The sequence below is a fragment of the Delphinus delphis genome, chromosome 6, assembly GCF_949987515.2.
Source record: "Delphinus delphis chromosome 6, mDelDel1.2, whole genome shotgun sequence".
Lineage (NCBI taxonomy): Eukaryota > Metazoa > Chordata > Mammalia > Artiodactyla > Delphinidae > Delphinus > Delphinus delphis.
In genome coordinates, this window is record NC_082688.1 from 112,744,955 (window position 1) to 112,960,013 (window position 215,059).

Genomic DNA, 215,059 nt, shown 5'->3' on the forward strand with positions numbered 1-215,059 from the left:
TATATCCACTAGTTTGTTGTATTTTTTAGATTCCACATATAAGTGATATCATGCAGTATTTGTCTTTGTCTGACTTATTTCACTTAGCATAATGCTCTCCAAGTCCATCCATGTTGCTGCAGATGGCATTATTTCATTCTTTTTATGGCTGAGTAATATTCCATTATATATATATTCCTATATATATTGTAATATATAATATTAGATTAATATTCCATTATATACAATGTATAATATATGTTATAATATATTAGATTAATATTCCATTTTATATATATATATATACACATATATATATCACATCCTCTTTATCCATTCATCTGTCAGTGGACACTTAGGTTGCCTCCATGTCTTGGCTATTGTAAATAGTGCTGCAGTGAACATTGGGGTGCATGAACCTTTTCTAATTAGGGTTTTCATTTTTACCATTTTTTTTGGATAAATACCCAGGCATGGAATTGCTGGGTCATATGGTAGTTCTATTTTTAGTGTTTTGAGAAACCTCCATACTGTTTGCCACAGCGGCTGCACCATTTTACATTCCCACCAACAGTGTAGGAGGGTTGGAGGAGGAATTAGTTTTGAAGGTAGCTCATCATCAGACACACGTATGTATACGTATGTGCAAGCACGGTACCAGAGCTTACCAAAAAGCACTCTGGACTGGGAACTGAAAAGTCTGATTTGTGTCAGAACGTCATCACTACGAGCAATAACTTCTTGACACCTCATTATTTCCTGTCTGCAACATGGGGATGATTATATCTGTCTTCACCGCTTCAGAGGGTTGCTGAGAAGATAAATGAGATAGCGTTTAGGGAAGCACTTTGAAGTCTTGGTTGGACAAGAACTGTATAAATCCAAGCTACCATTATCATGTCAGGGTGTGTTTATTTTTCATGTATCTGCTCAAAGTCACAGGGGCCATGAATATATCATGTGTACATTCTTTCCTTCAGGTTCAGTTCCCAGAAATGATCAGGTGAACATGTTTTTCTTTCCCCAACTCTCCCTTCGGCTGTAGTATTCTCTCGACAGTATTCTGCAGTTATTAGTGTTGTTGAAAACTTTTTAAAGACCCTGGGAAGAAAGAATTTGGCCCAGTATAACTTTTCCCAGGTAATTCTTGGCTGATAGAGATAATGATGATATCTTCCTTTAAAAGAGATGTACAGGTTACAAAGAACAAGTGCACTGTCTCATAGAATCCTCAACAACAGTCTAAGAAAGGTATGATTTTTTTTCACCATTTGACAGAGGAAAGATGACTCAAGAAGTTCAAGTAATTTGCCTAAAACTTCACTGTACAGTTGGAGTAATTAAAGCTAATCAAAGAGCTGCATTCTAAAAAATAGAGTGAATGAGCAGCGGGGATGTTGAAAGAACTGAGCCATGTCCCAGGTGACATTCGTCAGAGCTTCTCCCATCCTGGAACCCTGGATGCAGTCTCCAGGTCTTTGATAATGGGTGCGCGACTAGGCTTTTTCTGGTCTGGAGTTTCAAAAGCTGGACCATTCCACCCAGGACCTTGTGTACTCTTCTCTACATACAAACAAGCAACCAAAATAAGACCAAAATAAAGTAAAATTGTCCCTTGGTCTCCAGAGTCATTACCTGGTTAACTGTCAGCTTTCCCTTGGAGGACACAAAGAACATTCAGGTTTGCTTGAGGTGACCTGTGAAAGAGGTCCTTGGGATGGTGGGGAGAAAACTGGACTTGGAATCCAGACATGAGGCTGAGTCTTGGTCCAATGTGGCTTACTGTGATGAGTGAACCTATTTGAGTTTTGGTTTTAATAAGTGTAAATGGCATAGAATAATGGTTATCTGTTTAATGTTTATCTGTTTACTGACCGTGACCTTCCAATCAGCCTCCCCTTCAGGCGTGCAGTTGCAGGTGCAGAAGTTTATGGGCTAAGCAGTCACTTTCAGAGTGACTTGTTGGTGGATTACTGGATTAAAAATGCTCTATTCTGATCATTTCTTCCTTTGTCTTTCTCAACTCAAATGCATGTGTATTTGCTCACTGCTTTTTTTAATCAATGTTTTTAAATTGGAGTATAGTTGATTTACAACGTGGTGTTAATTCTCCTGTACAGTAAAGTGATTCAGTTATACATATATATTCTTTTTTCATATTCCTTTCCATTCTGGTTTATCACAGGATATTGAATATAGTTCTCTGTGCTATACAGTAGGACCTTGTTGTTTATCCATTCTCTCTATATGTATTTGCTCACTTCTAATGGAGGGGAAGTGGGCTATCCTTTCTGGTACTCATACAGTAGGGCTGTGCACATAGTCATCCATTAGCACAAAGCTAAAGAGGGAAGATGGACAGAGTTGCAGTGGGGACTAGATGACCCCATCTCCAGCGTTGAGCAGGTGACTGCACACAGTGAGGGAGAGATAGCTGTAGTGTCACAGCGGGTCCTTACTCAGGTGATTCTCCTTTGTCTGCACTGGTTTCGCTGTGGCCCTGGCTGGAGACTAGACGCTCATCAACTCCCTTCAAATGGTCAGGCTGGTTAGAGGTCGGCCATTGGTTTCTCGAAAAGGCGTATCTGTCACCCTTTCTCCTTATTTTCTGCACACCTTTGAGGAGGGTATTTGGGAAAACTTTTTGTTATGTGGATGGCAAATGCAAATAAAATGACAATTTTTAGATCAATGACAAATTTTTAACTTGTTTTACCTCTAAACTGAGGCTGAGAAACAAACCCCCAAACCTGTGGACAACGTGTTTTTCCAAAGGACCTTTCGGTTTACAGGTGTGTGCCGGGCTTTACAGGTGTGTGCGGGGGCCCCCCAGAGGCCGCGGGGCTGGTTCGGGCCACACGGGCCCCGGGCCAGGCTGACCCCCGGGTCCCGGGCGGGTAGGACGGGCCTCTGGGCTGGGCGTCCCGTCGACCCCGCCTTCCGGGTCCTGGGCCGGGTCCCGAGGCTCGCGCCCGGGTCTGTGTCCGGGGTACCTGGTGGCACCCGCTCCTATGCGGGCAGCGCGTCCCCACTCGGCCGCGCTCCCAGCCTCGGCGGCGGCCTCTCAGGTCCCCTCCCCCGTGCCCCCGGGACCTACCCTGGACCCCGGCAGCGCCCGGGCGCGGGAGGCGGCCGGCCGGCCTCCCCAGCCCGTCCTCCTCCTGCTCAGTCTCTGCTCTCCGCCCTCCTCCTCCTCCCCTGCTCCTCCCCCTCCCCTCCCCTCCCCTCCTTTCCCCTCCCCCTCCTTTCCCCTCCCCTCCCCTCCCTCCTCGCCCCTCCCATCCCCTCCCTCCTTGCCCCTCCCTCCTCGCCCCTCCCCTCCTCCTCCCTCGGGCCCGGCAGGCGGCGGCGGGAGCGCGCAGGCAGCGAGCGGAGCTCGGTGCGGCCGCGGCGTCTGAGGCCGGTGAGCGGGAGAGCGCGGGGCGTGCGGACAAAGAGGGCGCCGCGCGGAGGTAGGACCTGCCCCCGGCCCCGAGTCCCCGGGCCCCCGCCCCCCGGGGCCGGGTTAGAGCGGAGCTGGGCGGCCCGGCCCGGCCCGGGTCACTGCGGCGGCGGCGCGCGCCCGGTCGCGCGGCGGGAGAACCTGGCGACGCTGGCTGCGGGCGGTCCTGAGCTCCCGAAACTTCCCGTGGGCGCGGGGCGGCGGCCAGGCGGCGGGGGGACCCACCCGGCCCTGCCGGCCCTGGCCCGGGGTCTAGGCGGACGGCCCCCTGCACCAGCCCCGGCGAGCGTCTACGCGGGCGGCTCCCGGCACCAGCCCCGGGGTGTCTGCGCGGGCGGCTCCCGGCACCAGCCCCGGCGTGTCTGCGCGGGCGGCCCCCGCCCCTGGCTGCGGGCGCGTCTACACCGACGGCCAGGCACCTGGACCGGCGTCCACGCGGGCCCGCAGTACCTGCGGCGAGCAGAGGGGCGGTCTGACCCCGCCCCGCCGTCAGGGGCAGCAGATCCTGCCGACCTCCACAACGCCACCCGGTTCCCCTGGACACGTCCGCACTGAACTGGGGGTAGGGGAGAGCGGTGCAGGCTCTGGTTTGAACGCTCTTTTCCTGAATGGCCCCATTTTCATATTAAGCCCTCGGTTCTCAGTCCAGCATTCCATTCTCAAATTCTTTGGGTGATAATTTTGCCAGATTTTCTGAATGGGATTAACACAGGCCGTTCAGAAATCGTTTCTGAGTTTGGCAACCGCTGCCCTGATGGGTGCTGTTGTATTTGAGCTGCTTTCAGGACCGTCTTTAGCGTGTTGTTTAGAATTGTGAACCTTCGTCTCGTTTTGGTTGGGCAGGATTAAACAGTTCTATTTTTAAGAGCAGCGAAGAAACATATGCATTTAATATTGGGACCATGTGCCACAGAAATCACATGAGGTGCGGTTTCTTAACCACCAGAGTGGCTTAAATACTGGGAACTTGGGATTGGAAAGGGATTTCAGGTGGAGGAAACGTTCCTTTGCCACTTTCACCTTCTCAGGTGAGTTGAGTTTACTAAGGCAGCAGATTTCACTTTGAGAGCCGAAGAAATTATGTTCTTATTACGTTTCATAAATCCTATTTATGGGAAGAGTCCTGAATAGTACTTGGTAGCTCTTTCTGCACGCTGAACTAGATACCTTTACGGACTCATTTTGAATTTCTTAGAAAGCCTATTTCAACGCTGGAGTTCAGGCCCCATGTTCCAGAGCAAGGCTACGCTCTTCAGAGGCAGTACTTTTGTGTGCTTTTTGGTTCCTGGCTCTCCTCTGCACCTTTCCCCCAGACGATCACACTTTTCTGTCTTTTCTTCCTCTGCCCCGGTGCCCCCAGAGCAGCGTCTGACATGGATGTTACATGAGCCACTCTCAGGGTCGCGTCGCGTGGAGCGTCTCCCTCGGTGAACTAGAGGAAGATGGATGAGTCGGCCCTTCTGGACCTTCTGGAGTGTCCCGTGTGTCTGGAGCGGCTCGACGTCTCTGCCAGGGTCCTGCCTTGTCAGCACACGTTCTGCAAACGGTGTCTGCTGGGCATCGTCGGTTCCCGCAACGAACTCAGATGCCCCGAGTGCCGGACTCTGGTTGGCGCGGGCGTGGAGCAGCTTCCAAGCAACATCCTGCTGGTCAGACTGCTGGATGGCATCAAGCAGAGGCCTTGGAAACCCGGCCCTGCGGGGGGCAGTGGCACCAACTGCACCAACGCCTCGAGGGCTCAGAGCAGCGCTGTGGCCAATTGTAGCTCGAAAGATCCACCTTGCCCCCAGGGTGGACAGCAGCCTCGGGCGCAAGCCTGGAGCCCCCCGGTGAGGGTGAGTAGCCTGAAGAGGCAGTGCGGTGGGTGACTGTGCTGATGGCCGGTGTGTGTTCTTTAGTCTTTGGATGTTTTCTAAATCAGCTCATGGCTAAAGGAGTCACGTTACTGGAACAGATAGGAGGAATGAGATTGGATATAAATAATTTTTCTTGTTTTTAAAATTCTCTCCCAGATGGTGGGCCTCTATTACGTTTTAAGATAAACCTTGGGAAACAGTAGCAATTATTCAATGAAATCTAAAATACAGAAGTTTTTTATGCCGAGTTTAAAATGGACATTTGGTGCGGTTTTACCTTTTCGATGGCGTTGGGAGAGCCACGAGTATGTATGTATGTGCGCGTGTATGTAGACATGTTATAAATATGTGTGTGGGTAGATCACAAGTAGGACATCGAGCTTTAATTTTTAAGTGGCTTGGAGCCATTCTGTTGGTTTTATGAATGCACAGCACAGAATTTTCTGGTTGGAGGAGTTCTTAACAAATCATGGCCACAGGTAGCAGAGTTTTGTTGCTGTAGCAACAAAACGTCATTGAGAGCCATGCTAAGACAGCAGAGGATGTAGCTTTATGTTGGGTTTTAGAGGGAGTGAAACGAAATGTTTCCATCAGAAAGATTTTTCTTGGGTTTTGGGTTTGGGCTGAAATAATTTGAAGTGAGGCTAAATATCTGGGCAGTTACCACGACTGAAATTTCTAGAAGGTAAGGTCTTTTGAAGAAATGTAAATTATGTTGCCGGTGACGGCACCCCGTGAAGGCATGCTTTTCTCATTTTTGTAAACCTGAAAAGTAGTTGTGGACATTCGATAATTAAAGCAGTTTCAATTTTGTCGGAAGAAACAATCTTGATAATTGGCCAAACTGAGAGAATCCATTTTTAAAGAACAGTTAATCTGGATGAGAATTCTTTTTTCAAATATTCGTTGTAAACACTCAAAACCGGCTTTTTTCATGTGAGGTAGGAATAACCCTTTGGGATGGCATTAACCAGTGTAAATTCACAGATGTGGCCCTCTGGGAGCTGTAGGGAATGACTACCTTCTAACCATTCTTTTCCTTTCTTCTCAAGTTTATCTTTTACAAATGATGTATTTATATCACTAGATGCAGAGTACGCAAAGTGTTTTAATTGCTGGAAAACAGTTTTATCCCCAGGCTCTCAGGTTTCTTTTGGGTCATATTTAATTTTTTTTTTTTTAAAGTTAGTGAGAACTTTGGGTTCTGGAGGTTTTCTTTGCTTATTTGAAGCCCCCTAGTTTTGAAATTGGTCTGCTTATTTACAGCGTTTTCTTAGATTGCCTTCTTTTAATGGAGTTTACACGACTAGTATCTGTGGCCTCATGAATATTTCAACCTCAGAACCATGGTTTCTGAGACACCCGACCTAGGTCTGCTTCGCTTAATTAGGGGGTAGATTTGCTTCCTTGGAGGGATTTTGTTTCCTTGTTAATTAGACTGGAGAGGCCCAGCTTCTGGCTGTGAATAAAAGTGTCTCAGTTGTTGACACGTTGCCTTACCTGTTGTGAGGAATGTGGTGAATGTTTGATTACTGATAAAAAGGAATTTAAGAAGAGGGCTCAAGCATTCAGCTCAGTGTCCTTTGGATTTTAAGTTTTCTTTCTGATGTGGAAACTGACGGTGTGATGTTGGAATGTTCATTTATTTGAACTGCTAATCTCCCAAGGTTGAGCTTCACATTTCTTAGGTACATTATTCTATGATTTTGATGATGTCAGTATTATTTTTCTGGCTGATATGATTTTCCTGATTTACTTTATGTTTCTTCTTTGGCATGAGAAAAATTACTTGCCAAGAAGCTCAGTTGAGCTTGAGCCTTAAAATTTGGATAAAGTAGTTGAGGCCAGTAAAAGCAGGAGATGATCATGTCTGTTACTTTGGGGGGGCGGGGGGCACAGAGAGTGGAGGACAAGACAATGAACAGACAAAATTATTCAGTAATGTGGGTTGATGCAGATGCTGTAATTCTTGTCAAAAGCACTTCTTTTCCCCCCAAGTCTAAAATAATTTCTCATTAGCAATTACTGGTACCTTCTACTTTGAAATATTCAAAACAACCAGGGCTACGCAAACAGCCCAAGGACCTGAAAGATATATACATTTAAGAAAACGCTCCTCTTAGTTTTTACTTTATTTTATTTTTAAAATTTATTTTATCGAAGTATGGTTGATTTACAATGTTGTGTTAGTTTCAGGTGTACAGCAAAGTGATTCAGTTATACATACATATATATATATATTTTATATATATATATATATACACACACACATGCTTTTTCAGATTCTTTTCGATTATGGTTTATCCCAGGATATTGAATTAGTTCCCTGTGCTCTACAGTAGGACCTCCTTGTTTATCCATTCTATATATAATAGTTTGCATCTGCGAATCCCAAACTAGAAAATGCTTCTTTTAAAAGTGAGACCCGTGGAGTTGTCAGCTAGCCCCTGAGGTGTCCCCTGGGTGAATGACATCATAAATCCTAGATCCTCAGCTGTTCTGACTCGACCCGGGGGTGTGAGAGCCTGTTCCCACGTGTGGTGGAAGCCACTGCTGATACCACGTAGGATGCTGTTTGGTTATTGGTTATGTTCTGCGTTCCATTAGATCGTGGCCATGTGGCTTCCTCATGCGTGTACCTCAGGGAGACTGGGTGTTATCAGCAGATACGAACATTTCCAACGTGTGACACACATCTTGTTCCCAGAATTTTAGTGTTTCCTGCCTCATAGGAAGGAAGAAATGGAAGAGTGTTGGGTCGGCGTCACCACTGGAAACCACCAGCTCTTTACGCCAAGTAAAGAATCCCTGCTGGTTTGGCGCCAAAGTGGACCAGTGGGACGAGGAGCAGGGAGCGGGTGGCTGCAGATACTTGCTTCCATGGGCTGAAAAATACCTGCAGAAGGTGGATTTTATATATATATAAGTATGTACAGAGTTCGATGTGGACATGTTTGATTAATCCCTATAGAATTGTGACCTAGTGGAATAAATTTCTGCTTTCTAGCTGTGGCTCCACTGGTTCCAGGTCTGATACCTGTGCGTGTATCTGTCTGTCTAGGTGCTGATACTTAATGATTTCACACTGCCGCTCCCTCAGAGCGAGCATATTCAGCAAACACTGATCACATGACCCCTGATTTACACTGACTTGCACTTGTATTCTTTCCTTTATCTAGCAAATATTTATCAAGCACTTACTAGGTACCAGGTACTGCCCTAGCTGCTGGATGGATAGTGCTGGGCAAACCAGACGCAGATTCTGCTTATGAACCTGTGTGTCTGGTGGGAGAGACACACCTGTAATAGCATGATAACAGTACAGGTAGGTCATTACAGGTGCTAAGTGTTAGGCTGGGAGCTGGGGAGATGATAGGCGAGGGCCTGGTTTAGTGCGTGTGTGTCTGTCTGTGTGTCTTCAAAAGCTTCTTCAGGCCGGGGCATCTGAACTGAGGTCTTAAGGGTGAAATGGTATTAATTAGTTGAGAGGGGTTGGCGGGGAAAGGGACAGAGTATTCCAGAGGTCCTGACCTACGGCCGGATGCGGCAGAGCTCCCAGGAAAAAACAAGGACAGTGAGTGAGAACAAAGCGAGGGAGGGGCTAGTGACCTAAGAGGAGGCCTCTGGTGCAGCGCTGGGCGGGGAGCCACCCAGGACCGCGTGGCCATACTGGTCAGTGCCCTGCCCTTGGGGCCGGAAGGAAGGGTCCTTGGGACCGAGATGGCCATCGGGCTCAGGACATGCCTGGAGCGTGCCTCAGAGGTCTGGGGGACGGGGAAAGAAGAGGGGCACAGGGGAGCTTTCCTCCCTGCTGCTTTCATTTCTCCATAGTGCCAGCGCCCTCTCTCCCTGCAGCTGACTGTTAGGGGCTGAAACGTGTCCCCCCAGGCTCATAGGTTGAAGTCCTGGCCCCCAGGTCTTTAGTGTGAGGCTGCGCTCAGGAGTGGCACCTTCGAAGAGGTGCTTAAGGTGAAGGCAGCTTACGCGGGTGCGTCCTAATCCACAGTCTGGCGTCCTCCTAAGAGGAGATCAGGACGCAGAGCCGGGTAGAGGGGACACGGCCAGCCCTCTGCACGCCGAGGAGAGAGGCCTCGGGGGTAGCCAGCCCCGTCGACATCTTGGTCTCAGGCGCGCAGCCTCCAGAATGATGAGATAAACGCCTGTTGTTCAGTCGGCCGGCCTGTGGAGCCCCAGTGCCGCCCGTGGATGGGCTCCTGCGGGTCAGCCCCGCGTGGCTTCGGTCCCCTTGGTCCCCTGCGCGCTGGCAGGGCTGGGCCTACAGGCCTGTGGGAGGGCGGGGTCAGGCCTCTGCGCCCTTGGATGCTGAGTCGCCTCGAGTGGACCTTCAGCCCCTGCCAGCCCCACTGGTGGAGCCTGGCCGGCTGGACTGGCGGGGTCCAGGAGCCGGAGGAGGGTGGGGAATGGGGGAGGGGGGAGGGGCTAACGCCGTGGGGCGGGGCCGCGGTCGACCGTGCGCGTTGGGGAGAGTGGGCGAGCACGCAAGAAACAGCAAGCAAGGCAGCAGGTGGGGAGGCCCCGAACTGTGCGGTGAGATACAGGATCGTGCCTGTAATGAGGGTCGTGGAGGAGGTGGGCGAGAGTGGGCAGGACCCGCTTCCCCTGGCCAGGGGGTGGCTCTCAGGGCACAGCGGGGACCATCCCTCCTGGACCCAGGAAGCAAGACTTCCAGGTAGTGGTTTGGACCGAGGGAGAGGTTTTGATGTTTCCCAGTGGCCGAGTCTAAATAGAAAAAGGTGTTTGTTTTTGCCAAACACTGTGTTGCAGACGTTCTTGACCTCTTCTTATTTATTCATCGTGTCATCCTTGACCCCTGCTCAGTCCTCCTGTCCACCTCAACCCTGGCCGCTCCCTTGTTCCTGAGTCAGGCCTGCATCGAGGCTCAGGGCTGGGATGGGCAGGGAGCCTGTGTACAACAGGAAAATGCTGAATGAGTTTTCTTTGTATCACATTTGTATCTTGTGACTGTTACCGTGTAAATCTCAGACAACCCTCCGCAGCTAAGGAGTATTGTTATTTAAAAAATGTTCAAAATGTAAATTGCAAAATGAGTTCCTAAAAACATTCTGGCTGTAAAAACGTTCGCCACTTTGGAAGTATAATGTGTGTCCTTCTGTGTCTCTTCTCATGTGTTTATATGTGTATGCATCTGGTTGTTTTGATTCCTGACATAAGTGGGATTCCGTACTCTGCATATCTGATGACTAGAATATATCTGGGAAATCTTGTCATGGCTCAGCACATCCACCTACCTCGTTAAAAAGAAAACACCTGTTTATTGAGGTATACTATACCTACGGAAGAGTGCACGAATTGTGAGTGTACAACTCACTGAATTATCATGCTCCATGCTTTTTAAATGAGTGTATACTGTTTTTCTCTCCATTAAAAAAATTAAAGGTAATATGTGCTCATAGTAAGAAATTTGTGGTAGAGAAGGATGTAAAGGGGAAAATCAAGGCTTCTAATCTGTCTGTCCCTAATCTCCAGAGGTGAGCACTGTGCAGAGGTTTTTTTGTGTGTTCCCCCCCCCCCCAGGAAAAAACTGAATAGAAATAGGATCGTGTTATACGTGCTATTCTGCAATTTGAGGTTTTCTCTGAAATGGCGTCTCTCTCAGAGCTTCCCGTCTGCTCTCGTTGCTGGTCAGGAAGGTATCCTCGTTTTATGGATGAGGGAAGGGTAGCTGGAAAGGCCTAGAAACTCGTGCAAGGCCCCCCGCTGTCAGGATGGAGCCGGCCACCACCCCAGGCCTGTCTGCTCCCTGCTTCGCCCCCTTAACCGTGTCCCCCTCGTCCTCGCGCTGCTGCGGCCCTGGAAGCTTTCCTCAGTGTAACTAGCGGGGCTAGTTACAGCCACCGTCCCTGGTGCCTGTTTTGTTCTGATAAAAAGGGGCAGGCGGCCCCCATGCCATGGAGGTAGGTGGGCCCAGCCCTTCCCCGGTGTGGCTGGCACACTGGGAGGTGTGGAGGTCCGGGTTGTGTTGGCCGCTGCTCGGCTGCTCTGGGCTCTGTTTCCCACCCCGCCCCACGCCACGTGGGCCTCTCACTGTTGTGGCCTCTCCCGTTGCGGAGCACAGGCTCCGGACGCGCAGGCTCAGCGGCCATGGCTCACGGGCCCAGCCGCTCCGCGGCATGTGGGATCATCCTGGACCGGGGCACGAACCCGTGTCCCCTGCATCGGCAGGCGGACTCTCAACCACTGTGCCACCAGGGAAGCCTTGGGCTCCGTTTCTTCACAGGAACGCAGAACTGGAGGGCCCGAGGCTCCACGCGGGGCCCGGGGCCAGGATTGCTGAGTTTGGTTCACCCGTGACTCTTAAGAACTTTGTGGTGCCTGGCCCATAGGACACACTCAGGAGAGGTTTGTTGAACGTGTATTAGTTTCCTGTGGTCGCTGTAACGAAGCGCCCCCGGCCGGTGGTTGAGAACAACAGAAGTTCTGGGGCCAGAGTCGGAAATCCAGGTGTCGGCAGAGCTGTGGCCTCCGCTGGCTTCTGGGGGCTCCCGGCACACCCCGCTGTCCTCGGCTTGTGGACGCACCCCTCCTGTCCCTGTCTCCTCTTCACAGGGCCTTCTGCCCGTGTGTCTGCGTCCCCATCTCCCCCCACAGCCGGGCGGGCGCGGGGTGCACGGTATTGGGGGTCCCGTGCGCCCCTGGTGGAGCCACTGCACGCCGCGCCCAGGATGGCGAGGACTCGGGTGCCACTCGGGCGTGGGTCAGGCGGGCTCTGCGCAGCAGCACAGCGTCCTGGGGTGCACACCTTGCCCTCGAAGCAGCCTTGCTGCTGAGGCACCCTCACTGTGGAACTCAGGCTTCATCCTCCCGAGCTTTTGTCATAAAGACTGCGTATATCTCCTCATTTTTTTCTAACCTTCGAGACTTCTGAGAGCAGTGATGCTAAAGAGAGAACCCGTGAGCTCCAAGCACCCTGTGCGCGGCCCCGCCATGCTTGCCCTTGGCCGAGCCTGTGCCCTGTCCGGAGGATGGAGTGCTGGCCTCTTGAAGACTGGCAGACATGGAGCTGCAGACACAGCTGCTTCAAGGACGGCCCGTGAGTGGGCTCCTCCTGGTAGAGGGGAAGGGGATGGAGGTGCCAGTCCATGTGGTTGGCGGTAGCAGTTAAGGAGTAGATGATTTGTCTTGTGGAACGTGGAAGAAGGTAGCAGTAAGCAGGCTGTGCAAGTGAATTACGTTGCAGTAAACATAGCGCAGAAAGGCAAGGCCTGCCAAGTTTGAACTTTCTTCTCTTAGCCTAAGGAAGTAAAAATTCCTCCAAGTATTTTTTGCAAGGACAGAAATCCTTTCGAAACACTCTGTGTTCACTGTTTATAATTCAGCAATGAATGAACAGGGGTGAATTTTCATTATTTTAAAATGTAGTGAGAACTGCCCAGGATGAAATGCGGGTTTGCTGTAGGGACTCCATCCCTGGGTGTAATTCATGTGAAGGACCCCCCTCCTTCCCCACAAATAATCCAGCAGCGACGGAGCAGAGCCTCAGTGTGGGTACCAGCAGCCCTGGCATCGGTGTAAGTTTCCTGGAAGGGTGTTTGGACACCAAGGATGAACATTAGATTTCTTACGAGGGGATTAAATTCCTGTAGAGCTAAGAAATCTTCTAACACTCTTCATTATATAACTGCTTGGTTTTTAAACATATATCTTTAAAGAACTTTTAAAAAGTTCTTTAACACGTTAAACACATGGATTAAACAATGTATGTAATAAATGAAACCTCAGAGCTTACATTTTTATTTGTCAGCTCATTTGAAGGGACATTTAGTTAGCGGACGTCTCAGTTTTTTTCTCCCATGGTTGAGTTTGTCTTTTAAACACACTCTTTGATATATTATTTCCGGCATTTCATGTTTTTAACCTTTTCTCCCCCGCAGCTGAGCACAATTGAAGTGCGTAAGTCTTTCAGGCTAAATACGTTACCACTTTTGGTCAGTCTAATTACTTTCATTCCGTATTACGTATTTCATAGTATGTAATACCATTAGCATTTTCATTTTTCTGTTTTCTACTTATTTTTATGACAAGTCCATAATATTAGAAGATACGGAAACCCCAAACTCTTGTCATACAAAGGTAGTGATTTTGTTGAAACCGAAGTGTTGGTTGAAGGTCGTCATTAGGTGACAGTGTGAAATATTTGCCCAAGAAAGCCCAGCTGTGGCACCAAAATCTCTGGTCTCGCTGAACGAGGTGCGAGAATGTAGGAAGTGTGACTTGAGGACCACTTGCGTGGTGGTGAAGCGATGGAGCCTTGGTGTTAGTCCTGGCCTGGTGACTTGCAGCCAATGATTTCTGTTCCATAGGCAGGCGTTTCCCCTTCTCTAAAACGAGGGATTTCTGTATCTGAGTTCCTGTGCGGCCCTGAAAATTCTGGCACGATCGCCCAAGCCAGGGCCAGCTCCGGCCGTGAGCTTTTAGGACGGACTGAGGCTGGTGTCTGGGTATCGTCTGGGTGCGGTGACCTGCGATGTGCCTCTGAGTCACCCCGGGACACCGGCATCTCCTCGGTGTCCCCTGGAGGCCCTGCCTGCCACAGGGACCTTCAGACGGACGGCCAGGCTTTCAGCAGGAAGGTGGGGGCAGCTAAGAGCCCGACTTGGGGCTGGTTTGCTCGCTGGGCCTCCTGGGCGGAACGACCTCCCCCTGTTCCGCCCGCAGTGTCATCCCGCTGCCTGAGGCCCCCTACAGCTGGGGACAGGGTGTCCCCATGTCCAGGGATGCTGCCCTTTCGAGGGGCCTGAGCCCATCTCACCGCCGTGCTGTCCCACTCTGACCGGCAGCTGGCGGGCGGCGTATTTTTGCTGAATGCGGGTGGGAAGCAGCTGAGCTTCTCTGGGGTCGCACAAGCCTGGGCAGAGGAGGGCGGTGACTGTGGACTGGGTCCTGCACACAGGGACACGTGGGGTGGGAGTGGGGAGGGATGCTGTTGATAGTTTGCAGAGTCCACGGGAGGCATCGGGGACCGTCTGGGGCAGCGGGGGCTTCATCCGGGGTGGGGAGATGTCCCAGAAAACGGAGGCTCCTTCGGACGGGTCAGGGGGGACTCGGGAGCTGAGTCTTCCTCTGAACGAGAGCTCCTTTCTGAGCGCTGGAGAGCAGACCATGGGGCAGAACAGGCAGGGGGTTTGGCACCAGGCCGACTCCCCTCTGCTCCTTGCTACCTGCGAGGCTCTGCACCTTCCTTAGCCCAACGTTATTCGTGGAGCCGTGAGGGTCCGCCCTGCAGTGCCTGGGCCCTGGGACGCTCAGATGCCAGTCCTCTTTCCAGAAGTGAGAGCTTGGAGTGCCCTCTGTCAGTTACGTGGTGCAGTCAACCTTGTGTGCACGTGCGCGTGTGCACGCGCGCGTGCATGCTGGTGGAGTCTGGTGATTTAATCAACCCACATTTGTAATGTGCACGTCATCAGGCATTTTGTTCTGTTTTAAACAGGCAGCTTAAACTTTAGGTGCACAAGCTGTTCGTGAGTTAGTGACTGCGAGTGATGCCAAATCTGGTTTCGTCCAGGTTCTGCCACTGGCTGGGTGTGACCCTGGGCCTGGGCTGTGAAAGGAGCTGGGGCCCTCATGTCTCTCCTCCTGCTTCTGTGGCCCCAGCGGCCGTGGAATTCCTTGTGTGCTGGCCAGCCGTGACTGTTTCCTCTCCCTCCCTCCCTATCTCTCTTTTTGATGATGTGGGGAAAATAATAGCTGAAATAATTTAAAATACTTATCTTTTGACTTTGTTCTTTGGCATGGTTTTGAAAAGTCTTAGATTCCTAAGACTTCTGTAAGAAAGACTAGGTGTGCTTTGTAGTTTGGTTCTAATTTTTAAAAACTGGTGTTAGGAAAGATTACAATGGCCTCACAAGGGTCCTTTTGGATGCTGGATGTAGAATGTGTGTTTTATTCCTTGTGGCCGATTTTTGTTTACCCCTCTCACCCTTGCCCTCCCCTCCTTCCAGAGCACCCCCGTGATGTTTTTAGATAGACACTCTGGTTAATCTGTCCATGTTTTGGTTCTTTTTATATCTCCTACCTAGAGCAGCTGATCACTTGTTTATGTGACTAGACCCATCTCTGGCTAAATAAGTACAGTTGTGTAGCTGGTAACTTTCTGATGAATTTTGAAAATGCAGCAACAGTGAAGAGCCTTGCAGTGCTTCCACTTTTAATAAGTCTGGATTTTTTTTTTTTAAATGGAGCTTCTATTTATAGTTAAAATATTCACTTCCTGCCTTTGTAGGGTAAGAAAGGACACTGAGTGAACATTTTATGAAGATGATCATGTACTGTATTTTAAAGTCTCTGGAGAAGGACATTTCAAACCTTGTTGACAACTTACTCCAGACGCACACTCTTCGTAGCCAGGAAGTTCTTTTTTCTTTTTTTTGTATCAAATACAAATCCCTGTCGTTGCAGTTTAATCCCATTCCTCTCGTCCCGTCCCTAATGGGAAAGAAGTGCTCCTAACCATCCCTTATCTGGCCTAAATACTGCACTTCCTTTACGTGTCCTCTTAGGACCTGTTTCCTAATGTTTTGATCGTTTTAGTCGCTCTTCTTTGGATGCCCGCCAGCTTCTGCTCGTGCTTGGGTTCCGGTCCAGAGGAGCCCTGAGCCTGGTCAAGAAGTTCTGGGTAGAATAGAGCCTCGCGCTGTGGAAGGACTATCACGTGACCCTCCTGAGTGCAGTGCTCCTTGTATATCTTTAAAAATAACTCACTGCGTTGCTGATTCATGCTTCGCCTGGACCCTCAGATTTTTTCTTCCTGAAAGTTCGGTTTTCTCCCATCTCTTATTTGAGCCCTTAGTTTTGAGTACCTTCCTAATTAAACCACCTCTTGTTTCTGTAATCCTCACGGTGGAGTCAGGAACCATCCATGGGAACTGAAACCTGTCCATCCCAAATGCTGTTTCTGTAATAGAGAATTATCATATGTGGACCCTTGATCTTAAACACATACTTAACTTGTTTATTCCATTTATTTGGAGGATTCTCTGCTCTCATTTGGTATTTGTTCTCTAACTCATGATTTTATTTTAGCTTTGTCTCCTGTACCAAGTTGTACGTTACTTGAGAGCGGGAATCTTGTGTCTTGTGTCTCTTTTCTGTCCTTTACGGTTGAAAACGTAGTGGGTGTTCATTTCAGGAACTACATCTTGATGGGCTTGACAGTTCAGATTCCAGGACCCCAGGTCCACTGGACCGACCCTTTTGTCTTCATAAGAGAAAGACCTCACCACACGTATCCCTCTGGTGCCCTGAATTGTGTTCATTCTCCATGATCTAAGACAGCTATGAGTGTTACCAGAGGTTGGGGAAACTTCACTGTCATCAGGTCCTCTGTGGAAGGTGGCCCTCGCAACGTTTGCGTCACCCCCACCATGGTGGTCTAGAAATAATGTTTCCTAGTTTTTTAGAAAGAATGTTCTGCTGAATTGAATCAAAAGTCTTATGAAAGTTAAAATATGTGATCTGTTATCTCTCACCCCCGACACATTGTCACTCTGACACAGAGGAAAAGGAAGTGGATCTAATAGGAATTAGCTAGCAATGATGGTGTTAATCTTCACCAAACACCTTCTTTATTTTTTTTTAAATTTTATTGAAGTATAGTTGATTTATAATGTGTTAATTTCTGCTGTACAGCAGAGTGATTTAGTTATACATATATACATTCTTTTTCATATTCTTTCCCATTATGGTTTATCACAGGATATTGGATATAGTTCCCTGTGCTCTACAGTGGGACTTTGTTGTTTATCCATCCTATATGTAATAGTTTGCATCTGCTAATCCCAAACTCCCAGTCCATCCCTCCCCCACCATCCCTCCCCCTTGGCAACCACAGGTCTGTACTCTATGTCTGTGAGTCTGTTTCTGTTTTGTAGATAAGTTCATTTGTGTCGTACTTTAGATGCCACGTTTAAGTGATATCATATGGTATTTGTCTTTTTCTGACTTTGGTTAGTATGATAATCTCTAGGTCCATCCATGTTGCTGCAAATGGCATTATTTCATTCTTTTTTATGGCTGAGTAATATTCCAGCCTATATATGGACCACATCTTCTTTATCCATTCATCTGTCAGTGGATACTTAGGTTGCTTTCATGTCTTGGCTGTTGTAAATAGTGCTGCTGTGAACATAGGGTACGTGTATCTTTTAGAATGATAGTTTTGTCTGGTTATATACCCAAGGGTGGGATTGCTGGGTCATATGGCAACTCTATTTTTAGTTTTTTGAGGAAACTCCATACTGTTCTCCATAGTAACTGCACCAACTTACATTCCCACCAACAGTGTAGGAGGGCTCCCTTTTCTCCACACCCTCTCCAGCATTTGTTATTTGTAGACATTTTGATGACGGTGATTCTGACTGGTGTGAGGTGATACCTCACTGTAGTTGTTTTTTTTTTTTTTTTTTTGCGGTACACGGGCCTCTCACTGCTGTGGCCTCTCCCGTGGCGGAGTACAGGCTCCGGACGTGCAGGCTCAGCGGCCATGGCTCACGGGCCCAGCCGCTCCGCGGTACGTGGGATCTTCCCAGACCGGGGCACGAACCCGTGTCCCCTGCATCGGCAGGCAGATTCCGAACCACTGTGCCACCAGGGAAGCCCCTCACTGTAGTTTTGATTTGCATTTCTCCAATAATTATCGATGTTGAGCATCTTTTCATGTGCCTTTTGGCCATCTGTACGTCTTCTTTGGAGAAATGTCTATTTAGGTCTTCTGCCCATTTTTCGATTGGATTCTTTGTTTTTTGTTATTGAATTGTATGGGCTGTTTGTATATTTTGGAAATTCAGCCCTTGTGGGTCGCATCATTTGTACATATTTTCTCCCAGTCCATAGAGTTGTCTTTTTCTTTTGCTTATGGTTTCCTTTGCTGTGCAACAGCTTATAAATTTGGTGAGGCCCCATTTGTTTATTTTTGCTTTTATTTCTGTTGCCTTTGGAGACTGACCTAGGAAAACGTTGGTATGATTTATGTCAGAGAATGTTTTGCCTTTGTTCTCTTCTAGGGGTTTCATGGTATCTTGTCTTCTGTTTAAATCTTTAAGCCATTTTGAGTTTATTTTTGCGCACGGTGTGAGGGAGTGTTCTAACTTCACTGAGTTACATGTGGCTGTCCAGCTTCCTAACAGCACATGCTGAAGTACCAAACACCTTCTGATTGCTCTGCTTGCAAGTCTGCTGTTGGAGTGAAAATGTTACCTGTAATCAAGGCCTCGGTTTTGGTGCAGGTGATGGAGATACCGAGTAATTCCTGTGGTCGGCACTCCTGCGGATGGCAGGAAGCACAGGTGACGATGTGGGTAGCAAGGAACGGCACCTCCACACCCTAAATCCCACGAGAGGCATCATGCACGGTCAAAATTAAATTAAAATTCCTGAAAATGAAGCAGAAAGGGGCAGTTAGAAGAATAAAGTAGCCCCAGGGGACACTTTCCAGTTCTCGAATCCTAAGCCGGCTCTGGTTCAGATACCTGCAAGGATGAGTCCCTGTGATTGTGCATGTGTCAGATATTTAACTACAATGCGTGGAAATACCTTGAGTTGCTATCACCTCTGTCAGGAGACTGAGCTGTGTGATACTCACAAATAAGTAGCACTACATCGACCCAGCATTTCATTATAGTTAAGAGAGTGGTCCCTCTGGAGGAGCAGCCAGCCCATCAGACAGGCTCGGTGACCTCAGAGATGCTTCGCACGGCAGATTCTGGGCGTGCTGTACGTGGAGAGTTTTCTGTCAGAGGAGCGTGATGCTGCATCCATGTTTATTATGCAAATTCGCATGTGTTGCTAGGTTTATTTAAGTTTCTTCTTTGTGAGCCTAGCTTTCTTTACTTCCTGGACTGAGAGGCAAGTTTATTTTTCACATTAACCTGATATGTAAATTTCTCACCCCTCTGCTGGTGGCTTTTTTCTCCTTCCAGTAGTGGCATCAGGTCCGGGTCTGGGCAGGGAGTCCTGGCATTAACAGCTGGCTGGTGTCTTATCTCTGTTTAGCTGCAGCCCTGCTGCGGTCCACCCATCCCTTCTGTAACTGGGGTGTGTTGGCCAGGGTGGGATCTGTTCAACATGCCTTACATATAAATGTTGGAGTTTCAGAAGGTATGGAAACAGGTTGTGTTTTGCTCGTTCTATACAGATTTTTTCCTCTGTTACTGGATTGAAAGGTCACAATTTCATGGAAGTTACCAGACACATTGGTAACTTAAACCAAAGAGTAGAATAGGTGAATTAAAGACAGATTGAGGCCAAGACTGATTTTCAGTTTGATACTTAGTATCAGTTTTTCTAGTCAATTGAGTGTTATCTGACAAGTATGCAGCATTCCCAGTTATTGGCAGCTATGTCCTGATAAGGCAATCTGCAAAGCTGGGAGAAGTTAGATCACAACTATCTATCAGTAACTTCAGGGCGAAAATAGTAGCAGTCGTAGTTCAACGGCAAAGTCAACTTTAAACGGTCTGATATCACTTTAAGAGCTGATCCTATGCAGTAATGTGCGTGGGATTCAAGAGAGTAAATTCTTGACTACCTGACCTTGGGGGAAAAATATGTAGCAAGATGTTTTGTGATCTTGAAAGAGTGAAGTAATACTTCAGCAACTTGGTGTTCTGTTGGCTGCATCTAGGCGAGCCATGACTGAGTGCGTTCTGTGCTCCAAGAACTTGTTTTGCATCGATATCCCTATCTGAAAAAGGGAGCAGCGATAACATTTCATACGCTGGAAAACTCAACATGCCCTAAAATGTGAAAATGCGGGCCTTCCTTTTATATACTAAGTACAACCTAAAACACCGGCTTAATTGCCTTCCTTCCACATTTCACGTGGACAGGAAGCCAGAGTCCTGACCCTGGAGACATACAGTGTGTCTGTTACAGTCTCTGACTGATAAATACACTTACCTGGCACAAACACATGATCAAAGGTGACCTGAACAATAATACATAGTTTTGATTAATGAATATGCTGGGCTTTCTTCTAAGGTTTGAACAAAGAATGATGTAACACACAGTTTTGTTAATAAAATAAACAGAGGTTAAAGACTGGAGCTGTTTCTAGTAGACTGTGCAGCCCTAAATCATTCAAGAGCAATGAAGCAGTTTTCTGGACAGATTGTGTTTCCTTATGAAGGAAGGAAGCCACCTTTGTTCTGAGTCCCTGGCGCATACCTTACAGGTGAGGTCACCCTGCGTACCTGATACCCCTTTCCTTTCAGGCACGCAGGGGAGCCGTGGGCCCTCCCCACGCCTTCCAGCTCTCACAGTCTACAGAGCAAGGCTTACGTGTACCTGTCCATGAAAGGCTTTTGAAGGACGAAAGCCAACCCCAGGGGCTATGTGAACCATGAATGGACAATAAAAGACAGTGTGCTTCTGTTTTTCAAATAGCCTGTTTAAGGACAAAAGAGCTATTCACTCCTACATGACTTTCACGTAGTTACAGTGAAGGAGGGGAGGATGGTCCTTGTGTTTTGTGCTTGATTTTGAGGCTGCTCCACTGAGACTGTTTGAAACAACAGTTGTCAGTTTTTCAGACGAATAAAGTCGCCGAGGCATGTGTGCTAATACGTCTCCACGTCTTGTTTCTTTAGCAAGAGGTGAATTGAAGAAGTGGGTCGCCACCCCCTGCGAGATCTGAGGGTGAAAGCGTTTAGAGCGTCAGATTAAGCTCTAACTGTTGAAATCGCCTCCTAACTCGCCCTCCTGCCCCGCCGGGTCCCCTGGGGTCCCTGGTGTTTCCGTCAGCGTGACGTGACGCCTGTTGTTCAGAACTGCAGGATGGTTACACGGAAGCCGCGTACCCGAGCCCCGTCCTTCCGGCCACGTTGTCTTTGCCGCTTACTTCGCTCCAGCCACGCAAGCTTGCTTTCTTGCCGTTTATTACATCACCAAGGCCTGGGGCCTTGTCACCTGCTCTTTGCCCTCCCTGGAGGGCAGGGCTGCCTTCACCTGCATCTCAGCCTGGCCCGCTCCCTTTCTGCAGTTTGCTGTCTTCCTCAGAAGGTCCTCTCTGACCGCCGTATCCCCCAAAGCCCCTTGGCCTCCTCCTGTCACTCTGCTGGCTTTGCCCTGCTTAATTTTTCTTTGTGGCACTTAGGTCCGTTTAAAATCATGGATTACTTACTTGTTTGTTCTTTCTCTTAAATAGACAGTAAGCTCCGTGAGGGCCAGGACTTTGATTCATTTTATTTCTGTCTGTATCCCCGGCAGCTAGAACGCTGCCTGGCGCATAATAGGCCCTCGGTAAAGAATCTGTTAAATTAAGAACTTGGCGAATGAGTTTTACTTGAAGTATGTTGGTCTCCACCACTCCGCAGACGTCATGCTGAAAAAATGTGGCAAATGGGAAAATGATCGTGAATCATTGAGATGTTTTAAGTTGGAACCGAGAACTTCTACAGATGAGTACATTAAAGTGTCATGTTTGCTTATTTGGCCGTTCATTTTGCATTGTTCTGTTTTATGAGGATAAATGTGGAACGGTTTAAAAAATAATCTTGCTGTGAGCCCTTTTGTTCAACCCAAGAGGTGAGCAACGTGATTTCAGACTAGAGCGGCGCCTCTGCTTTTAGCTTTTGGAAATGAACACGCGCCCTGTATCACTGACAGAGCGCTTCAGCACTCCTTCTGTTGACGCTCCCAGAATAATGAGAGCACAGAGAGGAACATGGTCTTTTTCATATATTTCTGCAAATCCTGGGCTTCACATACTCTTGCGAGGAGGAGTGACATTGTTTTCTGTACCTACAGCTGTTTAAGGAGTGGGTGGAAACACCTAGTCATCTCGGCTGTGTCGTGACTCCGGCATATATATCCCTCCTGTGATGCAGTGGGGATGCAAATTCGTTCTAAGATAGCCTGTACTTGCCTTTACAGGATACCCCAGCTGAACGGGGCGTTGGTGCCTGTCAGTTCCTGTCAGGAGCCCCTTTCCTGTTCAGAATCTGGTCGTGGCTGTGTTTGTTACACGCAGGACTCACCGGGGCATCCCCCGTGGTCCCTCGTGTGTCACCAGGGACCACACCAGACCCCACGTGCTTCCTCGGCTCGCCGCCCGGGAGGTCGCCGCCTGCTGGAAACCGATTTTTCCCGTCGCTGCCCAGGCGCTCCCAGCAGGGGAACAGGTCTTTGTACTTCTGACTCCCGGAGAATTCTTTGCTTTCCCACGTATTGGCGCACGGTCCGTCTCCACATAGATTTCAAGGATGTCCAGAAACGGTTCCAGGCGGTTCTCTAAGGTCACTGTGAGGCGGCAGCAGGTCACGCTGGGGGGACCGTTGGTGTCCCATCCAGGGGACCGCGGCCCCTGCTGGGTGTGTGGCTGGCTCTCTGTCCCGTTCCCGCTCCCGTGGTCAGCTGCAGGGTCTGCGGAACCCGCAGCAAGGGCGTGAGCCTCGTTGGCCTCAGATCCCGTGGGCAGAAGCCCCTCTGTAGTGACAGCCCGTGCTGTGCCCCGCGTGGATCGCCGTCCTTTGTCGGAGTGCGGCCGCCTCGGGAGCTTAGACTTCAGCGCAGATCAGGTGAGCTGTGACCGCTCCCACCTTCAGGCCTGCCATGCGGGGCTGGTCACTGGTGGTCACTGCGGCTGGCCGGGCGCACCTCCGGCATGGCTGTGGACGCTGCCCTCCGGCATCAGTCCCTTCACAGATGCTGATTTGGGAGGAACCCCCAGCTGGTCCCACCACCTCTCCTTCCCGCAGCCGTCAAGCTTGCTTTTTCTCTTTTCCATCTTGCGATCTCCAGCTCCAGTATCTCAGCCTTTGTCCTCAGTCATCACCTTTTCACAATTTTCCCAATCAGCCAGCCCATCGCACCCGACTCTGTTAAATGGCCCTTGGAGTCCTTTTTTTCTTTTTAGATTAAAAAAAATGTTTTGTACTATTTTTAAAGGTTACTTTCAATTTATAGTAATCACAGAGTATTGGCTCTATTCCCCATTTTGTACATACATCCTTGAGCCTGTCTTACACCCAGTAGTTTGTACCTCCCCTCCCCCTACATAGCCCTTCCCCACTCCCACTGGTAAACCGCTGGTTTGTCCTCTATGTCTGTGAGTCTGCTTCTTTTTTGTTATATTCACTACTTTGTTGTGTTTTCCTTAATGTCTTTTTTAAAGTGAACTACTTTTGACTGGGGGTAGAAAAATCTGTGGAGAATAAAGCACGTGGTAAGAGGCAGCTTTCCTGATACTTTAATTTTCCTGTGAAATGGAACTTTGTCTTATTTATTTATTTAATTTATTATGGCTGCGTTGGGTCTTCATTGCTGTGCGTGGGCTTTCTCTAGTTGCGGCGAGTGGGAGCTACTTTTCGTTGCAGTGTTTGGGCTTCTCATTGCAGTGGCTTCTCTTGTTGTGGAGCACAGGCTCTAGGCGTGCGGGCTGCAGTAGTTGTGGCACATGGGCTCAGTAGTTGTGGCGTGCAGGCTCTAGAGCACAGGCTCAGTAATTGTCGTGCATGGGCTTAGTTGCTCCATGGCATGTGGGATCTTCCCGGACCAGGACTCGAACCCTGGTCCCCTGCATTGGCAGGTGGACTCTTAACCACTGCGCCACCAGGGAGGTCCTAGAACTTTGTCTTCTTTCACCTTCCTTTCTAGGTGGAGAGCTATGAGATTATTCATGTTTTTCACCAGCAGTCTTGCAAGATGGTCATACTTCCCAGGGAATTATTTTATAATAGTGTTCAAAATTTGAATTGGCTTTTAGTTTCAGAGTAGAGTAATTGCTGGTTAAATGACTTGCATTAGTGGATCAGACCCAGTTAATGCACGTGTGTGCCTCTCTTAAAATAAAAGTTGAAAAATTGAATTTGTTCCTTGATAATTTGATCTGTAGGAAGTGGGGAACAAAGGATTCCAAACAGGGCTTTTAAAATCAGTTCTAATTAATTGCGTGTGCAGTTGCATCAGTGGAGATGGCGAGGCAATTAGTCTAATTATGTTTAAAATAACAGTTGCATGCCTCAACAGACGTCACACCCGCAGGCCTGCCTATCTTTTTCTACTTTCTCCTTTAGGCATGTGGTGGATTTTTTGGCCATTAAGCATGACCTCGTCAGAGTCTGTGGAGCAGAACAGAGTGACAGGCTGCAGAAGGGCAGGGTCACAGACCCCCCCCAGCTCCGCGATAACACCTGCCCAGCACACTTAGGTGGGAAGACTGAGCCGTGCTGGGGACCATTTTTGTTCTCAAGCTGCTACCGCCCCCCACCAACCAAATCTTATTTTTGGAAGGCTGAGCTCTCTCTGAAATATTTTTCTCATGCTCCAATTTGGAGTAAACTATAGCTGAGTCCTGTTCTGCACACAATGAAATGATTTGAGTTTCAGAGTAGAACTTGAATAAGTAGCACCTTGCCTGACAACCTACCCTTAGCATGAAAGAGAGCTGCAGGCCAGGGGGAGGGGCCAGGGGAGGGGCCACCTGGCTTGTGAAGTCCTCTAATACCCGCCAGGTCTTCAACTAGTGCAGCTACAACGGATGTGACACCCCCGACAAAACTGTTTTTCTTTTCCACATAAGCAGTTGGTGTTTGCGCAGGAGAATGAACCAGAGATGTTTTCCCTGCCTTTTCATTAAAAGCTATCAGGAGTGCTTTTCTCTTCCGTAGATTCAGTTTTATGGGAAGAAGTATCGAAGGTGGTCTTCTGTAAATCCTCCCCTATTGCCCTTCCTTTGGTTTCTGGTAGCTTTAAAAATGATTTGTAAATTACACGTTCGTTTTACAGGATATCCCGCCGTTCCTTACAAGACTACAGTCTTTATTACCGACCTGCCACAGCGATTTTGCTTTTCCTTTCAGCTGCATTTGCTGTATTTCTGACCGTGTTATTTGTTGCAGAAACTGGGGCTTGACTCTCATTGCTCCAGTTATGACTGGATTGTGCGGTTTTCTCCATGTAGGTTTCCTCCTGCAAGAATGGGATCTTGAGGGTAGATGGCTGATGGTGTTAGGCCAGTTGGACCTTTGTTCTCTGACTGTTTTTGCTAATCCTGGTGTAAGAAGACAAGCATACTTCCTCTGTGGCTGTCAGAATGCAGTGGATGTAGGTGAGCGATAGACAAATTTACATGGAGACATTAACACGGACATTTGACTATGTAGAGCATCGGGCAGTGAGCCTTGTGCGCGAGCATTAGGGCCTCTGTTCATGGTTCATCCCCAGACACAGGCCTTAACTCTGAGTGGATCCGTTCGGAGGTGACAGTTACATTCTCCTTCCTTCTTGGAGGTTACTCTGTCAGAGTGTTGTTGTTTGAGAAGTTTATTCTTCCTTTAATCTTTGAAACAAGACCACTCTTCTTAACATGGTAAGCATAAGCACATTCCTTTAAAATCTAGGCCAGTCTAGGAATTTGGTTTGTCGTAAAGCAAAAGATAAATGTGTTCTTTTAAACGGATGTTCGACGCCTAGTCACGCTGTCATTATGCTGGAGTATCTGCTCACAGAATACGGGTTGTTGACGGTAGCGTATTCACCTCTGTGTGTTGTGTCATCTCTGTATACGTGTATACACGTCTACGTAGTCATCTCTGTGTATCCCGCGTTTTGTATAACCTTTAATAAACACTGGGTAACTCACATTTTTGCTCTGTTATAATATCAGTACCTTTTTCATGCACAGCCTTATTTACTATCCTTTTTGTTTCCTATTAATAAACTGTTAAATGATAGTACAATTTAAAGACATTAAAGGAGTTAGCAGGTTATAAAAACGGAACGGAAAACCACGGGTTAAGTTTAGAAAAGCTTATCACTGGGGTTGCCATTGTGTCTTGGTCAAATATGTGCAACTCAAAAAAAATCATTATTTTGTCCTCTGTATTATTTTATTAGACAGCCTTCCCATATTCTGTCTTAAATATTGTCTTAAATATTCCCATATGCATTTTGGTGTTGTTTGTCTTTCCCCTTCAAGTCATTCTGGTTATAGTTAGATGAATTTAAATGATTAACTTGTGGTCTGAGAGAATTTAGATTGATTGACGTTCTGGCATTGGGAGTATAGTTGAATTCTTGAATTCACAAAAAAGAAGATGTATTGTGAAACTGCAGAATTGGGTAGAAAGAGATCGGCTGTGTAGTGGCTTTAAAAAAAAACTGGGAAGAGCTTTTACAAAAGCAGCAGGAAGTTCTTACTGAATCAGCACTAGGCCATTGTGTGGAGGGGTTTGCAGGTTTCTAATTAAGCCACTGAATACACAGTCCTCAATTCACATGGAAAACTTTGAAAATGGTGGTGTGGCTCCTGTCCAGTTTGTGTGTTTGTGTAGAGCAGCTGCATGTAATGACTTGATAGTGAAAATTCGAAGGAAAAAAAAAGGTAACATACGTGGAAACAGCAAGAAAATTTGAAATAGAGTGTCCTAAAACAAAATAGTAGGACAAGCACCCAAAAGTCACTCCGTGTAATTTCGAGATCAGACAAAGGGATGGCCAGAGCATGATGGGAGCGTGTAGAAGCCTGTTGCTAAATCACAGATGAGCAGGAGTGCGGTTCAGAACCTCCCTTACTACTCTGTTGCCCTGGAGACAGACTTCACATGTCAACTCCGGTAACGCCAGGGTAGCTCTCCTTGTCTGCAGTTATTTGAGTGAAAATCTGAATTTGTGATTTGAAAATAGGAGTTGACCGTATTCGGTGCAACAAATTACATTTGTGGCTGGGTGGAGATTTCCAGTAGGTTCTCAGTCATCTTGTGGAAAATAATGACATCTAGGATCAGAAATAAAATCTGATTCTAAAGAGTTCCAATAGGAAAAGCGTGGTACATGAAAGCAAGACTTCCTGAAAACCCAGGGCAGAGGCTGCCGAGGCTGATTTAAATGTCAGGCATCCTCTCACTTTGTAGCGGAATGAGGTAACTGGAGAATGGAGATAACAAAATTAATAGTCAGGGGAGTGCTGAAAATATTGTGTAAAGGTGAAAATGAGAGACTTAGCCTGGAACGATCAAGATCGCATGCAGATGTAATTTTAAATGATTCCTTGGTGAGCTTTCCTGCATTCCTCACTCTGTCTGCTGTGCCTTGCCTTCTGGTGGTGTGCTGTAGTTGCGGTGAAAATGACATTTCACAGATTTTCCTTGAAAAACACTCATCCAAGTGTTTAAGAAGTGTCAAATGAAAAAAAAAATCACGGAGTTGAAGCCTGGACAGACAGCTCTAATGGAAATGAATTGTCTTCCCTGCGGTGCTATTTTTCGAGACCACCTGCATCAGAAACACCAGCGTGCTTATTAAAAATGCAGATTCCTAGTCCCCCCTCCTCCCCCAAGACCCACTGGTTTCGGTTTCCTGGGGCCGGGCCTCGGGAATCTGTATTTTGAACAAGTTCTTGTGCTAATGGTTGAGGAAAACACTTCCAAGAGGTAAACGCAGATCTTAGCTATTAAGACACAGGGATTGAATATTTTCACATCTCTCTTAACTTTGGAAAATTTTGGAAGTGGTATTGCATCCTAAAAACATTGCTTGATAGAAATGATTATGCGGAGGCTAGAACTTGGGTCACTGCACGAGCGAGGTGTCTGTGTGGGGAGAAGAGTTTTCATAGAAAGCAGTTGTATGTTTGGGACTAAATCACAGATCAGATTAATGATCGAAATGGCTTCAGCAGAGTATTTCCCCTTCGGGGACAGTGGCAGAGTCACTTATCATTATAATTTTTACTCGTCTGTTTAAAAAAAAGTCTTCTAATTCAACTAGAAAAAATATATATAAATATATGTATACATACATATATATATATAATTTTTTTTTTTGGGTCACACTGCATGGCTTGTGGGATCTTAGTTCCCTGGCTAGGGATCAAACCTGTGCCCCTTGCAGTGGAAGTGCAAAGTCTTAACCACTAGACTGCCAGGGAAGTCCTTCAACTAGAAAAATATTTGATTAAGAATCACATCCCTTCCTGTCCCACCAAAGGAGCCTATTTATAATATTTGGGGCCTATAAGTATTATTGTTTATATGTAAAATTTTCAGATTTCATTGGAACTATTGAAGTGAAATGTCATCTTATATTTTTTTAAAACATTTTTTGATGCTACGCCTTGTGCTGTTTTAATTACCCGGTCGCGAGTTTAGGGAGCGGCCATAAGGGCAGAGGACCGGGTTGGCTCTGCAGGGCGCCGAGGGCCTGCGGAGGGAAGCTGGCCTCACGTCCCCGGTCCAGGTGCCCGAATGACACTCCAGTGGGGTCTCGGCCCCAGCTTTTAGAAGGGTAGCCATGTTCTCCTTTTGGTTTGGGTGCATTTCTGGAGCCGCTGATCTTGGATCCCACCCTGGGGCCTGCTGGCTTTCTCTGTGTCTGTGCGTGGAGCTCAGGTGCCCATGTGGGCGGCAGGCCTGCACCAAAGCACATCTCCTTGCTGAGGTGCGTTCGAACCCTTCCTCACCTCTGAGGCCCTTACTGCAGGGGATGGTAATCTAAAGCACAAACGGCACCCCTACAAGATAAGGCCAAACGATCCTACGTAGAAGTGGGGCTGAAGTTCGCTGCCTGTGCCGAAGGGCGTGTTTGTCGAAGCAAATCTGTTCAAGCCCCTTCTAGGTGTATCCAGCCTGCACTTCCTATATTAATTGGAAGGTTTAAACTTAGGTCCGTTTCACATAGACTTGAGCCGTTGGCATAGCTTTAAATTTTTTAGCCCCTAGTAAACATTTCGGAAGGGCTTCACTCCCTTCTGAGGCCTCCCTGCAGTGAGAAGGATGCTAGGGCAATGTTCAGTTAGGCCTGGACCATTTACCGAGCGAGCGCTGTGCGCAGGCAGCGTAGGCAGGAAAGGAATAACGCAGGTTGGCATCCCAAGTTGGAGACAGTTTCTGAAACCACTTCCTTAAATACTTGAGTGAAACTGAGTTCATTGTAAAGCATGTTGAGAAGTATTCATTGACTTTCAGAAAGTTGACCATCTTAAGATTCCGGGAGTAGGTGTCCCAGTGTCCACTTGGAGTGTCTGTGCTCTGTGATGCTGACTGTCAGACTTCTTTATTTTTATTTTTTTAAATTTTTATTGAAAAAAAATTTTTTTTTGATGTGGACCATTTTTAAAGTCTTTATTGAATTTGTTACAATATTGCTTCTGTTTTATGTTTTGGTTTTTTGGCTGCAAGGCGTGTGGGATCTTAGCTCCCTGACCAGGGATTGAACCCACACCCCCTGCATTGGAAGGCGAAGTCTTAACTACTGGACCACCAGGGAAGTCCCTTCGTTATTATTATTTTTTTAAATTATTTATTTATGGCTGTGTTGGGTCTTCATTTCTGTGCGAGGGCATTCTCTAGTGGTGGCAAGCGGGGGCCACTCTTCATCGCGGTACGCGGGCCTCTCACTGCTGCGGCCTCTCCCGTCGCGGAGCACAGGCTCCAGACGCGCAGGCTCAGCGGCCATGGCTCACGGGCCCAGTTGCTTTGCGACATGTGGGGTCTTCCCGGACTGGGGCTTGAACCCATGTCCCCTGCATTGGCAGGCTGACTCCCAACCACTGCGCCACCAGTGAAGCCCCCCTTCATTATTATTATTATTATTATTTTTTACGGTACACGGGCCTCTCACTGTTGTGGCCTCTCCTGTTGCAGAGCACAGGCTCCGGATGCACAGGCTCAGCGGCCATGGCTCACGGGCCCAGCCGCTCCGCGGCATGTGGGGTCTTCCCGGACTGGGGCACGAACCCGTGTCCCCTGCATCGGGAGGCGGACTCTCAACCACTGCGCCACCAGGGAAGCCCCCCCCTTCATTATTTTTAAAGAAAAGTTTTTCACTGATGGGTCTCGTGTTATATTATGATTTGCAGTTAATTAATTGCAGTTCTCCCGAGTATTTTAAAAGATTATACTTATTTCATTGAGGTAGAAATATTTGGTAACGAGGCAGACGTTGCTAACGCTGGAGCGGTTGAAAGTTTTAAACCTTAGACGACGCCGTTTCATTTCTTCGAGAAGCCTGTGAACAGCTGTTTGGTGCAAGTGCACGTTAGCCTGTTGCCTGGCTCCAGGGCTGCTCCTGGCACTTCTTTGTTTTGTGTTCTGAACAACGTGTGTGGCTCCGAGCTCACCCTGCTGACCTCCTGTTCGTTCCCCTACGCCCTGCCCCTTGGGCATCAGCTTCCGTCTGCACGTCGCTTGCACACCTGGCCTGCAGGATACCCCTCATGGTTGAACAGAGATGTGTGACCTCGACAGAAACATCCCTTTGTACAAAGCAGGTCGATTGGTTAACCTTCCTTATTGGTGGAGTCGTGGCCGAAAGAGCGACCCACCTATGGTTTGAAAAGGCAAAAATTCCACTTGAGGAGGGAAGTAGGTAGGCAAAAGATCATCAGAGCATTACTGAGGTGAGCCAGGTGTCTCTGGTATGGTCTTGTGTTTAGGAACTGGCCAAAGCCAGGCTTGGTCTGTAGATGTATGTGGTCAGAACAGACTTTTCGTTTTAATGGACTAACCACCAAAATTTAAAATTCTGGGTGTCCATGAAAATGTATTTTTTTCTGGAGAGAGGGCCCCTGAACTTCCCCCGGGCTGTCCCAGGGCTCCACCGCCAGACCGTGCACGGGTCTTGCTGTCCCCTGGGTAAGGCTGCGGGGTGCCCACCCTTTGCGGTCTCAGCACTGATTCCTCACAGGGCGAAGCCTGCATCTGACCTTTGTCCTCACTACCTTCTTCCTGTGGCCGGCCTCTCCCCTTGATTTGTCCAGCACCATCTGTAACTCGCCACCAGCGAGCTCCCCAGATTTCATGGCTCTGCCCGTGACTCAGCTGGTGGACCTCCCACCAGCCACATTCAGGGCCTTGTCATCCAGATCTGCACTTAAACAATGTGTGCGGGGGGGTGGGGAATACAGTGGGAGATTGGGCTGACATATACACACCACTGTGTATAAAATAGATAACTAATAAGGCCCTACTGTACGGCACAGGGGACTCTACTCAGTACTCTGCAATGGCCTATGTGGGAAAAGAATCTAAAAAAGGGCAGATACATGTATATGTGTAACTGGTTCACTTTGCTGTACACCTGAAACTAGCACAACATCGTAAATCAACTAGACTCCAAGAAAAGTTTTTAAAAAATATGTAAAGCTCCACATACACATTTTATCACACCAGTCCCCTGACTAGGTTAGTTTTCAGTAGCGTAAGATACTTTTCAGTATGTAAATGTGGTTCTTCTCTCTGTTTAAGAAAGTCTCCCTCTGTTTTCTTCACCGAAATTGTGTCTCGTAAAGCCTTCAGAACCTTGCGTTTGTAACAAGCTGGTGGTTGCTGTGGGCGACCTCCCGTGGGCATGGACAATGGTTCCCGCCCTTGAAAGCAGTTTTACTCTTCTCCCAGGTAAATAAAGAGCACCTGGTGAGAATGGCCTTTGGAAGATTATGCTCCTCGAAAGGATCGCTGATGGTAAGCGCGATCCTCTCCCTGCCTGTCACCTTTCCTGTGTGTCTAGGAACCTCCGCCGCTGGTTCCCCATCACGTCACTCCTCCTCTGTCTGCCGGTTCTGTCCCCGCCTCCTTGACCTCAGGAGACATTAATTACTGTGCGTGCCACACAGCCAGCTGGCACCACACTCCGGGCTCCTGTTGAATCTCTAGTTGGCCGGCGGACTGTCTGCTCACTGAGAAGGGGGTGTGTGTGTATTTCTGTTTGTTTCTATGCGTGTTATTGGCAGAGGGTGAGGCAGGAGCCACAGTCGGGCTGGTTAAATGCAGTCCTCTCTCTTCTGCTTTCTTTCTTTTTCCATCACTTTGTACCAGAGGACATCATGGGTGTTATTATTTAGTTTTTTTTCTTTTTTATTAGTTGTTTATTTATTTACTTTTTTAAAAAAATTGAAGTATAGTTGACGTACATTATGTAAGTTACAGGTAGGTGTACAATATAGTTATTCACAATTTTTAAAGGTCATACTCCACTTATAGTTTTAAAAATATTGATTATATTCCCCACGTTGTACAGTATATCCTTGTAGCTTTTTTTTTTTTTTTTTTTTTTTGCGGTACGCGGGCCTCTCACTGCTGTGGCCTCTCCCGTTGCGGAGCACAGGCTCCGGACACTCAGGCTCAGAGGCCATGGCTCACGGGCCCAGCCGCTCTGCGGCATGTGGGATCTTCCCGGACCGGGGCACGAACCCGTGTCCCCTGCATCGGCAGGCAGACTCTCAACCACTGCGCCACCAGGGAGGCCCCTTGTAGCTTATTTTACACATAATAGTTTGTACCTCTTAATCCCCTACTCCCGTACTGCCCCTCCCCATTCCCTCTCCCCAGTGGTAACCACTTGTTTGTTCTCAGTATCTCTGAGTCTGCTTCGTTTTGCTTTATTCACTAGTTGTATTTTTTAGATTCCACATGTAAGTGAAACCATACAGTATTTGTCTTTCTCTGTCTGACTTATTTCACTTAGCATAATGCCCTCCAGGCCCATCCATGTTGCTGCAAGTGGCATTATTTTTGCCTTTTTAATGGCTGAGTAATATTCCATTGTGTATATATGTACCACATCTTCTTTATCCATTCTTCTGTTGATAGACATTTAGGTTGCTTCCACATCTTGGCGTCTGTCGATAGTGCTGCTGTGAACATGGGCATGCATGTATCTTTTCTAATTAGTGTTTTCATTTTTTTCTGATCTATTCCCAGGAGTGGAATGCTGGGTTGTTTGGCAGTTCTATTTTTAGTGTTTTGAGAAAACTCTGTATGGTCAGTGAGTTACTTGTTAGCGTCTGAGTCTGTGTATTTATCGTTTCCTTCTTAGAATAGTCGGGAGCAGTACGTATATCTGTCCATCCCTTCCTTGTGGCGTGAAGCCCCTCGACCCTGGCGGCGAGGTGGCTGGCGTGCGGGAGGGGTTAGGGTGGACAGCGGGTGCCGACCGCACCGGGCAGGTTCCGGCTCTTCACGCGTGTGAGCCTGCGTGATTCTCACTGCAGCACCGGGGGGTGGTCGCTGTTACATCTCTGTTTCAGGGATAAGGAAGTAGACACGGAGAGTTGAGTGGCCAGGTAAGGGTCCCTCAGCTGATGAGGGCATGTGTCACTGAGGGCGGGTTAAGCTGTGGCTGGTGACAGACGGCCCTGCAGTCTGAGGGGCCCCCATGACCCACACTCGGTGCTCACTTGTGCCGTGTGCCCAGCGTGCGGTCCTCTGAGCCCCGGCACCATGGAGGCTCCGTCTCAGCTCTGCTTTCAGGAGGGGGCTGGCCGGCGGGCTCTGGCTTCCAAAGCGTCTCCCACCCGACCCCTGGAAGTGACACATTTCCCTCCTGCTCACATTCCGTTGTGCAGACCCTTGCTGGGCCCTGACGCAGTTTGAAGGAGGCGGGAGGTGCATCCTGCAGGGAGCAGCGGGGTCTGTTAGCAGCCTCGGGACGAGCCTGGTTGGGGACCCAGCCTCTGCCTCAGTGCAGTGGCCACAGCCGTGGGGAGTGCACGGCAGGTGGCCTAACGCGCGTGGTGTCCGCGGTGTTCTGTCGCTTACGGTGCAGAGGACGTGTCTTTGAAAGAGATTAAGTAAAATCCCCTTACAGTGTGCTCATTATCATATGTTTTGTAGTTATGAATATGGCATGCTTTTATATGAGAGGCGGAGGAGCAGGACAGGCAGGAGGGTGGATTCAGGACTGAAATGCCAGCTCTGTTGTGGATTTCCTGTGTGAGCTTGGGTGAGTTACTTAACCACTCTGTGCTTCGATTGCCTCCTGTTAAAATGGGAATAGCAGTAGCACCTGTCAAATAGAGTTACTGTATCATTTATAAGAGAGTGGGGGCTTCCCTGGTGGCGCAGTGGTTGAGAGTCTGCCTGCAGATGCAGGGGACAAGGGTTCGTGCCCCGGTCTGGGAAGATCCCACATACTGCGGAGCGGCTGGGCCCGTGAGCCATGGCCGCTGAGCCTGCGCGTCCGGAGCCTGTGCTCCACAACGGGAGAGGCCACGACGGTGAGAGGCCCGCGTACCGCAAAAAAAACAAAAAACAAAAAAAACAGAGTGGGTATTGCTATTAGAATAGCAGGTATGGAATTCCTAGTAAATATTGAGTCAATGGCAGCTACTACCTTTAACTGCGAATTTCGTCGTGCCGCAGAGTAAAGGACATCTCTAGAAACGTAACTCTAAGCAAAACAGACAGATGGCCAGGTTGGTCTGTCAGGGTATCGCTCTGTTGTCATGAAAGCCAGGTTGTCCTGATGCTTGGTGCCAACAGTGTTCATAAATTTCCATTTGTGTTCATCAAGAATCAGCGAAGTGTTGCTGCATCGTGTTTCCCACGGTAGGGTTACAGGTGGTATCCTATTTCAAGAATATCAACGTTAAAGAACTTGTTGATTTAGTTATTAAATACATTTATACCTAGCAAATCAGGGAATGAAAATGCAGATGTGTAAACCTAAGTGAGAAGTCTGGTGTGTAAGCTCTGGAGCCGAGGTCATCAGTGGAGTGGTCTCGACCCCCAGCAACGTCCGGCAGTGTCTGGACCTATGTTGACCTGGATGGGGGACGTGGGGCCGGCATCTAGTGGGTAGAGGCCAGAAATGCTGCTGAACATCCTACCATGCACAGGACAAGATCCCGCCCTAGATGATTATTCAGCCTAAAATGCCAGCCATGCCAAGGATGAGAAACCTGACCGAGAGGCAGAAGTCTGTTCACGTGGATGGCTTTCATACGAAGAGCCCTCGGGTCCGGTGGGATCCCGTGCAGTCAAGGCCATTGGAACCCCCTACTGGAGACAGTAGGAGTCCGTCTCCAGATGCGTTGGGTGCTCGTCCTAGCAAGGCTGGTCCGTGAGAAGTCTGCTGTCGGGAGTGCGCTGATTCATCCTCTGTGAAGGCAGTGATCAGGATGTCTCTGTTTAGATGCAGTACAGGCTCTCCACCCAAACCCACGCTCTCTGACTGCTGTGGCCCTGTACTGGGAGAGTTGTGTGTAGTTTGCGCCCTGTGAGAGCTCGAAGCTTGCACTGCTTGGCCTGGGATCGTTCTCGATCGGGGCTTCTCAACTGCGAACCGCTGGCATTTTGGGTCATTTTGGGTGGGTCTGTTCTGTGCATCGTAGGGTACTTACTTAGCAGCATCCCTGAAACCTCCCCACCAGATGCCAGCAGCAGCCCCCTCCCCAAACCCCTCCACCTCACCAGGAGGGACCTAAAACATTGGAAGCGCGCCCCGTGGAGGCCCAGTTCCGGAGTGCTTTGGGTGAGGACGCTGCTTTTCCAGGGGTGCTTAGGTGGACTAAGTGGACAGGTTTGGCAGAGTGAGGTAAGAACGGAAAAACAGCAGCAGCAGCAAGCAGGAGTCCTTTTCAGTTTGGGGGTCACTTAGGATCAGGGTGGCAGGCAAGGGATATCTCAGAGCACGGGATGGGTAAGCAGGTGGTACTTAACAGGGATGGAAGAGTTGAAGTCCTGTGTTAATTATTATTATTTTTTTTGCTGTACGCGGGCCTCTCACCGTTGTGGCCTCCCCCGTTGCGGAGCACAGGCTCCGGACGCGCAGGCTCAGTGGCCATGGCTTATGAGCCCAGCGGCTCCGCAGCACGTGGGATCCTCCCAGACCGGGGCACGAACCCACGTCCCCTGCATCGGCAGGCAGACTCCCAACCACTGCGCCACCAGGGAAGCCCCTGCATTAATTATTTGATGGGCCTGAATCTTATTGGAGGGTTTGAGCACATCACCGGAGAAGGGTAAAAATCTCTAGTAGCAGCCGGCTTTCAGGGCTCAAGCACGGTTCTCCCAGATTTACCACATCAGCTTCATTTGGTGCAGCTGGGATGTGTGTGCCCTGCTGTTTCAATCAGAAGGCATCTGATCCCAGGTCGGTTCATTTGCCCTGGTCACGCCAGGGACGAGATGTGACCAAAGGTGGCCTTTGATCTGACCTTCGAGGGGTGCAGAGGAGGGGCCGGTGGCAGGAGGAGACCTGGATTCAGGGCCGTCTCCGCCGTTGTTCCAGTGATTTTGTGTGACCTGGGGCGAGGCCGTGACCTAGCTGAGGCTCAGTGTCCCACGTTGAAGGGCGTGAGGATGCCCAGTAGGGCTACCGCTATGGGAGCCTGTGAAAACCATGATGCTCTATGACTTGGTCTGCCATTTTTCCTACTTCCTTTATTTTACTGTCCACGTTGCTACAGTGATCTTTTCCAAACGCGAACGTGAGCACTAAGGCCTCTGCTTGAATCTCTCAGGCCCTTTACTGGGTAGAGCACAGAGCCTCACCGTGTTGGCCCTGTCCACAGGCTGCAGGGTTGCCGTCCACTTACCTTCTCCCCTCGCTGGCCCTCACTCGTGCCCTCCCCAGCCGGCCAGCGCTTAGAACAGATGCTCAGCAGCCTCCCTCCCCTTGTCCACCCGACGAGCTCCCCGGCCTCGGGCCCCTCCCCCTAGCAGCGTAGCCAGGCCTGCCTTTTGGCCAATAGTCTGTCCTATGTTTCGGATATATTTCCATTCTAGAATTTTTTAAACTGTTGAAAAAATTTTTTTTCATTTTTTTCTCCTTCTATGCTAATAGGTTTTTAAAGACAGGACCTGATACTTATATATCTTTATATTTCTCGTGTCAAACAGTGCCCGACAGGTATTGGGTATTTGGTGAATATAGCTGAAGGAATCAGTAATTGAAGAGAGATGGTCCAGGCAGAAGTGGAAAAAGCCATCAGTTGTTCAGGACTCTGGTGGGAACAGAAGTGGGAGTCGGTGCTTATGGGTCATTGGAGGAGAAGTATCCTGTCACGGCTTTGGGGAAAAGCTCATCTTCACAATTTAGGATCTTGAGTGGGGGACAGATGTATTTTCCTTTGTGTTTGCGAGTAACAAACAAATTTGGGGCAACAAGCATGGTCAGCCAGAGTGTCGTGAAATCAGCAGTAATGTCATAACAGGACACGTTTGCTGAATGCCTGTGTGCTGGTGCTGTTCTCAGCATCTGCATCTTTTAACCCAGGGCCCTTGCCTCTCCCGTTTGTTGATGAAGAAACGTGGATGCCGGAAGGTGAGCAGCCCAGGGCACGCAGCTTGTGTGCAGAGCTGGGATCCTGCCCAGGCCACGACCTTGTGGTCTTTATGCTGTATCTTAGCATCTCTCAGAGCAGGTCGCTCATTGACCAAAGACAGTGTTTTTTAACCTGTTGAGCCTAGTGTATTGTTTCTACTTAATGACTATAAACTTAAAGAAGTAGAACTCATTTATGGAATTTTTTAAAAAGGGAGAGTCACTAATATTTGAACAGCTAATAGTTTAAGATTAAAGGTGAGATTTTTAGTTTAGATTGAAATATTTCTAGACTTTTATTGAAAAACGGTGAGAACCACTTAAAAGCAATTCCCCATCCCTTCAAAATTAACCTCAGCTTATTTGAATTGAATATTCTTTTCTTTTTTTTTTTCTGGTACGCGGGCCTCTCACTGTTGTGGCCTCTCCCGTTGCGGAGCACAGGCTCTGGACGCGCAGGCTTAGCGGCCATGGCTCACGGGCCCAGCCGCTCCGCGGCACGTGGGATCTTCCCGGACCGGGGCACGAACCCGTGTCTCCTGCATCGGCAGGCGGACTCTCAACCACTGTGCCACCAGGGAAGCCCGAATATTCTTTTTGACTAACTCCGTGGATGAAGAAGAAAACCTTTGGAATGCCTTCTACGAATCTGTTGCTTATATATAGTGGATGAAACATCCATGGCTGTATCTGAGGACCAGCATTTTGAGTAAGATACATTTTGACTATTTATAGACATGGTATGGTTTGTTTAGACAGGGATCATTTAAAGTCATTTTGAGTTAAACATTGTTTCTTTTAAATGACCCATGCATATAAATACCATTAGAGGCTACAGTACGTTTTCACAGTTGTGTTGTTTCAAGTAAATCCTTTTTTTTTTTTTATTTTAAACTTTTGGCTGTGTTGGGTCTTCATTGTTGTGTGCGGGCTTTCTCTAGTTGCGGTGAGTGGGGGCTACTCTTCGTTGCAGTTTGCGGGCTTCTCACTGCGGTGGCCTCTCATTGCAAGGCACGGGCTCTAGGCGTGCAGGCTTCAGTAGTTGTGATGCATGGGATTAGTTGCTCCGCGGCATGTGGGATCTTCCCGGACCAGGGCTCGAACACATGTCCCCTGCATTGGCAGGCGGATTCCTAACCACTGTGCCACCAGGGAAACCCTCAAGTAAATCTTAATCCTAGCTGCAATATGTCATTGATTGTACATTTGATATTTGCAAATAGATCCCATAAACTCTTGGGCTAAGCTGGGGCTGGTTTTGTTCCCACTTGTGATGAGGCTGCTCTGAGTGCTCAGTGAGTGATGCCCTGTGCAGATGTTCTCATTCCCCGGAGGTTCACAGGGGCGTTGGGAAAACTTTCTGAGAACAGTGAGGTTGAACACTTAGAGCTTTCAGTGCTTTGGGACTTGTAAATTTTAAACAGTTAACGTGCATTGGTGACCCTCTAAAAGAGGATAATGTATACATCCTTTCCCAAACACATGTGACCACAGAAGAGGTTTTTTTTTGTTTTTTGGGGGTTTTGTTGTTTTTTGAGATATACCAATTTATATTTCCAAGTGTTCCAAGGAACACAGTCAATTTGGGGAACAAAAAGGTCATGTATTTTAGAATAAATTATTATTAAAATTGCTCTTTAGAAGATTCAGAAACTGTTCCTCTGATCATTATTTAAAGAAAGTGGCCAGCAGAAGTATTTGAGAATTGAATTGAGTTTGACGAAAGTATTCTTAATTAAATTCACATATTTATTCTATGCAAGCCTCTTCACTTCATAAAAAAAAAAAGGAGAATTGTAAAGATGAGTCCATGTTCCCACAACTGAGGTTGGAATTAAAATGTCATGTTTTATTTTTATTGGAAAGCAGTGACAGTTGAGACAGAGTTCAGATATCTTTGGTTAACTGAATGGAGACCTTGAGAGTTTCTGGAAAAACTCACTCTTTTGAGACACAGTAAAATTAACTTAATAGGAGTGTAGCCATAGGTCAGGCTGACTGTAGCAGAATGAATTATACCTCCAGGAGCCTTTGGATCTCTTTTGGAATAAGCCCTTTGAAATGGGCTTATAGGAGGCATCAGACTCTCCAGGAACCTGAAACAGCTCTTTGGTGGGGCTTTGTCGCTTTTATTATTTTTTACTTAAAGGTAGTTTCTGGTTTGTACTCTAGGAGCCATCTGAAATTTCTTTCAAGAACAGATTTCTTTAAAAAAATAAAGCTTTAACACTACCAAGTTCTACAGATGTTTGTAGAATTATTCAGCAGAGTCGGTCAAGAACTCATAATTGGAGCAGGAACATCGTGGGGGGGGGAGTGTGTGTGTGTGTGGGGGGGGGCAATATGTCTGTGTGTCTCTATGAAAAAAATAAAATGGTATGTGTACTAGTAGATTATTACAAATTGTGGGGGGCCAGAGCGATGGCCCCCTTCCCCCTCAATCCTGGGACTGGGGAGCATGCTGTCACATGGCAAAGGGGAAGTAGGGCACAGATGGGATTAAGGTTGCTGCTCTGCTGACCTTGAGGTGAGGAGATGACCTGGGAGTGCCCAGATGGGTCCGGTGGGGTCCAAGGGCCTTTCAAAGGAGGAGAGAAGCAGAGAAGGGCAGAGTGATGCCGCGTGAGAAGGGCTCAGCTTCTGCTGCAACTTTGAGGTGGAGGAAAGACCCATAAACCAAGGAACATGGGTGACCTCCGTACGGGGGCACAAGCCAGAGGATGGTTCTTCCCTGGAGCCTTCAGAGAGGAGTGCAGTCCTGTCCACACTTGAGTTTAGCCCAGCAAGACCCAGTTTGGACTTCTGACCTCGGAACTGTTAAGACGATCAATTTGGATGGTTTTAACCCATGAAGTTTGTATTAATTTGTTACCGTAGCCCCAGGAAACTAATACGCATGCGAACTGTGATCTGTTTAGGTTGACTCCCTGTATTTGAAGATCACCTGGTTTTACAGCCAGTGTTTTCTGGTGCAGATTTTTTAGTTCTTACGGAAGATGTGCATTTAGAATATGTGTTCAGTGGTGATCTGCTTACTCCTCCTGGGAACACTTAAAAAGTGACGCAGTGTAACGACTTGTTGAAGAAAAGTAAGAATTGAAAATGTATCCTGTTATTTCCATAGGAAATAAAATCCTTGATAAAGTTCAGATCAGCTGCTTGGGATTCAGAGTCACTTCATGACTCCAGGATTTATAGAGTTCCCTTCATTCCCTCTTGTGAACTACCTTTTAAAAAGTTTTCCTTGTGAGTGGCCTGAATTGAAGCATTTGGGGATGTGGGAGATTCTGCTCCAGAATCCTGGATGCTATGTTTGCCTGCGGGAAATTCCATTGTAGCCCCCCTTGCCCTTTGACATTCCCCTGAAAGTGGCAGGGTTTATCTTGACGGCACTGCTCTGCTGCCTGGGCATCCGAGGTCTCTGCTCTGAAGGTGTTTCCACCGGCGGAGAGTAATTACCATCAGTGTGTGGTACAGCGAGATGAGTAGTGCAGAGATGCCGAGGGACCCCCAAGGACCCCAGCTACCCCCGGCAAATGTTGTTTCACAGTATAAAGTGCTCGTTCGGATTTTAAAAGAAACACTGTGTTGCTGTGCTCCGTTACAAGTCGTAAAGCATAAATTCCAACTTGACACACCTGTTAAGAAACCCACTTAACTTTTGTCCCCATTGGTGGTCTCCTTGAATCATTTTACTGTGTACCTAGCAGTGAAAGATGGAATATTTGGTGACAGATACATTTTATTCAAGAGGAACATTTTTAAATTATGTGAAATAGGGAATAGTTCTTTGCTTCTCATGTGCCATTTCACATCTATTTAGTGTTTAATACATTGAGTTTTTTGAAAATAGATTATTGATCGATGTTTTAGTCTAGTGAGTTTTTAACTTCCTATTCCTGTTAACATTTTGTAATTGGAATTAATGGAACTACCAATTCTTTTTTTATGTGTTTGTAAAACCAGTTTGGTGATTGAGGTGCGTACCACTTAGATTTAGAATTAAGGGTAACTAATGCTATTTTAACTCATTCAGTTTGTTACCCAGTCACAGTTATTATAAGGCTTTACCTTCATGACAGTTTCGGTGCACTGAATAAATATAGTTATGAAGATACACTTTCATTATCTGCAGTAGTTTCCTGTTAAATTGATGGTGTGTCATGGCCAAATATTTAGAAAGATTCTGACCTAAAGCTTTTTGTTGTTGCTTTGTGCTGTTTCCGTACCTCCCTTTGGGGAGGGAAGGATGGTTAAATGAAGCCAGCATGAGCTATGATTTATTATCTCATTAAGTACTTAATTCGTCTAGGTATTCTGTTCTCTCTTGCTTTTGCTTCTCACTGCTATGGAATGGGGGTGTTTTGGTGACCAGGAAAAACCTTGAGAGACACGACAACTATGGTGGAAAGCAGAATCCTTTTGATTTATGAATTTGAAGCTGAATTGTAATGTCAGGTGATCGTGAAAAACAAACCCAGTAGGAGTTTAACTTAATTTCAGAAACAAAATATACTCTTTTATGTTCAGCGTGTTCTGCCTTATCTGGAAGCTGCTTCTTCATTCACTTAACACAGGTATTTAACCACCCACCTCTTTCCTTTGCATTAAACGCACAAAACGAGACAAGCGTTGAGTCCCAGCCTGGCCTGTTCTGATGTCGTTACTGGGATAGTGGCCGTCAGGATGCTCTCTCCCCGCTTGGTGGTGACGTTCAGAGTACGCTGCTGGCTGTCTTCTTTGTCTCGTCCCTTAGATGCATCGCCCCGAGGGTCCGTCTCTCCTTAACACTGGGGTCTTCCCTCTAAGCTCCTCGAGTTCATTCTCACACGACCTCTCCCCCGCCCTGCCCCTCCCTCAAGCTACTCCCGCCCCTTACTCCCTTCCTTTGACAAGCGCTGCCCCTCACCGGCGTCCCCCTCCAGGTGTCCCTCACCTGCGTCCCCCTCCAGGCACACAGCTTGCTTCCTGAGGCTCCTCTGCCTCCTCCCGTGACAGCCTTCAAGCCCAGGTTTTCTCTGCCGACCCCCCCAGGTGGTGACATCAGTCTGTGGCTTCAGTGGGGGCCGCCTTGCTGATGGCCGAGCGGTGAGCCTCTCCTCTGCCTGGGCTCTGGGCCCACGTCCAGCTGACTCTCCTGCTGGGGAGGCGTCTGGCCAAGGTGCCCGAGGCTGAAGCTGGACGCGCTGCCCTTCTTCTCCTTCTCCGGGTCGGCTAGTTCGTGGCCTGTCACCCTGTGTCCCCGGGGGAGCCTCGGGCGGCGGGCATCACCCCACGGCCTGTCTAGGTGACATCTTGCCCCCAGCCCCCTGGGGCTGCTGCACCTGGGCTCCCTCTGCGGTCTGTCCTTGTCCCTGCGCGGCGCGCGCACTGTGCTGGGGTCTCTGCTGAGAGGGGGTGATCTACCCTGGCACCTGCGGAAGGCCACCACGTGGCCCAGGCCGGCCCCGAGGGACTCAGGGCTCCAGCCTCCTCTTTGATGTCCCCTCTTCAACGCTCTGCCCCGGGCAGTCTATGCTGGCCCTTTCTTCATGATCCCCCCCGCCCCTTGCTACTCTCCAGCACCCCTGCCATGCCCACCCTGTCCAGGCTGTCGTAACCCCCGATGACTGCAGTGTCCTGAACCCCGTCACCCCAGGCTGCTTTCTCCTCCCAGAGTCAGGTCCTCTAGCAGCAGACAGAGACGTCTTCTAAGATAAGCTTCTGGCCACAGCTCTAGAGGACAGACAGTGTGCTCTTTCCTCTGCTCCCAGCACTGCAGGCCTCTCGGTCATGCCCAGAACGAAATCGCACCGACTCTTCATGACGGCAGAGACACGTGGGATCTGGCCGTCGGTTCTCAGGGGCGGCTCTGCCCCTTCCTGTCCCTGCAGCGGTGTTTGGCACGAGGGTGGTTCTCTGATGGTTACAGGGATGGTCCTGTGGGCTTCCAATGCCTCAGGGCCCACGATGCTGAGCGGGACAGGACCACCCTCTCCTACCCCAGTGACAGCAGTGCCCTTGCTGGGAAAGCGCACCCCTCTGCTTGCCTTTGCTGTGGCTTCTGTCTCCCGTCCTTTCGCTTGTTCTTCCCCAGCCTCCCGGGTCCCCCGAGGCTCCTGCCGCCCTCCTGCTCCGGGCCTCTGCACGTGCTCTCCCATCCTTCCTTCCTCTGCCTGAGTCACTTCTTTCACTTGGTTCGGGTCTCTGCTCACGTGTCACCTCCTCCTTGGTCCTCTTGCAGAGTCCCCCTCAGCATCACTGCGCCTTTACTCTGCTTTGTCTTTCCTCTCGGTACCCCTCACGACCTGTCGTGAGCTTTTGTGTTTGCCCGCGGGTCTGTCTACCCATCTCCTGCCCTGGAGAACAAGCGTGTGAGCGCGGTGCCTGCCGGTCGAGTTCGTGGTGCACCCCGTCCCCCGCCAGAAGGCGCCGTGACCGCCTAGTGCCCGTGACCTGCACTGACGCGTCCTTTCCAGAGGGGCGCTGTGGGGCGGGCGTGGACGCGGCCGCTCTCGCTCCCTGCTGGCCGCACCTGTTCCGGCGCTCCGTCCGCACCTCCACTTCCCGCCGTCTTTCGGGGGCCCTTGCCGCTGTGCCGTGTCCGATCTGGCGGCTCCTGAGAGCGCTCCTGGGCCTTTATCTGCCTACCCCGTCCCCCGTCACTTGAGTAGGTGCCCTTCCGTGTCTTCCTGGAGGAGAGGCCCCCCCTGAGGTGTGGGCCGGGAAGTGTGCATATGGGGGGGACCCGGGCCACCCGCAGGGACTTAGGAGGCCACGTCGTGGGTGCCTCCCCCATGGGGGCTGCGGCTGCGCAGGCCGGCGGGCGCGTGGGGTACCCGGTAACCCACACGTGTCGGGCGCGCCGTCCACACCGCGTGCGTCCTGGGGCGCCGCCCACACCCACAGGGCCAGGGGTGCCGTCCACACCGCGTGCATCCGGGGGCGCCGCCCACACCCACAGGGCCAGGGGTGCCGTCCACACCGCGTGCATCCAGGGGCGCCGCCCACACCCACAGGACCAGGGGTGCCGTCCACACCGCGTGCATCCGGGGGCGCCGTCCCGCCCATTCGGGTTCTAGGTCAACCCGCGCAGAACTTGCTGTGCAGACCGCTTTCTCAGCAGAGGTTGTGAGTTAGGGGTATGGTGGGGAGCAGGACGGATCTCGGGGAATTAACCCGTAAAAGGTAAAGAGTCGCGAAGTAGAGAGTTGTTAAGTCCAGTTCTCTCTCACTTTTAGTTGTAAAATGCAGTTTAGAAGGTGAAAGATTAACAAGGGAAGCAGTAAATGGACCGAATTTTATCCTCAGATTACGATTCCACTTTTATTGAAGCAGACTTTGTTTTTATTTTGTTCCGGTATTTATCTAACGATGTTTTTAATTTGGATTTAAGCTCTATTATCTTAAATCCCCGTTAGGAAGGTGTCAAAATATACAGAACAACCAACGACTTATAATTTAAAAACAGGTAATAATCGTCGCCGATCTTACGTTGCAGAATGTTTTGCCTGGGAGGGAAACAAGTCAGCCTTAAACACCAAACAAATGGATCGGATATATGTTATCACACTTCATAACGTTACATGGAGGAGCTAGTGGCGTGTCCTTTGGGTGGAGGAAGGGAGGAAGGCTTACTTTTAGAAGGACGGATTGTGCAGTTTATTATATTGTGGTCTGATTATCCAGTAAGCACTGTGGTTAGGCTTTAGCTGAGCAATTTAGTATATGTGCTATACAAAGACTCAGGATCCTGCTAATAAAAAGCTATTGGAGTTGTGGAATGTAGATACTATGTGCATGATGAAACATAAAATTCATGGCAAATTTTAGGGAGGAAAAAATGAAGTGTTATGTCATCTTGGATTTAACAACTATGCTCTTTTTTTTTTTTTTTCTTTTTTTTTTGCGGTACACGGGCCTCTCACTGCTGTGGCCTCTCCCGTTGCGGAGCACAGGCTCCAGACGCGCAGGCTCAGCGGCCATGGCTCACGGGCCCAGCTGCTCCGCGGCATGTGGGATCTTCCCGGACTGGGGCATGAACCCATGTCCCCTGCATCGGCAGGCAGACTCTCAACCACTGCGCCACCAGGGGAGCCCAGCTATGCTCTTTTAAAAAATATTTATCTATTTATTCATTCTAGTTTCATTGAGATATAATGCACATAGAGCACTGTATAAGTTTAAGGGGTACAGCATAATGATTTGACTTACATACATTGTGAAATGATTATCACAGTAAGTTTAGTGAATGCACATCTCATATAGATTAAAAAAAATTTTTTTTGTCCCTTCTGTGAGAACTCTTAGGATTTACTTTCTTAACAACTTTCATATAGAACATACAGCAGTGTTGATTATATTAATCACGGGGTACATTACATCCCTAGTACTTCTTGTAACTGAAAGTTTATACCTTTTGACCACCTTCATCCAATTCCCCCCTCCCTCCACCTCCACCTCTGATAACAGCAAATCTGATCTCTTTTTCTGAGTTTGTTTACATGTTTTTGAAGTATAATTGACCCGTGACACTCTGTTAGTTCAAGGTATACAATATAGTAATTCAATATTTATGGGTATTTCAAAATGGTCACCATGCTCCAACAGCTACATTCTGTTATTATAAGACGTAATTGTAGATTGTGAGGTACATTACCAAGAGTATAGTCTTTTTAGGCTGAAATGAAATGCTGTTGTGGAGAAGGTTATAGCCTACTGCATGTATTGGGCCAAATCTTCTTTTCCAATGTCAACGTTTTCTAAATTTCCCCAGAACAGAGTTGGTAGTATAATGGATTATGGTAAAGCTTAAGTTATACATGATTTTTCTTTGATGGAGATCAAAACCAGCAATCTGGGCAGCTTTTGAGTTTTGTTTTTGAAGCCTTCAGGGGGCTTCCACCGAGTCTGCAGGGTAAGGACTCAGCTGGTTCACTCTTTATCACACTTTGTTGAAAAGACTGATTTTTTTTGTGGGTTTGGAGGCTTCTCAAAGTTCTGTTTATAAACATTGCCAGGAGCAGAGAGTTAGGAATCTTCCACTCGAAAGAAAAATGACAAAAGGAGTAAAATCATGTCTTGACTTGGTATGGTTTGGTGCCCCTTGTCTCATCCTGATGCCACTGCGGCCACTCCAGGTCCCCCGAGGCGTGGAATGGGTGTTGTCAGCAAGTTGGAAGCTGTGTAAAAGGCAGCGTATGTCTCTCATTTCTGACGAACCGCTCGGGGCCCTTTGGAATTACAGTTAAGTTGTGTGTAAACCATTTTGACACGTGACGTTCAAATTTAACTAAACTTTGAACTGAACCAGAATTGTCTGTCTGTTAAACTTCTGCCTTGAAGGCGCCTTTTACATGTGACTGACCTTCGACCTCATTCATTTTCACAATAATGAGCCTCTGCCGTGACTTCCTCGTGAAGCGTGTGGATGGTAGACTGTTTCTCCAGTTGCATTTTCACGGAAAGTCACGTTGCCTGTGTGCCACCCACCCCTACGTGATAGGGGGCTGATAGCGTGGTCAGGCGGGTGTGCATGATGGTGAGCTCGGAGCCGTGTGGTCCGCCATCTGGCTGCGGAGTCCAGTGTCGTGGAAGCGACTCGCCCTGCAGCTGGGTGCCCAGGTGGGCCAGACCTTGAATTGCTAAAATCTCCAAAGGCCAGACAGTGGCTGCTCTTGAAGCCGAGCAGGTGTCCCCCGTTCCTCCAGCCACCCCTGCCAAAACGTGCGTTCCAGAAGCACTAGAAAAAGGAAATTTATCTTGTGGAAGAGAGGATCACACAGAAGTTCATTGGGCCCATTCATGGCTGACCAAGGAAAGCTCGTATAAATGTTTACTCCCAGAACTTGTCAAGCGACATGTATTCAGAATGAAAAGTCTTCCTGTGAAGAGGCAGCCAGCTCTGGGCGTTCTTCTTCCCGTTACAAGGAGTTCATAGTAAAGACAGAAAATTGTGTCAATTTCAGTCTCATTATTAAAACAGTCAAAATCATGTGCAGTCTAGAACACAAGCTATTTCGTGGCTTAGGTTTCTCTAGTTGTAGACAGGCAGGGAGGCATACTGGCAGACGGACGGTTCACTCGGAGTTGAGGTAATTTTGGTATCTCTTTAATGCATTAATGAAAAGTTCCTCTTTTTCCTTTCCTCCCTTCTGCTTTTCCCCGAGTTTAGATTAGCACAAGCTGATTTGAATTGATTGCTCGGGTGTTTATTGTTTAAAAAAAAAAAACAAAACTATCCCAGTATCATTTTTGTCACTGAGACACAATTAAAATCTCGGAATAAAAAGCATGACATTTAGGTGAGCGGAATGCTTTTACACAGGGTGACAAGTAAATCATTGATTCTGGTGATTGCTGGCTCCAGGCTTGATAAGAGAAAATAGAGGAGCACGAACGAAGAAATATTCCCACCTTCAACGCTTATAAGCCCCTGGTTTCCGCAGCAGGAAATGCAGGGACCTGGCTCTGGGTCAGGGGGGCAGCTGGGTCCCGGGTCCCCCGCCCGCAGTGGCCACAGGGAGCAGAAGACAGTGGACACAGGGGAGGGAACGCAAGCTGCCCTTGCTCACATCCTTCCAGTACTTGGCGAGGGCTGTCCGGGGAGAATAGGTTCGTTTTTAGCAGGCAGTGTTGGGTAGCCTTGAGCTCAGGCAGTGGCTCCTCTGCTTGACATTGGTGAGAAAGAAGGTATCTTCATGGATGAATATTTGTCAGAGTGTTGTTTATGACGTCAGGTAACAGAACCCTTTTTCTTTCTGTAATTTTTATGAAGTCTTTCCTTAAACGCATCATGCGCTCCCTTCACTGGTTGGACAAAAACTGCACAGCGTGGAAGACCCTCCCCCGAGGGTTTGGGACCCCGCCCTGTGCTCACTGTGGCTCCAGGCCTCCACCCAGCTCGGACTCTGTCACCTCTTCCACGTTGTTATCCTTGCACCTGTCAGATACGCCTTCTAATCTTGTATGCGTTGAGAAATCAGGTAGCTGGGTTTACTGTGAGTTCTCTGCTGCGTAAGGAAGGTTATGAAGGAGTGTGGGTCTGTGGCTCTGTGGTGTGTGCTCTTTGGGTGGAGGAATCACGCTTCTGTGCTCAAGGCTGTGTGTTACAGGGTGGATCTGTCCAAAGTCTGATTTCTAAATGCTCTAAATTACTGTGTACTTTTTAAGGCACCTTGGAAGAACAGTTAACCCCTAATTAGCCTGAGCAAAATCTACTAGATTACCTTTACTTACATCTTTTATTCTTACATAATTCCTCCCATTAATAAATGTATGTATTTATTAGGCACTCTACTACCTACTTTGCATGCCTACAGACACATCCCAGTATTGGCTTCAGCCAGCTCTCATTAGGTAGTTAACGCTGCTCTAATTCCCTGATGAACAATAAGTGACCTGGGCTTTCTCTGCGTTTTGGTCGTGGGTGGTGGTGGTCCTTTCTGGTCCCTGCCTGTGTCAGAGTGGCTGCAGCCACATCCCCAGGCTCTCAGTCCCAGCTCCAGGGAAATGGTGAGGGGTTTCCAGGTCAGGCTGGTGAATTTCATGGGGGGGAGGGGCAAGTGTTTTATATAAATGTGTGTATGTATATTTATCATGTATACGTATATGTATGTATATGTATAAGTATGTATGTACACACACATTTGAAGTAAAGATGGCTGCATCAAACTTGATTCTGATGCAAATCCTGGCTACTGCGTATTCTCCATAGGGGTAAAGGCATTCATACTTGAATTAATTTCTTGTTGGAAGTTCAATCTGCAGATTATTCTTGCACTGCAGTGATTTGAGGGATTATAGGAATTTCCCAGGGTAATTGAAGAGACCTAGTATTTTTCTTTCTTTTTTTTTTTTTAAATTTATTTATTTATTGGCTACGTTGGGTCTTCATTGCTGTGCTCGGGCTTTTTCTAGTTGCGTCAAGCGGGGGCTACCCTTCGTTGCTGTGTGCGGGCTTCTCACTGCGGTGGCTTCTCTTGTTGTGGAGCACAGGCTCTAGGCTCATGGGTTGCGACACGCAGGCTCAGTAGTTGTGGCTCGCAGGCTCTAGAGTGCAGGCTCAGTAGCTGTGGTGCACGGGCTTAGTTGCTCTGCGGCATGTGGGATCTTCCCGGACCAGGGCTTGAACCCGTGTCCCCTGCATTGGCAGGCGGATTCTTAACCACTGCGTCGCCAGGGAAGTCCCAAGACCCAGTATTTTTGACCAATGATGATAGAAAGCATTCTTTTCCCTCAGTTTTGAAACATTTCTTTTTATTGCAATAAAATACATGTAACATAAAATTTACCATTTTAAGTGTAGAGTTCTCATGCATTAAGTCCATTCATGGTGTTGTGTATCCGTCTGCAGAACTCCTCTTCCCCACAAACAGTCACCCCCTGCTCCCCGCCCCCTGCCCCCCGCTACTAGGTCAGTGTTTTATTCCTCACTGTCAATCACATCCGGTCTTATCCAGCACAGCCCTGGTTAGTGCCCAACCAGATGCCCTCCAGGTCTGGGTTCGCTTTCTGTCTCTGGTGCTGCTTTCCTTCCAGCCTCCCCTGAGCTCTGACTAGTGTCTAGGCCCCTTCGCTGATGACTTCCTGACTCGGTCAGCCATCACCTACCCTGCTTCTGTCTTTCCGATTCACCGCCTGGTGACGGACACTCCTGATGGTGCTGCTTTGTCGGGTCATCTCTCTGTTGCCCAGCAGTTAGCGTTGGTGTTTGCCTCCAGCTTTGAGACTTCTCCCAGGCTGCTCTGTTCTTCCTACAGCTGCCTGTACTGGCCTTGGTCCTGACCTGCCTGCCCAGCTCATGGTGGGTGACCAAGGCCTCCCGACCATGTAAGAAATGACAGATTTAAAATTTGACCCTGGGAAGTCTACTGTTCAAGGCACTAAATGGCATATTACTGTGTCATAATATATAACATTGAAAAATGGTATACCAAATGTATTTCATTTACCAAAAATCTAAATAGCAGGAAAAGTACTGAAGACGATGAACTGCCTTTCTAAAAATAATTTTTGAGTTAGCAATTAATGGATAATATAAAAGCGCTGGAAGAATAATTCCCATTAAGAAATTTGACAAGGTGCTGAAGAAATCTGTACTAACCCAGGTTATGAAGATACTTTCCTATGTTGCTGTATTGCTGTTTATTGCTGTGTAACAAACGACCACTAAAGCTGATGTCTTAAAGCAAGAGTTTATCATTTCTCCTGGTTCTCGGGTTGGCTGGGCTCGGCTGGGTGGTTCTATACCCCGTGTGCTGTCTGTGGGCGTCACCCTGTAGGCTGCATTCAGCTGGGAGCCTGGCTGGGGCTGGGAAGTCCACGATGACCCCCCCCCCCCATCTGGCCCCTCTCCACATGGCCTCCCAATCTATTCCAGCTCCTTTACACTGTGACAGTACCCCAAGACAGTTTTTATTAACATTTTATTCTAAGATTTTAAAAACTTTATTCCAAAGTTGATTTAATTACTTTACTAGTAAGTCTTTTAAAGAAATAGTTAACTACACCCAAATAATTGTTTAATTGTTATATTTAGTTTACGTGTGTGTGTATCTAGTAGATGAGAGAAAAGAAATTTTGCTTGGAATAGCTAGGCAGTTATACTGTGTTGTACATGTAGATGTAATTTTCAAATGACTTGCCTTCAAGACATATTCTTCATATATTAGAGTATAACATGACTCTTTGATATGAAAACATGAGGAGAAAGCATTTCTTGATTCTGAACAGATATGATGGTCATTGCATAGATCTTATTTACACTCAACAACAACAAAATGAGTAAGGACAGTTATAGAAAAATTTATATGAAAAAATATAATATTTCAAAAATGAGAGAAAGCAGTTAAAAATAGCTGGATGTCTTTAATTCAGGAATTGTGGAGAGGAATGCTAAACTAACTTTTTAAATGCTTAAACCTCTTAATTTTAAACAGTATAATTTCCAATTTTCCTAAACCTTATACAGAATATGGATTTTTAAAGGATTCTTTAGTTATTTGCCTGGCTTAGAAATAAAGATTTAGACACATAGTTAGCCTACACTACATATACTACATTACTTGACTATTAGAAAACAAGTGATTATCCTGCATATTCAATCATAAATCTATGAATTTGGTGTTCCTGAGAGAAATAAAATGCAACTTCCATAACAAACAAAAATGATGTCACTGAATAGGCAGTCTGAATAGGGCTGTATCTATTAAAGAAATTTAATCAGTAATTAGTAACATTCCAAAACAGAAAGCAGCATGCTCAGATGGGTTGACTGGCGAATTCTACCAAATATTTAAGGAAGAAATATCAACTCCCCACAGTCTCTTTTTCTTTTTTTTAACACCTTTATTGGAGTATAATTGCTTGACAATGGTGTGTTAGTTTCTGCTTTATAACAGAGTGAAATCAGCTATACATATATGTATATCTGCATATCTCCTCCTTCTTGCGTCTGCCTCCCACCCTCCCTATCCCACCCCGCTAGGTGGTCACAAAGCACCGAGCTGATCTCTCCACAGTCTCTTTAAGAAGATAGAATATTTTCTAACTCATTCTACAAGGCCAGAACTACCCTAACATGCAAATCAGACAAAGACATTACAAGAAAAGAAAACTACAGACCAATATTTCTCATGAACATAGATGTAAAAACCTTCAACAGAATATCAATATTAGCATATTGAATCCAACAGTGTATAGGATGAATTATACACCACGATCAAGTGGGATTTATCCTGGGTATGCAAGTCTGGTTCAACATTCAAAAGTGAATTAATGTAATCTGTCACATCAACAAGCTAAAGAAAAGAAAAATGCCATGATTATCAGTATATGCAGCAAAAACATTTGACAACATTCAATACCCATTCATGATAAAAACTCTTATTAAACTAGGAATAGTGAGAAACGTCTTCAACTTGATAATTGTCTACAAAACCCCTACCGCTAACATCATACTTAATGGTGAGAAACTCAAATCTTTCCCACTAAGTTCAGGTACAAGGCAAGGATGTGCTCTCTCACCACTCCTTTTCAACATCATACTGGAAGTCCTTGCTAATGCAGTAAGACGAGAAAAGGAAATAAGAGGTATACAGATTGGGAAGGAAGAAATAAAACTGTCTTGGTTTGCAGATGCCATGATGGTTTATGTAGAAAATTCTAAAGAATTGGTGAAAAAACTCCTAGAACTAATAAGCAATTGTAGTAAGATTGCAAATACAAAATTAATTTACAGAAGTCAGTTGCTTTCCTACATGCTAGCAACCAAGAAGTGGAATTTTAAATTAAAAACACGATACTGTTTACATTATCACCTCCAAAAATGAAATATGTGTAAATCTAACAAAATATGTGCAAGATCCATTTGAAGAAAACTACAACACTCTGATGAAGGAAATCAAAGAAGAACTTAAATGGAGAGATAGTCCATGTTCATGGATAGGAAAACTCAATATTGCCAAGATATCAGGTCTTCCCACCTTGATCTCTAAATTTGATGCAGTCCCATTCACAATCCCACCAAGTTATTTTGTGGATATCAACAAACCGATTCCAAGGTATGCATGAAAGGCAAAAGCATCCAGAAGAGCCAACACAACGTAGAAGAACAAAAAGGTTGAAGGAATGATGCTACCTGACTTCAAGACTTAATATAAAGCTACAATAACCAAGTCAGGGTGGTATTCACAAAAGAACAGACAAATTGATCAATGGAACAGAATGGAAGGCTCAGAAATAGACCCACATAAATATAGTCAACTGCTCTGTGACATAGGAGCAAGGACAATACAATGGAGAAAAGATAGATAGTCTTTTTGACAAAAGGTGCTAGAATAACTGGACAACAGGCAGTGAAATGAACCTAGACACAGACCTCACACTGTTCATAAAAATTTACTAAAAATGGATCATAGACCTAAATATAAAATGTAAAATTATAAAACTCCTAGAAGATAACATAGGAGAAAATCTAGGTGACCTTGGATCTGATGATGAGTTTTTTAGGTACAAAACCAAAGGCATGACCCATGAAGGAAAAACTGATAAGCTGGACTTCACTAAAGTTTAAAATTTGTTCTGCAAAAGACACTATCCAGAGAGTAAGAAGAAAAACCACAGGCTGGGAGCTAATATTTGCAAAGACGTATCTGATAAAGGACTGTTATCCAAAATTTGCAAGAACTCTTAAAACTCAACAATAAGAAAGTAAACAGCAAGGGGTAAAGGGAGTTAAGTGTATAGTGACAGATGAAAACAACTTTTGGTGGCAAGCGTGCTATAGTGTACACAAAATTTGAAATATAATTTATGTGATACTTACATAATGTTTTAAACCAATGATACCTCAATAAAAAAAAAGAAAACCCTGTTAAAACTGGGCAAAAGACCTGAACAGACACCTCGTTAAAGAAGATACACAGATGGCAAATAAGCATATAAAAAATGCTCCACATCATATGTCAGCAGGGAAATGCAAATTAAGACAACGAGACACCACTACACACCTATTAGAATGGCCAGAATCTGGAACACTGACAACACCATCCATAACCTACTGAGGAAGTGGAGCAACAGGAACTCTCATTCAGTGCTGGGGGGATGCAGAATGGTGCTGCCATTGGAAGACACTTTGGCAGCTGCTTACAAAACTAAACATACTCTTAGCAGGCGGTCCAGCACTTGTGCTCCAGGTGAGTCAAAACGTATTTTCACACAGATGTGTATAGCAGCTTTATTTATAATTACCAAAACTTGGAAGGAACCTTCAGTAGGTGATTGGATAAATGGTGGTCCATCCAGACAGTGGAATATTATTCAGCACTAAAAAGAAATGAGCTATCAAGCTATAAAAAGACATGCAGGAACCTTAAAATTCGTATTACTAAGGGAAAGAAGCCAATCTGAAAAAGCTGCATATTGTATCATTCCAACCATATGACATTCTGGAAAAGGCAAAACTATGGCGACAGTAAAAAGATCAGTGGTTGCCAGGAGTTATGGGGGAGGGGGGAGGGAGTTATGGGGCAGTGAACCTATACTCTGCATGAGACTGTAACAGTGGGTGTCATCATACATTTGTCAGAACCCACAGGATGCTCAACAAGGCGGAACACTAACGCAGACTTTGGACTTCGGGTGACCTAGGTGTGTCACTGTAGGTTCGTTGATTGTAACAGGTGTACCCCTCTGGTCAGGGTTGTTGATAGTGGGCGCTGTGCGTGTGGGGGGCAGGGTTATATGGGAACTCTCATACTTCGGCTTAACTGTTTTGGGGGACCTAAAACTGCTCTAAAAGGCGAAGTCTATTTAAAAGGAAAAAAATAGAAGGAAATGATGGAAAAAAATAAAGATATCTGCGTAAATATTAAAAAGAGTACTGAACTTATTGTGTCATTCTGTTGTATCAGACTAGAAATTTTTCCTTTTTCTTCAGTAATGATTAAACATTTCAGAGGCTATTTTAGAAACGAGATAATGAAGGTATCACAGAAACATTTATTTCTCTGCAGTGCTATTCGCAAAAGGCTATGTCGTGGTATGAATGGTGGAAAGATTAATTAGCTACATTTGGGAAAAAGTATCTAAAACTGGATTTTTGCCACTTTTCTTGCATTTTCGGCATTAGGATGTAAAATGTAAGTTAATACCACTTTGAAAAGCCCCATCTGTGAGTGGAGTCAGAGGGGTAGCCATCCAGATGGTGGCTTTGGGTGGCGTCAGCACGATTTTGTGCCCGTTTCCTCAGCATCTGACAGATTCTCTGATATACATGGAAATAAAACTTCTGAACGCTTTTGTCTACCAACCACACAGATAGGTTTATACATTCGTTGTCTAGCCTATAACTGTCCATGGTGCTCTCTCTGTGCCTTTAGCTATGAAACATGCTGTGGACGCACACAAGGCCGACATTGAAATCGAGGTAACTTGCTAAGAAGGGTTTGACCTAGTTCCTCATCCGCCGCAGACCCGGCTGATGTGGTACCCAGCCTGTTCTGATTCTCCAGTGAATGATGGCAGCATGGCGACCTTGGACTTAGTTCCTTAGAGAATGGGTTGAAATACCAAACCTGCTCCATTATGGACAGTAGTAGAGACTTTTTTTAAGCAATGCATAGATTTTAATAATTTTTCTTTGAAAATTATTTTTAATTGAAATATAATTGCTGTACAATATTATATAAGTTACGGGTGTACAATATAGTGATTCACAGTTTTTAAAGGTTATACTCCATTTACAGTTATTGTAAAGTATTGGCTGTATTCCCCTTGTTGTACAGGATATCCTTGCAGCTTATTTTATACCTAATAGCTTGTATCTCATAATCCCCTACCCTTATTTTGCCCCTCCCCCCACTGGTAACCACTAGTTTGTTCTCTGTATCTGTGAGTCTGCTTCTTTTTTGTTATATTCACTGCTTGTAGTTTTTAGATTAGTGGAGACTTTTTATGGGGCTTAGGAATAAGGATGTAAGTGTTTTTCGTCTTTTGTTCTTATTTGCATTGTCTTGTGAAAATAATTCTGTTTTGATGAACATGGTGGTTTTTCTTTTTTTTTTCTTTGAGAGTGTAACATTGAAGCAGCATAAAAAATAAAATAATAATTATGCAAAGTTGTGCATGTTATTATGAAAAGAAATGTTTTTCATAAACTACTTAGGCAAATGCAGTTTTATTTCAATAGGCTTAAAAAGTTTTTTTAAACACCCTATTAGGCTTACATCTTTTTTGGAAATAATAAACTGAATTCTGCATAATGTTTCTTTATCATTTATAAAATTAGCATTGCTTCATTATTTGCCTCATATTATGCATAATCATAGGTTGAAAGGTATCTAGACAATGAGGGAAGCGGTCACACAAAACATTTTGCCTTAGTGTGAATTAGAAGGTGAAGCTTGCAGTTTTCAGATGCAAATGATCCTCTGTGGTAAGAAGATGGAAATAAGGTCGAAGGCAAACACAGGCGGAGGAGCAGGAAGGGGAAGAAGAGGGAGGCGAAGGGTAAAAAGGCAGAGAGGCCCCAGGGAAAGCCTGGAACCCTCCTGCCCGCCTGCCAGCCCGGTGTGTTACATACAATCTTATCTACCTTAGTGTCTCCATTTTGCAGGTAAGGACATTTGAGTACTTCACGTCACAGTGTTGAGTCAGGGTTTGAACACATCTGATTTCCTTTTTCTAGTAATCGTGGCTGACTCATCATGGGCCAAGCTTGATATTGAAACCACTACAATTACAGGCGCCACATGGTCCCTGTCCTCGCTCCGCTTGAATCCCAGTGGGGAGGGTGGACTAGTGACTGCACGGTGACCTGCAGGGCAATACGTGCTGTAGACAGGGGAGTGCGTGAGGGGGTTCAGGGTGGCAGCACCTCAAACAGACCTGGCATCAGGGAAGACTTCTTGGAGGAGGGGGCCTCTTTTTGAGAACCGAAGGACTAAGGCAAAGACAGCTCTCCACTTCGGAGTTCATTTTTATTTTGTTCGGTGTGGTTTTCGTCTTTCCCCATTTCTATTATCATTATTTTTTCCAACTCCTCCTTATTTTCCAGCCACAGAAACCAGAGTCTTGAGGAAGTTCTGATACCGTTATTCACGCCTAGGGGTTCGTGCACGGTGGGGCTCACAGCCTACGTCTGGGCTCTGTCCCTGCAGTTACATGTGACTCACAACTAATGTCCGGGGCCCTCTAGGAGCTGGCTCGCAGCTGCAGGCCCTACGTTTGACACTGATTCGAGTCTGACTGTCACCTCATTTTGTCCTTGGGTTGTCAGGACACAGCGGACTTGGTGTAGCTAAGGTGGCCGATTGTCATTTACTGGGTCTTCAGGTGTGTGTATTAAATAGGAATGAAACATAATTGTTTACTGAATCATTAGGAAGGAAACATTTGACTTGATAGCAACATTTCCCAAGTTTTGTTAAAACTCACATAAAATACATCATGTGTATGTTTTTTAGAAACCTTTGTGTCTGTCTTCCTAAAAAGAGGCATAGCTTTATGCTGTGCAGATTGCTTTTTCGTCCTTTTTTTCTCTGCCCAGTGATAACTGCTTCCTTGGTAGAGAGTTTCTTGAGGAATACAGTAAAAGTGGGCGGAGAGTGAGGCCCAGTGGACTCCATGGGCACAAAGGATGGATGGAATTCCGGGCCAAGCCAGGGTGGGTGGGAAGGCAAAGGTCATTTCAACTCTGGGCAGAAACTGCTAGTACTTGGGGTCAGACAGCGGGGCGTGGGTGAAGGAGGGTTAGTGAAGGAAGGTGGTTTCCTTTTAGGAGAAAAGCCCAAACTGGACGCCTTGAATTAGCACGTCTGAGCTCGGTCTGGGCATTTCTAGACCCGCTTCCTCTGCTGGAGAAGGTGCCACTTGCTCTGTGGTGCAGGAGGGCCCGGCTGGCAGGCCAGAGGTGCCACTCGGCTTGGTTTGGGCCCTGCCACGCCTGCCCGCTCCTCTCCGGTGCAGGGTCCCCCCCGTGGTGTGGCCACTAGGTCTGTGATCTGAGTCCAAGCCACACAGGCTGGGTGCTCCCGGGGATCCCTCTGGAGGGTGGCATGCGTGTCAGCAGCCCTCTGCTGCGCCTCCGTGGGTCCTGGCGGTAGAGGAGCAGTTAAAGAAGGGGGAGCTGTCTGAAGCGGCGTCCTCCACCAGGGTGGCTTGTGCAGGAGCTCCGATGACCTCGTGTGTGGACAGAGCCCCAGCTTCTCAGCCTCCCTGGGCGCATATTGGTCCAAGGCCAGAGGCGATCCTGAAAGGTTGGAGTGTATCGTGATGACTTGGCTTAAAATGTAGGAACCCTGGTGTAATACCCAGAAGCCAGCAGATGCCGTGTCTTTTTGGATTACTGCCCGTCCGCTTTGTCCCTGCCCTGTGTGTGTCTGCAGCTCGGTGTGTCTTGGGATGGGGGTTCGCAGTATGACCTGCCTTCACTGCGCAGGGCAATTGCTTGGCCCAGGTGTGTTTTGACTTCATTTTTTAAATTTGATTGAATCCTATGAGCAGTCTTTTTGGACATTAGACTCTAGGTCAGCGTTGCTCGGGCCTCGGGTGAGGACAGGTTGCGAAATTATTGCAAGCGGTCATGAATCCAGTGGACCTTCCAGCGTCCCTTGTGGCCAGAATCATGTGTGATGCAAAAGGGTATCATTTTCAGGTAACTGGAAGTGTGGTGTCACTTAACGTCAGTTAGTGTCTCCTAGGTTTGGTCATGTTTCCTCCACGTTCTCTTCAAGTGGGGTATTCAGGGCCCTCTGCAGATCCGCTGTTGCAAATGCCTGGAAGGACTGATTGATCTGAGAGAGTTCGGGCGCGGTGCCTCTCAGGCTGCTGCACTGGCTGCCTTCCAGGTCCTGTCACTATTTATTCCATTTAGAAACATGAATTAAAAATTTATTTATTGTTCTTGTGTTGGTGGTGAGGGCAAGACCCAGTTGTAAAAGGCCCCAAGTGGGCTGGAATTGCTTTTTCAGGGGCTTTTTCGCCAAAGCGGATTTGAGAACTCCTGTGACTGTGGTTTGCTTGTTTTCCCAAGTCGGGTGTGTGTGTGCATGTGTGTGTGTGTGTGTGTGTGTGTGTTTTGTTAAGAAATTCTTCACATATTCCTGGTGTTATCTTTCCTTTTCTTGAGTCAGAAAACTTTCGCTGAGTGTCAGTGTGGTGTGTTGGCAAATTTCAAGAAGGGGGAAGAGCGAAATTTATGAGTCCAGTTAGGGATGCCACCGGGCTCCTCCAAGGGTTCCTGGCTGTGTTACTAAGTGAAAAAATATGCTGGGAGATTTTTCTGACAGGTGAGTATTTGTCAACACTTTAATGAGGTCAGATGGTTTAACAACAACCCCAGAAGGACGTGCTCAGCGCCTCCGTGTGCCCCTCTGTGCAGGGCAGTACATTTGACAGGCCTGGAAATGGGCCTGCATTTTGGGGTGATTTGATCTTAGTTTTGCAAAATCAGAGTTATTAATATAAAAGAGATAGCGCATGGGGGAGTTAGCCATGCTTCTTACTGCCTTATCAGTGGGATCACAAAAATATAAATTAGTTTTTGTGATAGGACTCTGACAAGTCATTTCTTTTTCTCCAAGGTCATCCATGTGGTGTTAATTTTGACCTGATTCATAGGTCCTCTGATACCCTCCACACAGAGTGTGTGTAAAACAGCCGGACTTACTGGCATTCACTTGCAGCTCTTGCCAACAAAGAAATGCTGTGTACTAAATTTGAATCTGGTTTCAAAACAAATGTCAACATTCTCAAATGCAGGATTTACTGGAACGTAAATAGTGCATTTAATGAAGCAATTTCTCCCGACTCCCCCCTTATTCTGTCAGCATATCAGGTAACTGCACGAATTTCCATTTTAATATGTGATTCCCATCTCTCCTTCGTTCCCTGATTCCTGATTGGCGCAGAGAAAGGAAACCCAGCCCTGTTATAAAGGCTTTTCATTATCAAATCAACTTCTCAGTATTACAGATTACTTCGGATTTCAGAAATGAGATAAGCATGGAGCCCAGACTCTTCAAAGGGGGAGGTTGATATCTGACAGCTTGGCAAGATACAGTCTTTTTAAAAAAAAAAAAAATTTATTTATTTATTTGGCTGTGCCGGGTCTCGGTTGCAGCAGCATGTGGAATCTTAGTTCCCTGACCGGGGATCGAACCCGGGCCCCCTGCGTTGGGAGCACGGAGTCTTCCCCAGTGGACCGCCAGGGCGGGCCCCAGATGCAGTCTTATTTGGGTAAGTTAGGTGTGTGCTCAATGCCCATCTTCAAACTCGAATTGTTGTGAGCGTATGTGCAGTGCTAAACTTGGCTTCTTTGGGTACATTTTTAGGTGTGGATTTGTTGGAAGAAAGAGACAATGTTTTATGGTGAAAACTGGCTGGTTTGATTTTGAAGTTGTGAAGCTTCGACAGAGAATAGGGTGATTTAATGAGATGATGTGCTCGGAGTTTTGTTGAATTAGTGTGATTAAAGAAGATGCACAGCTCAAGATTAAAAGACGCTCCAGCACTCAAGACCTTTAGGAAGGCGAACGGGGAGCAGTGTTACAGTCTTTGGAAGCGAATTCCTTCTTGTCTCAAATTTGATGTGGGATTTATTTTGGCTTATTCAGCTCGCTCAACAGTCCCCCAGGACGTTTTACTTACCTTTGAGTTGCTGTTTCCTCGGGGGTTTAAATTAGGGAAAAGTCAGTCAGAATGAGGGAGAGAGAAGGGATTGGTATTTTTTGAATCCTTCTCTGTGCCACGATCATGCCAGGCACTTTCTTCATAGTAGCCTGTTGGGATAAAAACAGTTTTAATTCCTGTTTTGCAAAAAGTAAGTGCTCGAGGTCACACAGCCCTGTTTTGCACCAGGTCTGTGTTCTTTCTTCTGTCATGTGCTCGTAAGTGTGTGATTTCATAGCATCGCTGGTCCCTGCTTCCTCTTAGGGAGTTTGGAGGGCAAATCAGAAGAGCTATCTCTTGACTAGAATGAGAAGAAGAAGAAAGAGGATTATTCAGTCATTCATTCAACACGTATTTTTATATGCCAGATACCGTTCTAGGTGTATCCTCAACCAAACAGGCTTCCGTTCTTTTATATCATTTAGCTACGATTTACACATTTTTAGACCATAATTCTTATCTCTGGTGGAGGTTGTTAAACAACTAGAGAACAGCACTAGGATGTTTTTATTTTGAGGGAACTACAAACAGCAGAATGTTTTGAGTGTTGAGTTAATACCCTGTGTTGCACTTTCTGTGTCCAGTAACTGTGTTACTATGTGGTATTGGAAAGTATTCAACCACAGCATTCCTTCAGGTGTGTTCTGTGGGTATTTGGTCAAATACAAATAGTTTCTTTACTGCAGAACGTATCCGAGCCCTTAATACGCTCATGTGGATTGTCAGTCTCACGCAGTATTGCCAAGCTTATTTGACCATGAACCCTTTTTTTCTTTCTTTCTTTTTTTTTTTGCAGTACGCGAGCCTCTCACTGTTGTGGCCTCTCCCGTTGCGGAGCACAGGCTCCGGACGCACAGGCTCAGCGGCCATGGCTCACGGGCCCAGCCGCTCTGCGGCATGTGGGATCTTCCTGGACCGGGGCACGAACCCGTGTCCCCTGCATCGGCAGGCGGACTCCCAACCACTGCACCACCAGGGAAGCCCAACCCTTTTTTTCTAAGAGTTTCTAGCCCAAACAGTGTTCAGGAGAACTCACATTACTGTCTAGATACAGAATGCTATGTTTTCCTCCTGTAGTTTTTTTTTTTCCTTCCCTGCTCAGAAGGCACACAATTGTGTCTTTCAAAGTTCTTTTTATTGAAGACCACCTCAGTGTTTCTAATTTTTAAATTTTTCTTGGAGTGTAGTTGATTTACAATGTTGTGTTAGTTGCAGGTGTACAGCAAAGTGAATCAGTTATCCATATACATACATCCACTTGTTTAAAGATTCTTTTCCCATATAGGTCTTTACAGAGTATTTGAGTAGAGTTCCCTGTGCTGTACAGTAGGTCCTTGTTAGCTATCTGTTTTATATATACTGGTGCGTATATGTCAATCCCAGTCTCCCAGTTTATCCCTCCCCTCCCTTCCCCCAGGTAACCATAGGTTTGTTTTCTGTGTCTGTGACTCTGCATCTGTTTTGTAAATAAGTTCATTTTTATCACTTTTCTTTTGATTCCACATATAAGCAATATCATATGGTATTTGTCTTTCCCCCGCGTTTCTAATGGTAAATTTATTAAGCTTTACTTTAGGTGCACAGATTAAGTATCTGATGACAAATGTATCTAAGAAACGTAAACTGCTTCTCCACTTGTCATGAAGTTGCCTGGTAAAATTATGATGTTATTTCTTTAGAAATAGGCATTTCCACAGGCCTGGAATTAACTGATACTTTGGTTTCTAAAGGTAGATATTTACTTCCATTGTGTTTTCAGAGGTTCAGACAGTTGTCCCTGTGCCTCAAACCCAAATAATAATTATAAGCTGGCTGCAAGCTGAAGACTTTTGTTCAATTTAAATTCCCTTCCGAAAAGAACCACATCCCCTCCTTCAGAGGAGATGGTAAATTGAAATAGTCCTGTCCACCCTGGACTCCATTCTTGTCCACACAGAGGCTCACTGTTTCAGTTATAAACCTGTGCTCTATTTGCCTGGATGTGTGGACACAGGAGAAGATGGGGCCCAGAACCAAGGTTGATCTCATCCCAGGAGCCAGCCTCCTGCCGAAGAGGTGCACGTTAAACTGAAGAAGTTGGGGGGAAAACAGCCTTTGTTGTGGCCACAGCACACGCACGGCCCTCCCCCTTCCCGGCCCCTGGGCACTGGGTGGTGCAGACCAGGCACACAATGGATATCTCCTGAGTGACTGAACCCGTAGCTTCCTGTTTAATTCTGTATCTGGAGGTCAGAGATCACTGAAAGTTCCGGGGAGCTCAAGGTGGCCTCTGACTTAAGTGGACATGTGCCAGGCGCTGTGCTGTGTCTCATTTATATCATCTCATTTAATTCTCAGAGCAATCCGATGAGGTCCTTGGCCATTTTACAGATGGGTAAACGGAGGCTGGAGACCATTGGATGCTGTGCCCGAGGCCCGTGTCTCAGAGCCTGGGGAGCTCGGGTACAAATCCAGGAGCTGGCTTCTTCTGCTTACAACTTCACCAGGGTTCTGGGCTGCTGGGTTTCTTCTTGCTTCGATGGGGATGGTAGGTGGGGTTTCGGTGTTAAGACCTTCTCCCTAGAACTTTCAATAGTAACCCTCGTATTTACATTGGAAGGAGTAAAATCAACGTAGGATTTGACGGGGGTCGGGGGAGCGGGGGAGTCGGGGCTGCCGGAGGGACTCAGCTGTGTTTTCTCTGTGACGTCGCAGGAAGTTACCATGGCAACGATGATGGTGTTCTGAATGCAGAACTATAACCTCGAGCGGGAAATTAGCAATCTAAGGAGACAGAGGCTGAGGAAAAGCAAACAAATTCAGCAACATGAGGTCTAAATGGTTGCTGCTTTCAGCTTTCCTGAAACACCCGTGTGAAATGATTCTTTTCGCTCTCCCTGGTTTTGTTACTACTTTCAGAACTTGATGAAAGTAAAATAATTCCCATGTGTGCGTATGTGTTTTTAGTTTAGCAGATACTGGTGCTTTTTTTTTTTTTTGGATCCTTCCTGCCCAGCCCCCTCTAATCCCTTCTTGAAGATATGCCAGTGGAGATAAACTGTTTCCTGGAGTTATTTTTTTAATTTTTTAAAAATTAAATTAATTTTTTTATACAGCAGGTTCTTATTAGTCATCCATTTTATACACATCAGTGTATACATGTCAATCCCCATCTCCCAATTCATCCTGGGTTTTGCATCACCTAATTCCCTGTGGAGTAAGTTAGCGTGGGTATTTGTTAATTGCTAATGCTGATTCTGGCAATTGGAGGGAGGAGGTTCATTAAAGAAAACATTCGTTTCCCAGTAGAAACTTGAATTCCAAATTCCGATGTTCCTGTCGCTGTTCAGTAAATGTAATCCTTTCCAGAAAATGCTTCTTTCAGAAACATTGGTCATACGCCTTAAATCTTGTCATAGAAAAGTTTTTTGGATCGCTGGGAATTGGAGGTGGCGAGAGTTCACCGCCTACTTTGTGTGTGTTTGGAATCCTCGCGTGCTCTGTCTCTAACCGGCCCTGTGTCTGCCTGGCTGCAGGGCACCCTGGAGATGTTTGTTCTCTTCTGCTGCCCTTTCACTGGGACGGGAGCCTTACCGTGGTTCTGGCCCCTGAAGCTCTAGAAGCTTGTCAGCTGACTGACTTGCGTTCGTACCACAAATTCGTGTGGGATCAGAAGTATCTTTCTCCCTAGTCTGTTCTGGGATCTGAAGTGTTTTCGTAATCTCTGATTAGGAAGAGACTAGTGAGTAGAAGTGGAGCTTTCTTTTAAATAAAAGAGGATTTAAAATGACGAAAGAAAGAAGTACGTAGAGAGTTGAATTGGTCACAGGTGTAAGTGCCTGTTATCAGATGATGGTAACACATGATACCCAGGAGAGACCTTAAGGTGTATGTGTTATGAAACTTGCGTATATGATGAACCTCCTCTGTTGAATTGTCAGAGTGTGTGACCAGTACGAGTGAGAGGTGATGTGTGTTCTTTCACTGCCCCATTCCTCTACCAGGTTGTGTTTTTTATTCACTCGTCTTGTAAAAATAGAGTTGTATAAAATTTAGTACACAATTTGGTAAAGACCAAATTAGTACAAGTAGTTTCGAAGAAATGGAAATACACTAGTCATAATGTGTTTTTTTCACTCAATATTGTGTTTCTTATTCATCCATGTTGTTGTGAACTGCGGTTCATTCTCACTAATCTATAAATTTCCTTTCCAGTCTTTAGTTTTCACTTATGGGTTAGTTAGAAATGGTAAAAATTTTTTCCAAGTATAGGTATTTCAAATGTATCCATGTATTACTGACTTCTAACTTAATTGGTTTGTGATTAGGGGACATGGTCTGTATAATAACTAATCTTGAAATCAACTAATCTTGAGAGTTGTTCTGTGGCTTGGCACATACAAAGTTTTTGAAAACGTTTATGTGAAAATAATGTGTACTCTTATTATTGAGTGTACTACTTGTGTTTACTACATTGAACATGTCTTGGGATCTCCTACCCAATGATGGGTTTATTAGTTTCTCCTGTGTTTTTATTAAATTTTATATCTACATAATTGAGGCAACTTTAATAAATATACAATACATAGATTTGTTATACCTTCCAGTTAATTTTTTGCCATTATGTAGAGGCTCTCTTTTTTTATTGAAGTATGATTGACTTACAATATTACATTAGTTTCAGATGTACAACATAGTGATTCGTTATTTTTATACATTACAAAATGATCACCATGATAAGTCTAGTTACCATCTGTCACCACACAAAACTACGACAATATTATTGACTGTATTCCCCATGCTGTATATTACATCCCCATGACTTAACTTATTTTATAACTGAAAGTTTGTACCTCTTAATCTTACTCACCTGTTTCACTCATCCCCCGCCACTCATCCCATCTGGCAACCACCAGTTTGTTCTCCGTATCTATGAGTCTGTTTCTGTTTTGTATGTTTGTTCATTTTTGTTTTTTAGTTTCCACATGTAAGTGAAATCACACAGTATTTGTCCTTCTCTGTGTGACTTATTTCACTTAGTATAATGCCCTCCAAGTCCATCCATGTTGCTGCCTGTAGCAAAATTTAATTCTCTCTTATGGCTGAGTAGTATTTCATGTTATATTTATATACACATACATACGTATATGTATATCTCTCCACAACTTCTTTATCCATTCGTCTGTTGAAGGACACTTGGGTTGTTTCCATATCTTGGCTATTGTAAATAGTGCTGCTATGAACATTGGGGTACATGTATCTTTTCAAATTAATGTTTTTGTTTTTTTCACATCTGTGCCAGGAGTGAAATTGCTGGCTCATATAGTAGTTCTGTTTTGAATTTCTTGAGGAACCTCCATACTGTTCTCCACAGTGGCTGCACCAATTTACATCCCCACCAACAGTGCAGGAGGGTTCCCTTTTCTCCACACCCTCTCCAGCACTTGTGTTTTTGATGATAGCATTTTGACAGGTGTGATGTCTCAGTGTGGTTTTGATTTGCAGTTCCCTGACGATTAGTGATGTGGGGCATCTTTGCATGTGTCTGTTGGCTGTTTGTCTTTTCTCTGGGAAGATGTATATTCAGGGTCTCAGCCAATTTTTCAATTGGGTTGTTTGTTTTTGGATGTTGAGTTGTATGAGTTTTGTACATTCTGGATATTAACCCCTCATCAGGTATATCAGTTGCAAATATCTTCTCCTATTTAGTAGGCAGCCTTTTTTTTTCCTGTTCATGGTTTCCTTTGCTGTGCAAAAGCTTTTTAGGTTGATTTAGTCCCATTTGTTTATTTTTGCTTTTGTTTCCCTTGCCTGAGGAGACATATTCAAAAAAATATTGCTAAGACCAATGTCAGAGAGAATGCTGCCTATGTTTTCTTCTAGGAGTTTCATGGTTTCAGGTCTTACATTTAAGTCTTTCATCCATATTCAGTTTATTTTTGTGTTTGGTGTGAGAAAGTAGTTCAGACTGATTCTTTTGTGTGTAGTTGTCCAGTTTTTCCAACACCATTTATTAAAGAGGTTGTCTTTTCCCCATTGTATATTCTCGCCTACTTTGTCACAGATTAATTGACCATTTGTGTATGGATTTATTTCTGGGCTCTCTATTCTGTTCCATTGATCTATGTGTCTGTTTTTTGCCAGTACCATACTGTTTTGATTTCTGTACGTTTGTAGTATAATTTGAAATCAGGGAGTATGATACCTCCAGCTTTGTTCTTTTTCAAGATTGTTTTGGCTATTTGCAGTCTTTTGTGTTTCCATACAGGTATTAGAATTATTTGTTCTAGTTCTTTGCGAAATGCCATGGGTGTTTTGGTGGGGATGGCATTGAATCTGCAGAATGCATTGGGTAGTATGGACATTTTAACAATATTATTTCTTTCGATCCATGAACACAGTATATCGTTCCATCTGTTTGTGTCATCTTTGGTTCCTTTCAACAAAATCTTAAAGATTTCTGAGTACAAGTTTTTTTCTTTTTACCTCCTTGGTTAGATTTATTCCTAGGTATTTTATTCTTTTTGATGCAGTTGTAAATGGGATTGTTTTCTTAATTTCTCTCTGATAATTTGTTGTTAGTATATAGAAACAGCTGACTTCTGTATATTTATTTTGTGTCCTGCAACTTTACTGAACTCATTTATTCTAATAGTTTTTTTGGTGGCATCTTGAGGTCTTTATATAGTATCATGTCATCTAAAAAGTGACAGTTTTACTTCTTCCTTTTCAATTTGGATTCCTTTTATTTTTTAATTTTGTTTTAGTTTTTGTCTGATTGCTGTGGCTAGGACCTCCAATACTATGTTAAATAGAAGTGGTGAGAGTGGGGCATCCTTGTCTTGTTCCCCATCTTAGAGGAAATACTTCCAGCTTTTCACTATTGAGTATGATGTAAGCTGTGGGTTTGTCATATATGGCCTTTATTATGTTGAGGTATGTTCCCTCTACCCCCACTTTGTTGAGAGTTTTTGTCATAAATGGATGTTGAATTTTGTCAAATGCTTTTTCCACATGTATTTACATAATCATGCTTTTTATTCTTCAATTTGTTAATGTGGTATATCACCTTGATTGATTTGCCAGTACTGAACCAACCTTGCATCCCTGGGATAAATGACACTTAATTGTATGATCCTTTTAATGTTTTGTTGGATTCGGTTTGCTAGTAATTTTTTGAGGATTTTTGCATCTATATTCATCAGTGATATTGGCCTGTAATTTTCTTTTTTTGTGGGGACTTTGTCTGGATTTGTTATCATGGTGATGCTGGCCTTATGGAATGATTTCAGAAGTGTTCCTTCCTCTGCAATTTTTTGGAATAGTTTCAGAAGGATAGATGTTAACTCTTCCTTAAATGTTTGGTAGAATTCACCTGTGAAGCCATCTGCACTTTTGTTTGTTGGGAGTTTTGTTTGTTTGTTTTATTTTGTTTTTTATACTACTGATTTAGTTTCATTACTGGTGGTTTGTTCATCTTTTCTATTTCTTCCTGATTCTTTCTTGGGAGATTATATGTTTCTAGGAATTCATCCTTTTCTGTTACTCATTTTCTGGGGTGTATGATTGTTCTAATAGTCTTTTATGATACTCTGTATTTCTGTGGTATTAGTTGTAGCTCCTCCTTTTTCATTTCTGGTTTTATTGATCTGAGCCCTCTCTCTTTTTCTGATATACACTAAAGGTATATTATTTTTGTTTATCTTTTCAAAGAAGCAGCTCTTAGCTTCATCAGTCTTTCCTTTTTAAAACATCTCCATTTTACTTATTTCCACTCTGATCTTGATTATTTCTTTGCTTCCACTAACTTTGGTGGTTTATTGTTGTTGGTCTTCTTCTGATTCCTTTAGTTGTAAGGTTAGATTGTTTACTTGAGATATTTCTCGTTTCCTGAGTTGGCTTATGTCACTAAAAGGTTCCCTCTTAGAACTGTTTTCACTGCAACCCACAGAGTTTAGAACGTTGTGTTTCCAGGTTTTTGAAAATTTCCTCTTAGATTTCTTTGGTGACCAACTGGTTGTTTAGTAGGATGTTGTTTAGCCTCCAGGTGTTTGTGTTTTTTGCAGTTTTCTTCTTGCATTTGATTTCTAGTCTCATGGCATTTGTGGTGGGAAAAGATTCTTGATATGGTTTCAATTTCCTTAAATTTATTGAGGCTTGTATTGTGGCCCAGCATGTGATCTATCCTGGAGATTGTTCCATGTGCGCTTGAAAAGAATGTGCGTTCTTCTGCTTTTGGATGGAATGTTCTATATATATCCATTAAGCTGATCTGATGTAATATGTCATTTAAGGCCAGTCTTTCCTTACTGATTTTCTGTCTGGATGACCTATCCACTGATGGAAGTTGGGTGTTCAAATCCCCTACTATTGTTGTGATTCTGTCAGTTTCTCCCTTTATGTTTGTTAATATTTGATTTGTGTATTTAGGTGCTCCTATGTTGGGTGCATATATATATTTGTAATTGCTATATATTGTTGAATCGATCTCTTTATCATTATGTAATGTTCTTCTTTATCTTTTTACAGTCTTTGAGGGTTTTTTTGGCGGGGGTGTTTGGCCTCACCAAGTGGCATGTGGGATGGGATCTAAGTTCTCTGACCAGGATCAAACCTGTGCCCACTGCAGTGGAAGCGCAGAGTCTTAACCACTGGACCACCAGGGAAGTCCCTTTGCAGTCTTTGTTTTAAAGTCTATTTTGTCTGCTATAAGTAAGCTACCCCAGTTTTCTTTTTGTTTCCATTTGCATGGAATACCTTTTTCCATCCCCGGACTTTCAGTCTGTGTTTGTCTTCAGCTCTGAAGTGAGTCTCTTGTAGGCTGCATATATGCTGTGTCTTTTAATTGCAACATTTAGTCCATTTACATTTAAAATAATTATTGATAGGTATGTACTTATTGCAATTTCATTGATTCTTTTTTGGTGGTTCTTATAATTTTTTGTTCCTTTCTTATTTTGTTCTTTTCACTTATGATTTGCAGACAGTCATTAGTGTTATGTTTGGATTCCTTACTCTTTTTTCTACCTGTATCTATTATAGGTTTTTGGTTTGAGGTTACCATGAGATTCATATAAAACAACATATACATAAATTTAAGTTGATGATCTCTTATGTTTGAACACATTGTAACAGTACTGCATTTTACTTCCCCTACCCATGTTTTTGACATCACATTTTCCATCTTTTTGTTTTGTATATCCCTTAACTACTTATTGTGGATATAGATGATTTTACTGTTTTTGTCTTTAACCTTCCTACTAGCTTTATATTGGCTGAGCTACTACCTTTACTGTATGTTTGTCTTTACCAATAGATTTTTTTTCCCTATTGTAATTCTTTCCTACTTAGAGAAGTCATATTTGTAGTTCTTTTCTACTTAGAGAAGTCCCTTTAACATTTCTTGGAAAGCTGATTTAGTGGCACTGAACTCTTTTAGCTTTTGCTTGTCTGTAAAGCTCCTTCTCTCTCCTTCAAATCTGAATGATCGCCTTGCCAGATAGAACTGCAAACTTCTGGTCTGCAAAGTTTCTGCTGAAAAGTCAGCTGATGGTCTTATGGGAGTTTGCTTGTACGTAACTAGTTGCTTTTCACTTGTTGCTTTTAAGAGTCTGTGTCTAATTTTTGCAATTTTTATTATAGTATGTCTTGGTGTGGTCCTCTTTGGATTCATCTTGTTTGAGATTCTCTGTGCTTCTTGGACCTGGATGTCTCTTTCCTTTCCCAGGTTATGGAAGTTTTTAGCTATTATTTTTTCAAAAAAGTTCTCTGCCCTTTTCTGTCTGTCTTCTCTTTCTGGGACCACTATAATGCAGATGTTAGTATGAATGATGTTGTCCTAGAGGTCTCTTAAACTATCATTGTTTAAAGAAGATCTTTTTTCTTTTTTCTCTTCAGCTTGGGTGATTTCCACTACTCTTGTCTTACAGTTTGCTGATCTGTTCCTCTGTATCATCTAATCTACTGTTGATTCTTTCCAGTGTATTTTTTATTTCAGTTATTGTATTCTTCAGCTCTGTTTGGTTCTTATTTATATTTTTTAATTTTTTATTAAATTTCTCACTGTGTTCATCCATTCTCCTCTTGTGTTTGTTGAGCATTTTGTGATTATTACCTTGAACTCTTTATAAGGTAGATTTCTTCTCTTTGTTTAGTTGTTTTTCAAGGGTTTTGTCTTGTTCCTTCCTTTGGAAATACTCCTCTTTCTCCTCATTTTGCCTTTGTTTATTTCTGTGCGTTCAGTAGGTCAGTTACGTATCAGACTTGCTTTCTGGGAACATTTTTTTTTTCTTGAAGTGCCTCCTTTAGAAGCTCTAGTGGATGGAACTCTACTAGTCATAAATAATCTCACATTTTGTCTGTGTGACTGTGTCTTTTGTTTCTCTTATACTTTTAATTCTAGGTTTGAAGTGTGGGTTGACGGCTTTTTTTTTCTTTCTTTCTTTTTTTTTTTTTTTTTTTTTTTTTAGCACTTTAAAGATATTTCCAACTTTTGGTCTCCATTGTTTCTGTTTGGGTGGAAATTTGTTTTCAGCCTAATTGTTGTTATTCCTTTGTTATATGTTCTACCTTTTTTTCACTTTTAAATCTTATCTTGTGTTTGATGTTCTCCAATTTCATTATAATGTGTCTAGGCGTGATTTCTTTTTAATTATCCTGTTCTTTTATTTCAATGAAAAGAAATAAGGAATTTAAAAAGGAAAAAATATATCTTTGTGATGAGAACTCATAGGATTTACTCTCTTAACAACTTTCCTGTTTATCGTCTGACAGTGATGGCTATAGTCATCACGTTGTACATTAATCTCTAGCAGTTATTTATGTTATAACTGGAAGTTTTTACCTTTTGGTGACCTTCCTCAAATTGCAGTCTCCCCCCACCCCCAAGTCTCCACCTTTGGTAACCACATGTCAGATATCTTTTTCTAGGAGTTTGGTTTTTGTTTTTAATTCCACATATAAGTGAGACCGTGTAGTATTTGTCTTTGACTTATTTCACTTATATGAGCATAATGCCTTCAGGCTCCATCCATGTTGTAGCTTAGGGTAGGATTTCCTCATTTTTTTATGGCTGAATAATATTACTCTGTGTGCGTGTGTATGAGTTCTCATAACTTATTTATCTACACATCAATCAAGGAACTCTTAGGTTGTTTCCATGTCTTGGCTATTGTAAACCATGCTGAAATGAACCTTAGGGTTCAGCTGTCTTCTAGAGTTCAGGTTTTTGTTTCCTTTGGGTTTATGTCCAGAAGTGGAATTTCTGGATCATACGATAATTCTATATTTAATTTTTCGAGGATCCTCTATACTGTTTTCCATAGTGACTGCACCAGTTTACAATCCCACCAGTAGTGCATAAGGATTCCCTTTTCTCCAAGCCCTCACCAGCATTTAAAATGATGGCCATTTTAACAAGTTAGGTGATACCTCATTGTGGTTTTAATTTGCACTTCCCTAATTATTAGTGGCAGTGAGCATCTTTTCATGTAGCTATTGGCCTTTCATATATCTTCTTTGGAGAAATGTCTGTTTAGGTCCATTGCCCATTTTTAAATTGGGTTGTTTGTTTTTGGCTATTGTTTTATGTTTTCTTTATATATTCTAGATATTAACTCCATGTCAGATACATAGCTTGCAAGTATTTTCTTCCCATTCTATAGGTTGGTTTTTCACTGTGCTGATGGTTTCTTTTGCTGTGCAGCTTTTTAGTTTGCTATAGTTCCACGTGTTCATTTTTTATTTTGTTGCTTGTGCTTTAGGTGTTGTATCCAAAAAATCACCAAGACCCATGTCAAGGAGCTTATGAGTTTCATGGTGACAGTCTTACATTTTCATCTTTAATCTATTTTGAGTTAATTTTTGTGAGTGGTGTAAGATAATGAGTCCCGCTTCATTCTTTTATATGTGAATATCTAATTATCTTAGCACCATTTGTTGGAGAGATTGTCTTTTCTCTATTGAATGTTCTTGGCTCTTTTGTCAAATATCAGTTGACTGGGTACGATTAGGCTTATGTCTGGGCTCCTAATTCTGTTCCCTTGGTCTATTTCTCTCTTTTTATGCCAGTAGCATATTGTTTGATGACTAGCTTTATACTGTAACTTGAAATCGGGAAGTATGATGCCTCCTGGTTTGTTCTTCTTTCTCAGGGTTTCTTTGTCCTTGGGGTCTTTTGGGATTCCATATAAACTTTAGGAATTTTTTTCTACTTCTGTAAAAAATGGCATTGGAATCTTGATAGAGATTGCATTGAATCTATAAGTGGCTTTTGGTAGTATTGACATTTTAACAGTATTAATTCTTCCAATCCTACTTATTCTCTTTAATATTCATTTTTGCATACTCTATATTTATTTATAAAGATTTATACAAATTGGATGATCTAAAAAAGGTCAATTTAAAAATTTCTTTCCATAGGGAATGCATTATTTCTAATAACACAGATTTCTTTCCAAATATTGTACAAATCAGGTTGCATGTGTTGGTATGTGTGTGTGTGTGTGTGTGTGTGTGTGTGTGTGTGTATTACATTGAATATGATATTAAAAGTAGGGGCAAAACCAAATACATGTATTTGGGGACATGTACAAAGGTGTGTAATTTTAAATACACATTTATATTGACCAGCCCTGTGGAAAATTACAGCGTATAAAGAGTTAAGAACTTGGTGTTTTAATACTCTGCTATCTGTAGGCCTATATGCATTGCAGAAGGAGAACACTAATATTAATATAACTAAGGATGTTACATATGTATAAAAGTATTCATTTGCTGGTGGTCTAAAAATGAGGCCTTTCATTTGTGGTTTAAAGTGACGAAAACTACAGTGGCTTGACAGTCAATTTTTGATTATAGAAAGCAAATGAAAGCGGGGGACAGAGGACCTTGTTTTTAACCTTTCCATTAGGTAATTTAACTTTTTCTCCAGTTCAAAAATATTGCCAGAAAGAGTGGAAAATCTTGTCTGATGCAGTAGCTTTGGACAATTTGATTTTTCTAAACCACTATTATGGAACATTTTTATTTTTCCTTCAAAGGAGAACTTTCTCATTTTGAGGTGTCAGTTTCTATTTAGCAGTTCCAGCAGGCGAATCAGCTGTAGTTTTCTTACACAGCAAAGAAAACTGTTGTAACTTTTTATATTTTTCTCTTCCTCGGTGTCCTATAGTCAGGAGTTAACTTTTATTCATATTTTAAAAGGATATAATACTCTTCTAACCAAGAGGTGCTAGAAAAGTTTCATCATTTATTTGTGGAAAGAGTACCAAGTCTGTGATTTTAATATAAAATGTTAATAATTTCATTTATATTTAAAGGATTATTATGCCATTCCAAATTCAGTTTGTTTTATAAAACATAAATACAAGCACAGTTATTACGCAGTGGGCCTTCGTGTAATTAAAAGCAAAAGTTACAGAATTACAGATGATTTTTTCTTTTCCTTTTGTTGTTTTTCTTTTTTTGTTTTTTACTTTCTTGGTTCTGGAGACTAAAAGTCGCAGGTCAAGGTGTGGGCGGGGTTGGTTTCCTGAGAGCCGCTCTCCTTGGCTTGTGGGTGCCACCTTTCATGGCCTTCACGTGGTCTTCCCCTCTGTGTCTTCTTGTTTTTTTTGCGGTACGCGGGCCTCTCACTGCTGTGGCCTCTCCCATTGCGGAGCACAGGCTCCGGACGCGCAGGCTCAGCTGCCATGGCTCATGGACCCAGCCGCTCCGTGGCATGTGGGATCCTCCCGGACCGGGGCACGAACCCGCGTCCCCTGCATCGGCAGGCGGACTCCCAACCGCTGCGCCACGAGGGAAGCCCTCTGTGTCTTCTTTTACTTGACTTTTGTTTACTTTTGAGTGTTTCTTTTTCAGTACTTTTAGAATAAAATGGTGGAAACTATTTTAAGGACTTTAAATAGTTAATAATAACGTCTTGTTGAGTAAGACTAAAGTTGGATAAAACTACAGTTGAGAATAAATATCTTGTTAGATAGAACTAAAGCAATCGTAGGCAAATTCATGGGTGAATGTATGGGTTGGCTTTGAGGAGATATAGTAAAGGATCAGCTTGTTAAAATAAAACACAGGTCTAGGGCAGTGGGCTGGGTAAGTTGGGTTAACCCTCTTGCTAAGGAAGACTAGGAAAGCAAATTAAAATATAACTTGTTGTTGGAGCAGCAAGATGTCTTTCAGTAGGTGCATGGAGAAATAAACTCTGGTACTGCAGGTGTTAGAATATTGTTCCGTGCTGAAAAGGAACAGGCTCTCAAGCCATGAAAAGACAGAGAGGAATCTTAAATGCATATAGCTACATGAAAGAAGCCAATCTGAAAAAGCTACTTACTGTATGATTTCAAGTCTATGACGCTCTAGAAAAGGCAAAACTATGGAGAGAGTATAGAGATCAGTGTTTGTCAGGGGGTGAGGGTGGGGAAAGGATAGGTGGAGCACAGAGGATTTTTCAGGCAGTGAAAATAGTCTGTATGATAGTATGATGGTGGATACACGTCATCGTACGTTTATCCAGGCCCACAGAATATACAGCACCAAGACTGAACCTTAATGTAGACTGTGGACCTTGCATGATTATGACGTGTTCACCTAGATTCATCAGTTGTAACACGTATCACTCTGGTGCGGGACGTTGATCATGGGGAGGCTGTATACGTGTGTAGGGGTGGAGGGCATTTGGGAATTCTCTGTACCTTCCTCTCAATTTTGGTGTGAACCTAAAACTTCTCTTTTGAAAAATTGTCTTTAAATTAAAAAAGTATTCTACTTAGAGGCATTGGGGAGGTTATAAGATAGTGAAGAATTATGGGGCCAGGATCAGGGAGGATGGAGGCCCAGCTTCAAATGACCTCTTTCCCTGAAATGAGATGGAGGTGATTCCAGAGTACTAGTCCCATAGGTGTCCAGCAAAAACAAGCTTAAATCCCCTTTGGAAGAATATAATATTACCCTAACCCTCAAATTATTTCTACTAACAATTTGCCAAAAACAACATCTGACAATCAGAAATAAACACTGGATGAGGAAGGAAACATTAGCACAACACAGGAAAACAATAGCAGTGGAAAGATGCAGAGAAGCGTCACAAATTGGTGTCGTGAGAAACAGACTTCAAAATTATTACGTTCACTATTTTCGAGGAAAGAAAAGAATTCAGGGGAACTGGAAAGCATAAATAAGAACCAAATGAAAACTCCAGAACTGCAAATTACAATAACCCAAAGGACTCAGAGGTTAGTTTGTCTTTTTTTTTTTTTTTTTTGCGGTTCGCGGGCCTCTCACTGTGTGGCCTCTCCGTTGCGGAGCACAGGCTCCGGACGCGCAGGCTCAGCGGCCATGGCTCACGGGCCCAGCCGCTCCGCGGCACGTGGGATCTTCCCGGACCGGGGCATGAACCCGTGTCCCCTGCATCGGCAGACGGACTCTCAACCACTGCGCCATCAGGGAAGCCCCTAAGTAACATTTTTAAAAGCACCACAGAGCCATCGTGTTTAAGGATGCAGACTTAGGTAAGAGGCAGGATGGTGGATGCCTTTAGGAAAGAGGGGGGAGCTGGTTGTTACTAGGATCAGGGGGAGGCTTCCAGTCCTGACAGGGTCTGTCACTTGACCTGGTGGTGCTCTGTGAGTGTTTCCCTTTGTGGTAAATCTTTGAACTGCATCTCTTGTTTTGCACATGTTTCTGCGGATGATTTCTTTCACAACAAAACGGTTAAAATACACACTCAGTCATACTTGAATTATACAGAAAATATTTTAGATGGAGGACTGTCTTGATTTCATTTTCTCCGAGTGTGTCTGTCTTTCTTTTAATATTTTGGAGATTCTCTTGGGACAGGTTTTCAGGGGCTCTTGTGCTCGCTGCCAGGAGTCGGCCTGTCCCCTGGTCCCCTTTACAGCTCTGGCCTGAATATGAACAAAATGCACATCCCTTAGGTTGCCTTAGCACAGCAGATAAAGATTTTTAAAAAGAGGATTTTACCAAACATCCAGGGAGGAGAGGGCAGGAAAATAAAAAACCCAGTAACATCAAAGGAACATAAACCTGGAAAAGACTCTTTCATTCAGATTTCCAATCCTGCAGCAGCTGATTTATTCCCAAAGCTCGTGGGCTGTCCTCTTCCATCACCGAGCGGGTGTCTGTTAACTTCTAAACAGAGACCTTGTCCTCCGTCCAGTCCCCAGGCCCAGGAACCTTCTCTTCCGGTGACGGGCAGGCCGTGGGGAGACCTTTCCACCTCCCCGTGTGCACGGCAGGATGTGCTCGCTGACAGGGCCCACGCTGTAATGATCACTCAGCCACACCGCAGGCGCAGCACCCTTAGTAGCGGGGCAAAGTCTGTCTGTCCCAGAGGGAACAGTTCTGAATGACAGCTTTAACTTGCAGACTTAATATTTCTGTATACTGAAGCGGAACCTAGCAGCTCTGGAATAGCTTTCCTTATGTGAAAAGAAAAGATATTCCCGGGGGAGGAGTCCTCGTGTTTGGTCTGCTGGAGGCTGACACCGTGTTCCTGCTGAAACTTAAACCTGAATGCGGCTGGGGGAGCACAGCGGCAATCCGTAGCCTCGGGTGCTTTGCACGTTCGTCCTTGCTTCAGCCTAACAACATGAGCGAAGAAGCTCAGAGAGGTTGAGCGGTTTGTCTGAGAGCAAACAGCTAACTAAGCTTGGTGGAGGGGGTCCACGGCTCGTTCTTCCTCTACGCGCCCCACTTTCTCTGAAGGTAGAGGGAGATACTGGTTTTATTTTTAACCTGGGGTATTGTGCTGATGGCCCTTGAAACAGAAAATCTGTGACTCGAAAGGTCCGTAGAAGAGAGGCCGGTAGGGGAGCCGTAGTGTACATGCCGTGACCGAGTCCTCCCCCTGCCCGGATGCTGCCTTGTCTGGCTTTGCAGCCGGAGCTGTGATGGGCGGGGAGCTCATGCTGGATCCCTGGCTCTGCCCGCTTGGCCCCATGTGGGGACCAGCTCTGTAAAGGAGAGGCTTTCGTGGGACTGAATACCAGCAGAGTATCAGCACCGGGTGCTCCAGGCCGCGCTGCTCTACCATGTACCTGATTGCAGAGAGCCTCTCCTGAGTTGATTTAAGTGGTTTGTGGAGGGCGTTGCGTTCATTGTTGTGATCAGTGGTCACTTCATTCTGAGGGCCCTTGAGTGTTGCATCAGTGGAAACAGAACTGAGAAAAGCACAGAGTGCTTAGACGGTTGGCAGAGCTTCCACTTGAACCGATAAGAGTCTCTTCAGAATAACTCCTTAAGCCAAAGCTGTCTTTACGAGAATGAGGCAGTTTCAATGTCTTCCCAGAAGTTTTCATTTGTGTGTGTATGTATAATTTTTTTTCTTTTCTACAGTTTGTAATTTGTTGAAAATGTCAAGGTAGCTGCATAATTCCATTGAAAAAGTCAGTTACAAGTGATACATCAATAAAGTATTTCCCTACTGATGCAGCCACCAAAATATTGGAGGAGAAAATAGCGTGTGTTTCACACTCCTTGCTGAAAGATTGATGCACACACTAGTGTGTGTATGTGTCCATCCCAGTCTCCCAGTTTATTCCCAGCCCTCACCCCTGCCCGCTTCCCCCCATGGCAACCATAAGTTTGTTTTCTACATCTGTGACTCTGTTTTGTAAATAAGTTCATTTGTACCTTTTTTTTTAGATTCTACATATAAGTGATATCATATGATCTTTATCTTTTTCTGTCTGACCTGCTTGACTAAGCATGACCATCTCTAGGTCCATCCATGTTGTTGCAAATAGCATTATCTCATTCTTTTTTATGGCTGCGTAATATTCCATCATATGTATGTATCCCATCTTCTTTAGATGATTAGTTTTCAGTAAGATCTTGACTACTTTGTTATTACTGGATACAGTATATGAAATGTATTCTCATGAAAAAGGAAATAAGCTTAAACATATTGCTTGTCAACCAGAAGAGAGAGCGAAAGAGATTGTCATAAAGAAAATAAAACTGTGTGAAACAAGCTAATTTAAACTTTAACCAGAAACTAGAACAGTAGTTGCTAGTAGTTCTCATAGTTAAAGAAATACCGAAAAGAATCCTTTAATGTAAAAGAGAGACCTTGAGATTTTAAAGAGAATCTTAATTTACCCTGGAGTGGAGAGGGTGTATAAACCAGATGTAAAGAACAGATTATTTATTGATAGGAGAGCATATTTTAACAGTCAAGAAAATGTACCTGTGGAAATACTGTTTTTATTAGTAACATTGGTATTTTCCAAAGCATGTTTTGGAATATATAAAGATAAAGGGTTCCTTTTAAAATTGTAAGTGCAGTTTTCATTATTTCTTCAGCCTAAAGGAACAGGATACTTGATAATAGAATGAGAAAGAAAATAGAATATGATATACACAGTCATTTCATAGTCAGTCTTTGAGAAGAAATAAGTTCAGTGTTACAAAGAGAGATACCTCTTTATAAACTGCACAGATGCCTCGCAGTGAGTCGGGCATTCCCAGCGCTCTCTCTTAGGGTAAGCACTCGGGAAATAGGGCCATCAGGACCCGTGCTGGAAGGGGGAATCGTTGCTTTATTTGCACTAAGTTTTCTGTATAACCTCCAGATCCCGACATCTCTCAGCTCTGTGCTCTTTCCTTCCTAGTTACAGAAAACGGCTGGAGTCCCCATCCCATGGAGTTTGGGCAGCCCAGTATGTGACTCGTTTCTGAGGCTCTGGGGAGTAGGTGGGTGGAGGGCCCGTGTGGCCCTTCTCTGGCCTCTGTGGCCTTGGACCCCTGCTCCCGTTTGGCCCTGACTGTCTTGTCCCATCTCTGTCTCCCCAGCCGTGCCGGCGGCCCTCTCTCAGCCACACTGCCTCAAGCAGGGGAAAGCATCCCCTCTCCTTCCTTCCCAAAGTACCACTTGTCCCAGAGCTGTTGTGTAACAGACTCTGCTGAGGGCTCGGGGATACAGGAGGCTGAGTTGGAAGCCAGCTTAGAACAGACTCCTGGAACCTCGGGCTGGAGGCTGTGACCCTGGTGTTGGACTCATTCCCCCCCTGATCCCCACCTTGACCCGTCCTTCCCTAACTCTGGGCCTCGTCCTGCCCTCCCTACCCCAGTCCCCCACCCCACCCCCCGAGGTGAGCAGCGCCTGGCCTGCGTCCTCTGACCGCTATGTGGATGCCAGCTCTTTATTCATCCCTCTTGTTTCCTTTCCACACCAGCTTGGAGAATGGGGGTCAGCGGGTAGTAATCACCTTTCAGTTAATTTTCCTAGAAGAAATGATGCTCCCTGAGAGTCATAGTTCATTTCTGTGCCTCTAAAGAGGTCAGCTGAGACTATAACTCACTTTAAAATTTTTAGAATTCTTTCTCTCCAGCATATCTAGAATATTTCAACTGTTTGAGAATGTCCGGAGTCGAAAGGTTCCATTTCCTCCCGGCCCTATCTCTCCTGGGATTTGTTGCTCCCCAGCTGTGGGCTCCCACCTGGAGAGGCCGTGTCTTCTTTTTTTTTTTTTTTTTGTGGTACGCAGGCCTCTCACTGCTGCGGCCTCTCCTGTTGTGGAGCACAGGCTCAGCGGCCATGGCTCACAGGCCCAGCCGCTCCGCGGCATGTGGGATCTTCCCGGACCGGGGCACGAACCCGTGTGCCCTGTATCGGCAGGCGGACTCTCAACCACTGCGCCACCAGGGAAGCCCGAGGCCATGTCTTCTTCATTCATCATTTTATCTGCAGAGTTCAGCATAAGGCTGGGCACCCAGTGAACACTTGCGGGATGAGTGAGAAATATGAAAGTACAGTTTCTTTATATGTAGGAAAGGAAGTCTTGAAATTCCTACCCAGGCTTGTCCCTTTCAGTTGAAACATCATCGTAGGAAGCAGATAACACAAAATGCACTTAAAAAATGTTTGGAATAGGGAGGCTTTTATCTTGGTGGTCCTGCAACATTGCTGTTTAAAAACTAGGAGCCACCAAGATGTTGAGTCAGGAAGTAAAAGCCTTTACCTTGAAGATAATCCCTCGCGTGTGTGATCTTGTCCACCGCTGTGCGTTTTCTGCTGGTTTAGTTGGAGGAGGTGCTCTCCGAGCTGTAATTTAGTGCACACCCCGGGACACAGACCCTGTCTTGGCATATTCCCTGTGGAGCCAGCGTGCGAAAAATAGAATGGCCTCCCAGCCCGGGTGATCGGGAAGGTAGGGATCCTTTCTGGACCAGCCTCATCATCCAGAGATAGGCATCTCCTCCTCAGTGGCCCACAGGTCATGAGTGGTGGCTGTGGATTGATGGTGATGGTCGGGAACCTTCGCTCTCTTCAGGATGGCCTCATGGTGTTAAAGTTGAATGAATGGCTCAAAAGGAGAAGAAGAGCTCCCTTGTGTGAGGCCAGGGAGGTGAAGAAGTTGTGATGGGGGTGAAGCCCAGGTCTAACACCCACCACTCGCAGCCTGCGTGGGTTCCCCTACAGGCCTCACTGTCTGGTTTTCTAGAATCTTCCAGGTCAGACCTGTGTCGGTATGTGCACGTGTGAGGTGCCGATGGAGCTGGAAACACGTTAAAATCTAGGGTTGAATGCAGTGCGTTGCTGTGACGCGTCCAGCAGACAGTTGCTGGGAAGACGCAGGTGGCCTGCGGGAGAGCCCCTGCTCCAGCACGTGGGTCTGGGAGGCGGGCTGGGGGTGACGGTCCACCTGCTCGTGGGGCGCCCGGGTCTGGGGCCTCCGGGAGTGGCTTTCCGTGTGTCACCAAGGGCTGTGCTCGGGCTTTGGGCCCCTCACCCCACACCTCAGGTCTCAGATTTGGGCAGAAGGAGTGACAGGAGCTAATACTGCTTTCTGAATGAATTTTTTTTTTATTTGGACATGCTGAGAAGTATTTTAAGTGAATGAAAAAATCCACATATTTATTAATAACTTTCCTCAGTGCATTAACTTGCCTTGTCATTTCTTTCTTTCTTTCTTTATTTTTTAACATCTTTATTGGAGTATAATTGCTTTACAATGGTGTGTTAGTTTCTGCTTTATAACAAAGTGAATCAGTTATACATATACATACGTTCCCATATCTCCTCCCTCTTGCATCTCCCTCTCTCCCACCCTCCCTATCCCACCCCTCTAGGTGGTCACAAAGCACTGAGCTGATCTCCCCATGCTTTGCGGCTGCTTCCCACTAGCTATCTGTTTTACATTTGGTAGTGTGTATATGTCCATGCCACTCTCTCACTTCGTCCTAACTTACCCTTCCCCCCTCCCCATATCCTCAAGTCTGTTTCCAGTAGGTCTGTGTCTTTATTCCCGTCTTACCCCTAGGTTCTTCATGACATTCTTTTTCTTAGATTCCATATATATGTGTTAGCATATGGTATTTGTTTTTCTCTTTCGGACTTACTTCACTCTGTATGACAGATTCTAGGTCCATTCACCTCACTACAAATAACTCAATTTCGTTTCTTTTTATGGCTGAGTAATATTCCAATGTATATATGTGCCACATCTTCTTTATCCATTCATCCGATGGTGGACACGTAGGTTGCTTTCACGTCCTGGCTGTTGTACATAGAGCTGCAATGAACATTTTGGTACATGACTCTTTTTGAATTACGGTTTTCTCAGGGTATATGCCCAGTAGTGGGACTGCTGGGTCATATGGTAGTTCTATTTGTAGTTTTTTAAGGAACCTCCATACTGTTCTCCATAGTGGCTGTATCAATTCACATTCCCACCAGCAGTGCAAGAGGGTTCCCTTTTCTACACGACGTCTCCAGCATTTAATTTTTGTATATTTTTTGATGATGGCCATTCTGACTGGTGTGAGATGATATCTCATTGTAGTTTTGATTTGCATTTCCCTAATGATTAATGATGTTGAGCATCCTTTCATGTGTCTGTTGGCAATCTGTATATCTTCTTTGGAGAAATGTCTATTTAGGTCTTCTGCCCATTTTTGGATCGGGTTGTTAATACTGCTTTTAACAACAAACAACCCTTCCTGTGAGCCCTGCTAATGGAGAAAACCCGTCAGCTTGAGGTTTGTACACTCATAAATTGGTGATTTTACAGAAACGAAACATCCCTTTTCTACGTACCTCTTCTCTTGGCCAAGGCTTCCAACACACAGTCATGTCCTAACTCATTTGTTTCTTGTTGACGTCAAAAAAAACTTACCGCAGTTATTAGAAAGTCTCGAAAAACCCTGCTAAAAGTCACCTTTCTCCTTTCCTTTTATGGTAGAAAAAAGCAGTGCCTTGCCTACTGACCTGTGTCGCAGTGTGATGTCTTTAAGGAGGTGGACGGGCCATCAGAGGTCTGGATCACTGCCTCTTCTCCGTCCTTCTGAAGCAAGAAAGGAGTGGGGTTGTTAACGGGGACCCAAATCAGTCACTTGTGTTCAGGAGAAACCTTTCCCGTAAGTCCTTTGTAAGTCATATTAGACCAGGACTGCACCTAAAGATCCCAAATGAATCTGTAATAGAAACTAATAAAGTGTCTCCTATATTGCAAACTGTGGAGGTTGGTTTTTCTGTTATGTTAGTTTCCATTCTCTCAAAGTCTCCGTCATCGTATTTTTGAGGAATGTTGAACTTTAAGGTAATGTTAGGAAATTAAGAATACTTTGGAAGAGAGAATGTTTTGGCATTCTTAATTATCTGTGTGTTGAAACATGGTCATGCTACTTGGGTCCTCATGTCTAAGCACTTGCTCCAGAAGTGATTTTCTTGGTCAGCCTCTTTTGTAAATGATTGTGTTTTACCTGATTTGAACATGAAAATCAGGTGTATCTAACAAATCAGTTGTAATAACGTATTATCTTTCTTTTAATTGATAGAGCAATGCACAAGTAACTTTAAAATTATTAAATTGATTGTATTCAGTCAAGGATATGTAGTGTATATGGTTTCCTTTGCTGTGCAAAAGCTTTTAAGTTTAATTAGGTCCCGTTTGTGTACTTGCTTTTGTTTCCATTACTCTAGGAGGTGGATCCAAAACAATATTGCTTCAGTTTATGTCAGAGTGTTCTGCCTATGTTTTCCTCTAAGAGTTTTACAGTATTGGGTCTCACATTTAGGTCTGTAAGCCATTTTGAGTTTATTTTTGTATTTGATGTTAGAGATTGTTCTAATTTCATTCTTTTACATGTAGCTATCCAGTTTTCCCAGTGCCACTTATTGAAGAAATTGTCTTTTCTCCATTGTATATTCTTGCCTCCTTTGTCGTAGATTAATTGACCATAGGTTTGTGGGTTTATTTCTGGGCTTTCTATCCTGTTCCATTGATCTATGTGTCTGTTTTTGTGCCAGTACCATACTGTTTTGATTACTGTAGTTTTGTAGTATAGTCTGAAGTCAGGGAGTGTGATTCCTCCAGCTCCATTCTTCTTTCTCAAGATTGTGTTTGCTATTCGGGGTCTTCTGTGTTTCCATACAAATTTTAAAATTATTTGTTCTAGTTCTGTGAAGAATGCCATTGGTAATTTGATAGGGATTGCATTGAATCTGTAGATTGCCTTGGATAGTATGGTCATTTTAACAATATTGATTCTTCCAATTCAAGAACACAGTGTATCTTTCCATCTTTTTGTGTGATCTTCGGTTTTGTTCATCAGCAACTTATAGTTTTTGGAGTATGGGTCTTTTGCCTCTGCAGGAAACCGTAAACAAAATGAAAAGACAACCCGACGAATGGGTTGGAATGGGAGGAATATTTGCAAATGATACGACGAACAAGGGATTAATTTCCAAAATATACAAACATCTCATACAACTGAAAAACAAACAAACAACCCAATCAAAAATGGACAGAAGACCTAAATAGACACTTCTCTGAAGAAGACATATAGATGGCCAACAAGCACATGAAAAGGATGCTCAACATCACTAATTATTAGAGAAATGCAAATCAAAACTACAATGAGGTATCACCTCACACTGGTCAGAATGGTCATCAGTAAAAAGTCTTTAAATAACAAATGCTGGAGAGGGTGTGGGGAAAAAGGAACCCTCTTGCACTGTTGGTGGGAATGTCTGTTGGTACAGTCACTATGGAGAACAGTATGGAGGTTCCTTAAAAACTAAAAATAGAGTTACCATATGACCCAGCCATCCCACTCCTGTGCATATATCTGGAGAAAACCATAATTCGAAAAGATACACGCACCCCAGTGTTCATTGCAGCAGTATTTATAGTAGCTAGGACATGGAAGCAACCTAAATGTCCATCGACAGAGGAATGAATAAAGAAGCTGTGGTACATATATACCATGGAATATCACTCAGCCATAAAAAAGAATGAAATGCCATTTGCGGCAACATACATGGATCTAGAGGTTATCATACTAAGTGAAGTCAGACAGAGAAAGACAAATGTCATATGATATCACTTGTATGTGGAATCTAAAAGAAAATGATACAAATGAACTTATTTACAAAACAGAAATAGACTCACAGACATAAACAGACTTCTGGTTATCAAAGGAAAAGGGGGGGAGGGCTAAATTAGGATTTGGGGGTTAACATATACACACTTACTATACATAAAATAGGTAACCAACAAGGACCTACTGCATAGCACAGGGAACTATATTCAATATCTTGTAATAACCTATAATGGGAAAAGAACCTGAAAAAAGAATATATATAATGTGTATAACTGAATCACTTTGCTGTATACCTGAAACTAACACAACATTGCAAATCAACTATACTTCCAAAAAAAACTTTAAAAAGGATGTGTAGTGTAAATGTGGCAGATGTTTGGATTTTCTGGAATAGTCTCCATTTCAAATATTCTATTTCATTCTCCCACAGAAACTCCATTTATTCATTCAACAAAAATGGTTTGAATATTTGCATCATGCCAGGCACAGCTCTGGACTGGGGATACAGCGATAGATAAAACAAATATGGTCCCTCTCCTCCTTCTTTTAATAGGCGAGGCACAGTAGACAGCAAAAATAGGTATGTCACAGAGTATCGTAGGTGTATAGGTAGACATGCGGTGGAATGTGAGTACCGTAGAGAAAATTGAGGCCCAGTAAGAGGATTTGGAGAGTGGTGGGGGTGTAAATATCAGACCAATTTTGTGAGACCGTGGAGCTTAATTTTGAGTTTGAAAAACTTGGTCAGGAAGATGGCTGGAGAGCTGAATGGAGAGATGGCCTCAGTCAGGCCCCAAGGCCACTTGCAGGAAGGGCCGACCAGCTGGGTGACCTTGAGGTCCCCGGGGTCGTGGTCTCGTGCTGGTCTCCGTCCCCTCTTCTTCAGCACCACAGTCATAGAAGAATGGGAGTGGGTGGACCACAGCTGCAGAGTTTTGAAAGGACCGAGTGGGCAAGGGCGTGGGTGTAAGGGCGCACGGTTTCAGTAATGCAGGAAGGATGATGGTTCTGGAGCTGCTAAACAGACTGTGCCCTTTGTTATCAGGACTGCAGTGTGTGCTTGAAAGTGTGTTAACAGGGTAGATCTCATGTGAAGTTGTCCTACCACGATAAAATGAAATTAAGAACAAAAATTGGGGGAATTCCCTGGTGGTCCAGTGGTTAGGACTCGGTGCTTTAACTTCCAGGACTGGGGTTCGATCCCTGGTTGGGGAATTAAGATCCTGCAAGCTGTGCGGCACGGCCAAAAAAAATAAAATAAAATGAAAATCATCAACTTGAGATCTCTGTTTAAAAAAAGAATAAAAATTGAATGACATAAGTAGTTAAATTTACGAGAGTATGGTAGATAGTTGTCCACATGCTATAGATGGAAGAGAGCTGGGACGAGGACTCTTACACACTCAGACATCGTCAGGGTGCCTCAGATTTCACCATTAGTTTAACTTCTTTGGTACGTAAAAGATCTCATTAATCTTGATTAATGAGTTCTCTATTAAAAGGTTTGTCTAAAGGGAATGCTTGTGAAAAGAATTTTGGATGTGGGACACAGGTAGGGAGCAGGGAGAAGACGGTGTACCAGGCAAATCAGGGGGGAAAGAAAGAGGATGAATTTCCCAGAAAGGCCATTATTTTCATTGTGGCTCCCAGGATGGAGCCCGGGCCACAGCGCTGTTTCTGCCCTTGGCCTGGAGCAACTCAGGAGGGTCTGGCCCAGCCTGGAAGGCTCCACGTAGTAGGGGTTTGTGGCTGAATTGCAGCAGGGTAGGAAAGACACTGCACTTGTGTTTCTTCTGTGAAACAAGAGGCGTAGAAGAGGTGATCTCTGAACCCCCTCCCAGATAAGAGAGGTAGGGACCATGGTCCCAGACAGCTGTAAAGAAGCACCCCACGTCCCCGTAGGAGGACTGAGCCCTCCTTCACAGGGTGTGCTTTCCCTGAGCCCCTTGGGTGGGCTCCTTTCAGACTTGATTGACTTCACCCGGGAAAGAGCGCAGCTTCCTCTGTTTCCTGGAGTGAGCGTGTGATTAAGGACAGAGGCAGGGTTGTGGGCAGGTGAGACTCGAGCTGGTGAGGAGAATGCCCATGGGTGCCCGAGTCATTGGAAGATTTGTTTAAATTGTTTGTTTGTTGAGATTAGAGATTAAGAAATTGAGGAATAAAAGTGCCTGAAAGCATTGGGTTTCAGTTGTTTTGGGGGAGGGGGCAGTGGTTATGTTAAAAGTTACTGAGGGGAAGAGTCACGTGTCTGAGTTTGCTTCGAATGCGCACGAATCTGATGTAAATTAGTATTTTTCACGATCGCACAGTGTATTTGAGGTGCTTGTGCTGAATCTTATTCACTTGAGTAGGCAACAACCAAAGGCTGAACCAAGTAAATAAAAACAAAACGGGTCGGGGAGAGGCTGGGGGCTGCACCATGTGGGTCAAAAGAGCCCCAAGCCACCTGGCGCCCTCTGACTCTGCTTGGAGGCTCTGACCTGGGCAGTGGTTGGTAGCGTCCCCAGTTGTGCGGTGTGTGGAGCGCCCTGCATGGGTGCTGGCTGGTTGGGCGATGCCCACAGCTCAGCGGTGGAGGCTCAGTATTTACACGAGCGGGATTTGGGACTCGAGCCTTTGGAGGTCTGGTTGGCATGCTTTTCTCCTCCGCAGGTGTTCAGTTTGATTCTTTTCCTCCCCCTGCTTTATTCTTCGTGGACAACCCCGTCCCAGACCGAGCTGCATTGGGTTGGATGTTGAAAGGAAAGGACCACTTGTGGCCACCTGGGCGTTCTGCTCGGCCGGCCGTGCAGGGGCTGTGGCCAGGGGGTGTGCAGGCTGTCTCTGCGTGCCGGTGACGTGTCTCCTGGAGCCGCGCCGTCCTCTGAGACGCCGATTGCAGACTGGAGTCGAAGGGCTTTGCCTTCAAGAGGTGATCTGTAGTCACCACCAAGGCTTCTGATGTGACTCAGCGGGAGGAATATGTTTTAGGAAAAAATACAGAGTTCTGACAAGATGCTTTTTGGAAAGTCCAACCAGCTGTTTCAAGTAGAACACTGTAAAATCTATTCAGAGTAAATTGTATTTCACTTGGAAGCAAATGTAGTTCCAAGAATGAGCTCAAGTAAACAGGGAATGGCCTTGCCCAGCGTCTGTGCGGGGCTGTCTTTGGCCTGGGCCCCCTGCAGTCTGCTCTCCCGGCCCGAGCCGTGCAGTGCTGCCCCGTTATCCTCGTGGGACCCGAGCACAGACGGGAAGTTCCGCACAGACGGACGTGATGTAAGGCCGGGCCTGTCCCCTGTGGCCTTGGACCTCGGACTGGCCCGGGGATGCGAATGGTGGCTCTGGATTCGCGTGGTGAGTTAGTTTCCTAGGGCTCCTGTAACAAATCACCACAGACCTAGTGGCTTAAAGCAACACAGATGGATGCTCTTACAGTTTGGTAGGTCCGAGGCCCCGTGAGTCTCCCTGGGCCGACACTGCAGCGGCGGCAAGGCTGGGCGCTCTCCGGATGCTCCCAGAGAGTTTCCTGCCGCTTCCACTGTCTGGAGGCCACGTGGGCCTGGACCGGGACCCTCCTCCACCTTCCCAGCTCGCGACGGGGCAGCCTGTACATCGGCGTCCACAGCGTCAGGGCTCACCCTGAGCACGGCTGCCTCTGACTCCCATCGCAGCCGGGGTGCTTCTGATTCTAAGTACCCTGTGATTACATTCAGCCCGCTCAGTCCAGGATTAAGCACCCCGTCTGAAGGCTCTTAACTGCATCACACTTGCCAAGTGTCTTTGGCCCCATAAAATCACATCTTCTTGGGTTTTAGGGTCCTGGCTTTGGCACTGATCAGCTGCGTGATGTTGACATGAGCGTCACCTTTTTTGTCTTGACGTGCCAGAGATGGGCTAAATAATCTGGCAGGTTCCTTCCAGCCCCAGCACCCTGTGATTCTGTGTCTCAAAACAGGGGTCAGGCTCAGTGTCTCTAAAATTCGTTTAACTCTCAGGGACCCCGTCTGTGAGAACCAAGGTTTTAGCTTTCGCACCTTTACGTAGCCACTGAGTATCTGTCTGGATGTGTGTTCAGCCCATACGTACACACGGAATGCCTTCTATTCAGTCACGCAGCGAACTGTATCCGTGAACTATATGTTTAGGGTTTTTCCTCTGTCTTCCCACCCCTCACCTCCGTGGAAACCAGTCTCCATGTATGTAAGCAACTTGAAAATACAGAGTTATTTTAAAACATTTGAATATTTTTAAAATAGTAGATTACACAGTTAACACAGTTAAAATGTGCCTCATTATAAAATTGTTAGCATGTACAATAGCTTCTATTGGAGTAATCCTCTTAGTGATATGGACATATACAGTGGCTTATGAATGTTCTTTCATGTTTATTTCATAACCTTTCCTTGCATTTACAGATTTATTGTTCGTTAAGATCAGTGTGGAGATCTTTCAGTGCTTGATTTGATGACTCTGTTTCTGTTCTTGCAAATGCTGTCTTTTGTTTTGTTTATATCTCCTCATTTAATTAGAGGATGAAAAATGTCTCCTTGGTCGAAATAGGTGTTTATAAAGATCTGTAGCGTGCAGGCTGAGGAAATCTTTAATGAAAGATCTGTTTTCCAAAAGAATGTGAAATGGGAGGACAAAGAGGTGAGCAAATGCGCCTTATGGGAACACCTGCGTCCACCAGGTGGCTGGTGCAGGGTGACAGAGGACGGCTGACATCCCCTGTCTCACAATAACTAAACGAGAGACGCGCGCTGTACTTAGACGTGGCTTGTTGTCCTTTCCAGTGTACCTGGCTCACACCACTGTGAAGGGTTGGAAAAATGACCAGTGTTCTTTTTTGTGGGCTTGGAGTAGATGTTTGGATGGAAAAGGAGGCGTGTCTTGTTGAAGAATAGTGCTGCGAGGGGCCCAGAGCGCTTTCAGGGCGGGATGCTGACGAGCGGGCAGCCTCCACCTGAGCCCTCACCTGCGTCCTTGCTGCTGACCGGGAGCCGCTGCTGAGAATATCCTTCCTTCCACTCATTCCACGAATGAGTCGTCAGAAAGAAACCTGGATGGAGAATGCTGAGGTGTGCCCCAGAGCCCTGTACCCGCCCATCCTTTGGGGTGGCCAGCATCTGTATCGACGCTCTGAATGGAGGTGCTGAGTGCGTGATGGATCTGTTGCAACACACACTAGCAGGGAGGGCCAGCCAATACGCTACGACAGAAAGATTTTCACCGATGATCGATATGGGCCAAACCAAGCAACTGTTTTTACTAGAACGAACGTAAATTTGTGTATTTCATCGTTTAAAACCACTTGCACAGGTACAGGAAACTACAGAAGACCTGCCTGAACAGCAGACTGAATGAAAAAGACTCAAGGGCTTTGCTGTCAGCAAGTTCAAAATAAGCCACCAGTACCATGGAGATGCTAATCAGGACATTAGTCTGCATGAGTGCGATGCTGGTGACAACCGGGGAGGGACAGTCCTTCCACGACTGACTCAGCGATGGCACGGGGGACCTTGCTGGTTCTGTGTATCCTGGTTTAACGGGAATATTAGGAACATGATCTCTAACACACAAGAATGGTCTAGAAATCATGTTAGAAGGACTTAACTAGGGGAAAACAAGTAGAAAGGGGAGATGACAACAGGAGTAGTTGAGCACTGACAACGTGCGGTGCACACACTCACCCGCACAACAGCCAGCGAGGCAGGAATCACTACTACTCTCGCTGAATGGCTGCAGAAACCAAGGCCGCACCCTGGTGACTGGTGCGGTTCGACCTCAAAGCTCACGCTCACATCAGGACGGAGCTTTTAAAAACTCGACCATTTGATGCAACAGAGCAATATTATTCTTTTTTTTTTTTTTTTTTTTTGCGGTACGCGGGCCTCTCACTGTTGTGGCCTCTCCCGCTGCGGAGCACAGGCTCCGGACGCGCAGGCTCAGCGGCCATGGCTCACGGGCCCAGCCGCTCCGCGGCGTGTGGGATCTTCCCGGACCGGGGCACGAACCCGTGTCCCCTGCATCGGCAGGTGGACCCTCAACCACTGCGCCACCAGGGAAGCCCTAGACTTATTCTTTATAATAAGATATTCCTTATAGTTCCCAGGCCTAAAACTAGAACAACAAAGGGACATCACGATGGGCCAAGCTCACGGGAACTCCACCCTTGTGACCTCATCCAAACCTGTCACCTCCCAAAGGCCCCTCCTCCAGATGCCATCACACTGGGCATGAGGGCTTCAGCACATGAATTTTGAGGAGGATACAAGCGTTTTGTTCACAAAAGCCAGCGTGCACCAAGTGCCCACAGCTTGCCTGGTACGGACACAGGCCTGCCATCCTACCTCGAACAAGACAACGCGCTGTCTTTAGAGCTTACTAGCCGGTAGGTGACTAAGCAGTGCAGCTTGAGGCGTGATGAATGCGGGGCAGGTGGAAGGAGCCAGGGGAGATGGGGGCAGGAGGGCTACCCTGCAGTGCCCTGTGGGAGACCCAGATGGTCTGGGGTGGGCCGGGGGAAGATGCAGGCACTCAGGAGGCGGGGCAGAAGAGCCTGGGAGGTGTCAGGCCGGAGCCAGAGGGAGCTGGGGAGAGCCAGAGAGGTGAGCAGGGCCGGGCGTGGAAAGCGTCCTGGTGGGAAGGAGTTTGTATGTTGTTTTCAGCGGGAGGGAGGGAAACCTCGGGGAGGCCACCAGGCAGGACAGCCTGGGCCGCAGGCTCCAGGGGTTCGGGGGTGGCCGTTAGAGCGAGGGTCGTCTTGGCTCAGGCCGGTGGCCCTGGGAGCGGTGCCGAGCACACCGGCCTGGGATGGAGTCTGAGGGCAGAGCCCCAGGCTTGCTGATGAGTGGGCTGTCGGGGACAGGAGCAGAGGCATCGTGGTGAAGCATCTTTGGGCCCGAGCAGCTCAGGGAGCCCAGGCGGGAAACACTGGTGGGATCAGGTGTTGGAAGCAGGCGGAGAGCAAGGGGTCTCCCTGCAAACCTGGGCGCACCTGTTAGACACTCAGCAGGGAGACGGGAGAGGCGGGCGCCCAGGGAGAGGTTGTGGCTGAGGTCGCGTTGGGGAGACATCAGTGTATAAACCAGCAGGTCTTGGCCATCTACGTGAGAACCATTATGGAGCTTTAAAAGAACCGACACTTCGGACCCAGTCCTGGAGATTTTTATTAAATTGGTTTGGGATGGGACCTTAAGCAACTTTAAAAGAAGGAAAATAACTTTCTACTTGATCCTAATATACGGTCAAGGTTGGTTGGTTAACAGCAGATAATACGTGGTTTTAGAAGGCAACGGGTGAGATCACCTTGGGGTGAACTTAGAAAAGATTGGGCTCGGAGCAGCTGAGGAAGGAGAAGCAGCACAGAAGGCTGGGAAGGAGCCTGACCCGGATTCCCCCGCCCCGTGGGGAGCATCGTTCCTGGACCTGCAGCCCAGCACCGCCTGGGAGCTGCCAGCCCCACGCAGCCAGAGTGACAGCAGCGCTCGGTGACGGCCGAGCCAGGGGGGTGCTCGCTAACGTCTGCAAAGCACCAGGTTTTATTTATTGTGTTATCGGGTATGAGCCCGGGCCCCATTGCTCTGTCTCTGTGTCTGTCTTTCTCTCTCTGTATATATATGCGTGTATACACATACGCATACTCATATATGTGTATATATAAAGTGTACACAGCATATCAGTAACATTCCCACTTTGCCCCCTCGTCATTCAGGCTCTATGTCTCATAATAAATACAGACTTTTTAGTTTGCTGTCCTAAGTTCCTTGATGGGTATAAAAAAGGAGCACATGTATACCGTAAGTCCAATTGTTTAAGGAAAGAAAAGGACCTAAACTGTATCCGCAGCCCTGCTCCTTGCTTCTTTACAAGAACTTGAGTGCACTTATCAGTGTGATTTCACCCTGAGACCCAGGAGAGATTAAAATGAAGTGTGATGCGTGTCCTTGCAGTCAGATCAGTGATGATGGTGGGCTAGGACTGCTCTTACGTGTCCAGAAGGCTTTGTGAGAAAATAATGGCTTTATTTTAAACATAGAGAAATCTCGTCTCTCTGGTGAATCAAGTTTTTGTGACGGTGGTTCTAAGAATTCTTACTCTGTCAGCTTGCTAACCACCGCCCCCCCCCACCCCGACCCCGCTGTTTGAAAGTAGCTTGTCAGTGAGTAGATACCCGGTCGTCAGGAACACAGTTTGATTTCTTAAGTTCACACAAGAAGTAGGTATTTTTGAAGGTGACACGTCAGGTGACCGCCACGTATTTCACCGGTTCAGTAAACTAACCCTTTTTCATTTGAGGGAAGGTATGGATATTTAGGTTTTTATTTTCTCCAAAGCTGACATGTTTAACTCTGCTGCATCTCAGGGTCACCATCAACTAGACACATTCTCGGGGCGAAATCATGCTGATTAGCGCATCAAAGTTCTTGTAAAGAAGTGAGCGTGGTTGTGGACATAATTTAGGTCCCCTCCCCCTTCTTCTAAACTATTGGACTTACTGTATACATTTACTCCTTTCTTGTATTCGTAAAGGAACTTAGCCCAGCAAACCAACAAGTCTGTATTTGTCATGAGATAGAGCCTGAACGACAAGGGGGCAGAGTGGGGACGTTACTGATGCTCTGCTGATACTGCATTGAAGTATGAGAGTCGATTATTTATGCGACTGAATATCCTTACCAGTGAGGGGCGGGCCTGGGGCCGGCAGTGGGGGCGGCTGGGGGTATTTAGGGTTTACATAGCTTTTCTTCTTTTCATTTCCTTTTAAAGGCTACATGTGTTGGTGAAGAAAAATACAGGGGCACACTGCATTCCTTTTTCTTACGCCTTTTATTTTTTTATTCATGGTAGAAAATAGGCAACCACACAGAAGAGTCTAAAATAAAAAATACAAGTGTCTGTCCTTTCATAGCTAGTCCAGCTTCCAAGAGGTAGGTGCATACACTGTTTTCTCTTCTGTGGTGCTTTTTTTTTGGCGATGTGCGGGCCTCTCACCGTTGTGGCCTCTCCCGTTGCAGAGCACAGGCTCTGGATGCGCAGGCTCAGCGGCCATGGCTCACGGACCCAACCGCTCCGCGGCATGTGGGATCTTCCCGGACCGGGGCACGAACCCGTGTCCCCTGCGTCGGCAGGCGGACGCTCAACCACTGCGCCACCAGGGAAGCCCTTCTGTAGTGCTTTTGCTGGTTACCTTTACAACCTCAGATAATGTTTCCGTTTCTCGATTGCTTAGCCTTAGTATCAATTCCAGATACCCAGTGATAAAATTTAGATTTCTTCTTCCACCTCCCACCTCCTCTTCCAGAACTCCTGGTTTTTGTTCAGCATATGACTTCTTGTATTATCAGAGTTTATAACATTCCCTTCTGTAGCTATAATTAATTCTTCTTTGCTGTGTCTGGAGATGGATTACAAAACAACAGCATTTGCGGTATTGCGATTATATAACCATTCATCACGGCCGTGGGTCTGAATCCGTGAGGGAGGACACGTAACCTGTGTCAGGGGTCCTGCCCCACCGCGGTGGGATGGGTCCAGCTCCTGAGTCCGGTGGGTCCTCTTTACATTTGTTTTCCATCTTTGGTCCTACGGGGCTGTCACGTTTCTTGCATCCCATGTCATCTCTTAGGAGTCTTCTGTTGGACGGTGGATCCGAGGGGTCGGATGGGAGGTACCTCTTCCAGTAATTTTTTTTTTTTCATTTCAAATGCACAGGGCATAAACCTTCTGAGATTTTGTGTGTTCAAAGATGTCTCTGTTTTGTCCACACATACAAGTAACAGGTTAGCTCGCTGAGATTTTCTAAATCATGTTCCCTTAGAAGTTTAAAGGCATTGCTCTGCTGTCCTCTTTTATCCAGTACTGCTGCCAGGAAGTCAGACTTTAGTTCTGCCACGATAAACTCTTTTGCCCTGAGTCTTTTAGAATTTTTTCCGTATCTTTGAAGTCCTGAAGTGCTATAAGCTGTGTCTGAGTATGAATCTTTTTCTTTCTTTCTTTTTTTTTTTTTTTTTTTTTTGCGGTACACGGGCCTCTCACTGCTGTGGCCTCTCCGGTTGCGGAGCCCAGGCTCCGGATGCGCAGGCTCAGCGGCCATGGCTCACGGGCCCAGCCGCTCCGCGGCATGTGGGATCTTCCCGGACCGGGGCACGAACCCGTATCCCCTGCATCGGCAGGCAGACTCTCAACCACTGTGCCACCAGGGAAGCCCTGAGTATGAATCTTTGTTACCCTTACTAATCCTGCTCGGTACTTTGTGAAACTGTTGTAGCTGAGATCTTGGGTGTCTTCAGTGCATGAAAAAATTTTTTCCATTCCTGTATTTCTTTCCTGATGCTCCTTCCCCTTATTGCCTGTCTTCCTTCTTTGCGGATACGGGGCTTTGTAGAGCTCCCTTTCATCTCTCCTAGCCCCCCTCCCTTTGTCTGGGGACATAGCCTTGACTCCACAAGGAGGGCCATCATCTTGGCTGTTAGCCCTGCCGTATGCATTTTTCACTCCAGCCAGTGAAACTTTTCTGATATCACTTGCTTTCATTCTTCTCGAAGTTCCTAAAATTTTCTGGTATGCTAATGGATGTTCTCCCTCTTTTTTTAACACTGCTATAGTTTATTTAAAGAAAAACAGCTCTTAGTAAATTCAGTATGACCTTGGTGGGAGGCCAGTAAGGCAACTAAATGCATGTGTTTAGCCACCACTGCACACCACTGATTTACGACGTCTCTTCCTTGCCTGGATCAGGTAAATTAACCACGAGTACAAGCAGGCGCCCGTCTCGCTGCCCTGACCTTTTGTTTGGTTGGTACGTATCGGCAGATACCACCCAGGCTGTCCCACTAACTTCCACCGCAGAGTTCCTGGTTGTAGGACACCCGACGCACGCTGCCGCCTTGGACACAGTGTGCGGGGTGGCGGCAGGTGAGGGAACGTCCTCTTCTCTCTTAGGTTTGTGTGGCAGGTGGGAAGGGGTGCCTGGAGGAGGGAGGGACCTAGTCATTTCAGTAAATATGCTTACTGTGAATAGGGCCCAGTGCTGGACCCTGCAGGTGACTCAGGAAGGCATCAGAGACCATCCCTACCCTCAAGGCGTTTTCAGTCTCTGTACTGTTATCAGTTAAGATCTCAAATGCACATTTTAAAGGTGCAGTAAAGCCAATAGAGAACTATAGGGAAAACCCTGTGGGGTCTGGACGGAGAATATACATCTGTATTAAGGAATAAGGAAGAGGTTGGACAGTGTGGTATTTGAGTTGTGTGTTGCAAGGTGCATAGGCTTCTGACAAGTGGTCTGTGGAAGAGAGCTCCTTAGGTGGAGAGAATGTTGGAAAAAAGTCCCAGGGCTTGGGAAAGAGAGACCATATTAGGGGAACTAGAGGGTCTCTAGTTTGGTTAGAATACTGGATACTTGTTGAGAAGGAGGGTGAGGTATTTGAGATAATCGTTTGGGGTCTCAAGTGCCAAAGAGAGGGGTTTGAACTGAGTTTGCTAGAAAGGGAATTAGAAAAAGGCTGATCAGACAGGTAATCTGATAAAAGCTATTCTTTAAGACAATTAATCTGGTGGATCTCTGTAGGATGGAGTGAAATATAACGGGTTAATTTGGGGCAGCCGATGTGAAGGTGAGACCTGGCCCCGACCTCAAGGGGCTCGCGGCCTGGTGGACGTGAAAACCTGGTTGCTTTGCCCAAAGAAACATTTAGTTAAACAACTTTTGAAAGAGCATATAGATGTATAAAATAGATTGTGTGTGTGTGTGTGTGTATATATATATATATATATATATATATATATATACACACACACACTATATATATATATAGAAGTTAATCACTCTGCTATACAGTAAAAATCAACTATGCGTCAGTAAGATAAATTAGAAAAACATACAAATGTAGTATATTACATTAATAGATTTTTAACTATAATTAATCTGTCGCCATAGCCATCTCTAATGATCAATTTTCTCATCATCTTAAATTATCTATTTTTATGAACGCAGTTAGAATGATCTGTTATGTTTTTATGCCATATATATTAAATGCTTATTACAAGGAGTCTTGCTTAATTTTATATTCACTGCTAGATGTTTAATCATCTAGAAATATAAAAAATTATATATCTATTGATTAATGGTTCATTTCGGTTAAAAATACCTGTAATTCATATCCTACTGTTTAGTTATTCAGAAAAAGAAGAGTTAGATTTGGGCTTGTCAGGAGTGTCTTAGTTAGTAAATCTTTCCCCTTAGGTTTCTCTTATTTCTTATTTTTGGAGATCAATATACTTGAATTGGATTACTGGGGGGGTTTTTTTCTTCTTTTTTTGAGGGAGCGTCAGTAAAATTGCTTGTTTTGGATATTTCTTTTCCTCTTACATAGTCAGGTATTTGGAGAAAGTAGGGAATAAAGGCAGTTACTGTTTTTCAGTAACACTCATTTTACTCACAGAACATCCTCAAGTATTTTTCAAGCATCTTTTTACAACAGACTTAGTCAAAGGTGAAAGAGCTTAGCGGAAAGGGCTGTAAGGTTGTACTTTTAATGCTCTTTGAAAGCCAGAATCCCGAAGCGTATGCGCCTAGGTAGGGTCTGTGTGTTTGCTGTTTAAAGACCTTGACTGCACTCTCTGGGTTCGCAGGGTCAGCCCTCTGTCCTGATAATAGATGATTTCCTAGTGAGAGGGTGTCCGTGCTCTGTGATTACAGCCGTCTTTACGCTGCATCGGCCATCAGAGCGGTCCTTTGGAGAGCAGCGACGGAGACACGCAGGTTACGTGTTGCGGCCCACGGCCGAGCCGCCTCTGCTTTCCTGTGACCTGGACCCTGGGGCGTTGAGGCCCCTGCACTTGGGTCCTGCAGCTCCTTCACATTCCCAGATGTCTTCTTTCCACATGTGTCCTCGGTGTCACCCTCCTGCAGCTCATCTCCCTCCTCATCCCAGAGATTCCGCCCCTAAAAAACAAACAGAGACAGAAACTTCAGGAATAAAAGCAGCCTTTCGAATGACCTGGTGGCTCAGAAGTCATAGAGATCCTAAGTCATCATCTCTTCCGTTGCCTTTGGGCAGAACCCACCTCATGAGAAGGTCGGAGTTTTCAGAGTCTCCAGTGACAGAGGTGTCATAACCCATTGCAATATTTAACGGCCCTCGCTGTCAGGACACTCTTTCATCCCACTTAAATAATGCATGCATCTGTGTTAGCCTGTGTGTTTTCTTCAGTGAATACGGAGCTGACTTACTCTCCCTGCGTGAGACTTTTCCGTTGTATTGGAAGACCGACTGCCCCATGGATACATCTCAGCTTCTGCAGCTCGTCTGTCATAGTATTTTCAAATATTATGTATAGAGAATAGTTGAGGGACTTCCCTGGTGGCGCAGTGGTTAAGAATCCTCCTGCCAATGCAGGGGACACAGGTTCGATCCCTGGTCCGGGAAGATCCCACATGCCGCGTTGCAACTAAGCCCATGTGTCACAACTACTGAGCCTCTGCTCTAGAGCCCGTGAGCCACAACTGCTGAGCCCTGTTGTCACAACTACTGAGCCTGCGCTCTAGAGCCCGTGAGCCACTACTGAGCCCACGCACCTAGAGCCCGTGCTCCACAACAAGAGAAGCCGCCGTAATGAGAAGCCCGCGCACTGCAACGAAGAGTAGCCCCCGCTCGCCGCAACGAGAGAAAGCCCACGCACAGCAACGAAGACCCAACGCAGCCACAAATAAATGAATAAAATAAGTAAATTTATAGGAAAAAAAAAGAAGAATAGTTGAGATGTAGGCAAAATCATCTGTATCTGTCTCTCCCCACCGAGAACCCTGCAGTTGTGTGTTCCTTTTGTTTGTGGGATTCAGGCTGGATCCCTAGTTGATGGGTTCCTAGCCGTCTGGTGAGAGGCCCCCAGTGCTGGTGTGGGATCAGATGACAGTGGACACTTACTTCCGTGCCTTGGTGATGGGTTTCCTTCCCGCTGGGCCCCGATCTCCGTTTCTGAACCGGGTTTCTTGTTTTCCCAGTTGTTGCCATTCTCTTGATGGCCGGGGTGGCTTGTCACTCACTGTGACGCTAGTGTGGTTTTTCCTCCACGTGCGTACATCGCCACGTATCTGGCATGTGTGGTCATCTCTAAGGTCTTCCCTCAGTGCCGCCACTGGTTATTTTTTAAACATTTTAATATTGAGGTAAAATTTACATTATGTGAATTACAGTGTGGAAACCCTTAAGTGTGGAATTACTGAGTTGTAACACATGTCCACGCCTGGATAACCAGCATCCCTGTCAAGTTATATAGAATACATCTGTAATCTCAGGGATTTCCTCATGCCCTGTGAGGATTTATTTCCAGTACATGAGCTTTACCTGTTGTGGAAGTCATGTAGATGTAATTTGTATATGTTTATTCTGATACATGTTTATTCTGATTTCCCACGTGTACACATCAGTACGTTGTTCTTTATTTATCTACTTTAAATAGCTGAGGAGTCCAGTGCCCATCTCCTGCAGATGGACGTTTGGGTTTTCGGTTTGGGGTGTTGTGAATAGTTCCGCAGGGAGCATTTCTGTGTGGCTCTGTATGTGGACATGTCTTCATTTCTTGCATTAACACCCAGCACTGGAATCGTTGGGTTGTGAGTAGGTGCGTTTGTAACTTTATAAGAAGCGGTCGAGCAGTTTTCCGGAGTGGTTGTACCATTTTAGACTCAACCTGTGTGAGTTGTTCATTCTGTGATATTGACAGCATTTTCTGTTGTCAGTCTTTTTCATTTTAATCGCTCTGATGGGTGTGAAATACGATCTCCTTCTAGTTTTATTTTATATTTCCCGGATGACTAAGGATGTTGAGTGCCTGTCTACTTCCTTTTCGACGTGTCTGCTCAAATCTTTTGCCTGTTTTTCAATTGGGTTTGTTGGTTGTTGTTTATTTGCAGTTCTTTATATTTCCGAATTGAGGTCCTTTGTCATGTATATGTATTATAAATATTTCCCCCTATATGTAGCATGCATTTTTATTTTCTGAATTGTCTTTTTTGATGAACAGAATTTTTCGGTTTTGATGAAGTTCAATTTATAAAGTTTTATGGTTAGTTAAGATTTGTGGGGGGAGGTGAGGGAGGTCTGCCTCATCACTAAGGTAGCGTCCTGTGTGTTCTCCTAGAAAACTGATACAGTTTTAGATTTTACATTTGATTCTGGGATCCATCTCAAGTTATTTTTTGTATGTGATGTGAGGTAGGGGTCAAGATGCCTTTTTCCTCCACGGGCTGCTAAGTGTTCCAGATCCATTGTTGAAAAGACTTGCTTTTCCCCAGTTGAATTGCCTTGACACTTTTGTCTAATTGTCCATATATGCGTGGCTCTATTCCAGTGTTGTTTCAGTTCTGAAACTATGAACTGTCTTTCACATTTGATGTCATGTTTAAATTATGTGAGCATCTCTCTCCACTGCATCAATGAAAACATTGGACACAAACATCTAAACCAGGCAGCTGAACTAGAGGTCTCACCTGACCTTCCCGTTTAGTATGAAAACCTGCTCCTACCCCCGCCCTGCTATGTTTCTGGCTCTCCCTACCTCCCTGGGTTTCTGTGAGGGTTGGATGGGGGCTCTGCAGAGCCCATCATGCAGGACTGTTCTTCCCCATGACTCCAGTGGCAGGTGGGAGGTTCAGGCAGGGCTGGGGCACGGGCCTTGCCAGGAATCTAGCTGTCTTCCAAATAGATAGAAAGTTGACTTTTTACCGGGAAGTGTCCCTCATCCTGCCATGAATCCTCAAGATGGCAGCTCAAGTTACTGCAGCAAATTTTCCCAGTGAATTTTCCTGCTCTCTGCAAAATATTACCATAATTATTAAATGTGATGAAACAGAGAAACTGATATTCAGAGCAATGAGCGACATGAATTTCCTGCATTTTAGTTCAGTGACTGTATTCTCAAGAGCTCTCTGCCCTTGGAAACATCCATAAGATTTGTTTTCTTTAATGGTTTGTCTGCCAGTTGTACACTCCCGGTTTAAAGGCCACCCAAGAAAAAGAAGCTGTATATCAGCTGTGTGACTGTTTGCTTGTAACCACCAAAAGAGTCTGTAAGGAAGATACTTGTTTGCTGTGGTGTGCTGCAGACTTCGCTTCACATTTTTCAAATGCCAGCAATTCACTCAGTCCAAAGCCCTCAGCTGCCCTCTTCCAGGGCATATCGCGTTTTTAGCCATGTTTCTAGCACGCGCTGAAGTGGACACCAGTGAGCGGCAGCGGCTCACGCTTCTCCAGGTTCTCCTCGTGCACCTCGGTGTGCCAGGCTCCCCGGCAGCCCCAGGGGACGGGGAGTGACAAGCCTCCTTCCTCCTGCTGTTCCCCTGTATCTACCTCGCACTGTGCCCCAGAGGAGGTGCTAAGAACAGTCCGCAAGGGTGGGTGGGTAGCTGTCCCCAAGCAACACGACGCACGCGTGGAGGCGTGTGGTCCGTGTGTTCACAGCTGGTGAGCCCGACCCACTGTAGAATCGCCTTATTAAGCGGCTTTCCCTTTGGCTGTGGTTTTTCCCACTTTGCCGTCCACACTGCAGCACTCAGCCCGCTAGCGATGACGTTCATTTGTTCATGTATTCGTCCAGCAGGGATGTCATCGCAGGCACTGAGGCGGGTGCTCATGATGAGAGATGGCCATGCAGCTCAGGTGCACAGGTGTTGCGCTCTTGTGGGGACCAGGCTGTGAGCCGAGTGATGGGTGGATGTGAGAACCGTGTGCCCAGGCGCGGGATGAGCAGCCCCTTCTCCAGACGAGGGGCGGGGGGTGTCCTCCCCACGGAGGCCGCACCCGCTCTGGTCCTAAAGCAGGCGTGGCTTCTGCGTCTGGGAAACGGTCTGTCCTGTTGACCTGCACCCTGAACTTGGTCTTATTTACATCTGATTCCAAACAACAGAGGCATCCGTCCCAGACAGAAAACTGTAAGTGGGAGAAACCCGACCTCCTTGTCAACTAAGCACGTGTCCAGGGGCTGGGGGCCCTCCGGGTAGGAAGGTGGGGTTGAGGGGGGCTGCCCTGTGGCCTTCGGTGGAGGGCTGTCTCAGTCCGTTCGGGCCGCTCTCATAAAATACCACAGACCGGGCAGCTTGTAAACAACAGAAATGATTTCTCGCTGTTCCAGCGGCTGGGAAGTCCAGGATCAGGTGTCTGGTGGAGGCCCCCTCCTGGGTCCACAGCTGGTATCTCTCACTGTGTCCTCACAGGGCAAAAGGGATGAGGGATTTCTCTGGGCCTCTTTCATTAGGGCACTGATCCCACTCTCGAGGGCTCCACCCTCTTGACCTAAGCACCCACCTCTACACCATGACCTCTACACCATCGCCTCTACACCGTCACCTTTGGGGGGACGCAGACAGGCAGACAGTAGCCAGGAGGCGTGGCACGTTCGAGGCCGGAGGTGATGAAAGCAGACTGCTTCGCTTGCTGAGGGTGGAAAATATGACGTGAAAGCATCCAAAAGGAGGTCCGTGAAAGTCATGGTGTAGCATGTTAATCTGATTGAAGAGGGTAACCGGGATCATCTTCAGATTCCAGAGACACAGGCGGTGTGGCCAGGCCCACGCTTCCAGAACTGCTCCCGCTGCTGCTGTTGTGGCCCTTTGGTTCTCTTGTCCCCTCTCTAATTCTTAGGGTTTTAATTTTTATTTATTTATTCTTCATTTTTATTTTTTTTTGCAGTACACAGGCCTCTCACTGTTGTGGCCTCTCCCGTTGTGGAGCACAGGCTCCGGATGCGCAGGCTCAGTGGCCATGGCCCACGGGCCCAGCCGCTCCACAGCATGTGGGATCCTCCCAGACCAGGACACCAAGCCGTGTCCCCTGCATCGGCAGGCAGACTCTAAACCACTGCGCCACCAGGGAAGCCCTCTTAGGGTTTTTAATCCCCTAAATACAGGTCTTTCCCTTTGGCCTCCGTCTTCCCTATAGCACTGCCTATGACACTGTGCTCTGGACAGGGCTCTCCTGGACAAGTAGGAGAGGGGACGGGGGGGTGGGCCTGACTGCACCCCACACAGATGTATTTATTGATCCTCAGTATTATGATTCCTGGAGAAACAGTTAGCAGAGTCTCATATCAGTTCTTCTTAAGTTTGGAGAACTCTTCTCTTCACTTTCTCCCCGGATGTTTGAACATAATTACTTGACTCGAACTAACTTTGTTATGTCTCTACATTTAGTTAAGTACTGGTTAAGTCGCCAGTTATGTATCATCATTCGAGTCTGTAGCAGCGAGAGTGCAGTCCAGGGAAATTGGTGAGAAAGCTGCTGCTTCATCTCCTCTCTTTTTACCTTTAGTTTATTTTTCTTTTTCCGTCTCTCTCTCTCTCTCTCTCCCCGACCCTTCCCTACAACGTTAATGCCACTAAAACAAGGCTGGAAAGTGTCCCCAGCTGCTTGCTTGCTCAGGAGATGCTCTGGGAGGAGAGGAGTGTGGGAACGCGGGAGGGGTGTGAGGAAGAGGAAGGGGGAGGGTGGTAGGAGGAGGGGCGGCCGCGTGCCACAGAAGCAGGCAGGCTAGCCTGGGCAGCCCTGTTCCATGGTGGGTGGAGGGGCCAGGTCTGGGCAGAGGAGACGGTTGGAGGCAGGGAAGGGGACACTGGCCCAGCAGAATAAGGACAAACAAAGAATAAACGCGAGTGAAAAAAACATGGTTTTCTTCATTTCTGTCTATACGCAGTGGCTGTCCTCCAAGTGCTGGTAGATACGGTTGAAGTCAGTCTGATGAGAAAATGTTATGTGGCAAATGGAGGTGGAGGCTTAAGAAAGTGATCAGATCAAAATGCCCCGGCAGAGTGCTGTCCACATAGAAATATTAAAGGAAAGAGCAAGTAAAATGATGGGCTTTCGTGGGATTATCGCATTCACAGCCCCTTCTGCTGTTGCCTTGGAAAAATACCTCGTAATATGCATCTTGGATGTTTGTTATATTGAAGTGGAAACATTTCAAGTTCTGATCAAGTCGTATTTGAGTGGTAATCCAACCCAGAGATTCTGAGAACAGCACTTAAGACTTATTCACTATTAAAGAATCAGTATTTTAATGAAATGCTGTTATGTCCAGAGAGATACTTCACTTTGTGGGGGGTAGGGAAAAGCCAACATGTATTTTGTGTACAAGGAACATTTAAACAGTCTTTTCCTAAACCATTTTGCTACCTGTTACTCTGTGTGCAGTGCTTAGTGCTTCCTATCTGGTTATCTCTTTGGGCCTCAGTTCTTTCTGGAAAGTTTTTGAAAGTCAAGTTGCAACCAGCCAGAGTCTATGCCAATTGAAATACAGCTAAACTATTAAATTATACACATTTTATGGCTTTCCGGTGACAAGCATATCTTCTAGATGTTCTTTTTAGTAGGTCTTTGAATCTTTTTTTACTTAATGGAGCAGTAAGAAACGCATGAAGGAATTTGAATTTAGAGAGGCTGTCTTGCATGTGTATCTGGGCGCTGGCATTTAGCGTCTGTAAAATCAATTGGCAGTGAATGTTTTATTTACCTCTTAGGATCTCAGCTAGATCATCAAGCAGCGCTCTGCCAGAGATACTGGAATACAGTCGATGGTACGGAAACGGAGTGGAAAGCAGTGAAGCAGAAGTATTTGCGTGCCGGTCTCATGAGGACTTTAATGCCCTGTAAAATACCTGTGTATGTAATGGGGAAGCAAAAATTATTGGAAAAGTAGAAACGGGCGCACTGGCATAGTACTCTTTTGTACACGAGCGAAATAGTCACTGTTTACCGAAACGTTATCACACCTCAAATTGCCTAAACTGCCCAGATCTTTGCCGAGGCCTGAGTGGCAGCTGCAGGGCGAGGTTGGCCGCAGTGCCGGGCTCTCTGCAGCCTCTTGGCTTCTGAGCCTCCCTTTCATGTGTAGCCAAGTGAAACGTGAGCTCTGCAGATACTGCGGCCTTGGCCGGGCAGCAGCTTGGAAAGGCTGCCGAGGGCCAGGAGGCCAGGGGCCGGGCGAGGCCACGACTCCCAGGACTTTGCAGGGCAGTGACCGAGGGGCTCTGAGGTTCCAGGCACGTTTCCCTGCGAGCCCAGGCCTGGGCTCTCTCAGGCGGTGGTTTTGGCTTCATCCTTCAGACGCTGCGTGAGGAATATGCAGTCTTTATTGCTCTTCAGTCGCTTAACCGTTTCTCCTTCACCTTCCACAATCTGTGTGGCGATCAGTCTTTTAAAAGATCAGTGCACTTCACTGGATTTGAAATCAGGGTGGGGTTCGTTTTATTTCATACAGGAAGCCTTCTTTGGGGAAGTCTGACACAATTGGATTTTCAGCCTCTTGGAATTTAATTGGAAAAGCACAGCAGAGAAGGACAGGGCCGGGTGCCCGGGTGTCCGCTGGTGGGTTAGGTGGCCCTTGACCTTGGGATTGCTTCTCTGTGGCTCCCGGTCACTGGGAGAAACCGATTCACAAATCAGTGTGAGTTGGTGCGTTTCCGGTGGCAGTCAGGGATGTAACCGGGCTGACCGTAACGCACATCACTGTTGCCTGAAGTTTTATTCTTGCTGCTCGTGTGTTAAGAATGTTGGATGATTTTAGGAACACTTAGTAGAATTGCTTTGATGGGAATGTTAGTAAGTCCATCAGGCCGCCGGTGCGTGGAAATGATCTACGGAGAAATACATTCCTTCCCTCCCACACCAGCACATGAGAAAAGAGCCGTCCTGTGGGTCACTGGCGAGCTGACAGGTCTCCCCAGGGAGCAGTCCAAGCGGTCCTGAATGCCGGATCTGGGTCTCGGTGCTGCGTTTGGCTGGCCAAACAGAACTAATCGAGGTGGGGAGAAAACCGAGAGGACAGGCCCTAATGGTGCACAGAGCTCTCCGTCACCGAGCCAGTAATAGGATCTTCAGTTAATTCACACAGCCTTCCAGCTCCCTGCACTGGCCCTGCCAGGGTGAGATACAGCCTCGCACAGAACGCCACCCCCTACTAGACAGGGCGTGTCGGCGCGTCTGTAATTTCTTCTGTTCACCCAGAAGATGAAAACGAACGTGCGCTTCAGAAACGCCCCCCGTGAAGTCCCGACGCCTCCCTAGGAGGAGCAGGCTTTGGGTTGCTGCACAGTGAGTGTGCTCTGGAAATGCCAGTGCTGTGTGAATTCGTGCAAAAGGAGGCGTATACGGCTGCAGAGACGGACGTGTCTTCAGGTGCCCTGAGTCCCTGCTGACCCGCCCTTCCTGCTGGGCGGCGGCAGTGATGCGCGTCTGCCCACCGGCCGCTTGCAGTGGTTCACACGCTTTGCTTCTCTTGGTCCTCATGGCACCCTGAAGGTGAAATTAGGCCCGGAGAGGCTCACCTGCTCAGGATCACACAGCAGGTGAGCAGCTGGGCTGGGATCCCGGCCGCAGGGCTACCAGTCATGTCGCCAGGGCTGTGTTCCGAGCGCCAGTTCGCTCCTCCGGCCGTGTCGCTCAGAGCGCTGTGTACTGCTTGTTTATTTACTGTCATTTCCTCCAGTGTGTCTTAGGAAGTATTGTTGAACTGTGACTACCAGACTTCCAGAAACACACGGTAAAGTAGAGGACGTGGCGAGGCCCTTCTGTGAGAGGGGACGGGACCTACGACCCTTCCCTGAAGCCAGCACGGCAAGACTGCAACCCCGGTTCAAAGGACTGGGCGGGGCTTCCCTGGTGGCGCAGTGGTTGAGAGTCCGCCTGCCGACGCAGGGAACACGGGTTCGTGCCCCGGTCCGGGAAGATCCCACGTGCCGCGGAGCGGCTGGGCCCGTGAGCCGTGGCCGCTGAGCCTGCACGTCCGAAGCCTGTGCTCCGCAATGGGAGAGGCCACAACAGTGAGAGGCCCGCGTATCGCAAAAAAAAAAAAAAAAGCCAAAGCAAGGACCGGGCGGCATCAGCGTCCCGCAGGGGAAACCGAAGGGCGCATTGGAGTAGTCGATGGGGTTCGGTCAGGCCTGGGTGACGGGGGTCGTGTCGTTAGAAGCAGGGTCCGAAGGTCAGAGGGCCTTTGCAGGGTCCAAGGACTTCTGGAAGGCTGGGCTCCGGTGTCCTCCGGAGCAGCTCCTGTTAAGCAAACCCAGCAGGCCACGGGCGAGGCTGGCCAGGCCCCCCGCCCGCGGCAGTCGACAGCAGCAGCCGGCTCTTCCTCTGACGCCAAGCAAGAATACCTCACCAAGCAAAGCTGGGCCAGACGCTGAATCTCTGACTGGAAGCTAAACTAATTATGCAAAACTATGTTAGGAAGTTCTGTTGCCATCAGGGTTTGATCCACTTCTTTGGAGGGGGCGGGGGCAGGGAGAGACTTTAAAATAGCTTAAAAAAAAACTATCGCCATCCCCCTGCCTGCCCGCCCCCTGCCATTCTCTCCCCCCCACCCCCCCATCCCCCCCCCCCCCCCCCCCCCCCGGCCGGACTCGCCCTCCTGGCAGGGTTCTTCCCGCCTGGCGCTGCCTGAAGGACACAGCAGTTGAGACGCTCCAGCCTGTCACCTGGGGCCCCTGTAAGCTGCCTGCCCACCTGTGTGCACTCGCATGCCTGCTCCCTCCTGAGCATCGCGTTCTCCGTCAAGCCGGTCCCTCTGCCCCGCGTGCTCCTTGCCTTTGGGGGTGCTGCCCCCAGCGCCCCTGCGTTTCTCTTTCTTTCTTCTTTTCCGGCTTTCCTGCTGGCTCCTCTTGTCTCCTTGAAGATGTGGCTCGTGTGTCCCTTCCTCCAGGAAGTGTTTCAATTTCCCACCCGCTCCACCCCAAGACCTCTGCCCTCTGCTGCTGTCACAGCTCGGTCCCTGCGTCCCCGGGTCACTCAGTCCCTGCCCTCTGGCCTAACGACTTCTAGAGCCTTGTCCCTTAAGGGGAACGGCTGTGCCTGTCCCTCTTTCAGTCCTCAGCACTCGCACACCACCTGGGAAGAAGGGAAAGCTTGATAAATGTTTTCCGGATGATGAATAAATGAGTAAGTACGGAAAAAGCAGGAGCTCAGGAATCTCCTTCAGTGAATTACTTTGGCTGTTTGACGTGCCGTTTATCCTCTGAATCAGGGGTAGGCAGCCATGACCCGGAGAGGCCAGAAGTCGTCTTAAAGTGACACCTGATGCTCAGGAAGGGCACCTCCAGTGCCACCGGAGAGGGAGTATCGTATCCAGTCCATTTGGTGATTAGATTGCCTGGGGGCACACGCACGTGTTAAAGCCGTCACTTAAAACCATAATGCAGCGTGGTCACATCCAAAACCCCGTCTGTTAGCATCTCAGCCTGACGGTGCTCTCTAGGCAGGAAAGAGCAAAGGGGGAGTGGTCGTATGTAGGTTGTAAAGGCTATGTGTGCATGATCACGGGTTACGACCTCTGAGCGGCCGGCAGCGGTGCCTCACCTCCTCACGGCCGTTCCAGACCCCGGCACAGAGTTGGCCCCAGCTCATCCCTGAGTCCACGAAGGAGAAGGAGCTGCTGCCCACAGTGAATGCCGTGGGAAAAGTTTTCCCCAAAAGCCAAACTCTGATGCTTATCTGTCAAGCTTAAGAGCAGTTAGTAAATGAATGAATTGTTCTGAGTTTTTCCTCCCCTTCTTTTTTTTTTGGTGCTTATCATTTATCCTGCTGAGTAAAGTAGTTAATAGCGGAAATTAAGTTTTTTATGAGTTTTTGAGTTTTACGCCAGGAAGCCAGACACAGCAGCACTTCCATGTACTAAAAACCCCAAATAAGGCAAAAGCCTCACTAAATTAGCCTTAGGAACAGAATGCCAGCTCAGGGGCCGGGGACGGTCTCCTGTTTGTTTTGTTTGCTCTTGGTGACACGTACGTATACAGTTTTTGTTTTTTTTTTGCGGTACGCGGGCCTCTCACTGTTGTGGCCTCTCCCATTGCGGAGCACAGGCTCCGGACGCGCAGGCTCAGTGGCCACGGCTCACGGGCCCAGCTGCTCCGCGGCGCGTGGGATCCTCCCGGACCGGGGCACGAACCCGCGTCCCCTGCATCGGCAGGTGGACTCTCAACCACTGCGCCACCAGGGAAGCCCCGTATACAGCTTTTTAATGTGAGGTTTTCTTTGTAGGGCAAAGTGTGGAGTTGACCTTGACTTAACAACCATGATAATCCAGTTGGATTTTCAGACATGTGGGGACCGTCCTTTCATTAAAACTCTTCTCTTTCCTTTAGGGAATACCTCAGTTACCATGTGCCAAAGCATTATACAACTACGAAGGCAAAGAGCCCGGGGACCTTAAATTCAGCAAAGGTGACATCATCATTTTGCGGCGACAAGTGGATGAAAATTGGTACCACGGGGAGGTCAACGGGGTCCATGGCTTTTTCCCCACCAACTTCGTGCAGATCATCAAACCGTTACCTCAGCCCCCGCCTCAGTGCAAAGCACTTTATGACTTTGAAGTTAAAGACAAGGAAGCCGACAAAGATTGCCTTCCGTTCGCAAAGGTAAAGTGAGAACAGCATTGCCTTCTCTGTACCTGGCTGCATAGACTAGGGCTTCTGTTTCCTTGTGCAAAAACATATGATAGTTTCATGTGAACTATCTCACTGTGCTTCTAAAAATATCTGGAAGCAGGCTTCTCAGAGTCACAAAGACAGTAATTTTGTGCACAGACTGTTCTCTGTGAAAGATAATTTTGGTTGATGTGCTGTGTGGTATCATTTTCGTATTTAGGGCCTAAATGTAATTCTGAGCTACGTTTCGGGGTGTGTGTGCGCCATTCGGGGATTTTAATTCCCTGAATTATGGATAACAAAGTGAAACGTCATTACTTCCTTATTTTATATGAAAATTTCTTTGCTGCAAAGCACACAAGACTATATCTACTGAATTGATAAAATGCTTTGGGATTTTGAGCAGAATGTTGTGTTTTTTTGGTAAAGAAGAACAGTAGGGTGTACACTTAAATGGGTATTCGGTGTATTATCAGAGAAAAAGTGAAAAGAGCCTGAAAATTAATCTGGACCAGGGGTTCAGGGGGCCTGGGTGGGATTTGAGGTTGCAATTTGTGGGTCTAAACAAATTCAGCCCTCAGCCCCTCGGTGGAGGGGCTGGTAGTTTACAGCTGTCTGTTCTGATGGGGGATGCCAAGCTGACTGCTAATTACCGTTCAGTTCATCAGCTTCTTCCATTCACATCCTGAAGACACGTCATGGAACTTTTACTCATGCACTCTTACGACTTGAGTCCCATATTGAAAAGAAAATTAGGTGGCGAGCTTCCTGGGATGAGGTAGAGTAACGTTCATTGTTTCTTCAGGATGACGTTCTGACTGTGATCCGCAGAGTGGACGAAAACTGGGCTGAAGGCATGCTGGCAGACAAAATAGGAATATTTCCAATTTCGTATGTTGAGGTAAGTCCGTCTGTAGAAACGTCAGTTGTGTTCGTGTTCTGCTTAGCAAATCAGTCTTCAGTGTGCAATCTGAGTATTCAGAAATCCTCAGGATCACTTTTCAGTGTGTACCTGCATCGCATCGTTGTTGCACACCTTGAACTGATACAGTGTTACATGTCCATTATGTCTCAATAAAACTAGGGGGAAAAAAAGAAAGACGAAAACCTAATCGATTAATTTAAAAAAAAAGCCCTCATAGCACAAAGCCCCAGGAACGCACCTGTTCTAAATCCTGGGATGGAATTCCTCTACCCTGCCCTACAATTCCTGTGAAACGTTTGAACTCTGAACTTTGTCCCCTGCTAAGGGCATCGGTGTGTCTGTTGAGTGGGACCCTGGGCTGCCTGCCGGCCCCTGTGCTGTCTGCAGCCACTCTTTTCTGTCGGCAGCTGTGTGGTCAGAGGCTGGCGAAGGTCCCGACTAAGGTGAGAGATGCGTGTTTCTGTCTGTTGACGCGTTCTTCCACGTGCCCCACGTCTCAGAGCTGCGACAGTGATTTGCACGGTAGCCTCCAGAAAACGTTAAATAAGCAGTGAACCGCCTTCACCCCATCCCAGCAATAACTAGCCACGCTGCCCCCTTTAACCAGCTTTACTCGGAAAGGCATGGCCAACCCAATTCAGCGAAGTCTTCAGCGAAGGCTTTTTAGGAATATGTGTAAAGTAACATGTATTGTTTTAAAGAATAACACAAATTAAGAATGAACTAGGAAGTTACGTTCTGCCTTATTACATCATATATCATAAACTTTCTTTTTTTTTTTACATCTTTATTGGAGTATAATTGCTTTACAATGGTGTGTTAGTTTCTGCTGTATAACAAAGTGAATCAGTTATACCTATCATAAACTTTCATGTCCTTTAGTCATGAGACTTTCACTTCAAAAACACAATTTGAAGGGATTTTCAAAGAATGAAAGACCAGCCCAAACAACCGTACAAGGTTAGCTGAGGTCACAGAAGGCTTCTGGGAAGAAGCGATTTCTTAGTGATGTCTGTGTCCTGGGTAAATGTGCATGGAAAAGGTGCATTGTTATGGCAGAAAGGACACCCGAGCCGCACAACCAGCAGGTGCACAGGCCAGAAAGTAAGAGACAGCACAGATCGGGAAACTGAGAGTAATTCTCTTATTTAAGATATCAAAGCATGGATCTTAAGATGTAAAAAAAGAAAACCCACACCACTTGTGTTCCCGTCTTTTCATCTGAGGCATTTATTTTGGCGTGGTTCTGAGGACAAAAATGACAAATTGTGTCATCGTAGCCGTCGTTCAGTCTCCCCACAGACTGTGAGATGGCCAGCGTTTTCCTAGTAGAACTCCCCTGGACTACCGTGAATCTGTGGAAAGGTAATTCAGACCATGTAAAAGCCTTGAAGTTTATCCGTATCCTTCAGGTGTTCCTGTTTATTAAAATATTTTTTCCTCCTTTGAAAGTAAACAGTAGAAAAATAATTCTTAGCTCTCAGGTCATCCTTCCTGCACGTTATTTACATATTCTCACTGCGGTCACAAAAAGTTACACGCGTTCCCAAGCATCTGAATCGGTACAGTGAGGAGTGTGGGTACCGCAAGCTTAGTCGTGAGAGCCTGTCTTCGCTTGCTGGGTATTAGCAATACTACTTGCTAGCACTTGGCGTGTGAGGCGTGGAAGAGGATTGCTGTGCTTTTGTTACTGGGCAGGTGTAGAGTTGCGTGATAGGCATAACAGATCCACCCACGGCAAACCCAGAGTCACCGAGAGTCACCTGAGTCATGAGGATTATTTACTCTGACTTCGGTTGGAAAGATAAACTTCTGCCCAAGTGGAAAATACTTTCATTCTTCTGCCTCTTTTCTTTCACAAGAGTATTTTCCTCATTTGAACCACAGTTTTGCCAGTTGAGACGAGGTGAACGAATCATCTCTCCCGGGGAGACCGTGAGCTTCCCTTTGATGTAAGGCCATAGGATGGAAGTTTCTGGCACCTGGGGATTAGCATGGGGATTCAGCCTTTAGGGGAAGAAGGGGTGGCAGATTTCAGTAGCAACCTACCGAAATTCAGCCATTCATGTAAAGCGTAGACTGTCTTACAGGGCAGCCTCACATGGAGCGAAGCCAGCTAACCATGGGAATCAAAAACTGGGGCTTTTTCCTGAATAATGTCTTTCTCTTGCTCTGTAAACCCTTTTAGGGTCCAGACCATACCTCACTGTAAAAACAGACTGTGTTACAAAAATCCACTTGCAAGTTATTTTCTTATCCCTTGTAGATATACATTTAGGTTTCCACCAGTGTCAGGTGCTTTTGCTTTTTTTTTTTTTTTTTTTTGCGGTACGCGGGCCTCTCACTGCTGTGGCCGCTCCCATTGCGCAGCACAGGCTCCGGATGCGCAGGCCCAGCGGCCATGGCTCACGGGCCCAGCCGCTCCGCGGCACGTGGGATCCTCCCAGACCGGGGCACGAACCCGTGTCCCCTGCATCGTTAGGCAGACTCTCAACCACTGCGCCACCAGGGAAGCCCCGCTTTTGCTTTTTTCACGGTGCTGCTCCCCCAGACTGTTACCCCCCAAGGTGTGAGAAGGTTGTGTGTGATGGTGTGTCTCAGAGGGCCTGGCCCTGCTGTGTCCTGTGCACCATGGTTTGGAGCGCAGATCGGACCGTGACCCAGAGGACAGCAGTGGTCCTATAAGAGAATCTCAGCACCACGTCTTGTGAGGAAGTGAGTTCAGAACTGAGTCTGCAGAGTGGCATCTGGGCTTGTCACAGCGGAAGCTGGAACCCCGACTCCTGCTGGGTGGCTGGTTCGTGGAGATGCCCGTGGAACTTGCCTGGGGCAGAAACTCTGAGCAGGATGGGCTAGGGGGTGGGATGCAGGCCTGGAGCAGGACCTCTGGGGTCGAGTTGGGAGCTGAGTGTCAGTGGTGGCTGAGCAGAGAGCTGAGTCGGGGGACCCAGGGCATGAGAGGCAATGGTGGGGTGCTGTGCCCTTCCCATCCCTGCTCCCCACCTCCCTTCCGCCTTCCCCTCCAGCACCAGGACTGTGCACCGGGCTCCCCACCTGTATCACAGGAGGTGAGAAAACGGTGACCTGCCGACAAATGACCTCCGATTAAAGTACCAGATTCTGCAGAGTTTGAGCAGAGAAGGAGAGTCTGGCTGGGGGTGACTAGGGAGAGAACGGCCACGTGAATGTCCTTGAATTCTGCCCCTCGGGTCTCTGTAAAGGTGAGGGGTCTCCTGCCTTGATCACCATCATGCTCCCCTGGACACTCTCCCATCAGAGCCCCAAGGCTGTGGGTTCTGTTCTGTAGGGAAGGTAGATGTTTCTTGGGGAAACCCAGGGGCCTCTTGGAGACAGCGTGTCAGGATATGTGTAAAGGGGTGTATTTGTCGAGGAGTGAGTGCGCTTTTAAAAAGGAATCGGTAGCTTGCTCTTTGTTTTGTTCAGAAATATCGGGCTTCTCCAAAACCGAACGATTTTAACACCCTCATTAATTCAGAGCTGACTCATTCACATTTCCTGGTCATTTGGACAAAGATGATGTAATTCCTAGCAAGCCCAAAGTTTGAATGAAGTAAGTGCTGAATATGGCATTTTGGATGAATTTCAAACATTGTTGTGTATTGTAGGCTTATGAGCTATACATTTTTATTAAATGTGTCGTACAATATTTTGATTCTTAGTCATTCATATAAACTATCACCCAGTTTTTTCAACAAAAAAAATTGGTTAGCAACTCTGCTGCAGATAGAATGTGAAAGTGACCACTCCTCGTGTGCAGGTGGCGTGAGGTGGGTGTGGCCTGGTAGGCAGCTGTCTGGCTCTGTAGTTAACTGCCGGAAGGAAGGGCTGCATCCTCGGGTTAGATCGCTGCCCCGATGTCACCTCTGTGGGCACGCCTGCCCTCACCACCTCGTCTAAAGAGGTCCTTCCTCTTCCACCTGCTTTGCCTCACCCACCAGGTGCTGTGATCCTGGAAAACTTTGGGCTTGGAGCCCAGACGGCCTGGATTCCAGTCTTGGCTGGACCGGTGATTGTGGCGTGACTGGTCTCCTCATGTGTAAAATGGTAGAGCCCTCAGGGTGAGGTCGTCCAGCGGTGCTGTGCGCTGCCTGCAGCTAGTGAGAGGTGTGTAGGGGGGACTATGGCCGTCACCACCGCTGTCATCGTAATCACTCCACCGCATCTTGTCACCTGTAGTTGTCTCATCTGTGGATGCTACTGTCTCCCAGTGTCCGCCCTGCGTGGAACGTGAGCTCCCAGGGTCAGCATCTTGTCTGGTTCACCCGCTCTCCCGAGGTCCCCGCGTGTCACCTCCCCCTGGTTGACCCTCAGTAAACATGGGTTGAATGAGTGAGTGAGCAACCCAAGGACCTTTTGAGCCGACATCAGGAATGAACTGGTTTCAGAGGTGGCCAACTTGGACATTTTTCAGCCAGAACGCCCAGCATTCGCTACCCAGCCATGTATTTTCTCATCGGTTCATCTTGGTGATACATCCGGACCCCACCATCCTCAAAGCACAAGGTCTCTCCGGTGACTTTAGGGAGATTGTTTTCTAATGAAGCTGGGTGAATCTTTGGTTATGCCTAGTTTAGAATTTTCCAGACTAAAATATTTCCAGAAATTTCCAGACTCAAATAACGGTGGCCATACTCTGTGGATTAGATCCTGGAGCCTCTACAGATGATCTCCTCGATACGTGCTGACATGAATTTTCACCTGCTTGACACTATTCCTTTGGCTCACTTTGAGCAGACGTAGGGTGGCCTAATTGTTAAGGATACTCATTCTTTTAAAGTAACTTTATGGAGTTATCAGTGACATATAATAAACTGCACATATTTAAAGTGTAAAGAGGTTTGCTGTTTTCAACTTTCAGAATCAGACAAATCTTGGGAGATATTTCTGTGCCCAGGGAACAGAACGGTGTCATCAACTTTAACTGTGGAAAGTCACGTGTGTGCGTCTCCCGGAGCACCAGCGGCCTTCAGGGGGATGATAGCTTCCTTTTCTGTGGACATGGGGACTTGGGAGATGTCATCTGTGTTTCAGGGAATTACAGGTGCAGGTTTAGGTATCGGGTTTGAAGTTGTCAAGGTGCCCCTTGAAGGAGCTAAGAAGAGCCTTGTTCACTTTACTTCTTAGAGTCTTTGTGCTAGAACAGCGGTCCCTAACCTTTTCGGCACCAGGGACTGGTTTCGTGGAAGACAGGTTTTCCATGGACTGGCGGTGGGGTGGGAATTGTTTGGGGATGGTTCAAGCGTGTTACATTGATTGTGCACTTTATTTCTGTTATTATTACATTGTAATATATGAGGAAATAATTATGCAACTCACCATAATGAAGAATCATTGGGAGTCCTGAGCTTGTTTTCACTTGCCACTCACTGATAAGGTTGTGACCTGAGTCTGCAGTTGATTTATGACGGTCTCTGTGCCGTCGGACCTCTCTGCTAAGGATAATCTGTATTTGCAGCCGCTCCCCAGCGCTAGCATCACCGCCTCAGCTCCACCTCAGATCATCAGGCATTAGATTCTCATAAGGAGCGCGCAACCTACATCCCCCGCGTGCACGGTTCACAGTAGGGTTCGCGCTCCTGTGAGAATCTAGTGCCACCGCTGATCTGACAGGAGGCGGAGCTCAGGCGGTAACGGGAGCAATGGGGAGCGGCTGTAACTACAGATGGAGCTTCGCTTGCTGGCCCGCTGCTCACCTTCTGCTGTGCAGCCTGCTTCCTAACATTCAGCCAGTTGGGGCCCCCTGTTCTGGAGAGTAATGAGAACCGAGGATCAAAATCGTCATCTTTGATCTCTTCATCAGAGAGAGCTGATGGAACAATGTAAAAAGATATTCTGTCATTCGTATTTTGGGATGTATTCTTTTCCTTTTAAATGCAAAAGTGAAATGTTCAATTCACTGAAATCTTTTCTTTTTAAACGAGAAATGTAGGAAAATTGGGGGCCAGTTGGAAAGAGAATTATGATATTGCTTGGCTTCCAAATACCCCTTCAATTCTGAAGTGAAGTAATTTTTATAAAATACATTTAGAGACATTGTTGGCAAGTCAGGAAGGCAGTTGCTTGCCGCACTAACTTTCTCCCTCCATTTTTGAGGTAAATTAATTTCTATAAATGAAATCTAGAGCTGCTGTTGAGGAACTGGTGAGGGAGGTAAATTAATGTCTATAAATGAAATCGAGTTGCTGTTGAGGAACCGGTGACGGAGACTTACCCCGTGACCAGTGTAATACATTCGTTCACCTCCACGTCTACACCGGCCCTGCTTTGAATAGGGCTTTCAGCCCCATGGGCTCTGTCCTGCGCTGCGCTCGTATCCTCTGAGAGCTGTCAGCTTGGTGCAAGTAATAGTTGCATTTTGTTTTGCCACAATGACGGAAGGGGAGAGGATCTCTGGATTCCGAATTTCTCAGGGCAGAGGCAGGTCTCTGGACTCGAGGAAAAACCCCTGCTCGCTGCGGACAGCTCGAGGCAACCTGGCCAGACCCAATCGGAAAAGGAGCCCTGTAGATTAGGAAAGGATTTATTTAGGGCAGTTTGCACCCCATCTGTTCTGCAGCAGCCTCTTTACAATTTAAGAGTTTCCTTTTGTTTTCCATCAGGAACACACTCTGGGAGCTGAGATTCCAAAGATGGGTTAATGTTCATCGACTTCTTGCTTCACGAGCAGGCAGTTTCCAGCACTCTGGGTAGTTTCATAGAACATAAACCTGCAGGCGTCCCGTGGAGCCTGGAGCAGAGGCCAAGGGTAATGACTAGTTGGTGTCTAATGTCCGCAGCGCTTTCCCCTAGGAGTCCTCAAATTCTTTAGCCTGGCCGTATTCCCCTGGGCCCTCACTAAATTGGTCTGATGATTGTTCCTGGAAAATTCCGTACCTGGGAATTTTCCATACCTTTACAGCTCATCGGGAATGTTTCTTGGTCCACGTGTCTGTGGAAAGCTCACCCTTTCTTCAGGGTCCTGATGAAAACTATCATTTCTCATGAAGCCATTCTTCCCTGATCCTCCTTTGCAGAAACAAAACAGAGCAGCCCTGTCCTTGTGTCAAACTTCCGTCGTATGCAGCTTGTCCGTTCTTAAAGCCTGGCGCGTGCCAGGAGTGTAGTTACGTGTGTATAGGATTCAGTGTTTTCCTGGGAGCCACTTCGTAGATAAAAAAACATTTTTAATGATTTTATGTCTATGGTATAATCACATTCCAGAAGAGTTGGAAAGGAAAGAAAGAACCCTTAGGCCCATCACATATCATTTTGGTAAATATCCTTCCATTCTTTCTCCCTGTGCTTTATTTAATGAGACCACACATATGATTTTGCCTTTCTCTACACTATTATAGTGCTACTAACCATCAGTTTTTGTGACTGCATAATAAACGTTTTAGGAGCTAAACTGTAATTTAGTCAATTATTTTTCCATTTTTTAAACAAGTGTCTTGTTTAGGGACACCCAGCCAGTAATTGAGAGGTGAATTGTGGTCTTTCTCAGACAGCCTGTGTCTGCCCTAGACCCCTGCCCTGCAGTTGCCTCTGAGGATATGTGATGATGGCTGGTCTTCCTAAGGTTGGTACAGAATCACTGCTATTACCAAGCTTCACTTAAGAAGTGTTTAGTTCATTTTGATTTTTCATCAAGACTAGGGACAACTTGTCAGGTTTGAACACGCAGAAGGTTAATTTTCAGAAATGATGAACCATTCAACAATTTCAAAGAACTGAGGTTGCCTTTTTTAAGAAAAAAATCACACGTTCATTAAAACCACAATATTTTAAGGTCTTAAATTTTATTATTTGAAATTTTTATCACATTGCTTTATACACCCTAAATTCGGTAGTAACTAAGGTTTTTTAAAGAAGTGAAGTAGGGACTTCCCTGGTGGCGCAGTGGTTGAGAATCTGCCCGCCAATGTAGGGGACAGGGGTTCGATCCCTGGTCCGGGAAGATCCCACATGCCGTGGAGCAACTAAGCCCATGAGCCACAACTGCTGAGCCCGCGTGTCACAACTACTGAAGCCCGTGCGCCTAGAGCCCGTGCTCCACAACAGAGAGAAGTCACCGTAATGAGAAGCCCGCGCACCAGAATGAAGAGTAACCCCCGTTCGCTGCAACTAGAGAAAGCCCGCACACAGCAACGAAGACCCAATGCAGCCCCACCCCCCACCCCCAAAATAAAAGCAGTGAAGTAGGTGCCGTTTAATTAAGCGAGGGTTGTCTTGTGTCCTGGAAGAGACAGAATGAGTGTCCTGCATATTTGTGTGCATCTGTGGCACCTTGATGAAGCTCCTGGGAAGAAGCTTCCCTGTAGTGAAGTAGACGTGTTTCAGGAAGGGTGTCGGGAGGTGGTGTGGAGCAGCTGCCCTGGTGACAGTGGAGTGGCCTGTCCCCCGGGCCTTTCGGGTGTGTGAGCAGGCATCTCTGCAGGCGGGAAGGGGGAGGAAGGTCCCAAACCCCTGTGCGGGGTCGCCGCATGGCCTCTTCTGTGCCGACTCCTTCCTGGCGGTCTCTCTGTTTCCCACCCGCTGCCCCCAACACTTTGGGTTCCAGGGGAGGGGGGCGAAATATCGTTCACCGGTTTATTAACTGATTACGTATCAACGTGGGATTTCTGTCCGTGTGTCCTGTCACATCAACAAATGCTTGCTTAGAATTTAATGGCAGTTCCATATTCTTAACCTCCTGAGATGAATGTGTGTATACTTCTTCCTGCATCTACTCACGAGGTCCTTGAAGATGGAATGTGTTGTTGATCGTATCCTTTAGGTTACCAGACGTTTCTTGTTTACTGTGTGTGTTTGGTGAGAGAGAAACACACCCCAAACCTGGTGTCTTGTCAGATCCAGGAGCACAGGGCAGTGAGCTGGCCCAGGTTTTAAGTCATCCATTGGGCGCTCTCCTGGGTACCGCGATTGATCTGTCGCTGCCGACAGGTAATGGTGGGCCTGCCCTTCAGCCTTGACCTTCGGGGTCCAGCTCCCGCCGCCCTCCCTGCGTGGTCACTGTTGGCGTCTCTGTCGTCCTGGGGTCAGGGCTGCCCCTCCGCACCTGCTCCCCCAGACAGGGCTGCATCCGCGCACCTTTGCTGTTTCCATTTCCAGTGTTTGCTCGCCCAGGCTCCCCTTCCTGTTGGAGGAGCGTCAGCCTCTCGCCGTCTTCGGGCTGTACGCTGTCTGCACGCCCCTCAGTGACGGTGCCACTTCCCTCCTCCTCTCCTGCCAGAATCCCCAGGGTCACTGGCTGTCCCTGCGGTCATCGCCCTCCGGGCTGCCGGCCAGCTGCTGTCGTGCTTTACCCTCCCGCGATGGGGACCCCAGCCGTGATGCTTGCTGCTTCCTTTCCCTGCAAAAGCCCCCGGCCCCCGCCCCGCCCCCGCCCCCGGCCGGCCCCGCCCCCGGCCGGCCCCGCCCCGCTGGTCTCCTCCTAGCCGGCGGTCCTGGGCGCCGTCGCCCCCTCCTGGCCCTGCATGTTCTTCACGCTTCCTGCCCTGTCAGAGCCCGCGGCTGGCATGGCCTTTAGGACTTCCACGCTTGGCTTGCAGGGTGCTTTCGTTTTAATTCGTTGTTCAGATGGAAAATCAGGAGATTTTACATAGGCTTAAATGTCTAGCTTTCCTTTAAAAAAGAATCAGCTGACACTGGCAGCAGCTGCAGAGAGAGAGAGAGAGAGAGAGATGGGAAGAGACAGGGGGAGAGAGAGAGTGCGAAGGAGAGAGGGGGAGAGAGAGAGAGAGGGAGAGAGAGAGATGGGAAGAGAGGGGGAGAGAGAGCGAAAGAGAGAAGAGAGAGGGGGAGAGAGAGCGAAGGAGAGAGGAAGAGAGGGGGAGAGAGAGAGAGGGAGGGAGAGAGAGAGAGGGAGATGGGAAGAGAGAGGGAGGGAGAGAGAGGGAGAGAGAGCAGAGAGAGAGAGAGATGGGAAGAGGGGGGAGAGAGAAGAGAGAGATGGGAAGAGGGGGAGAGAGAAGAGAGAGAGAGATGGGAAGAGGGGGGAGAGAGAGAGCGAAGGAGAGAGGGAGAGAGAGAGGGAGGGAGAGAGAGCAGAGAGAGAGATGGGAAGAGGGGGAGAGAGAGAGCGAAAGAGAGAGAAGAGAGAGGGAGAGGGAGAGGGAGAGAGATGGGAAGAGGTGGAAGAGAGAGAGCGAAAGAGAGAGAGAGGGAGAGGGAGAGAGAGGGAGAGAGAGAGAGATGGGAAGAGAGGGGGAGAGGGAGAGAGAGAGAGAGAGGAGAGAGAGGGAGAGAGAGGAGAAGGGGGGGGGGAGAGGAGAGAGAGAGAGAGAGACCCTCCCTAGGTCGCTGAAGCTCCACCATTGCTGCCGGCGTCCCCTGACCTCTCCTGCCCCAGCTCTGCAGACACATGATGGCACAGCCCCCGATTACTGCTAGAAACCCAGGTGCCGCTTCCCTGGACCTCTTCTCTCCCGAGTCGAGGGGATGTTTCTCTCTCCCCACCCGGCATTGCGCCCCGCTTATAACAGTCGCTCAGAGAAAGTAGGGGTGAGGGAAGGTGTCCCCGAGCTTTAACTCCGGTCACCGTGGACCCAAGGTCTCGGCCTCTGCCTACTGTGAAGGGGGTCTTTCTGTTTGGTGTTGAGAAAAGGCATTTGTCCCTTGTATGGGCATAAGACTTTCTAGATCGCAAAGGGCAGCCTCATGTGACGTCTGAGAAACAGGAGACACGCACCCGCATCCCCCCAGGCGACGGGGCAAGTGAAGGGCAGGCTGGGCCTCGAGTGATGGTGAGAGTAAACCACATTCGTGTGGCGCATCGCAGGTGACAGGCCTGTCCCCAAGCCCCCTGGTGCACAGGACAGAGGTTCCCGTCCTGGTGTGTCAACCTGAAGCCAGGGCATTCGAATGGCCCCACTGTTCCTCAGCCGGCTAGGATGGGGGCCTGAGGCCGCCTGGGCCGTTCACCTCCAGGCTCGATGGTCCTTTCCTCAGCTCCCCTGAAGCAAACTTCTTTCAGGCTTTTGATGACGTGCTCCCTCCCTTCATCCCTTATATTTCATAGTCAGAAACCCGGAAAAGAACATGCTAACGTATTTATTTTCCAGTCACCGGGGCCACCGGAGGGGAAGGTAAGGGACTGGTCAGCGAAGCAGCTCCTCCGAGCGTGGGGCTGGCAGTGCCGTGTTCCTGGCCAGCCGTTCGGGCCCAGGACGCTGCAGAGACGCGGCATGGAGGCGCACGTCGGTGTCCTTCCCGTTCCGCACGTTCTTTGCGCTCGATGAACTCAGGAGACGGGCCCCACCCCACCCCACCCACCCGCGTGCCGTGAGCTTCTGATGCGCCTCCGGGGACACTCTCGCTGTGCCTTGTCCCAGCTGGGATGCAGGCGGGAGGCCAGTGCCCAGCGGATGGCAAAACTCATACCAAACAGAGGGCGTACCTGTCTCCGTAACTTTATACTGGTTACATGCCGAAGGGATGACATCTTCCGTATGTTCAGTAAGATACGTTATTAATTTTACCTGCTGCTTTTTATGTTTTAAAATGTGGCTACTGGAAAATTTCACATCACACTTGTGGCTCTCTTTCTACTTTGGTGGGACAGTGCTGGTCTTGAGGCAGTGCTCCCTTCCCTCAATGGTTCTGAGAGGCCAGCATGTCTTTATCCGTTCAGCACATCTCTACAGACGCCTAAATGGAGCTGCTACCTGGGGGAGGCTTCCGGATCCATTAAAGAGACTTCTGACTACGCCCTTCAGTCTCTCCGTTTATTCCTCTGCTGTGGGGAAGTCTCCTTTTATGAATGAAGACTAAGCTTGCTTTTGTATTTAGATCATCCCAAAACAAAAGGCTTGTTACCCAAATTGCAGGGACGGAAAAGCAAATTCCCCGTTGCCGTTGTGTAAAAACAGTTTGCAGAGGACTGTGACGTGAGGCAGACACTCATTTCTGCTTTGAAGGGGTAGTGGCATGAATTTCCACCCAGTAGCATCGTCCCTGGGGACTGGGCACTGGGCCTGGCAGTGCAGCAGAGGGTTCTCCCTTTGCCCCGGCTTGTGAAGGTGGCTTTTCAGAGCTGGCAGGAGGGGATGGGCGCCCTACAAGCTGCTGGGCCACCGGAAGAAAGAACGCACTGTCTCTGCTTCAGTCTTCACACATCCTCGTGGTTCAAAGACACGGACAAAGGGAGGAACCATAAATATACTAGGAGAAAAGTGATCTTATTTTTAAAAATGATTGTAGAAAAAAGATTTTTAAAGCATGATGTTAGCTTGAGATGCCATAATGGAAAAGGTGAATAAATTTGCCCATCCAAGAAAAATGTATATATGACAAACATATCAAGTTAAAAAACAAATTGGAACAATGTTTCTAACTTAATGGAGATACATACACATTCATATACATGCATGCATACATAGTATATTAAAGAGTGATTTTTGTACTTTGTAGAGAGCACTTATAAATCTATAAGAAAAATACAACTCAGTCGAAAAATGGATAAAGTGTGGGAATAAGGAAATCCTAGGAAAAGAAAAAAGACGCTTAATCTCATTAATAGAGAAATACAAATTAAAAGAAAATACAAATTGCCTCTTCAACTGATAGAGTTCTTTAAAAACGGTTGATAACACCTAGAGATTTTAAAAAATGATTGATAACGTGTAATACCGTAACTGATAGAGGTAATACTGCAACTGATAGAGATTTTTTTAAATGATTGAGAACACCTAATACTGTAACTGGTAGAGATTTTTTAAAATGGTAACACCTAACACTTAACAATGTGGGGAACAGGGGCGTTTTATTCGCCCTCAGAGATGATGAAAACGACACATTTTTGGAGTGCAATTAGGCACTATCCTTCCAAACATGCTTTAGGCTACACTTGGACCTGACAGCTTCCCTTTTGGGAGTCTGCCTTGCAGATATGGTTGTTCGGGCAGGGTGCACAAGAGGGGGATGCAGCGGGTACCACGCGACCAGCCTGCTCTGTTCGCAGGAAGGGCTTTTCATGAGATGCTGTGAGAGGAGAGAATGTATGTGCTGCTTGGCTGCATTTGTGTTAAAATTAATCAAGCAGGTGCTTAGTGAACAACATCTACATAGAAAGTACATGGAAGGGTATGTTCTAAACTGTCGAGTGTGAGGGAACTGGGAAACAGGTCGGCGGGGGAGACAGAGGCAGAACCTGGCTGAGGCCCGTCACTTTTTACTCACCGTAAATCTACACTATTTCCTGTTCAAAGTAATGATCATGTATTACTTTTGTAATATATATTTTAAAGTCTTTATTTGCCTTTTATTGAAAAACCATCATGTTGAGGAACAGACACCCTAGTGGGTTATGAATTAGAAAAGGTCCCTCTGCACAGACCTGCTATGTGTAGCCTCTGATGCTCAGAACCTAGAGGCCGATTCCTCTGCAAAGCTTTATATAAACAGTAACTATTCAACTTAGCTCTCATTAAATTTTTTTGCTCTCTTTTAGAAAAATTTAAGTACTGTATTTTATTTATTTATTTTTTTTTTTTTTTTGCGGTACGCGGGCCTCTCACTGCTGCGGCCTCTCCCGTTGTGGAGCACAGGCTCCGGACGCGCAGGCTCAGCGGCCATGGCTCACGGGCCCAGCCACTCCGCGGCATGTGGGATCTTCCTGGACCGGGGCTCGAACCCGCGTCCCCTGCATCAGCAGGCAGACTCTTAACCACTGCGCCACCAGGGAAGCCCTAAGTGCTGTATTTTAAAAAGACTGTATTCTCTTTAGCAAAGAGGCCAGCTGCACACAGAAAATATCTTGATGTTTCTTAAATTGCCTTGTTATGACTGCTGTTATTACTATTATTATGTCAGTATTTCCTTCCTCGTGTTTATTTATGCTTCCGAAAGTTCTCAAAGACTAATTCCTTCTAAATTTCAGGGTGTCCCAGAAAGGGACATTTACCATTTTAAGATCAGCAAATCCTGCGGCTCCCTGCTTTGTGCCCCAGCTGCTGAATTACCTGGTGTCCACCCTGAATCTTACCAGCTAGTTCTCACCCAGGGTTGGGAGGAAGGTGTTTTAGGGCACAGATTTGTTTTGTGGGTGGACAGTGAACTTAGGTGTTGTGGCTAGAGAAGGTCGTGGAAAGAAAGCCACACTGGAGCTCATACAGAGTTCCTCGAAATTCCGTGAAAAGCCGTCGGGTCCTTGCTTTCCCGTCGAGGTGAGCTCACCCTGGAAGGAGGCATGCCCAGACCCCTGAGCTCTGGCATCGCAGTCCTGCTCTTCCGTCTCACTGGGTGATGGGTTTGGGGTGAGGGCAATGAAGGGACTGTTCTGTCTGCTCCAATTTCAGACCCTCGTCCCCAGCCTGTGCAGGAACAAGGACCCTCGCCCCACACAGTCTGCCGCTCTGTCCCGAGGTCTGGGCCACTCCTGCCGTGAAAACAGCCATGGCCTTGCTTCCTGGGGCATATGATTCTCTCGGGACCAAGGCAGCATTGTGAACACGGGGTCTCCGGGCCAAATGCCGCCCCTTCCCAGCAGCCCACCCTTAGTCCCTAACACCCGCTGGAGTCATGATTCCCCTCCCCCTGCCCCTGGCACTCGGGCATCGCCCAGCATTCCTGGGGCGTTACTGCCTGCGGGTCTTGAAAGTTTTTACGTGGATAGAATCTCTGCGGTCTGAAGGAGGGGTAGGCTTGTGATAGAAAAGCTGTCAGGCCACGTGATGGCGGGTCCACAGGAACCCTCTGAGTCGGTTTTCACCTGGAAGCACTGGCTTCAGAGCTCAGTCACCAACTTCCTGAGCCGCCGGTGCCAGAGCAAGTTCACATCTTTCAGTATCGCGACAGGATTTCCATCCTTCTGGGAGGACGTCCTCGTCCACAGTTGGGGAGACACAGTTCTAAACCAGTTAGGTGCGAAAAGAGCATTTGATGAAAGAGGCATGTGCAAAGTGCTGGGATGGGAAAATCCCCACCATCCTTACTGTTTCCCCAGTTCTCTTCGAGGAGCTTATTGTTTTTCATCTTCATGGTTGTTAAGAGGTTAAACTGTGCCTGATGTTTCCTGTGACTGTACTGTCTGGGTAAGTACATGTGCGGCTGCTTGTCATGCAACCTTTCTAGAAATGTTGCATTTGACCTCAGGGAACAGAAACACCCTGTGTTCTTTCTTGCTGGCGTTCCCAACGCCGTGGGCAGCTTTTGACAAACCGTCGGGCCCCAACTTGACACTCAGACAACTTTTCAAACAGGCCAAGTTCACTTGGCAGCAGGACTTGGATTTCAGGTCTCAACGTGTTATGATTCAAAATTTAAGCTCAGGAAAATCGCGGGCACGTGATTTTCAAAAGTAAAAGTCATCAGGAGTTTCTGCCGACACTTCTGTGAGGGCCCGCACAGGACAGGGACGTAGGGGGCGGTAATTCCCGTGGAAGTGTGCCAGGTTCATGGTGGCGGTCCTGCCCGCAGTCACCGCCGGCAGCAGAGCCCAGCTGTTACCAAGCAGTAGAGGCTGCCCTGAGACCACACACCCTGCTCCCCGCTGTTCCCTGCATTTCCTCAGGGGCCGAAATAAATCTTCATTTGTTAACTGGCAACGTTTAACATTAGACATTCTGAAGATTCTTGGGGGAGAAAAATGTTCTTAGTCTTGCTGGTGTTGCATTGGAATTGTTTGTCCTCGGCTTAGCATCTCTCTGTGATGTACGTATCGAGAGAAAAGACATCTCACGTGGGAGGAAAGGTGTACTTGCACCCGCAAACTTTAAAGTGATGATGCTCAGCTTTAGATACAAGGGTGTCGAGAATCCCTGTCATCTGACCTTCTCGTGTCCTCTGCTGGTTTGCAGTTTAACTCGGCGGCCAAGCAGCTGATCGAGTGGGACCAGCCTCCCGCGGGGGGCGTTGGCGCTGCGGAGGGCGCCCCGGCCGCTGCCCCGAGCAGCGCGGCCCCCAGGCAGCCCGAAGCCAAGAAGAACACGAAGAAGCGGCACTCGTTCACCTCCCTGACCACGGCCGGCAGGGCGTCGCAGGCCACCCAGCAGCGCCACTCCGTGGAGATCAGCCCCCCGGTCCTCATCAGCTCCAGCAACCCCACGGCCGCCGCGCGCATCGGCGAGCTGGCCGGGCTCTCGTGCAGCGCCCCCTCCCAGGTACCTGCACTGCCCTGCCCCAGGGCCACCGTGGTGTCAGCCTTCGGGGGACAGCAGCTCTCCCAGGGCAAAGCCCTCTGCATTTGTGGGTGGAAATGGCGGGGCGGGGGGTGGGGGACAGCCTGGACATCCCCAGGTCGGCTCAGTTACCTCCAAAGGGCAGAGCGGCAATTACAAGATGACTCCAGTCACGCTGAGTGCTTTCCCCACCAGGTCCCCATTCAGCGGGACGGAGCCTTCTCGCCCCCTGAAACCTCATCTCCACCCAAACTGGAGGTGCCGTGGTCACAGTGTGGGGTGTGCAGCTGCCTGCGTCTGTGTCACTTACCGTGGTGTCTAGGCTTCCAGTCAGGGTTACAGGGAGAGGACGGGAAGAAACATTTAGTTTAAACTAGAAATTGGCCTAGCGTTTTTTTTTGTTTGTTTGTTTTTTTGCGGTACGCGGGCCTCTCACTGTTGTGGCCTCTTCCCTTGCGGAGCACAGGCTCTGGACGCGCAGGCTCAGCGGCCATGGCTCACGGGCCCAGCCGCTCCACGGCATGTGGGATCTTCCCAGACCGGGGCACGAAACCTGCGTCCCCTGCATCAGCAGGCGGACTCTCAACCACTGCGCCACCAGGGAAGCCCCCTATTTTTTTAACTCGTTAGTCCATCAAGACTTTGCATGGCCTTAAGACATAGCTACATGTTATTCTTGTGTTAATAAAAATACACACAATGATTGGGAATGTTGGTAATTCATCTGGCAAACAGGTCTCGAGTGCCTTCTTACAGATGCTCTGGGCGCCGTGCATGCACCGTGGACCCAGGATGGAGAAGACATAGGCTTCTGTGCGTCAGACCCTAGTTGTGGGCAGACTGAGCCCCGGGCCGGGGGGCCACCCAGGTCACAGGCAGCTACAGTTACCCAGGCAGAGAACAGCTGTGTCCTCTACCACCAGAGGCCAGAGAGCCGGGTCCTGAGCAGCCTGCCGCAGCGGGAGACACTGCTTTCAAGTCTTGTGTTTCATCTTAAAATTCATGCAGGTTTTATATACATTCCACTGTGCTTTGTAAAAACAAACATATACTACACAGGTTGACGCATGCCTGTTTTGGACCACGGGATAAAAATGTGCAGCGCAGCGTGTGGCCTTCCTTAGCAAGGTTAGCGCAATGCCACCTGACCCCGTCCTGCAGGTCCACACGATCTCGTAGTTTCTGAATGGGATGTGGCTCAGCAGCGTTTTTTTAGGTCGTGTGGCCATGGCACGTGACCCTGCAGGGGGAGTAGGACACCGGTACGCACACAGAGATACACACATGGACACACACACACATGGAAGAGGGCAGAGGGCTTTGTGTGTTCACTGCTGTTCCCAAGCGTCAGGCAGACAGTAAGCAACATAAACATGTGTTGAGTGAGTCAGTTGGACAGTGTATAGAGGAGAACCAGGAAGGGGTCAAGCCTGTGGAAATAGACCCGTTCCAGGTCTGAGCAAGGAGTACGAGGGGGCTGACCCCTGGAGGGGTCAAAGCTGCAGGTCCCTTTCTGAGGGAGGCTCTGACGGAGGGGCTGGTGACGAGGGCTCTTCTTCCCTATGGAAAATCGGGTCGCGGTACTGTTTTTCATTTCGTGACCTTAGCAGCATCCACAGTGATGTTTTCTTGAAATAAAAGGTGAGCCTCTGCTGGGACTCGGGGCGGCTCAGCAGGGCACAGATTTGGAGGTGTGGACAGCCGCCTGTGGCCGTGGAGAAGGTGGAGGGGAAGGCGGGTCACCCAGCGTCTGTCCAAGAGACCCCGGTGTCGGGCATGGCGCTGGGCATGGGCACGGGAGGGCGGGGCTGTTTGTGTCTTGGGTGCAGTAACTGGGGAAACGGGCTCTCCTCTCTGTTTCCATGAAGACGGCCTCCCCGTGTTCTAACAGGTTCTGTTCTCAGTGCTAACATGTTGCCTCAGGGAGAAGTTATTTCTAGAAGAGATGGGAGAGGTTTGCAGCGCTGCCTGGGTTCTCCAGCCTCGGCTACGGCACGCACGCCCGGCCCCAGGTCCTGGGCCCATCACCGGGCACTGTGGGCCACAGTGAAGCAGGACCAGCCCAGCCCAACCCAGGACGGACCTGCTGTAGACGTGACGGGCCCTAGGCTGGATGTGTCTCCTGCTTTGGGCCTCGTGTCCTTCTTGCTTTTGCTTCACACGGTTTGGTTGCTTTGATGAGAAAATCCAAAGCACGGGGCCTGCAGCAGTGAACGTTCATCCCCTCGCACCTGAACGAAAGCCACGTGGAGGGGGTCAGGCCACTGTGATGTCGCCTCCGGGTCAGCTCCCCTGTCCGGGCTCGTCCTCGTGTTTCCGGATGGCACTTAGAGATCGCACTGTCACATCGAGATCCTGCAGGACAGAAGGGAGCAGACAGCTTGCTTGTTATCGTATCGGTGACTCTGGCACCGTCAAATGCGTGAATTGGAAGGTGGTTTGTAGGCTGTGCTGTCAGGCAGGTCCCCAGCACAGGTGTGCACAGATGTCTGTGATGGGCGTCTGTGAAGCACGTGGTGTCACAAGCAGGTAGGCGTCTGTCTGCTCTTCCGGCCGCGCCCTCAATGTTTGTGCCCTCTGCTAGCTGCAGGAGTGATTCGTGATGTTCAGTGCTTTGTAGCATTTTTGTGTTGCCAGCAGCTTCAGGGGAAGCAAGAAGGTCCACCCACTCTTTCCTCTTTGCTTTCCCCGCTCTCCACGTAGCCCTTTCCCGGGGAGGAAGCCAAGCCAGTGTGCAGCCCCACGGGAAGGAGTGAGCACAGTGGAAAGCCAGGCTGCCCTCCCTGCTCAGGGCATTCGTTCTGGAGACCTGCCCCGCTCGGCCTGGTCACTCCTGCCGCTTGCTTCTGCCTTTAGTCATCCTTTGGTGACTCTGTCTCTTCCTTTACCTGCGTGGAACTGGGGCCTGCAGGGTCCTCCACGTCCAGGGCCGTGCGGGCAGAGACCCCAGGCGGCCTGTGGTCTACCCCACGCCCTCACAACGTGACTGTCCAAGTTCACGGGCTCGTTCGAGCTCATCACGCTGCCTCCCGGTCTGGGGCTCTTGGCGAGACGTCAGACACTAGTGAGGACTTCCTCCGCGGCTTGTAGGGTCAGGCCCTGGAAGCTGAGTTTTGGCAAGTTTTTCCCAGCCCGAAGGTTCCTAGGTAACAGCGTGCACTTTGAACGGAGCCTCATTTATCTTCGAAGAAAGACTCGTGTTTCCTGTGATGCCAACTTGCATCAGAGTACGTACTTGTCCTGAGAGTACGTACACAAACGGGTTTCTTGAATAGGATAGCTAGAGGCCGCTAGGTTTTATCCTAGGATGAAAAATCCATGTGCGTCTCATTAGAAATTGAATGGAAATAGACTTTGGTTCACAGGAGAGACCGAAACTGAGGTTTGGCGGGGAGCCTTTGTGGAGGTGCCCCTTGGCTCTGCCTAGGTTCAGTCAGTGTATGAGCTGCCAGGTACAGGTGTAGCTTTACAAGAATGTGGATTCCACGTAGCTCAGACTTGACCTGTGAAAATCAGCTGTGTGCTAGCATGCTGGTTTTCCTTGCCTGGGAGGAAATGAAAGTCCTTCAGGCCGTCTGGGAACTGATCTCTAAGCCTCTCTTTGTCTTGATAATCTTTTTCCTAATTATTGGGATTGGGGAAACTAGGTTTGGGGTTAAGTTTTTGTTACAAAAAGCCCAGCAATTTTGGTGGAACATTGTTTCCTGGGGAGACGAGGTAGCAGCCAGCCACATTCCTTTAATAGTGGAGGAAAGGCTTCCTGTTTGTGCAGGAACCCACGCCCGCGGTCTGTAGTCACACCCAGGGTGCAGCGGGAGCGAAACTGGTCAGGTAGCCGAACGCCTGCCATGAAATGACCTGAGTAACTAATCAGTTAATCTTGGGTAGTGTTATGGCTAACACACCCATTCTTTTTTTTTCTTTAAAGACATTTTTTTTTTGATGTGGACCTTCTTTTTTTTTGCCTTTATTGAATTTGTTACAATATTGCTTCTGCTTTTTATGTTTTTGGTTTCTTGGACCCGAGGCTCGTGAGATCCTAGCTCCCTGGCCAGGGACCGAACCTGCACCCCCTGCATTGGAAGGCAAAGTCTTCACCACTGGACCGCCGGGGAAGTCCCGATAAGACACCTTTGAAAACAGCTAGTTTGGCTTGACCCTGTTCCCTGAAAGGTTTTAGTTGCCTGTGATGGGCGGTCCGGGCAGCTGCATTTTAATGACGCATCCCCATGGAAGGGTACACGTCACAGGAAATGATCCTGAAGGTGGCACGATCCCTTAAGCGTGTCGTGTAGATTTCATGAGTTGGTGGGCTGGCGAGCATTCAGGACAACCCACCGGAACAGGATCCTTGGGCAGGTGTTAACGGGCTAGTTGCAGGCCAGGCAGGTCCCGGCAGCACTCACGTGAGGCAGCGGCTGTCGGGAAGGCCAGCAGCCGTGGATCCTGTATGTGAAACGTTGTCGTGACCAGTGTTCGTCAAGTGGCTCCCCGGCATCTAACACACATTAGGGCCTCTACGTTTGGGCTGGATAACCCGAAGGGGATTCTGCCTTCCCCCAGTGACGGGAGCTGTGCGCGTCTTGAATGTTGAGCTGTGACTCGGTGCCCGGGGCTTAGCTGGTCTCATCTGTTGTGCGTGCGTCCTCTTTTATTCACTCTTCTTTCTTTGGCAGGTCCACATAAGTACCACCGGGTTGATTGTGACCCCGCCCCCGAGCAGCCCAGTGACCACCGGCCCCTCGTGCACGGTCCCGCCAGAGGCCCCCTACCCGGCCGCCCTTTCGGTGAGTGTGCACCACCGCCTCCCGCCGGACCCCCGTGCCTGCCGCTTACCGGTGCGCAGCCCTGTGGGCTGGCTGCCGCCCTCCTGACACCACAGCTCACCATGATGCTTGGTGAGGGTGGGGTCTCCATCTCTCATCCTCTCTCTATTCATTTTAGCAAAAAATCACAAAGTCTCAGGCCGATAGCCAGCACTTTATTTTAATGGCAAGGGTCGGTGGCCTGAGGCTACAGGAAGAGCTCCGGGGAGAACTTTTAATTTTCATTAAAGGTCAGCCTGATTTTCTGAAGGCTTAACCTTTGCTTCTTTTGGGTTTCTAGACCAGGCGTATTTATCGAAGGACTGAGGGAGCTGGGATCCTAGAGGCCGTATGGTTTGCCTCGGGTCACGCGACGCACGGATTCCTGTCTCCGATTACAGTTCCCCTTTTGGGTTCCTGGTCTTTTGTTGGTCTGTGTGACTGGCCTCCCTGGAGGTTATCAGATGTATGATTCTCCAGAAAGCCCCACAGCCTGCAGACAGTCTGAACAAAACCGCTGAGTGCTTTCAGACAGCCTAACGGGGAAATTAACAGGAAGAGTGAGGGCAGTCGAGGGAAGCTGATACGAAGAAGAACTCTGTGGGGAGAAAACTGAAAAGGAAGAAACAAGAAATTCAACCTCGGGAAGCAGCGGCACAGTGGCTTAAATCCATGTTTCCTAAACCTGCAGGGGAACTGCTAGGAACCAGCCTCTCTCGTCCCGGCTGCTGCCTCGCTACACTTTCAGACTGTTTCTTCCAGTGCTGAGTTGAATGAGGATAGAAAAGGTCACTAAATCCTTCTCCCCAGTGGACCCCAGCCCTTAGCTTGCTTTACAGAATCTCTCCCAGTTGTGATGCTCTCAGAGGCAACAGTGTGGTCGGTGATGGGGGTCCAGCCCAGCCTCTCCTTTGTGATACGGCAGTGAGGTCACTCAGCCTCTCTGAGCCTCTGGCCCTCGCGTATAACGTGAGAGTCGTGTCTGCTTCGGGGAGGCGGCACTGCCTGGAACTCAGGGAGGTGACCGTGAGAGAGCATCCGCCTCTGCTGAGGGCCACCGCGGGTGCAGCGTGCTCGCTGGTATCCTCAGAGCCCCGGGGTCGGTCTGGCTCGTTGCTGGGGTTTTCTCCGCTGTCTGTACCGGGAACAGGGAGGCTTCTCCGCGCGGGTTTGTTTTCAGGCTGTGGACTTTGTATATGTTGCCAATTCTGTTTCTCTCTCCTCAGCTGCTCAGAGACAGATGTGCACCTCCCCTCACCCCCCAGCAAGGACCTCACTGCACGTTAGTCAGATTGTTGCCTCCATCTGGTCCCATCCTCCTCATTGACCTTTTGCCTCGTTTTCTTACGGTATATTTCTTTTGTCTTGATGCATTTTAGGAATAACTGAAAGCCGACTTTGAAATAAGGTGGGATGTATAGTACCTAGCTTGATGTAGACTTTGGAAAGCTTTTCATAGAGTTAAGCGTGTTCCTGAATTTAAATGGACGTTAATAAGTTCCAGTTAAAGTTTTTTGTTAATATTTCTGGAACAATGACAGCTTCCTTGATAGTACAGCTGTTTGGGGTGGGAGAAGTTGCATTGATTCCTGTAGGGAGAAGGTGAAAGTCAGGTAATTTTTATGAAAAGGTGGTTCCCCTGAGGTTCTCTTGGCCCTGGGTGTTTTGAGCAGAGCCGAGTTGCCCAATCTTCGTGCCCTCTCATCTCCAGAGAAGACCCTTTCCTCCCTTCCCTCCCTCCCTCCCTCCCTCCCTCCCTTTCTTCTCCTTCCCACCCCAGGGCATTCACAACCTGTTGGAATTTCCATCTCCAGATGACTACTTCACGTGGAAAAATTCTGATTTCATTTCTTAAGGGAAAAGAGACTGACTTTTCTATCTTAGAAAAATTAATTAGTGGAAAAGACGAAGCGCTGTCTGAGTTTCAGCCCTTGTGGGCCGACAATTTTACGATACAGTAAATTACCAGTTGATCTTAACTGGGCGCACTCTAGGGCATATAGATGCAACAGGTCACGAGAGAGCATGAACACACGAAAACTAATTTACATTCAGCCATTTTATCCCAGGATTATACAAGAGAGCCTGCATGTCCAGCAAGAGGACGGTTTATTAATGCTGCGTCTATGCCAATTCCATTTAATGGAAAACTAATTATAAGCAGATCTGTTGCCTGTCACCCCGGGAGATGTCTAGATCTCAGAGTCCCTGGTCGGCTGGCAGGAATGCTTTGGATTTACTATGTCAGGCTTAAGTGGAAAAATCTCGGTAACATGTACCCTCTGTGTCTTCCATCAACCTGGCAAGTATCCTGTTTAAAATGTGAAACCTTTCCCAAGACTTTGAGTGCGATCACAGCAAGCGTAGGCGGCATGGTGGGAAGGAAACCAGGCTTTTCCTGGTGTGCATTTTATTTTATTTATTTATTTATTTTTATTTTTTATTTTTTATTTTTTTTTGTGGTACGTGGGCCTCTCGCTGTTGTGGCCTCTCCCGTTGCGGAGCACAGGCTCCGGACGCGCAGGCTCAGCGGCCATGGCTCACGGGCCCAGCCGCTCCGCGGCATGTGGGATCTTCCCAGACCGGGGCACGAACCCGTGTCCCCTGCATCGGCAGGCGGACTCTCAACCACTGCGCCACCAGGGAAGCCCCCTATTTATTTATTTTAATTATTTATTTATTTGTGTTGGCTGCACCGGGTCTTAGTTGTGGCGTGCATGCAGGATCTAGTTCCCCGACTAGGTATCAAACCCGGGCCCCCTGCATCGGGAGCGTGGAGTCTTACCCACTGGACCACCAGGGAAGTCTGCCGGTGTGGATTTTGGTGATAAGCACCTCTGCTGGACTAGGACGTGAACATTATTTCCAGCACCTTTTTCATAAGTTGAGACTTTTTAATCTTTTATTCAGAGTGGGATTATGAGCATATTGTCCTGTACCTCTCACAAGTAACAGTTAAAATGTTAACTATCTAATAATAGAAGCAAAACTGGTATTACATCTATCGCATTCAGACATCAGACTGTTCATGGCACGGAGGGTTTTTTCCCAGCTAATCCTGTGAGGGGAGGTGGATGAAGAGCTTGCTCTCGTGTCCTGTGCACAGTGTGAACTTGTGAAACAAGTGATGGCTGATCCCTGACCCTCTGGACCAGCTGAGAGGTGTTTAGCTACAAGATGTCACAAGGTAGCCAGGTCAGAAAAGGCCAGATACAGTCCATGGCCATGTTGAAATCAGATTGCACCCAACAGTGTGTAACCATAACTAAAACAAGCGTGTGCATGTGTGTGTGTGCGTGTGTGTGTGTGTGTGTGTGCGTGCGCGCGCGTGTGTGCATATGTGTGTGTGAGTGTGTGTGTGTGTGTGTGTGTGTGTGTATACACTTAAAGAAACAAAATTAAATGATGTCATGTTCTCAGGATAGCCAAGACGTACTGAGTCCATTGTCGCCCGTGGTGGGAGGGTCTGGAGGGTCAGGGCAGGATTCTGGACGTAGGGACGGGACCGCCCAGCTTGGCAGCGTGAGAAGCAGAAGTTAAGCGTTTGGAATCGGCAGCAGTTCTGACGACCAGAAGGGGGACAGGATGTGGACAGAACCTCCACAGTCACCACAGAGAAGGACCCTGGCGTCGCAGGAACCAAGGCCCTTGATCCATATGAGACTGCCCTGAGGGCGGCAGGCGCACGGGATGCTTTCTCATTCGCGAAGCCCTCGCTGAGGGTCTGTTACCTCCCGTGGACAGAGCTGGGTGATGGGGACACGAGGACAGTGAGACGGTGTCTGACTCTAACAGCAGCCTCCATCCTGAGCCTCCAATGTGCCCGGGGCGCCGCCAGGGCCGCTTCCCTGACCTGCTGCTGCATTTCTGCAAAGTCAGTGAACGGTGTGGGTGTGTCTCCTCACATGTCAAAGGCAATTGGTGAGAGAAAGTCCATTCCCAGAGAGGTTTTTTTTAATCTACCAAATTCTTAATTACATCTCCCCTTCCGACATCATCTTCCAAGCATCTGTCTCTGGCATTTTTAAATATACTCTAATTTTTTTTCTTTTCTTCATAGCTGTGCCCACGAGTGACTGACTGAGTTCCTGGGAGTGTCCAGATGAGATGAAAAACTCACTTTTCCACCTTCTTAATCTTACTGAATTCTGACACCTGAGTGTTTCTTTTGAATCGCTGGTTATAAGTGCTTCCATTTTTCTGTTTCCTACTCATTGTAACACTCAGGTGTCTGCACGCGTGTGGCCGTGTGCAGGCGGTGATGCTGTGGGAGTTGGTGGCACTGCTGCCCCGAGAAGGGATGACCAGCCGCCCCTCCTGCTGTCCCCTGGGTGGCCAAGCACCTGCGTGAGTTCACGACACAGGAAGACCCTGGAGAGAGGTTGAAAGTGGGTTCATTGGAATTGGATGTTCAGGAAGAAAGGATGACGGGATTGGGGGATATTAAATGGTCTTTGCTCAGAGGATCAGAAATGCCCATAGTCTGTGCCACCGGCTACTTTTCTACCCTGGAGAAGAGGGAGGGGCACACGTGAGGGCAGACACACGTGAAGGACGGTCGGAAAGAACATGGACCTTTTACCGTCAGAACCCCAGGCTCCATCCAGGCAAAGCGCTTTCCTGGTCAGCGGCCTGCAGCCCTCGCCCAGGGTGAGGACCTCGTGGAGCTCGGCCCCCAGGCACCTCGGGGCTGGGTGTAGGGAGGGGAGAGAGGAGGGGGCCACAGTCTGGCCTTGAACTCTCTCCGTCCACTAGCAGATGTGGCCCGTCGGTGGCCTGGAACTGGTCACTCATACAGGACATTTCTTGGAGGGAGCCCGAGGGCGGCCCTCAAAGGCTGAGCCGGCGCTAGCTAGGATCTACGTTTCTGACCCCAAACCCTAGGCATCCTCCACGGTGTAAAGCTATCTCTTCCGAGAGATCGGGGACAGAACCTGGGCAGGGCAGACGTGACCATTTCCCACCACAGACCCTGCCCCCCGAGCCCTGGTTTTAAGCAAAGTATTATTCAGAGGCTGTCGTTCTGGCCTCAGACCATCGCCCCCTGGAGAGGGTAGGAGAGGGTCTGGATCTGCAGAAGCACAAGCAGAGGCCCGCTTCAGCAACAGCGTGGCCAACGTCTGGTCCCCTGCGTTGGACCCCGGAGGCCTGGCCCTGCTCCCCTGGCCCTCAGCTCCTCCCTGCGGCTCAGCACGGGCGCGCTTCCCAGCCCCGCTGCTTTAGATCAGTGTCTGGTGACGGCAGTGACAAGCGTGGTGTTGGCTTCTGAACGCTGTCGTGACCAGAGGTGTCCTGCGCTCCCAGCAGCCCGCAGGTGCCTTTGCTGCGGCAGGAGGGTGTGTCCTGGCCCCCGGCGCCCAGCCGTGCAGTGACGGGAGGACGCGGTCGCTCCCGCGCGTCCACGTCCCCAGATTCTCTCGGCGTGGGGTCTTCACCAAGCGGCCCATGGGACCTCCTGGCCGGCCCAGTCCTGGACACGCTGGGGCCCTGGCATCTGACCGGCCCCAGGGGGCAGCCACGCCGGGGAGCCTGAGTGTAATTGCTAGTCTTTCTGTGCGCTTATCCCCCCACGAACGCGCACACACATGCGCACATGTCTCCGAAGATACGCAGCCCAGCGATGGGGAGAAGTCTGCCCAGTTTGACCAGCACCACCCGTGAGAGAGCGAGCTGCGTTCTGCCGCAGCACCACCTTTGGGATCTTCGAGACCCTCCTCTCTCGTGCCAGGTCTCAGATGCCTCCTGACTCGCTCTTCGTAAAAGTCACCTACACCAGACATTCCCTTACTGCATTCTTTAACTCTAAGAGGTGATGTGTTCTTACATTCTGTCACCACCAGCGTGGCCTGTGTTTTTATCAGGTCCCTAGATTGTCTTTCCTTTTTTTATTTCGTCTCTTTCCGCATAGGGCCAGTTTAGTACAGCCTCTGTGTCACTGACGTGAAGATGCAGCAGACAGTTTTCCTCTCCTCCGTTTGTCAGTGGAATTCTACTCAGAGAGCCGAGTGGGCCCTTGGCTCTGCTCTGAGTGATTCCAGGGGTGGGTGGCCTGGGCTCCTTTTGTCCCCTGTGTCACCTGCCCCCCACGGCTCCACGGCTCTGAGGTGAGGCCTGGGGAGACTGGAGGAGCCAACTTGGGGGTGATTTCACGCCCTCCGGCTGCTGTTCTGTTCAGCGTCCTTGCCCAGGACCCGCCTGGGTCACGTGCGCTGAGTCTTCTACCAGGATTATCTCGATTTGTGTCCACTTTGTCTCTGAGACCAACAGCATGAGTGCTCAACCTTTCCTGGTTAAAGGTGGTAAAGGCTGCAGGCCCGTGTGTGCCTCCCCGGAGCTGCCCCCGAGGCGCAGGGCGGCCTGCTCTGTGAGTGTCGCCAGGACCCCACCCACCCTGGGACTGCAATGCGCCGTTTATCCTGCACTGGGTGTCCTGCCGCGGCTGCAGGGTGGAAAAAGCCTTCTCCGAGGTCGAAAAATTAAATATAATGTGTGAAATGGGTGCAGCATGTGTCTGGAAATTTGATATCCTTTTCTACTCAGTTGCTTTTGTTTCTGGAACTGTGTACATTAATAGGCAGATGGAGGACACGTTGATGAGATTAAATTTTTTTCCAAAAAAATAGAAACAAATTGCTGTTCCCTATGTTTAGAAACCGTGGGTTTTTCTTCTTTTAAGCTGATGTGGAGACGCCACGCACACCTCCCAAGGGGCAGCCTTCAGCCTCCTTATTTCTCCTTTGATTCGGTGTTTACGTGGAACGGTTCAAAGATTTGGGGAGGGCAGGCGAGGTAGGGGTTTGGGCAGGTCTTTGTGTGCCTGTTTTCCCAGGAGTTTCGGTACCCAGACCCTAAAGAATTATCCGGGGTGTATAGATCAGAAGGTAACAATTGCTCCATTGATTCTGAAAAGGCACGGAGTCCTGTAGGCAGAGCCCATAAAGGAACCAGCAGCTGCTCACGGTGTACTTGTTAAAGATTACCAGCCTCGATAGTCCTCAATTTCAAAAGCTGGCAGAGCTAAGAAGAGAATAAACAAAAGTAAAAGCAATGGCCCAGTGATTGTGGCTTGCTATTGTGTGTGGTTTTGGGAAACCAGGCATCAAAGGAGATTTTCTTTTGCGGGGACGGTTTGCCATACAGTGCAGCTAAATTGTTTTCCGTGGTGTTTTAAGTTTCGGGTTGCAGAAACAATCACAAATTAATCCCTAGCAAGCAGGGTGACATTATAGCCGCCCCCTTGAAAGGCATTTGGATCCTGGTCCTGGTTTGCAGCCATCAATCTTGAAATTACACGCAGTTGTGTCATTTTTTTCTTTCCCTTCTCCCAGGTGTGATGGCTTACCTGTTTGGGGAAGGGGTCGCTGTGGCTCTGAGATCTTAAAGGGTAACAAAGAGGACTCTTCTCCAAGGAGCCTTTTGCACAGGGCAGCTGCTTCTGCTCTGCGTGGATTCCACCGATGTCTTTTTTCATGGGTTTCTGATTCCTCTTCCCTCCTCTTTGCTGTGAAAGATGTGCATTAATCATTTGTTTCTTCTTTTTTGTCTCTCTCTCCAGACTATGAATCCTCCTCTCCCCCCGCCCCCGCTCCAGGAGGCCACCCCCATGGGCGCCGTTGCTGCTCCCGGGATGGGCTCCAGACCCGTGGCCGGACCCGCTGACCAGACCACACACTCACGGCCGCAGACGCGCCCCAGCGTGTAAGTGCAGCGTCCCTTCTGGCCACGGACGGAGCCCGAGCAGGGACGCGGGGAACGGCTTTCTGGGGGCCGCTGGTGCCAGGGTGGTGTCGTATGCTTGGTCGTGCGTGTCGTTCATTAGGAAACAGAAACTAAGTGGGTCTGAGGATGGGCCGCCGGGCAGCCGGCCTGCTGAGTGCGGGTCTTCCCGGCCTTCCTCTGCCGCTCCTGCCGGGGCTTTGTCCCCACCTTCATCCCCTGCGTAAGGATGCCCGGGAACAGGGAGGGGCTGGGCAGAGGCCAGACCTAGCAGAGCGAGCGCGTGAAAAGCTGCAGGTCCCCTACAGTGAAAAGTCTGGACATTATCCCGTCCAGGGGCTCCCCGTGGCCGAATGCAGCTCTCATTGGCGTCTTTTCCCCTATGTGGACTGACCCGGGAGACGCTCGGAGCCTGGTTCACGTGGCCCGCCGATCCGCGGGCTCCACGTGTTGGGGCACAGTCCCGCGCACGGAGGAGCTGTCGGGGGCTCTCTGCGATCTGCCCTCGCCTTGCCTTTGACTCTTGCAAATTCCATGTCTTCCCTGGCTGAGCGCACAGATGCGGGTGCGGCCGGCCTTCGGGTTCAGCCATGTGCCGAGCTTCCCCGCGGGGTTTCGGACCGTATGTTCCTGCCGGGGCTGCTTCCCAAGTCTGACCAGGGCCATCTGAAGGGCTCAGTTTTCCCCGTGGGCACCTGACGCCCCACAGCAGGCTTGCACCCTGGGAAGCTGCAGTAATTCCTTCGCACCCACGAGTACCGTTTGGAGGGATCATCGCCTTCACACCGGGAGGACCAGCTGTGCAGTTCTGAGTCAGGAGGCTTCTGTCTTTTCTATGTAGGTGGCAGTTCAGTGGACAGGGACCAAGGCTGCCCACAGCTTAAAGGATCGTATTTTCTGTTTACTTTTGTATGAAACATCCAAGGCTTTGTGCCAAAGAAGAGTTTGGAGCATCTTGTGGTCTGTCTGTTACTCAGCTGGAAATCAACTGTTTTTTCCTCTTCTAGGTATGTTGCCATTTATCCCTACACCCCCCGGAAAGAGGATGAGCTGGAGCTGAGGAAGGGGGAGATGTTTCTCGTGTTTGAGCGCTGCCAGGACGGCTGGTTCAAGGGCACGTCCATGCACACCAGCAAGATAGGGGTCTTCCCTGGCAATTATGTGGCCCCCGTCACAAGGTAGGGCTCTGAGTTCTAAACAGAGAAGCTTGGTCCTTTCCCATGGTTTTCAGCCTGTCCAGGATTCCTCCTCCCACTACAGTTGCTTGTTACACAGCCGGCATTTTAAAGATCCCTGTCTGTATTTGCCGAAATCCCTTCTGATTCTCCAAATTTTAGCTTACTCTTCACGTGGGTGTATGTGAAATTGTACGTTTCTACCAATAAACATACTGGGTTTTTAATTATTTGCTTTAAGTTACATGTGAGAAGACTCAGCGACACCATTTTCAATATTTTTCTGCCAGAAAATTAAAAAGGTAGCATTTAATATAAATAAAAGCGGTATTATTAATACTCCAGTGTCTACGTGATGCTTACGAGATGCGAGACACGCAGATTTCTAAACGCGTTACACGCGTTAACGCCACGTCCTTAAACAGATCCCTGATGATGTATGTGCTGTCGCGATCCCCACTCAGCCGTCGAGCCCATAGGGGTGGAGAGGTTAAGCAACTCGTCTGAGGTCACCTGGTGAAGAGGTGCTGAAAGCCAGCCAGCCATTCCAGTAGCTTGGCGGTCACCTCTGAATTCTCACAATTATTTTCTGTAACACAGAAACAGAATTCCTTCAATATGACATAGCTCCTTCACCCTTCTCAAATGAGGGCAGTTTGGCTCCCCAGGGGAATTTGGCAATGGCTGGACACATTTTTGATTGTCACGATGCGGAGTGGGAGCGCTACTGGTCTCCAGCGCACAGAGACCAGGGACGCACGGGCCACCTGCAGGGCACGGCACCGCCTGCGCAGAAAGGAGCTCTCTGGCCCCAAGTGTCACCAAGGTTGAGAAACCGTGTTTGAGGACAGTAGAAAGCAAGACCTTTAGGTGTATAGATGTATAGTCTTCACTTTATTTAAAGGTAGTCCCGTTTCTGGGCACTGAGGAAAGTGGCTCTGGAACGAATGCAGTGACCTATAACGGCATCATCATTGAGGAAGCCCCAGTTTTGGGCCACCTGGCTCTTCATAAATGGGCCAGCTTCACTGTGTTAAATCATTTCTCAAAGTCCCTGATTTTAAGTAAATAGTTGAATGAACTGACATGTTGTCAGCTGTTGGCCTTGATTCAGAGGCTGGCCAGCAGCCTAATCAGATGACAATCATTCTCTTTGCAGAAGGTGACAGCATGTTAGCTTTCATTTGACTTGCAGATTTTTCATCACTATAAACCTTCTCCTCAGTATATGTTAAAATCTACGCTCACATCCAGAAGATGGCAGCTAGGCCTTCCCTGGTGGGAAGAAAACAAACAAAAAGCCACAACAACTGAGGGAGAGAAACCAAAGCAACAACAAAAAATCAAGTTAGTGAAGGAAAACATTTTCATAAGATTCAAATACAAATTATCCAAAAGGCTCTGGAGAGATGCTTACTGACAGTAAATTCTCTGTTACTCCTCATGGTAAATAAGGAGGTTCAAGTTAATGAAGTATCCTGCTTGGTAGAAAGTTACTATAGAATTGTTATTTAAATGAATTTAGGATATTAAAAAAATACGTCACGTAAAGCTACAGTGAACCTAATTTAGTTAAATTCAACCAGTAAACATTTGTTGATAGCTGGCTGTACCCCTATAACGGTGCATGTATAAGAGGAATGGAAAAGAACCGTTGCACGTGGCCCTGCTTTCAGGGAACTTTTACTGAGTCAGGAGTATTTAATAAGGAATTTACTAAAAAAATAACCCATCGTGCTTTGTAATCAAGGGTCACAGAAGGAAGAAATCCACCTGAAACAGAGTAGAATCCCGAGGTCTTAGGCCTGAGCCTTCGGCCAGGCTGCTGGGAATGACAGGATTGAAAAATGAATGAGATTAAGGTAGTTCGAAGGAAGCCAGAGGGGACGTTGCAAAGTGTGTGCGCACACGCACGTGTACACGGGGCAGATAGGGAGGAGGGCAGGGCACGTGGATACAGCCGTGACAACATAGACCCTGTCGTCTAACAGAGCGACTTCTCCAGGGCCTGGAAGCTGGTGGGGATGTTTAGCTTCAGGTGGGAGCTGAGACCAGGAACTGTATGTCCTTGAGCAGAGTGACGTGTGATTTTCCCCGACGCAGTTTCCAGACCGTTCTCTGCCTCAGGGCCGTCGTTCTTTGAATCTGCTCTTCTTACCCTTGGGCAGATAGTTCCATTCACTTCCTAACATGTTCTGTTTGTAAGCTCTGCGTCGTTTTTCTGGTCGTTACTTGTTCTGTCTCCCGTCTTGCTGATGGACTGGGCTTCTGTCTCGGCAGGGCAGCGACCAGCGCCTCCCAGGGTAAAGTCCCCGTGTCGACCGCCGGCCAGACAAGTCGAGGTGGGGGACCGGCCAGCACTTCCCCTGCAGGAGCGCCTGCGCAGAAGCCCCCGGGGAACGGCATGGCCGGCGGTCCCGGGGTCCCCACCGCCGTGGTGTCAGCAGCTCACATCCAGACCAGTCCCCAGGCCAAGGTCCTGCTGCACATGTCTGGACAGATGACCGTCAACCAGGCGCGCAGCGCTGTGAGGACAGGTAGGGGGGCCGGGCCGGTGGCACCAGGAAGGGGGCCCCGAGCGACATCAGACCTTTTACAACAGATGCTGAGAAGGACAGACGGAACTTTAAAATCAATGAAGAGCGTTAGGAGACAGGCAGGCACAGTCTAGTCACAGCCACTCGACTCCGCCTGCATGGCTCGTGAATTCAAGCCTGATCTACAGGTGGAGAGTCTGAAGGAAATTAGGTGGACCCTAGCGATGTCCATAGTACTTGAAAATGTGACTTTTGTGCTCGAGATCAGGTGACCCCGACTCCCACTGCTGCAGCGGCGTGGCGCCCTGAGGATCGCCGTGCCGAGTGTCTGGTATGAGCTTCATCACAGCTCTGCTTCAGACCCAGCCGGACCTTCAATAGCTGTCTTCTTTCTACAGCACTGAAAACCTCCCAAGAGTCTTAGGTAACAGTGGTGGAGAGCACTGTTCAGTTCTGTCAGAATAACCAAAGGAAGGAAAATGGTTACTGAGAAAAGGGAGAACAGTGATAATAAAAACGCTCTGGGGCCAGCCTGACCTGACCCTGTAGGGGTGTCGCTGGGTCCCTGGGTGGAGTGGGCTCGCAGGCACTCGGCAGACGGGGGGCTGATCCCGGGATCTGGAAGGGTGGTGTCCGGGGGCCCCGCCAAGACCAAGTAAGCGCTCCTAAACCACCGTGGTTTCTTAACCATTGTGACAGGCGCGCTGGTCTGGCGCGGGGTCGGTGAGCGGCACGCAGCCAAGTCACACTCTGCTCTTCTCTCCCGTTCTCCAGTCTCGGCACACAGCCAGGAGCGCCCCACGGCGGCCGTGACGCCCATCCAGGTTCAGAGCGCCGCGGGGCTGCCCCATCACCCCCTGGCCTCGCCCCAGCCCCCCGGCCCGATGGGTCCCCCTGCCCACGTGGCTGCTGGCAGCCTGGGCCGGGTCGGCGCCCCGCTGGCCTGCGCTGCGGCCCCGCCGAGCCTCCCCGCCGCCTCCCTGGAGACTGAGCCTGGCGGTCGCCCAGTGACCGTGCTCCCCGGGCCGCCCACCTCTCCCGACAGCAGCTCAGCGGCCAAGCCAGACAAGGACAGCAAGGTGACCACCCCAAGGGCCTGCCAGGCGACCGGGGCCCGGCTCTCTGCAGTTAGACCCTGGTGTGGGGAGCTGGGGTCTGCGTCCGGGGGCTTCCACCCCACCCCCTCGCTGACCTGTTTAGTGAGCTTTGCTTCTGGTTAACAGTCCTGCAGAAATGCACTTAATATACTAAAGGCTAGAAACGGTTGATCAGAAGTGTTACTTGTGGCTTTATCGTTCCTACACTGTGTTTGATTATAATCTGTGTGGATAGGTTTTCTCTTGACTTGAAATACAGGGGGGAAATTATTTTCTAATTTGATAGACCTTTTTAAAACCTCTCCTTTGGGCCTGAATTTGAAAGGAGATATAAGTGGGAAGCTGTGTTTGAAAGACTAACTTCTGGTTGCGTTTGGAGACAAGGGAAATGCCTGGTGATTAAACGTGCACAGAAAGAGCAGAGTGACAGCAGATTCTGCGCAATTGTATTGTAATCACGACTTCCCCCCCCAGCGTTCGTGCCTTTTCCCCAGAGCTGGCCTGCAGCTCTAGGGTCATCACCAGCTTCCGTGGTCATGTATGTCGCTCTGTTTAAATGGTTAAGGAAGCCCGTAAGCAGGGGTTTGCAAGGAAATAAACTTTACAGGCTACTAAAAAGTTAATATTTAATTGTTGAGTTAACATGAGTGTTTTTGCAAAAGATTGGTATCTGTTCCTTGTTTATATATAATTAACTACGTTAAACTTGTACTCAAGCTGACATGGTCAACTTTGTCAGTATCTTCGGAAGAATTATTTTACAGTTTAGATCTGAAGGTTCCGGGACGGTGTGTCAGGGCCATTGTCACAGGGGAGGACAGACTCTTCAGCCGCAGGCCTCCCAGGGAAGCATTCACGGAATCTCTGCGGCTGAAGTACGCCTGTGCTAGACAGAATAATGGCTCCCCAAGGATGTCCATTTCCTGATCCCTGAAGTCTGAGAATACGTTTCCTTACATTGCAAAGGGGATCTTCTGGATGGGATTCAATTAAAGGTTGAAAGGTGTTTGAATTATCCGGATGGGCCCAGTATAATCACAAGGATCTTCATATAAGGGAGGGAAGAGGATCAGGGCCCGAGGAGATGTGGGGTCAGAACCAGGGAACAGAGTGACCTGAGGAGGGGACCGCAAGCCAGGAAATGCAAGCAGCTCCTGGAACCGGGCAGCAGTGAGGAAACGCTCTCCCCCGGTGCCTCCAGGAGGACCCAGCCCTGCTGACACCGGGTTTTTGCCGTGAAGTTTGGGGTGATTGGTTACAGCAGCAACTGATAAGGCCCTTACGTTTATCCTGCTGAGTCCCCATCCTTGACGAGTGGCCACTGGCCCCTGCTTGGACCCCTGTGGCCCCTGTGCCCTGGCTCCACAGTGTCCTTGCTGTCTTCAGGCACCTCCGACTCGGAGAAAGTCGCTTCAGCACACACCTGTCTTCTGTGACTTCAGACCCTCACTCCGTGTTTTGAGGGGCTATGTAGAAAATGATGATCTCAGTTCCTTGGTGGTCCAGTGGTTAGGATTCCACACTCTCAATGCCAAGGGCCTGTGTTCAATCTCTGGTCCGGGAACGAAGATCCCACAAGCTGTGCAGCAGGGAAAAAAAAAAAGAAAGAAAGAAAATTGACGGTCTCCTTTCTACATGACCCCGGGAGGTAGTTCAGGGTTATCTTCTTTTTTGAAAGGCTACGCTCTATGGTTTTTTTTTTTCCTATTCCTCATGTCACAGATTTCAGATGTCCCTTTCTAAGTCTGCCACCTCATTTAATGTTCCCAGCTCACTAAAGAGACTGTCCCAATCGCTCTAAACTCAGTGATCCCATGAGTCGCACGAGTGTCACGCTGCCCCCATCGCTCCATCCTGTTGCCCAGGACATCCAGGGGGAGCTTGACGGATGCCAGATGAGATCTGAGCGTCTCTCATTCCTCCATCCAGACTGTTCCCCGGCTGCCCCATCATCTCTGCTGTAACTGACTATAGCCAGCATCTCCTGGAAGAGACTCTTCCTCGGTCTCACTTCCTCTCCTAAGTCAGCCTTTCATCGAATACACTGTTCTAGGATTTTCCAGATGGTCTGCAAGGCGTGTTGCTGTGTTCTTTATGAAAATGAGGACTAGATGTGCCCTTCTTTGGCCTGTTGAGTTGACCCTGATCCCAGGTTCACCAGGATCTGTCAGATTTTTTTCTTTTTTTGCGGTACGCAGGCCTCTCACTGCCGTGGCCTCTCCCGCTGCGGAGCACAGGCTCCGGACGCGCAGGCTCAGCGGCCACGGCTCACGGGCCCAGCCGCTCCGCAGCATGTGGGATCCTCCCGGACCGGGGCACGAACCCGTGTCCCCTGCATCGGCAGGTGGACTCTCAACCACTGCGCCACCAGGGAAGCCCGATCTGTCAGATTATTGGTTGCATTTCCTCTGTCCGCTGGGGTGGGTTCAGCCTGTGGGGAGGAGTGGTTTGATCTCTAAATCCCAGTCTCCTCCCCCGTTTCCCTTCTGTCAAGGGGCTTTGTTCTTCCTTTCCCGTCGGAAGGTGGCCCTTCCCTTTCTTCCTGTGTCTGAGGACCTCCATCCACCCCAAACGGCGGCTCCGCGTCTCTCTCGTTCTTCCTTTCTCGAGCGTAACTTGAGGCAGCACTCCCTACACGCACACACTTTGTTTTTGGTCGTTAGCATTTTTGCCAGTGTAATTTAAGCTCATTCTGGTCTTCAGCGTCTTGAATTGCCACGGCCGTGATATGTTCTTCTTAGGGCCCTTCTCCCGATCCTTTTGTGGAGTCCTTCTGGCCGCTTCCTGGGGCATCACATCAGTGCCTTCAGGTGGCTCTGCATTTTCATCCGCTGAGGTAGTTCGCATTTGTGTCCTTAGAACCTCATTCTGGAAAGCCCTCCCACTGCTCTTGAAGCATCTTTCCTTTTGAGTTTCCGGTCGTGCATATATTCTCTGGGAACTTTTAAAACCAGTTCTTTTACACTTCGGAGTTCAAGCCTGACCACGGGCAGTCTGTCTCTTGGGCACGCACTTCGGAGTCCTCACCCGCTGGACATCCCTGCCCCTGGGCTCTGCCCTTCCCCCAGGTGATCAGAGTTAGACCCTACGTTGCAGTTAGCTCGGCTTCCTGTGAGATTAAATTATCGACAAGTCATGGACTTCCCTGGTGGTCCAGTGGTTAAGAATCCGCCTTCCAGTGCAGGCGATGTGGGTTCGATCCCTGGTCGGGCAACTAAGATCCCCCATGCCGCGGGCCAGCTAAGCCCAAGCGCCGCAACTACCGAGAGAGCCCGTGCTCCACGATGAAGAGCCCGCCCACCACAACAGAAGATCCCGAGTGCTGCAACTAAGACCCGACGCGGCCAAATACATAAATAAATAAATATGAAAAAAAAATTATCAGCAGGTCAAGGGAAAAGTGTATCCGAGATTCTAAGTGTGTCAGAGATTCTGGTTTTAGTTGGGACTTGCAGCCGCTATCTAGGTTTTTGACAATTCCCTCATTATTTCTGTCTTCTTGTCATTCTGTGATCGGCATTCCCCATATACATAAACTGTCCCCCAGGTGAGGGCCCAGCCATCGTGCCCTTCTCTCTGCACACGGGGGCCCTTTGGGGGGCTGCCAGGCTGCCCCACGTGGCGGGTCACTCCCACGTGTGCTCAGAGCTGTTCCTCTCGAACAGTATTTTGTCTGGAAGTCCTTGCTCACCCACTCTCAGAAACGTGTTTTTGCCCCGACGTGAAATCTCTAGCTAACGCTGTCGGTAACTGTGTTGTGTGGTTTGAGAAATAGGTATTGGAAGCTCTGTCATAGGTTTCCAAACATCATCTCAGTTTTTTCTTGTTTGAAACTCTGGGCGTTTCTACCACTGTTTTTCTTCTTTCTGTAAGACCTCTGATAGCTTTTACGGTTATCAGTTTAACCGCTTCTCTGGACATTTTTCTAACTTCATGCTCCATTTAAAGGCTTCATTATTTGATCAGCTCGTCTCCAGGCGAATGTATTTCTCAGTCCTTATGAGATACTCACGTATATACATTTTTTATTGTTTTCTAATTATAAACTCTTTTAACTTCTGCATATTTATTTAGAAGTTAGAGAAGATCCAGACATCTAAAACCTAAATGTGATCCAGGGTTTCAAAGAAAACCACTAATATGGTGGTGTATACATGCTTTTTTCCCCTAGATACCAAAATATAGCAAATATTATTTTGGTCTATTAAGCGTTCATCTAGAAATATAATCTTTTTCATTAGCACCAATTATGTAATCGGCTGTTCTTATAAACTCTGAGTTCTGTTGAAATATAACTGAGGCATTTAAAAAATGTAACAGTTTGATTTGAGCAAAAGTTTGTTCAAATCAGGCAGTGCCACAAGTGGGAGTGGTCGGGAGACACCAGCCAGGAGCTGAGGGCCAGGCTTTTATAGAGGAGATGCAGAAACAAAGCAGGGGAATTACGTGATTGGCTACAGGTTAAGTGTCACCTTATTTGGGGAGGGTTAGCCCTCTGTGACTGGTTGTCCTGGGTGTGGATTTGTCAACCCTGAGGCGTCTGCAGGCGTAGGCCTGGTTTGCTTAGAGCTTGTCTAATGGTCTCTGATTAAAGCCTGATGGTTTAATTAACTCAACTGTCCTGATCGCACAACAGGAGAAGAGAAGAATCCATCTCTGACGCCCTCCTCTTCGGCCCACCTCCCCAGTCCCTCAGGCGCTGGGAGCATCGTCCCCATATTGTCCTTTGTTCCCAAGCCCCCCAGCCGAGTGGTGCTGGGCCCCAGGCTCCTGGAACACCTTCCTGGAAGGTGGCTTTCCTACACGTCCACTTTAGTGCCCCAGATCCCTAACGACTGTCCCCTTCTTTGTCACTGTGCTGGCTGATGCTTGAGGACCCTTGCTGTTATTCTTGGGTTTCTTTTTTTTTTTTTTTTCCTTTTTTAAAATTTTTTGTTTTGCCCTCTGGATCTTAGTTCTCCGACCAAGGATCAAACCCACGGCCCCTGCATTGGAAGCGCAGAGTCTCAGCCACTGGCCCACCAGGGAAGGCCCATTCTTGGGTTTCTTGACTGGAGCATCCATCTGGGGTTTAAGTGCCCGTTTCCTTCTCTCCTGAACATTCATCCTGAAGTCCCTGCTCATGGCTTCCTTTGCCCCGCGATCTTCCTTCCTCCCAGCTCGTGTTTCGCTGTCAGAAATAAGGGAGTCTGTGGCTTGGCTGTTTCGTTGAAACAGTTTCATCTGAAACTGTTTCGTTGTCTTAAGGAGAAGAAGTTCCTGCCGAGCCGGGTGTGGAAGGTCCAGACCCGTCCGCAGAGCTCGGCCCCCTGGCCTCTGTGGCCTGCAGCCCTGGTGGACGGTCCCCAGAGCAGAGGTGCTTCCAGAGATGTGGCCACACTGAGCTCAGAGCAGAGGGTGGGCTCGGATGAAAGCCCACGTCACCCCTGACAGTGATGACCATTGATGAGCCTTAGGCGATGAGGACAGTACTGATTCCTGTTCCATCAGGTTGGTGTCAGGAACAAACATGGAGACTTGCGGACGCACTGAGCAAGGTTCTTGAGCCCATTGGTGTTTAACCACATCTGGAATCTCACGTGGCCTTTCCCTCTCTCCATGCACGATGCCTCTTGAGCCGCGCGTCCACTGGGGCCAGCACCCCGTCGTCCTCCCCCGGCCCTGCTGTGTTTCCTGTGAGCACCTGTGTGCCCGCAGGGCTGCGTCTCTGCCGGATGGTGTGAGCTTCTTGCTGCAGATTCACTGCTGTGATCCCAGAGCCCAGGGCACTGAGGCATCGTATTCGATGCTCAGTAAATACTCGCTTAAGAAACGAGTGATTATCATCAGACGATGGTGTGAATTAGGTGTCGGAGGTGGCTTTCCTGTGAACAGCACCTCTTATCGTTGGGAGCCTGACGATGTAGATTTTTGATACCAAAGGCCCAGAAGCCTCCCTCTTGCAACGTTCCCTGTGCATCTCAGGGCACAGCAGACCAGAGAAGAAGACAGGCTCGGGTGTGGGTAATGGTGGGTAGTTCAAGTGCGATTCATTTCTGCTTGGGAAGGAGCTCTGACGTGGCGTTTCCATAGTGTCCCCAGCCTCTGCTGTGTGACTAATACAGACTTACTGACTTTATGTTCAGACGTTATGTTTATATGTGAAACTCTTTCTGGCTATCTGGTGATGATTTCCTGACCCAAATAGCTTTTTGTTTTCATATGAGATGTGATTTTAAATGATGAAATCTTCTGAAGAGGAATTATGACAGCAAAAACATTATACATCTAGGAATAGTTTCTTGGAAAAACCCACAGGAGAAGAATTATTAAGATTTATGTTAAAAGATATGCCCTTTTCCGTGCATGCTAACATGACATTTTAAAAATTGCTTTGCTGAAGTGCATCTGTTATTAATTCATCGTAGTTTTCATTTCTGCTGTTGTGTTTTGAGAAACAAAGGCGCCCTTGATGATACATGTCTGAGTTTGCAAAATTCTCTCAAGGGGCTCAGTGTTCTGCTAACATGGAAACACTGGAATATGGTATTCACAGCCTGGCTACTGGACCCTCCATGCCAGTGCCCCATCCCTGCCCACATCCCCCCATCCCAATCCTCGCATCCCCACCCCCACCCCATCCCCAGCCCCAGCCCCACCCCACCCCATCCCCTCCCCCTCCCCCATCCCCTCCCCACCCCCACCCCATCCGCACCCCCCACCCCACCCCACCCCATCCCCTCCCCTCCCCCATCCCCTCCCCCATCCCCATCCCCTCCCCACCCCCACCCTATCCGCACCCCACCCCACCCCCATCCTCACCCCCACCTCCATCCCCTCCCCCTCCCCCATCCGCACCCCACCCCCACCCCATCCCCTCCCCTCCCCCATCCCCACCCCCATCCGCACCCCATCCCCCAGCCCATCCCCACATATCCCCTGGAAGTCACTGGAGCTGCACTTCATGTGTGTGACCCTTTAGAGGAACAGAGTCATCTTTCTCCTTAATCACTTTCGAGGCTGTTCCCCAAGAGGCATCCAGTTAACTGTTTTCCTGCCATGAGGACTGAGCTTTTAGGAAGAGTCTTTAGCCGTGGTTTCCTGAGATTGAGTTTATCACCGGACTGTGTTCTCAGTAGACCTGTGGGGCCCCGGGGCTCTCATGTGCCTCCTGATGTCCCAGCGGGAACCGCTGAGGACCTGCAAGGCTGGACGTTCTTCCCAGCTCACGTATCAGCCCCAAGACCCCAGGCTCCCTCAGAGGAGGGGCAGATGTGCCAGCAGGTGTGTACTTCCCCCTCACAGGCTGCCGTGTAGATGGAATCACCACTGCCCTGTGGAGTGCAGACTGTCCTCTCCTCCTTCCTCAGCCCTGGGTCCGGCCAGCTTGCTTCCCATCCCCCGTCCTCTGCCAGCTCATCTGTGTCCTGCTCTCGGCACTGGCGCCGTAGGACATGCAGGCTCGGGTACCTGGCCAAGGAATGTGGGACCGTTCACTGCAGTGCACACATGGCCCTACGGAAGGTGAAGGGGTGAAGCAGAAGCCAGAGAGGTGTGGCTGAGGCCCGGCCTGACTAAAGATGCAAGAGAACCTTCCTCAGGAGGGAGGGGAGGGTTGGGGGGCTGATGCGCCAGCTCTGCAGCCTGAGCCCCCGACAAACAGAAATGGTCCAGCACAGCCTGCCCCTCCCCCCTTCATTCCTGCCCCGGGAGTTACAGGTGCTGTGGGTAGCAATAGCTAAATGGGGCCTGGGGGTGCAGACCCCCGTGGGACACTTGTTCATCTGATACATGATTACTTTTGTTTCTTCCTCTTTCTGCCAGCCTGCCTCTAATGAAACTGTGTTATTATGCCTCCCCCTAAGGGACTTCTACTGAGTCTGAACTAACTCAGTGTTCAGGAAAAATTCCTCAGTGTTCTGTCTCATAATTCTGCTTCCCTGTTAGTGGACCTTAATAATCCCAGCTTGCCTGGAGAGTGTTCTAAAGAATCATTTCTCTGAAGTGTTTTCTAATTTTGTGGAGTTTGTTTTTGGCTTTTTGATCAAGGAAGTACTTGCGTAATAGAAATGGTTTGACTTCTGTTACTATTGGTTTGTTTAATTTCATCAAGCTGGTGACAAGTGAACACTTTGATCAAAACGTCACCCATCCCCTCCATGGACTTCCCTGGCGGCCCGGTGGTTAAGACTCCGCGCTTCCACTGCAGGGGGCGCGAGTTCGATCCCTAGTTGGGGAACTAAGATCCCGCGTGCCGCGCGGCACGGACAAAAAAAAAACAGACATCACCCCTATAAATGATAAGCGTCAGGTCTGTGGCTGTAGAAATGGGAACAGGTTTATGCTAATTCAGCACACAAGAATTAGAGCTAGGGTAGGCAGAATTTCAGGAAATTAAAGCCATAATCTGAAATTTCCATTTTGTCCCAAAGTGCTACTTTGCCTTCACCAAGCCTGAGAGGTGAATTGGTGGGATTTGGGTTTCACATCATTTTTCTCTGCTTGTCTTACCTCCTCCGTGGAGGATGCCGATGAGCAGTGGAATGTCCAGAACTAGGGAAAATGCCCAGGCAGGTGCGGGGGAGGCCAAGGGCAGGTGAACACACGCCCCCGGGATCCAGACCGAGAGTCCGCAGACACCCACAGGCGCCCCTCGAAAGCTCACATCAGAGCTTGAAACTGCAGCAACAGAACCATGTCTTCGACTCTCGTGCTTTTTTCTTTTTTCTAGAAAGAGAGAAAGGGGCTGTTGAAGCTGCTCTCCGGGGCCTCCACCAAGCGCAAGCCGCGTGGGTCGCCGCCGGCATCGCCCACCCTGGACGTCGAGCCGGGGGCTGAGCTGCTGCCCGGGGCCCCTGGCGCCCCCTGCGCCTGCCCCGGGCCCTGTGATGCCGACACCCCGGCCCCGGCCCCGGCCCCTGCCCCCGGCCCGCAGCGCCGGACCTGCTCCCTGGACTCGGCCCCGGTGGCCCCACCGCCGCGGCAGCCCTGCTCGTCCCTGGGCCCGGCGGCCGGTGACGCGAGGCCTGCGGTCTGTGAAAGGTGAGTCCATGGTCACGGCTGCCGGGGAGCTGGCAGGTCTGTGGCGTCCGAGGGGCCTCACGTCTCCTTCACTGGGTCCGTGCTGACGGCCAGCCTGGCCCCCCTGGGGTGACGGGCTCCCCCTCTGCCGTTCGCTCTGTGTTCTCGCCCCGCGGGGCTGTGACCCCCTTTCCGTCCGTGTCTCCAGCACTGTCCCCAACGGGGCTGTGGGTCACCGCCGCCCTGGTGCCGCTCCTTCTCGTTCCTCGTTCAGGGCCAGCCCTCCGCCCTCATTTCATGTTTGGCATTTTCATCAGAGGTTCACGTCACACCTGCTAGTTGTGAAGCACCTGGAGCATCTGCCCACTCACTTTGGGTGCTTCCTGAGCCAGAGGGCGGCCGAGTTCTCCCCGCCTGACCCCCTCCTGACCCGCTGAGTGGGTTCCAATACCCGCAGGACGACGAACCCCGTTCCGTGACTGTGGCCCTGAGTCACCGTAATTTACACACGGGAGCCACCCTTTCTGATTCCGCTGCTGGGGCTCTTAGGGGCGCATTAGGAGAGAAAATCGAGTAAATAAGACAAAAACCTACTAGGATCGTATGAATTAGAAACACGGCACAGTACACTAAAAATAGAGGACTGTTTTCCCATAATGCAGAAATATATAAATATGTGCTTTAAAGGTGCCGTCTGTCTCTGTAAGCTTTATTCCCTCTGTCCCTGCATCTCATAAATAAAGCAAATTTCTAGTTTGTGGAGGTGTTGCCTTTGGGGCAGCATTTTCTGTTACTCATTCAAAAACTACTAGAAAGTGTTATACTTTCAAATGACTTAAATTCACCTTAACTCTATTTCAGGTGAACAGTTGTACCCACCAAAATCTGAGGCTTTCATTCAGACAACTTGCGGGGGGGCACACTTTATTACTCAAAAATAACCTGGGAAAGAATTCGTCAAACAATCTACGCACCTTGAGTACAAGGTACACAATTTACTGTGTACTTTTACGGTGAAGTGAAATAACTTCATGTATTTCTGACCCTTATGAAACGAGTTATGAAATGAGACGTCACCCTAAAAAGTGTTTCTGTCCCGCCAATAAAATCGTTGTGTCTTTCCCCTCATCTGTTGGGCTCTCAGTAAAGCTTTGAAATCCTGCCCCAAATTCACGTCATCCTTTATTCCGAGAGTCTCGCTCTTCTCTGCGGTGTTTCTCTGCTTTCCAGGGATCGCACCTGTGTGCCAGTCCGGCAGCTTGCTTGCTTTCTTTCAGTCTCAGGCACTGATGTGCAGTTTCCCTCCGAGCCGTGAGCCTCTCCCCTCCCCTGTCATTTGTGGTGGCGGCGTGACTGTTCCAAGTGACACTTTTCTTCCCCGAGCACACGTTCCTTTCCAGATGCCACATGTGCCCAGCCTGTGAGCTTCTGCATCCCAGCTCCTTCCTCCTTGCTCACAGCAGGCTGCTGCTGTCCAGAGCATCTGCAAAGGAGGGGCCGCCGGTGCAGGCAGGTGACAGCGGTTCAGGGGCAGGCTGCCCCTCAGACGGGGAGCGGAGAGGATTTACTGGTGGGACGGAGGGGGCACGGTGTGCTGGAATCCTCTTCCGGGTGTTGTATAGCACCATTTCCCTCTTTACAAGTGGGAAAGTGCTCTTGGGAGAGAATGTCTGCCCCGCGTTTATATTTTTATAATCCATGTATTCACTGGAATATTGAATGTAATAGCCAGCCTGACCGACTTCTCCCAGCCCTTCTGCGTTCATACAGCGCGGCTGATGTTATGAATCTGACTTGGATTCTTAGCTCTGCCTGACTATAAAAACAACAGGAAAATGTGCGGAAACAAGCAGAAGAGGAAAATAGTCTATTATCCTGTTGTCCACTGGGAATGAAATTTTTTGGTTACTCAGAAGCTACCGAGGACATCATTTAGGGATTGCCTGTTTCAGTATTTCAGAACTTTCAACATCATAAAAAGTACTTCATGCTAAAAATGCAGGGAAGATTAACTATCACATTAGTCTAATTCAGGAGGCATTTCATGATCTCAGAGTCCTCGATTCACAATCTAAAACTCACGACTCCAGCCCCCACAAAGCGCAGAAGCCTGAGGTTCTTTTGGTAGAATTTTTCCTGGTAGAATTTCACTGAAATATTTGTCAGTGTCTAACATCGGTCCAGTATGAGATAGAATTCATCTACGGATGAGAATGAGAACAGGAATAAAATTTCCTCTCAAACCATGACCCTGCCCCATAAATCTCAAATGAAAGAATGGGACCAGGGTGCCCAGTGCTGTCAGGCGGAAGAAGCGTTCTCAGGAGAGAAAGACATAAGCATCTCACAATAAGGAAGGAGGAGCCTGGAGGTGTGTTGACAGATCTTGGTGTCAGCTGAGACTGTTCTCTGAGGAACAAAAGGATTCTTCAGTGTTTGTTGGAGAGACTGAAGAAAACAAGCAAGAAATGTTATATCCTGGAGGCAGAATAGAATCGATGACAGTGGAAATAATAGAACAGATGTTTTAGGCTCTCTTTTGGAGGGACTGGGAAAAATATAATTAGGAAATGGCAAAGAGAAAGCAGAAATAAAATATTTCAGAAGGGACGACAAATAAAAGAAAGGGCATGTGACAGTTTTTTTTCCTACTAAAAAGAAAAATTACAGATAAAGGGCTTAAGGAGACACAGCAGGTCATCTCTGTATATTTTTAAGTTTAGGAATTAAACTGATAAAACCACATACCTATAAGCCCATCTGCTGAATTGGCAAAGAACCTTTGATCTTTGATGAGGGATTTTGCTAGAATGGTTAGAAACATACAAATTGGGTAGAGAGAGATTTACAGAAAGGCAGTCGGGCTTAAACAGCATGATTAATTTGAGCCCGTGACAGTGAATCCACTGGGTGAAGCAATGGACATAATTCACTCGGACTTCAAGCAAACTACAAAGCGAGTGAGTTTGGTTTTGCCAGCGAAGTACTTAATTGGAGAGCAGTTTGCTGTCGCAACTGGCAGAAAGCAGTGAAGGACACCCCCAGGCCAGGGAGCTGGACAGGGTGCTTCCCAGAGTCACGGGGTGCAATTTGGGCTAAACCAGGAGAGGTTAGAAACAAAAATGCACCAACTACAGAGAACACGAGAGAGACCAGAAAAATTAAGGAAATAGAAAATTCGTGCTAATAAAAGACTGCAAGTGCTCATCTAGTCAGAAGCCAGATGCCTTAGCCCAGAGCGGGAGGACTGCCCTTGGGATGTCAGCGAAGCTTCTTGATACAGCAAGCGTCTTTTTCTCAAATTCCACCCTGGTCATTATCACCAAAAATTCATTTAGTGTCACACAGCCACCAAGAGGCCGAGGCCTATTCAGGGCCAGGTCTGTGAGCCACTCTGTACGTCCCGCAGTGACCTCAGGGCTCTGTCCAGAGGGGGCAGGAGATGCGTCCCAGCAGCCAAGCACTGTGCAGGTTTGGGTGGTTTTTCCTCTTTCTCGCTTTCCTTTCTTGCTTTCTCTCTCCCTTTCCCTTCCTCCGTTCCACCCTCCCTTCCTTCCTTCCTTCCTTTTCTTTCTTTCTTTGCTTTCTTTCATCTTTCCATTAAGTTTTAAATTCACTTATCTTAATTTTTAAATTGTGATCAAATACCATTTTTACCATTTTTTCCAAGTGTACAATTCAGTAGCATTAAGTACGTTCACATTGTTGTAGAACCATCACCACTGTCCATCATCCCATTCAGCACTAACTCCCCGTGCCCTCCTCTCTCGGCCCCTGACAGCCCCCATTCTACTTTCTGACTGCATGAGTTTGTTCTGCAAACCTCACAAGTGAAATCGTATATTTGTTCCTTTGCGTGCGGCTTATTTCACTTAGCATAATGTTTTTAAGATTCATCCACATTGTAACCTCTGAATGTCAGAATTTCATTCCTTTTTGAGGAGCTTTGTCCATTTAAAAAGTAGTTTTCCTATACGATCAGGACTTTTATTTTTGTCATTCGGCATGCTTATTAAGAATGACCATATGGGGCTTGCCTGGTGGCGCAGTGGTTGGGAGTCCGCCTGCCGATGCAGGGCACACGGGTTCGTGCCCCGGTCCGGGAAGATCCCACATGCCGCGGAGCGGCTGGGCCCGTGAGCCATGGCCGCTGAGCCTGCGCGCCCGGAGCCTGTGCTCCGCAACGGGAGAAGCCGCAACAATGAGAGGCCCGCGTACAGCAAAAAAAAAAAAAAAAAAAAAAAAAAAAAGAATGACCATGTGTATGTACTGTGTTCGGTGGTATGAGGTGTATACGGTGAGTTTACCATCACTTCGCCCCTGAAGCAGCTCATGTTTTGGCCGAATGCATGAGGCCGGGATGCCAGTGCGAAGTGCCGAGGCTTCTGGAATCTGGTCAGGTGTGAAGTTACCTGCAGCCGCGGGGCAGGTGGGAGCCAGGCTTTGAGAGGCCTGTCAGGCGTGGGCGGGCGCGGAGGTTGTCTGAGAGAGTCCCCAGGGGACCACATGAGCCAAGACATGGGGTGGGGAGAGAGGCCACGCCTGGGGGAGTGTCCCCGTGTGGAGGCGTGCTTGGCACATTTGTGGGGATAATAGTAGCTGTAGCTATAAAGAGAGACTGAGGCCGGTCACTGAGGGCTTCACACACCAGGCTGAGGAATAACCTAACTGAGAGGCGCTGGGAAGCCGAAAGGAGTTTTGAGCCAGAAATAGCTACAAATAGAGCTGGCAGTTAAAGTTAGTATTTTGCTTCTTTGCAAAATGGAATGGGGACAGGAGGAGATTGAGGTGGGAGGACAGGCAGGCTGTTTGGTCAGGTGGGAGGGGACGCAGCGGCGTGGCCGGAGTGCAGACTTGCAGGTGGACCCCAGGTCCCGCGGCGGCCACGGGAAAGAATTGTGGCCCCTGAGGCTCAGGGCTGCCCAGCGTCCCTGCTCAGATCCAGCCGAGCGTCATCCGGGGGCCCGACGGCTGTGCTGTCATCTGCCGGGGGTTGCTGAACGTCCACTTGGCAAAGCTCCTCCACACCTGAGACGGTGGCCGGCTGGGCCCATTGTTGGCCTTGAGCGGCTGCATTGGAAACCTGGTGCAGACACCCTCGAGGCACATCCAGCATCTGAGCAGAGTCTCCGCTGCACCGGCTGGTCTCCCTACACCCCGAGGTCGCAGTTCCCACTCATATCAGCCCTGGAGGCCCGTCCCTTAGCGGTGAAAATCCACTGCCCTGGGGGCTCGGCAGGAAGATTGTGGTCTTAGCCTAGCAGCGATTCTAGTTCAGGAAACGTTTGACAAAATTGGTTTAGTACCGTTTTTAAAATGCACATATTAGAACTATTCACTTTTTTCAAGAAATGTTTTTGTTCCATTTCACCTGTAAGGCAGCTGGCAGAGGACCGGTGGGGATACGTTTCATCAGAGAGCTACTGTGAATATGATTTGAGTCACTTGTACGCTTCTTTCCATAATTATAAAGTTTTGCTCAAATTTCAACTTGCCCCAAGTGGCAGCTTGGATTTTTTTTTAATTTTTTTAAATATTTATTTATTTGGCTGCATCGGGTCTTAGTTGCGGCACACGAGCTCTTCGTTGTGTTGTGCAGGCTCCTCTCTCGCTGTGGTGCGCGGGTTCCAGAGCTCCAGAGCACACAAGCTCAGTAGTTGTGGCGCGCGGGCTTAGTTGCTCCACGGCACGTGGGATCTTAGTTCCCCGACCAGGGATCGAACCCGCGTCCCCTGCCCTGGAAGGGCAGAGTCTTAACCACTGGGCCGCCAGGGAAGTCCCGGCGGCATGAGCTTTCACGTGGATCTTCAGCCTGTTGGCATCAGAGTTGAGAAGTCTTCTCATCTGGGTTCCTTCCTTCAGGTTAGTCCACAGTGGGAAGCTGTCAGAGAAGGGGTTCCAGAGCCCTAACTCTGCCGTTCTAAAGTTTGTCAGTGTGTTGTCTCAGTGAGTCGTTCCTGGGTAGAGGCGGCTGTCGGTCGCCTCCTTGCAGCGCCAGGCCCCCGCCCGCCCTAGCCGGAGCCCCACGATCGTGCTGCGGGCTGGCACTTGGGGTATCAGCTCTGTGACAGACACCATGCTGGGTGCGTCCCACCTGTGTTCTCCACACATCACCTGATGCCACCTGCTCTGGCCCCTGCGGCCCTAGTTCACAGATGAGAACCCCGAGGCCCAAGCGGAGATGGCCGCCCACGGTGAAGCTGCTCTGAGTGGCCCCAAAGGCTGCGTGGACCCCAGGCCCACTTCTCCCACGAGGCCAGGCCTCCCCCACCTCCTCCAAGCTTGACTGAAGCCTGTCGGTACTCACGTTGCAGTTTTCTGGACCTTTCTTGAGATAATCAGGCAGCCTCTGTGCCACGCTTCTGCTCCAGACCCTGGAGGATGGTTTGGCTCCCGAGCCCAGGGTTGCTGGGAAATGGTGTGGGTGGCCCCTGGGCCTTTGCAGAGATGCCTTTTTTTAATAGAGTCATAGCCTGGGGCTCTTCCTCAGGTCTTAACATGAGTGGATTCTGGGTTTTATGGAATGGAGGCTGGTGAAACTAGCAATCTTCCAAAAGGACCGGGCTCAGATGGCTTTCATGAGTTTAGGGCAGTTCTGTAGAATCGGTTCTGAGGACCAACTCTTCACCCATGACGTTCTCTACTTGCCGTTAAGAGTAATTCCTGTGAGGCTCTAAATTCATTTTCTGACGTTGAGACCCAAAGGAGAGTAGAAACCCAACCACTTTTGCAGCTGAAGACTGACTAATTAGCGTGAGACAGGGAGAGATGATTAGTTATCCTTTGCTGTATAACACATCACCCCCAAAACTCAGTGGCTTAGAATAACTGTAAATACGTATTATTTCATAGTGCTGTGGGTTGAGAATTTGGGGGTAGCTTACCTGGGTGATTCTGGCTTAGGCTGTGTGTTAGGATGAGTGTCCAGATGGCAGCCTGAGCTGCAGTTGTGTAAAGGTTTGACTGGGGCTGGAAGACCCCTTTCAAGGTGGTCCCGCTGGCTTATGGGAAGAGACGTCTGTTACCCGGCGTGTGGTCCTGTCCACAGGGTGATGAGTCAGCTGACAGTGTGGGACTGGTTTCCCGGGAGACAGCGGGGTGGGAGCCGCACGCCCGTTAGGACCTCACCTCAGGACCAGAGACTGTCATTTTCACAGGATTCTGTTGGTCACACAGGTGGGCGGAGACCACACAGACTGTGAAAAACAGCTCACCTCCCTCTGGCTTCCCTGGCTCTTAACCATAATTTTGCAGAAGGATACGAAGAAGCATGGAAGCAGGGGGTAGATGACCTTAAACCAGCAAGGCTTCTGGAATCTTTCTGTAATAACTACATATTTTTCCACTGATACCTGAGTTGAGAACCAGTGGAGAAACAGACACAGATGTCAGACCAACTGAGTTCTGAATGCCGGCCTCCTTGCTGGTGGTGGTGGATTGAACTGGTGGTCTCCGTCCTCCCCTCCCTGTGTGGACCTTGGGACAACCTGCCCCAGGGAGAATTGGGGTGTTTAGGGCAGGATTTCCTCAATCAGCCCCTGGTCAGTTGTAGACCATTATGCACATCCAAACATTGTTCATGCCAAGTCTCTACTCAACAGGGGACGGTGGCATTTTGAGTCATTTTACCAACATTATAGGCAGACTTGTGCTCCGTCCTGTTCTGTCAGCGTCTCAGGCGTGTGCACTGGCTTTGCTCAACTCTGAGCAGCTGTGACTAAGCCCACTCTGTCTCTCCCCCCACTCCTCCTTGCTTCCCCTCCCTCCTTCTCCTCTCTCTCCCCCATCTCTCTGTTTCTCCCCCATCTCCCCCCCATCTCTCTCTCTCTCTCCCCCCCATCTCCTCCCATCTCTCTCTCCCCCCCATCTCTCTTCCCCGCTCCATCTCTTTCTCCCTCACTCCCCCCCTCTCTTGCAGGCACCGGGTGGTGGTTTCCTACCCCCCGCAGAGTGAGGCAGAACTGGAACTCAAGGAGGGCGACATCGTGTTTGTGCACAGGAAGCGGGAGGACGGCTGGTTCAAGGGCACGCTGCAGCGGAACGGGAAGACGGGCCTTTTCCCCGGGAGCTTCGTGGAAAACATCTGAGGAGCCGCCGGGGGCTGGACCTGGCCTATCACGGCATCCGTCACAAGGCCCACAGGGCCCCGGGGCGGCAGGACCAGGGTGCGTGCTGTGTGCCTGGTCCTGTCCGATTCACTCCACAGAGGAACCTTTCCTAAAGAGATATCTAGCTGAGACAGACACCTGTTTACAAGGCTTAACTAATTTATTTGCTTTTTTAAACTTGAATTTTTCTTGTACTAGATAAATTCTTTGGATTATGATTTTAAGAAATTATTAATTTATGAAATGATAGCCAAGGAGAAGCTGGAGGATCCCCTGTCGGGAGCAAAAGCGTGTCCTTGACGCAGAGGCAGCCCCTGCCCCCCCGGGCTTCACCTCGGCTTCTTTGAGTCAGAGATGCCCGTTCTCGGGTTTGGTTGTCTCTTTGGGAAACCAGGACACGCAAGTGAGTCCGTGTCGCTGAGGGACCCCGGGGTAGCGAGGCAGGAGCCTCTCTCTCTGGTTGGGGTCGGGAATCACTCCAAGACCTGGTCCTCAGTTTAACTTTGAAGGTCTCTGATTCCCTAGAATAAGGAAGAATAAAGCACAGCCCTTGGACAGCATGTGTTCAGAAATAGATTTAGTTTCATAACGGAGCAGCTCAGCTCGGTGGCTGGAAGTTGAAGAACCGAGGTTGCCAGCTGTCTGAGGATGGCTCTGAATGTCATCGCGCTGTCACCCTGGGGACCTGCCTGTGCAGTAATGCAGGAGGGACCCTGCGAGGCGGCCCAGGCGTCCGTGTGGCGCTTCCCACACCCCCGTCTCCGAGGGTGGTGGACCCCCCGCACAGAGGCCACAGGTGATGCCCACGCGCCTGGGCTGGACTGGGCAGCCCCTCCTCTGCCCCAAACCAGGCCCTCTCCGGCTGTGACCCGGGCTCCCTGTCCCTCCAGGTGGCTGCAGGCGGGGCCTCAGGGCGGCGCCCCCCTTGCAGGGTGGTGGGTGCAGGTGGGCGGAGCCCGCATCCTGCAGCCCCGCCCTGACAGCCCACCTTCACCCTGTCGGGCCCCGCAGCCTGGGTCAGGGCCGCCCTCCAAACAGAACCAGGGAATTGGGCTTGGCGATGTCAGAGACCGTGGCCACAGTTTTCTCATGAAAAAGCAGACGCAAAACCCTTTTTCATTTTTTACTTTTAAGAATTGCAGCTGGGGAATCAAAACATGGCCTGCGCGTCTTCTCGCAGTAGCTAGCGGCTTTGTGATCTTAAAGAGATCCATTACGTGGTTGAAACGAAATCATTCCTAAATTAACCATTTGTTTTTATAAGACACTGTATATTATGTTCCTGTGTATTGAATTTTTTTAAAAAATACTTTACTGGGATATTCATGTAATATATAAAGTTTTGGTGAAATGAAATTTAGCTAGAAACAAAGCTGCCATCAGCTTTCATCTGTGTAAGTTGACACCAATGTGTCATAATATTCTTTATTTTGGGAAATTAGTGTATTTTATAAAAATTTTAAAAAGTAAGAAGACTACTACTCCAGGATAAGATCATTTTTTTACCTGTCTTTTCTCCATATTTTAAGCTATGTGATTGAAGTACCTCTGTTAATAGTTTCCTGGTATGAAATTGGTTAAAATTTCATCTGTTAATAGATCACTTAGATAATATAATGTATGGGTTTTCTGTTGGTTTTTTGGGCACTGTAGATGGAGATTTTGTAACAAGGGCTTGTTACACGGCGATTGAGGTAATGATAAAATTGCAATTTATTGTTCCTTTTCATGTTAATCATTTGAAGACTGGAGAAAAGGTTCAAGATTAAAATTTGATGTTCAGCCTTTATGCATCCATTGTGTCCATCCTTAAAGTTTTTCTTTTTTTGTTTTAAACATGGCATAGTTTCTACGGCATAAAAATTCTTTGCATGTTCCTCAGACAGATGGCATCTACAATAATCCACAGTTTACCTCTCCAGCCAACAAACCTTGTTTATTAAGGTTTCCCCAGAGAGTTTACAGTCTTAAAAGAGAGCGTGTGGAGTCTCAACCAGGGGCTGCACTGCTTTCCCCCTTCACGGTGGCTAAACCGTCCGGTGACTCTGGAAGTTTCTTCTTGGCCACAGAAGGGAGTACCAGACCTAAACCAGCCGTGCCGTAGCCTGCAGGTCTCGCAAGGCGTGGGCCCATCATCTTCACACTCGCTGTGATTTTAACCCCCACGGAAAGCCAGCAAGTCGTAAGTTTAAAAAGATTGCGTCTATCGGGTTAAAAAAGTATTTTCCTAATTTAACTTTCAGTTGCTATCAAATTGTCAGAATTAAGAATCAGGAATTGTAGGTTGTATGAGAGCTTTTGCCGGAAGCTACCTTTGTAACCACCTGGGCAAGTCGGTGACCATTTAGTTTCCCCCTGTGAAAAGCGCTATTTTAACACGTGCACTATTTTCACCTCTGCTTTCAGATGTTTCACTACACTCTCCTGGGGTGTATGCACGAGCCTTTGCTGTGTCTAATCAGATTTAGAAAGAACAAGTTAAGGTGGTGTTTCCAACTGCGGTACATGTAATTTTCTATTCCTAATGAGAACAGGACAGTGTTTTCCTGCCTCCAGAGAAGCTCAGGTGAACATTTCAATCCAGAGCTCCACACATTAGGATTCAAGTTTGGAAAGCGCTTTTAGTAGAGGTTAGACTAAGTTGTACAACTTGTTGTGTGTATCCATGTGAAATTTTTAAAAACTGTTTTGAACCAGTTAAGCTATGTTCTTAGCGAGGTAGCATCCTATTTGAATTGCTTTTTTCCAAGAAAAAGAATATGCCAACCAACCGCAGTGACAGAGGGGGTGTCACACAAGACTCGCCGTGTCCAGCTGAGCACAGGCTGGCCCTTCCCTGACTCCTGTGAACGCCCGGCTCTGTTCTTGGTGGTAAGTGATTCTCACCAGAGACCAGAAGGAACTGTTGGGGTGGCCTGTGTGAACTACAAATGCCTTAAAATACCCTCCCTCTTTTACAGAGAAATGTTTCTCTCATTTCTCTTGTCTTTCTGTTAATAACTTGTAATAACTTTCTGACTTGGCTATTTAAATTTCCATCCTAAACAGCACCTTAATCTCACTGAATGCAAATTCTTGTTGCTCTGCAGCCACCCAGACCCCAGGAACCTTGATGGAAAGACCTGCATGTGGCAGTGGTCTTCAAGTCACCATACTATGGTTACAGGTCAGACTACTTGAGTGATGTCCTTAAGTCTCCAGAGGTAGCAGAATGGTCAGTGAGCCAGCTGCCACTGCTATGGCCCACAACGTAGAGAGGAAATTCGGTTCCAGAAGGCTTTGACCTTGAGTTGAATCTTTCCGGGTATGAGACCTTTGTAAAAGTCCCAGAAGGAACCAGGAGAGACCTTCCTATATGTGACTCAAAAACCAGAAGCCGTAAAAAGGAAAACATGGATACCTTCAACTACAGAAAAAATACCTACGTGACAAAAGACCTTAATCAAAGTCAAAAGAAAATAATAGAAAAAATTTTTGTAACTCCTGTGACAGGCAAGGAGAATTTCCTTCATATATAAAGAGCTCCTGGGACTCAATAAGAGTAAGAATGAAAATCCAAAAGTAAAACTGACCAAGAATATGGGACAGAAACTGCCAGTGCCCTCCCAATACCCAGTGCCCTCTTCTCCCTTATTAACTGATTCCCGGGCAACGCCCTCAGTTAAAAAGCCCCATTTTCCAGTTTCCTTCAGACACAGCCACGTTACTGAGTTGTTGCTGAAACAGAAGCTAAATGTCAAAGGGGGCTTCTGTGAGGCTTCTTAAAAGGAAGGAGGCACACACCCTGTGGCCGTTTTCTTTTTCCTTCTTGTAGCCTGCAGTGTAGACAGTGTAGACACGTTAGCTGGTACTCCAGCAGCTATCTTGAGCCTAGGTGACCTTTAAGACCGAAGCCACATTTTAATATGATGGGGGGAAAGAAACGAGGAGCTTGAGACCCTGATAACCTTGCAGCCTTCATGCCGGCCTGAACTACTCGTCTCCAGACATGATCTGTGTGAGAATAAACCCCTTGACTGTAGTCTGCTCTCTCACCCACACCAACCTGATGCCAGTATTAACTGGCAGTTCCTCAAAAAAGAAATGCCAATATATTAAAAGGTGTTCTACCATATTTCTAATGTAGATGCACTTAATAACTGTGAAATATTTTTCACCTATAAAGTTGGAAACTTTAAAAAAAGTTAGAAAGGGAATCCGCCTTCCAATGCAGGGAACATGGGTTCGATTCCTGGTTGGGGAACTAAGATCCCACATGCTGCAGGGCAACTAAACCCGCACGCCTCAGTGAGAGAGCCCGCATGCCGCAAAGTACAGGGCCCACACACCCCGCAGCCTGTGCGCCACTAGAGAAGAGAAAACCTGCCCACCGCAACTAGAGAGAAGCCCACTCGCCGCAACGAAAGATCCCGTGTGCCACAACTAAGACCCAATGCAGCCAAAAAAAAGAAAATAAATAAAATAATAAATTTTAAAAATTAGAAATTAGGAGCACTTATTTTACTGATGAGAACGTGATTTGATAAAACATCTAGGGAGAGCATTCCAGAAAATATCAAAATTGCAAATGCATTCACCCATTCTAAGAATCTGTCTTCCAGAGGCACTTATTCATCAGGTGTAAAATGCCCGTACCTTATCCATTGCAGTGTTGTTTATCACAGCAAAATACCGGCAACAGCCTAAGTGTCCATCGGTGGGGCTCTGGTGACATCTGTGCAGCAGAAGCTACACAACCATGAAAAGCATCCCCGCTGGGAAGTCCATGACGTGCAGATTGGAGCCTCTCTGAGCTGCACAGGTAAAGGACGAAGATGAGGTAGAGTGTGCTGCCGCTTAGGGAGACGTCAGGACGGGGAAGGATGCACACAGCACGGCTTTTAGGTCGTGTTTGATGCAGTGTCTCTGGCAGGAGAGCAGGGAACTGCCGTGGTACTGTTCTCCACCGTTCAAGACGGGTCTGTGCCAGCTTCCTTCCTCTGTCTGAGTCTCCCCTCGGACAGACAGAGGACCTAAGGCCCCGACCTGTGGGGGTCACAGATTTGGAAGGGAGGAGCAGACATCCACAATGTTTTAGGGAGATGAGAGCTTGGAAATTAAGTGAGAGAGCAAGGGATACCCACTTTGGAGAGAAAGATCACTGCTGAGTTCAGGGGCAGGTGGAAAAATGACGTCGTTTAGGAAGAGAAGGGCCATCCCATGTTTCCACCACTGCTGAGTATTCAGAGCACATTGTCTTCAAGAACCCAGGGTAGGGGCTTCCCTGGTGGCGCAGTGGTTGAGAGTCCACCTGCCAATGCAGGGGACGCGGGTTCGTGCCCCGGTCCGGGAAGACCCCACATGCCGCGGAGCGGCTGGGCCCGTGATCCATGGCCGCTGGGCCTGCGCGTCCGGAGCCTGTGCTCCGCAACGGGAGAGGCCGCAGCAGTGAGAGGCCTGCGTACCGCAAAAAAAACACACACACACAAAAAAACCCCCAAGCCCTCAGGTAAGCAGGTAAGACGTAAAATTCATAGTGTCTTTGCTGGCCCTGTCCCTCCAGCTCGCTCTCTCTGCAGGTTCTGTAGTTCACCCTTCAGGGGCTTCCATCATCTCTGCAGGTGGAGTGTCTGAAAATCCCTCTTTGGAAGGAAATCAGTCTGCCACAACCAGTTGGCCTTGAATTCACAAGACTTAGCTGACGAAAGAGGCTAAAGGCGGCTGTACAGTTACCTGAATTGCTGGTAAATGTTTGAGATACGGAATATAGGTGAGCGTAGGGGAGAAATAAACGCATCAGTGGTTATTCTCTAGAGCAGCGCTGTCCATCAGAGCATCTGCTCTGGGAGTGATGGGATGTCTCATACCCGTGCTGTCCAGTACGGGGGCCACTCGCCACGTGTGGCTGCCGTGACCCAGGAACTGAATCTCTAATCTGAGTGCATTTTAATTAATTTAAGTTTAAACAGAAATAGTCACATGTAGCCAATAGCTACTGTAATAGTGTAGTTGAAGAGAATAAAAATCTGTTTTTAGATGATCACCCAAAAGACGGAGAAACGTGCTATACTGGGTCCAGCTTCTCATTCAGGGGCACCAGCCCATGATTTAAAGATAAATCATATTAGAAACCCTCTCAATGGAATTCCCTGGCAGTCCAGTGGTTAAGACTCCACGCTTCCAGTGCAGGGGGCGTGGGTTTGACAACACTTGGTCGGAGGACTAAGATCCCGCATGCCGTGCAGCACGGCCAAAAAATAAAAATAAAAAAAGGAAAGTAGAATTAGAAACCCGCCCAAGATATGTGAAGGCATCGTAACTTCAGCAGTAGAGATTACTTCTTTGCTCTTTAATAGTTTCTTCTTCCCTCGTCAGCGAAGAATTGGGCCAAGTGACGGATTCGAGTCGCGAAGAGAATTGGGGTTCCCTGAGGCCTTTGCTGTGTGGAGGGAACGCCGCTTCTCTGCAGGCAGAGGCCAGGCAGAGGCGAGTCTTCAGAGGTCAGCCCATGTCTTCCAAGTGCGTCTTGATGTGATGCTGAGTCCACGAGGGGCCAGCAGGATGGACACGTGGCTCCGTGGGCTGTCAAGGTGATGGTCAGGGGCTCTGCCTCCTGTGAGCCAATGAATGTTCTCAGCAGATTGGGGTCAGGGTTTATAGAGAGAAAACGCAGAATTCGAGCCCTGTAACTCACTGTGAAATGAACCCCGGGAGCAAGGCCGTGCTTCTCATCCCATTCCTGGCGAGCCCATTCCTTCTGCCAGTGAAAACTGAAAGCTTGATAGAATTACCTTCTCCCTTTTGTTAAGCACTCAAGGGCACTACAAGGCATAAAGCGAAACCGTCCTTTGGGGTTAAGCCAATTTCCTTATCAGTGATCAATCCCAGGAGCACGTTCCATAAAGCCCGTAAAGGCAGATGCAAAGCGAGGACGGAGGCCCGGCTGCCAGGTCCTTCTCCACACCTGTGAGCCCAGCGTCGTTTGTAAGCCACGCTTCTTCCCCTCCCTTGCACACGTGTAGCGAGCTTTCTGCTGGGACCTGATTCTGATGGAGAACCCTGGTTTGCGGGAGGGAGGGTCTGGGGGTCGGATCCTTCTGAGGTTTTACAAGATGCCAGGCAGCAGGACCACCAAGTCTGTGAGTCCTTTCTGTGCATCAGCGACCAGCTTTAACTGCTCCATTTCCATAAGCCCACCATGGCTGTTGAAACCCTCCATGTCCAGTAAATAAAGACAGACACAGAGAATAATTGAACAGACGCGGTGCTTAAAAGCACCTCCCCTATCATGTGGGCCCCATGGTGCTCGAGCAGTGGGGTCCGCACAGCACAGGCACCTGCGAGGCCGTGGAGTGAGGACAAGCCCTCCATCCTGTCCAGGAGGAGATGCCAGGAGGGTGAGGAGCTGCCACTCCCTTTCGTTCTGGCCACGTGGCGCTGGGGCTGTGTCCACATGTAACCTCGCTGCTGGTTCCTCTGGGGCAGCAACTGTGGGGTTGCTGTGATGTGGCGATGGTGGCAGAAATCAAAGCTGGGCTCGAGTTTCTACCCTCCAAGCTGAAATGATCCCGCCTGTGATCTATTTACCCACTGAGACAGATGTGCAGGACTGGCCTGTTATCACTTGGCCCCTGTAATCACCCCAGAGTGAGTGAAGCTTCCAAGAAGAGGGCGTCGCAAAGGAAACGCACCACACGAGCAGAGCTGTAATGATCTTGCCCAGTGGCTTAGGCGTGAGAGAACAGACACAAAACTTTAAAAATCAGAGTCTTAGCCTTTTTTTCTGAACTGTTCCTTATGCCAGAGAATGCATTTTTTCTTTCCTTAAAAAAAAAGATCCTATATACACTAATATGTATAAAATAGATAGCTAATAAGAACCTGCTGTATAAAAAATAAATAAAATAAAATTCAAAAACAAATCCTGTTTTGTATGATTTCTGTCCTATCGCCCTGTCTCTCTGTGTGTCTGCGTCTCTACCTGCCCTGCCCTTCCACTGCTCAGTGGGGTGTTGGGCTCATGGAGCTTGGTGTGTAGAACAATGTCCCATAAACCCATGTCCTCATATAGAAATGATCTACCAGCTGTCCTCTTTAAACTCCCATCTGAAGAGCCTTTGAGGCTTTTTGTTGTTCTTGTTTGATTGTTTTTACCTTTTCTGTCTTTTCAGTTTTAGTTGTATCAAGTCATTATCAGAGTACTGGGATATAATGAATTATTATTCATACAATAATGAAAAACAGCAGAGCTGAATCAGAATGGGGAAAAAGGCCTAAATGATTCCACTTAAATTCAGATTTTTTTTTTTTTTTTTTTTTTTTTGCGGTACGCGGGCCTCTCACTGCTGTGGCCTCTCCCGTTGTGGAGCACAGGCTCCGGACGCGCAGGCCCAGCGGCCATGGCTCACGGGCCCAGCCGCTCCGCGGCATGTGGGATCTTCCTGGACCGGGTCACCAACCCGTGTCCCCTGCATTGGCAGGCAGACTCTCAACCACTGCGCCACCAGGGAAGCCCCTAAATTCAGATTCTTAAGGGGCTGAAATACATTTTTTAGTTGCCTGAGATTAATACACATGTGCCCTACTGTTTCAAAATCAACTCCGTATTTGTTGAGTGGGTACTCACAAACCACCTGTGTTTAGCTACGACAACGATGGGTATTATGAAAGATACAGAAGAAATTGTTTTTTTATCCTGCAAAAGTTTGGGGATTGCTTACAAAAATGTACACAATAAAAAATGATAAAAGCAAAATAGATAAAATGTGGGATCATGGAAAACAAGTAGGATACCAGGAGGAGGGGATAATTGGGAGGAAGAGATATAAGACACTGTCCCTGCCCTCAAGGAGAGCACAGTCTGGATGGGGAGAAACATGCAAGCTGAAAATTCTAAGAAATATTAGAAGACAACGCATCACTCTAATAACTTTGTGGCAGAGATTACAAACCCGACATAAGCTTGGAGGAGACGAGGCGAGAAAGGCGGGAGTACGTTTTAGATAAAAAGGTGATGGGGCCTGAGCGATGAAGATGGAGAGATTTCCAATACGTTTCGGAGAAAGCACAGGATAGGCGGGCACACAGGAAGGACTGCAACACAAAGGCTCAGCGGCAGACACAAGGCAGCTCGTCCGTGGGGAGATGGAAACCCAGGGCTTGCACAGTACGTGCGTGCTTTGTAGTGAGCACAGGGCCAGATGCCTGCCTGCAAGGCAGGAAAGGCCGGCGGAAGGGTTCACCTGATGCTGCTGAAGGTTTCCCGATACAGAAGTGACGTGGGGGGAAGACCAGCCCGGCCGTTGTACGGGAGATCAGATGCGGAGCTGGGGGCCCGGGGGTCAGAGATGAGGAGATGGGAGCTTCCCGCTCTGCCCCCACTGCGCGGGGCAGAGGGGACAAAGAAGCTGGCAGAGACATTTAGAGAAAAGGGCCGGTAGGAATTGATGGCTGAAGAATAGAGGAGGTGGGACAAAAACAGCATCTAAGATGTGCGTCAGGGTGACCATGGCAACCGCGGAGCCTTTGAGAAGGATGCAGACGTCAGCCGGAAGTGTAGTTCCAGGTCAAGACGAGAAGTTCCATTTTGGAAACGGTGAGTTCAAAATGATGGCGGGACATTTAAATTTCTTCCTGAAAACATGACATTTAAGCTCAAGTGGGGCAACGGTGGGAAAACGACCAACCGGGTGCTTTGAACTCCTTCAAGGGCAATGGGTGTGTGAGGTGGACAAGCCAGGACCGACGGCTGCAGTTGGGAAAGGCTCACAGGACAGAGTTGTCGTCTGGTGACGGGGCGAGAAGAGGGTCCCGGACAGCAGCTTCCAGCAGGAGAGGCCAGCAGGACCCACCACGGCAGACGGAGGGGCCGAGGAAGGCGGCGTAGTTCCCGTCTCCTCTGCACGGAGCCCCTGGGGGGGGGGGGGCTCCATTTGACCTTAGCGAGTTCTGTTCACAGTGCTTTGGAACCAAACCAAGGAGTTCTTGGCAGCCATGCTGACCCTTTTCCCTCCTCTCTTAAAAAAAAATTTTTTTAAAGCTATTCCTCTTTGAGAAAAGAATGCAAAGGCCTTGTAGACCCAGTCAGAGCTGAAATAAAATCCCTGTGTCCTTGCTCTAATGTGACTGTGCGATGACGTGGAAATTCTGCCGGTAGATGATGGGGATTGACGTGTAGGAAAGATGTCTTTAAAATCACAAACATCTCAGTGAGCACAGCCCAATAGTTGATATACAAACATGAGAGTGTTTCCTTACATTGATTTTTCGTGTGCAAAGTAAGGCCAGATCCTTTATGAGACAGACACCCACCCCGCTGCCCACTGTGCTGTTCATATAACTGCGGGCGGAGAACCCGCAGCCCGGCTACAAGGAGAGATTTCGGCAGGTGCCACCGCATAACCTACAAGCATCACACTTGCTGTCTGGACCTGCATCCTTTCTGGGCCTTCCCCCTGACGCAATTTCTTCCCATCTCTCATCCTTTTCTCTGCTTCTTTCATTGCATCCCTCCACCCTCCCCGGGCACATGGCCACAGGGAGGGAAGAAACACATGTTGTTGATGATTCTGTTAACTCTGCTGGTGATTTCTCAAGATCGGAACACAGGGTGACTTGAAAATGTTTCCCATCTAACAGGACAGAGGGAGGAGAAGGACCCAGAATTGTCTGTGTTTCTTCCTCAAAGAAAGGAAACGTCCTGGGAGCCAGATGACCACGCAGATCCTCAGAGATGGCAAGTCCAGACCGCGGATTCCTGTGTCCCAACATGCAGAGATAGACCTGGGGGAGGTGTCACCTGATGTGGCTGAAGGTCGTCCTGGGCTGGTACAGACGCCCCCTGTCCTCTGTCCTGTGCTGACGAATCTCCCCCACAACCCAGGCATAGAAACAGAAGGGCAGTCAGAGATCACAGGTACCCGTCCCTGCAGTGCAGGCGGCGTGGAGGGGAGGCTGAGCAGGGCAGTCCCGCCCGCACCCAAGCCTCCAGGGGCTGGCTCTGCTCCTCTGCTGGTGGGCGAGGCCGGGATCTGAGCGGGAAGCTGCTGGTGGGACCCCCCGGAAGTGCTGCCCCTCGTGATCGTTCCTCAGGAGTACGAGCGGGTCTCCCGTTTCTTGCCCTGTTCTCTTGCTGTGTCGGACCCGTCTCCTCTGCACTGTTCGATCTGCTCATGTGCCTGCTGACTTTTTTTTAATTGGAGTCTAGTCGATTTACAATGCTGTGTTAGTTTCAGGTGTACAGCACAGTGAATCAGTTATACGTATACAGGTATCCACTCTTTTTTAGATTCTTTTCCCATATAGGTTATTACAGAGCGTTGAGTAGAGTTTCCTGTGCTCTACGGTAGGTCCTTGTTGGTTATCTATTTTATATGTAGTAGTGTGTGTATGTCAATCTGAAACTCCTAATTTGTCCCTCCCCCCTTCCCCTTTGGTAACCATCAAGTTGTTTTCTATGTGAGTCTGTTTCTGTTTTGTAAATAAGTTCATTTGTATCTTTTTTTTAAATTGCACGTATAAGTGATAGCATATATTTGTCTTTCTCTTTCTGACTTCACTTATATGATCATCTCTAGGTCCATCCATGTTGCTGCAGATGGCATTATTTTGTTCTTTTTTATGGCTGAGTAATATTCCATTGTACATATGTACCACATCTTCTTTATCTGTCATGTCATGTGTTGACAGACATTTAGGTTGCTTCCATGTCCTGGCTATTGTAAGTAGTGCTGCTGTGAACATTGGGGTGCATGTATCTTTTCAAATTATGGTTTTCTCAATCACGTACTTGCTGACTTTTGTCTGTGATTTTCCTTGTTCTTAAAGGTGGTAGAGGGTGCGGGGTGTCCTGTGTGTCTCTGATCACGGTAGTTAAGATGTGTTCTTTTAGAATGGGGTGGGATCCACCCCAAAGGTGGGATCTCACCTTTGGGAGAAGGGAAACATTTAGATTTATTGCAGTTTTTGTTTGGCATCTTAGCGACAAGGATGAGAGTAGGTGCAGGATTGTGGGAACCTAAGGCCGTACGTTTGGGGCTTAAAGACGTGGAGGAATCACAGGACCCCTTCAGGCCCAGCAGAGTGAGCGCTCCAGGGCCCCTCCCTGAGACCGGAACACGGGTGTCAGTCTTCCTGAGACGGGCCAGCCCCTTTCCCCGTACCTGACCGTGAACTTCTGGTAGCCTGGGTACAGACGTAGGTACCGACGGGCTGGGTCGTGGGTCACTAAGTGATCAGGGCAGAGAGGAGCTGGTGGCTGAACAGGGCCTGGTGGTGGCGAGTCGGGACCAGCGCCCAGAGCTGGGCTGGGGGAGGAGGCACTGGGTTTGGGCAGGGTCTCCTCCCGCAGCCTGACGGGTGTCAGAGCCCGTGCCATCTCCTCCCATCTCACTGGCCAGGGACCCTCCAGGTATCTCTATCTCAGTGAAGGGCACCCCCGCCAAACTGGCCCAGGGACTTGGAGCTGAGCCCCTTAATCCCTGCAGCTCCTGGGCACCGGGTGGGGTAGTGGTGGGCACGGCAGCTGAGGCCTGGGGCTGGGGGTCTTCTCAGCGGGGAGGGAGAGGGGTGGAATGCGTCTCTGAGTCTTGTGTCATCTGCCCCCATTGCTCCACTGGGCCAGAGCAGAGCCCTTTGTAGACGTTCCGGGAACAGTGACTCTCTAGGGCTGGCTTGGTCGGGAGGCCCTCATGCCCTCCCAGGCCCGAGCCCAGGGTGTTACAGCCCCAGGGGCTGGGGGCCAGGGGACAGAGCTCCCCTCTCCGTGACAAGACCGCGACCTCGCTGACAGGAAGCCCACTCCTGTTAAACCCTCAAAGCACAGGGCCTCGGGGGTTGGCCCCTTGCCTACAGACCATGTGGGTCTTCGACGCCCCTCAGCCTCCTGGCAGGGGTCCTCCTCCACTCTCCCCCACACCCCCATTTCTAGTGGTCTGAGTAGATCATTAACTGAATACTGGATATTTGGGCACAGATACGTTGAACTCAGTACTGTGCTTTTGAAGACTCAACGATTCTAACAGTTTGAAATAATCTTGCTTTTGTTGCCAGAGATACGTAAGCTGTATTAAGTGAGACTAAACGGTGACGTTTAAGAAGGTAAGTAAGGCCCCGAGATTATAAACTATTTTACGCGGCGGCTCCTGTGTGTTTCCGTGGTGGAATCTGAGTCGCCAGTGATGGGCGTGAAGCTTGCAGGGCAGCAGGTGTCTGGGGTGGGCTGCAGCCACTGGTCAGGATGCCCACCCACGCACAGGCTCCTCCAGGCACAAGGACGGCATGTGTAGGCTGCAGGGCACGGGGTTGGGGCTCAGACGTGGGACGCGCAGACAGACGGCTGCACGCTGCCTCATCCTCCAGGGATGTGCGGGGCTGTGAGGAAGCTGCCGTGGAAGCTGGGTGGGGGGTTGTTCACAGATCACAGAGAACGTGCAGCCCCTCAACCCCTGCGTGGCTTCTGTCTTCTCAAAGAAGAGTCCTCTGCAAACTAAAAAGTGCAGATCAAACAGCTGAGAGGATCGTATGAGAGCATGTTCCTAGCCAGGAAAAGGAAATCCCGGGATGCTGAAGAATCCACAGATGCAGTGGAGAAATCCTTGGGATAATCTCGGAGGAATCGTGAAAAATAACGGAGCCCCAGGAGATGGGGAGATGACAGTTGTAATTTTCAAAAAGAGAAAGAGTGCAGGTTCTGTGCAGTTCAGATCAGTGGGCTTGATGTTGACTCTGGGCCAGCATCTTGAAGAACGTCCGCGAAGATGGTTTCCAAGCTCTCGCAAAGGGCATCAGTGACTCTGAAGAGCCAGCCCAGGTCCCGAAAAACACATGGTGTCAGGCTGTTTTCACCTCCTTTTCCGACAGGACCATCCCACTGGCAAATGTGTAAGAGAGGTTGGTGATGACGGCCCACAGTCCAGGAAGGACTCACTCCAGGGCCATGAGGATGAGGGAAGAGGCAGGTCTCACTGGCTGCTTTTAGGTCAAAACAACAGAGACAGATTCTAGTTAGTTTAAGCAGAAAAGGGATTTTTTTCAAGGATATAGAGCCGCTTACCGACTCTCAGGAAGGGCTGGACAGCCGGGTTTGGACATCACACGTCAGAACTACATCCAGAAATCACGGGGCTGGTCCTGTGAGGACACAAGAGCTTGTCAACACCAGCCTGGGCATCACCTTTCCCACTGCCGACACCATGACCCTGGTGTCCCCAAGGGCATGAACCTGTCCCCACCCTCTCGAGCTCCTGGGTCAAAGTTCGGCACGATGCTTCCAACCGCTGGAGCCCGGATCCCATGGCTGTACCCGAGCTGCAAAGGATGCTGGGAAAGCCAGAGGCTGGCATTTTCTGCCTTTTTCATTCTGGGAGTTGGTCTTGGCTCCCGAAAGATTCATAAGGTGGGTAATTGCCCCACATAGAAAAGGGGCTCAGATGATGACGGCCATAAAGACTGGCTAATGTCCTGCTCCCAGAGGTTGAGGGAGAGGGTAATTGGGTAGGTTTATAAATGGTCGAAGGATCATAGGGTTGCTAATTAATCAATCCTTTTTAATCTAAAAGAAGGTTGTTATTGGCATACGGCAGGACTCTGCATTTTTGTGCTACACAAGTTTTTTTTTTTTTAATCGTGGCTTATTTTATCTGCAGGTGACACAGAACTAGAGTGGAAATGCTAATACATTCAAGGGAAAGATCAGAATCACAAAAGGTCTCTGAAAGTCTGAATGAACCAGCCCATAGGACAGGACAAAGTCTATCAGTAAGTAAATGGCGGGCTCTGTTTTCGGGTTTTCAAAACCCAACCGCTCAAATGCCTAGTCGCCGCTAAGAAACAAGCCATTGTTTAATGCGGTTGCCAGGAAAGCTCATTAAACTCTAGGCCGCGTGAATGGACCGCAGTGTTGAGAACAAAGCGGTCCGGCTCCGCACTGAGCGGCCACAGCTGAGCCCCGAGCCAAGCCCTGAGCACCACGGTCCGTGAGGGCCCGGCCAGTCGTAGATGCTCCCAGGGGCTCCGGGAAGGTGCGTGGACTCAGCGCCTGGACGGGAAGAGGGGCCTTGGAGGGAGGGATACGAGAGGGGTCACCAGTCACCCAAAGAGTGTGCCCATGGGAGAAGGGGAGATCTCGCCCACAGGGTGTCAGGGGCCGAAACTGAGGCCCAATCCAGCCAATTATAGGGCGTCCTCAGCAAAAGGAAGAAACCATTCTGTTGCAGGAAGGGGGACCCCTTCCAGGGCCCGAGAGTGGGCTCTTGTCTAACACTCGGATATGAACTGTCCGAGGAGACACACGTGCTGACAGAGCAAGAGACGTTATTGGGAAGGGGCGCCCGGGCAGAGAGCAGCAGGGTAAGGGAGCCCAGGAGGACTGCGCTCCACGTGGCTCTGTCTCGGGTTTTATGGTCATGGGGTTAGTTTCCGGGTTGTCTCTGGCCAATCAGCTTGCCTGGCTCATATTTGGTCCAACTCAGGGTCCTTCCTGGTGGCACACGCATCCCAGCCAAGATGGATTCCAGCAAGGAGGATTCTGGGAGGTTGGCAGGATATATTATGGGCTGGTGTCTCCTCCCTCCTTTTGGCCCGCCGGAATTCTTCCGGTAGGTGGTGGCTTGTTAGTTCCGCATTCCTTACCAGGACCTCCTGTTGAAAGAGAACTCACGCAAGCAGTTACTCCCGGGCCTGGCTGGGGCCGGAGGTTTCTGTCAGTGGTTCCCCAGCAGTTCCGCCTGAGCTAGAAGAGTCTGGGGCAGGGGTGGGGTGGGGCGTGTCACACGTACCTGTCACTGGAGGTGTTCAGATGAGAGGTCGTGGCCAGCAGTAGAGGCGCTGTTGAGGGGCCCGCAGCTAAGCTTAGACTAAGTGAACGTCCAACTTTTTTTAGCTTTAATATTTTTATGTAAACATTTTATTGAGATACAATTGGCATATAACACCACATTAGCGTCGGGTGTATAATGGTACGGTATACGTACATATTGTGGAATGATCGCCACATTGTCGAGGTAACATCCTTTCCCATACAGTTACAGAATCTTTTTCCTGTGACGAGAACCTTTAAGATCTACTCTCTCTGCAACGTTCAACTCTGCGGTACTGTATTGCTAACTATAGTCAGCATGCTGTACGCTACATCCCAGGGCTTAGTCATTTTATAACTGGAAGTTTATACCTTCCGACTCCACTGTTGGCAACCGTTATTTGTCTTTCTCTGACTCACTTCGCTGAGCATAATGCCCTCCAGGTCCATCCATGTTGCTGCACGTGGCAGGATCCCCTTCTTTCTCTTGACTGAGTAATATTCCATTGTGTGTATACACCACATCTTCCTTATCCATTTATTTATTGATGGACACTTAGGGAGCTCCCAAGTCTTGGCTCTTATAAATGGTGCTGCTATGAACCTAGGGGTGCATGTATCTTTTATCATTCGTGTTTTCATTTTTTTCGGACGAGTACCCAGGAGTGGAATTTCTGGGTCAGATGGTAGTTCTATTTGTCGTTTTTTAAGGAACCTCCATGCTGTTCTCCATAGTGGCTGTATCAGTTTACATTCCCACCAACAGTGCAGGAAGGTTCCCTTTTCTCCACACCCTCTCCAGCATTTGATATTTGTATTCTTTTTGGTGACGGCCATTCTGACAGGTGTGAGGTGATATCTCACCGTGGTTTAGATGTGTATTTCCCTGATGATTAGTGATGTGGGACATCTTTTCATGTGCCTGCTGGCCATCTGTATGTCTTCTTTGGAAAAATGTCTATTCAGGTCTTCTGCCCATGTTCTCACTGGATTGCTTGTTTTTTCTATTGAGTTGTATGAGCTCTTTTGGAGAGTTACCCCTTACCGGATATATGGTTTGCAAATATTTACTCTCATTCAGTAAATTTCCTTTTCATTTTGTTGATAGCTTCCTTCGCTGTGCAGAAGCTTTTCGTTTGAGGTAGTCCCACTTGCTTATTTTTGCTTAGAACTTTCCATTTTAAGATTCTGTTTTCTATGGAAATATCTGGCATTACGAAGGTAATATAAGTCGCTCTAATATATGCACGAGGATTTTAAGAGATTTGATTTAGTCTCTGCTGAATACTTGAGCTGCACCCAACTTACAGTGGAGATGGGAGATAGCCTCGTTTTACCTGCAGGGTTGGTAATGCTTTCATTTCAGTTCCGCATGAATCGTGACAGTCACGCCAGCCTGGAGCTGCGCGAGGGGAGGGGGGTGAGTGAAGAGAGTCCAAAGAAAGCAAACGAAGCCGTTCAGCTTCAGGGCACTTGGAGAAGCACAGTCCGGGCCTCTCACCCACATTCCAGGAGAGAAACAACGCAGGGGACGAACGAAGGGAATTGTGGTGCTCAAGTTGGTTGCTCCGGGTGGACGGGGAAGGGTCCCGAGGGGCCCTGAGCACAGTGGGTGCCACGTTGGGAGGACAGGGTAACTCGTGCTTACATGGTCATTCTCTGCCTCCAAGATAACAGCAGGTGAAAGGGGAGAGAAACAAAGAAAAAGCAGACCCCATGCTATTTACACAGTAAGTCCCCTACATATGAACGAGTTCCCTTCTGAGAGTGCATTCGTAAGTCCAATTTGTTCATAAGTCCAGCAAAGTTAGCCTAGGTACCCAACTAACACCATCGGGTATATAGTACTGTACTATCATAGGTTTCTAACACTTTCACACAAATAATACATAAAAAACAAAGAAACACAAAAAATAGAGAAACCCTTTTTAATCTTACAGTACAGTCCCTTGAAAAGTACAGTAGTCCAGTACAACAGCTGGCATCCAGGGGCTGGCATCCAGGGAACAGGCAAGAGGAGTTACTGACTGGAGGAGGGAGAGGAGGTTGGAGACGGTAGAGCTGCAGGATCGCCAGCAACAGGAGACGGAGGGCAAGCTGCAATGTCACTCACGCCTGACGCTGACGGCACAGGTTCTGGTTCCTTGCTGGAACCAGATGCATATGTGCATCTTTGAAAGTTCGCAACTTGTAAGTTCGTATGTAGGGGACTTACCGTATTACCTTAGATTAGGCCAGCGTGGTGGGAACTGTGATTATGAGGATGATAAGGCTAGTGGTACTCGTGGCCTGTGACCTGTATGAGAGACCACGTGTTCCTCTCCTGAATCCTTCCCCGAATTAGGGTCAGGAAGTGCCAAGGAACACTGACAGCAGCAGATTTCTGGAAATTCAGAGTATGTCTGGTCCAGGCCCTGCTAATCCCACCGCAAAGTGTAGGCGAATCCTCAGCACACGAGGCGGCCTTTGTGATTGGACTCTTTGGGGGACGTGGGGCAGGGATTTCCAACGTGTACAGTGGGTTTCAAATGTATGGTGACACCTCTGATGTGCAAAACGGGCCTTTATTCCTCTGGAACTGCACCGAGATTGCTGGTGAGGTGGTGAAAACCCAAACTTGGCCCTTGAGGGTGACAGACCCCCTTCTGGCCTAAAAGCCTCCTCTGGGCGATTCCTCGGTCAGTTCAGGATTTTAACTCGTTCGGGGCCGGTCTCCCTCGTCCTCTCCACCTCTGAGTCTGGGGTGAGGCCTGTGCTTTCTGTGCTCCTGCCCCCAGCCCACCCCCTTGGAGACGTCTTGTCACCTTGCTCTCGGTGTGCTCTTGGTCCTGTGCCTTCACCGCTGACCACCTCCACCCCGGCCGGGCTGCTCTCACCAACCCTTCCTCCCGCTCCCGAGGGGCTGTGACTTCTCCACTCTGATAGAGAGCTGAGGGGGCTCAGGTGGGCGGCCGTCCGCCGCCCTCCATCAGTCCAGGCCTGCCCTCCCCGCGTCCCTGTAGGGCAGGCGGCCAGGGCGGTGGAGACACAGGCCCTAGGCCCTCCGCTCTCACCCCGTGTTCTCTGCCCACAGCCCGCAGACTCTCAGCGCCGGGGATGCGACCCCCCCACCCCGCCCACGCCTTCTATACGGCTCTCCCCCCGCCTGCCTGTCTACGCTCTGCCGCCGCCCCGTATCCCGTGTACGAAATACTTTCATTGCTTTGTTTCTTGATGGGGAAATGACCTCATACCGTGACCTGCATCATTTAAAAGGTAACACCTGCTCTACGATCTCCTCCTCCAAGGTCTTAGCATCATCTTAAAGCCAAGCCCTTTTGAAACTCCAGATCAAAGCACCACCTCTCTCTCTCTGTCTCGCGCTGCCCCGCGCCGCCCTTTCTCTTACGCACACGCACGCACGCGCACGGCCAGCTCTGTCACGTGTCTTCAGCTTCACGTCCTAAATTGTGACTCTGCCCAGCACCTTCCCTGACTGCTGTGTCTGGCCTGTGTCCTGAGCACATCAGCGCCATCGGACCCACGGGTGGACAGCCAGTAACTCCCCGAGGTAAAGAACCTCAGCTTAAAATTTTAAAATGTTATTTTAATCTTCGAGAACCCCTATGCCTCCACGCCACGTAAGTGAAGATGAAAACGTGTGAGTAAAAGGCAGGGTGACGTGAGTGTGACTTGCCCCCGTCCTGGTGGAGCCCGGGTAAAGGAGAAGCGGGGTCCCTCGTGACGGCTCAGAGCACCTCACCCAGTCGGCGAGTGTTTCTCCGTTTCCAGACCTTCCCCCCGAGGAAACAGGGAGATAACACTGCTGCCCCGCAGATCCAGTGGAGGCTCAGCCACCTGCACTCCTGCGGTCGTCCGTAAAGACCGGCCGGTTCGTAAGCTGGCACAGTGGTCACGACGGCCCTGTCGCTTCTCGTCGGAAAAGCTTTACGTTTTAGAGGGCAGCTAGGTTTCTGTGCTTCGAGTCTGCCTGGGCCCATCAGGGGTTGTCTCGGATGTACTTCCCGTAAGTGGCGTGTCGGGTGTCGGTGCCGGCCTCACAGCAGGGATCGTTGGGGGCTGTTCCGACCCCAGGCCCTCTGTGTGCAGCTGTCCCCAGTGGTCTCCCACCTCTGGAGGCCACCTTCTCCCACGCCGCCACACCCGCCACCCCCCGTTGCCTGGACCTTGTCAGCGCTGGTGGCATCTCAGCAGAGCTGACGGGCATGTGCTGGGGGATGCTGACGGCAGGGGCAGGCGGTGGACCGGAGGACGCAGCTCCGGGGACACAGCTGGAGCCGCCTCCTCGGGAGGAGGGAGAGAGGAGGAAAAGCAGAGGGGGTGACTTTCACGAGGAAAAGGGAGCAGCGTTGAATTCGGTGAACATTCAGACCATTTCAGCATTTTCCCTGCGCTTCTCCACGGGACGTGGTGGGCAGAGGTGGAGCCGAAGTTGACACGGTCCAGGGAGCCTCTTTAAGGAGAAGAACACAGAGACACTGCTTGGGGAGAGATCCCCAGTGTTCTCCTTACTTGCTGCAGGTGATAAATCCTTTCTTCTCCTAACAATAAAAAAGAACAAGGATGCAAAATTAGGTTACAGAATTAGTTATGACATAACGAGTGAAGAAATCACCGAGAATTATGTGTTGTAAAAAAGCTAACAAATAATACAAAATCACGAAATCCAGAAACATAATACAATATTTGAATTAGCTAACTGACTGCTATACTTCTGTAAAACTTTTCCTCCCTACCTCCTTTGCCTGTATATTCTTTGGTCATTTTTTTTTTTTTTTTTTTTGTGCCGTAGGCGGGCCTCTGACTGTCGTGGCCTCTCCCGTTGCGGAGCACAGGCTCCGGACGCGCAGGCTCAGCGGCCATGGCTCACGGGCCCAGCCGCTCCGCGGCATGTGGGATCCTCCCGGACCGGGGCACGAACCTGTGTCCCCTGCATTGGCAGGCAGACTCCCAACCACTGCGCCACCAGGGAAGCCCTCTGGTCATGTTTTTAAACAAAAGATTGAATATCATTCAGTCTTCCCTCTGGCCTGGTTGGTTGAAGTGGATTTATGGATAGTTTGAACGTGTTGTTCTTGGTTAAAGCCATTTAAGCTTCTGGGGTGGTGGTAAATCTGGGATCACGTCTATCACACTCCCTTTACTTTTTCTTTTTTTTTAAGATTTTTTTGATGCGGACCATTTTTAAAGTCTTTATTGAATTTGTTACAATATTGCTTCCGTTTTATGTTTTTTTGGCCACGCGGCATGTGGGATCTTAGCTCCCCGACCAGGGATCGAACCCTCACCCCCTGCATCGGAAGGCGAAGCCTTAACCAGTGGACCGCCAGGGAATTCCCTATCACGTTCCCTTTAAAGATAAGCTGTGGGACTTCCCTGGTGGCGCAGTGGTTGAGAGTCCGCCTGCCGAAGCAGGGGACACGGGTTTGTGCCTCGGTCCGGGAGGATCCCACATGCCGCGGAGCGGCTGGGCCCGTGAGCCATGGCCGCTGAGCCTGCGCGTCCGGAGCCTGTGCTCCGCAACGGGAGAGGCCACAGCAGTGAGAGGCCCGCGTACCGCAAAAAAAAAAAAAAAGATAAGCTGTGGACTCAAGGAATCGCCCGCAGACTGGCTTCCGGCTCCCAGTGTTCTGACAGTGCTGTAGGGTTGTGATCCGAGCACCTGCTGCCCGAAGCTGCAGCACGCCTCTACGCTGCATGCAGAGCCGGGCTCTGCTCTTCCTCATGGTGAGGCCGGGCAAGTTGGCACAATGGGTGCTGGTTTTCCTGGAGGCCATTCCTGCATCGGGCGACTGGCAGTGACTAGCTATCCACAGATGCGTCTGTGATCCAGGTGGATGCGCCCCTAACTCGGCGCCCGTGGCTGCAGCCCCAGAGGGCTCACGGCCACCTTGGCGCCACCTGGCACGAGAGGCCCTTGAGTTAAACTATCTTACGTTTGTACATTTTATTACTAACAGATACACGCACAGCCAGGGGCCTTCCTAGAACCTTGGAAGGAGCTGTGAGGCTGAGGGATTCTGAGGCTTCGGAGCAGCCGCATCTGAAGGATGAAGGGTGCCGGGCGTCAGGTCCTACCCGAGAAGGCTGCCCGGAAGACCGCCCGCCTCAATGACCAGTTCTGGGACTTGCTGACAGAGTCATTTTGAAGGAGGGGTGAGGCGTGGGGGATGAATGCAGCACAAGTGGCAACTTGGGGGGTTCTGCAGGCTCTCAGACCGCCCCCACCAGTGCCCCCCAGCAGAGTCCAGTGCCCCGAGCAGACAGCCCCGTCGTGATGAGTTTTAGGAAGGTAAGCAGTGTCTCTGCCTTCTTAGCTCTCTGGATTTTCAAGTGATGCGATTTTTGTTGTCACTGTTTCTCTTCTGTGCTGTTTGTGCTGTGAGTGGCTGGCGCGCGTCAGGGTGAGGGTCGTCCGTGGACTGAGATGGGGGGAGCACGCTTTGGCACACCTGGAACGCGGTCACTGGCAGCCAGGGCGCGAGGAGGGGGCGTGCGTGGGCTGGGAGCCACCAGGGCAGCACGTAGCTGAGGAGCTAGCTCTTCCTGCTTGGGCGTGAATTACTCTGCCCGGACTGTCCGCGTGTTGCACAGCTGCTCCCTGGGAAGGACGGACGCCCTGGAGACCCTGGACCAACAACGGCTTCTTGTGGAGCAGAGATACCAGCTTCACGGCCACCTTAGGAGCCGCGGAGGAGCATCACAGGAAGGGCACAGGACAGGGTGTGGGCTGCCCTCCTGCTTCCGACTCAGAAGGAAGAAGCCACGCCATCCTGGGGCCAATCATCAAGGCCAGAGTGATGACAGAACGTCGGTACAGACAGTGAGTGTGTGTGGTTATGAAATGATGCTCGTCCTGTTACTGCCGGGTCCGCCCGCTGTGACCAGGACTGTTTCCGACACACCCTTCTATTCAGCGCATCAGAGATTGAGGAGTGATGCTTGGGCCGTTATCTTTTTCCTTCCCCGTCCCTCTTCTCTCTTTCCTCGGAATTGCTGCCACAGCGACTTGAGTTGTAGAACTTAGGGCCGGGAGCTAGGTCAGGGTGGGGAGCAGCTTGTATCCAGATGAGCCGGATGTGGAGGAAATGTGGGTAACCCTCAGGTGTGGACCCCACGCACCTAGCCCACGTTAGCTGGTGTTGGCCAAGGGTAGAACTCGAGGGAAAGGAGTGTTGGTTCAAGTTAGAAAGGCTCTGGTTTCTGTTTGATGTGAAACAAATCATGCCGTTTACAAGTCCTGTGACGCTCAAAGGTTTAACCAGCATTTACACCGTGCTGTATGGGGTCCAAAGCACAGATGCCAACACGGGGCCTTTGAAGACAAGACACATCTGTCAATGATGCCTGCCCTTTGGGTGTTCCACCTGTGGTTGCTTTTCTTTCTGTTATCTTGTTTAAGGTTAATTTTGTTACGGTATCCTCTTTTTTCCCCCCTTTTTAAAAATTGAAGTGTAGTTGATTTACAATGTTGTGTTAGTTTCAGGTGTACAGCAAAGTGATTCAGTTATACATATACATATATTCATTCTTTTCAGATTCTTTTCCCATATAGGTTATTACAGAATGTTGAGTAGAGTTCCCTGTGCTCTACAGTAGGACCTTGTTGGTTATCTATTTTATATATAGTAGTATGTATGTGTTAATCCCAAACTCCTAATTATCCCTCCCCCGGTCCCACGTTTCCCCTTTGGTAACCATAATTTTGTTTTTGAAATCTGTGAGTCTGTCTCTGTTATGTTAATAAGTTCATTTGTATCATTTTTTAATTAGATTCTACAGATGAGTCATATCATATGATATATGTCTGAGTTACTTCACTTATATGATAATCTTTAGGTCCATCCGTGTTGCTACAAATGGCATTATTTCGTTCTTTTTTATGGCTGCATAATATTCCATTGTGTGTATGTATGTGTGTGTGTGTGTGTGTGTGTGTGTATATATATATATATATATATATATATATATATTACCACATCTTCTTTAACCATTCCTCTGGGTGCATGTATGTTTTCGAACCATGGTTTTCTCAGGGTATATGCCTAGTAGTGGGATTGCTGGGTCGTATGGTAATTCTATTTTTAGTTTTTTAAGGAACCTCCACACTGTTCTCCATAGTCGCTGTATCAATTTACATTCCCACCAACAGTATAGGAGGGTTCCCTTCTCTCCACACCCTCTCTCCAGCATTTATTATTTGTAGATTTTTTGATGGTGGCCATTCTGACCAGTGTGAGGTGATACGTCATTGTGGTTTCGATTTGTATTTCTCTAATAATTAGAGATGTTGAGCATCTTTTCATGGGCTTCTTCGGCCATCTGTATGTCTTCTTTGGAGAAACGTCTGTTTAGGTCTTCTGCCCATTTTTGGATCGGGTGGTTTGTTTGTTTTTTTGATGTAGAGCTGCATGAGCTGTTTGTATATTTTGGAGATGAATCCCTTGTTGGTCGCTTCATTTGGAAATATTTTCTCCCATTCTGAGGGTTGACTTTTATACCACATCGTCTTTATCCATTCATCTGTCGATGGACATTTAGATTGCTTCCGTGTCTTGGCTATTGTAAATAGAGCTGCTGTGAACATAGGGGTGCGTGTATCTTTTCAAACTGTAGTTTTCGTCTTTTCTGGATACATGCCCAGGACAAGCATCCTCTTTTTGTCCCTCAAATGTATTTGCCAAAATGTATATTATGGGGACCAGAGGAGCATTGGATGGCGTGGTCTGCCTGGATGACCTTGTTCCCCGATCTGTGGCCTTCCTTTAACCAGCAGCTGTGTCTGTGGCATCATAAACCTCATCCAGTGTAAGGGGTGGATGCACATGAGGTTATTCGGTATTTCTGAGCCGGAAAGCCCACACGATGCCAGATGCCTCCGTTGACAGCTAGGACCCAGCTCGTGCACTTCCTCGGGGCTGCGGGAGACGACTCAGTTCCTCTCTGCCTCGGGCTGCTGCCCTACACCTGCCCCCAAACAAGAGGCAACACCATCGCCGAGAGGACGACTGGTGTGCCTCGACTGACCGTCTTGTGGGCGTGTGGACCTGCTCTGCGCCCAGCAGGCCTCCGTGGCGACGGGCTGAGGCTCCAGCACTGTGCCTGCTGGGCAGAGCCTGGCCGCAGAGAAGAGGACCTGGGATCCTTGCGATTGTCCTTGAAGGAAAACACAGGGCCGCGGGGCTCACAGGTGCCAGGCGAGTGGGCACGTGGCGTGATGTTCCCACTCCCTCGACTGGAAACAGAGCCCAGCCCCCAGGAGGCACTGCGACCCCGGGGTCCCAGGATGCCGGGAAGGAGGGCTGCTGTCGGTCCGACCTTTAGAATCTCTGACCCGGTCTTCTCCCACAGGAGGGTCGGGGGCTCCAGCACTGTGATGGAAGCAAGCAGATTTTAGGAGGTCTGCTTTCGGGGGCGCTCCCAGGGCTGAATGTTCAGTCTTCCTTGTTCCAGCAGGTCCTGGCAGCTTGGTGCAGGGAAGTCACCAGCACACACGCCCGGCTGCTGGTAAAGAGGGGCAGCTGGGGCCCCTCAGACGGCACAGCCCCAGGGGAGCAGGTGCGGGGCCCAGGGCACCTTTCTGGGAGTGGTTCCCGAGGGTGGGAGCTGTGGGCTGGATGCTGACTGCTTGCAAGGGTTTGAGAGCCAGAGGGAGCTCTGCTTTCGGTTTGTTGAAAGATACTTTATTGGGAGGATTTCCACTCAGGGTCTGGCTGGAAGGACATGTCCGCTCTTTCCCCTCCCCCTTGCAGAAGTCTAAAGCCCACAGGGGGTCCCCAGGATCCGGTTCTTTCGGCGGTGTTGCCGCTCTATTTGGTCTTAAGAGCTGATGCACTGGAGCCTTGCTGTCCCTGCACTGGGCCCACCACGTGGCTGGTGGTCATGACACTGTGTTTCCGACACGGGCCTGAATGCAAGAAGCCGGGGGCAGAGGAGGCGTCTGTCAGCTTTGGGAAATGCTGGATTTTCCAAAGCCTAAGTCGTAGACAGGCTTTTGTGACACTGCGGAGGAGGCTCTCTGCTTGTCCAAAGGAAGGGAAGAGAAGGCTGGAAAGCTTTGGGGAGCTTGGAGGAGCTGTCACTGGGGCATCTCCCTGGTCACGAAGCCCCGGAGGAGATACCGATCCCCGAGACTCACACCTTGGGTGTGTTTGCTGGGAAGGGCACCTTGACAGCACGTGACATGGTGGCCCTGTCCTGGGAACCGAGCCGAGCTCAGGGGCACGGTGTGGCCTGGCTGTCGAGGAAGTTCCTCTGTCAGTCTGCTGGGTTCCACGTAATTGTCAAATTGGGAGTGTGTCATGGTGGGTCTGCGACTTCCCAGGCTGGCGGTGACCTCACAAGGACTATGACAGACCCGTGGGACCCACGGCCAGCAGAGAGAATCGCTACCTCCCTCTCTATCCCATGACCTCGAACGTTCTGGTCACCACCATGGCCTTTTGTTCTTGGAGGGGACAGGAACTTTGCAAAGTGGGGTCACGCTATTGCTTCTGTAGGTCATCTTCCCAGACTTGCCTGATTCTCAGGGTCTCAGTCTTTGGCTCTGTTTCGCATATCTATTTTTTGAAGTGTTTTTTTAAAAAAAGGATGAACTACTGTGTGTCAAGCATACAGAAGAGTGCAGAAAATAACATAATAGGGATCCGAGTGTCCACCGTCCAGATTTAACAAATGCTAGCATTTTGTCCCATCTGTATCAGACATTTTTTAAGTTGCGTTTAGAATTAAATCCCCTGCATGTGTATTTTTGGTAGATGGGAAGCATCGATAAGTTCAATTCTAGTTGGTTGCTGGCCATGCACAGAAGCACCTCTGAGTCTCCGGATACTGGAAACGTTGTATGTTTGTGCAGAGCGGTACTGCCCCAGCCACATGCCTTAAGCAGAAGGATTGCACTAAAGACTGTCTCAGCACCTGGGCAAGTTTTCTCGGACTTGCACCGTGTACGTTTTCTCCACCAGTTTGCCATATGTTCACAGGGCTAACGCCCATCCCCACCGAATGCGAGAACCCTCTGGCTCCAGAGGTTCCAGGTGTGAAAAAGTGCACCCAAACTGCTGAGTGTTGCCCCACTTAATAAGAAAGGATACTAAATATTTTCAGAAAATTAAACAACCCTTTAAACAACGTTCAAAAACATTTTGATGTCCGCGTGAGCCAAACTCCTGGAAAGCTAAGTGTTCGCTCTCCTCCTGGGACAGAGGCTGGAATATTCAGGCTTTACAGAGAGAGAGACATTTCTCCTAGAGTTTAGCCCTGAATCTCCGGTTCAGTTTATTCTTACCAGACTGTCCTGAGAATGTTTCAGACTCAAAAGGCCTGGAGACACACTCATGCCCTTTGCACCTAATTATGCCATCTTTGCAGTTTCTCCGTTTTTCCATGAAAGGCACCGCTGTTCTTCCAGCCACGTGATCCGGCCTCAAGTGCCTTGTCTCCTTTGTCCTCAGCATCCAGTATCTTTCCTCCAAACGTTTCTCACTTCTGTCTGCTCCTCCCCAATCCCCTTGCTGCTGTCCGAATTGGGGTATTTCTCCTCATGCGGTTGGGCGGATTCTGTCTTTGTGCTTTCCCCTTTCAGTCCAGTTCAGGACCAGATTATCTTCTGAAAGGAGCATCGTGTGCCATTCTGCTCAAAATCACCCAGTGGTCCCCACAGCTGACCAAAGACCAGTTTTCTACCCAGAACCTCCCATGTTTTCCTCCTCTTCTCTGTCCGCATGTACATGTCTCTCTGTGTCCCACGCAACATCCCACGAAGCCTCTGCCCAGGCACACGGCACTGCTTGCCCTCTCTGATCCTGAGTCTTCTTCCACTATTTCCTCTGCCTCAGTCTTCCCTTCCCCCCTTCATTAAACGAACCAACCGTCACGGGGCGCCTACTAGGAAACAGGTTATGTGAAACAACACCTACGCATACAGACCTTGCAACCTAACGGAGAAAACAAAAGAATAAACAGGGAGTCAGCAAGCCAGGCTGTGCAGGAAGTACCACAGCAAGGAAGGACAGGAACACCAGACCCAGGTGTGGGGAGTCAGGGCAGGCTTCCCAGGGGAGAGGCACACAGAGGGTGATTCGTCCTTTAGGATGGTTAGCGGGGGGAAGGGGAGGGGGACGGGAGGCAAGTAACTCGGGGACATGGCAACGTTGGCTTGGAGGAAAGCTGGGAGAAGCAGTGGGTTCTGGGCACATCTCAGAGCAGGACCATCAGGACTTTGCCATGGATCAGAGAGTGGGTGCAGGAGGGGCGAACAGATTCTGCTTCTGCAGCTGGAAGAGGGGAGTTGCTCTTTACAGAGCCGGGGAGGACTCTGGGGAAGAGAGAGGTTCAGGCTTTGACGTGCTGGTTTTAGTGCAAAATGATCTAGTGAGGTTTCAGTGAAAGAAGTCCGTTCAGTAAATACTTGAAGGAGATGAGGAGAGAAAACTTGGGTGTTTGGGGAGCACCGAGAAGACGCAGAGTCAGGCAGGCTCAGTCCAGTGGGGCCCACCGTTGTCCCTAAAAGATGCTCCATCTCCAGGGACAGCGGCTGGTGCGCAGTCATCCTGACACCCTCCCTCCAGTAGGCAGACTATACCACGTCCACTGCAGTTGCTAAACAGTATTTGCTGGACACATGAGAGGAAGGAATAAGCTTAATCAGTGCAAGAGACTGTTCCAACCGTTTTCCCTTCCAAGGAGGAGATCCTTGCCAAGATGCTGTACATCTGGGGAACAGGACCTGGAGGTCTGCACCCTCCGTCCCAGGGTTGCCAGAGCCCCGTGCCGTAGAATCAGCACGCACAGTGGTAAAATGCACCTCTGGGCCCTTCCCCAGACCACCTCAAGCTGAATTCCTAGGGGAGGAGCTGGGACCTCTTGGTTACAGACTCATTGAGTGATGCTTCTGAAACTAAAATTTAAGAACTGCCGACCCTCCGGAAGATGACCGCTGTTGACACTTTTCCTTGGAGGCGGATAATTTCTAGCCGTGATGGGATGCGTTACAGCCACTCTGCCATGTTAACGGTACTCGGTACTCTGCGCTCACGGCCTCATCAAGCTGCCGCAGTTGAGTTGGAGCCGGGCTGGCCCAGAGCCGCACACGCTGTCAGGTGACAGCTTAGGCAAGCGAGGCCTTTTGCCAGATACCTCCCAGTCGAGCTCTGCAGCTTGAGAAGAAAAGTACGAGAGAACACGTCAATGCCAGATCTCATTATTCTGGGCGTTTTCACACAATGACTACACATCTGTCTCACTCTCAAATCTCACTCTCAACTATAATGAAGCAACAAGCTCGTTCTTTCATACTGTCTGAGCCACAATAAGGACTAGACGTCACACGTTGACCTTGGACATCATGTTTAGTGAGACCTTTAGGACCCGTCTTCCAGCACCAGGAAGAGGTCAGCTCCACGAGGGCAATGGCTGCCCCCTCGGTGCCTACAATGCCTGGCACACAGCAGCCACTCAGTCAGTATCTGGATGGATGACATACTCGTCCCGCGTCCTGACGTGAAGGGCCAGGTGTTCACAAACCCCGTCTGTGGAGTTGCACTGTTACCTGCAGCTTCCACATCCCTCGTCGCACCAGTTCCCTACCCCTGCAGAAAGCTGTGCAGTTTTCACTTAAGATGTAACTTTCTGCTGACCCCATAAAAAATTGGCAGGAATTCTCAGAAAGGATGATATCGTAGTTGTACTTGTGGGGCTCCACGGAGGGATAAATTTCACATTCTTCATGCTTCCAGATGGACTTTTAGTTCCCCAGGGCAGTCATTCCAGAACCTTTTCTCAGCCTTAAGTTTACTCCAAGAAATAAAACGAATGATTTAGGGCTTGATCGCTCCCACAAGAGGCTCCCCTGTTTTTGGTACAGAGCCGGAAGTAGGGCAGAGGGGAAGGCAGCTGGGAGACAGGATGAGGGGCTGGTGCCCACCGGGGTCCCGTGGGTCAGGGAGACACTGCCTGCCCGGTCTCTGGAGGGTGAGGGCCTGGAGGGCAGGGGGACAGGCCAGAGATGGAATCGTCCGCGTGGTCAGGCGGTCCCAGAAGCTTGGAGCAGCAGTGAGCGGTGGATGCTGGTGCCCCGAGGCTGGAGTAGATGTGGGTCCATCCCACCGTTCCCCGCAAACGGTCTTCACACACCAGGGCTAGTGTCCAAGGCCACTTCATCTAGCTGGTTGGGGTGCTGCAGTACCGAGGTGTCATCGTCGTGTTTCTTGAGCTTTTACTAGGCTAACGTGTGAACTCTTTCAGCAAATAGTTACGTGTCAGCCTCTGTGCTGGGTGCTAAGATACAGCTGTGAACAAGGCTGGGAACTAAGGACCGCTGATCAGTGAATGCTTCTTCTTAGCCTCAGATTCAAGCCCTGGTCCCAGGCCTGTTGTTGTTTTCCAAGGGGCACATTCAGAGTCAGTGGATCAGAGTGAATTCTTCGGGGGTTCTCACGACGGGTCAGGGGGACCCCTGTTCTAAGGATATAGTGATCTAACACGTGATTGAGAATCAGCCCATCAGACAGGCGCCAGGTGTTGGACTCCTGTAAGGTTCACAGTTTCAGTGTGAGCTGACGGGACGGCCGCTCCTGGTGCAGAGCGACCGGAGGGACCTGGCCGGAGGCTGCCTGGCCGGTGGCAAGGCCCCTGCTGGACGTGCCTCGCCCGGGCTCTGTGGCCCGGGCACCCTGGTGACCCGGCTGGGCCCTCCCGGGGCTTCCTGCTGCAGGGCGAGTACACCCCGTGTCTCACCGGGCCCTCCTCCCGGCTCCGTTCCTGCTCTGAGCCCTGGATTTCTCTAGAAGCTTATTCTGGCCTCAGAGCTGGCCTGGAACCGGCTCTTCATCATCGGGGCTCAGCTCACACACCTCCCGGGAGCGGCCCGTCCAGCCACCCGCTGAGGCCGCTCTGATCTTCATCGTCAGCGTGTGCCCTGCTCTTCAGAGCAGGCCCTTCAGGCGGGTCGGCTCTGTCTGTTTGGTGACATCGTCGTTACCCTCTCTCCCTGCTAGAATGTAGGTTCCTTGAGAATAAGAGGGTAAGCGGCACTCAGGAAATAATTAATGTGGATCACATTTCCTACACACCCGCCGGCTCTCTGGGGACGTCCGTAACTGTTGTCAGGTTGCCGTGCTGCTTTCGGGATCCTAGTTCCCCAACCAGGGATCGAACCCGGGCCGTGACAGTGAGGGCGCCGAGTCCGTTATAACCACGGGACCGCCAGGGAATTCCCCAGACAGCACTTTTGAAATCATATCTGGAAACACAGTATATGACCCAGAGCCTCAGCACCCAGGAGTAACCTAAGGCTTAAAGTCTTTTTGTTAAATTGAACTAAATTGGCACCAGACCAGTAACTGGGAAAATGGCGTGTGACCCCAGAATCCCCTTGATGGGGCTGGACAGCGGCCCAGGAGGACGTGCTCACGGTGGCCGCTTTTCACCCATGTTCCCTTTACTATGACGAAGGCTACGGCAGAGCCCAGGGAGCTGGTGGTGCCCAGAAAAGGAAGCCCCTCACAGGGGCAGGCTGGTTGAAATGTGATGGAGGGAGACGGTGCAGCCATCCTGCACTCCGTGTCACGTTGAGCCGGGGTGTTGGCAGGACGGGGTCCTTCTGCAGCCCGCGTGGTAGCCGTGCTTGCTCAAGTGACAGCCTGTCTGTTGAAAACTGACAAGGAGAAAATTAAAGTCTCTTCTGTTTTCTGTTACTCAAATGCCACATTGCTTGGTAGCTGGTTAAACTGCATAGTTCCCTTGTCAGGCTTTTAGCAGCTGTGAAGATCCAGTTAATGTAGGTCCCCCTGCCTTTGTCCTCTTGACTAACTAGCTGGCCGTACTTGCTTTTCTTTTTGTATAAAGCTTTTCCTTCTGTCCCTTTGACAGCACAGTGTCAGAAATGATGTATTATCTTCACAGATGTTCCATGTTGCAGAGCATTTGCTCTTCAGTAAACATAGTGACGTGAAGGGACATGTTGCATGTGTCCAATCCTTTTAACGACTTAAGGTCCAAGATCGTTTCTTCTCAGTGGAATGCCCATCGACAAAAACGATTGGTCAACTCCTAGCAAGTTGAAAGTTTGCTAATCCTGCTGGAATGGGAAATTCTACGCGTTTGGAAATAGACGTTTCCATCCGTCGAGATTCACTGACAGATCCCGAACCATGCAGTTCTGACTCGGGGGAAAAGGAAGGCTGATTTCACTTCAGCGTGTTCGTCACACCTGGGAAACGCCTGGCGGTGGTGGCCTTTCTCTTCCTGGGGAGGAGAGTGGTCCAGCCTCAGAACTGGGAAGACGGGCAGTCTTGGTCTCACCCTCTCCTGCATCTCTTCTTGGTCCACAGCTAACAGGGACTTGCAGCTGAGAATCACTCACTGGCAGCCGCAGCCTCAGACCTCCCCGCGTCGCTGGGAAATCGCCGAGAGGCAACTCAGGGACTCCCAGCTGCATAGACGCTGCCTCAGGAGCACGCGCCACCACCCTGCTCAGGGCTGAGAACCCAGAGCAGGATGTGAATTTCCCACCCAAACAAACCCAAGGGAGATCCCTCCTGAAGTTTGTAGGAAATTTGTTTCTGACCCACGGGTCACAAAATAGCTTGCTATGAATTTTGATTGGCTGCCAAGCCATTGCTCATTCATCTCTGACTTTGACAGAAAAAACAACTAAGTGTTAAAGAAATGAACTGGGTGCGTGAAAGATGGCTGCTTGGAAGAGGCAGTGGAGGGACTAAATCCTTAAAGACCGGAGAAAAGGAAAGGAGTAAATGCCTTGAATATTGCGGTAGAAAAATGTGCGGGAAGACAAGACACCTTCGCAGACAGCTCCGTAAGGCTATTATAGGTCATGTGTCAGACTCCTTTTTGGATACGACAGTCCCACTTTTGGTCCTCATTGAAGCTGCCAAGAATGGCCGGGAAAAGGAAATAAAAGAATATTAAAAGAAAATAAAAGGAAATAAAAGAATATGCTGCGATACTTCGTGAACACGCCAGCAGGCTTGTAGAGGTGGCAGATCTTGCTTGTTCCATGTCAACAAATGAAGATGGAATTAAGATTGTCACAGTTGCAGCCAATCACCCGGAAACCTTGTGTCCACAGATGATTAACGCCGCACTTGCTTTGGCTGCAAGACCCAAAAGTCAAGTGGTCAAAAAAACCATGGAAATGTACAGATGCACGTGGGAGGATCATATCCATGTCGTCACTGAAGCTGTAGATGACATTCCAAGCGTTGATGACTTCCTTGCTGTATCTGAGAGCCGTATCCTAGAAGATGTCAACCAATGTATCATAGCCTTGAGAGACCAGGATGCTGATAACTGAGATCGAGCTACAGGTGCTGTGAGAGGACGGGCCGCAAGCGTTGCTCACATTGTCACAGGTGAAATGGACAGTTACGAGCCAGGAGCTTACACAGAAGGTGTGATGAGAAATGTTAACTTCCTGACAAGTACTGGTCATAACCCAGAGATGACGTGCATCCTGTGTGACTGAGAAGAGACTTTGTGTGGGCGTGCCTGCCAATGTCCCAGGCCCCGATGCTGGCTTGTACACTCTTTCTCCTGCCTTGCTGCATGCCTTATTTTGAATAGGTTTTATGTGAGTGTGTTATACAGCATTCTGCAGACCCTTTAAATTCTTCAACCTTGTATAATTGTTGCAGTCATAACTCATTTATTTACAAAAAAGCATGTATTTGAAGATACCAAGAAGAAGCACACACATACACATCTACCTTAAACGTACAGAACAAGGCAAGTGGGCAAATGGTTATATTTGGTTTCGTTAACTGCTTTTCTTTCCCTTTTTTGAAGGTCCTTAGTAAGTTTTCATAATTGGACATTATGCAGCCAAAAGTACTGGATCATGCTGTATTTTCCTCAGAGGACTTTCTAAACTCTGAAACCTTAGTGGCTAAATTTTCATTTGATTTAGAATAACTGACTCACGCAATACACAGCAACAGTGAATGGACAAACATTTCTCATCAGTACTGACTCAGTCTTTTATGGCCTGTTTCCACCAATTGTGAGATCATTCCACCCAATTACCATTTCACTACTCTGCCCCCTTAAAAACTCAGAGCTATAACAAAGCTTATCCTTTCTATATTAATAGTTACCTATTGCTGAATTTTTAAAAATGTCCCTAAAAGTTAGCAAATTAAGACAGCAAACATTTACTGTCCTGTGGTTTCTGAGATCAAGATCCTGGGAGCAGCTTAGCTGGGTGGCTCTGGCTTAAGGTCCCTCATGAGGCTGCAGTCAGGCTGTTGGCCTGGGCGCCCTCATCCAAGTCCCAGGTGTGGCTGGACTCATTCACACGGTTGCTGGCAGGAGGCTTCGGTCTCGTGCCTCGTGGGCCTCCCTTATGTTGCCTGAGTATTCTCCCAACATGGCACCTGGCTTCCCTCAGAGCAGGCAATCCAAGCGAGAGAGAGAGTGAGAGAGAAAGAGAGACCCTAGGATGGAAGCCAGTGTTTTTGTATAACCTAATTTCTGAAGCGGTATACCATCATTTTTGCGACATTCAGTTTGTTAGAAGGGAGTTACTGAATTCAGTGGGTTACTAAGTGACTTAAAGACAGAGTATGAACGTCAGGAAGCAAGGCCATTGAGCCATCTTACAGACTGCTTAGCACAACTGCTAAGTGTTTTGTATTCTGGGTGTGCTCAATCTATTTCCATGGCCACAAACAGACTGTACTTTTTGGAGTGGTTATATCTCTCAACCCCCCTGCTTTCTGGTCTAACATCTAATTTTGGAAACATAGCAAAGAACCTGCCGTACAGTAGACAATAAATATATGTTTAATGGGTGAATAAATAACAGAATGCACAGCTCACCTGGAAGCCTTAATAAAGTTGATTGATTGACAAAGCAGAACAATTGGAAAAAAAAAAAGAAATGAACTGGGGGCTTCCCTGTTGGCGCAGTGGTTAAGAATCCGCCTGCCAATGGAGGGGGACATGTGTTCAATCCCTGGTCTGGGAAGATCCCACATGCCGCGGAGTCACTAAGCCCGTGCACCCCAACTACTGAGCCTGCGCTCTAGAGCCCGTGAGCCACAGCTACTGAGCCTGCGCTCTAGAGCCCATGAGCCACAACTACTGAAGCTCGTGTGCCTAGAGCCTGTGCTCTACAACAAGAGAAGCCACCGCAATGAGAAGTCCGTGCACCGCAACGAAGAGTAGCGCCCGCTCGCCGCAACTAGAGAAAGCCCGCGCGCAGCAACGAAGACCCAATGCAGCCAAAAACAAATAAATAAATAAAAATTTAAAAATGAATTGAGCAGGAAAAAAAATTTTTTTGTACAGGAGCATGATCCTACAGCTGCTGGAAGTCTAGCAGAGGGGGTGATAAATAAACCTAGGAAGCAGGGTGCGTTCATCTTCAGAACTTCCTGCTTGAAGAGGAGTCTGGAAAAGTGCGAGATTCATTCTGGACGATCAGTCTTTTATGCTGACAAGGGAGTGAACTGCTACGGCCAAAGACAGGCGAGACCAAATTCACGATGCTGAGAGAAGGACACGTCAAACAAACCCAACAGCGACCTCCCTTGGGTTTGAGAAACTGAATCCCAGGTCCCCGGCTTCCCCTCCCATCCTGCGGGGTCCCTGGCCTCCCCTGCCGTCCTGTGGGGTCGCCGGCCTACCCTCCCGTCCTCCTGGCTTCAGGGGAGCCGTCTTGGTTTTGTCCCCACTCATTCCTCTCATTTCCTCCTCCCCCTACTTTTTTCCTGACTTTTCTCTCAGATATTTTCTGCTACTTGATATCTATTACATATACACATTAAAATATATTTCAGAATTCACAGTTGTTGAATCATTACACATCCACACATCTGAAATGCAACCGCGCATCCTTTCTGGGAATTTATGCTGCTTGACGGGCAATGTTGATCTGTCCTCTCCACCAGCATCCCAGCCACCCGGGCCCCTGCCTTCTTTCATTGTAAAGGTTAGAAAAGAATCTCTCAGCTTCTCTGGCAGCGACGTGGGGCCTGAGGGGTCTGGCTCCAGGGTAAAAACCTGTCTGCAGTTTCTCAGGCCCGATAAGGCCGTCAGAAAGGCTTTTGTCCCTGGGAGACCTCCGACGTGAGCCCTCCCCCACGAGACTGGTGCACGGCCAGGCTGCAGGGTCTAAAGGCAGCATCTCCCCCGCAGTCTGGTCCCTGTGCTCCGGCTCCCTGGAAAGTGAGACCCCCGTGTCTGCACTGACCCAGCCTCTCGCCCAGTGGGAGGGAGGGGGCAGATGGGTGCTTGTAGCATTGCCGTGGGTGATTACAGGCTTCACTGTGGCTCCTGGTTGCCTTCCTTGGCTGGTCTTTAACCCCTGGCAGCTCAGCGCTCTCTCCCAGCTCAGCTGAGCTCCTGACAGCCACGCCCCACAATTTGGGACAATTAAATGTAAGCGGAAGTCGGCCAGATGGTGTATGAGAAAGCTTTAACGTGCCTGCTCAGGCAGGCAGGGAGTTGGGGGTGGGAGATAAACGACATTCTGCCTTCACCCTGCCTAGAAGACGGATGTGATTGCTGGTGAGGCGGCAGCCATTGTGTGAACATAAGATGAGAAGCCAGTCCTTAAAGATGCTGAGAGGAAAAGTCGAAGGAGCTGCATTTTGGTAACACAGCTGAGCCACTGCAGGGCCTCCGGATGCCTCTCCTGGTACTTCTTGTGCAAAGACCAGAAACTTCCATGATGATTTTAAAATGTATCCACAATCTCTTTGATTCTCTTCCTATCAGAAGGTAAAGGCTAATACCCTTCCCTTCAATCATGGGGCAGCTCTAGCTTCTTGCTCCTAATAGAACACAGCAACAGGGTGTGGAGGCCAGGTTACAGAGGGTGGTATGGCTCTGTCTCTCTGTCTCTGTCTCTCTCTCCTATGCCTTGGGGGCCCTCAGCGGACACATAGCATGTCCGGCCGTACTGAAGCCGCCATGCTAGAGAGACCACGTTGTTTTTTTTTTTACCATGAGCACGACCCTACTGCTGCTGACCATCTAGGGGAGGGGACGGTGAATACCCGTCAGGGCTGGGGACAGATAGTGGAAAGTTGAGAGCCAGGGTGTGGATTACTCAGGATTTAGCGTGAATCATTCTTGGGGGCCTGGGGAAGACGAAGGAAGGCTGCTAATTGGCCTGCTAAACAGTTCTCTGTGACTGGAGGCTATTTGGTTGCCGAGGCAATGATCTCTTTATTATGTACGAACCTGTTGACATGATCCACATGGGCATGTGTGGCCGGTTAGCCCAGGAGCACGGACATCCGGGATAACGACACGCTGCGGAGTCTGGCCCTGCCGCTTCCTTCTGTGCCCGGGTCATCGGCCACCCTGTGGTACGAGGTGGCCGCCCGGTCTGGAAACAAAACGATCTCATTATGTAGAATTAATACATTATTTATCATCTGTTGATCCGTGCTGCCAGAATTCGGTGGCCACCTTGCAGACATTTTGGGGGGTGTCTTTACCAAAACTCAGCATTGCAGCCCTCAGTGCATCCCACCTTGTCTGAGAAGCGTCTGCTCCATGTGGGTGGAGACGGTCACGTGACTCGCCTGCTGGCATTGATGGCTGAGCAGGGGTGGAGCCTGGGTTCAAAGCAGGGCCACTTAGGAGGAGGAAGAGACAGCCGCTGGGGCATGCTTGTGGCAGGAACGGCCACAGAGGGGCCGGCTGGCTGTGCTTCTCCGTCCTCTGCCTTATGGGGAGCTGAGAGGAGGAAGCAGGAGAGCCCCAGGGGACCCTCAGGAAGGCAGATGCTCTCTGCTTCCCAACTGCAGCCCCTCCTGCAGCCTGGCTGTGCCCCTGCCTGAAGCTCCCGGGGACGCTGCATCCCGGTGCCACGTGCCCCGGTGCCTGGGAGAGTCCAGTGGTTTCTGGTACTTGCCTCCAGACACCCTCAGCATACCTAGCACAGCTTCAGCTGCAGGAGAGGAAAAGTCATTTTCCCTCTGCCCCTCTGAGTTCTTCGCTGAGACTCCTGGAAGAAAAGTCAGGCTAGCAAGCACCACACACAGAAGTTGGGTGACATGCTTACCTCGTGCGTACTTGGCAGGTGCCGGGGGAACATGAGTGGCTGCCCCAGTGGCTTAGGAAGTGGCTTAATAGGGAAGGGAAGGGGGCAGGACTCTGGGGGAGAGTAGGTGATTTTTAGGAAAGATGAAAGGGCCCTTACAATGGAATGGGAGGGGTGATGGTTTGTGACAACGTTCTCCCGGGTGCGGTGTCGACTTCTAGTCACCTCCCCTGTGACAAGTGGGACCCCCTGGACTGATGGAACTCCCGGGGAGAGGATTTATGACAGCTGAGGTCCTTCAGGGGAGGACCAGTGTCTGGCGCCAGATAAGGAGGTTCAGGGAAAGCCTCTAGCTGCCGTCGCTGTTTTTCAGGTGCCTGCCTGCAGCTCAAAATAATCAGCACACCAAAGTGGCATGTTCTGGGGCGGGGGGCAGCATATTCCACCGTCTCCCCAGGGGCTGCCATGTCTCGAGGGTTAGGAAGGGACAGGGACGTGTAGATAAGGACAAATCTGTTGGTGGAAGCGTTTAGGAGCCCCCTCTCCCAGAAAGGCACCAACAGCACCAGCTGCGAACACAAAGGGCCGTGCATCTGTCCTGCTGAGCACGGGAAGTCCCCCTTTCTACTCCAAAATTGACCTTTTTTGTAATAGAAAAGAGCTTCCCTGAGGTACTGAGGGAAGAATCTGCTCTTTGAAAAACAATCTCAAATGCTCACACTCCAGTAGATCTTTACTAAATGAACAGTTGTCCTCAGACACCTGTGGCTAAAGTGTCCTCACCAGGTATTGGCACTGCCCTTCACTAAAACGATCTCCACACAGTATAAACCACAGAACGGCTTCCCCAGGCTTGACGCTGCGTGCAGTACCCCAAACCACATTTTATTTGATGTTTCTGGTGTTTTCAGTGGCGAGCAGAAGGGGGGCAAAACGTGGCTTCTTACTTCTCGCGTCTTACTCGGGTCAACTTCTGCTTTATCGCCGGTCACCTTATAAGGCTGGGCGAAAGTAGGAAACAATGGCAAAGGGCTTTAAATCTGAATGTTTAAGGCAAGAAGGACGGAAAGAGAAAGGTTACAAGAAGCAGAAAGCGGGGAGCAGGTGGGTGGGTGGGCTCTTTAGGGCGAGACCGCTTCACCCCAGAGTCAAGCATGTGGTCCGGAGCAGAGCAGGAAAACGGGGAACGTTTATGGGACTGACGGAGCGAGCGAACAAAGGACTGGTCAAAGGAAGCCCCGACGACTAGCTTACCCGCTGCTAACGGGACGTGGATTCGTTTCCATCGAATTTCAAGTATTCAATCCTCCTGAGTTTGTCCACTCCAAGTAGCCTCTGATGTGGCCTCTGGATACAGAAAGTAAACTCCTGAAAGCTTGTCAGGGTCCACAGTTGATGCTCTTAATACTGTCTTGGATGTAGATACAAGTCACAGCCCTGACACCCCGCCGTATGCCAGAGGAGGCTTCCCTGTGCCTTCAGGTGAGCCCTGGCTGTGACCGCCTGTGTTCTGACGTCTGCCTCACGGCCTCAAGCACACCGGGACAGGAGTGAGAGGCAGACCTCTGGCCTGGTCTCCAGGGTGACGCCAGCCTTGTCGTGGGGCGCGGGGACCACTGCCACCCCTTCAGTTACCGCCTATGGAGGAGGAGGCCGGTTCTTCATCGTATCAACAATAACGAGTCCCAGGGCTGCAGCAATGACAGACTATTCCCGAAGCAGTTGAGGTGCTTATCTGAGAGAAAGACCGTATCCTTCCATAAAGGATGTGAGCACTTCCTCAGAGCCGAGGGTGGGGTGTGTGTCCCCCTGGAGGGGGCACAGCGATGGGAGATAAACCGCTCGGAGGGCCGTGTTCTCAGGATGGCCGCGTGATCATCGTGAGAGCCAGGCGCAGGGAGGGGACGCAGGAGATTTTGTTGTAGTTATTCCGCCTGAAGGAAAACAGTACTTTGTTCCTTGTACACTGAAGCTTCGAGAGTCGTGAAGACGGGATGGTACCTGCCCTTCTCGAACTGGCAGACACGGCCGCCCTCCTTCTGCAGGAGGGGAAACTGAGGTCCAGGTGGGCGGAGCTTCTGTTCTCAGCAGAGTCTGCAAAGGGTCGCATAGCACCGCATCCAGCAGACTTACATCTCTCCCCTCCTCAACTGCTCTGATCACTGTATCTGAGAATCCACCCAAAAGGGGAGAGATTAACAGAAGGCAGTGAAGAAGGTGCCAGCTTCTTAGTTCGCCATGACGTGTGTGTGTGTGTGTGTGCGCAGGTTTGGGTTCTGCGAGGCTGTGGTTTGGTGGTGAGCATCCGTTGCAGCCGGCGACCTGGGATGGCAGACATGGGAGCTGGGGGCCTGGGGGACGGAAGAAAAAGCTCCTAAGTCACAGCTCTGTCGGCCGAGACACACTTGGAATAAAATCTTCAGATTTAAAGAAAAAACCTGTTTCCTTGTTGATACAGGGCCCCTGTCGGAACCCATGCGCTGCCCAGAGTGGCAGGTGAGGATGAATTGTCGTTCAGGGCTCGTGCTGCAGACCACCAGGAGGGCCGCTGAGACCACACGGAGAGGTCACGTCCCCCTTTGCCATTTCTAAAAACTGAAAATCAGATCCATTGGAAATCCACAGATAGGCGTCTGCAGCACTCCCCGCAAGAAGAGCTAAACGTTCCTTGGGGGTCCGCTTACTTCCATTCCCAGGGATCCGTGACTGCAACACCGCCATCCGCGCTTCTCAGACGAGCTCCTCGCTCGGGGCGACAGGCCATCACGCTGCATTTCTGCACAGCTCTCAGCCCCGTGACACTCATCAGGGCTTGGAGGAGTTCCCCCCAAATTCAGAGGAGCCTTGCTTCAGCTCACTGTTAAAGGAGGAGGACACAGAAATTATTCTCCTTAGAAGAGTTTCTGGAATTTGGCTATTTACATGGTTTGATAGTTTTAAGGGAATCAGGTTGATTCCCTTAAATCACGTTGACGAAATCACTGTGAAGCCATCAGCTTACATCATTGTTGACAATCAAATCAATGCACTGCTCTTGTCTGGGTTTCTTGTTTCTGTTTGTTTTAGACCTCGTGTAGGCAGGGCTCAAGTGAAGCAAACCAGACAATCTTGTCAATGCTTCGGGAATAGAAGTGGACAAGAAATTTTAAAATGTGAGAGCCGTGTGGAAAACAGAGCCTCATTAAAGAATTAGATGGGATTCAATGGGTTACGTGCACCAGAAGGAAAAAAAATTAAAAGGCTTTTCTTGCCAGGGAATCAAGTCTCTGCAGAAAGTGATTGTGTGGAGGGTCCCTCTGGGCCTTGGAACAATTAGCTCTCAGAAAATGAGAAGACAGCCTTGTGTTTCTAGGGATTCAGACGTAGCGGGTGTGCCCTGCCCCCCAGCAGGCCGTTCACTCCCTCCAGCCTCTCGGTTTTTGGCTGCTTGACCCTGCGGGGCCAAACCCAAGCCCTTGAGAGTTCAAGATTTTGAGTCACAGAGAGTCTGAATAAAAATTGGATTCTTGGAAGACGTTACTTTGGTAAGAATTCTGCCCCAGATGTACTTCCTGGAGGTGTTTTCTGTCAAAAGGATAATAAAAAAATCCCTTCTCGGTCCTGAGAAAAGGCAAGAACTAAGAGGCTGTATTTCCTAAGGTGGGCACTGCGGAGGGTGCTGTTTCTGTCCCTTCACCAACTTCTCTCTGAGGACAGCGTGAGCGACGAGAGAAGGTGACCAGGCTAATCTCACCGCTGCTGGGGGATCGTCACGTGTGGAGGCAGCATCTCCAGTGTTTAGAGAAGGGCAGAGGCGAGGTTGGGGGCGGGCCCGGGGGAACGTGGCCACGTGGCCGGCCAGGGTGAGTGCCGCTCTCGCTGCACCTGCTGGGTGTAGGCCGGGGTGTGTATCGTTAGCCGATGAGAGGCGGCCTGACAAAGGTGAACAAGGGATGGGGGCTGGGCAGTAAGTCAAACGGGAGGGCGAGGGCCCCCCCCCAGCAAGCAGGCAGCTCCTTCCGTCGTCCGGTAGGGTGTGAGATCTTGAGGCAGAGGCGCCCCTGAAGCTGGGAGGCCGCGCCGGGCTCCAGGGCCCTTGAGCACCTGCCTGGTGGCGGAGTCCCCGAGCAGAGCAGAGGCTCAGTGCAGAGGGATGGCGTGTTCCAGTTGTACTGTCTTGTAATCCGACGTCTGTGTGCGCTGCAGAGCGACCACCAACTACGGAGAGGGCCCTAGGACGGGCGCCGTGTCTCTCTGTGGTCCTCGTGGCCCAGCTCTCACGTGGGGCTCCTTCTCGGTCCCCCCGGGACCAGCACGATGGCCCGTCCCTGTGGCTCTGGGAACCTCAGCTTTGTTTCTGAATCTGAACCTGGCAGACTCGGGCCGCTGGGCGTCGATTTGGGAATATTTAACGGGCTGTGGAGACGGTGAACAGAAAGCACGGGTCCACCTTCCTGACGAGAAGGAGGCAGTTGTGCATGAAAAAAGACCGGAGTTCGCCAAGCCTTGCAGAATGAGAAGAGAATATTGCACGAGTGCGGCCTTGTCAATTGGAAGGTTTTAAATCTCAAATGCTGCAGACCCAGCAGGAAAGGAGGCACATAGACCGCATTTTGCTAGCTTATATTTTCAGACACTTAAAGGATGTCCTGTATGCTTGTGTTGATTGAGGGAAGTGATCAAGAAGGGTCACGCAGGGTTTGGCATCTTCAAAATGGCGACGGTGCTTCTGAGAACGCCGCAGAAAAATTAAATGTGTTGTGAAGGATAAATTACAGCTGGACGTGGGTTGTTAAAACGTCATGCCTCTTCCCCGGTAGCCTCCTTCCTGTCTCATTAAGCCAGCTGACTGGCTCTATCGAGACAATTACGATGGTGATTTACTGCATTACTGCTCGGTTGTTTCTGGGAGCTGAATGGGGGCGGTGGTGTCCCATCTTCTGTGTCTCGTGGTGGGGGATGCTCAGGTCTCAGCTGCAGCATTAAACACAGCACCAGAAAGCAGAGGCGCAGGAACGCACTTTCCCTGCTGTTATGAGCCGAGACATAAAATGAGATTTATTTGCAACAGTCTGATAGAGAAAACTGAGTCCTGGGAATTGATGTCCCAGAAGGCCTTTCAAGTCAGCCAGGAGTTACTGCAGGATGTGAGTCACAGAATAGGCAGGGGTCAGAGGAGAAAAAAATTGGCCCCTGCTACCTTCTGTGGCCACTGTTAAGGGTAAAGGGATTGACCAGTTTGCACAATGTGAGTCACTGTCTCAGTTACAGACTGCCCTATCCACTCTCTCCTAACAGTTGGATGCCTTGGGCCCTCAAATTGGTGCCGTAATTCAGCTTTTTAAAGACGTAATTCTGGGCTTCCCTGGTGGCGCAGTGGTTGAGAGTCCGCCTGCCGATGCAGGGGACGCGGGTTCGTGCCCCGGACCGGGAAGATCCCACATGCCACGGAGCGGCTGCGCCCGTGAGCCATGGCCGCGGAGCCTGCGCATCCGGAGCCTGTGCTCCGCAACGGGAGAGGCCACAGCAGTGAGAGGCCCGCACACCGCAAAAAAAAAAAAAAAAAAAAAAGATGCAATTCTTCCGCAGACTTGATGCCAGATAAAACCCCCCGATAGCTCTCTCCTTTTCCCGAAAGTTTTCATCCTAGTAAATAATTTCATATTATTGTGATGGTTCTTCTAGCATTTCACAGTTTAGTTCTTAAATTTTCTGAAAGTTACTGTTGGAATTTGAGGATACAGCAATCCCCAGTTCATGTGTTTAAATTCCTGTGGAAGTTAAGACGTTTATGTTCAGTTTTGTTTACTCGGGTGTTTGTTCAGCAGCCAGTATTTGTCACAGTTTTAATGTGTATCTGGCCTTGCTGGACCACGATCAGAGAAGGTACATGGGATTTTTCAGTTGGTGCAGCTTTGCTTCCAGAATATCGTGCCAGTCTCTACGTGTTTGCACACTGCCAAAGGTGGCAGGTAAAGCTAAAAAAAAAGTGGAGGTTCATGACTGCACGAGGACTTTGCAGAGTCAGGGGACCCCTTCCCTGCAGGGCTAATTTCAGGGCTTTGGAATAAGCCAGCGTCTGAGCTCAGGACAGCTGGAGAGGGAAACCAGCTTCGCTGCTGAATCCTCTGTTCCCCCCGAAGGCAGTCCCACCCCTGCTCCCCCTGCCTGGGCAAGAGAGTCATTGTTTCAAAAGTTACAACAATCGGGACACCCCCTCCTACTCCTTCGATTTTTGTCCCTAATTTATAGCCACTTCTGTGAATAACCAGATGATGACTTCCAAAGAGAAAACTTTGGACAGCTTTATTGCCCCCTCCAGACAGGAGTGAGGGTGGTGACAGCCTTCACGGTAGCTGGCACATGGGACTGTCACTCACTGCTGTGTCAGCTGCAACCAGGGTGGCCCCGGGAAGAGTCTGTGTCAGAATTGTGCAATCGTTTCTTCTGCTTGTTGCAAATATGTACAATTTCTCTTTCCAGGGAAAGTGCATGAAGCTTTTGTGTAACTTGCCCAGTAGTCACAGTTTGGTCATTCCATCTTACTTTCCCAAGAGAGGTGGGAAAAAAACAGTAAATTGTGTGTTAGGTGACAGGGTCTTTCTTTGGCCCATAAAGGGTAATTGAATCAAGAATTTCTCAGAACATCGATGTTGACTTAAAAATTCAAGTCTGCACTATATTTATGTTTACTTTTTTTTTTTTTGGCCGCAACACGCAGCATGCGGGATCTTATTTCCCTGACCAGGGATTGAACCTGTGCCCCCTGCAGTGGGAGTGCAGAATCTTAACTGAGGGAAAGGCAGGGAAGTCCCTGTTTATCTTATTTTTTGACCCATTGCTCTACTTGAATAAGACCCTCAAGGTCAGTTTTTTCACTAAGAATCTGAAAATATTGAAAATATTTTCATTGTTTCATTATCGCCCTCCTCTAAGTCCGAAGGATATGTATTGTTCCCTGCTTTCTTCTTCCGTGCCCCAAACTTTGTCTTCCTACAGTTATGCCACGTTGACTTCATTGATGGAAAAAAATGCACAACCGAAAAGTTGAGGATTATGTTTTATTGGGCAGACAAAACTGAGGACTTAAGCCCAGGACACAGCCTCTCAGACAGCTCCGAGGGGCTGCTCCCCAGAGGTAACAGAGGAGCCAGGATGTACAGGAGGTTTTGCAACAAAGACCAGGTGGTCAGAACAGCAAAAGATTACTGTTAATTAAAGAAAACCAGACATCTCAAGTTAAGGAATTTAGTGCTTTTCTGTGTATGGGAAGATGCAAGAGTCTGGGCTCACTGGAATCATTCCTTTGATGTGCACCTCAGCTCTCTGGGGCCAGTGTCCTGTGCTTTCCCATCCTGAGTGTCCTCGGGGTGCACCATCGGGAAGTGGGGTAGAGGGAGGTGGGGAGTAGCTGCAGTGGCTGAGGGCTTGATGGCTGGCATCCTGTCTCCATCCTGAGCTCCCTCAGGGCTCACCTTCGGGGCGGCTGTAATGTGATGGCTTGATGGCTACAGCATCCTTTGTTTACTGAGACGGCAGGTGATATTTTTTCATTCACAACTTTAATAAGGCAGAGTTTCTATCCACCTTAAACTGTATGAGAAATTTGAAGGAAAATGATTGTAGATTCCATTCAAGAAAGATATCTGCATAGTCAGTTTTCTTTTCTGCTGATTACTAGGACTGATTTTTGTTTTGTTTTGTGTTTTGAATGTTATTTATTTTTTTATACAGCAGGTTCTTATTAGTCAACCATTTTATACACATCAGTGTATACATGTCAATCCCAATCTCCCAATTCATCCTACCTCCACCACCCTCCCCCTGCTTTCCCCCCTTGGTGTCCATACGTTTGTTCCCTACATCTGTGTCTCTATTTCTGCCTTGCAAACCAGTTCATCTGTACCATTTTTCTAGTTTCCACATATATGCGTTAATATACGATATTTGTTTTTCTCTTTCTGACTTCCTTCACTCTGTATGGCAGTCTCTAGATCCATCCACGTCTCTACAAATGACCCAGTTTCGTTCCTTTTTATGGCTGAGTAATATTTTTCAGTGTATATATGTGCCACATCTTCTTTATCCATTCATCTGTCGATGAGCTTTTAGGTTGCTTCCATGACCTGGCTATTGTAAATAGAGCTGCAATGAACACTGGGGTGCATGTGTCTAGGACTGATATTTTCAAAAGCTTTTGTGTTGAAATAATCATAGGCTCACAGAAAGTTGTGAAACTAACACACAGGGTTCCATGCTCTCCTCTCCCATCTTCCCCAGACAGTGACATCTTAGGTCTCCGCAACCCAGTATCAAAGCAGTCAACTGGTAACAGTCTGGGAGCCTTACTTGGTTTTCACCAGTTTCTACAGGGGTGTGTGTGCGCGTGCGCGTGCGTGTGTGTGTGTGCGCGCGTGCGTGTGTGTGTGTGTGTGAGATTGGCCTTTTCACTCAGCACAGTGCCCTTGGGTCCATCCAAGCTGTGTGGTGTTCATCATATGGACGGTTCCAGAGTCCATTTAACCACTCATTCTTTGAAAGACATTTGGGTCATTTGCAGGTTTTTGTGATCACAAATTAACCCTCTATGAACCTAGGTTTTTGTGTATGTATTTGTGAACATGAGTGTTCATTTCTCTGGGATAAATGCCCAAGCATATGGCTCTTGTGCTCTTGGATTGTATGGAAAGTGCATGTTTAGTTTTATAAGAAACTGCTGAACAGTCTTCCTGGGTGGCTGGACCATTTTCTATTTCTACCAGCAGTACAGGAGAGGAACATATTTTCCCAGGAGCATCTTCTGTTTTGGTCACATGTCCCTGGATGTAGCCAGGTCCCTCCTGGCTCGAGTGGTGGAGGGAGAGGGGTCTTGGAGAACGGCTGAGCCAGGCAGCCCTCTTGTCCATGCAGGGGACAGTCCATATCACCTGTGGGCAGCGTCAGGCCTCACCTGCTGGGATCGCCGTATCCTCAGGGGTTTCTGGGTGTTACGGGGGTCGTTGGTCTGGGTGTGTCTGCACAGCTCTGACACGTGGCCCTGCAGTGATCTGGCGGGCCTGGAAGACGCGATGGTGTCCACGGAGCCCAGGCCTCGGCCATGGTCTCCTCACTGTCACCCTCGAGGAACGAGCCCTCCCAGTGCTGGGCTGCGGTTCTTGCCCACGTGGGAGGACAAGGCAAGCGTCTCCTGGAGACCCTCAGGGACCCGTGTCCTCACATGGCCGGCTAACCTGCACTCCCCACTGAGTCCCACCTCATCCACGAGCTGGGCAGCAGGGCGGCCATTGGCCACCCTTTCCACTGATGAGTCTTTCTCAGTCTTGACATCACACAAAAGTACGTGCTGGCTGCCCTTCCTGTGGTAATCCTCTAATGTGAATAGAAGCTGCGGAGAGAACTCACCTGGCAGACGGGAATCTCAGCTTAAGCCTGGAAAGGACCCCTGTGTGCCCTTCCTGTCTGATCACCCGGGAAAGGACGCCCGTGCACCGTCCTCCCACCTGATTACCTGCGAAAGGAGTCCCATGCACCGTCCCCCATCTGATCACCTGGGAAGGGACCCCCGTGCGCCGTCCCCTGTCTGATCACCTGGGTAAACTCGCCTGGTCTAACTCTGTGGGTCACTGACTCACTGCTCCATAACTGCTCAAGGCTGTTCCCCTGGGGGTAGAACAAAAAAGGGGCATTTTCCATTGAAGGGTGGAGAGCCAGTTGGAACCTTCCTTAAATTCCAGTAGGACAAAGAAAGCTCCTCCTGTCTTAACCTCTACCTTCTTGACTTAGTACCTGTGCCACTAGTTGGGATTTGCCTTATTTAGCTAAGGTGCAAATGCCAGTTGCTGTAACAAAGGCCCCAAGGTAACAGTGGTTTAAGCGAGACGGAATTTATTTTTCCCTCTGGCCGCACACAGGAGAGGACCCAGCTGTGATGCAACGGCACTGTGGTGAGAACCCTTGTCTTAGGGACATGTCTTTAGAAAGCCTTAGCCCACCATGTTCTGGGAAATTTTCTAAGGCTAGTGTCCTCTTAGGTGAAATTAGGGAGGTATCAGTGTGCTTCTAGTAAGTTAGAATTAGAATTTGCTATGGTCTGAATGTTTGTATGCCCCCAAATTCATATATTGAAAATCCTGCCCGATGTGATGGTGTTCGGGTGGGGGGTGGGGTTTGGGAGGTGCTTAGGTCATAAGGGTGGAGCCCTCCTGAATAGGATTAGTGCCCTTATAGAGGAGACACCACAGAGCCGCTCACGCCTTCTTCCATGTGAAGACACAGAGGAAAGGTGCTAGCTATGAATCTGAACGAGGCCCCCCACCCCGCCAGGCTGGCCCGTTGATCTTGGACATACAGCCTCCAGAGCTGTGAGACATAAATGTCTGTTGTTTATAAGATGCCCAGAACGGACTGAGACAGGATGTAAGGTGCTGTGGCTCCGTTTGCCATAGGTAACTTTAAGGATGGAATGAAACTTTGCCACCTGCCAGATATAGTTCTGCAACAGCTGTTACCAACCCACCTTCAGTCCTGAAAGTGAAGGCTTCCTTGTCTGGGTTTTCCCAAGCTGTATAATAACATGCAACATCCCACTAACCCAGAGGAAGGAAGGAAATCTGTTCAATTAAAGACAAGTGTAATTTTGTACACTTAAACATAGTCTTCTTAAGTGAAATAAAATAATTTGTTTTTAGTAAGAAGAAACCAGTAATTATTTGGTGAGGGAGGAAAAACCACCCGTTAGCACATTGTGTTTACTTTGAGTGTGCGGAGACACACTGCAGCTTTTGCTGTTAGTCTTGGGCATGAAATACTGTGTGTTAAATCTTGTCATTTCTGGATCTGACAGTCTGCTTGGATGACAGATTAAACATGCCGTTTGGCATTTCAAGACATAAATCTCAAATAATCAGCCTGAGAGGACGGCACCAAACCCTCCCTGGAGGTTCCTACCATGAGGCAGTGACCTCCTTAACAAAGTCAGTGTAGTGATGTGACTTGTCTCTGGTTCAGCTGGGAGGGGCAGAAGGTGACCACTCAGAAGCTGTGTCCTGTGAATCTGGAAAACCAGCCTCTGGAAGTTGTCCCCTGGAAATAGGACACGCCATGTGTCAGCCGTGCCCCACGGGCACCTTATATTACTTCAGGGGGCTGCTGGGCATCACACGGTTTGCTGTCCGACGGAAACAAGCCGAGTTCCGAGTTCCTGTTTCCCTGGCTCTGAGAGACCTTCAGGTTCTTCATGGGATGTCATGGTCACCTCTGTTAAAACATCCATTTCACAGCGAGTCACACACACTTCTACATTTTTGTTCCACCTCTAGCCTCTACTTTACTCTTCGTCTTTCCAGTTAGACAGTAAAAGCCTTGGGAGGAAACTTCTCTTCTTAAGGTGGTACATATATACAATGGAATCCTACTCAGCCATATAGGACAATGAAATATTGCCATTTGCAGCAATAAGGGTGGACCTAGAGATTATCAAAGTGAAGTAGGTCAGACAGAGAAAGACATTTAATATATGTGGAATGTAAAAAAATCATACAAATGAGCTTATTTACAAAACAGAAAGAGACTCAACAGACATAGAAAACAAACATACGGTTACCAAAGGGGAAGGACAGAGGAGAGATAAATTAGGAATTGGGGATTAACCCATACACACTACTATATATAAAATAGGTAACCCACAGGTCTTACTGTATGGCACAGGGAACTATATTCAATATCTTGTAGTAACCTATAATGGAATATAATCTGAAAACAGTATCTAACTGAATCATTGTGCTTACACCTGAAACTAACACAACCTTGTCAATCAAATATACTTAAATAGAAAAAAAAAATTCCCTTCGCATACGTGGTTTCTCCCATGACACCTGGTACAGTTCCTCACACATAGGATACCTCTTTACTGATTGTTATGTTAGCTCGCTTAATACCATGGTTACTAAGCGTGTTCTCAGAGTCACCATGACGCTTAACAACCGTCAGGTGACTATGCAATTAAATTGTTCTTAGTCAGGAATACAAAAGAATTTGCAACATAACCGAACAGAGAATAAAAGATCCGGATTTTATGTGACGATGAGATGTTTTATATAGGGAAATAATATATACATTAAAACAATATATAGAACTTTAATTTGTTGTATCTGCTGATATGTAGTAAAGATCGTTCAAAGCAGAAAGCATCTGAGATGTTGAGCTTATGGGGCAACGAAGGGAATTTTGTTTTATTAAAAAAAAATCAATTGACTTTATTTTTTAGCAGGGTTTTAAAGACCTGAGAAGAGAGTTCCGAAAGTTCCATATACCTCTGCCCTTCACAGTCTGCTCTATTATTAACATCATGCATTAGTGTGCTGTATTTGTCACAATTAATGAACCGATGCTGATATATTATTAATTTACATTAGATTCGCTCTTTGTCTTGTACAGTTTTATGGGTTTTGACAAATGCGTGTCATGTATCCATCACTACACTATCATACAGAATAGTTTCACTGCCCTAAAAAACCTACACTTCAACTATTCATCCTGCCTCTCTAACAAAGGGAACTTTTTAATATCCCTGCTTGTCTGTGAGCTGGAGGAGCCTGGCTCCTGGCATCCAGTGAGGTCCTCATCACGCTTCATCCCTCGTTGGCGGTGTGTCGGTGAGTAAGCGACTCTAACCTCCGCGGCCTCTTGTGCGTAACGTGGGATCAGGGTATCTTCCCCTCAAGGATGTTACGAGCACAAAATTAAAGACATTCCCATATAAAGCACCTAGCACCCTGCCTGGCAGTGTCAGAGTGCTCGGGTTACAAGCAACCCACACCAGCACTGCCAAGCTGAAGGGAGAAAAGTGTTAGAATAATACTGGGTCCCCCACATGATCGAGGAAGAGGTTAACAGCCAAGTGTCAGGACCGGGGGCTCTGGGCGTCCCGGCAGCGGGGGATCCTGACTGTTTCCTGGGCGCAGCTGTTCCCCTGGGTGAGTGGATTCATCTCCGCCTCTCCTGGCTCTTCTCAGGAGTGAAATTCATGGGAGACACACGCGTATTTTTGCGGATTAGGTCACCTGACTTTACAAGGCTGGAGGGTTGGCACATCACTGGCAGCCTGGCCAGGACCGTAAGGAGAGTGGGAATGCCATTCTCTGTAGGAAATAGGAGGTGCTGTTGCCAGAAGGAAAAGGGAAGGTGTGCTGAGCAGGCAGACATAGCGCCCCAGTGCACCAGACATAGAGGGTGCTAGGAAGTGGTGATCTCCTTTTGGTCTGCCATTTTGACGATGTGTGATTTATACCTTAGTGTGAAACTTGCAGTGTGTGTGTGTAACATGATAGTTTCTAACCAATTGCACTTGCTGAGCTAAGCACCTTCCCCCTCCCCTTGGCTCTCTGCTGTCTCATCCTTGCTGCTCTCCACCCTCCAGCGGGGACTGTGGCATCTGGCTCGCAGCCCCCCTCCTCTGTGACCCTGTTGCTGGTTTGGCTGACCCCCCACGTCCACGTGGTCACCCCACCTCACCAGCACTAGTGCTGCCCCGAAAACCAAGGTCTTGGCTTCGTGCTCAGAAAATAGACTTTTCTCAATTAAAAAATTTTCCTCCAATTATTATTTTTGCACTCTGGTTTGGGTCCTCACAAATGCCTAGGTGATTCCCCCAAATTAACAAAGAAGTACCAATCAAATGTCAATAGAAAACTTGAACATAGCTGGTCACACGTAGTTTTGGAGTTAGCCTTCCCTCCTTGATGTGGACCTGTGTTTGTGATACATTATTTAAAATATTAGATATGCATAATAGGCAGTATGTGTTTTCTGCTACTAAGGTTATTCTTAGATTATGTAATGAAATTAATATATTGCTCTTTTGTGGTGCTTCCCACAGAAATCCCATGTTTTTGAGGTGCTGTTTATACCACTACTGTAAGGCTGGTTTGTGTTGACGTTTCTCCTTTACAGACAAGACGAGGATGAGCTGACCCTTTGGGGAACTCACAGCCAGCGCTCATGGTGTTAAGCACTTGTCATTGTTGTTTGATTCACCACTTTATCCATAGCTTCAAAACAGCTCCAAGAACTCTATATAGGGAGGATGTGCTACATGTTAATAGAAAGATACCCTCCACCATGTATTTCAGTGTCATTCTGAGGACCAGAGCTTTAGACACATATGTGAGATTAATCCTTTACAAATAAAGAAATGTGTCTGAGTTGAGTCCTCAGGAAACAAATACTCTTTTATCCATTGATTTGAAAGGAATGAAAGGGGTGGAAGTTAGAAACCAGGAAGGTGGTCGATACATTTCGTCTGAGATACAAGAAGGAATTGATAGATATTGGAAGAAAAAAAAAAAACAACTGAGGGAAAGAATGCTTTTTAAATGGAGAAACTAGAAGAACGAGCCAAGGTGAGACCACAAATAGTGATTACAGAGCCGTGGTTCGCAGTGCATGTGCTGGAATTCCCACTGGAAGAAGGTCCTACTAATTATTGATAATGACTCATCTTCTGCTTGTGAGTCACCTCTCATGAATGTTATTTTCCCCATTTCTCTGAAGACACTTTTACCTGGAGAGTTTAATAACTTATGCAAGATAACACAGTTTCTGGTACAGCTAGGACAGTCTAATTCTAGTTAAATGTGATGCTGTGTTGCCGATCTCATATTTATGTAGCGAGTCTTGTCTGAAATAGCAGACCAAGTCTTCACTTTGACTGAAAGTATTCATATTTCAGTTTGTCACCTTCTACGCAAATTCTTTTCCACTGATTTATTCTCTCTCTATTCAGCAAAAGGGGGAAAGGCTATTTTCCAGGGTGTTGGTAGAGGATCAGCCACTTTGCATTTGTTTATTTTAAATGACTATGGTCTAGGGGTTAGCCTAATAACATAGCCAAATAAATGAATGTCACTTTTTAAAATTAGAAGGTGATTTCTGACACATTGTTTTTCCTGCTTATCGGTTGTGTAGGGACCCATAAATATTTGCTCCTTAAATTCCTAACTTAAGCAAATCCTGAGCGCTACTTCCCAGAGGGGACAGATTCTTTTTCCATGGAAGAGTTGGCAGCTGTCTCACTTTTTACAAAATTCATGTCTCTCTCCTCAGATGTCATCACCTCCTATTCCGTTTCCCTGCATGTTGTATGTTACGTGCTACGCCAGGCCCATTACTAGTTACCTGGAACAAAACATTCATAGATTTCACGGGGCATTGAGCTCAGCTACTTTGCGAAGAGAACAGCACAGTAGTCTGTCCAGGAGACTAGACGACGTCCGTTTGGCATTGATCACAGAGCTTTTGCTTGGCACTGCCCAGGGAGGGTGGGAGTTTGTCTGAGCTGCTGGGGGTGCCTTCCCAGCCCAGCCCGCCCCCTCACACAGGCCCCGGGCCCAGCCCCGCTGGGTGCATGTGGCAGTGATGGCCCCTGAACCCATCACTGGGCTCACATGTGCACGTGGTCCATGTTCGGGCTCCTGGGGAGAAACCCCAGTTCTGCCACTCGCCACTGTGCAGTGGACTTGGCATGTGGTATTTAAGTATCCAGTGAGCATTAGCTGTTTTTTTAGTAACGGCTTTTACACACATACACACTCACAAACATATACACATATATGTACACATATACATACATATAATGGTGTACACATGCCTATAATATAATAATAATACCTATAATAAAATGTTATCTATTTTATGTGTGGTATGTGTGTGCATTTGTACATATAATAGATGTACACACACATATACCCATGTGTACACATATTCATACATGTGATGTACACATGCCTATAATAATACATGCCTATAATAATGTCTATTTTATGTGTATGTAATAGATATACACACACTCACATATACACAATACATAAATGATAATGTGCACATGCCTACGTATAATAAAATGTTATCTATTTTATGCGTGGGTATGTGTGTGCATTTGTACATATAATAGATGTACACACACTCACATACACATGTGTACACATATTCATACATATGTACACATGCCTAAAATACATGTCTATAATAACATCTATTTTACGTGTATATGTATGTATACATATACACATGTATACACAATGCATAAATACGATAATGTACATGTGTCTATAATATAATAGTACCTGTAATAATATGTTTTTTGTGTGTATGTGTGCATACATATAGAAGCACACGCACATGCACGCACACCTTCACTCCCTGACCCAAGTCGGAAGCCCTGTGCTCCCACAGCACCTGGTCCACAGTTACATTAGTGCCTTCGTCACGTGACATCATCACCTACTGTGTACCATCTCTCATCACCTGGGGTTCCCACGGTCGAGGTGGCTGCTTCGCCGTCCTCTCATCCCAGAGCTTTGTGCTGCTGCCGAGAGTAACCGTGAGCTCACAACAGCGTTATGTTGTTGGAAAGGTGGATGCCAGATATTACTTCACGGTTAGATTGTCATTCCTTTAGCTTAACACTGGGCTCTCGGTTAAATTCTCATGTCTCTAAGCAACTTCGTGCCCCGTGCTATTACATTATTTATGACAGTTAGAGGGAAGGGATTTCAAAGTCCTCCCTGAAAGGGAGCTTTGGCCAGCAGACGGGAGAGGTCTTAGGGGTCTGGATGTCTGCGAGTGACGGCGAGTGAC

General features: G+C 48.5%; 1 protein-coding gene across 1 annotated transcript; it reads left to right on the plus strand.

The window, feature by feature from the left end:
• The first annotated feature begins 3,315 nt into the window (after positions 1-3,315).
• Positions 3,316-162,956, plus strand: SH3RF1 (SH3 domain containing ring finger 1). The gene is made up of 12 exons (XM_060015313.1): positions 3,316-3,431; positions 4,782-5,256; positions 108,890-109,165; positions 109,980-110,075; positions 125,897-126,199; positions 130,894-131,004; positions 138,578-138,720; positions 139,746-139,916; positions 142,194-142,450; positions 143,225-143,529; positions 152,258-152,568; positions 160,466-162,956. The coding sequence occupies exons 2-12, from the start codon at positions 4,864-4,866 to the stop codon at positions 160,632-160,634; spliced, it is 2,535 nt and encodes an 844-aa protein (XP_059871296.1). The 5' UTR covers positions 3,316-3,431; positions 4,782-4,863; the 3' UTR covers positions 160,635-162,956.
• The last annotated feature ends 52,103 nt before the right edge of the window (positions 162,957-215,059 follow it).

Excerpts from the sequence above, each read along its gene's own strand:
- SH3RF1 (XM_060015313.1), top strand. The coding sequence starts at position 4,864 with ATGGATGAGTCGGCCCTTCTGGACCTTCTGGAGTGTCCCGTGTGTCTG. Across the intron at positions 110,076-125,896 it reads TTCCAATTTCGTATGTTGAG|TTTAACTCGGCGGCCAAGCA; the intron begins GTAAGTCCGTCT and ends GCTGGTTTGCAG. Across the intron at positions 142,451-143,224 it reads GCGCAGCGCTGTGAGGACAG|TCTCGGCACACAGCCAGGAG; the intron begins GTAGGGGGGCCG and ends CCCGTTCTCCAG.